Source organism: Bufo bufo, chromosome 1, assembly GCF_905171765.1.
Source record: "Bufo bufo chromosome 1, aBufBuf1.1, whole genome shotgun sequence".
Classification (NCBI taxonomy): domain Eukaryota; kingdom Metazoa; phylum Chordata; class Amphibia; order Anura; family Bufonidae; genus Bufo; species Bufo bufo.
In genome coordinates this window covers 241,154,188-241,442,545 of record NC_053389.1, presented here as the reverse complement: position 1 = coordinate 241,442,545, position 288,358 = coordinate 241,154,188, and the positions used below count along the sequence as shown (strand labels likewise).

General features: G+C 45.1%; 1 protein-coding gene across 3 annotated transcripts; it reads left to right on the top strand.

Annotated features, from left to right (window-relative positions):
- Nucleotides 1-99,921: 99,921 nt before the first annotated feature.
- Nucleotides 99,922-275,202, top strand: LOC121005272 (solute carrier organic anion transporter family member 1C1-like). 3 transcript variants are annotated; one of them, XM_040437923.1, is made up of 16 exons: nt 99,922-99,973; nt 120,315-120,426; nt 160,951-161,084; nt 171,918-172,059; nt 172,133-172,265; nt 172,336-172,451; nt 173,033-173,179; nt 173,447-173,545; nt 201,675-201,890; nt 202,237-202,401; nt 221,866-222,061; nt 222,147-222,312; nt 237,489-237,673; nt 239,132-239,196; nt 274,345-274,462; nt 274,865-275,202. In XM_040437923.1, the coding sequence occupies exons 3-16, from the start codon at nt 160,965-160,967 to the stop codon at nt 275,064-275,066; spliced, it is 2,070 nt and encodes a 689-aa protein (XP_040293857.1). In that variant the 5' UTR covers nt 99,922-99,973; nt 120,315-120,426; nt 160,951-160,964; the 3' UTR covers nt 275,067-275,202. The 3 variants fall into 3 exon arrangements, with proteins under 3 accessions (XP_040293857.1, XP_040293841.1, XP_040293849.1); XM_040437907.1 differs by having other exon boundaries at nt 160,916-161,084; XM_040437915.1 differs by lacking the exon at nt 99,922-99,973 and adding an exon at nt 116,748-116,876 and having other exon boundaries at nt 160,916-161,084.
- Nucleotides 275,203-288,358: the final 13,156 nt, after the last annotated feature.

Genomic DNA, 288,358 nt, shown 5'->3' with positions numbered 1-288,358 from the left:
TACCGAAGGACCAGGAAGCAGTGAACGCTATGTACTTACCACTTCCTGGTACTCGGCTGTCGGCTGTGCAGTGCTGCGCACAGCGTGAGGGCGCATTGTGCCCTCACGCTGTGCACGCCAGTTCAGAGCACAGCCGACGGAGGAGGAAGAAAATCGCAGGTGGCGAGGAGCGGCGGAGTCCAGAAGCAGGAGAGGTAAGTGATTTTTTATTTTATAAAAAATTAGGCTGCTGGGGGCATAATGGGGGCTAATGAGGCATATGGGGGCTAATGGCATATGGGGGCTAATGAGAGGCATAATGGGGGCTAATGAGGCATATGGGGGCTATTGAGAGGCATAATGGGGGCTAATGAGGCATATGGGGCTAATGAGGCATATGGGGGCTAATGAGGCATAAGGGCTGATAATGGGGGTTAATGAGGTATAAGGGCTGATATGGGGCTAATGAGAGGCATAATGGGGCTAATGAGGCATATGGGAGCTAATGAGGCATATGGGGCTAATAAGAGGCATAATGGGGCTAATGAGGCATAAGGGCTTATAATGGGGGCTAATGAGGCATAAGGGCTGATATGGGGGCTAATGAGAGGCATGGGGCTGATATGGGGGTGATGAGAGACATAATGGGGGCTAATGAGAGGCATAATGGGGGCTAATGAGAGGCATAATAACAGTGTCATCCACAGATCCCCCATAACAGTGTCATCCACAGAATCTCCATAACAGTACGCCTGCGCACTGAGGAGAGACAGAAAGGAGGGGAAAGAATCTGCGGAAGCAAGCAGACCACGGCACAGCAGACGACTGAATATCTTCTTTTGTAAGTAAATTGTTTTATTATAAATGTATCCCTTTATACCGCAATACTCTCGTATTTTGTAATCTTATTTATATATACTTTTTTTTCTTTCAGTAGTATGATTAAGTGGTAAAAATTATTAGTGCCCCCCCATTTTTGACTGTGGTATCTTTGTGCCCCCCCCATATATTGTTCCTAGAGTCGTCACTGCGGAGGCCCCTCCCAGCCCCCTGCAGAATCAACCCCCTCTTGCCACCACAAGCAGCAGAAGCCACAGCAGAAATAGCCAGTTCAGTCTCCTCAACATACACTATTCACAAAAAGTTTGGGATTTTGGGTGAAATTTATTGTAAACTTCAAAAGTTCACCCTACAGTGATATTATATCATGAAAGTAGGACATTTAGGTAGAAGCATCCAATGGCGATTTCCTTATCTCAAACAATTTTACAAAAACAGTGGTGGCTATACCCCCACAAAAAATGTCAGTCTTCAAAAACTTGTCATGTGGCCTTCAGCATCAATTACAGCTTGACAACAATGTCTCATTCTGTTCACAAGTCGACTTATTGTCTGCTGAAGCATGCATCCCACTCTTCTTGAAGGGCGGCCCTCAGGTCATTGAGGTTCTAGGGTACAGAGTTATGAGCCTCTACACAGCGACTCAGCTGATCCTAAAGGTTTTCAATGGGATTCAGGTCTGTAGAAAGTCCAGGCCACTCCATTTGAGGTACCCCAGTCACCAGCAGCCGTTTCCCAATGATGCGACGTCCATGAAGATGAAATTAGGTCTGTGTTGTTCATGCAGAGGCACAATGACTGGATTAATAATGGTTTTTAAGTAGTTTCCCACATCATGGTCCCCTACTGATCTGCTGTTTCAGAAGGTACAGGCACTCGCAGTAGCGCTGCGGCCTTCTCTCAGCTCGCCAAGCACAGCACCGTACATTGTACAACAGCTGTTCTTGGTATCGTAGCTCAGCCTCATTCAGTTCATCCGATGAACGTGATATCACATGGCCTAGGCAAAGCTGAGACTACTGCAAGAGCCGGTGCCTTTTCAAACAACTGATTGGTGGGGATCCCGGTTGTTGGACTCCCACTGATGAGATACTGATGATCTATACAGAGGATAAGTCATCAATAAAAAGAATTTTAGAAAACCCCTTTTATACAGATATTGACATGGAAAATTAAAAATAACATCACCAAAAATGCTTTAAAAATACACCTGAAACACGTATTCTTTAGTGGTGCTCTAGGTGTGCCAAACATTTATGGAGAAAATCACATATCCCAGCAGATTTTCTCCATTCTAAATTTATGCTTAAAGCGTGGCACTCGGCTATTTTCTGCGCTCCCATAGGAAAGAATGGAGGGTGCCAGGACTTTGCCCCCAATGTCTGAGATGGGAGTAACCCTTTATAACCTACAACTCTTCCCTTCATCTTGCCAAATAAGACTACTTCACTTCTCTCATCTCCTCACATTTAAATAACCCCAAATGACACTGACCTCCGTGCTGAAGATCTGGCCACTTACTTCAAGGATAAATGTGATAACATCTGGCAGGAAATAATCTCAGTCCCCAACCAGCATCAATCCCCCTCCCTCCCACACCTCCTCTTGTTCTCACTCATTATTTGACACTATAACAAAATAGACATCATCAGGCTTCTATCTTCTTCTCAACCAAGGACCTAATCCTGTTCCCTCACCATCCCTCTCTCCAGCTGTCATTATTCGCCTACCTACAATATTTACAACATCTTTTCTGGCATTTTTCTATTTTCTTTTTAACATTCTGTTTTAACCCCACTGTTAAAAAAAAAAACCATCTCTTGACCCGATCTGTGCTGCTAACCATCGACCTGTCTCTAAACTCCCCTTTATCTCTAAACTCCTGAAATGTCTGGTCTACTCTGACCGAATAAGTAACATCTCCGCTAACTCTCTCCCCATGCCCTTTACAATCTGGATTTCACACTCTACACTCTACAGAAACTGCCTTTACCAAACTCTAATGATCTGTTGACAGCGAAAAGAAATGGCAACAATTCTGTAATGATTCTCCTGGATCTATCTGCAGCATTTGACACTGTAGACCACAAACTCTTGCTCACCATGCTCCACTCTATTTCCTCAAGGGAATTGCTCTCCTAATTTTCCTCCTATTTTTCTGGCCGCTCTTTCAGTGTGTTATTTATCTTTCCTTTTCTTCCCATGTTCAATCCTGGCATGTTCTTGTCATCTGCACCTCAAGAACATCTCCAGAATCCACCCTTTTCTTACTGTGGTAACCTCCAAAACCCTTGTTTGTTGCCTTGATTCATTCTCTAGCCTGTGCCAGTCACTTCACTGGATGCCCATCCACCACAGAATACAGTTTAAACTTCTTAACCTCACCCACAAAGCTAAAGTGCTACACCTCCCTACATATCCTCCCTCATTTCTGTCTACCACCCTACTCATGCTCTTCGTTCTGCCAATGACCTAAGATTAACATTTCCATACTTAGAACCTCTCACTCCGTTTTCAAGACTTTTCTCAAACTGCATCAGCTCTCTGGAATGCACTGCCCTGGACAATCAGGTTAGTTCCCAACATCCTTAGCTTTAAACATGCCTTAAAAAGAATTTTTTTATGCAGACTTATTGTGTTTCCTAAACCGACTCATCCCCATTCCCCCATTCTTCGGACTTAAATGCCATCTTTGGACTGTAATCCCTACATTCAATGCACTAGCTCATTCAGCTCTATCACCATTACTCTATTTAGTACAGTTCAGCTGTGTGAAGGGAAGGTGTGCGCAGTGTACACGTGCCGTGTCCCATCTCTCATCTTGCTGCTGCTATGTCTATAGTAAAGCAGTAGGGATCAGGAAGAGAGACGGAAGACAGCATGTGCACACTGTGCGCACTGTCTACCCATACAGCTGATCGGCGGGGGTGCTCGGTGTCGGATCGCTGCCGATCTGATATTGATGACCTATCCTGAGTAACCCCTTTAAGCAAGTTGAAAATAAAATGATCTCCAAAAGGAATAAAGTGAAAGATGAAACACACAGTTCAATATTTTAAGCAATACCAGAGTATTATTTTGGTTTTGTACAATTTTAGAGTGAAAAGAGGAAACCTTGCAAAAGTATGGAAACCCAAGGAGATTTGAGCACTCTTATAACTTTGATGTAGGTCTCAGACCTTAAAGGGGTTGAGTCACTTCAGCAAGTGGCATTTATCATGTGCAAAACTTAACAGTAGCCACTTACTAAGGTATTGTTATTATCCATATTGCTTCCTTTGCTGGCTGGATTCATTTTTCCATCACATTATACATTGTGTGTTGCCATGATTACGACCATCCTGTAATCCATCATTGGTGGCCATGCATGTACAAAAAGTGGAAAAAAAGGAAAAAGTGCCAGCCTCCAAGGTGTCCGGGACCGTGGGAGCCTACATAGGCAGGTGCTTTTTCTATAGTGTACAAGCACAGCCACCGGCTATGGATCGCAGGGTCGTTGTAACCATGGAAACAAGCAGTGTATAATGTGATGTAGAAATTAATCCAGCCAGCAAAGCAATATGTATAATATCAATACATTAGTAAGTGTCTTGAATTAACTTTCTCTACAAAATAAATGCTATTTGTTGAAGTGACCACAACCTCTTTAACCCCTTCCTGACCAGTGCTGTACATGTACGGTGCAGGCCGGGACTTTAAAGATGGCGCCTGTTTGCTAGCGGAGTGGGCGATATAGCCATCAGGTGCCTGCTGTTTTAAACAGATTGCGGCACAAAGGTTATTTGTGCCGCAATCTGCCACTTTTCCCCGCTCACGACAGCTCTAAAAAAGGGGGCGAGACGTGGGTGGCGAAGGGGCCGGGCCAGTAGGCTTGTCTCATTTACCATTTTCTACCCCTGTTTTAGGCATAGGAAATTTTAATAAAAATCTATGCCAGCAAGCAAGCTGGTGTAGATTTAGACTGCTGGTGGATATCACTAAATCCTATGTAATATTAAATGGTGGAATTAGAATATGCAACTTGTCCCACAAAGAATAAGCCCTTGTACAGTTATGTGAGTGAAAAAAGTTAAGGTCTCAGAAAGCCAGGGAGTGAAAAATGAAAAACCCTCTAGGGCTGAAAGGGTTAAATAGCCTGTTAGAGTTAAGGTTTGTTCACAATCATTGTTAGAAAGGCCAGCTGATGCAGATTTCATACCTTTATACATGCCAAGACTCCTCTAACTTTGTCCCAAAAAAACAGCAGCCTTGGGTTCTTCTAAGCAGTTGCCTAACACTCTGAAAATGTAAATGGTTGAGGCCCACAAAGCAGGAGAACACTATAAGACGATAGCAAAGCATTTTCAGGTTGCCATTTCCTCAGTTCAAAATGTAATTAAAGGGGTTATCCAAGTTATATTTATTGATGACCTATCCTCAGGATAGGTCATCAATATCAGATCGGCGGGGGTCCGACACCCGGCACCCCCGCTGATCAGCTGTTTGAAGAGAAGGCATGTGCGGTGTCAGCGCTGCCTCCTCCTCACTGTTTACCTTCTAGCCGTTGCATCTGCAGTGGTGAGCAGGTGTAATTACACCCAAGCCGTCCCATTCATTTCAATAGGAAGGCTTGGGTGTAATTACACCTGCTCACCACTGCAGATGCAACGGCTAGAAGGTAAACAGTGAAGAGGAGGCAGCGCTGACACCGCACATGCCTTCTCTTCAAACAGCTGATCGGAGGGGGTGCCGGGTGTCGGACCCCCGCTGATCTGATATTGATGACCTATCCTGAGGATAGGTCATCAATAAATATAACTTGGATAACCCCTTTAATGGCAGTTAGTAGATATGAGCGAATTTCTTAAAAGTTTGATTCGGCTGATTCACCAAACTTCACAAAAAAATTTGCTTCGTGACAAATTACTTCGTCATGAAGCACATTTTTTTGTAAGTAGTGGGTGCAATGACAGGGAGCTGCGATAAAATCAAACTTACTGCCTCCATTTGCTCGCGATGGACTGGCCTCCGCCATCTTGCTTGAAGATCTCGGCCGAAATCCTGTGCAGCGTGAGATTATGTCATCACGCCGGTTGGCGTGGTGACGTATGACGTCATCAAGCCGGCCGGGGTGATAATGTAATCTCGCGCCACATGGGATTTCGGATCTTCAAGCAAGATGGAGGCTGGTGGCCCGTGGCAAACAAATGGAGGAGGTAAGTTTGAATTTTTTTGTTTTTTATACTATTTCAGGTTAAATCGATTCGCTCACACGAATCATGAGTAAATTCGGCTTCTAGAAATGTGTTCATCCTGAAATTCGGATCGAATTCCACTTTCATGGGATTCGATTCGCTTATCTCTAGCAGTTAGGCTACATTCAAAAGACCCGACCATAAGTGTTTTGCGGTCTGCAAATTGTAGTTCCGCAAATCACGGATACAAGCCATTCTGCATTTTGCGGACCGCACATGGCCGGCGCAATATATAAAATACCTATTATTGTCTGTGTGCTGTCCGCATCTTTTGTGCCCCCTTTGAAATGAATGGGTCAACACCCGTTCCGCATTATTGTGGAACGGATGCAGACCCATTCATACAGTTGTGTGATTGGACCCTTAACAGGAACAGTGAAGGTCAAGAGAAGGTCTGGAAGACTAACAACATTTTCAGATACAGCTGCTCGTAGGATGGCTAGAAAGACAAATTAGAACCCCCATTTGACTGCAAAAGAGGTCAGGAAGACTTAGCAGACTCTGCAGTTGTGGTGCATTGTTCTATTGTTCAGCGACACCTGCACAAATATGGCCTTCATGGATGAGTCATCAGAAGAAAACCTTTCCTGCGGTTCTGTCTGACCACCAAATTCAGCTTCAGAAGTTTACAAAGGAACAGAATATCTGTGGACCAATGAGGTTAAAATAGAATTGTTTCGCTACAATGAGCAAAAAGGTATGTTTGGAGATAAATGGGCACAGCATTTCATGAAAAGAACATCTCTCCAACCATTAAGCATGGGGGTGAATCAATCAGGTTTTGTTGTTGAGTTGCAGCCAATGGCAAGGTGAACATTTCACAGGTAGAGGGAAGAATGGATTCAATGAAATTCCAGCAAAGTCTGGAAGCAAACATAATACCAACTGTAAAAAAGCTTTAGATAAAAAGAGGATAGCTTCTACAAATGGATAGTGATCCTAAACACACCCCAAAATCCACAATAGACTACCTCAAAAAGCGCAAGCAGAAGGTTTTACCATGGCCTTTACAGTCCCCTGATCTGAACATCACTGAAAATCTGTGGGTAGACCTCAAAAAAGCAGTGCAGCCTAGGAATCTCACATAATTGGAATTTTGCAAGGAAGAATGGATAAAAATCCTTCAAACAAGAATTGAAAGACTCTTGACTAGCTACAAAAAGCAATTACAAGCTGTGATACTTGCCAAACGGGGTGATATTAGGCAGTGTCGAACTGGGGTGTCTAGGGCCCACCAGTAAAATTTATTTTGGGGACCCACCGTACAGATACATTCAAATATTACCTGCTCACACAGCAGCAAGATGCTACCAGATGATTGATTATGGGGGTTCTTGCAGCAACTTTGAGAAGGTAGGTCCTGGGGAATAGGATACTGGCTAGCTTTCCTCTATACCTAGAAGTTATCTCAGCTCAGATCCAGTCTATAATAATAAACTGGGGAGTTTCTGTAATAATCTATCAAGTTTTTTATATGAACATAAGCTAGTTGAGGTGCTTACATTGAATATATGTATGTAGTGCAGTAAGTCTACTGTGTTATGTGCCACTTGTGCAGGGGGTGGGAGACTAGGGGCCCACCTTGCACAGGGGCCCACCAGGGGATTCACCTGCACCGCTGTGGGCCAGTCTGAGCCTGATATTAGGTACTAACCATGCAGCGTGTCCAAAGTTTTGCTTCGGGGTCTTTTCCCTTTTTGTTAATTAGAAATGTAAAAGATGGAAATAAAAAAATGTTTTTGCTTAAAATACAAAGGGAATGTGTCATTTTTAACTTTATCCTTTTGGAGATCATTTCACCTTCAACTTACTTAACTGTTCACACTAACAGCAGTTTTGACCAGGTGTGGCCAAACTTTTGCATATAAACTGCTGTTTGGGTACAATGCAGGGTTCAGAAGAGGAAGACTACCTTTTTGGCTTTTGCAGTGCAGGTTTTAATTAATTGGTTTAACCCCTTTCCGACACGTGATGTACTATTATGTCAAATGTCGGGTCTTTAAAGATGGCGCCATAGCAACCGGGTCCTGCTGTTTCACACAGCAGGCACCAGGGCCTAATGTTTGCGACCGGGGGTAATGCCGATTGTAGACACTTAACCGCTCAGATGCAGTAATCAAATGTGCACTGGGGTCTATAAGAGAAGCAATCTCATGATTGCTTGTTATAAGTCCCTATGGGAAATATAAAAAAGTGTAAAGAAAAAATGTAAAAGATAAATAAATATAAATAATAAAAAATAAACATCATGGGTAGGCTTGAGCGAATAGTTGTCCTATGGACAAATTCTTCCACATTAGCTGTGGATCTTTGCACTGTGAGTGACCATGGGCCTCTTGGCTGCTTCTCTAATTAGTGCTTTCCTTGGCTGGGCTGTCAATTTAAGTGGCCGGCCATGTCTTGGTAGGTCTCCAGTTGGGCCATACTCCTTCCATTCCATTGGGATGATGGATTGAACAGTGTTCCGTGATATTTTCAGAGTTTGGGATATTTTTTATAACCTAACCCTACTTTACACTTCTCCACAACTTTATGTCTGACTTGTCTGGTTTGTTGCTTGGTTTTTATGATGCTGTTTGATCACTAATATTTTCTAACAAACCTCTGAGGCCTTCACAGAACAGCTGAAGTTATAATGACAAAAAATGACACACATGTGGGCCCTAGTTACTAATAAGGTGATATCTGAAGGTAATAGGTCACACTGGATTTTACTTAGGGGTATCAGAGTACAGAGGATTGAATACAAATGCACGCCACACTGATTTTTATTTATCAAAAATGTTGAAAACCATCATTTTCTTTTCACATCACATATAATTGTGTTTATCACATAAAATCCCAATAAAAATACGTTTAAACGGTTTCTGTCATCAGAATTAACGCTATTAAACTAGCTGATAGTGATGTGCTAATGTCAGCTGAACCTAACTATTCCTACTTGTATCTATGCCCCCGTTACGCCAGAAAGCTAACTTTTTAATATGCTAATTAGCCTCTAGGAGCAGGGGGGGGGGGTCTTGTTCCTGCTCCTAGAAGCTCCGTTCTCCCACCTCTGGACACGCCCCGCTGCACTTGATTGACAGGGCCAGGCCTATCTACAATGTATCTCATGCCTGCGCTGTCCCATTTAGTGTTTAGCGTAGGCAGTAAAGGATGCTAGTTCCCAGCTTAGGAGTCCCTGCTCTGACTCCATATATGTCCATACATGGAGTCAGTGCTATGAATATGAAGGGGGTATCCCCAAGCATTATCAGTATGCACCCAGTGTATTTAAGTCTAATTTAGCCTCTATTTCTAAAATGTTTCTGCCAGGATTTGAACGCACAACCTTCTATATTAGCAGCAAGAACCTTAACCACTGAGCTATGGAGCTCAAAGCTAAACTTTGCTAGAAAAACCTCACAGTAGTTTCTCATGTATTAGGTATTCCTATACAGCAGAAGTATAATTTTATATTTTTTTTTGTAATTGTAAAAAAAAAAATATTGCACAAAATGTGTGTGTAATTACTAAAATATACAGTTGCAAGAAAAAGTATGTGAACCCTTTGGAATGATATTGATTTCTGCACAAATTGGTCATAAAATGTGATCTGATCTTCATCTAAGTCACAACAATAGACAATCACAGTCTGCTTAAACTAATAACACACAAAGAATTAAATGTTACCATGTTTTTATTGAACACACCATGTAAACATTCACAGTGCAGGTGGAAAAAGTATGTAAATCCCTAGACTTATGACATTTCCAAGAGCTAATTGGAGTGAGGCGTCAGCCAACTGGAGTCCAATCAATGAGATGAGATTGGAGGTGTTGGTTACAGCTGCCCTGCCCTATAAAAAACACACACCAGTTCTGGGTTTGCTTTTCACAAGAAGCATTGCCTGATGTGAATGATGCCTCGCACAAAAGAGCTCTCAGAAGACCTACGATTAAGAATTGTTGACTTGCATAAAGCTGGAAAGGGTTATAAAAGTATCTCCAAAGCCTTGCTGTTCATCAGTACACGGTAAGACAAATTGTCTATAAATGGAGAAAGCTCAGCACTGCTGCTACTCTCCCTAGGAGTGGCCGTCCTGTAAAGATGACTGCAAGAGCACAGCGCAGACTGCTCAATGAGGTGAAAAAGAATCCTAGAGTGTCAGCTAAAGACTTACAAAAGTCTTTGGCATATGCTAACATCCCTGTTAGCAAATCTACGATACGTAAAACACTAAACAAAAATGGATTTCATGGGAGGATACCACAGAGGAAGCCACTGCTGTCCAAAAAAAAAACATTGCTGCACGTTTACAGTTTGCACAAGAGCACCTGGATGTTCCACAGCAGTACTGGCAAAATATTCTGTGGACAGATGAAACCAAAATTGAGTTGTTTGGAAGAAACACACAACACTATGTGTGGAGAAAAAGAGGCACAGCACACCAACATCAAAACCTCATCCCAACTGTGAAGTATGGTGGTGGGGGCATCATGGTTTGGGGCTGCTTTGCTGCATCAGGGCCTGAACGGATTGCTATCATCGAAGGAAAAATGAATTCCCAAGTTTATCAAGACATTTTGCAGGAGAACTTAAGGCCATCTGTCCACCAGCTGAAGCTCAACAGAAGATGGGTGTTGCAACAGGACAACTGCCCAAAGCATAGAAGTAAATCAACAACAGACTGGCTTAAACAGAAGAAAATACGCCTTCTGGAGTGGCCCAGTCAGAGTCCTGACCTCAACCCGATCGAGATGCTGTGGCATGACCTCAAGAAAGCAATTCACACCAGACATCCCAAGAATATTGCTGAACTGAAACAGTTCTGTAAAGAGGAATGGTCAAGAATTACTCCTGACCGTTGTGCACGTCTGATCTGCAACTACAGGAAACGTTTGGTTGAAGTTAATGCTGCCAAAGGAGGTTCAACCAGTTATTAAATCCAAGGGTTCACATACTTTTTCCACCTGCACTGTAAATGTTTACATGGTGTGTTCAATAAAAACATGGTAACATTTAATTCTTTGTGTGTTGTTAGTTTAAGCAGACTGTGATTGTCTATTGTTGTGACGTATGCAGAAATCCATATCATTCCAAAGGGTTCACATACTTTTTCTTGCAACTGTATATATATAAAATCATACTTCTGATATACATATATGAATGCGTAATATGTGGGAAACTACTACTGAGGTTTTTAGCCATAAAATATATAAACAGCAGGATAACATAAAGCTCTATAGTCCAGTGTCTAAGGTTCTTGACTTTAATGTAGATGGCTGTGAGCTTGAATCCCAGCATAATCATTTAAAAAATAGAGGCTAAATAGACACACCAACCTTTTTAATTTGTGTAACTATTATTTTTTGTTGGGAAAGGTGGCAACCATAACAGAACCCCTGCTCCCCGGTGACCCCCATAACTTTTTTTTATAGTTATGTCAACAGAGATGTGTGGGGGCTCATTTGAAGGAAATCTGTCTTTTTTGACAATACCATTTTGGGGTGTGTATGACTTGATCACTTTTTATTCATTTTTCTTGGGAGATAAAGTGATGAAAAAACAGCAAATCAGCCTTTTTTTATTCTTTTCTGTTACATCCTTCACCATATTTTTTATATTTTAATAGTATGGGTGTTTTCGCATGTGACGATGCCCATAATGTTATTATTTTTTGTTCATTTTTGGGGAAAGTGGGGTGATTTTATGTTTTAATTTTTTATTTTTTTTTTTACTTTTTTTTTTTTACTTTTTTTTTAATTACTTTTCATTAGCTTGCAACTTATACAGAATAATGGAAATTGCTCCATTATTCTCTATAGAAATCACTATATCACCGTTTAGTGCTGCCACCTAGTGGCCTGAACTGGGATATACTAACAATGAGCCTGGAAGCCTAGTACAGGCTGCGGCTCATTTTCAGAACAGGGTGCTTTCCCTGATCTCAGCTGGGGGAAGGCGTGTCTGAGCAGGCTTCCGTTTTTTAACACTCTCAGATGCCGACAAATGCCACAAGGGGGCCCACTGAGATTTATTGCCCAAGGGCCCACATGAACCTGGAGCAGGCCCTGATTCTCTGAGTACAGATAATGTAGTAGATGTCACCTCAGTCCTATGTAAAACCAGAAAATGTAGTAAAGGACTCTTGCAGTCGTATGTAATACCACAGATAAGACAGGTACTCTCTGGGTACTTATAATGCATTGAAAATTATTGGGAATGAAAACATAAATAGAGATTTATCATAGACAGTTTTATGGTGTAAAATAGTCAAATCTTTGGTGCAAGACTCATTTGCACTGACTTAAAGGGGTTGTCCGGGATTGGGGACATTGTTGTATTAGTACCAGAGTGACATACATATGTCACACATGCATGTCCTACCTGCACCACATATTTCTGAAGCCCCGTTTTGATACTGCAAATTATTGGCCGGAAGTGACTATTTTTGTAAAATGAGTGACGTACCGGGTCCCTTGCAGGCAAGCGAAGCCTCTTCTTCCGGCTTCGCAGGGAGCCCGGTGACGTCACCGTCAGTCTAACTCATTATGCAGAGCGCACGGAGGGGCGGTAACTAGGTTTGCAGATATCGCGTTTAGCCACGTCCCTCCGGTCCGGTGACGTCACCGGGCATAGATCTTTCTACTGAATGGAGGCAGAATGAAGACGGAGCTAGGAGGAGTTTATGGGTGTAAATATGGGGGAGGAATATGTGCTGCTGGAGGCGGGATATGTATGAGGGGGGCGGATCAATGGGGGAGTGGACGATGTGCGGCAGGAGAATATGCATGAGGGGGGCGGGTGCAGGGACGAGTTGAAAGACAGTAGAAACCAGGAGATGCCGTGCTGCGCTGGGACCCAAAGGGCAGTGCGGCAGGAAGTCATTGCAGAAATAAACATTCATGTCAACAATCTGTGGGGGACCATAGGAGCCATGAAGCAGGTTAAAAAATACCTAAAAACATCGGGGGAATCTTGACTCGCCTAGTAATAGTGAGTAAACTATATTTGAAAAAATAATTTTGATCCCGGACAACCCCTTTAATAGGATGGAATATCACTTCAGTCAGCTGCCAGACCAACCACAAAATACCCTTTCCCCCCAAATAACACTCTGAGACCAACTTCTTGGTGAAAAAGGCTGTAGCAGCCCGTTTATTAAACCAACACATTCTCCATCAACTTTTATAATGATCATAATAATAAACACATAAACACAAATAAAGTGCAATAACATTCCAACACATTGTGGAAGGATCCTAGAAGGCAACCCAAGCAAGCTGCGTTCTTCACTCTCCATCTCCACTTAACTTTCCACCTTACCCTTGGCCGCAGTCACCGACCCAAGGGCACCAAATCCTCCAAAATTCTCCATCTACCCCTTTAGGCCTTTTAGCCCAAACAGGAGCCCCGGCCATCAGCTTACCGAACATTATGAGATGCACGCTCCGTGTCATGCACCTATTAAACATTGTATTGCCTTCCGGGACCCTCCATTAACCTGCCACAAACGAACATAGGTGACACCTCACCTGTGGACATCCTGCCACACCCTCAGGGCTGTCTCTAGACCCTCTTGTAGCCCCAAGGCCCACAGATCCATACCCAGCTCATTGAGATGTACACTGTTTGCCCTCAAGAACTGAGGCGACGCAGCCTCCAATTCCCTATGGCGCACCACAAATCCGCCCTGGCGACATACAAAACGCCTGACTTTCTTGTTTAGCTTCGTTCGCGCCCTGTTAATACGATCCACTGACCTTGCAAATCGCCATGACCTTCTAGCAACCACTTCGGACCAAACGACCAACAAATCTGGAAAATCGCAAAGCAACCGCAACAGGTCCAATTTGATGTCATGTATCACATCCCTCGAATGACGTACACTTAAATCGTTACCCCCAACATGCAAAACCAAAATGTCGGGGGGGCCTATCCAACATAGAAAAAGCATGAAATTCCGGTAACACCCGACACCACAAGAGACCCCACAAACCAATCCACCGCACTTGCAACTCCTCCGGCTGGAAACCCAATTGCCTTCCATTCCTCCGCACGTCTGCTCTCAACGCTCCCCAGTGAACATAGGAATGACCCAGAATCCACGCCAAACACAGTGATGACCCTGAAAACAAACACAATAAGACTTGACCTTGACATGCAACTATAACAAACAAAGCCCACCACTTATAACATATGAGGACAAATATATGCGTGAAAGTACTCTGATTCCCACCGGCCAATCCGCTCAATAGCTTCATCACCTAGACCCCATCTAGCCGTCTCAGTTGCTGCGCCTATCCTAAAGGAATGAGACACAAACTCCATGGCCGGATAACCTGCTGCAGCTAGACACCTCCTAAAGATCGCAACAAACTGAAAACGAGACATGGCCGATCCGTCCTGGTGCACCAACAAAGAACCAGCCACACTCAGCCGAAGAGTCAAAAATTCTTCCACGTACCGAATAGGGCACAGCACTGACCCACCCAAAGCGCGCAACAAAATGCATACCCCCCTACCTTCTTGATCAGTTTTTGACCTACGCAACACACATCGCAAACCTTCCTCATCAAAACGTATGTCTTCTTGCAACAGTCCACCGCCTCGCGCCCGACTACTAGCCACCAGCTTAGAGACCCTAAAGGCACCAAAGAAAGCCAAAGAAAACATGGTGCGAAACAAACACACCTCATACCAAGAATTGCACACCACACCAACCTAATCCCACAACTTTTGCAACACTGAAAAAGAAACTGGATGACAAGTGTCCTTCCTTACTGCACTGCGACGATAACCCTTCAGAGCCTGGCACCCCAAAAAACTTCTGGACACATCGACCAAACCACGCAGACGCAACCAAAAGGCCACTGACGCAACCCTTTTAGAAGCCACCGAGAAAGACACGCCCGAACTATAAGACATCCCTACGAAATAAACCAGTAACAAATGAAAATCCTCCGCTACCTCACAACCCCCTACCTGATCCACTAACCGTTCCCACTGAGACCACACAGAAGAATAATCTGACGACGTACTCCTACTCACGGATCGCCTAATCAGATCTGAGGAGACCCCAAGGCCACGCACCAGAGCCACTGAGGACAGGGCAGACCCCTCGCGTCCACGCTCGGCACCAATCTGTGAAAACGGTCCCACTGAAAACGAGAAATGGAATCAGCAATTGAGTTATCAACGCCAGGAACATGCACCGCCACAAAACAAGCATTCAATCTTAACCCTTTGAGGACCAAGTGCCGAAGCAAGCGCAACACCGGGGGTGAATTAGCTGACTGACTATTAACCGCTTGCACCATACCCAGATTATAGCAACAAAAACGCACCCGTTTATTCCGTAACAAATCCCCCCACAACTCAGTCGCCAAAACAATCGGGAAAAACTCCAAAAGCGCTAGATTACCCAGCAAGCCGGCCACTCTCCACTGCTCCGGCCAGGGACCCGCACTCCATTGCCCTTGACAAAACGCGCCATAACCTCAAGAACCCGACACATCCGTAAACAGTTCCAAATCTGCACTAGAAATGGGCACCTCCATCCACACGAACGACCATTAAATACACCCAAAAAACGCTTCCAAACTTCTAAATCCGCCCGCACCTCGGCAGACAGACGCAAAAAATGGTAAGGCACCTTCACACCTGCTGTAGCCATGGCTAAGCGCAAGCAAAATTCAGTTTACCCAAAACAGACTGCATACGACGTAACTGCACTTTCTTCACCCTGCGCAGGAAAGCTACCTCGCTGCTCAAATCCACCACCTTATCTTCAGGTAACCTACATTCCATTGCCACACTATCAATTACTATATCTAAAAACGTAACCGACGTGGCAGGCCCCTCAGTTTTTTCCGATGCTAACGGCACACCGAACCTGGCCGCTACCTGCTCTATCATGCGCAGCAAAACTAAACAAACCCGCGACCCTACCGGCCCGAGAAACAAAAAATCATCCAGATAATGTAAAACTGAAATCCAACCCGCTTCTTGCTTCACAACGCATTCTAAAAATGAACTAAACGTTTCAAACAAGGAACACGATATAGCACAACCCTTTTGGTAAACAGCAATTAACATAAAATTGCCCTTCCCATTTAAAACCAAGTAAATGAAAGCTATCCGGATGAATGGGCAGTAAACGAAACGCTGCCTCAATGTCCGTCTTCGCCAACAACTCCCCATACCCGAAACGGCGCACCCACCGCACAGCCTCGTCAAACGATGTATACGACACTGAACATAAATCGTCATCGATACCATCGTTTACTGAGCCCCCCGCAGGAAATGATAGATTATGAATAAGCCAAAATTTGTTCGGCTCCTTTTTTGGGACCAACCCCAACGACGACACCCACAAACCCTGCAAAGGACACTCAGCAAAGGGGCCCACTATTCTCCCTGCCACCACCTCCTTTGCAATCTTGTCCGAAACTACATCCGGACGGTGCAACGCGGAAGACAAGTTGCAAGCAGGGACCCCCACACCCTCCAAAACACACAGGATCTTAAAACCGTCCCTAAAACCCGATAGCAACAACTCCACCGCCTCCCTATTTGGATAGATCCCTAGAAATGGCCCCATCTCGTCCACCTTCACCGGAGTCACCCCTCTTCTGCGCAGCCTCGTTTCCTTTTCCGCGCTTAAAACACAGCGACAAGCTGTGAGCACCGCCACAGCCTAAGCATTCGTGCTTGAACCGGCAATAGGCAAGGTACTTACAGTACCCCTCATTGAATTGCCAACAGCATCCCTTTTTATTCCCACTATTGAACTCTGACACCGAGGAACCCCCAGCCGCACCTTGAAAGGGCTGGTTACCCCCTTTTGGAGATGCCATCAGCCGCATCCAAAGGCTGATGTCCTTATGGTCCCACCTAATACTAGGCCGGACCGCTTTTCTCTGGCGAAACTGCTCGTCATACCTGAGCCAAGCCACTCCCCCCATATGCCTGATATGCCTCCCCATAGCAAAAAGGCGCGGAACAGTGTTCAGGTGCATTCTCTCCTGCCACACTTGCCAAGATAGTGAATGCCTGCAGCCAGTTCAGGAAAGTGCGCAGTATAAGCCTGTACCGCCGCTTCTCCTACTCTTTTTCTTTTTGCTCTCATCTGGCCTCACCCTATCCAAATGGAATTTTTCTAATGGAAGCAACAAAGATATTTCCACATACTCATCCTTCCAAATCGTCTCCCTGACCTCCGGCTTCAAGTGCGCCCCCAACGGCCCCTCAAAGCACACTCAAACCTCCCCTTTTGCTGCGTCCTCCAACCTGACATCCTCCCCAACTTTACCTTTACTACCCCCCCTCACCACCATTTCTCCCACCGTTGCACCAGCTGCCGCGGCAGGCACGCTCCTCACGCCAACCGCACTAGATTTCTCCCCAACCCCCACCTCCGGCACAGAAGCCAAAACTGCAGCTGGAGATGCGACCACACCTGTTCCCAAGCGTGATAAAAGTGTCAACATGCCCAACAACAATTTCTGCGCCAAACCTTCTGACCCAGTCCTGCCCAACTGATTGCCTGCAAACCCCCAACCCACCCAAAACATGGGCCTGATTCGACGTTCTCTCACCTGTCTGTCCCGGGGGTATCCTCCCAGCAGCCGCAGACCGCTCTGAAACTCTTCCAGGCATCAAACCGGCCGGTGTTGTAGACGTCGATGGACAGGCGCCTGCAGCAACCTCAGGCCTGTCGTCTGCTTCCCACGCTTCCAGGCTGAGTTCTCCCTCCTCCAAGGTCGGGTCTGGCAGAAGACCCCCACCAACGTCCGTATGGCAGGGTCGCAGGTCCGGTGACTCTCTGCCACTGGGCCCACCGCAAGATGGCCGCCATCTCGTAACATCCCTGGCCTCATCCTCTATGCCTCCAGCTTCTGGCTCACCGACCCAACAGCCGAGAGCCGCACTTCGCCTCCTTAATACAGCCTTATCCTCCTGCTGCACTGTGGGCAGGGCAATACCTGATCCCACAGCCAGCGCACCTCCCCATGTCCTGCGGCTCGCAATACCAGGCATCGTCACTGTCCCGGCTGCTCTATCCTCGGGCTGGAAAGAAGGAGACCGCCGCCGGCCCACAGGTACAGGCCGCGGGGCCACCTGCTCCGACGCTGCCACCACTCTCGCTGGAAGGCCCTCACCGCAGGTCAGTGAGGCCGCATCCCCTGACGTCCTCCTCGCCAGGCTTCTGCTCGCCGCCCGTCCAGGTAAGGCCCGATTCCCGGTTCGCTCCTCGCAGGGAACATCTTGCAAGGGGAACGCCGCTCCACTCTGCAACCCCCCCCGCCATGCATAAGACGAGAGGCGGGAGCTGACCCGTCCTTCTCCCGCGGGCGCCTGATGCGGTACCGGATTCCTCCCGCTACGTCGGCTGGCAGTAACCCTATCAGCCCCAGCCAACAGCAGCGGAGGGTCCGTAAGGAGGCTCCTCAAGCGTTGCTGCACCCGGGGGGTCGCCTCAGGGCTCAATCATGCAGGCGGCACAGACCTCCGGGCCCTAATACTCCCTACCGGCGCAGCCGGCGGTTCCAAGGTCGCCTGAAAATTCCTCTGTAGCCAACCATGCTGTTTTTCTGCTGCCCTAACCTCCGCCAATAATTTGTCTTAGGAAGCCATTGTCTAACTAAACTAAACCCCAGCACTACTCACATGCAACTCACAGATATACCCCGGACACTGGTGCAGATCCCTCCCCTCCACTAGATTATATACAGCCCGCAAAATTAGCTAGCCCCGCCCCCTACTCCACCAATCAGACTCCTAACCCGTAAAAACCCATATTAACCCCTTCCTGCCTTCATACTTCCCCCTAAGCTAAACTTCGCTACTGTCTGCACCCCGCTCCGTTGCTCTACTTCTTTCATCAATTTGTAAAAATCAGTACCCAGAAAAGTGGATAGGGTTTTGTGAAGAGGCACAGAGACACACGTATAAAAATCTGGGCAACCCCTTTAAGGCCTTGATGACTCTCATTGTGTTCTATGTGCAGCAGGTCAACAGTTAGGTTGATTCAGTCATGTATGCATCGCTTATGCTGCAATTTACTTGATGTTTATGAAACTGTGTGATCTTCAGCTGAAGAATGCATCCGCCCCCATCCCACCCCCAGATTCTTTGGCCACTGCCATTGACAAGGAATGCCATGGAGATGTCCCACTGACCCTTTTGTATTAGGAATAGTTAAGATTCTGTGCACAAACTGCTATTTCCTCGTTTACCCCCCTCTCCCTATCTCCCCACAAGAACAACATTTCCAGCAAAATGTCCTGCAAGTGTTCATGGTCGGACGTGCAGCTGGGAGCTCAGAATTTACCTAAACGTGGACTAAGTGAATTTTACTATTATTCTCTTAATGTTATTGCCTAGAAGTTCAGAGCTGTTTTCTTGGCATTGTGCCCTGCCATGAGCACCCAAGGAGAACACACACTGTGCTGCCTGTGTCCTCATGAGCAACAGCAATCATTATTGCAGCAGCTCATAGAACATTATATGGTGGATTAACAACCAGATGAGTGCAGGGGAGGAGCTTAACTGCGAACCGCCGTCACAATGTTCTGCAGGGGCAGTCTATGGAGCAAAGAGATGATGAGAAAAATAAGCATGAAGATGATAACGAGGATGATGCAATATGATGATGAGGTAGACGGGAACAATGAGAAAGATGATGATGAGGATAATGAGAAGGATGATGATGAGGAATATGATGAGAATGATGATGAGCAGGACAATGATGTAAACTGTAAAGGATGATGATGAGGTGAAAAAGCATAATGAGGAAACTGAGGAGCAAGATGATGAGAATAAGGAGAAAAACGTTGAGGATGATGAAGATGAGAATGATGGGTAGGATAATGAGGAGGCTGAGAATGATGACAGGGAAGAGGATGGGAAGCAGAATAATGATTATCATGGGGATGAAGAGAGGAAGGAGAATCAGGAGAAGGCTGGTATTTGGAATGTAACAGATATGTTTCCTCAACTTGCACAAACATATCACATGATAATGGACAAAAAAAAAATTGAAGTAGCACTGTACATTCTCTATACAAACAGAAGATGAAAACTTTTACTGTGTAAAGTCGGTATATTTCCTCTATTTCATTTAATGTTTGTGTGTGTCATTAAAAGATATCGACAGTATCCACTATAACAGTGACATCTACAGTACCCTGCCCCTTTAACAGTAACCTCTACAGCAGCCTGCCCCCTTAACAGTAACATCCACAGTGTCCTCCCCTTTAACAGTGACCTCCACAGCGGCCGCCCCTTTATTAGTGACTTCCACAGTACCCCGTCTCGTTAACAGTGATTTCCAAAATAACTCGCCCCCTTCACACTGACCTCCACAGAGCTCCGTTCCCTTAAAATGTGACCTCCACAACACCCAGCCCCCTTAACAGTGACCTCTACAGCATCCCGCCCCTTAACACTGACCTCTATATCGGACCGTCCCCTTAACTGTGACCTCCACCATTCCCTGCCCCCTTAACAGAGACCTCCACAGCACCCCCCTTTAACAGTGACCTCCCCAGCATCCAACCCCCTTAACAGTGACCTCCACAGCAGCCCGACCCTTTAACAGTGACCTCCACAGCGGCCGCCCCTTTATTAGTGACTTCCACAGTACCCCATCCCCTTAACAATGATTTCCACAACACCCAATCCCCTTAACAGTGGGCTCTACAGAAATCTGCCCCTTAACACTGACCTTCATAGCGGACCGTCCCCTTAACTGTGACCTTCACAGCAGCCTGCCCCTAGGGTGGCCAGAGGTTCGGTTTTAGGCCTGACAGTCCAGCTTTCAGACTCCCTGTACTCTGTCCGATGCAGGGTCTGGATGGACAGAGGGAGGTCCTTTTTAACAGATCACTCTCAGACAGCAGCACTGTGCTGTCTGAGCATTAGCTGCAGGGAGGACGTCCCTCTCCCTTCCACCCCTACAGTTAACAGAAGTTGATTTTTACCTTCATTTTTTCAATCCCCGTCGGCTGCAGAGTGGGAGGAGTGGGAGGGGCGTGGCCTAATCTGATTGGGGGCATGGCTTAGTGGGACCTGGGGGCAGGGGTTTTAAGTTCGTCTTTTGAGGGTTGCCTGAATGGCCTACCTGTCCCTTTAACTGTGATCTCCACAGCACTTCGCTCCCTTAACAGTGTCATCGACAGCGCCCTGCCCCTTTAAAGCTGACCTACAGCAGTGAAGAAATATGACTGGGTTGTTATGGAAACCTGGTGTAAAACTGTGTGCATGTGGAGACTAAGAGCCAGTGAGCTTCTATTGGCTGATAAGGGTCATGTGACCAGGCTTCTATTTGCTAATGCATTTTTTGGGAATATCTCAGGAACGGTACGTGCTAGAGAGCTGAGACCCGGTCTAAAGCCAAATTTCATGATTGTAAATGCGATGGTGCGGATTCCTTTAGTGGACATACACACGTACACTCAGCGTTATATTTTTTATATATATATATATATTTATTTATTGCAGATACTGAGAACTACACCCAGCATACCGGACAAGAGAAGTGGTACTGTGCAGTGTCCATATATACAGAATAGGAGCAGATACTGAGAATTACACTCAGTATACAGGACACAAGAAGTGGTACTGTGCAGTGTCCATATATACAAAAAAGGAACAGATACTGAGAATTACACCCAGCATACAGGACAAGAGAAGTGATACTGTGCAGTGTCCATATTTACAAAATAAGAGCTGATACTGAGAATTACACCCAGTATACAGGACAGGAGAAGTGGTGGGAGGAGTTGCTGTTCCTTCCTGTTCCTGTTTCCTGTTGTTTGTGGGTGTGTGAGGTTCGGGAGGCTTACCAGCGCTTTGTTTGCTGGGGAAATTGCTACCCTTTCTCCAGGGGGTGGCGGTTTCTCCTGGTATGGATCCCCGGGCCTCCGGCTGCCGGCGTTCATCACCACGTGTCGGCAGCCGTGGCGGAGATGCGCGAGTGGAGAGGAGGGCCTCCAGGACTGGAGACCTGGGCTTAGATACCTCGACGCTACTGGAGGTGGACGACGACGCGGATGTGAAGATTCCGTAGCAAGCGGCCGCAAGGTCGCAGGTAATGGAGGGCAGCCCCGCAAGTGCCGCGGGCAGGAGGGGCCCTGCTACTAGGAGCGGCCGCGATCCCTGCAGTGAGCCCAATGGAGTGCCAGGTGAGGTCCGGAGGGGTCCCAGGAGAGCAGCCAGCTTGGGATCCTCTCTGGACATTTTGAGTCAGCACCCAAGAAAACAGGATGCTGTGGAAAGGCCCGCTGCTGCACAAGCAGCGGGTGGAAACATGAAAAGTGCAGTGGCTGGACAAGCTGCCGGACGGACCGTTGGACGGGATACAGGGAAGGCTGTGGAGAAGGTGACGAGGCCAGAGGCTGAGGTAGGTGATTCAGCATGTGGTGTGTCTGTGTCGGTGCCTCAGCCCGGCAACAAAGTTACTGTAAAGAAGCATGGTGTCGGGGGTTCTTCCTGCCCAGCGGTTGAGAGACTGCATAATTGGGGTAATTTGGGCCCTAAGGAGTCTCCAAAAACCTTTTCCTCCCGGGTAGCATATTTCCTGAACATGCATGAGGAGGTCAAGAGGGAATTAAAAAGACTGAATGTGGAATTTAAAAATGTACAAATGCAACTTAAAATGGCGCCTAAGACAAAGAAGGCAATCCTCTCCTCCAGCCGGTTGAGGTTGGAGGAGATAATCGCGGTTTTTGAGGAGAAGAGGGCCGCCATTGTGGAAAATTGCGGCCCATTCTTGGAGAAATTCAGGAATGACTGCAGGTTTCAGGGTATGTCTGGACTGTCTGGTACGCCTGGCCCCAGTTTGTCAGGGCAGCAGGCTGGAAGCCAGGGGAAGGTGGTACCAGGAACACAGGATTCGGAGGCGGACTCTCTGCCTTGTGGCCAGGGGGACCCCTCAGACCTGATTGCGGCCGCCTCCGGGGATGAAAGCGGGTCTGGGGGAAGGCTAATGCTGGAAGTCAGGCAGCTGGAGTCCCCGGTGGGCAGACTGTATTTTGGGGATGAGGAGGTCCCTGAGGATGAGCTGGTGAAAATCAGAAAGAAGAAAAATAAAACTGTAACGGAAGAAGTGCTTCAATTTGTGCCTTTTGAATCCGCTGCTGTGCCCAGCCCGGTTCCAGTAGTGGAATCGGGTCAAACAGTGCGGGAGATTAATTCTAAGATGGTGACGGGAGGTGCCCCCCCTTCCTGTAGTGGTAGGGTGGTCACAGGAAGCGCAGGGGGTAAAACCCCAAACAGTGTGGCGGACAAGGATGTGATGATTGTGGACAAGGTTCAAGGTGGTGGTGCTGAGAAAGAGGATGTAAAGACTTTGGAACCTGGAGAGAACACTATGGTCGATTATCCCAGGACTGTGCGGGCCGTGGGGGGTGCGGGAGATGGGGAGTCCCCTGCGGGTTTTGCGGGGGGCTCCTCAGGGCCCGCCCCAGTGATTCTCCGGTTTCTTTAGGGAACCCGACCAGTCCAGGGGGAGTGAAAGGTGATGCAAATGTGGTTGTTAATGGGATTGTGGGTAATAATGTGCAGGTGGCTGTGGGGGTGAATGAGAACGTAGACGAGGTTATAAATGAGGATACAAATGAATTGGTGAATGGGATTGTGGATGAGGAAGAAATTGAGATGGTGGATGAGGAAGCTTTGATTGAGGAGTATATTGCGGATACGGAAGTGGATGAAGAGGAGGAAGTTATGCGGAAGGAAGCAATGAGGAAGGATGTGAGAGAGAGGATGGCAAAAACAAAGACGTATGCGGGTGTTGTTTCGGGTGACTTTTTGCCCAAGGTTTCGGGCGGGGGTGACTTGCAACGGCGCCTCCTGGAGGCCCTAAAAAAAGGACCGGGGACTTCCATACAGGTAGAGGGAGGGTCGGTTGACCTGGCTTTCTGGACAGAAAGGCATGGTTTTAGGGCCTTCCGAGAACAAAGGAGGGGTGAGATCGTATGGACTCACCCCACACCGGGGAGGGACCGTAGGAATGTGGCCCGTCTCTATTGGAGGAGTAAGGAAGCAGCAGTTCCTTCTAGGAAGACTGTTGTGGAACTTCTCCTGGGGGCGGGGTTTGTCGCGAATGACATCTTTGTGCTCATACATCCCTACGGCACCGCTATGTTCGACGTCAGCTTTGTTAGGCCGAAGGGTTTGGAGCTTTTCTGGTCTAAATATGAGCTGATGAAGAACACCCCGGAGTGGCGGGGTTTTGCCGTCGAGGCCATCACCCGCCAATCGACTGTGAAGACAGTGACCGTTTTGACCTGTAATGAATCACTGTCTAGTGTAGACATCATGACTTGGCTCAGTCGATATGGTAGGGTGGGGCAGTTCCCCGCCAAGGTGCTCGATGAGCATGGCATCTGGTCAGGTGCCTGGACCTTCAGCGTGGAGCTGTTTGATCGGGGCAATTCTGTTGCTCATATTCCCTCCTCTGCCTTCATAGGAAGGGATAGGATTATGGTGTTCTATAGGGGCCAGCCAAAGGTCTGTCACAAGTGCGGCAGTCCCACCCACTTCAGCGCACAATGCGATGTTCGCATGTGTGCGAAGTGTGGGGACACTGGTCATCTTGCCGCATCTTGTAGACGGATCCGGTGCAACCTCTGTGGGGACCTAGGTCACCCGTTTAGTCGCTGTCCGCTTGCCTTCGCCAACAGGGTTCAGGGCCGGGCTCAAGATCAGGCAGGCACTAGCCGCGAGGCTGGGTCTGTGGTTGGGGAGGAGCCTGCTGCCGGGACTGAATCAGTTGTTGAGGGGACAAGCGCTGGAACTACTAGCGCTGGAAGAAGCAGGCAGGATCCGAAGAAGCAAAGGCCGTCCAAGATCAGGCGGCTAGAACAACGCCGTAAGGATAGGGAACAGGTAGCAGCTGATCCTTCAGCTGGTCTTTCGGCTGGTCTGGCTGAGGATCCCGGTTGCAGTGACCCGGGGTACAGCGACACAAGAAGTGGTACTGTGCAGTGTCCATATATACAAAAAAGGAACAGATACTGAGAATTACACCCAGCATACAGGACAAGAGAAGTGATACTGTGCAGTGTCCATATTTACAAAATAAGAGCTGATACTGAGAATTACACCCAGTATACAGGACAGGAGAAGTGGTGGGAGGAGTTGCTGTTCCTTCCTGTTCCTGTTTCCTGTTTCCTGTTGTTTGTGGGTGTGTGAGGTCCGGGAGGCTTACCAGCGCTTTGTTTGCTGGGGAAATTGCTACCCTTTCCCCAGGGGGTGGCGGTTTCTCCCGGTATGGATCCCCGGGCCTCCGGCTGCCGGCGTTCATCACCACGTGTCGGCAGCCGTGGCGGAGATGCGCGAGTGGAGAGGAGGGCCTCCAGGACTGGAGACCTGGGCTTGGATACCTCGGCGCTACTGGAGGTGGACGACGACGCGGATGTGAAGATTCCGCAGCAAGCGGCTGCAAGGTCGCAGGTAATGGAGGGCAGCCCCGCAAGTGCCGCGGGCAGGAGGGGCCCTGCTACTAGGAGCGGCCGCGATCCCTGCAGTGAGCCCAATGAAGTACCAGGTGAGGTCCGGAGGGGTCCCAGGAGAGCAGCCAGCTTGGAATCCTCTCTGGACATTTTGAGTCAGCACCCAAGAAAACAGGATGCTGTGGAAAGGCCCGCTGCTGCACAAGCAGCGGGTGGAAACATGAAAAGTACAGTGGCTGGACAAGCTGCCGGACGGACCGTTGGACGGGATACAGGGAAGGCCGTGGAGAAGGTGACGAGGCCAGAGGCTGAGGTAGGTGATTCAGCATGTGGTGTGTCTGTGTCGGTGCCTCAGCCCGGCAACAAAGTTACTGTAAAGAAGCCTGGTGTCGGGGGTTCTTCCTGCCCAGCGGTTGAGAGACTGCATAATTGGGGTACTTTGGGCCCTAAGGAGTCTTCAAAAACCTTTTCCTCCCGGGTAGCATATTTCCTGAACATGCATGAGGAGGTCAAGAGGGAATTAAAAAGACTGAATGTGGAATATAAAAATGTACAAATGCAAGTTAAAATGGTGCCTAAGACAAAGAAGGCAATCCTCTCCTCCAGACTGGTGAGGTTGGAGGAGATAATCGCAGTTTTTGAGGAGAAGAGGGCTGCCATTGTGGAAAATGGCGGCCCATTCTTGGAGAGATTCAGGAATGACTGCAGGTTTCAGGGTATGTCTGGACTGTCTGGTACGCCTGGCCCCAGTCTGTCAGGGCAGCAGGCTGGAAGCCAGGGGAAGGTGGTACCTGGAACACAGGATTCGGAGGCGGACTCTCTGCCTTGTGGCCAGGGGGACCCCTCAGACCTGATTGCGGCCGCCTCCGGGGATGAAAGCGGGTCTGGGGGAAGGCTAATGCTGGAAGTCAGGCAGCTGGAGTCCCCGGTGGGCAGACTGTATTTTGGGGATGAGGAGGTCCCTGAGGATGAGCTGGTGAAAATCAGAAAGGAGAAAAATAAAACTGTAATGGAAGAAGTGCTTCGATTTGTGCCTTTTGAATCCGCCAAGGTGCTCGATGAGCATGGCATCTGGTCAGGTGCCTGGACCTTCAGCGTGGAGCTGTTTGATCGGGGCAATTCTGTTGCTCATATTCCCTCCTCTGCCTTCATAGGAAGGGATAGGATTATGGTGTTCTATAGGGGCCAGCCAAAGGTCTGTCACAAGTGCGGCAGTCCCACCCACTTCAGCGCACAATGCGATGTTCGCATGTGTGCGAAGTGTGGGGACACTGGTCATCTTGCCGCATCTTGTAGACGGATCCGGTGCAACCTCTGTGGGGACCTAGGTCACCCGTTTAGTCGCTGTCCGCTTGCCTTCGCCAACAGGGTTCAGGGCCGGGCTCAAGATCAGGCAGGCACTAGCCGCGAGGCTGGGTCTGTGGTTGGGGAGGAGCCTGCTGCCGGGACTGAATCAGTTGTTGAGGGGACAAGCGCTGGAACTACTAGCGCTGGAAGAAGCAGGCAGGATCCGAAGAAGCAAAGGCCATCCAAGATCAGGCGGCTAGAACAACGCCGTAAGGATAGCGAACAGGTAGCAGCTGATCCTTCAGCTGGTCTTTCGGCTGGTCTGGCTGAGGATCCCGGTTGCAGTGACCCGGGGTACAGCGACACAAGAAGTGGTACTGTGCAGTGTCCATATATACAAAAAAGGAACAGATACTGAGAATTACACCCAGCATACAGGACAAGAGAAGTGATACTGTGCAGTGTCCATATTTACAAAATAAGAGCTGATACTGAGAATTACACCCAGTATACAGGACAGGAGAAGTGGTGGGAGGAGTTGCTTTTCCTTCCTGTTCCTGTTTCCTGTTTCCTGTTGTTTGTGGGTGTGTGAGGTCCGGGAGGCTTACCAGCGCTTTGTTTGCTGGGGAAATTGCTACCCTTTCCCCAGGGGGTGGCGGTTTCTCCCGGTATGGATCCCCGGGCCTCCGGCTGCCGGCGTTCATCACCACGTGTCAGCAGCCGTGGCGGAGATGCGCGAGTGGAGAGGAGGGCCTCCAGGACTGGAGACCTGGGCTTGGATACCTCGGCGCTACTGGAGGTGGACGACGACGCGGATGTGAAGATTCCGCAGCAAGCGGCTGCAAGGTCGCAGGTAATGGAGGGCAGCCCCGCAAGTGCCGCGGGCAGGAGGGGCCCTGCTACTAGGAGCGGCCGCGATCCCTGCAGTGAGCCCAATGAAGTACCAGGTGAGGTCCGGAGGGGTCCCAGGAGAGCAGCCAGCTTGGAATCCTCTCTGGACATTTTGAGTCAGCACCCAAGAAAACAGGATGCTGTGGAAAGGCCCGCTGCTGCACAAGCAGCGGGTGGAAACATGAAAAGTACAGTGGCTGGACAAGCTGCCGGACGGACCGTTGGACGGGATACAGGGAAGGCCGTGGAGAAGGTGACGAGGCCAGAGGCTGAGGTAGGTGATTCAGCATGTGGTGTGTCTGTGTCGGTGCCTCAGCCCGGCAACAAAGTTACTGTAAAGAAGCCTGGTGTCGGGGGTTCTTCCTGCCCAGCGGTTGAGAGACTGCATAATTGGGGTACTTTGGGCCCTAAGGAGTCTTCAAAAACCTTTTCCTCCCGGGTAGCATATTTCCTGAACATGCATGAGGAGGTCAAGAGGGAATTAAAAAGACTGAATGTGGAATATAAAAATGTACAAATGCAAGTTAAAATGGTGCCTAAGACAAAGAAGGCAATCCTCTCCTCCAGACTGGTGAGGTTGGAGGAGATAATCGCAGTTTTTGAGGAGAAGAGGGCTGCCATTGTGGAAAATGGCGGCCCATTCTTGGAGAGATTCAGGAATGACTGCAGGTTTCAGGGTATGTCTGGACTGTCTGGTACGCCTGGCCCCAGTCTGTCAGGGCAGCAGGCTGGAAGCCAGGGGAAGGTGGTACCTGGAACACAGGATTCGGAGGCGGACTCTCTGCCTTGTGGCCAGGGGGACCCCTCAGACCTGATTGCGGCCGCCTCCGGGGATGAAAGCGGGTCTGGGGGAAGGCTAATGCTGGAAGTCAGGCAGCTGGAGTCCCCGGTGGGCAGACTGTATTTTGGGGATGAGGAGGTCCCTGAGGATGAGCTGGTGAAAATCAGAAAGGAGAAAAATAAAACTGTAATGGAAGAAGTGCTTCGATTTGTGCCTTTTGAATCTGCTGCTGTGCCCAGCCCGGTTCCTGTAGTGGAATCAGGTCAAACAGTGCGGGAGATTAATTCTAAGATGGTGACGGGAGGTGCCCCCTCTTCCTGTAGTGGTAGGGTGGTCACAAGAAGCGCAGGGGGTAAAACCCCAAACAGTGTGGCGGACAAGGATGTGATGATTGTGGACAAGGTTCAAGGTGGTGGTGCTGAGAAAGAGGATGTAAAGACTTTGGAACCTGGGGAGAACACTATGGTCGATTATCCCAGGACTGTGCGGGCCGTGGATGGTGCGGGAAATGGGGAGTCCCCTGCGGGTTTTGCGGGGGGCTCCTCAGGGCCCGCCCCCAGTGATTCTCCGGTCTTTTTAGGGAACCCGACCAGTCCAGGGGGAATGAAAGTTGATGCAAAAACAAATATGGATGCAAATATGGTTGTTAATGGGATTGTGGGTAATAATGTGCAGGTGGCTGTGGGGGTGAATGAGAACGTAGACGGGGTTATAAATGAGGATACAAATGAATTGGTGAATGGGATTGTGGATGAGGAAGAAATTGAGATAGTGGATGAGGAAGCTTTGATTGAGGAGTATATTGCAGATACGGAAGTGGATGAAGAGGAGGAAGTTATGCGGAAGGAAGCAATGAGGAAGGATGTGAGAGAGAGGATGGCAAAAACAAAGACGTATGCGGGTGTTGTTTCGGGTGACTTTTTGCCCAAGGTTTCGGGCGGGGGTGACTTGCAACGGCGCCTCCTGGAGGCCCTAAAAAAAGGACCGGGGACTTCCATACAGGTAGAGGGAGGGTCGGTTGACCTGGCTTTCTGGACAGAAAGGCATGGTTTTAGGGCCTTCCGAGAACAAAGGAGGGGTGAGATCGTATGGACTCACCCCACACCGGGGAGGGACCGTAGGAATGTGGCCCGTCTCTATTGGAGGAGTAAGGAAGCAGCAGTTCCTTCTAGGAAGACTGTTGTGGAACTTCTCCTGGGGGCGGGGTTTGTCGCGAATGACATCTTTGCGCTCATACATCCCTACGGCACCGCTATGTTCGACGTCAGCTTTGTTAGGCCGGGGGGTTTGGAGCTTTTCTGGTCTAAATATGAGCTGATGAAGAACACCCCGGAGTGGTGGGGTTTTGCCGTCGAGGCCATCACCCGCCAATCAACTGTGAAGACAGTGACCGTTTTGACCTGTAATGAATCACTGTCTAGTGTAGACATCATGACTTGGCTCAGTCGATATGGTAGGGTGGGGCAGTTCCCCGCCAAGGTGCTCGATGAGCATGGCATCTGGTCAGGTGCCTGGACCTTCAGCGTGGAGCTGTTTGATCGGGGCAATTCTGTTGCTCATATTCCCATAGGAAGGGATAGGATTATGGTGTTCTATAGGGGCCAGCCAAAGATCTGTCACAAGTGCGGCAGTCCCACCCACTTCAGCGCACAATGCGATGTTCGCATGTGTGCGAAGTGTGGGGACACTGGTCATCTTGCCGCATCTTGTAGACGGATCCGATGCAACCTCTGTGGGGACCTAGGTCACCCGTTTAGTCGCTGTCCGCTTGCCTTCGCCAACAGGGTTCAGGGCCGGGCTCAAGATCAGGCAGGCACTAGCCGCGAGGCTGGGTCTGTGGTTGGGGAGGAGCCTGCTGCCGGGACTGAATCAGTTGTTGAGGGGACAAGCGCTGGAACTACTAGCGCTGGAAGAAGCAGGCAGGATCCGAAGAAGCAAAGGCCGTCCAAGATCAGGCGGCTAGAACAACGCCGCAAGGATAGGGAACAGGTAGCAGCTGATCCTTCAGCTGGTCTTTCGGCTGGTCTGGCTGAGGATCCCGGTTGTAGTGACCCGGGGTACAGCGACGATGGGGAACCAGAGGCCCAACCTGTGGAGGCTAACCCATCCGCCAACCCTGTCTCCTCGTACGGCGAAAGCTTGGACGAGGGTGGCAGAGCGTGGTTGGAGGGTAGGAGGAACAAGCGGAGTAAGAAGAAGAAGAAAGGAGAGGGTCGTAAGCCCTCTCTGGAGTGGGACCCATCTGTCCCACTCATCCTTGACCAGAGGCCTAAGGAAGGATCAACTGGGTCCCCTCTGGTGGAAGTCTCTAATCGGTACCAGGCCCTTGACGAGGATCCCCCAACTGCTTCAGCTGGGGGGGAGGAGGGTGTGGTGCCAGAACGCGTAGGGGCCTCCTCGCAGGCTGCCGGGCCCTGTCCTTTGGGGGGCAAATTACCTTCTGGAGGGGGGGCCAAGCCTGGAACCTTGGGCAAAAAGGATGGTATGGATGTCTCTGTATGTTTGAAAAGACAGAAGGAGTGTGATGGTTCAGATGAAAATGCTGATGGTGGTGGGGTGGGGAAAAAGAAGGCTATCTAACGCGATCATCAATGATGGCAGAACTCACCCCGTTGACACTGGCAAGCATTAACGTTGCCAGTATTAAGTCAGACGCAGCTCGTTTCCTGGCCTTTGATTTTTTCAGCAGTATTGAAGCTGATATTTTGTTTTTGCAAGAGACCTGGTTAACAAGTACAACTCTGCTGGCAAAAGCCAAGCGAGAATGGCGGCTAGGTCCGTCTTTCTGGTCTCTTGCGGCCGAGCCACGTAGCGTGGTGGCGGTACTTTTTAAGACCGCCGAAAGAGTGGAATGCAGGAGGATAATCGAGTTAGAAATGGGAAGGTGCCTGATTTTAGATGTCCTCATGGGGAGACAAGAATTGAGACTAATAAACATCTACGGCCCACAGAGTAAGTGGGACCGCAAGTGTCTCCTCATGAGGATTAAGCCTTTTCTTTTTACCAGCCGGCAAGTGATCTTTGGAGGGGACTTCAACAATGTGACGAGGGCCTGTGATAGGGGAGGCTCCAAAGGTGGGCTGGATGCTGATAGCATTGTGTTGTCTAGGATAGTTGAGGATACTCGTCTGGTGGACGCCCATTTACGGCATAAGCCAGACTACGTGGATTTCACCTTTCATCAGGGAAATCGTAGGTCTAGAATAGATAGGTTTTATTTAAAGGAGGAGGCTGTTTTCTCGACTTTAGAAGCCGTGGAAGTGGAATTCTCCGACCACTGTTTGATTATTTTTTCTTTGAATGTTGCAGAGACTCCCTGTATGGGCAGAGGTATGTGGAAGCTGAATTCATCTCTCCTGGAAGAAGTGACAATAAGACAGTCCTTTGAGGATTTCCTTCAGAGCCAGGAACCATTGGTGGACCTCTGCAACAGTAAGTCGGAGTGGTGGGAGATATTCAAAAAAAGGACGGCGAGGTTTTTCCCTGAGCTTTCTAACCTCAGGAGCTGGGACAGATACTGTCTGTACCAGGAACTAAGGAAGAAACTTGAAAGACTGGTTTCGACGGGGCGTAGCCGTGAGGATATCTCTCGTGTGAAATCCTTGCTCAAGAGGTGTCAGTACGATAGATACGCCTCTTTGGTAGCTGAAAGGGATTTCGGGAAGTACCGCTCACCCGACCCCTTTGGAAACTGTAAGATGGCAGTAAAAAGTAAATTTGTGGTAGGCCTGGTCGACAGTACGGGTTCCCTGAATAGGTCCAAATCAGGGATCCTGGAGGTCGTCAGGTCTTTCTACTCTCACCTCTTGGGTAGGAAAGAACTAAATCGGGACAGTTTTTCAGCTTTCTTGGCTGAAGCTATTCCCAAGGCAGGAATAGACCCCTCTCTTGATGTTTTGGCAGAACCTATCAGGCAAGAGGAAGTAGGACTGGCCATTAAGGGGTTAGGCCCAAGAAATCGCCAGGTCCGGATGGCTTAACATCCGAGTGGTACAAGGCTTTCAAGGAACAATTAGTTCCTCTCTTGACCGAGGTGTTTAACGAGTGTCTTTCCTCGGGCACTCTGCCAAAGTCAATGGGTAAGTCAGCCCTGATTATTCTGTCAAAGGGTAAAGATCCATCCCGCATTGAGAACTGGAGACCCATATCGCTTCTCAATGTGGACAGGAAGATTCTGGCAAAAATACTTTTCTGCAGATTGGTGAAGTTTGCACCGAGACTTCTTTCTGGGGCTCAGCACTGCTCTGTTCCCGGTCGGAGCGCTTTTAGCGCCGTTCTCAGTGTCCGAGAAGCCGTGGAGCGGGGCAGGGCGGGTGTTTGGAAAGGGTTTCTGTTATCTTTGGACCAGGCGAAGGCTTTTGACCGGGTGAACCATGAGTACCTGTGGTCTGTTCTCTTGTGGTATGGTCTACCAGGGAGGTTTGTAGACTGGTTAAAAACTTTGTACAAAGGGGCGGAGAGTTTCCCGTTGATTAACGGTTGGTCGGGTCGACCTTTTGAGGTGGCTTCTGGTGTCCGCCAGGGATGTCCTTTAAGCCCTTTGCTGTATGTGTTTGCGATTGATCCCTTCATTAGAAGGGTAGATCGTGGACCGTTGGCGGGGGTGGGGATGGAACTGGCGGTGCGGGGGCCATCTCTGAAGGTGGTGGCATACGCCGATGATGTCTCCATTCTTGCCTCCTCGGAGGATGAGGTGAGCTGGGTGATGTCGGAGGTGGACTGCTATTCAGAGGTTTCTGGGTCTCAGATCAACTGGGACAAATGTGAGACTCTCTGGCTGGGGGAAGGGGATCCTGTCTTCGATCTCCAGGGCACTCTTCCAGAACCTCAGAAGTCCGTAAAGTTCTTAGGCATCAATTTTGGCCAGGATGGAGATTATCATCAGCAAAATTGGGAGAGTAGACTAAAAGATGTCGCCCAAAAGGTGGACCGTTGGAAGGGATGGTCTTTATCCCTCAGGGAAAGGGTTCACCTGTGCAAAGCCTACCTGATTCCCGTGCTTTTGTATCTAAGCAGTGTTTGTGTTTTGCCAGGGTCTCTCTGGGGTACGGTCTACAGCCTCTTTTTCCAGATGTTGTGGGGAAACAGGCTGAACCTAATCAGGAGAGAGGTTACTTACCGCACAAGGAGACTAGGCGGGTTGGATATGGTCAACCCTGTGGTATTCTTAACAAATACCTTTTTGAAGATTAATATTGCAAACCTCTGGAAAGAGAGGGCTCCTTTGTGGGTAATTTCCTGTAGGGAGTGGTTTCGGCCTTTCTTCCAGGAATGGGAGACAGGAGGGCAAGTGAAAGACCTACGTGCGTCACATGGATATCTTCCGGCTTACGTTGCCCCGGTTCTGAGAATCCTGAGACGGTGGGGTCTGGGGAAGGGAGAGGTGGAGACCATGTCGAGGTTTTCCCTTGACAGGAAGGTTCTATCTTACCTTTTTCAGGCCCCACTGGCCTTGAGGGACTGCCCAAGTCAGGATCTGGAGGGTGGGCTGTCTTTGTTGAATTCAGAAAGGATCCCTAAGAAAGTTTGGGATGTGACTTGGCGCTGCTTCCACGGTAAGCTATATGTAAGGGACAATGTGAAGTGTAGAAACTCTGAGGAAAGGGGTTGTCCCCGGGAGGAGTGTGGTAACCTGCTGGAAACCATGGACCACTTCTTACTTCATTGTCTCTTTAATATAGAGGTATACAAAAGGGTGGGGGCTTCCATCGGTTGGCCTAGGCTGGCCGCCCTGTCCTATGCGGAGTGGGCCTATGGGGCTTTCAAAGACCTTGGTGGGAGGGACCGTCGCACTTTATTCGTAGTTAGTGCAGTGGTTAGGCACCACATCTGGTGTGCACGGTGTTTAGTGTCAACAAAGGATCACAAAATCCTCCCGGTGGAGACGGTATATAGGAACATTATGGGTGACCTGGTGAAGGTACGCTCTCTTGAGTACGAAAGGTGGGGGGACCCCAAGGCCTCTCGTCTGTGGAGGGGCTCCTGTTTTGGGGTTCCTTAGCTGAGTAGTGCTCTTTTCCTGGTGGTGGGCTGATATAGCACACACATAGGTTTTTGTTTTGTTTTGTAGTAATGTAGGTATGGAAAGGCTTACGGGTACCGAACCATAGCTGGTTTAGGTGTAATAGTATTGGTTTATGGTGTCTATATTGTATTATATAGGTATGTTTTGTATTATGTTAGTGTTATGATAATATTATATTATTATATTAGTATTGTTAAGTTTATAGTGGGGTTTAGTTAGGTTGGGAGGGGGCTGGGAGGGAGGAGGAGGGAGTGTATAATTTTTTGTTTTCTATTATATATTATATACATATATATAAAAAATAAAAATAAAATTTCTAAAAAAAAGGGTGTTTTTTTTTGTTTGTTGCAAACTGACTGACCCCAGTCCGACTGGGGAAAGACTAGGACTTCTCAAAGCTCGGGGTTTATCCCCTTGGAACTTTGGGGGTTATCAGTTTGCATATTTGCTGTGGACTGGTGGTGGGTTAGTTAGATTTAGTTCTATAAGTTGTATATAATTTGTATATCATTTGTATATAGTTTGTGTATATAGTCGGTATATAGTTTGTTTATAGTTTATGTATATTGTGTATATATTTTATATATTTTATTTTATGGATTTTATGTATACGTGTAAGATGCAAATATGTAAATATGTATAGTATGGGGTTACGAAAGTGTTTTAAGTGTGAATAGTATTGTAGGTTCTTGTGGGGTGGTGGACTGGTCGGGGTGGGTTTAGTAATGTGTTTCATTTCTGTGTATAGATATTGTTATGGCCTTTTGTTATTTATTTACAAATTAAAAGAGTCCATATAAACAGAATAAGAGCAGATACTGAGAATTACACCCAGTATACAGGACAAGAAAAGTGGTACTGTACAGTGTCCATATATACAGAATAAGAGCAGATACTGAGAATTACACCCAGTATACAGGACAAGAGAAGTGGTACTGTGCAGTGTCCATATAAACAGAATAAGAGCAGATACTGAGAATTACACCCAGTATACAGGACAAGAGAAGTGGTACTGTGCAGTGTCCATATAAACAGAATAAGAGCAGATACTGAGAAATACACCCAGTATACAGGACAGGAGAAGTGGTACTGTGCAGTGTCCATATATACAGAATAAGAGCAGATACTGAGAATTACATCCAGTATACAGGACAAGAGAAGTGGTACTGTGCAGTGTTCATATTTACAGAATAAGAGCATATACTGAGAATTACACCCCGTATACAGGACAAGAGAAGTGGTATTGTGCAGTGTTCATATTTACAGAATAAGAGCATGTACTGAGAATTACACCCCGTATACAGGGCAAGAGAAGTGGTACTGTGCAGTGTCCACATACAGAGAATAAGAGCAGATACTAAGAATTATACCCAGTATACAGTACAAGAGAAGTGGTACTGTGCAGTGTTCATATTTACAGAATAAGAGCATATACTGAGAATTACACCCCGTATACAGGACAGGAGAAGTGGTACTGTGCAGTGTCCATATATACAGAATAAGAGCTGGTCCTGAGATTTACACCCAGTATACAGGACAGGAGAAGTACCATAGTACTGAGCAGTATACATATATACTGAGAATTACATCTAGTATACAGAATAGCAACGGATACTGAAAATTTCAGAGTGAGATAAATACTGCACAATGTCTATACATACAAGATAAGGCATCATGTACACAACCGTATTTTCAGCCTGCATCCAATCTGTATCAAATGCAGACCCTATTAATTTCTATGGGGCCGTAAAAAATATGGATAGAACACAGAAGTCATCTGTGTGGACCGCAAAATGGATACGGTCGTGTGCAGGAGGCCTTAGAGAAGTTGTATTGTTCAATTTTCCTAATATACAGGGTGGGCCATTTATATGGATCCACCTTAATAAAATGGGAATGGTTGGTGATATTAACTTCCTGTTTGTGGCACATTAGTATATGTGAGGGGGGAAACTTTTCAAGATGGGTGGTGACCAAGGCGGCCATTTTGAATCCAACTTTTGTTTTTTCAATAGGAAGAGGGTCATGGTGACACATCAAACTTATTGGGAATTTCACACGAAAAACAATGGTGTGCTTCGTTTTAACGTAACTTTATTCTTTCATGAGTTATTTACAAGTTTCTATTTGTTTACAGCCATTGACATGTCACCGAGGTTAACACGTGAGGAGCGGATAGAAATTGTGTTGATGTCTGGTGAACGCATTAACCGGGTCATTGCAGCAGATTTCAATGCAAGACACCCTACAAGACCAGCCATCTCCCATGCTACAGTTAGCAAACTGCTTGCTAAGTTTCGTAAAACTGGTTCAGTGTTGGATTTGCCAAAATGTGGATGCATGAAATCTGTCTCTAATGAAGAAACATCAGTGGCTGTCCTAGCTTCATTCAGCAAGAGCCCACAGCGTAGCACTCGCCACATGTCACTGGAGAGTGGCATTAGTCGAACATCCCTTCGGTGGATATTAGCTACTCACGAATGGCACCCTTACAAACTCCAGCTACTGCAGCATCTCAACGAGGATGACCCAGATCGGCGCACTGAATTTGCAGAATGGGCAAAACAAAAATTGGAACAGGACCCTCAGTTTACGCAGAAGATTTTGTTCAGTGATGAGGCAAACTTTTATGTGAATGGTGAAGTTAACAAACAAAACCACCGCTATTGGTCTGACACTAACCCACATTGGATAGATCCCTCCAAGACTGTTGGAACAAAAAAATTGATGGTATGGTGTGGTATATGGGGTACAAAGATAGTGGGGCCATTCTTCATCAATGGAAACCTCAAGGCCACTGGATATGCGAAATTGCTACATGATGATGTGTTTCCCTCTTTATGCACTGAAGCTGGCACGTTCCCTGAGTTTTTCCAGCAAGATGGTGCACCACCACATTATGGGTGTCAGGTCCGAGCATTCCTAGATGAACAGTTTCCTGGAAAGTGGATTGGTCATCGTGGGCCAGTTTAATGTCCCCCAAGGTCTCCCGATCTGACCCCATTAGACTTTTATCTTTGGGGTCATCTGAAGGCAATTGTCTATGCTGTGAAGATATGAGATGTGCAGCACCTTAAACTACGGATACTGGAAGCCTGTGCTAGCATTTCTCCTGCGGTGTTGCTATCAGTGTGTGAAGAGTGGGAGAAGAGGGTTGCATTGACAATCCAACACAATGGGAAGCACATTGAACACATTTTATAAGTGGTCAGAAACTTGTAAATAACTCATGAAAGAATAAAGTTACGTTAAAACCAATTGTTTTTCTTTTGAAATTTCCAATAAGTTTGATGTGTCACATGACCCTCTTCCTATTGAAAAAACAAAAGTTGGATTCAAAATGACCGACTTCAAAATGGCCGCCATGGTCACCACCCCTTTTGAAAAGTTTCCCCCCTCACATATACTAATGTGCCACAAACAGGAAGTTAATATCACCAACCATTCCCATTTTATTAAGGTGTATCCATATAAATGGCCCACCCTGTACTATAGTCATACACATCATAGGCTAGGTTCAGGGCCTCCATCACAGATTCCGTTAATCAGTGAGTGCTGCTCAACTGTGTATATAAACCTTTCTAATGTGAAGAAGTATAATTTCCCGACAGCATACAAACTTTATTCTATTCGCTGTACCCTACAGACTATGCACAGCATTATTTTCCTCCAAACTGTGGCAAGTCACCAATACAAACTTACAAATTCCAGCACAGCTGGAGAGCTGTACAAACTTTCAGGAACAGCTGAAGACACTGGAAAATAATACTGCATACATAATAAACATACATATTAGTGTAATCAATAATATTGTGTCTATCGTTTAGTGTGTGTGTGTATATATATATATATATATATATATATATATATGTACAGTACAGACCAAAAGTTTGGACACACCTTCTCATTCAAAGAGTTTTCTTTATTTTCATGACTATGAAGGCATCAAAACTATGAATTAACACATGTGGAATTATATACATAACAAACAAGTGTGAAACAACTGAAAATATGTCATATTCTAGGTTCTTCAAAGTAGCCACCTTTTGCTTTGATTACTGCTTTGCACACTCTTGGCATTCTCTTGATGAGCTTCAAGAGGTAGTCACCTGAAATGGTTTTCACTTCACAGGTGTGCCCTGTCAGATTTAATAAGTGGGATTTCTTGCCTTATAAATGGGGTTGGGACCATCAGTTGCATCCGGCAGAATGGTGAACGCATAAAAAAGGTCATGTCAAGCACTTTAGGAAACTTTGAACGTGCTTAACTCCTAAACAGTGAAATATAGGTTAAAACTGACACTTTCAGCGTATTTCTGAGTAAAGTCTAGTAGGCTTGAGTGATCCGAAGTCGATTTGTTCAAATACTTCGATTTTAATGCTCTTTCTGTACAGCATTAAAATAATTAGGCTTTCTCGCCCAAAGTCGCGCAAGACTACTTAAAATAGCAATCTGAACTGGGCTGTGGTACCGAGGTACCAGCCAGTACCAAAGCCCATTTCAGACTGCTATTTTAACCACTTCCAGACCGGGCCATTTGCCCCCTTCCTGACCAGGCCTAATTATGCAAATCTGACATACAGTACAGACCAAAAGTTTGGACACACATTCTCATTCAAAGAGTTTTCTTTATTTTCATGACTATGAAAATTTTAGATTCACACTGAAGGCATCAAAACTATGAATTAACACATGTGGAATTATATACATAACAAACAAGTGTGAAACAACTGAAAATATGTCATATTCTAGGTTCTTCAAAGTAGCCACCTTTTGCTTTGATTACTGCTTTGCACACTCTTGGCATTCTTTTGATGAGCTTCAAGAGGTAGTAATAACTTATGTGGTAATAACTTTTGAATGCTTTTGCTTATCCAAGCCATTAAGAGATTGTTTTCCCGTGACACATTGTACTTTATGTTAATGGTAAATTTGAGTCAATATAGTTCACCTTTATTTATAAAAAAAAAAATCACTGTTTTCTAAATTCTCTCTGCTTTTAAGACCGATAGCGATACCTCATAAAATACTCATTAATTAACATTCACCATATGTCTACTTTATGTTGGAATCATTTTGGCAATGTCATTTTATTTTTTTAGGGCGTTAGAAGGTTTAGAATTTTAGAAGCAATTTTTGAAATTTTTAAGAAAATTTCCAAAATCTATTTTTTTTAACCCCTTAAGGACTCAGCCCTATTTCACCTTAAGGACATTTTTTTGCAAATCTGACAATTGTCACTTTAAGTGGTGATAACTTTAAAATGCTTTGACTTATCCAGACCATTCTGAGATTGTTTTTTCGTCACATATTGTACTTCATGACACTAGTAAAATTAAGTAAAAAAAAAATCATTTTTATTTCTAAACAAATACCAAATTTACCAAAAATATGTAAAAAATAGCAAATTTCCAAGTTTCAATTTCTCTACTTCTATAATACATAGTAATACCTCCAAAAATAGTTATTACTTTACATTCCCCATATGTCTACTTCATGTTTGGATCAATTTGGGAATGATATTTTATTTTTGGGGGATGTTATAAGGTTTAGAAGTTTAAAATTTTTCAGAAATTTTCAAAAACCCACTTTTTAGGGATCAGTTCAGGTCTGAAGTCACTTTGTCAGGCTTACATAATAGAAACCACCCAAAAATGACCCCATTCTAGAAACTATACCCCTCAAGGTATTCAAAACTGATTTTACAAACTTTGTTAACCCTTTAGGTGTTGCACAAGAGTTATTGGCAAATAGAGATGAAATTTGAGAATTTCAATTTTTTGGCAAATTTTCCATTTTAATCAATGTTTTCCAGTAACAAAGCAAGGGTTAACAGCCAAACAAAATGCTATATTTATTGTAGATTCTGTAGTTTGCAGAAACACCCCATATGTGGCTGTAAACTACTGTACGGGCACACAGTAGGGCGTAGAGGGAAAGGTGCGCCGTATGGTTTTTGGAAGGCAGATTTTGCTGGACTGTTTTTTTTGACACCATGTCCCATTTGAAGCCCCCCTGATGCACCCCTAGAGTAGAAACTCCATAAAAATGACCCCCATCTAAGAAACTACACCCCTCAAGGTATTCAAAACTGATTTTACAAACTTTGTTAACCCTTTAGGTGTTGCACAAGATTTAATGGAAAATAGAGATACAATTTCAAAATTTCACTTTTTTGGCAGATTTTCCATTTTAATATTTTTTTTCCAGTTACAAAGCAAGGGTTAACAGCCAAACAAAACTCATTATTTATGGCCCTGATTTTGTAGTTTACAGAAACACCCCATATGTGGTCGTAAACTGCTGTACGGGCACACGGCAGGGCGCAGAAGGAAACATTTTGCTACACTGTTTTTTTGTACACCATGTCCCATTTGAAGCCCCCCTGATGCACCCCTAGAGTAGAAACTCCAAAAAAGTGACCCCATTTTAGAAACTACGGGATAGGGTGGAAGTTTTGTTGGTACTAGTTTAGGGTACATATGATTTTTGGTTGCTCTATATTACACTTTTTGTGAGGCAAGGTAACAAGAAATAGCTTTTTTGGCACCGTTTTTTTATTTTATTTACAACATTCATCTGACAGGTTAGATCATGTGGTATTTTTATAGAGCAGGTTGTCACGGATGCGTCGATACCTAATATGTATACCATTTTTTGATTTATGTAAGTTTTACACAATGATTTCATTTTCATTGTTTTAGTGTCTCCATAGTCTGAGAGCCATAGTTTTTTCAGTTTTTGGGCGATTATCTTAGGTAAGGTCTCATTTTTTGTGGGATGAGATGACGGTTTGATTGGCACTATATTGGGGTGCATATGACTTTTTGATCGCATGCTATTACACTTTTTGTGACGTAAGATGATAAAAAATGCCGTTTTTTACACCGTTTTTATTTAAATTTTTTTACGGTGTTCATCTGAGGGGTTAGGTCATGTGATATTTTTATAGAGCCGGTCGATACAGACGCAGAGATACCTAATATGTATACTTTTTTGTTATTTATGTAAGTTTTACACAATGATTTCATTTTTGAAACCAAAAAAATAATGTTTTAGTGTTTCCATAGTCTAAGAGCCATATTTTTTTCAGTTTTTGGGCGATTATCTTGGGTAGGGTATGATTTTTGCGGGATGAGATGACGGTTTGATTGGTACTATTTTGGCGTACATGCAACTTTTTTGATCACTTTTATTACCTTTTTTGGGAAGTAAGGTGGGCAAAATAAAAATTTCCTCATAATTTTTATTTTTTTATTTTTATGGCGTTCACCGTGCGGGGAAAATAACATGACGATTTTATAGATCAGGTCGTTACGGACGCGGCGATACCTAATATTTTAAAAAAATTTATTCAGTGATAAATGTGTTTTATTTTTATCTTAACTTTTTTTTTTTTTTTTGACCCAGACCCACTTGGTTCTTGAAGATCCAGTGGGTCGGATGTCTGTATAATACAGTACAGTACACTATATAGTGTATTGTACTGTATTTTACTTACACTTTGTCTGAACAGATCAATGCCTTTAGCACAGATCTGTTCAGCACCATAGACAGCAGGATGCCTGAGAAGGCGTCCTGTTGCCATGGGAACCTTCCCCGTCTGCTCAGTTGTGGCCACAACTGAGCAGACGGGGAAGGGTAAGGAGGGGGGCTCCCTCCCTCTGTCACTCCATCCTATCTGGGGGCTGCAAAGGCACAGTAGCCCCCCGATGGGAGAGGGAGGGAGCTCCCGACTGTTAACCTTTGCTCTTCCATATCGCGGTCCGTACAGACCGCGGTATGGAAAGGGTTAAACGGCTGACATCGTATCACAGATGTCAGCCGTTTATACCAGAGTGTCAGCAATGTGCATAGTGTCAGCAATGTGCATAGTGTCAGCACATTGCTCTTCCATATCGCGGTCCGTACAGACCGCGGTATGGAAAGGGTTAAACGGCTGACATCGTATCACAGATGTCAGCCGTTTATACCAGAGTGTCAGCAATGGTATACCATTGGACCCCAATGAATATTCAAGAGGAGGCGGGCGGGGGATCGCGATCCTGCCTGCCGCACGGCCCGCCTCCCGCACAGCCCGCACCGTCTGCAACACCCCCCCTGCACCACCCGCTGCCATAAAATCATTCAGGGGTGCAGGGGGGTGAAAAAAACGTTATTTGGGGCATTTTAAAGTTTGATCCCCCAGGTTTCTGAGATCACAGCGTAGCGGCATGACGTGATCACGTGGGCGTGCCACTCTCTCTCCCCCCCCCCCCCTGTGCACGGAGTCGCTGGTGGAGCGGCCTCCTGCGGGCGGAGGGCTGAGATACATCAAAGCTTCTGATGCCGATGCCGACGCCGACGCCGTGTTCTCTGGAAGGTGATGACGGCAGCTGGAGATCCGCGGTGACGGTGCAGAAGTATCCGACTCTGGAGGTGGCCTGAGCGCGTGTCACTCCTCACCCCAGGACTGAACGAGGTTGCGAGAGCGGTAAGCGGTGCTGCCCCCCACCCAAAGCATCAGCCGAGTGGAAGAGCGGAGACCCCGACGGGATGTGGATCAGAGGAGAGGTGCCGTACTGTGTGTTTTTTTTTCCTCTACCCTTGCCTTGACCATGCTTGACTGAGCTGGTTTGGGGGTGCCACTTTCTGCAATAGTCTACCCAGGGGGTCGTATGCCGCTATAATCAGTAAGAGGACCGGCTAAGAAGTGTGCATTGTGGGAGGACTCCCGACCTGGCTAGACCGTGTCTCGACTTGAAAGCGTTTCTGAGAACGGTGTTGGTGGAAGAAGTGGGGAGAAGGGGGGTTGCAAACGCAGGCTGCACCGCAGAAATATCTCTGAAAATACCACAGGATTACTTTGTGTCCTATACATAAACTGGCGCAAGTAATAATTCATTCTGAATTAAGAGTGGGGTACTGCCAGCACACCCCCTTGGCCACCTGCGCAAGACTATATATAGGAGGACTATTTTTGTCTCTGCATATATGTGAACAGTAGGGTTGCCTAAAAAGCGATTGTGAACACAGAGGTGAAAGGGACGGAAGTGAAAAGAAGTACCAGAACTGTGACCATGACATATTGCGTAGCCAGGGATCCAGGAGAGAAGAGGAAGAATAAGAATAGAAAGGAGAAGGGAATAGATTGGGAGGCGAATTGTTATCCTTTTTTTTTTTTTGCTTCTCTTTCCCTGATGCAGATTGCTGAATAGGCAAAGCTGCGGAACAGTTGTGTTAACCAATCAACCTCTCCTTACATCATTTGCTTTTTGTGACTGCTGAATAAGCCGCAGTGGGTGTTGGTGCCTCCTTATTTAAGTGTATTGCTCTATGCAGATTGCTGAATAGGCTAAGCTGCGGAACAGTTGCGTTAACTAATCAACCTCTCTTTACATCATGTGCTTTTTGTGTCTGCAGAATAAGCTGTAGTGGGTGTCGGCGCCTCCTTATTTAAGTGTATTGCTCTATTATTTCTGAGTTTGCCCTCTTTTCCCTCTAGTGAGGCCGCAGGTATGCCTCCAAAGGGTTTCAATAGAAAATCTGTGGGCACCTCCTCGCCGGGTGGAGGAAAGGGTAACAGCACTATAACTGGCCTAGAGAAATATCTTAAATCACCTCCTAAAACTAAGAGTTCTTTACGGGGAAATAAGGAAACCCAGAAGGAAAGTGGTGAACCACCGGCTATAGAGGATTGTGGTGGGGCGGATAGGAGGTTGGGTAGTGGAGAGAGGATGGAGGAGAGAATAAATATGGTAGATGGCAAACTGCTAGAAATTTTGGGTGCACTACAAAAGTCTAATCACAGCTTAGAGGAGCTGACACTAAAGATCGCGACAGTACAGGTGGATCCTTCCTTTATAAAGGAGGACATGAACAAAGTCAGGGAAAAGGTCAAAGAGCTGCAGATATCCTCCGGAGGTATGCAAAAGGATTTAGAAGGAATAAAAAAAAGAGTAGATGGGATAGACGCGGGAAAAAAAATTCTTCTAGAGAGAATTACCATAATGGAGGATATGTCTCGGAGATCAAACATTAGATTAGTGGGATTCCCTGAGGGAGTGGAAAGAGAGCACACAACAGGGTTTATTCAACAGTGGTTACAGGATAGTTTTAAAAACGGAGGTTCTGTCTCAATGGTTTTCAGTTGAAAGAGCCCATAGAATTCCGGGGAGACCTCCCCCAAAAGGGGGGCCACCTAGGGCAATCCTAGTTAAATTACAAAGCTCCAAGGATAGAGACGCAATAATGAGAACCAAAAGGAAGATGGAGACAATAGAGTTTAATGGAAATAACATAGAGATATACCCAGACTACTCTAGAGCAACACAGGTAAAAAAGGCGTGAGTTTAAAGAAGTGAAGAAGAGGCTACCTGTTGCTCAGATACAATACGCTTTGATGTATCCTGCTAAGCTCCGCGTGATATATCGTGATCAGGTTAGTTTTTTCGGCTCTCCAGAGGAGGTAGTCGATTGGCTGGATGCCAAAGGAATAGGTACATGAAAGGCTCCGGATGCATTAAGGGGTGAGGGGCTGGGGAGGGAAGGGGCTGAGTGTAAGAGGTGGGGGAAATGTTTGATTTCCACCGACCAGATAGCGGGGTGGGGAAGAGGAGAGGGGGGGGGGAGAGGGAGGAGGGGGGGTAGTGATGGGAACGGTTGTCTTGGGAGGCTTAGTAGGGATGAAGGGTAAGAAAAAGCAGGTGGGAGGCCCGCATGAGTAGGATTATGACGTGGAATGTACGTGGTCTGGGAGATAGGGTTAAGAGGGTTATGGTTTTTGACACCGTCACTAAACATATCTCGGCAATAGTGGGTTTAATGGAGACACACAGTACAAAAGACAAGATAAGTTTATTAACGAAGAAATGGGCTTTGTATCAGTACCATTCATGTCTTTCTACCTACTCATGCGGAGTTAGTGTGTATATTCATCATAAAGTAGATTACCTCCCACTTGATCAGGAAATAGATGATAGGGGTAGATATGTATTCCTTTATTGTCAGTGGATTGGCACAGTCTGCATTCTTGCCTTTGTGTATATACCCCCACCATTCTTTTTATATGTTATCCATAGATTGGTGGAGTTTGCAGATTCTAGGGGTAAATGCCCTATATTAATAATGGGTGACTTTAACAACGTTATGAATAGTAAGTTAGATAGATATTCAGTGATTTCAAAGGATAAACATGAGATTGTTCAACAAACACTGTTGGGAAAAATATCGCAGGAATTACTATTAATAGATGTTTGGAGGTACCTCTATGATGATAAGCGTGTGTTCTCCTGTTTTAGTCGCGGAAGTAAAACAATGTCCAGAATAGATATGGCATTGGTCAGTCCAGATTGGGTAGACCAGATATTAACTATGAGGTACGAAGTAAATAGTATCTTAGATCATTCCCCCATTTGCCTGACTTTCAAAACAATCTCTAGGCTAAAAAGCCGAGAGTTTCGTCTGAACCCACATTGGTTGAATTAAATTAATGAGGAACAGGGCATAAGGGCGGCCATAGAGGAGTTTTGGCAGATCAATTTGGGATCCACACAATTAGGGTATGTATGGGATGCATTTAAAGCATACTTACGTGGTATCCTGGTAAGCAAAATCAAGGGATTAAAAAGTGGATTTGCTAAGAAGGAGAGAGAGTTCGGAGATAAAGTAAAAGAAATAGAAGCAGAACTGCTGGAGAAGAGTCTCCCCGAGTTGACGGGACAGCTGGATGATGCTAAAAGCGCTTTAAAAAATGATTTGGCGGATAAGGCACAACAAAAAGTGTTTTTTGAGGGGGCCCGATATTTTAGGGAATCCGGAAAGTCGGGGAGACTGTTGTCAACACTTATACAGAATCAAAGGGGAGGCAGTAGGATTAGAAGTGTGGAGAGGAGAGATGGGGGGATTGCATCAAACCAGGGAGAAATAGAGCAGGAATTTGTTAAATATTACAGGGACCTCTACTCCTCGGAGGGAGTGGGAGGGATGGATGACGTCGGACTCTTCTTGGAGGGAGTGCCGATCCCCAGACTCTCCGACGAAGAAAGGGATTTACTGAATGGCCCTATAAAAGTGCAGGAACTGTGGGATACTGTCACGGAACCATGAACCAGACGTACAACAAGAGATAAATGAAAATAAGAAGGCTTTATTGAAAACGGATGGTGAAACCGAGCAGAGTCTTTGCGAAGCCAGAGGTCAGGAACCAGAAGGGTAGTCAGACGAAGCCAGGATCAGGAACCAGCAGGGTAGTCAGACGAAGCCAGGATCAGGAACCAGCAGGGTAGTCAGACGAAGCCAGGATCAGGAACCAGCAGGGTAGTCAGACGAAGCCAGGATCAGGAACCAGAAGCAGCAGCAGTCTTAGAAGCATGTGAACACAAGAGGACCAAGCAAGGAACTGAAGCCACAGACCTCCTATATATATGAGCTAGGCATCCAGCTCCTCCCAGGGGAAGGAGGAGCCGCAGGGTGGAAGGCTACAAGAAACCCAGACCCCAAGATGGCCGCCAGCACATGTCAAACGAAGGAGAGCAGCAAGCAGGTAAGACCATGACAGTACCTCCCCCTCAAGGGCCCCTCCTCCGCGGAGCACAAAACGGTTTCTGAGGGAAGCGTGCGTGGAAGGCTCGGAGCAAGGCAGGAGCATGGACATCTGCGGAGGGAACCCAGGAACGCTCCTCTGGACCATAACCACGCCAATGGACCAAAAACTGCAACCGACCGCGGACCAGGCGTGAGTCCAGGATATTGCTCACCTCATATTCCTCACGATTGCCCACTTGGACCGGACGAGGCCGAGGAACCGAGGAAGTGAAACGATTACACACCAGTGGCTTCAACAGGGAGACATGAAACACGTTGGAGATCCGCATGCCAGGAGGAAGCGCAAGGGCATAGGCTACCGGGTTTACCCTGCGAAGCACTCGGAAGGGACCAACAAAGCGAGGCGCCAGCTTGGGAGTGGGCACTCGAAGGTTGAGGTTGCGGGTGGACAACCATACACGGTCTCCGACCTGGTAGGAAGGAGCAGGCGCTCGTCTGCGATCAGCCTGGAGTCTCTGGCGCTGCGCAGAGACCTCAAGGGACTTCTGGATCTGTACCCAAGAAGCACGTAGGACGGAAAGGTGATCCTCCACAGCCGGAATATCCTGGGGAGAGAATACCTCCGGTAACACGGCAGGTTGGAACCCATAATTGGCCATGAAGGGAGACGTCCCAGAGGAAGAGTTCACCGCCGTGTTCCTGGCAAACTCAGCCCAAGGCAGGAGGTCAACCCAATTGTCTTGGTGATCGGAGACATAGCAACGAAGGAATTGCTCCAAGGCCTGATTGGATCGTTCTGCGGCCCCATTGGACTGAGGGTGGTAGGCCGAGGAGAAGGAGAGATGAATCCCCAACTGGGAGCAAAAGGCGCGCCAGAACCTGGACACAAACTGACTCCCCCGATCCGACACAATCTCCTTAGGCAAACCGTGCAACCGGAAGACCTCCCTGGCAAAAATCGTGGCCAACTCTTGTGCAGAGGGTAACTTCTTGAGAGGAACACAGTGGCACATTTTGGAAAACCGATCCACAATCATGAGAATGACCGTATGGCCTCGGGATGCAGGGAGGTCCACAATGAAATCCATCCCCAGGTGTGACCATGGGCGCTCCCCGGTGGCTATGGGTTGCAGAAGGCCCAACGGAAGGTGCCGAGGGGACTTACTCTGGGCACAAACGGAGCATGCCGCTACATATGCGGCGATGTCGGAACGTAGGGAAGGCCACCAGAACAGACGTGAAACAGCCCAGGACAGCTGATTCTTTCCAGGATGCCCCGCGGTCTTGGAGTTATGGTAGGTTCGCAACAACCGAGTGCGCAACTCCTCAGGCACAAAACATCTGCCGTTGGGTCTCCCAGAGGGAGCACCAGATTGAGCCGCCAAAATCTGCTCACCCAGGGGAGAGGTCAGGCTGGTGCGAATGGCGGCCAGGATCTGATTCGGAGGTATGACCGAAGTCGGAATCGACTCCTCCCTGGACAGCTCGGAGTACTGCCGTGATAAGGCATCCGCCCTGATGTTCTTGGAACCGGGTAGGTAGGAGACCACGTAATTAAAACGTGACAAGAACAGAGCCCATCTGGCCTGACGTGGTGTCAATCTCTATCAGGAAAGAAATAAGAGACTCGAGCTCAACTGGTAGGTCCTTAGCTGCAACCTCATCCTTCAAGGCATCCGAGAGACCATGAGAGAAAGCAGCGACCAGAGCCTCATTATTCCAGCCCACCTCTGCTGCCAGGGTACGAAACTCAATGGCGTATTCAGCTACGGATCGTGAACCCTGTCTGATGGACATAAGGAGCTTCGCAGCAGAGGCAGCACGAGCCGGCACATCGAATACCTTCCGAAGAGAAGCAACAAAACCGGAAAACTCGGCAACCACCGGATTGTTGTTCTCCCATAAAGGGCTGGCCCAGGCCAAGGCCTTGTCCGAGAGCAGCGAGATCAAGAAGCCCACCTTTGATCTCTCAGTAGGAAAGGCATGTGGCAGCAACTCGAAATAAATGCCCACCTGGTTAAGGAAACCTCGGCACTGAGTTGGCTCTCCCCCAAAGCGCTGTGGAAGAGGGGCAGAACCGGTCATACCCCGACACACCGCAGGCGCAACAACAGGTGTCGGGGTAGACTCTGGCGCAACAACCGGAGCGGCAGTAGGAGCGAGCCCAGGAGCGACAACCGACCCATCGGCAACGGGAGCGAAATGAGCCGTGCGTTCAAGCAGGGTTTGCAACGCCACAGCGAACCGACCCAACAGGTGATCCTGCTGATCAAGTCTGGCAACCAGCGTGGGTAGCGAGGATGGCCCTGTACCGTCAGAATTCATGGCTTGGTCCTAATGTCACGGAACCATGAACCAGACGTACAACAAGAGATAAATGAAAATAAGAAGGCTTTATTGAAAACGGATGGTGAAACCGAGCAGAGTCTTTGCGAAGCCAGAGGTCAGGAACCAGAAGGGTAGTCAGACGAAGCCAGGATCAGGAACCAGCAGGGTAGTCAGACGAAGCCAGGATCAGGAACCAGCAGGGTAGTCAGACGAAGCCAGGATCAGGAACCAGCAGGGTAGTCAGACGAAGCCAGGATCAGGAACCAGAAGCAGCAGCAGTCTTAGAAGCATGTGAACACAAGAGGACCAAGCAAGGAACTGAAGCCACAGACCTCCTATATATATGAGCTAGGCATCCAGCTCCTCCCAGGGGAAGGAGGAGCCGCAGGGTGGAAGGCTACAAGAAACCCAGACCCCAAGATGGCCGCCAGCACATGTCAAACGAAGGAGAGCAGCAAGCAGGTAAGACCATGACAGATACGTTGAAAACTATTCAGGGCAATTCTAGCCCAGGGTTGGATGGCCTTTCCTTCGAGATATATAGAAGACATGGAGAGGTTATTTTCCCAGTTTTTGTGCAGGTATTGAATGATTCAATGGATAGAGGCGAACTTCCGGCTTCCCTTTCAGAGGCCGTTATAACTCTGCTGGGAAAAAAAGGGAAGGATGAGAGTAAGGTGGATTCGTATCGCCCTATCTCTCTTCTCAACACCGATTTTAAATTATGTGCCAAATTACTCGCAAACTGTTTAAAAAGAGTTATTGAGAAAATAATCCACCCGGATCAATCGGGGTTTATACCAAAACGTCAAGCCCAGACGAATATTCGACGAACATTGTTGAACTTGCAGATGATCGGGGAGCGTGCCCGTTCCATCCTGTCTTTGGACGCGGAGAAGGTGTTTGACAGGGTGGAATGGGCATACCTCTGAAAAATAATGTACAAGTTTAACCACTTAAGGACCACAGGTTTATACCCCCCTAAAGACCAGGCCCTTTTTTACAAATCGGCACTACACTACTTTCACCGTTTATTGCTCGGTCATGCAACTTACCACCCAAATGAATTTTACCTCCTTTTCTTCTCACTAATAGAGCTTTCATTTGGTGGTATTTCATTGCTGCTGACATTTTTACTTTTTTTGTTATTAATCGAAATTTAACGATTTTTTTGCAAAAAAATGACATTTTTCACTTTCAGTTGTAAAATTTTGCAAAAAAAACGAGATCCATATAGAAATTTTGCTCTAAATTTATAGTTCTACATGTCTTTCATAAAAAAAAAATGTTTGGGTAAAAAAAAAATGGTTTGGGTAAAAGTTATAGCGTTTACAAACTATGGTACAAAAATGTGAATTTCCGCTTTTTGAAGCAGCTCTGACTTTCTGAGCACCTGTCATGTTTCCTGAGGTTCTACAATGCCCAGACAGTACAAACACCCCACAAATGACCCCATTTCGGAAAGTACACACCCTAAGGTATTCGCTGATGGGCATAGTGAGTTCATAGAACTTTTTATTTTTTGTCACAAGTTAGCGGAAAATGATGATTTTTTTTTATTTTATTTTTTTTCCTACAAAGTCTCATATTCCACTAACTTGTGACAAAAAATAAAAACTTCTATGAACTCACTATGCCCATCACGAAATACCTCGGGGTCTCTTCTTTCCAAAATGGGGTCACTTGTGGGGTAGTTATACTGCCCTGGCATTCTAGGGGCCCAAATGTGTGGTAAGGAGTTTGAAATCAAATTCTGTAAAAAATGACCAGTGAAATCCGAAAGGTGCTCTTTGGAATGTGGGCCCCTTTGCCCACCTAGGCTGCAAAAAAGTGTCACACATCTGGTATCTACGTACTCAGGAGAAGTTGAGGAATGTGTTTTGGGGTGTCATTTTACATATACCCATGCTGGGTGAGATAAATATCTTGGTCAAATGCCAACTTTGTATAAAAAAATGGGAAAAGTTGTCTTTTGCCAAGATATTTCTCTCACCCAGCATGGGTATATGTAAAATGACACCCCAAAACACATTCCCCACCTTCTCCTGAGTACGGCAATACCAGATGTGTGACACTTTTTGCAGCCTAGGTGGGCAAAGGGGCCCATATTCCAAAGAGCACCTTTCGGATTTCACAGGTCATTTTTTACAGAATTTGATTTCAAACTCCTTACCACACATTCGGGCCCCTAGAATGCCAGGGCAGTATAACTACCCCACAAGTGACCCCATTTTGGAAAGAAGACACCCCAAGGTATTCCGTGAGGGGCATGGCAAGTTCCTAGAATTTTTTATTTTTTGTCACAAGTTAGTGGAAAATGATGTTTTTTTTTTTTTGTTTTTTTTTCATACCAAGTCTCATATTCCACAAACTTGTGACAAAAAATAAAAACTTCCATGAACTCACTATGCCCATCAGCGAATACCTTGGGGTCTCTTCTTTCCAAAATGGGGTCACTTGTGGGGTAGTTATACTGCCCTGGCATTCTAGGGGCCCGAATGTGTGGTAAGGAGTTTGAAATCAAATTCTGTAAAAAATGACCTGTGAAATCCGAAAGGTGCTCTTTGGAATATGGGCCCCTTTGCCCACCTAGGCTGCAAAAAAGTGTCACACATCTGGTATCTCTGTATTCAGGAGAAGTTGAGGAATGTGTTTTGGGGTGTCTTTTTACATATACCCATGCTGGGTGAGATAAATATCTTGGTCAAATGCCAACTTTGTATAAAAAAATGGGAAAAGTTGTCTTTTGCCAAGATATTTCTCTCACCCAGCAGGGGTATATGTAAAATGACACCCCAAAACACATTCCCCACCTTCTCCTGAGTACGGGGATACCAGATGTGTGACACTTTTTTGCAGCCTAGGTGGGCAAACGGGCCCATATTCCAAAGAGCACCTTTCGGATTTCACAGGTCATTTTTTACAGAATTTGATTTCAAACTCCTTACCACACATTTGGGCCCCTAGAATGCCAGGGCAGTATAACTACCCCACAAGTGACCCCATTTTGGAAAGAAGAGACCCCAAGGTATTCGCTGATGGGCATAGTGAGTTCATGGAAGTTTTTATTTTTTGTCACAAGTTAGTGGAATATGAGACTTTGTATGAAAAAAAAAAAAATCTGCATTTTCCACTAACTTGTGACAAAAAATAGGAACTTGCCATGCCCCTCACGGAATACCTTGGGGTGTCTTCTTTCCAAAATGGGGTCACTTGTGGGGTAGTTATACTGCCCTGGCATTTTCCAGGGGCCCTAATGTGTGGTAAGTAGGTAAATGACCTGTGAAATCCTAAAGGTGCTCTTTGGAATATGGGCCCCTTTGCCCACCTAGGCTGCAAAAAAGTGTCACACATGTGGTATCGCCGTATTCAGGAGAAGTTGGGGAATGTGTTTTGGGGTGTCATTTTACATATACCCTTGCTGGGTGAGAGAAATATCTTGGCAAAAGACAACTTTTCCCATTTTTTTATACAAAGTTGGCATTTGACCAAGATATTTCTCTCACCCAGCATGGGTATATGTAAAATGACACCCCAAAACACATTCCCCAACTTCTCCTGAGTACGGCGATACCAGATGTGTGACACTTTATTGCAGCCTAGATGCGCAAAGGTGCCCAAATTCCTTTTAGGAGGGCATTTTTAGACATTTGGATACCAGACTTCTTCTCACGCTTTGGGGCCCCTAGAATGCCAGGGCAGTATAAATACCCCACATGTGACCCCATTTTGGAAAGAAGACACCCCAAGGTATTCAATGAGGGGCATGGCGAGTTCATAGAAATTTTTTTTTTTTGGCACAAGTTAGCGGAAATTGATATTTTTAATTTTTTTCTCACAAAGTCTCCCGTTCCGCTAACTTGGGACAAAAATTTCAATCTTTCATGGACTCAATATGCCCCTCACGGAATACCTGGGGGTGTCTTCTTTCCGAAATGGGGTCACATGTGGGGTATTTATACTGCCCTGGCATTCTAGGGGCCCTAAAGCGTGAGAAGAAGTCTGGAATATAAATGTCTAAAAATTTTTACGCATTTGGTTTCCGTGAGGGGTATGGTGAGTTCATGTGAGATTTTATTTTTTGACACAAGTTAGTGGAATATGAGACTTTGTAAGAAAAAAATAAAATAATTCCGCTAACTTGGGCCAAAAAAATGTCTGAATGGAGCCTTACAGAGGGGTGATCAATGACAGGGGGGGTGATCAATGACAGGGGGGGTGATCAATGACAGGGGGGTGATCAGGGAGTCTATATGGGGTGATAACCACAGTCATTGATCACGCCCGTGTAAGGCTTCATTCATACGTCCGTATGCGTTTTGCGGATCCGATCCATCTATCAGTGCATCCGTAAAAATCATGCGGACATCTGAATGGAGCTTTACAGGGGGGTAATCAATGACAGGGGGGTGATCAGGGAGTCTATATGGGGTGATCACCACAGTCATTGATCACTCCCCTGTAAGGCTTCATTCAGACGTCCGGATGCGTTTTGCGGATCCGATCCATCTATCAGTGGATCCGTAAAAATCATGCGGACGTCTGAATGGAGCTTTACAGGGGGGTAATCAATGACAGGAGGGTAATCAATGACAGGGGGGTGATCAGGGAGTCTATATGGGGTGATCACCACAGTCATTGATCACGCCCCTGTAAGGCTTCATTCAGACGTCCGGATGCGTTTTGCGGATCCGATCCATCTATCAGTGCATCCGTAAAAATCATGCAGACATCTGAATGGAGCTTTACAGGGGGGTAATCAATGACAGGGGGGTGATCACCACAGTCATTGATCATGCCCCTGTAAGGCTTCATTCAGACGTCCGGATGCGTTTTGCGGATCCGATCCATCTATCAGTGCATCCGTAAAAATCATGCGGACATCTGAATGGAGCTTTACAGGGGGGTAATCAATGACAGGGGGGTGATCACCACAGTCATTGATCATGCCCCTGTAAGGCTTCATTCAGACGTCTGTATGCGTTTTGCGGATCCGATCCATCTATCAGTGCATCCGTAAAAATCATGCGGACATCTGAATGGAGCTTTACAGGGGGGTGATCAATGACAGGGGTGTAATCAATGACAGGGGGGTGATCAGGGAGTCTATATGGGGTGATCACCACAATCATTGATCATGCCCCTGTAAGGCTTCATTCAGACGTCCGGATGCGTTTTGCGGATCCGATCCATCTATCAGTGCATCCGTAAAAATCATGCGGACATCTGAATGGAGCTTTACAGGGGGGTGATCAGGGAGTCTATATGGGGTGATCACCACAGTCATTGATCATGCCCCTGTAAGGCTTCATTCAGACGTCCGGATGCGTTTTGCGGATCCGATCCATCTATCAGTGGATCCGTAAAAATCATGCGGACGTCTGAATGGAGCTTTACAGGGGGGTGATCAATGACAGGGGGGTGATCAATGACAGGGGGGTGATCAGGGAGTCTATATGGGGTGATCAGGGATGATCAGGGGCTAATAAGGGGTTAATAAGTGACGGGGGGGGGGTGTAGTGTAGTGTAGTGGTGCTTGGTGCTACTTTACTGAGCTACCTGTGTCCTCTGGTGGTCGATCCAAACAAAGGGGACCACCAGAGGACCAGGTAGCAGGTATATTAGACGCTGTTATCAAAACAGCGTCTAATATACCTGTTAGGGGTTAAAAAAACACATCTCCAGCCTGCCAGCGAACGATCGCCGCTGGCAGGCTGGAGATCAACTCTCTTACCTTCCGTTCCTGTGAGCGCGCGCACCTGTGTGCGCGCGTTCACAGGAAATCTCGGCTCACGCGAGATGACGCCTATTGGCGTTAGCGTAGCCTGGGGGAGCCGCCGCAATGACGCCTTTCGGCGTTACAGTTGCGGGAAGTGGTTAACTTGGGGGAAAAATTTATAAGATGGGTACAACTGCTTTATTATAACTCGAAGGTCAGGGTCAAAATTAATGGAGAGATATCAGAGCCGGTCCCTCTGCAGAGAGGAACTAGGCAGGGTTGCCCACTCTCCCCATTATTGTTTGCCATATTTGTTGAGCCTTTGGCTTGTAAGGTTCGAGCACACGATAAAATTAGGGGGTTTGGGGGAAAGGGCGCATTAGATAAAATATGCCTTTATGCGGATAACATCTTGTTCTTCTTGGAAGGGGGGGTATCAACGGTATCATACCTGATGGGGATAGTAGATCAGTTTGGTCAAATGTCAGGTCTCAGGGTGAACTGGACAAAATCGGTACTGCTCCCAATTGGTCATGAAATATGGCAAAAGGATATCAATGTTAAAATACTGAAACCCACGGAGTCATTCGAATACCTTGGCATAAAAGTCAGCTCGAGGATTCAGGAGTACCTAGAACTCAATATATATCCCCTGCTCAAAAGGGTTAAAGAGAAAATAAGCACCTGGCAAAAACTGTTGATTCGACAGGCGGATCGAATTGCGATAATAAAGATGATTTTACTGCCCCAGATTCTTTATGTCATCTCCTCCTGCCCTGTATGGATAGGGGATAATTTTTTCAACGCATTAGAAGGAGTGATAAACGATCTTATCTGGGGGAGAAAAAGGGTTAGGCTGAAACAAAAATACTTATGGTTAGACGAAGAAGATGGCGGCCTGTCTGTTCCTTGTTTTCGAGGCTACTACTATGCATCCCAACTGCAGTGGTTAATAATGGAGGATGACAGACTGCGTAATTTTCTGGAAGGGGAATTTGAAGGTCTCCAATATAATATTGTTAGTGTTCTAGAAACCGGACTTCTAAAAATAAAGGGCAGGAAGTGCCCAATTAGCAACATGATGCACTTAGTATGGGTTAAGGTCAAAAAATTATTGGGTATTAATTATTCATTAAGGTTCACCCCTATTTGGGGAAATTTAAATTTAAGTGAGTTCTGGAAGTTAGATGATTATGTATTTTGGGAGAGAAAAGGTATCAGGTTTGTTTCACAGATAGAGGTGGAAGGAAAATTGAAGACACTAGAGGAAATGGGATTTAGTTCAGATCTAGATAACCTCACATGGTTTAGATACGCTAGATTAAAGCACGCATTTGATTCAACTAAGAATAGAGAATATTTAATTACCAAACACTCAGAATTTGCAGAATTCTGCTATCATAGTATTGCGAGTAAAGTATCAATTTCACAGATTTATAAAAAAAATAAAGAGGGGGTTAGGAGGTGTGATTAAATTTAATAGTGAAAATAAATGGGCACGAGAGGTGGAGCCTAACATTTTGGATTGGAGAAACATTTATAGAAGTGTAAAAAGGAGCACCATCTCGAGTAACTTCCGGTTGACACAGTTTTTTATCCTCCATCGGACCTATATAACTCCCTGGGCGCTGAGCAAGATGTACAGATCAAGGGACGCAATCTGCTGGAAGTGTAGGAAGGACAATGCAGATTTTATTCATTTGATCTGGTACTGCCCCCTTATGCAGGGTTACTGGACCCAGGTTTTCGCGGACCTTACCAGAGCAACTGGGTACTGTGCCCCATTGGAGATTAGGATTGCAGTGCTGGGAGATATAAGAAAAACCGGGTTGGATAGAAAAAGTGAAAGGAAATGGGAAAAAGGATTAATGCTCGCCCGGGTGGTGCTGGCTAGAGGGTGGGGATCGGACAGTCCGCCAAGTGTTTCAGAGTGGAAAAATCTATGTGAGAGGGTGCAGAGATATGAGTATGCTAGGGGGATAAAAAGAAATAATGAAATAGGGAATGGTAACTATTAGGTGGTAAGGGGGGTAACATGGAGTGTAGAAAATTAAATATGCAGGAAAAAGGATGACATAAACCCCTGAAAAGTGATTATGGAAGTAAATTGCCTTATGGAAACTCCCAAGACAACCGAGGGGGGGGAAGGGGGAGTATATAGTTTTTTTCTTTTCTTATTGTTCTATGTTCTCTTATGTGAAATGAAATTAAACCTGATAAGGATAGAATTTTGATGTTAGCCGTAATGAGGTAACATATGTTTGTGTATACTTGTATATTTGCAATTTCTACCCCTTGTTTTTTCTTGTGTCTTTCTTTATCTTGGTTTTGTAAGAAAAAAAAGAAAATAAAAATATTTAATATTAAAAAAAATTAAAAAAAGTTTGATCCCCGCGGTCAGGGACATCGGGGATCAGAATCACCAGAAAGCGCAGCAAACCGCAGGTCTGAATTGACCTGCGGTTTGCTGCGATCACCGATACAGGGGGGGGGTCATATGACTTCCCCCCGGTGTTGTGACAGGATACCCGCTGTATGATTTCAGCGGGCGTCCTGTTCCGATTAACCCCCGCAGCTCCGCAATCTCGATTTAAACTCATGACGGACCGGTACGTCATGGGTCCTTAAGGACTCGGGAAACATGCCGTACCGGTACGTCATGCGTCCCTAAGGGGTTAAAGACCAGTTCATTTCTGAAGTCATTTTGGAGGAGCTCACATAATAGAAACCACCCATAAATACCCCATTTTAGAAACTACACCCCTCAAACTATTCTGGTGGAATTTCAAAATTTTACTTTTTTTTGCAGATTTTCCATTTCAATCATTTTTCTTCCTGTAACACATCAAGGGTTAACAACAAAACAAACCTCAATATTTATTACTCTGATTCTGCAATTTACAGAAACACCCAATATGTGGTTGTATACTGCTGTATAGGCACACAGCAGGGCTCAGAAGACAAGGAATGCCATATGGTTTTGGAAGGCAGATTTTGCTGGAATGGTCTTAGGGTGCTATGTTGCATTTGAAGAGACCCTGATGATCCCCAGAGTGAAACCCCCAAAAAGTGACCACATTTTGTAAACTACACTACCCAAGGAATTTTTATGGGGTGTAGCGAGCACTTTGACCCAACAGGCGTTTCATAGAATTTATAACCCTTGGCTGTGAAAATGAAAAATTTCCTTAGGCCCAAACTTTATTTTTCAGAAAAGATAACAGGTAAATATCCCCCCACTATTTGCTATCCATTTTCTCCTGAATACAGTAACACCCCAATTGTGGTCGTAAACTGTTATTTGGGGATATGCGAGGGCTCAGGAGGGAAGGAGCGGCATCTGGATTTTCTAACATGGAATTTTCTGTCATGGTTTTAATTTTAATTTTAGTTTTAATTTTTTTGTTGACTGAGCTGCGTGAGGGCTTATTTTTTGTGGGACAAACTGTAGTTTTTATTGGCATCATTTTGGGGTACATTTGGCTTTCTGGTAGCTTTTTATCTCATTTTTTGGGAGGTGAACTCACAAAAAAAGCTGTTTGGTGTCATTTTTATATATTTCTTTTTACTCCGATCACTTGATGGGGTTAATCATGTGATATTTTTATAGATCTGGTCATAACGATGCAACGATACCAAATATGTCTTTTTTTTTTTTACGTTTTACACAATAAGAACTTTTTTACAAAAATCATATTTTCTTAGGGTACTTTCACACTTGCATTAAACTTTTCCGGTATTGAGTTCCGTCCTAGGGGCTCAATATCGAAAAAAAACTGATCAGCTTTATCGTAATGCATTCTGAATGGAGAGCAATCCATTCAGTATACATCAGGATGTCTTCATTTCAGTCACTGTATGGTTTTTTGATTGATAAAATACCGCAGCATGCTGCGGTATTTTTGCAGTCCAAAATTACGGAACACTTGCATTATTTATCCGCCATTATTTTCCATTGAAATGCATTAATTCCGGATTCAGCCCCAAGTGTTCCGGAATAACGGATCCAGTTTTGCGGTCTGCGCATGCGCAGACCTTTAAAAATATGAAAAAGATAAATACCGGATCCGTTTTTCCGGATGACAACCGGAGAGATGGATTCGGTATTGCAATGCATTTGTGAGACTGATCCGCATTCGGATCCGTCTACAAATGGTATCCGTTTGCATATAGACTGCCTGCCGGAATCCAACAGCACGAGTGGGAAAGTACCCTTAGAGCCATATTTTTTAAAAGTTTTCTTGCTATAGTCTTGTGCAAGGCCTAATTTTTTGCGGGATGAGGTGACATTTTTATTGATATAATTTTGGGCTACATATGACTTTTTGTTTGATTGATATAAAAATTTTTTGGGAGGTAAGGTAACTAAAAAAGCTATTTTGATTAATGTTTATTTTTTTTTATTTTTTTATGGCGTTCACCTGATGGGGTAGATCATCTAATATTTTTATAGAGCCGGCCGTCACAGACGCGGCAATACCAAATATGTCAATTTTATTAATTTTTTTCTATTTTTTACATTTTTTAAATTAGTTAATTTTTTTTTTACATGTGAAACTTTCTTTTTTTTGTATAAAACACTTTATTATTTTTTATTTTTTATTTTACACTTTTTTTCCCCCATAAGGTCATACAAGACCTCTGGGGCACACTTAACATCACATTTTCTTTTTTCACTATTGATTTCTCCTGTAACTGGGGCAGACATAGTAGCCCCAGTTGCAGGGGAAATACACCCCCAAGAGAGGCTGTACAGTGCAATACAGTGCTGTACAGCCTCAGTGCAGGGATGATCGTGATCTATGGAAGACCCGACAGCTCCTGCACTTTCCCGGCCCCGGTGGTCATGTGACTCCGGTATAGCACTTCCTAATCTGTATACACGGCGCTCGTTCAGCTTCCCATTGGAAAATCCTGAGCTGATTTCAATATGGCAGATTTCAAAATGGCGGCCGAAAATGTTTCCTCCACCAAATAACGTAGCCTCCCTTCCAATTAATACTTTCACACATTGTAAGAAATTTTATATATATTCATACACTTGTCAACATTAAAATTGCAGCACCATGAAGGAAAAAATGTGGAATTATAAAAACCTCAGAATCAATAGACATATTAATATACAAATTATTAAAAATGTAAATATTCTGGTGCATTCACACGTCCGTGGTGTGTTGCGGACCCTTTTGCGGACGTGTGAATGGACTCTTAAAAACAGCTTGATTCAATCAGTTAAGAGTATGAGCACCAAACGCATAAATATATGCACTTACACACCCTGGCATGCTATCAATAAGGTTATTAATGGTTGTCTGAGGAATGTTGTGCCATGCTGAATGCACTTGATCAGGCAAATCATTAAGATCTGCTGGTGGCAGCTTGCTTTGCAATTGCTGACAAATGATGTCCCAAAAGGTGCTGGATGAGAGACAAGTCTGTAAAAGCTGCAGGCCAGGGCTTTCAGCATGAACAACATGCAACTTGGCATTGTCCTGATGAAAAATGGCTCCTGGAACACGTTGGAGAAATGGCCATACCACTGGTTCCACTACCATATAAATGTAATTCCAAGCAGTTGGTGCACCTGAAAAGAAGACTGGAGAGGTCTGGCTACCATACATCATGTCACCCCACATCATAATCCCAGGAGTGAGAGCTGTGTGACATTCCCTTGGGAGGGCCTCTTCATGGCGTTACCCAACTGGTCTCCAGAATCATCTATAAAAGACAAAAGCAGAACTCATTGCTGAAGAGGATACACCTCCGTTTCAGCTTTCATTGCCATCTTGCTGTACACCACGATAGCCTTTGAAAGCGGTGGTGGGAGGTCAATGGAGATCATCTGGCTTGTAGCCCAATATTGTGTAAATGCCTTCTGATGGTTTGTGTAGATACTCTTTGCTGTCCTAGGCTTGAGATATGATGTCCAGTTTCACTTGCAGTACAGAATGGATCACTACAGCTGTAATATGGCTATAAATGTGAGAAGGGACAGTTGTTCTGCTAGATCATCTTCAGCCTGGCAGCTCAGGGGACATGTCCTTTCTGCTGCAGCTCACTGCCACAGCTTCTAACAGAACATATGGCTGACATGAAGATTTAAACTGAGCACGTTCGACCAGATCAGTGAGAAAGACAAAAAAATAAGGAAAAGAGCAGGTGGTGCTATACAGATACATTTTATTAAACGGCTCACTGGCTATACAACATTTAAATTTTTTAATTACAAGCAACCTTTTAAGTAAATGTTCCAATTAGGGATGATCGAACCAAATTCACATAATGCTTTGTTTGAATACTGTACGGAGCGAGGTCTCTGTAGAGTATTAGAATGTATTGGCTCCTATGAGCCGAAGTAATTACTTTGCGAAGTATCGTGAAACTTTGCATAATAACTTCATAAATTAATTTCTACAGTAAAAACACATTTCTCGAATTCGGGTCCGGCTCCAAGTGGTACCTTGGAACCGAACCCGAGTTCGGGAAATGTTTTTTTACAGTATTAATAACTTCAGCTCATCGGAGCCAATACATTCTAATACTGTACCTAGCACTCGCTCAGTGCACTATTCAAACAAAGTATTATGCGAATTGACTTAGGATGTTTCATCCGAAGTCGATTCGCTCATCCCTAGTTCCAATATATACTGATATACTGGAGGTGTGATGTCTGGGTATTTTGGAATATGAGTTGGCATACATTTTTCACAGTGGCTCAGCCTGGATGATGAATTTGGAGGAGGTTAGACACTTTTGTCCAGCTTTGTACCCTTTTTTAATAAGGCACCCGAGGGAGTAGGGGGGCACTAAGAAATTTATATTTGCAAATTTTGTTGTTTCTCCTGTCAGATCATGCTGCACACTGGCAGCATGGATGGTAGATGCTTGAACTAGCTGCACAGTGGGAATTCTAAGCTGTTGCTGTGTACAAGGCTTTTTCCATGAGAATATACAGCAGCCACTCAGGGTTCCCGCTTAGCATCTAATATAAGTCAATAGTACACAGCTCTTTTCTCCTGCAGTTTTGGAAGCCAAAATCAGGAGTGGATCATAAAAGAAGAAAGGGTATAAAAGGACAGACACTACTTCTCTTTTTAAAAATTCACTCCTGGTTTTGGTTTCCGAAACTGCATCAGGAAACCTAATCGAGTGGGCGTACCCTTAGGCCTCTTTCAGACGCGCGAGTGCAAAACATTGTAATGCGTTTTGCACTCGCGTGAGAAAAATCACGCATGTTTGGTACCCAAACCCGAACTTCTTCACAGAAGTTCGGGCTTGGGATCGGTGTTCTGTAGATTGTATTATTTTCCCTTATAACATGGTTATAAGGGAAAATAATAGCATTCTGAATACAGAATGCATAGTAAAATAGCGCTGGAGGGGTTAAAAAAAAAAATTAATAATAATTTAACTCACTTTAGTCCACTTGATCGCGATGCCGGCATCTCCTTCTGTCTCCTTTGCTGAACAGGACCTGTGGTGAGCATTTATTACAGGTAAAGGACCTGTGGTGACGTCACTCCGGTCATCACATGATCCATCACCATGGTAAAAGATCATGTGATGACCGGAGTGACGTCACCACAGGTCCTTTACCTGTAATGAATGCTCACCACAGGTCCTGTTCAGCAAAGGAGACAGAAGGAGATGCCGGCATCGCGATCAAGTGGACTAAGGTGAGTTAAATTATTATTATTTTTTTAACCCCTCCAGCGCTATTTTACTATGCATTCTGTATTCAGAATGCTATTATTTTCCCTTATAACCATGTTATAAGGGAAAATAATAATTATCGGGTCTCCATCCCGATCGTCTCCTAGCAACCGTGCGTGAAAATCGCACCGCATCCGCACTTGCTTGCGGATGCTTGCGATTTTCACGCAACCCCATTCACTTCTATGGGGCCTGGGTTGCGTGAAAAACGCACAATATAGAGCATGCTGCGATTTTCACGCAACGCACAAGTGATGCGTGAAAATCACCGCTCATGTGAACAGCCCCATAGAAATTAATGGGTCGGTATTCAGTGCGGGTGCAATGCGTTCAACTCACGCATCGCATCCGCGCGGAATACTCGCCCGTGTGAAAGGGGCCTTAGAGTACTTGCACATGGTGCATATTAGACACATAGGTTCAGAACAGATTCTCGTATCAGCAAAGTGTATGAGATTGGACAAATTTCATATATACCTTACTTTTTTCTTCCATGCAGAAATTAACCTGCAGTGTGGATTTCACCCTATTCAATGTACAGGTAAAGGCTCATGCACATGGCCGTGTGCACACCATATCACGGATGTGGACCCATTCACTATCAATCTGGGAGATACGGTACGGTGCGACTCATTCACACGACCGTGGTTTGGTTCCGCATCCGAGCCGGGTTGCGGCTCGGGTGCGGACCCATTCAATTCAATGGGGCCGCAAAAAGATCCGGACAGCACTCCATGTGCTGTTCGCATCTGTTGCTGCGTTCCGTGGCCCCGCAAAAATTATAGATCATGTCCTATTCTTGTCCATTTTGCGGACAAGAATAGGCATTTCTATAATGGGCCATCTGTTCCGCAAATTGCGGAAGACACACGGGTGGCATCCGTGTTTTGCGGATCCGCAATTTGCAGACCGCAAAATACGGCACTGTTGTGTGAATGAGCCCATATAATGTGATTTTTCTGCCCAAAAAAATGAGTGGAAAAACGCATGTAATTGGCATCGTGTGCAGGCACCCTTAGTGTGCCGATGACTTGTGCAGCTGATGTCTTTTTCAACCCAGCAGCATTTTTACAAAAGTAAAGAAACTCTTGCCTCCTGGACTACTGAATTTGCCCCCTCCGTCTGCTGTCTCACACCACTGATAAGAAAAGAGGGGCTGCAGACCACACATAGGACCTAAATAAAGAAGACTATTAATATTACTCCCATACACACATGAAATTGATATGTTACTCCAAAAAAATATATTAAAAAATACATTGATAAATCAACCCATACAATACAGCACTGTATTGTGTGGATTGTTTTATTGATGTAATTTTTTATATATATTTTTAATATCATTATTATTAAAGTGAAATCCTGTTTTCTAACTTATGTAACAAGGAGGAGCTGCCTATTAGAAGGAGGTGAGCAACAGTATACTATATGTAAATATAAGTAGTGTTAAGCACGAATATTCAAAAAGCACATTTTTATCTCAAATATCGCCACTTCAAGAATTCGCGAATATTTTAAATATAGTGCTATATTTTCGTTATACCGAATATTCCTCATTTTTTCCATCTGAACACATGATGCAACCAATGACGCCGTGCGCTCCTGCACTCAGAAGAAATCCAGGCCGGTATCACACGGTCCATGTTCCACGGACGTGTGCATGAGGCTTAAAGGAGTTGACCGGGTTCAGAGCTAAACCCGGACATACCCTTATTTTCACCCAGACAGCAATTTAGCGCAGGGCAAAGGAGAGCATCGGAGCATGAACTGCTCCGATGCTCATGTCAGGGGGGCTGCCTGGGTGAAAATGGAGGTATGTCCGGGTTCAGCTCTGAACCCGGACAACCCCTTTAAGTTGCTTGTGGGCCAATGACTCATTGGCCTACAAGCAAGACGCAGGGAGGAATCATGTGTTCAGATGGAAAAAATGACGAATATTCTAAAAAAGAATATATAGCACTATATTCAATATAGTGCTATATATTCGTTTTTGACCCACGCCTGTATTGATCGCGTAATATTCTCATATTACGCAGTCATTACCTTGCCGATTTTCGAGTAAAAAAAAAAGAATGTAGAATATAATGAATAATCGAATTTGCAAATATGCCATGAATATTGTCCAAAATGTTTGCGAAATATCACAAATTCGAATATGACCCCTGCCGCTCATCACTAAATGTAGGGGGAGAAAGTTATTTGCATCTAGAGTGTGTATATGAATATGTATAAATTGCATGTGTGCAGTGTGTAAATGAATGTGTGCATATAGTAGATGTATATTTATCTAGGTGTATGTATGTACCGTATATATTTACACACAGTATTTAGCATTTTTTATAGTAGCATGTGCATGGGTGCGAAAGTCTGTAAACTCCTTTTTAACGGGTATAATTTCTAGAAAATAGACTTCCAAAGTCTGAAAATATTTGTGGGGTTGGCTGCTTGTGCCTGCCTCTGCCCACTCTTCCTTGCGGGCACGGGTGCCGTGCTACTCATCCAGTTAGCCCCTCCGCTCTGTTGGTGATCCAGTCCCACTCCTCCTTCCTCCAGCCAGTGGCAGTCCCATCTGCTAGTGTCTAAAGATTCTTCTGCAGACTTTGGCCTGTATCTCAGGTTAAAAGCCTCCAGGCCTGTTTCATAGGGTGCACAACCTTTTAAAGGGCGTGCAAATTCTTCCTCAGCCTATGTCTTAAGTATAAAAGAAAACCTGAGCTTCCTAGGTTTCTAGTTTCCTAGATTTCTGCCAGCAAAAGTGTGATACTTTGCTGTCTGCCCTGACATTATTCTTTTTGCAATAATGATCCATTGCTGCCTGCGCTGACCTCAGACTAGATTCTCGGACACACTTGAACTCTGTCTGCCCTGACCTCAGCCTGTTCCTGACTATAATTTTTTCCTGTCCCCTCAGTGCTTGCTCCAGTGTCTCTGACCCCCATGGGTTGGCTGCCAACTAAACCTGGATTATTTCAAGAGGTAATGGCCTGGTGGCTCCCCATCAACAAAGACCAGATACCTGTATAGGGGTCAAAGGGTGAAAGCCAGGGGGCCCGCTAGGATAACGCCCTTAGGGATAGCTATAAATCAAAAAGTTTAGTTTGCACAGTAGGTCCACACCCACTGGCTATTACTGTATTAATTTTGAGGGAGGATGCATTATTTGTAGAGTGTATTGGGATGGCTCACCCTCCAAATTGCAAGGAAAAAAGGGTGTTCCCCCTAAAAAGGTTACCCCAAACCTTTAAGGAAGAACAAATATGCAAATAGATAAGAGGGGCACACCTACATCTAATTCACACCGAACACTGGCCAATAATTTTAAAAGATTTATTAAATGTAATACAAATATGGTACCTAATTAATCACTCTAAAATGCATAAAATATTAATTTAAAATATAATACAAAGGGTTAATGTGTACATAGACTGGATCTCAGTAGTGAATGTAATGTCTCTTTTGATAGTGCTGAGTCTCAGCCTATAAAATAAAAGGTACAGTCTCTATATTGGTCCGCAGTTTATCTGCAGTTTGTCTGCGATTCTTCCGATATGAGTAATTTCACTATGCTTGATGTAAGAAGAGATAGATGTAATTGTCCTTTGCGTTTATATTACATATAATTTTTCCACAGTTATAGCTTTATCTAGTGATTGTAGCTTTGCTAGTACACTGTGATGCAGTATAGCGGGTTACTCACTGTTTAGAAGCAGTGTTTTTTTTTGCGCTTAACGTGGCGTCCCATGTGTTATCAGCGCAGATGATCGTACCTCCGGTCAGCTTTAGAGTGAGTAATGAACTTGCAGAAAAAAGAAACAGTCCGTTTAGGTATCGGGGTCAATAGTGAGTTAGACCCACTTGAGATTTGCCGTAGCTTGATGTCTTTTTGCAGGGCAAAGCAGGACTTTTGTTTCCTTACGAAATATATTCGGACGTTTGTTGCAAATTCAATAGAGATACGCAGATGGTGTGCTGCGGTTTTCTTCCTTCTGTAGAGACTTGTGTACACCAGACGCGTTTCGGAGTTAACACGACTCCTTCCTCAGTGCACTGAGGAAGGAGTTGTGTTAACTCCGAAACTTATATTTTATGCATTTTAGAGTGATTAATTAGGTACCATATTTGTATTACATTTAATAAATCTTTTAAAATTATTAGCCAGTGTTCGGTGTGAATTAGATGTAGGTGTGCCCCTCTTATCTATTTGCAGGATGCATTATTTGTTGGAAGAAACATTTCTGGCCGCCTTTTTGAAACCCACCAGATATATAAATATATATGGTATATACTGCGTATATAATGAAAATTGGGTTGCCCGGTATTTTGCTTTCCTTGAGTCCAAAGGTAGCACAGAAGGGTTAATCATGTCTCATACTTCTCCCTAGGATCGCCCACCTAGATTTAAAATGCAAAATTAGCATAATTACGTCACAAGTCTATAATTAACTACCTAACCAGCTATACACTGTGAAAAAAAAGGGCTCCAAACAAACTGCAAGAAAAATATTATACATTGGGTGGAAATGTGTGCTGCCTTGAGACTCAAGAAAAGCAAAATACCTGTTAACCCAATTTTTGCTTTCCTATTTTGTCCTCGGGGTCCGACTATTATCGGTAGTCCCATGAAAATAATGGGAAGCGCAGTGAGAAAACTGCTCCATTCACTTCTATGGGATTGACGGAAGTAGCCGAGTCAGTGCTCAGCTATTTTCAGCAGTCTCATAGAAATGGAGGGAGGACACACATGTGCTGCCCCCTCTCCTTAACTTTGCGGGCTCTGTTACAGAGATAGGTGCGTGTCCCAGAGGTGGGACCCCCACCTCCTAGAGATATGCCACCAATGTATATGATGGGCTAACCCCTTTAAGGGTCAGTACAGAGATCTTGCTCATTATCTATTTATACCCAGGACTGTGACCGTGATGAGGGTACATCCTCTACAGAGGAAAGAAGGTTTCTCCATCAACATAGAAGAGGTGTCACGGATGCGGTGTGGGTGTAAAACTCTACACCAAGCACAGGAGGGAAGGGGATAGGAACGAGGCCTGTAACCTAGGGTAAAGGAGAAGGTCACCTCCTAGAACAACCATAATCCAAGTCCTGACTATCTATCAGTATGAACTGATCTTGATGGTAGGAAAGTTCATACACAGGAACATAGAGCCCTAACATACCCTGTAGGTCCCTGGTATAGTGACAGGACTTGAGACAACCTATTCCTTCACCAGAAGGATGAACAGGAGTCTCCCTCAGGCCTCCCTCTCTTCTGGTCCATAACCCTTCCAATGGACAGGATACTGAAGAGTTCCGCGGTGAACTTGAGAGTCGATTATCTTGGTGATCTGAAATTTCAAACTACTATCCACCATGACAGGAGCGGGTAGCAAGGAAGACAGCTCCAAAGGTTCAATATATCTCTTCAACAAAGATTTGTGAAACACATTATGAATTTTTAGGGCCTGAGGAAGTTCAAGATGAAACGCTACAGGATTAATGATGGCAGTGATCTTATATGGCCCAATAAATTTTGGACCCAACTCCCAAGAAGGTACCTTCAACTTAATGTTTCTTGTGGACAGCCACACAAAATCACCCACTCTTAGGTCCGGGCCATTCATACATTTGCTGTCAGCCCCATGTTTATACTTGCTGCTTCAAATTATTTTTCATTTTTTGCCATATCGATGACAATGATGATGAAAAAGGTTCTTCCTCAGGGATACCAGAAGTATCAGAACCAGAAAATGTGCCAAACTGCGGGTAAAACCCATATGCCCCAAAAACTGGCGACTCACCAGTAGACTCCTCCCTACAATTGTTTATGGCAAACTCTGCCAAAGACAAAAAGGAAGACCACTCCTCCTGGTTCTCAGATACAAAACATCTAAAGTAAGTCTCCAGACTCTGATTAGTGGATGAAAAGTTGTATCCTCAGTGGAGTAGAGAACGCTTTCCAGAATCTGGAAACAAACTGAGTCCCACGATCTGAGACCACATCAGAGGGAATGCCATGGAGTTTCACAATGTTGTCAACAAATACTTGTGCAAGTATTTTAGCATTAGGTAGGCCCGGCAAAGCAATAAAGTGCACCATTTTACTAAAGCGATCAACTGCCACCAGAATAACAGTTTTTCCTGAAGAGTTAGGTAGATCAGTGATAAAATCCATGGATACATGAGTCTATGGTCTGGACAAGATAGGCAATGGATGTAAAGATCCGGAAGGCTGAGTATGTGTCACCTTAGTACGTGCACAGGTGGTACAGGCTGACTCATAGTCCTTAACACACTTACGCCATCCCAGCCACCAGAATCTACGAGATATGAGGTCATCAGTGGATCTGCTCCCAGGGTGTCCCGTAAGAACCGTACAATGATGTTCCTCAAACACCTTGTGACGCAATTCCAGTGGCACAAATGGTTTCCCAGAGGGACATGAATCTGGTGCGTCTCCCTGAGCCTCTAACACCTCCACCTCAAGGTCAGGGTAAAGAGCGGATATCACCATCCCTTTAGACAGTATGGGACTCGGATTTTCAAAATCACCACCTCCAGGAAAACTAAGTGACGTTCTTAACCCCAGGACGATATGTGACAGTGAAATAGAATCTGGAGAAAAACAATGACCATCTGGCTTGTCTCGGGTTCAGTCGTTTGGCCGACTCCAGGTAAGCAAGATTTTTGTGATCAGTGAACACCGTGATCGGATGAATCGCCCCTTCCAACCAATGACACCACTCCTCAAAATCGAACTTAATGGCCAGTAACTCACTGTTACCCACATCATAATATCTCTCAGTGGGAGAGAGTTTTGTTTAGAGAAAAATGTACATGGTCTCCATTTATCAGGTGATGGGCCTTGCAATAAAATTACTCCTACCCCCACCTCGGACGCATTGACTTCCACAATGAAAGGTTGTGATACATCCAGCTGCACCAATAGGGGTAGAAGCGAAGCATTCCTTAATCGCAGAAAAGGCTCACAACGCCGAATCAGACCACACCGAGACATCCATCCCTTTCTTAGTTATGTCATTTAAGGGTTTTACTATTGTTGAATAATTCTGAATACATTTTCGGTAATAGTTGTTGAACCCTAAAAACCGCATAAGAGCCTTCAAATTTTTGGGCCAATACAGCAGGGACTTTCTCTGGATCCATTCGAAAACCCGAAGATGACAACAGGTAGCCCAAGAACTCCACCTTCTGTACAGCAAAAACACACTTCTTCAATTCCGCATACAATTTATTATCTCTCAGGATCTGTAACACCTGTCTCACATGATCCTGATGTGTTTCCACATCTGGAGAATAAATTAGAATGTCATCTAAATACATGACTACAAACCTCCCTACCAGGTGAGGAAATATGTCATTCACAAAGTGTTGGGACACCGCAGGAGCATTGGTCAACCCGAAAGGCATGACCAGGTTCTCAAAGTGCCCCTCAGGAGTATTAAAAGCCTTCTGCCATTCATCCCCTTCCTTGATCCTAACCAGATAATATGCTCCCCTTAGATCCAACTTGGGGAACACCTTGGCACCAATAATCTGGTTAAACAAATCAGGAATCAAAGGAAGAGGGTAAGGATCACGGAAAGTAATCCGATTAAGTTCACGTTAATCCAGACATGGCCGAAGACTTCCGTCTTTTTTTTTTTTTTACAAAAAAGAACCCTGCTGCCACTGGAGACTTGGAAGGTCTTATATGTCCTTTGGCCAAACTCTCGGTCATTTATTCTCTCATGGTCTGTCTTTCAGGTTCAGAAAGGTTATACAACCTAGATTTAGGCAGCTTAGCTCCGGGAATAAGATTGATAGGACAATCATATTCCCGATGTGGAAGTAAATCCTGGCATCCACTCTCAGAAAACACGTCGGCAAACTCAGATATAACAGAGGGTAAATTCTTGGTAGTTACAACAGAAAATAATGTATTAAGACATCTGTCAATGCAATAATCACCCCAATGCAGAATCTGCCGAGCTTGCCAATCGATAGTTGGATTGTGCTTGCTAAGCCACGGTAAACCCAGAACCACTGGTGCAGGGAGACCTTCCAGCACAAAACACAAGATAAATTCTTGAGGAAAGTCTTAATCTGAAATCATGCACCACTTGAGACAAACACTTCTGAGCAAGCGGTGCAGAATCAATAGCGAATACGGGAATGTTTTTTTCTAATACACTTGGTGACAACCCGTGCATACGGACAAACTGAGCATCAATCAGGTTCTGTTGCCATTGCATGTCCGCAGAAAAAACACACTCCCTTCCTATTACCAGTGGATCCAGGGGTAGCTCCCCCTAACTGCATGGGTTCGTCTCCCGACCCAAACACAGGAGTAGCTTAACCCAAAGTGTCAGAGGAAGACAATACGTTATGTAATAGAATGTCCGGAGAGAGTGGGCCATTCGATCTCTCTCTCAGGCATCTATCAATATGTACAGCAAGAGACATAGCGGCTTCCAAAGACTCAGGATTCTCATGAAAAGCCAAAGCGTCCTTTAGCCTCTCAGATAATCCCTGACAGAACTGACTACGGAGAGCTAGATCGTTCCACTCAGTATCCGTAGTCCACCTCCTAAATTCAGAGCAAAGATCTCCGCAGAACACTCTCCCTGACGCAGGCCACGTAACTTGGTCTCAGCCAGGGAGGTCCAATCCAGGTCATCATAGATGAGACCCAAAGCTCTGAAAAATTCATCCACTGATAGGAGGGACTGTGATCCGGTCGGCAGAGAAAAAGCCCAAGACTGGGCGTCCCCTTTAAGCAACAAAATAATCACACCCACCCTTTGAATCTCATCACCAGAAGAGTGAAATTATCACTTCCCCCCGAGAATCTATCCGGGAGGACAACTTTAGGTTCAGGACAGGCCTGGTAACCACCACTAGGATCAGTTGCCTGTGGTCTCTGAATCTGTGAGTTGGTCGTGCGGAGGTCAGCTACCTCCAGAGACAGCTCCTGCAGCTGTCCGGCCAGTGCAGCGATAGCATCCGTGGCTGAACTGATACAGACAAACAAAAATGACAGTTATTTGGCGGTTTATAATGTCACAGATGCGGTGTGGGTGGAAAACTCCACACCGAGCACAGGAGGGAAGGGGATAGGAACGAGGCCTGGAAACTAGGGTAAAGGAGAAAGTCACCTCCTAGAACAACCCTTATCCAAGTCCTGACTAACTATCAGTATGAAATGACCTTGATGGTAGGAAAGTTCATACACAGGAACCTAGAGCCCTAACACACGCTGTAGGTCCCTGGTATAGTGACAGGACTTGAGACAAACTATTCCTCCACCAGAAGGATGAACAAGAGTCTCCCTCAGGTCTCGATACAACAGACAGGGGAATACAACAAACAAAATACAAATAGTAAAGACGACACTTAACTTCACACGGAGCAAAGGCAGTGCCAGGAGATCAACAGAGAACCAACAACCAGCTAGCCCAGAGTCCAGAAACTGAAGCTATAAACTGCACCCCTAGAAAGGGTAAGCAATGATAAATAGGGGAAGTTAAATGACCAAACCAACAACACCTGCCAGAGGTGTGGTCATTACCAAAACAACACAGACACAAATGATCCACAAGGAACCATTCAAATTAACCCACGTGTTGCCAGTCTCTCTGATCTCCTTGCCCCTGTCACAGGAGTGTCCGTGACAAGAGGATTCTTTACCATAAGAGCAGTGAGACAATGGTACTCTCTGCCAGAGGAGGCTGTGATGGTGAACTTACTGAAAGATTTCAAGAGGTGTCTGGATACAGTTCTGCAGTGTAATAACATTACAGGTTATAGTTACTGCATTTCGGGAAAAGATTCAGGTTGTTGATCCATGTCATTATTCAGATTGTAGTTGGGAAGGAACTCCTTTCCCCTAAAATTAGCAAAATTGGCTTTTACCTCATGAGGGTTTTTAGCTTTCTTCTAGTTCAACTTTGCAGGATAACATTGCAGGATAACAGGTTGAACTGGATTGATATACCATATTTTCCACTTTATAAGATGCAATTTTCCCCCCCAAAAGTGGTGGGAAAATGTCAGTGTGAATATTAGAGAGCGCTTTCATTATGAAAACACTCACTAGTATGCAGGAGACACGAGGAGCGGTGACTGCAGCCCTGCTAGTGCTGCCTGTGTTCACTGCTCACCGTTCAATTGTGACCACAGCATCTGAGGTTGGTTAGCTGTGGGGTGCTGTGCTCCCAGGGCCTGAACAGCTTTCTTGCATTCAGATCAGGGCAGCCATTCTAGGTGGTGATAGGCTGGAGCCTGTACAAGGCTACCAGGCCTCTCACAGATATATTCTAATACAGAATATATGTATATATTTTTTCTTTTTAGGGTAGGGGGGCGTGGGGAAGGGAAAAGGGAAAAAAGAGAAAAAGAAAGAAAATAAAAAAGTATTAATGGTGGATATTGTCATGTTTTTATAAATTGTATTTCACCTTCATGTGAGATAGCTAATGTAGCATTTAGTTACGGCAGTGGTCAGGTATTTTGGATGTTTGGCCATGATGCTGTGATTCGGGGAATATAATTTTGATTCCCTGCTGTAAATGCGCAGTTATTGGTGTATTTTAATCATGTTCAATAAAAATTGGATTCAATAAAAAAATATATATACAGGGAGTGCAGAATTATTAGGCAAGTTGTATTTTTGAGGATTAATTTTATTATTGAACAACAACCATGTTCTCAATGAACCCAAAAAACTCATTAATATCAAAGCTGAATATTTTTGGAAGTAGTTTTTAGTTTGTTTTTAGTTTTAGCTATTTTAGGGGGATATCTGTGTGTGCAGGTGACTATTACTGTGCATAATTATTAGGCAACTTAACAAAAAACAAATATATACCCATTTCAATTATTTATTTTTACCAGTGAAACCAATATAACATCTCAACATTCACAAATATACATTTCTGACATTCAAAAACAAAACAAAAACAAATCAGTGACCAATATAGCCACCTTTCCTTGCAAGGACACTCAAAAGCCTGCCATCCATGGATTCTGTCAGTGTTTTGATCTGTTCACCATCAACATTGCGTGCAGCAGCAACCACAGCCTCTCAGACACTGTTCAGAGAGGTGTACTGTTTTCCCTCCTTGTAAATCTCACATTTGATGATGGACCACAGGTTCTCAATGGGGTTCAGATCAGGTGAACAAGGAGGCCATGTCATTAGATTTTCTTCTTTTATACCCTTTCTTGCCAGCCACGCTGTGGAGTACTTGGACGCGTGTGATGGAGCATTGTCCTGCATGAAAATCATGTTTTTCTTGAAGGATGCAGACTTCTTCCTGTACCACTGCTTGAAGAAGGTGTCTTCCAGAAACTGGCAGTAGGACTGGGAGTTGAGCTTGACTCCATCCTCAACCCGAAAAGGCCCCACAAGCTCATCTTTGATGATACCAGCCCAAACCAGTACTCCACCTCCACCTTGCTGGCGTCTGAGTCGGACTGGAGCTCTCTGCCCTTTACCAATCCAGCCACGGGCCCATCCATCTGGCCCATCAAGACTCACTCTCATTTCATCAGTCCATAAAACCTTAGAAAAATCAGTCTTGAGATATTTCTTGGCCCAGTCTTGACGTTTCAGCTTGTGTGTCTTGTTCAGTGGTGGTCGTCTTTCAACCTTTCTTACCTTGGCCATGTCTCTGAGTATTGCACACCTTGTGCTTTTGGGCACTCCAGTGATGTTGCAGCTCTGAAATATGGCCAAACTGGTGGCAAGTGGCATCTTGGCAGCTGCACGCTTGACTTTTCTCAGTTCATGGGCAGTTATTTTGCGCCTTGGTTTTTCCACACGCTTCTTGCGACCCTGTTGACTATTTTGAATGAAACGCTTGATTGTTCGATGATCACGCTTCAGAAGCTTTGCAATTTTAAGAGTGCTGCATCCCTCTGCAAGATATCTCACTATTTTTGACTTTTCTGAGCCTGTCAAGTCCTTCTTTTGACCCATTTTGCCTAATAATTATGCACACCTAATATAGGGTGTTGATGTCATTAGACCACACCCCTTCTCATTACAGAGATGCACATCACCTAATATGCTTAATTGGTAGTAGGCTTTCGAGCCTATACAGCTTGGAGTAAGACAACATGCATAAAGAGGATGATGTGGTCAAAATACTCATTTGCCTAATAATTCTGCACGCAGTGTATATATATTCTAATACAGGCTTACAGGTGGTAGTACTGCATTCCATCGGTACATGAGCAACGAACACCCTGCAATCCATCAGGGGTGGTCATGCTTGCACACTATCGGAAAAGGCACTAGCCTATGTTTACTCCTACCGTCCCGGACACCAAATAGGCCTATAGTGTGCAAGCACGACCATCACTGATGGATTGCAGAGTGGTCTTAACCATGAAAACGAGCAGTGTATAATGTGATGGAAAAATTTATCCAGCCAGCAAAGGAAGCAATATGCATAATAACAATAGATTAGTAAATGTCTTGTATTAACTTCCTCTACATAATAAATGTGATTTGCTGAAGTGAGACAACCCCTTTAAGGTTAGTTCACAATCATAGTTAGGAAAGGCCAAAGACCCAGACTCCTGTAACCTGGTCCCAAAAAACAGTAGCCATGGGTGCTTCTAAGCGAGAGTTAGTTCCCCCCTTACCCGGACACAGGCCTCTCACCCAGTTAAGCCAGTACTCTCTGCTCTGCACTGATGAGGGGCAATCACCCCGAAACAGCTGTCTGCAGATGTGGTGCTGGCTTATTTAATATCCAAGTCATGTCTCACGGCTTATTTTAACCACCTCAGCCCCCAGTGCTTAAACACCCTGAAAGACCAGGCCACTTTTTACACTTCTGACCTACACTACTTTCACCGTTTATTGCTCGGTCATGCAACTTACCACCCAAATGAATTTTACCTCCTTTTCTTCTCACTAATAGAGCTTTCATTTGGTGGTATTTCATTGCTGCTGACATTTTTACTTTTTTTGTTATTAATCGAAATTTAACGATTTTTTTGCAAAAAAATGACATTTTTCACTTTCAGTTGTAAAATTTTGCAAAAAAAAACGAGATCCATATAGAAATTTTGCTCTAAATTTATAGTTCTACATGTCTTTGATAAAAAAAAAATGTTTGGGTAAAAAAAAAATGGTTTGGGTAAAAGTTATAGCGTTTACAAACTATGGTACAAAAATGTGAATTTCCGCTTTTTGAAGCAGCTCTGACTTTCTGAGCACCTGTCATGTTTCCTGAGGTTCTACAATGGCCAGACAGTACAAACACCCCACAAATGACCCCATTTCGGAAAGTACACACCCTAAGGTATTCGCTGATGGGCATAGTGAGTTCATAGAACTTTTTATTTTTTGTCACAAGTTAGCGGAAAATGATGATTTTTTTTTTTTTTTTTTTTTTTCTTACAAAGTCTCATATTCCACTAACTTGTGACAAAAAATAAAAACTTCTATGAACTCACTATGCCCATAACGAAATACCTTGGGGTCTCTTCTTTCCAAAATGGGGTCACTTGTGGGGTAGTTATACTGCCCTGGCATTCTAGGGGCCCAAATGTGTGGTAAGGAGTTTGAAATCAAATTCTGAAAAAAATGACCTGTCAAATCCGAAAGGTGCTCTTTGGAATATGGGCCCCTTTGCCCACCTAGGCTGCAAAAAAGTGTCACACATCTGGTATCTCCGTACTCAGGAGAAGGTGGGGAATGTGTTTTGGGGTGTCATTTTATATATACCCATGCTGGGTGAGAGAAATATCTTGGCAAAAGACAACTTTTCCCATTTTTTTATACAAAGTTGGCATTTGACCAAGATATTTATCTCACCCAGCATGGGTATATGTAAAAAGACACCCCAAAACACATTCCTCAACTTCTCCTGAGTACGGAGATACCAGATGTGTGACACTTTTTTGCAGCCTAGGTGGGCAAAGGGGCCCATATTCCAAAGAGCACCTTTCGGATTTGACAGGTCATTTTTTTCAGAATTTGATTTCAAACTCCTTACCACACATTTGGGCCCCTAGAATGACAGGGCAGTATAACTACCCCACAAGTGACCCCATTTTGGAAAGAAGACACCCCAAGGTATTCCGTGAGGGGCATGGCGAGTTCCTAGAATTTTTTATTTTTTGTCACAAGTTAGTGGAAAATTATGATTTTTTTTTTTTTTTTTTTTTTTTCATACAAAGTCTCATATTCCACTAACTTGTGACAAAAAATAAAAACTTCCATGAACTCACTATGCCCATCAGCGAATACCTTGGGGTCTCTTTTTTCCAAAATGGGGTCACTTGTGGGGTAGTTATACTGCCCTGGCATTCTAGGGGCCCAAATGTGTGGTAAGGAGTTTGAAATCAAATTCAGTAAAAAATGACCTATGAAATCCAAAAGGTGCTCTTTGGAATGTGGGCCCCTTTGCCCACCTAGGCTGCAAAAAAGTGTCACACATCTGGTATCCCCGTACTCAGGAGAAGTTGAGGAATGTGTTTTGGGGTGTCTTTTTACATATACCCATGCTGGGTGAGATAAATATCTTGGTCAAATGCCAACTTTGTATAAAAAAATGGGAAAAGTTGTCTTTTGCCAAGATATTTCTCTCACCCAGCATGGGTATATGTAAAATGACACCCCAAAACACATTCCCCACCTTCTCCTGAGTACGGAGATACCAGATGTGTGACACTTTTTTGCAGCCTAGGTGGGCAAAGGGGCCCATATTCCAAAGAGCACCTTTCGGATTTGACAGGTCATTTTTTTCAGAATTTGATTTCAAACTCCTTACCACACATTTGGGCCCCTAGAATGCCAGGGCAGTATAACTACCCCACAAGTGACCCCATTTTGGAAAGAAGACACCCCAAGGTATTCGCTGATGGGCATAGTGAGTTCATGGAAATTTTTATTTTTTGTCACAAGTTAGTGGAATATGAGACTTTGTATGAAAAAAAAAAAAAAAAAAAAAATCATCATTTTCCACTAACTTGTGACAAAAAATAAAAAATTCTAGGAACTTGCCATGCCCCTCACAGAATACCTTGGGGTGTCTTCTTTCCAAAATGGGGTCACTTGTGGGGTAGTTATACTGCCCTGGCATTCTAGGGGCCCAAATGTGTGGTAAGGAGTTTGAAATCAAATTCTCAAAAAAATGACCTGTCAAATCCGAAAGGTGCTCTTTGGAATATGGGCCCCTTTGCCCACCTAGGCTGCAAAAAAGTGTCACACATCTGGTATCTCCGTACTCAGGAGAAGGTGGGGAATGTGTTTTGGGGTGTCATTTTACATATACCCATGCTGGGTGAGAGAAATATCTTGGCAAAAGACAACTTTTCCCATTTTTTTATACAAAGTTGGCATTTGACCAAGATATTTATCTCACCCAGCATGGGTATATGTAAAAAGACACCCCAAAACACATTCCTCAACTTCTCCTGAGTACGGGGATACCAGATGTGTGACACTTTTTTGCAGCCTAGGTGGGCAAAGGGGCCCACATTCCAAAGAGCACCTTTTGGATTTCATAGGTCATTTTTTACTGAATTTGATTTCAAACTCCTTACCACACATTTGGGCCCCTAGAATGCCAGGGCAGTATAACTACCCCACAAGTGACCCCATTTTGGAAAGAAGAGACCCCAAGGTATTCGCTGATAGGCATAGTGAGTTCATGGAAATTTTTATTTTTTGTCACAAGTTAGTGGAATATGAGACTTTGTATGAAAAAAAAAAAAAAAAAAAAAATCATCATTTTCCACTAACTTGTGACAAAAAATAAAAAATTCTAGGAACTTGCCATGCCCCTCACGGAATACCTTGGGGTGTCTTCTTTCCAAAATGGGGTCACTTGTGGGGTAGTTATACTGCCCTGGCATTTTCCAGGGGCCCTAATGTCTGGTAAGTAGGTAAATGACCTGTGAAATCCGAAAGGTGCTCTTTGGAATGTGGGCCCCTTTGCCCACCTAGGCTGCAAAAAAGTGTCACACATCTGGTATCTCCGTACTCAGGAGAAGGTGGGGAATGTGTTTTGGGGTGTCTTTTTACATATACCCATGCTGGGTGAGAGAAATATCTTGGCAAAAGACAACTTTTCCCATTTTTTTTATACAAAGTTGGCATTTGACCAAGATATTTATCTCACCCAGCATGGGTATATGTAAAATGACACCCCAAAACATATTCCCCAACTTCTGCTGAATACGGAGATACCACATGTGTGACACTTTTTTGCAGCCTAGGTGGGCAAAGGTGCCCAAATTCCTTTTAGGAGGGCATTTTTAGACATTTGGATACCAGACTTCTTCTCACGCTTTGGGGCCCCTAAAATGCCAGGGCAGTATAAATACCCCACATGTGACCCCATTTTGGAAAGAAGACACCCCAAGGTATTCAATGAGGGGCATGGCGAGTTCATTGAAAAAAAAAAAATTTGGCACAAGTTAGCGGAAATTGATTTTTTTGATTTTGTTCTCACAAAGTCTCCCTTTCCGCTAACTTGGGACAAAAATTTCAATCTTTCATGGACTCAATATGCCCCTCAGCGAATACCTTGGGGTGTCTTCTTTCCAAAATGGTGTTATTTGTGGGGTGTTTGTACTGCCCTGGCATTTGAGGGTCTCCGCAATCATTACATGTATGCCCAGCATTAGGAGTTTCTGCTATTCTCCTTATATTGAGCATACGGGTAATGAGATTTTTTTTTTCCGTTCAGCCTCTGGGCTGAAAGAAAAAAATGAACGGCACAGATTTCTTCATTCGCATCGATCAATGTGGATGAAAAAATCTCTGCCAAAAAAAGAAAAAGGAGGGGAAAGGCGTCTGCCAGGACATAGGAGCTCCGCCCAACATCCATACCCACTTCAGCTCGTATGCCCTGGCAAACCAGATTTCTCCATTCACATCAATCGATGTGGATGAATAAATCATTGCCGGGATTTTTTTTTTTATATATACAAAGTGTTTGCCAAAGTATATGAACACCGCCACCTCCTCAGCTCATATGCCTCGGCAAACGTATCTTTTACTGCAGAGGAGAAATCTCGTCTTGCAGCGCCGCATACACCGACTTGCGTGTAATCTGACAGCAGCGCAATGCTTCTGTCCGAATGCACATCAGTGCTGCAGCTAGTCGATCGGTTGGTCCACCTGAAAGGTAAAAAAAACAAAACAAAAAAGAAAAAACCAGGCCGCAAAGCAATAACTTTATTAACTGTTGAACAGAACATAGAAACTTTTTTTAAACTTTTTTAACTGAACATTTAACTTTTTTACTTACCGGTATTTTTTTTTTTGTTTAGTTTTTTTTACCTTTTATAGAACAAACCTCTCCTTCCCCATGGGACAATGTGCAAAGCGCAAATCGCCCAAAGATGTGGCGAAGTACATTATGCACTTTATCCCAGGTGAAAGGAGAGGTTTGCAGCAGCTGTGAGTGAATGGGCCCTAATAGCCCTGTGTGCCTGTCCTGGTGAGATGTGATCCCTATGCTAAGTGTACCTGTGTGTGGTACTTCCGGAAACACTCTCCATAGCATAGGGCAGGGTGGTCAGCACAGTCAGGACAGAAATAGCGGGTGTCACGCCTTATTCCACTCCTGCTACAGACACGACATCTTTTTCGGGGTGACGGTTGGGTTGAGGTACCAGGAACGACACTGGGGAAATGTCGCTCGTGTAGACGGCTAACTACACTGGTGGATGGGGCCACGGAACCTCCTGGGTAAAGGAGGTTCTCGATGATCTCTTCCTGGAATTTGAGGAAGGATCCTGTTCTCCCAGCCTTACTGTAGAGAACAAAACTATTGTAGAGCGCCAATTGAATTAAATATACAGACACCTTCTTATACCAGCGTCTGGTTCTGCGGGAAACTAAATACGGAGACAACATCTGGTCATTGAAGTCCACCCCTCCCATGAGCGCATTATAGTCGTGGACACAGAGGGGCTTTTCAATGACACGGGTTGCTCGCTCAATTTGGATTGTCGTGTCTGCGTGAATGGAGGAGAGCATGTAAACGTCACGCTTGTCTCTCCATTTCACCGCGAGCAGTTCTTCGTTACACAAGGCAGCCCTCTGCCCCCTTGCAAGACGGGTGGTTACAAGCCGTTGGGGGAAGCCCACGCGACTAGTTCGCATGGTGCCACAGGCGCAAATCCGTTCTAGAAACAAATGCCTAAAGAGGGCCACACTTGTGTAGAAATTGTCCACATAAAGATGGTACCCCTTGCCGAATAAGGGTGACACCAAGTCCCAGACTGTCTTCCCACTGCTCCCCAGGTAGTCAGGGCAACCGACCGGCTCCAGGGTCTGATCTTTTCCCTCATAGATCCGAAATTTGTGGGTATAGCCTGTGGCCCTTTCACAGAGCTTATACAATTTGACCCCATACCGGGCACGCTTGCTTGGGATGTATTGTTTGAAGCCAAGGCGCCCGGTAAAATGTATTAGGGACTCGTCTACGCAGATGTTTTGCTCAGGGGTATACAAATCTGCAAATTTCAGGTTGAAATGGTCTATGAGGGGCCGAATTTTGTGGAGCCAGTCAAAAGCAGGGTGGCCTCTGGGACGGGAGGTGGTATTGTCGCTAAAATGCAGAAAACGTAGGATGGTCTCAAATCGTGTCCTGGACATAGCAGCAGAGAACATGGGCATGTGATGAATTGGGTGCGTTGACCAATATGACCGCAATTCATGCTTTTTTGTCAGGCCCATGTTGAGGAGAAGGCCCAAAAAAATTTTAAGCTCGGAAACTTGGACTGGTTTCCACCGGAAAGGCTGGGCATAATAGCTTCCCGGGTTAGCGGTTATAAATTGTGTGGCATACTGGTTGGTCTCTGCCACGACTAAGTCCAAGAGCTCCGCAGTCAAGAACAGCTCAAAAAATCCCAGGGCCGAACCGATTTGAGCCGTCTCAACCCGAACTCCAGACTGGGCGGTGAAAGGGGGAACTACTGGTGCGGCTGAAGTTGGTGACTGCCAATCAGGATTTGCCAGCACCTCAGGGACTCTAGGGGCTCTACGGGCCCGTCTTTGCGGTGGCTGCGACGGGGTAACTATTGCACGTGCCACCGTACCAGCTTCAACTGCCCTTCTGGTGCTCGCTACTTCACCAGGTTGTACGGCAGTGCTGGTACTAGGTCCAGGAAGGGCTGCGCTGCTGGTGTATGCCTCACCACGTGATCCGGCAGCGACAGCCCCACTCTGCTGCTCTTGAAGCGGATCCTGCGTAACCTGTGGTCTAGCGACATGGGGCCGGGTACGCCTGGTGCTGCCAGGGACCTCCACCTCCTCGTCCGAACTTTGGGTCAGAGAGCCACTGCTTTCCACAGGTTCATATTCTGACCCGCTAGATTCGTCAGATGAGGGTTCCCACTCCTCATCCGACTGGGTCAGAATCCTGTAGGCCTCTTCAGAAGAATACCCCCTGTTTGACATTTTGGACTACTAAATTTAGGGGTATTCCCTGAGACTACCCAAGAAAAAAAGCAAACCTGTCTTACAAAGGGGAGGCTAGCGAAGTACCGGAGGCTGCTGCGGTTGATAAAAAATATCAAAACTGATTTTTTTATCGCCGCAGTGCGTGTAAAATGAATGTGCAGTGATCAAAAAATAATAATTTTTTGTCACTGCGGTGGGGCGGGCGTGGGTGAACGCACGTGTGGGCGACCGATCAGGCCTGATCGGGCAAACACTGCGTTTTGGGTGGAGGGCGAGCTAAGGTGACACTAATACTATTATAGATCTGACCGTGATCAGTTTTGATCACTTACAGATACTATAAAAGTACAAATGCTGATTAGCGATACGCTAAACAGCGAATAAAAGTGACTGCGGTGCGGTGGGGTGGGCGCTAACTGACGCTAACTACCTAACCAAGGGGCCTAAACTATCCCTAAAACCTAACAGCCAATACCAGTGGAAAAAAAAAAGTGACAGTTTACACTGATCACTTTTTTTCCTTTCACTAGTGATTGACAGGGGCGATCAAAGGGGTGATCAAAGGGTTAATTGGGGTGCAGGTGGGTGATCTGGGGCTAAGGTGTAGTGTTGGTGTACTCACAGTTCAGTCTGCTCCTGTGCTGGATCCAACCGACGAAAAGGACCAGCACAGGAGCAGACAAGCCATATAACAGATCATATTTACTAATATGATCTGTTATATGACTTTGGATTGGATTTTTTGAAAATCGCCAGCCTGCCAGCCAATGATCGTTGCTGGCAGGCTGGTGACGAACTTGTTCTTTGAATTTTGCCGGCCCGCGATGCGCATGCGCGGGCCGGCTTGGAGCGAAATCTCGCGTCTCGCGAGATGACGCGTATATGCGTGACTCTGCGCAGCGCTGCCACCTCCGGAACGCAATCCTGCGTTAGGCGGTCCGGAGGTGGTTAAGAGCTGAACATTGACTTATAGGATAGCTGCCTTACATCTGGTGGCATTAGAGGCGGAGCTTGTTAAGAGCTCATTTGTATCCCTTCCCTCCCTAAGCAGCTCACTAACGCTCTGAAAATGAAAGTGGTTGAGGCTCACAAAGCAGGAGAAGGCTATAAGAAGATAACAAAGCCTTTTCAGGTTGTCATTTCCTCATTTCGAATTGTAATTAAGAAATGGCAGTTAACAGACAGCGGAGATTAAGAAAAGGTCTGGAATACCAAGAAAATTTTCAGAGACAGCAGCTGGTAGGATTGCTAAAAAGGCAAATCAGAACCCCCACTTGAATGCAAAAGACATTCAGAAACATTTAGCAGACTCTGGAGTTGTGGTACCTCTCCTGCATCCTCCCCACAAAATTCAGCACTAGAAGTTTACAAAATGAACATCTAAACAAGTCTGATGCATTTTGTCCTGTGGACTGATGAGGTTGAAACAGAACTCTTTAGCCACAAAGAGCAAAGGTATGTTTTGAGAAAAAAGGGCACAGAATTTCATGAAAATAACATCTCTCTAACCATTAAGCATGGGCGTGGACAGGGCTGGTCTTAGGTTTTCAGGCGCCCTGTGCGAGCTAATCTCGTGGCGCCCCCCCCCCCCCTCCCCCAGTTCACCTAAACATACACAAAGAGGAAAACAATCTTTGTAACAAACAGTTTTCTTTAATTACAGATAATTTAAGTGCAAGTGCAAACAAGTACAATCATACCCAGTGTCACCCATAGCCAGTCTCCTGCCCCCCTTAATCATACCCTGTCACCTTTGCACAGTCCCCTGCCCCCCTTAATCATACCCAGTATCACCCAGAGCCTGTCCCCTGCCCCCCTTAATCATACCCTGTCACCTTTACCCAGTCCCCTACCCTTCTTAATCATACCCAGTGTCACCCTTACCCAGTCCCCTGCCCCCTTAATTAAACCCTGCCCCCTTTAAATTAAGGGTGACAGACACTGGGTATGATTAAGGGGGAAGGGGACTGGATAAGGGTGACACTGGGTATGATAAAGGGCAAGGCGACTGGCTTTAGTTGACACTGGGTATGATTAAGGGGGGCAGAGGACTGGCTATGGGTGACACTGGGTATGATTAAGGGGGGCAGGGTCTAATTGAGGGGGCAGGAGACTGGGTAAAGGTGACACTGGGTGTGATTAAGAAGGGCAGGGGACTGGGTAAAGGTGACAGGGTATGATTAAGGGGGGCAGGGGACTGGGTAAGGGTGACACTGGGTATGATTAAGAAGGGCAGGGGACTGTGTAAAGGTGACAGGGTATGATTAAGGGGGGCAGTGGACTGGCTCTGGGTGACACTGGGTATGATTAAGGGCCTTAATCATACCCAGTGTCACCCATAGCCAGACCCCGCCCCCCCATAATCATACCCTGTAACCTTTACACAGTCCCCTGCCCTTCTTAATCATACCCAGTGTCACCCTTACCCAGTCCGCTGCCCCCCTTAATCATACCCAGTGACTGTCACGGTGTCACCCACCTTATCCAGTCCCCTGCCCCCTTAATCATACCCAGTGTCTGTCACCCTTATCCTTATCCAGTCCCCTGCCCCCAGGCCCCATTTAGAGAAAGATATTTGGTAAAAAAAAAAAAAAAAGAGAGTACCGCACCATACCTGTTACATCCAGTGACATCTCCTGTGATGTAGACTTTCCTCAGCATCTTCATTCGGAGATAGGACCGTCATGATAACTGCTTTCAGCCGCGTCTCATCTCTGTTCACAGAAAATTTGGGGGATTTCTCACTTTACTATCATCCTCAGATAACAGACCTTCCCTCCCCCGTAGTGCCCATAACTATAATGCCCTCTGTATAATTATAATATATACTGGCCCCTTTATATTATTATTATTATTATTATTTCCTCCTCTGTATTATTATTATTATTATTAATATTATAATGGCCCCCTCTGTAGTATTATAGTAATAATTATGTCCCCCCTTCAGCCCCTCCAGCATACAGTCCCATGTAAGACACATTACTTCCCTGCCTTCAGCCCCTCAAGCATACAGTCCCATGTAAGGTAGATCACTCCCCTGCCTTCAGCCCCTCCAGCATACAGTCCCAAGTAAGGTACATCACTCTCCTGCCTTCAGCCCCTCCAGCATACAGTCCCAAGTAAGGTACATCACTCTCCTGCCTTCAGCCCCTCCAGCATACAGTCTCATGTAAAATACATCATTCCCCGCCTTCAGCCCCTCCAACATACAGTCCTATGTAAATAATATCACACTCCCTCTCTTTGCCGTCTGCCTTCAGCCCCTCCAGCATACAGTCCCATGTAAGATACATCACACTCCTGCCTTCCAGTCCTTCTTGCACAGTCCCATGTAAAATGCATCACTCATCCTGCCTTCAGCCCCTCCAGCATACAGTCCTATGTAAAATACATCACTCCCCCTGCCTTCAGCCCCTCCAGCATACAGTCCAATGTAAAATATATCACTCCCCCTGCCTTCAGCTCCTCCAGCATACAGTCCCATGTAAGATACAACGCCCCTCCAGCATACAGTCCCATGTAAGACACATCACTTCCCTGCCTTAGCCCCTCCAGCATACAGCCCTATGTAAAATAATATCACCCCCCCTGCCTTCAGCCTCTCCAGCATACAGTCCCATGTAAATAATATCACCCCAACTACCCTCTCTTCAGACCCCTCTAACATACAGTCTCCAGTACAAAGATGATTCCTTCTCCCTTCAGCCCCTGCAAAAAGCCCCCCAAGTAAAAATAACAGTCACTATTCTCCTCCACATACTTACCTGCAGACTTTGCTTCTGCTCTGTAGAATCTCCCGCACATCTTTAGGTCCCGCCCCCTGGATGACGAGACTCCGCCTCTTCCCCTGACATCATACCTCCTAGGATCAACTACATTCTACACACTACGCTCGCTCTACTGCCTCAGAAGAACGGAGGGGACGGGAGCCATAGGCTCCCATGATCCTCATTTTAGTGTTTGCTGCCTGGCGCCCCCTGCAATTTTGCACCCAATCTCGGCTCAGGTCGGGCCGGCCGGCTGCTGTAGCCTGTAGAGGCTGACTGTGAGCTGTGTCGGCCGCCGGGCGCCCCTGTTGCCATGGCGCCCTGTGCGGCCGCACAGCTCGCACACCCCAAAGGCCGGCCCTGGGCGTGGATCAATCATGCTTTGGGGTTGTGTTGTAGCCAATGGCATGGGGAACATTTTGAGGGTAAAGGGAAGAATGGATTCAATGAAATTCCAGCAAATTCTGGAAGCAAACATAATACCAACTGTAAAAAAGCTGAAGTTGAAAAGAGGATAGCTTCTACAAACGAATAATGATCCTAAACACACCTCAAAATTCACAATAGACTACTTCAAAAGGTGCAAACTGAAGGTTTTACCATAGTTCTCATAGTCCCCTGAACATCATTGAAAATCTGTGGCTAGACCTTGTGGACCTTTGTAAGGAAGAATGGATGAAGAACTGAAAGACTCTTGGCTGGCTACAAAAAGCCTTTACAAGCTGTGATACTTGCCAAAGAGCACTCTTCCTTTTTTGTTATTTTGAAAATATAAAAGATGAAAACAAAATATTGTCTCTTCTTAAAATACTTTTGCATGTCACTGTACATTATATATAGTACAGACCAAAAGTTTGGACACACCTTCTCATTCAAAGGGTTTTCTTTATTTTCATGACTATGAAAATTGTAGATTCACACTGAAGGCATCAAAACTATGAATTAACACATGTGGAATTATATACATAACAAACAAGTGTGAAACAACTGAAAATATGTCATATTCTAGGTTCTTCAAAGTAGCCACCTTTTGCTTTGATTACTGCTTTGCACACTCTTGGCATTCTCTTGATGAGCTTCAAGAGGTAGTCCCCTGAAATGGTTTTCACTTCACAGGTGTGCCCTGTCAGGTTTAATAAGTGGGATTTCTTGCCTTATAAATGGGGTTGGGACCATCAGTTGCGTTGAGAAGTCAGGTGGATACACAGCTGATAGTCCTACTGAATAGACTGTTAGAATTTGTATTATGGCAAGAAAAAAGCAGCTAAGTAAAGAAAAACGAGTGGCCATCATTACTTTAAGAAATGAAGGTCAGTCAGCCGAAAAATTGGGAAAACTTTGAAAGTAAGGGCTATTTGACCATGAAGGAGAGTGATGGGGTGCTGCGCCAGATGACCTGGCCTCCACAGTCACCGGACCTGAACCCAATCGAGATGGTTTGGTGTGAGCTGGACCGCAGAGTGAAGGCAAAAGGGCCAACAAGTGCTAAGCATCTCTGGGAACTCCTTCAAGACTGTTGGAAGACCATTTCAGGGGACTACCTCTTGAAGCTCATCAAGAGAATGCCAAGAGTGTGCAAAGCAGTAATCAAAGCAAAAGGTGGCTACTTTGAAGAACCTAGAATATGACATATTTTCAGTTGTTTCACACTTGTTTGTTATGTATATAATTCCACATGTGTTAATTCATAGTTTTGATGCCTTCATAGTCATGAAAATAAAGAAAACTCTTTGAATGAGAAGGTGCGTCCAAACTTTTGGTCTGTACTGTATATATATATATATATATATATATATATATATATTAGCAGAAGGACCTGGCATCGCACGGGTATATTTCATCTATTTCATTTAATGTTTGTGGGTGTCAATAAAATATATCGATAGTATCCCCCATAACGTGACCTCTACAGCACCCCACCCCTTAACACTGACCCCACCCACAGTGCCCCACCTCCTTAAAATGGGACCTCTACAGCAGCCCACCACTTAACTTTGACCTTCACAGCAACCCATCCCTTTAACAGTGAATTCCACAGCACCCACCCCCTTGACAGTGACCTGCACAAGGGCCCGCCCCTTTAACAGTGACCTCTACAGCACCCCACCCCTTAACACTGACTTCCATAGCAGACCATCCCCTTAACTGTGACCTCCACCATACCCTGCCCCTAACAGTGACCTCCACAGTACCCTCCTGCCTTAGCAGTGACCTCCACAGCAGCTGCCCCTTTAACCACCTCCGGACCGCTGTACGCACAGACGCGTCCTGGAGGTGGTTGATTCATTCCGCCTGGACGCATATACGCGTCATCTCGCGAGACGCGAGATTTCCTGTGAACGCGCGCACACAGGCGCGCGCGCTCACAGGAACGGAAGGTAAGAGAGTTGATCTCCAGCCTGCCAGCGGCGATCGTTCGCTGGCAGGCTGGAGATGTGTTTTTTTTAACCCCTAACAGGTATATTAGACGCTGTTTTGATAACAGCGTCTAATATACCTGCTACCTGGTCCTCTGGTGGTCCCCTTTGTTTGGATCGACCACCAGAGGACACAGGTAGCTCAGTAAAGTAGCACCAAGCACCACTACACTACACTACACCCCCCCCCGTCACTTATTAACCCCTTATTAGCCCCTGATCACCCCATATAGACTCCCTGATCACCCCCCTGTCATTGATTTCCCCACTGTCATTGATCACCCCCCTGTCATTGATCACCCCCCTGTAAAGCTCCATTCAGACGTCCGCATGATTTTTACGGATCCACTGATAGATGGATCGGATCCGCAAAACGCATCCGGACGTCTGAATGAAGCCTTACAGGGGCGTGATCAATGACTGTGGTGATCACCCCATATAGACTCCCTGATCACCCCCCTGTCATTGATTACCCCCCTGTCATTGATCAACCCCCTGTAAAGCTCCATTCAGACGTCCGCATGATTTTTACGGATCCACTGATAGATGGATCGGATCCGCAAAACGCATCCGGACGTCTGAATGAAGCCTTACAGGGGCGTGATCAATGACTGTGGTGATCACCCCATATAGACTCCCTGATCACCCCCCTGTAAAGCTCCATTCAGATGTCCGCATGATTTTTACGGATGCACTGATAGATGGATCGGATCCGCAAAACGCATCCGGACGTCTGAATGAAGCCTTACAGGGGCATGATCAATGACTGTGGTGATCACCCCATATAGACTCCCTGATCACCCCCTTGTAAAGCTCCATTCAGATGTCCGCATGATTTTTACGGATGCACTGATAGATGGATCGGATCCGCAAAACGCATCCGGACGTCTGAATGAAGCCTTACAGGGGCATGATCAATGACTGTGGTTATCACCCCATATAGACTCCCTGATCACCCCCCTGTCATTGATTACACCCCTGTCATTGATTACCCCCCTGTAAAGCTCCATTCAGATGTCTGCATGATTTTTACGGATGCACTGATAGATGGATCGGATCCGCAAAACGCATCCGGACGTCTGAATGAAGCCTTACAGAGGCGTGATCAATGACTGTGGTGATCACCCCATATAGACTCCCTGATCACCCCCCTGTCATTGATTACCCCCCCTGTCATTGATTACCCCCCTGTAAAGCTCCATTCAGACGTCCGCATGATTTTTACGGATCCACTGATAGATGGATCGGATCCGCAAAACGCATACGGACGTCTGAATGAAGCCTTACAGGGGCGTGATCAATGACTGTGGTCATCACCCCATATAGACTCCCTGATCACCCCCCTGTCATTGATTACACCCCTGTCATTGATCACCCCCCTGTAAAGCTCCATTCAGATGTCTGCATGATTTTTACGGATGCACTGATAGATGGATCGGATCCGCAAAACGCATCCGGACGTCTGAATGAAGCCTTACAGGGGCGTGATCAATGACTGTGGTGATCACCCCATATAGACTCCCTGATCACCCCCCTGTCATTGATTACCCCCCCTGTCATTGATTACCCCCCTGTAAAGCTCCATTCAGACGTCCGCATGATTTTTACGGATCCACTGATAGATGGATCGGATCCGCAAACTGCATCCGGACGTCTGAATGAAGCCTTACAGGGGCATGATCAATGACTGTGGTGATCACCCCATATAGACTCCCTGATCACCCCCCTGTCATTGATTACCCCCTGTAAAGCTCCATTCAGACGTCCGCATGATTTTTACGGATGCACTGATAGATGGATCGGATCCGCAAAACGCATCCGGACGTCTGAATGAAGCCTTACACGGGCGTGATCAATGACTGTGGTGATCACCCCATATAGACTCTCTGATCACCCCCCTGTCATTGATCACCCCCCCTGTCATTGATCACCCCCCCTGTCATTGATCACCCCTCTGTAAGGCTCCAGACATTTTTTTGGCCCAAGTTAGCGGAATTATTTTTATTTTTTTCTTACAAAGTCTCATATTCCACTAACTTGTGTCAAAAAATAAAATCTCACATGAACTCACCATACCCCTCACGGAATCCAAATGCGTAAAATTTTTTAGACATTTATATTCCAGACGACTTCTCACGCTTTAGGGCCCCTAGAATGCCAGGGCAGTATAAATACCCCACATGTGACCCCATTTCGGAAAGAAGACACCCCCAGGTATTCCGTGAGGGGCATATTGAGTCCATGAAAGATTGAAATTTTTGTCCCAAGTTAGCGGAACGGGAGACTTTGTGAGAAAAAAATTAAAAATATCAATTTCCGCTAACTTGTGCCAAAAAAAAAAAAATTCTATGAACTCGCCATGCCCCTCATTGAATACCTTGGGGTGTCTTCTTTCCAAAATGGGGTCACATGTGGGGTATTTATACTGCCCTGGCATTCTAGGGGCCCCAAAGCGTGAGAAGAAGTCTAGTATCCAAATGTCTAAAAATGCCCTCCTAAAAGGAATTTGGGCACCTTTGCGCATCTAGGCTGCAAAAAAGTGTCACACATCTGGTATCGCCGTACTCAGGAGAAGTTGGGGAATGTGTTTTGGGGTGTCATTTTACATATACCCATGCTGGGTGAGAGAAATATCTTGGTCAAATGCCAACTTTGTATAAAAAAATGGGAAAAGTTGTCTTTTGTCAAGATATTTCTCTCACCCAGCAAGGGTATATGTAAAATGACACCCCAAAACACATTCCCCAACTTCTCCTGAATACGGCGATACCACACGTGTGACACTTTTTTGCAGCCTAGGTGGGCAAAGGGGCCCATATTCCAAAGAGCACCTTTAGGATTTCACAGGTCATTTACCTACTTACCACACATTAGGGCCCCTGGAAAATGCCAGGGCAGTATAACTACCCCACAAGTGACCCCATTTTGGAAAGAAGACACCCCAAGGTATTCCGTGAGGGGCATGGCGAGTTCCTAGAATTTTTTATTTTTTGTCACAAGTTAGTGGAAAATGCTGATTTTTTTTTTTTTTTTTTTTCATACAAAGTCTCATATTCCACTAACTTGTGACAAAAAATAAAAACTTCCATGAACTCACTATGCCCATCAGCGAATACCTTGGGGTCTCTTCTTTCCAAAATGGGGTCACTTGTGGGGTAGTTATACTGCCCTGGCATTCTAGGGGCCCAAATGTGTGGTAAGGAGTTTGAAATCAAATTCTGTAAAAAATGACCTGTGAAATCCAAAAGGTGCTCTTTGGAATATGGGCCCCTTTGCCCACCTAGGCTGCAAAAAAGTGTCACACATCTGGTATCTCCGTACTCAGGAGAAGTTGGGGAATGTGTTTTGGGGTGTCATTTTACATATACCCATGCTGGGTGAGAGAAATATCTTGGCAAAAGACAACTTTTCCCATTTTTTTTATACAAAGTTGGCATTTGACCAAGATATTTATCTCACCCAGCATGGGTATATGTAAAAAGACACCCCAAAACACATTCCTCAACTTCTCCTGAATACAGAGATACCAGATGTGTGACACTTTTTTGCAGCCTAGGTGGGCAAAGGGGCCCATATTCCAAAGAGCACCTTTTGGATTTCACAGGTCATTTTTTACAGAATTTGATTTCAAACTCCTTACCACACATTTGGGCCCCTAGAATGCCAGAGCAGTATAACTACCCCACAAGTGACCCCATTTTGGAAAGAAGAGACCCCAAGGTATTCGCTGATGGGCATAGTGAGTTCATGGAAGTTTTTATTTTTTGTCACAAGTTAGTGGAATATGAGACTTTGTATGAAAAAAAATAAAATAAAAAAAATCATAATTTTCCACTAACTTGTGACAAAAAATAAAAAATTCTAGGAACTTGCCATGCCCCTCACGGAATACCTTGGGGTGTCTTCTTTCCAAAATGGGGTCACTTGTGGGGTAGTTATACTGCCCTGGCATTCTAGGGGCCCAAATGTGTGGTAAGGAGTTTGAAATCAAATTCTGTAAAAAATGACCTGTGAAATCCGAAAGGTGCTCTTTGGAATATGGGCCCCTTTGCCCACCTAGGCTGCAAAAAAGTGTCACACATCTGGTATCTCCGTACTCAGGAGAAGTTGGGGAATGTGTTTTGGGGTGTCATTTTACATATACCCATGCTGGGTGAGAGAAATATCTTGGCAAAAGACAACTTTTCCCATTTTTTTATACAAAGTTGGCATTTGACCAAGATATTTCTCTCACCCAGCATGGGTATATATAAAATGACACCCCAAAACACATTCCCCACCTTCTTCTGAGTACGGAGATACCAGATGTGTGACACTTTTTTGCAGCCTAGGTGGGCAAAGGGGCCCATATTCCAAAGAGCACCTTTTGGATTTCACAGGTCATTTTTTACAGAATTTGATTTCAAACTCCTTACCACACATTTGGGCCCCTAGAATGCCAGGGCAGTATAACCACCCCACAAGTGACCCCATTTTGGAAAGAAGAGACCCCAAGGTATTTCGTGATGGGCATAGTGAGTTCATAGAAGTTTTTATTTTTTGTCACAAGTTAGTGGAATATGAGACTTTGTAAGAAAAAAAAAAAAAAAAATCATCATTTTCCGCTAACTTGTGACAAAAAATAAAAAGTTCTATGAACTCACTATGCCCATCAGCAAATACCTTAGGGTGTGTACTTTCCGAAATGGGGTCATTTGTGGGGTGTTTGTACTTTCTGGGCATTGTAGAACCTCAGGAAACAGGACAGGTGCTCAGAAAGTCAGAGCTGCTTCAAAAAGCGGAAATTCACATTTTTGTACCATAGTTTGTAAACGCTATAACTTTTACCCAAACCATTTTTTTTTTACCCAAACATTTTTTTTTTATCAAAGACATGTAGAACAATAAATTTAGAGCAAAATTTATATATGGATGTCGTTTTTTTTGCAAAATTTTACAACTGAAAGTGAAAAATGTCATTTTTTTGCAAAAAAATCGTTACATTTCGATTAATAACAAAAAAAGTAAAAATGTCAGCAGCAATGAAATACCACCAAATGAAAGCTCTATTAGTGAGAAGAAAAGGAGGTAAAATTCATTTGGGTGGTAAGTTGCATGACCGAGCAATAAATGGTGAAAGTAGTGTAGGTCAGAAGTGTAAAAAGTGGCCTGGTCTTTCAGGGTGTTTAAGCACTGGGGGCTGAGGTGGTTAATAGCGGCCTGTGTATGAGCCCTTAGGATATGGCCACACGGTCAGGTTCCTGCATGTAGTTTTGGAAACCAAAATCAGGAGTGGATCATAAAAGGAGAGAAAGTATAAATGACCAATACAACTTCCCTTTTTTTTATTTCACTCCTAGTTTTGGCTTCCATGTGGCCTGTATCCTTGAACTTTATGTAGATGCAAAATAGTTTATAGCCATGTATGACCTGACTCTGCTTAACATGCGCATAATGTCCACATACGTTTGTATACTTTTGTTCTCTTAGTGTCTAAAATATATACTGCATTATCAGCATTTCATCTATAAATTGTGCCTTCCCTCCTTTTCAGTGGTATCCCAGACGACTGCTACTCCATCCATGACTCCCCTCATCCTGACTCTAATAGGGGGTGTTCAGACTTCGTAACTAGGGCAGCACCAGCTATAAATACAGCCGTATTTATACCAACTTTTAGTTGACTTAATTTGCACCAATTTGTACCAAATTTTTGGCGAATCTTAAGCCATGCCCTGTTCCCAGTAAGCCACACCCTCTTGGGATGCAAGGTGTAGAGGATTATTCTACTTGGCTAACTTGACCTATAAATTTGACTAAAATGAGAAATGCCAAAAGTGTGCCAAAATTTTGTATAAATTACCCCACAATTACAAATCAACCACAATAGTAAATGTGTGCTAGAAACTATAAATGATATGATGAAGTGATGATCTATATGCACCGTTATCACCCATGGAATACTGCTCCACACGTGGCTGCAATCTACTGGGTGGCCTGGGGTAGTAAGCTGTAATTTGTGGAAGATCCCTGGGCTATAACATATGGTGGTCCTGGTGCAGGGGTCTGTGATCTATTAATGCCCTAAGGTATGGGGCTGTCATTGATGGAGTTCCTAGTGTAGGAGGCTGCTATCCATGTGAGTCCTCGTGCAGCGCACCTGGGATAGGGATCTATGGGAGGCCTGGGGTAGTGGGCTATGATCTATTAGATCTCTAGGTAGGGGAATGGGAACTATGGGTGGTCCTGGGGTAGGAGACTGTGATCCATTAGGATGTCTTGGGGTATTTGTAACGGACGGGTTTAGCGTTTGGGGTATCCCTTACCCTTTAAGAGGTTTTTACTATTATATGTCCCTCTGACAGAGTAAGCTGTTGTGACGCCAGTTGCAGTGAAGCAATGGAAGCACAAAGCTCCCTTTAAGTGAAGTGTTGGTACCCAGGTGTAGGATTGCCAGGGTGGTGTAGAAGTAGCCACAATATCCCTGAAGAGGTTGTGTTGCGTGTGTCGTGGTGCTCCTTACATGGATTTGGTTGGATCCCAGACTTGGCCGTCGGAAGCAGTGCACCCGGCCATCCGAAGCAGTTAACTCGGATAGTGTAGAAATAAAGTTGAGTCCAGACTTGGTTGTATGGAAGTTCAAAAGTTGCTTTACTTTTCATAAACGATAATCCAAACAATCCACAGAACTTGTCTTGGTTCCCAGCAGGTTTCAGCAGGACTTTGGCAGGCACACTCTTCTACAACAAGCTCAGCACTGCTATGCTGTAGCTTTCTCAGCTCTGCTATGTCAGCAAAATTAAATAGGAATGCTTTCCTTTCTGCTTGATGCTGTTGTTCTAAGTCTGTCTCTCACTGTGATCCTAGGAACTTCTTGTCCTGGCTGGCTTTGAGGGAGAGCTCAGTACCAGAGGGACGAGCATCTGCTTTCTTTCCCTACAGCATAGAGAACAGGCACTAACTTGTTCTACCAAAATCGTACTTGCTTCTTGGAGGAGAGTATAAGAGAGCTGGAAAACCAGGTTCCACCCTCTGTAGAGTAGCACTGCCAAGTATGCTGCCACCCGCTGGGGAACCAGGTTATTACATGAACAATACAAATGCATAGGAAGAAATGCACTGTACTTGGAGGACCTGGAATAAAGGCATAAGATGACATGGCTATTGCATATCTAGACAGAATCAGGGTGTAGGAGTGGTAATGCCACTTAGGGGCGTTACATTCCCCCTTACTTAAGTGGCAAGCTGCCCTCAGCTTGTGCTTAGGGTAAGTTCCAAGAGTAACCAAGGGAAGTTAAAGTGCTGCATTAGACTGTATTTTTTTTTTATATATATATATATATATATATATATTGAAGAAAATCCAGCGGGAGCACCACCGAGAGTCGGGTGCAAAATCCACAAGGGCAGCGGCAGTACCCCAACAATACGGCTTAAAAGAGATAGGACTGCACTCCAGATAAAGTGAAAAATCAGTGGAGCTTTGATCACCCATAACTTTGGCAACTTTGCGACGTTTCGGCCCACGTTTCGGCTGGAAGAAGGCTCTTGTGGGCCGAAACGTCGCAAAGTTGCCAAAGTTATGGGTGAATAAAGCTCCACTGATTTTTCACTTTATCTGGAGTGCAGTCCTATCTCTTTTAAGCTATATATATATATATATATATATATATATATATATATATATATAGAAAGGGAAGCAGCACTACTTGCATATGAAAGTCGGGTGCAAAATCCTCTGACCTTAGGCTGTTAGGTTAAAATGGTTGTAGATATCTCAAAGAAGAGGCAGCACTTCAGGATATGGTGAAAAAACGACCCGCTTTATTTCCCCTGTGCAACGTTTCAACTGCTCATTGCAGTCTTTCTCAAGCATAGCAATTGGTGTCACAACATCTACATTTATACCCACAATGCTTAGTGAGTCAATTAACAAGGTGATTGGCAATAACATAATCAATAATGCATAAAAATGTGAGTTACATTAAAAGTATTTTCATGATCATATATGAATTCATTTATATATCGTGTATCAAAATCGCAATATTTTACATACATAGTGACATTTCATAGGCAAATTCCAAAAATCACAAATAAACACTGGAACATATAATTCAAACAGTCATTTGTAATCCACATGAGGTAGTTAAAGTTATTTCTAATCCACATGGGGTATAGTTGAAGTTTGGAGTCCATGAAGTTAAGGCACAAAAAGAAAGGCTGAAAAAGAAAAATACTAAATATAACCACAAAATATGGGGGCAAGTTTCTCAAGATGTGTGTAGCTGGCCAGCTAAAACCTGTCCTAGGTTGCTAATATAGTGTTTATACAACTATACCTGCCAATACCCTTAATACAGGTCCTATGTTTGTGTGTTAAAGACAAAAGCAGAGTTATTTACAGTGACTTCATGTTTGGATGTCATATAACTGTTATATATATTGTGTTCACAGAAGCAGAAAAGATATTAAGCCTTTAAGATTCATTATATGGATGAGAGGTAAGCTCAATGACACAGAAGAAATAACAGAAAGCATAGAGTTAAACTGTTGTTACTGGGCAGGAGTCTATACCAATCACAGCCATGCTCACACACAGCAGGAGTTTTAACCAATCACAGCCAGCTTCACACACAGCCTGTGTGGTAAATTCCCTAGCAGGAGCTGCTAGAAATTATTATTCACCAGAGAGAGAAGCTGAACAGACATTCACTCCACTAAGAGCTGTGTTTTATGGAAGCAGAGAGGCCAAAATAGGTATTTAAAAAAGTTATATAATCTTCTTACTGTTAACTTATAGTGATTAGAACTGTATACTGAACCAGTTATATGTGTGTTTACTTACAGTTCCACCAATTGCAAATTACAAAGTTCACAATTGCAACTATTCAAATTCTATATTGCAATCCAAATTCCATACAACCATACCAGATCATACTCAACCAATCTGCAAATTGTTACTGCTCACTGCATACCAGAAATGGCGACCAAATTCAGCAAGTAGAACTATTAGTTAGACCCCAGACATACCTCTCAGGAGAGATCATAAAGTGCTTAAATAACTTAAAGTCAGAGTACATATACTCAAGAGAGAAATATATCCACCATTTTATGTTGAATGACAAGACTGAACAGTTGAACCACGATCTTATGCATACCGCCATTTTGTGATATCCTTTGAACACGTGTTATGTATATGGACTATCTGCTGCGGAGGCGGTAGTGTTATACATGAAAAAAAGTTGGCGTTAATAAAGAAGTTATTTCAAGCATTTGGCGTGCTCTTTAAACCTACTGTTTCCATAGAACGGCGCTAGAGGAATTAGAGCGTAACAGACAGTCTGGTTAGACTAAAAGTCAGAGATATCAAAATTCTTCTAATGCCACAACGCAAAAGGCACTTCATAGTGCTGCGTCTGCCACAATATGTCCATGGCTTGGCTCCTATTGTCTCTATAGCTAAACACGCATTTCAAAGGATTCTCAATAACGGGCAGGTGTCTGGAAGTCTTCTTCCTGGGTCCCATATTTGAGGGCGCTAAAGTCTTTCTTTAAACTGTGTGACATCCTCATCGCTGTGACTGCTAGCTCTGGTGCTCTCTGCAGCTGTAACTCCAGCAGAAACTTCATCCTGGGGGCCTTCTGTGGTAGACTTTGAAACTGTAGGATCAACCTCTTCTGGAGGATCTTCTGGAAACCTTGGCCTTTTCCTGGTATGTGATATATTCTCCAGACAGCAGTAAAGGATAGAATCTTGGTCTTTCATAGCCAGGAGCTTAAGATTCGGTGGTGGTTCCAGAGTGCATGGAACAGTATTAGTGGACTCCTCCTTTTTCACGTGCACATCAGGGCGGTGCTCCCGTTTGGCGAGCTCAGGTGGTGATTCAACTATATTTGGAGGCTCAGGGGCAACACGAGTAGCTACTGTGGCACTAATCACCTGTAGACTTTGTAGGGGCACTAGTGGTTTAGTGTTTTCATCTTTGTCGAGTTGAGTCTCCAGGGGGGTAGGAGTGCAAATGATCGGCACCAGGACTTGATTCAGTGGCTAGAAGAGCCACTGTGGTGGATTTAATACAGGAGATGGTTCTGCAGTCTCCCATCCTTCATGGTATCCACACTTGATTAAATCTTCAGCAGGGTACACATTAGGCAGACAAAGCAACACGCCACTCAGACTTCCACCCATCTTAACCAGTGGTAGAGTCCAGAATTCTAGATGAATCAGTTTCTTCCCTCTCTAGGGCCAGACTTCGCAGTCAGACATAGCTCTTGGTACCCTGTACCAGACTAGAGGGGTAAATGTAGGCTAGATTGCAGTTTTTGTGCGCATAGCTATGGGTAACAGCAGGAGAATTGTGCTGTGATCTGTGGGATAGGGGTCTGTTATTGAAGGAGGGCATGGTGTAGGAGGATGCAATCTATGTGTTATTGTACAGGATGTCAGGGACATCGATATATGAGGAATCTTGGCTTAGGGGCTGTGATCTATGGGTGGGGGTCCTGCATTAAGAGGGTGTAATTTCTGGGATGGGTCCTGGGGAAGGGCTTTGCAATCTATGGTGTCCTGAAGTAGGGGCTATGATCAATTCAGGTCTATGGATAGGGACTGGAATCTATGGGGAGAGGGGTCCTGGCGCAAAGGACTGTCATCTATCCATAGGGCTTTGATCCATGTGAGTTCTTGGGTTAGGGGGTTATGCCGTGTGGCTATTCTGTGGTAGGGGGCTTTCATCAATGCAGGTCCTGGTGTAGGAGCTGTGGTCTATCAGCTTCCTGGGGTAGGGGGCTGTGATCTTGGTAGGATTGCACATGTTTAGATAATGGTCCAGGGGCTGCATACAACCTTATCCATAGTTCAAACCAAGCAGGTGCACCTTTTACTAAAAGAAGAGGTAGGCTTACCTAGAACTACAACTGGCCTCCATCTTTTTCCACTGAAATCTCCCACCCTTCACTCCTTTCGCTTTGTCCTGCTTTTCTCTATTATACCGTACGTGTTTTCACAGCAGACAGAGTTTCCTTGCAGTGCAAAATCGAAAGTTCCACAAACTAAACTTTGTGGGCTGTTGTTGGCATTATGGTAAAGATATAGGCAAGAGTGTATGGTTTTTGCAAGGATATTTCCTTTCCAGTGTATCTCTTTTTAGTACATGCTGTGGCTCACCTCCTGCATCAACCCATCTTGTTGTTTGTGTTTTTGTTCTTCCCTCCTTGGTTCGGGTTTTGTGTGAGCATAATTGAAGGGGGAGAGAATTTTCCCACTGTGCAGCACTTGTTAAGCTGTTGTGGGGCCCATAGTTACTACAGAAGCAGACTTGCCTGCGTGCAGTCATACATGTACTATTAGGTGGGGAAGATATTTTTCTTTCTTTTTTTTTTATGACCCGATTATAACAGATCATCCATGTTTCCCCAGTTTTACAGAACCCTTTCCTTCGACTCATCAATGGCTGGGAAAGACAAATAAGACAATCCTATGTAAGAATTGATCATGTGGTGTGGAGCCCGAGGCAGCTGTTTGATTAATCATTGCTGATACCTTTTTAAAGAGCCCTGGAGTTTCTTGTCCTGGTGTAGACACTGCAGGGAGCAAGCACAGGTACTCAGGTAAGACTTGTCCTTATCTATGAGACATTGCATTAACTGGAAACTTCATTTAACTGTGGGCAAGAGAGGACGTGCCAAATGCCCATATAAGAGGGGGGCATTGTTACGTCAAAATCGGCTTCCTACTGCCTATGAGGTTATATGGAAGAGACTGAGCTGAGGCGTTTCATGTCTTACAAACTACAGGATGATGTCTGAGGAGATGTCCTGAGACCTCTCTGTCACCCATGCTGTAGTCAGTCTGTTTTTAGATATGATAACATTTAAGACAACTATGGGGAAAAAAAGAAATGATATAAAAGTGACATAATTATAAGATTTTTAATATAGAATAAAAAATAGAGAAAGGAGCACTTCATGTGCAGGACTGCAACAAAAATAGGTCCTTATAGATACACATACCTTTCTGTGTCAGTTTTTGTGGAAAATACTGGGATTATGGTAAAGAGATAATTATTATCATTCTTCATGTTCAAGTAAGAAAAGGAACAGGAATGGTGGCAATACAGCTGGAAAGAAGTGCAGCGGAAAGTGTAGGAAACCAGCGTGGTCACCTCCACCAGTTCCACTATTATTCTCTATGGAGAATTTAAAGGCTAGTATGGACACCTTTGGGGACATTTTTTTTTATTATTGCACTCTACTCATTTTGGACTACAATTTTTTTTTTTCAATTGGTCTTAATAAAAAATTTCAGCCTGTTTTTCTGTACAGATGTCAGTGTCTGTGTATTTGCAGAGGAGCCAGCTTTCTGTTCGGCAGATAGAAGCCCTGACAGCTTAGTCCTTATCTATGAACCCCTGACAACTCATACTCATAAACAAAACACTTATTTAAGCTAAATTCTTTACAGTCTGACTACACGTGAGCCATCAGGGCTTCTATATGAGAGGACTCACTGTGAACAGAGTGCCTGCTACTCTTCAGATACACCGAGACTGATATCTGAGAAAGTGGCTGAAAATGTTTAATAAAGACCAATTGAAATACAGATTTGTAGCCCAAAATAAGTAGAAGAATGTAAATATAGATTTACAAGTAATGAGGGAACGCTAATCCCTGTGGGGAGGAGGGATGTGGCCCTACTGCTGATTCTGGGTAAATATTACTGGGAAACAGGTTTTAAAGATGACTTATCACTTCTCCTGCCATGTCTGTTTTAGCAGCAATTTGCATCCCCCATGTAAAACAATCCTGGAGCATCTAATCTTATCACCCTATGTTGTTCCACAGAGAAGAAAACGCATATCCTTTGCATAAAGCACTGTTAGTAACCATTGATCCATGTGAGACAACTAGTCTACCAGGTTAAACTGTTGGACTATTACTTGACTGTTGATACAACTTTAAGTATTTGCTTATTACATGCTGCATTATACACATGTGCCATGTACATGCATTTCGGTTGATAAACCAGGTTTTATATGTAAATTAAAAGTCATACATACTGTATTTGCTGTGTGAGTCTTACACTGCTGGGAAACGCTAGCTGGGGTAACAGGTAAGGGAAGGTACTGCATTAGGAGGGTAAAACTTCCTAGCAGTATATTGAATGTTGCACACAGTCTACAATGGCATGTCAGTGCTCTGAGGGAGTCAAATACTTTGGACAGCATAGATAGATAGAGGGAAACACACTATGGATTTAATGCACTATGATGTACTGCACTGGGATAAATGAGTGTTGGAAATAACACTGATGCTATGCTGCCATCTACTGTAATAAGTATGTAGTGAGAGCACATGGCAGAAAGTTGATAAAGACTAGTGCTTTGCAGACCACATGGTCAGAAGCAGGCATGAGATTTAAAGTGAGATGGGAGCTGCATCAGGAAACACAGCCAGCAATATTATTGCGTGTAGCTAGTTAGCAAGTGGAGGTCCACTTTAGGGTATAGATTAGGGTTACCAACTCGTTAAAGGGGTTGTGTCACTTCAGGAAATTGCATTTATCATGTAGATAGAGTTAATACAAGGCACTTACTAATGTATTGTGATTGCACACTATAGTAAAAAGCACCAGCCTCTCTGGTGGCTGGGACTGTGGGAGGACACATAGGATGGTACTTTTTCCTATAGTGTGGAAGCAGGGCCACCACTGCTGTATTGCAGGGTGGTTGTAACCATGGAAATGAGAAGGAAATGAGAAGTGTATAATGCGATGGAAAAATAAACCCAGCCAGCAAAGGAGGCAATATAGACAATCCCAATACATTAGTAAGTGCCTTGTATTAACCCCTTCAGGACACAGCCTTATTTCACCTTAAAGGGAACCTGTCACTGGGATTTTGTGTATAGAGCTGAGGACATGGGTTGGTAGATGGCCGCTAGCACATCCGCAATACCTAGTCCCCATAGCTCTGTGTGCTTTTATTGTTAATTTGCATATGTATCAAATCGCTTTTTTTACACAATAAAAGCACACAGAGCTATGGGGACTGGGTATTGCGGATGTGCTACCGGCCCTCTAGAAACCCATGTCCTCAGCTCTATACGCAAAACCCCAGTGACAGGTTCCCTTTAAGGACCAGGCCATTTTTTGCAAATCTGACCAGTGTCACTTTAGGTGGTGATAACTTTAAAACACTTTTACTTATCCAGGCCATTCTGAGATTGTTTTTTTTCGTCACATATTGCACTTCATGACACTGGTAAAATGAAGTAAAAAAAAATAATTTTTATTTATAAAAAAATACCAAATTTACCAAAAAAATTTAAAAAATTGCAAATTTCCAAGTTTCCAAGTTTCAATTTCTCTACTTCTATAATACATAGTTATACCTACAAAAATAGTTATTACTTTACATTCCCCATATGTCTACTTCATGTTTGGATCAATTTGGGAATGATGTTTTATTTTTGAGGGATGTTACAAGGCTTAGAAGTTTAGAAGCAAATCTTGAAATTTTTCCGAAATTTTCAAAAACCCACTTTTTAGGGACCAGTTCAGGTCTGAAGTCACTTTGTGAGGCTTACATAATAGAAACCACCCCTCAAGGTATTCAAAACTGATTTTACAAACGTCGTTACCCCTTTAGGTGTTCCACAAGAGTTAATGGTGATAACATTTCTGAATTTAGATTTTTTGGCAAATTTTCCATTTTAATCAATTTTTTCCAGTAACAAAGCAAGGGTAAACAGCCAAACAAAACGCAACATTTATTGCCTCGATTCTGTAGTTTGCAAAAACACCCCATATGTGGCCGTAAACTACTGTACTGGCACACAGTAGGGCGTAGAGGGAAAGGAATGCCATATGGTTTTTGGAAGGCAGATTTTGCTGGACTGGTTTATTTACACCATGTCCCATTTGAAGCCCCCCTGATGCACCCCTAGAGTAGAAACTCCATAAAAGTGACCCCATCTAATAAACTACACCCCTGAAGGTATTCATAACTGATTTTACAAACTTTGTTAACCCTTTAGATGTTGCACAAGATTTAATGGAAAATAGAGATACAATTTCAAAATTTCACTTTTTTGGCAGATTTTCCATTTTAATATTTTTTTTCCAGTTACAAAGCAAGGGTTAACAGCCAAACAAAACTCAATATTTATGGCTCTGATTCTGTAGTTTACAGAAACACCCCATATGTGGTCGTAAACTGCTGTACGGGCACACGGCAGGGCGCAGAACCATACAGTTTTTGGAAGGCAGGTTTTGCTGGACTGTTTTTTTTTGACACCATGTCCCATTTGAACCCCCCCTGATGCACCCCTAGAGTAGAAACTCCAAAAAAGTTACCCCATTTTAGAAAGTACGGGATAGGGTGGCAGTTTTGTTGGTGCTAGTTTAGGGTACATATGATTTTTGGTTGCTCTATATTACACTTTTTGTGAGGCAAGGTAACAAGAAATAGCTTTTTTGGCAGCGTTTATTTTTTTTGTTATTTACAAAATTCATCTGACAGGTTAGATCATGTGGTATTTTTATAGAGCCGGTTGTCACGGACGCGGCGATACCTAATATGTATTCAATTTTTTTATTTATGTAAGTTTTACACAATGATTTAATCTTTGAAACAAAAAAAATCATGTTTTAGTGTCTCCATAGTCTGAGATCCATAGTTTTTTCTGTTTTTGGACGATTATCTTAGGTAGGGTCTCATTTTTTGTGGGATGAGATGACGGTTTGATTGGCACTATTTTGGGGTGCATATGACTTTTACTATTACATTTTTTGTTACGTAAGATGACAAATTTTTTTTACACCGTTTTTATTTTTATTTTTTTACGGTGGTCACCTGAGGGGTTAGGTCATGTGATACTTTTATAGATCCGGTCGATCCGGACGCGTCGATACCTAATATGTATACTTTTTTTTATTTATGTAAGTTTTACACAATGATTTCATTTTTGAAACAAAAAAAATCATGTTTTTGTGTTTCCATAGTCTAAGAGCCATAGTTTTTTCAGGATGAGATGACGGTTTGATTGGTACTATTTTGGCGTACATGCGACTTTTTTGATCACTTTTATTACCTTTTTTGGGAAGTAAGGTGGGCAAAATTTCAATTTCCTCATAGTTTTTATTTTTTTATTTTTATGGTGTTCACCGTGCGGGGAAAGTAACATGACCGTTTTATAGATCAGGTCGTTATGGACGCGGCGATACCTAATATGTGTAGTGTATTTCTTTTTTTTCTTTTTTTTTTCTTTTTTATTCAGTGATAAATGTGTTTTTTTTTATCTTTACTTTTTTCACTTTTTTTACATTTTTCTGACCCAGACCCACTTGGTTCTTGAAGATCCAGTGGGTCTGATGTCTGTATAATACAGTACAGTACACTATATAGTGTATTGTACTGTATTTTACTTACACTTTGTCTGAACAGATCTATGCCTTTAGCACAGATCTGTTCAGCACCATGGACAGCAGGATGCCTGAGAAGGCATCCTGTTGCCATGGGAACCTTCCCCGTCTGCTCAGTTGTGGCCACAACTGAGCAGACGGGGAAGGGGAAGGAGGGGGGCTCCCTCCCTCTGTGACTCCATCCTGTCTGGGAGCTGCAAAGGCACAGCAGCCCCCCGATGGTAGAGGGAGGGAGCTCCCTGGCTGTTAACCTTTTCCATACAGCGGTCCGTACGGACCGCGGTATGGAAAGGGTTAAACGGCTGACATCACAGCACAGATGTCAGCCGTTTATACCAGAGTGTCACCAATGTGCTGACACTCTGGTATAACCACTGGACGCCCGCACCGCACGCAACGCCTGCAAACCCCCCCCTGCACCACCCGCCGGCATAAAATCATTCAGGGGTGCAGGGGGGGGTAAAAAAAATCTTTATTTTCGGCATATTAAAGTTTCTGATCCCCGCGATCAGAAACTGCAGAAAGCGCAGCAAACCGCAGGTCTGAATTGACCTGCGGTTTGCTGCGATCGCCGACATGGGGGGTCACGGGACCCCCCGCGCATTTAGCCGAGGTGCCTGCTCAATGATTTGTACCGGTACGTCATGTGTCCTTAAGGACTCGGGAAACATGCCGTACCGGTACGTCATGTGTCCTTAAGGGGTTAAAGGGGTTGTCCGGATTCAGAGCTGAACTCAGACATATCCCCATTTTCACCCAGGCAGCCCCCCCGACTTGAGCATCGGAGCAGTTCATGCTCCGATGCTCTTCTTTGCCCTGCGCAGGGCAAAGGCATTTTTAGGAGTTCCAGTGACATATCAAGGCTCTCCATGGGGCTGCCAGGAAGCCCGGTGACGTCACCGGCACTGATGGGTGGGCTTTAGCGCTGCCCTAGCCAGTAAAACGGCAGTGTGTTATCATAAACAAAAGAGCCCGTGCCCTGCGCGATCTAGCCTCAGTGGGACTACCTGGGTGAAAATAAGGGTATGTTCGGGTTCAGCTCTGAACCCGGACAACCCCTTTAACTTTGTCTACAAGATAAATGTAATTTGCTTAAGTGAAACAACCCCTTTAATACCAGGTCAGTATTACCAGGAGGAGACCTTTGCTAGTATTTGATTTTTACAGGCTACATTGTGTGGCTGTAAATTTCAGTACCAAAAGAGGTAGGAGATACTTCCCTGTATGAACGGCTACATCTCAGGTTATATAGCCACTTACCTGAGATCTACTATATCTCACTCTCAACTCAATTTCTAAGAATTATATCTTGCGCTGTAGAGTGGCTAGCACCACAATCCTTATTAAGATTCCTGCTATGGAGCCTGAGATATTCCAGGTTCAAGTAGCTCCCACCTTAGCCGACCACCGTCGAGGAGGAAAGGGGGGGGGGGATTAGTAGCGAATATGCTGACCAACTGCAGGGAGTGGTATAAACCCTCCTGTCCCAGCATAAAGGCGGGTTTACACAGGCCAAGCAAAGTCGGCTGCTCATTCAGCGGATACCGCTGCATTTACATGCAGCGATCTCCTTTACGGTATGAGGACGAAGGATGGCTATTTCGTCCCCTCGGCCCTATACAGAATCATTGTTTCTGGGCAGCTGATCGCTGTTTAAACAACAGATCTGCTGCCCAGAAACAATATTTTATGTGCCTGCATGAACAACAGGATCACCCGATGAACGGGCCAAGCTACACCTAGGCCACGTGACTGATGAACGTGTTGTCACCGGCCAAGGAAAAGCTGAGAGAAGGCCACGGTGCTCACAAGAGCTCCATTGCCTTCTCAAACAGTTAATTGGCGGGGTTCCCAGGTGTCAGACCCACACCAATCAGATACTGATGACGTATCCAGAGGATAGGTCATCAGCATTAAAATGTCGGAAAACCCCTTTAAATGTAAGTGTAACTCCAATGCAAGTTTTGGCCAACGGCATCTTCATGTTCATCAAAGGCTGGATGATGTGATCAAAGGCTAAACAATTATACACTGCTCATATCCAGGGGTTACTACCACCCTACAATTTAGCAGCGGTGGCCACGCTTGCACACTATATGAAAAAGTGTCTACTTATGCGTCAACACTCTTTCCTACAGTGTGCAAGCACAGCCATCACTGCTGGATTGTAGGGTGGTGGTAACCCCTGGATATGAGCAGTGTATAATGTGATGGAAAAATGAATCCAGCCAGCAAAGGGGGCAATATGGACAATCACAATACATTAGTAAGTGCATTGTATTAACTTTCTCTACATTATAAATGCTATTTGCTGAAGTGAGACAACCCCTTTAACAGCTAATACATTATGCTAATACATTATACAATACATTATCCACACACTTGGATGGATATACGGGAGGTTGCATCAACTGTTTCATTCTCTGCAGTTTTGCCTGTGCATAAACAATTCCAGCATATAGAGTAACCCCTAAAATAAAAATTTTATTGGTATACCTTAAAAGGGGATCCCGATTGGGTCCACTCGTTATAACATAAATAATATACAAACAGAATAGTGTCCTATAATCACATTCAGTGTAATTGGTAACCTGGTGTACGTAGGCCTACCAGGGGGAATATGAACACAGGGAAGGACTCCAGCATTGTGGGTCTCACTAGGACTCCATGATAGGGGGACAACAGGAATAATATCTTGCTGGGATCTTCCCTACCATCTAAACTGATGCGGAATATATTGTCTACCTCTGAAGGAGTCCGCTGCAGGCACGATCATCAAAATGTGCACATAACTGGCCTGATATGATGCTACCAAGCATACCTACTGGCCTGACTACTTTCCCCCTCAATCAATTAATGTAGAGCGACTATCTCACTTTATATGTGCGACCTGGCTTTATGCTGGTGTATATATTGTAGCACTTTTCTATGTGACCTGGCTTTATGCCAGTATCTATATGGTTGCATTTACTCTGTATAGACTAATGTTGTATTATACCTCCTGATGATCCCATAGCATTGCCTTGGGGGAAACGCGTCGAGGTAGTTAAGGTGTATGACATCCAGTCAACCCTGACCAATCGTTTTTTTGAATATGTCTGTACCACGTCATTGTTTTTTCTTTTCTTTCTTTTTACATCCAGTTGATATAATATATATATATATATATATATATATATATATATATATATGTATTAAGGCAGATTGCCTGGATTTGTGGGAGGGGCTGAGGTCCGCCTCCAGCCTATTTAGGGCACTCCCCTTACCTGGCTCCTGCATCATTGAGGTCTGAGCTTTGGAGAGAGGAGGTCGCTTGTGGAGTGTCTGGAGAGTTGCCTGCGAGTCGCTGAATTCCTGGGAGTTTTTTCGTTGCCATCAGTTCTGGATTTGGAGCATTTCGGTTCTATTTTTCCGGCTTTACTCAGGTTCACTGTGGGTCACGTTTGCCCGTTAAACTGCGAGTCATCTATACGGTACAGCCGGGGCCTCACGGTTGCCCCTGTACCGGTTCAATTCATTTCACCAAACGCTGCACCAATGTCACTGTTTTCTCATACAAGTCACCAGTATTTCATTTCTGTCACGCCTTGTTCAGGCACAATTTGTCTACATGGTACCACCATTCCGGTCAGCACCCCTGCGGCAAGCATGCAGTCGGTTCCTGGGCAATCCCCCATTTCTGTTCATTTCGTTTCACCGAACGCTGCAAATGTCACAGCTTTCTCGCCGAGGTCACCAGCATTTCATTTCTGTCATGTCTTGTTCATGCGTAAATTTATCTACACCGTATCACCACTCCGGTCAACACCCCTGCGGCATGCAGGCAGTGGTTTCTGAGTCATCCACACGGTACAGCCGGGGCCTCACGGTTGCCCCCTGTACCGGTTCATTTCTTTTTCATCATACGCTGCACCAATGTCACGGTTTTCTTATACAAGTCACCAGTATTCATTTCTGTCACGCCTTGTTCATGCGCAATTTGTCCACACCGTACTACAATTCCGGTCAACACCTCTGCAGCATGCGGCAATGGTTTCTGGCCTAATCCCCCATTTCTGTTTCATTTCATAGACGCTGCGCTAATGTCACGGCTTTCTCACAGTCACCAGCATCTCTTTTTGTCATGTCTCGTTCAGCAATCTTCCCACAGGCACAACACTGCGGTCAGCACCCCTGGGGTCCAGGCTCGTTCCCCATTTCCTTTTCAGTCCATATCACCCCACAATCATCCACATTCATGCCCCCCCCCCCTCCTCATGTTCATGTGCACGGCTGCAGGAGCACAAATGCGTATGAGTTATTTCATATGGTACAGCAGGGCCTCACGGTTGCCCCTGTACCGGTTCATCTCACTTCATCAATACGCACCAATGTCACGGTTTTCATGCAAGTCACCAACATTCATTTCTGTCACACCTGTTTCATGCATATTCATTCACAAACCGCACCACCATTCCGGTCAACAGCTCTGGCAGCATGTGACCAATGGTTCGTGGATTAAATCCCCCCTTTTTTTTTTTTTCATGGTTCTTTTCACACACACTGCATCCATGTCACGGCTGCTCGCAGCAATCACCGGCAGCTCATTGCTCATGCCTATTCTGGCGTCTCCCCACAGGACCGTCACTCCGGTCAGCCCCCTGATGGTTCCAGCCCCATTCCCCATTTCTGGGTTTCACCCCTCAAACATCCAACATTCATGCCCTCCCCCCTCCCCTCCCCTCCCTCCCCTCCCCTCCCCTCCCTCCCCTCCCCTCCCCTCCCCTCCCTCCCCTCCCCTCCCCTCCCTCCCCTCCTCGTTTTCCAGGTACACAGCACAGGGGCCAGCTGCGGTACACCCGGCACACCCCCCATTCATTTCAAACTTCACTGGGCTTGCCGCGGCGCGGACATCCCCTCCCCACCGCCTCCTGCCTGTTTGCCACTCCTCCTGCCGCGCGGCCGATGGCGCCCGGCCGCGTCCTGGGGCCTGGTCTGCGCATGCGCGGCCGGGGTTCTGCGCATGCGCGGCGATTTCATCGGCGCATGCGCGGCGATTTCATCGGCGCATGCGCGGTGTCCCGGCGGCCGTGGGGGGACTCCGGACGAATGGGTTAAAAAAATAAATGGCTTTCACTTTTCCTATGCTCCAAAATGTCACTCCTTACAAACAGTCACATAATCCTCCAAGCATGTTCCACATGATTCATTTTCACTTCACCAACAACGTTCATGCCCCCCCCCCGGTCATTTAGGTGCGCTGTCACGGGGGCCAGCGGCGGTGCAACCTGCACCCCCCTCCATTCATTTCACCTCCACTGGGCTTACCGCTGCCCTGACATCCCCTCCCCACCACCTCCTGCCTGGTTACCGCTTCTCCTGCCGCGCGGCCGATGGCGCCCGGCCGCGTCCTGGTGCCTGGTCTGCGCATGCGCGGCCGGGGTTCTGCGCATGCGCGGCGATTCCGTCGGCGCGTGCGCGGTGTCCCGGCGGCCGTGCGTGCCGCTTCTGTTGCGGGGGGGGGGCGCCGTCGGACGGCAGGGGAGCCTTCCAGCACGCCCCTTACAGTCATATAACACCCCAGCAGCCCACACAAGAAAAGAACAATAAATAAAAAAAAAAAAAAAAAAAAAAAACGCCATCAAACACCTTTTGGAATAAACATGAAGATTATAAGCCAGGCCCTCTTGTCCAAAAATCAATGTATGATCTTATAAATGCTCTTCTGGCTGAAAGGGCATAACTTCCCATACACACACTCAGCTGCAAAGAGACTGTCTCAAAAGGGTTCTTCACCTTTTTGCTAACAATGATCTACCCTTTGGATAGGTCATCAGCTTAAAAAATAAATAAATAAATAAAATAATAATAATAATAATGGAAGCACTGGGGGGAGGAGTCATCGTCTGGTCATCCGGAAAAAAAATAAATAAATAAATAAAATATATATATATATTATAATTGTTTCATCATAATCAATAAATAGGTGGGAATTGCAGGGACACGGTCCAAATGTTCCATTAAATTGCCGGCACGCGCTTTCCGCCTGGGCATGGCCACACGGCACGCACTGGTCTCTTTTCACACCAGGCGCAAGCTGTCGTTTCATGAACAACCGCCATGATCCGCCCGGTCGTGTATATGTACCATATGCATTTGCACATTTCATCATACTATTTTTTGTCTACCCTCCCCCTTTCTTTTTTCAGGCGGTCAACCTATATTGTATTTTGCACTACCATGTATCCGGAGAATTTTTCTTACCACCAGGTACGTTCACCTGCTCATTAACAAAAGTCTTCCTTACATTTCGAATAATCCCGTTAGGGTCAGCGTGCTGGCTTTAGGGGCACCATCATCCCACTAGGTTACCCCCTTCCTGGCTTCGCCAGCAGTTAGTGGTCCCGCGAGGCCGACACCCCGCCTCAAACGTACAGAGGCACCCGCCCAACGCGCCACCTCGTTAGTAAGCCGCCTCGCGTGTTGCATAGAGAGGGCCTCACCTGTCACTCCCTTCCCCTAGTCCTGTCTTACAGTCACCGAGAGGCCAACGCTCCTGCCACTACCACAAGTGGCCTCATTAACCCCTCGCGCCAAATCATAGGTAGAGCCTCTCAAGCCGCTTGGCAATTAGCAGGGCCTCATCTGTCACCATGCAAGTATAATTTTTTCGCCGTCCGGCCTAGCTAGCCAGCACGATCCTGTGTTTCCCCAAGCTAATCAACTGTTTTGTTTTACTATATCTCTGGAAGGGAAAGAGAACTTCTCCCTACCTGGCACCCCTGCTAGATCCGTCACTGCTACCCAGGGAGACGGTCTAGCCAGTCCAGCACCCATCAGATCCTGGGCAATCCCGCGCATAACGACGGAGTCAAGGTGACGGCATGTTCCCTTCCCCGCCACGGCGAGGGAAGCAGAGCTTTTCCGGCTGCTGCGCACGCCAATCGATAACAGGGAGGCAGGGGAGGACCTAGCCAGTCCAGCACAGGGGATATACATACCATGCTGTCCTCCCTAAATGTCATCCATGTCTAAAGTCAACGCCAGGTTGGAGAGGCTGGAATCGGTCACTGCGACCCTCTCCTTGGCGGGGCCACCACCGGCAGCATCACCGGCCGGATTGCCAGTGATCACGTCGACCGTTAGCCTGGAGGACCAAGAAGTCAGCCCGACGCACATAATACTGGAGGAGGAACCGGGGGTACCCATCGCCACCAAGAAGACAGAAGGGCCAGACACGGTCATCACCTTTCCTGGGTACCCAGTTGGATTCAGCCAGTTTGCCATCCGGGAAAATCCAGGACATTCTCGCCCACATAGGCAACTACCTTCAACTCAGCACCGGCAACCGCAAAGAACTGCAGTCCCTGCTGGGCTCCCTGATCTTTGCCATGCGCATCCACCTCAGTGTCGCTCATTTATATCACGGCTCCTGCACCTCTCCCCTTTTCCTACACGACTCGCACAGGTTGTCCCTGGATGCCCACGCTGCAGGCAGGTCTGGGCATGTGGGGGAGATTTCGGTCCACCTGGAATGGCGGGAGCTTGTTTCTCCCTCAGCCGTCGGACTCTTCCCCCTCTATCTGGTCAGATGCGGCATCTACCACAGGCTTCGCGGCCATTTTTGGGAACGATTGGCTGTGGGGCAGCTGGCCTCCTGCGGTCCGGGGTTTGGAAGGATTCTCCACTGCCTCAGCGCTTTTCAAGATCTACCCCATCGTGGCGGCGGCCGTAGCATGGGGTCATTCATGGGCAACATGTCGGTCCGGTGCTATTCAGACAACCATACGACCTGCCAGTTCATCAACAGGATTGTTCCAAATCTCTCACAATCGTGAGGTTTCTGCGGAGACTTCCTTGGTTGGCCGCTTGCAATATTTTCTTCTTGCATTGTTTCCATGTCCCGGGGGTGGGCAATACGGCAGCTGACAGTCTGTCTCGCGTCAAATTTCAGGCATTTCATTAAGCTCTCCCATCAGCGTTACCCACGGCCTCCATCACTCCATCATTTCAAACAGCTCATTCTGGATTAGAAGGCATCATGCGGCATAGCCAGTCTTTGTCCCGCTTAGCACTATCAGACGATACACATAGAACATACGACAGAGCGTTCACACTATTCAACAGGTCCTGTTGGAACACAACATCACGCACCCTTTTTGTCATGACGTCTCTTCCGGGGTCGGCTTCTTTTTGCCACCTCAAACTCATGTCATACAACACCATCAAACCATATCTCACTGGCATTTCAACATCATATGCAATCATACACCCCAATAACATCAGCTTCATGTCCTCGCACCAGATCAAATCCATACTCAGAGGTATTCAGGAAACGGAACCCGCACGTCCAGCCCAGAGGCTACCCATAATCAATCATATCTTCAAAGCATTATCCGACTTACTGGACGCCACGCCTCTGGAAACAGATACCAACTCCATAATCAATACGGCATTTACTTGACCTTCTACGGATTCCTGAGTTCCGGGAAATTCACTACAGCCTCCACGACCCGAACCTCACCTTGTCTTCTTGTCTCCCACTTGTCAAACACATGGTTCACTACATCCTGTCCTTACCTCACTCCAAGAATAGTCAGCTCTTACCCGTCAACATTTCATATTACCCCACGCACAACAGATGGTGTCCAGTCAGGGTCCTGGATGCTCAAAATCAGCGTCACAAGTTCTACCCTCTCAACCGCTACTTCAACTACATGGTTCGGTACTCACCACCACCACCTTCATGACCCATGTCGGGTCATCCCTCACACAACTAGGCCTCAACGCAGCCAACTACTCAGGGCACTCCTTTCGCATTGGAGCCACGTCCACGGCCTCCAGTGCCAACATCCTCACTCATGGCATCAGGGGATTGGGGCGCTGGGAGTCATCCGCTTACGCGCAATACATTCCCCAATCCAACACAAGAGTTTAAGAGTGGCTTTCCAAAACATGTCGGGTCAAGCTATTGATACATCAATTGGCTACAATAAACTGGTTATTTCCATTTTTGCCCTCTTCTTTCTCAGGCCTACCTCATCCTCGGTTTCGGCACACCACAACCGACTGCACTCATTCCCTGCTTTCCCAGGGCTCTTCACTGTACTACCGTAAGCCCCTTACACAAGTATTAAGGCAGATTGCCTGGATTTGTGGGAGGGGCTGAGGTCCGCCTCCAGCCTATTTAGGGCACTCCCCTTACCTGGCTCCTGCATCATTGAGGTCTGAGCTTTGACCCTCCCACCACTCCACTCATTTACAACTCATTTCTTCCATATCTTTACCTTGGGTAGGCCCTCTTCTTTCTCAGGCCTACCTCATCCTCGGTTTCGGCACACCACAACCGACTGCACTCATTCCCTGCTTTCCCAGGGCTCTTCACTGTACTACCGTAAGCCCCTTACACAAATATATATATATATAATCTATGAATAATTATTATCCTCACCTCATACCTTGGTAATCTAGGAACATCCCTGCTGCACCCCCATAGGGACCTGTGAGGGGTAGGAGTATAGGTACGTGGACAGGGGGTCTCCACCATTAGGAGCCCTCCCTGGGCTGAGGCTATAGGATAGGGGTAGTTATAGGGACAAATATCCCCGTACACCAGGTTACCAATTACACTGAATGTGATTATAGGACACTATTCTGTTTGTATATTATTTATGTTATAACAAGTGGATTATTGCAAAAAATGCAAATCAGACATTGTATAGTTTATAACAATCTCTTTCTAACAAAGCTAGAACCAGCCCTGTACCTTACATGGATCCAGAGATCTCCACATTCATTGCTCTGGTAGATTTATATCAAGGGGAGCCTCTTTTCTGCTGCAGCTCAGAGGGCATTTCCATGCTGTCCCTGTCACAGCTCAGAGGGCATTTCCATGCTGTCCCTGTCACAGCTCAGAGGGCATTTCCATGCTGTCCCTGTCACAGCTCAGAGGGCATTTCCATGCTGTCCCTGTCACAGCTCAGAGGGCATTTCCATACTGTCCCTGTCACAGCTCAGAGGGCATTTCCATACTGTCCCTGTCACAGCTCAGAGGGCATTTCCATACTGTCCCTGTCACAGCTCAGAGGGCATTTCCATACTGTCCCTGTCACAGCTCAGAGGGCATTTCCATACTGTCCCTGTCACAGCTCAGAGGGCATTTCCATACTGTCCCTGTCACAGCTCAGAGGGCATTTCCATACTGTCCCTGTCACAGCTCAGAGGGCATTTCCATGCTGTCCCTGTCACAGCTCAGAGGGCATTTCCATGCTGTCCCTGTCACAGCTCAGAGGGCATTTCCATACTGTCCCTGTCACAGCTCAGAGGGCATTTCCATGCTGTCCCTGTCACAGCTCAGAGGGCATTTCCATACTGTCCCTGTCACAGCTCAGAGGGCATTTCCATACTGTCCCTGTCACAGCTCAGAGGGCATTTCCATACTGTCCCTGTCACAGCTCAGAGGGCATTTCCATACTGTCCCTGTCACAGCTCAGAGGGCATTTCCATACTGTCCCTGTCACAGCTCAGAGGGCATTTCCATACTGTCCCTGTCACAGCTCAGAGGGCATTTCCATACTGTCCCTGTCACAGCTCAGAGGGCATTTCCATGCTGTCCCTGTCACAGCTCAGAGGGCATTTCCATACTGTCCCTGTCACAGCTCAGAGGGCATTTCCATACTGTCCCTGTCACAGCTCAGAGGGCATTTCCATACTGTCCCTGTCACAGCTCAGAGGGCATTTCCATGCTGTCCCTGTCACAGCTCAGAGGGCATTTCCATGCTGTCCCTGTCACAGTTCAGAGGGCATTTCCATACTGTCCTTGTCACAGCTCAGAGGGCATTTCCATGCTGTCCCTGTCACAGCTCAGAGGGCATTTCCATGCTGTCCCTGTCACAGCTCAGAGGGCATTTCCATGCTGTCCCTGTCACAGCTCAGGAGGCAGACACAGAAAAAAAAAAAAAACAGTATGTGGCGCTATACAAGTGGCTATGCTAAATGTTTATTACAAAAGTATTTAGATGCATGTGCTGGTTTGAAAACTGTAGAATATTTTTTGAGGGACAACCCTTTAGGTCAGCTAAGATTCCCTATCATGGGAAACAGTCATGGGATGCCCCAGTAAAGTACAGTAGAATAACTGTTCATATATAGACAGTTACATTACCGGAGCGGGGAATCCTTAGGCTACCTTCACACTTGCGGCAGTGTGATAGGGTTGGGCAGTTCCGTCGCCGATCTGCCGCTGACTGAAAGCATTTGTGAGACGGATCCGGATGCGGATCCGTCTCACAAATGCATTGCAAGGACGGATCCGTCTCTCCGCTTGTCATGCAGACAGACGGATCCGTCGTGTATCTTTTTTCACATTTTTACCGGTCTGCGCATGCGCAGGCCGGAAGGACGGATCCGGCATTCCGGTATTTTTAATGCACTTTACATTCCTATGGGAAAAAATGCCGGATCCGGCATTCAGACATGTCTTCAGTTTTTTTCGCCGGAGATAAAACCGTAGCATGCTCCAATTAAAAAATGAAATGGGTGACGTCACCGCTAACGAGAGTAATACAAGGGGACAGAAGCTGTGCTCCCAAATGTTTCTGACGGTGCATCAGGGATAGCCTCCACCCACAGTAGTCCTTCTGAAATTGCTAAATCTAGCCATTCGGGACTTGTAGTTCGTTCACTGACACCATTACGACACAGATAGTCCATTTCCCTGGAATTTACAAATGAATGGTGAATATATTCATCTGCCCACTCAGCATTTGAGCTCTTGGAATTTGTAGCTCTACCATTGATATTATCAAGCAAACAGTTCCATTCCTGAATTCATTCCATTTGACATTAAGGTGTTAAATGAAATATCCAAAGTTATTGCTCTGGAAATGTTTCTACTGTAGTCACCCCCCGCCAATCTGGTCTTATTTTCTCAATTCCACATACACTTGTTACACATTCCACACAAAGCTTAATGCCGGCCGGGGCAGCTCCAATGGACTGAAGCAAATTGTGTGTCAGCATGTGCACCGACTACGGGTTCCAGCACACAGCACGGACGCAACGGTCACATTGATCTTTGGATTGAAGATTGGATTAATAGCTGGATTTAAGGTAATCCAATCCTGTGACTGTGAGTGGTGTGCTGTGTTGTTTTCCACTTTATGTACATGGGGGAATGCAGCTAACGGAGTACAACGACCTTAGTGACCCCCAAACTGCAGAGTGAATGGAGAAGTTTTCTGTGCCTAATAGGTCTACTACGCTGTCAGTGTGCCAAAGTGCCGTTTTTCCCTTTTGGACTATTTCACTATTTTAGTAGGAAGCTTTCGGATTTTTTTTATTGTGCCGAGACCCGTTACTAGGACTTGCAGCACCCACACCATCTCTGGTTGACTGTGTCTATTCGGTGATCATGGTGCTAGCTTTTGTAATTCCAACCAGGAAGAACCATAGTCTGCCTACTCCTGAGGAAGCCTAAGCCATCTCTGTACAGTATTAGAATGTATGGGCTCCGATCAGCCGAAGAAAGTTATTCGCGGAGTTGCGCGCGACTTTGTTGAATAACTTCGGGAATAACTTCCCAGGAACCCATGGTGCTCGGCGGTGTCCCGAATCTGGTAACACCGGTAGTCTGCTCCTCTGTCAGAACAGACTACCGTAGTTACCGAGCACATATATGAACCTACATGTAGGTGCTGAATGGGGAGGATATTTTGCCAAAAACTAAAATGCAATATAGCTTTTTTTTTTTTTATAAACTCCTCTACTTGTATCTACTGTATCTCAGATTTTAATGTCAGTACTGGAACTATTTGTGTCTGCCTGTCTCCATGTACTGTATGTGTAAGGGTACAGAGGGGTGTTAACCAGTTAGGGTTGTGTCTGACAATGGCAGCACTGACTGGATACAGTGAGACTGTGCAGGGACACCCCCCCCCCCCCCCCCGACTTGTTACCACCCCTCTGTACCCTTACTGCAGACTGCTAGCAATTCATTCATAACTTCTAGTAGAAATAATAAAGGAATGGCACAACACAGAACCATAAGAATAGATGCTCCAGAATTGTTATAACATGGGGAATGCATGAAGCTATTACAACAGGCATGTCAGGAGCGGTGACAGGTCCTTTTTAAGGCTACATGCACACGACCGTATGTATTTTGCGGTGCGCAAATTGTGGATCCGCAAAAAAAAAAATTTGAACATCCGTATGCCATCAGTTGTTTTTTTTTGCGGATCCATTGTAACAATGCCTAAAACGGACAAGAATAGGACATGTTCTATTTTTTTGCTGGGCTACGGATCGGACATACTGATGCGGACAGCACACGGTGAAATGAATGGGTCCGCATCCTATCTGCAAAAAAACACGGAAACAAACAACGTTCATGTGCATGTAGCCTAAGACTGTATTAGACAAGCAGATTATGCAGGCAATTGTCGAGAAGCAAGCTACAGTACATATTACATGCAGCAATCTCCTCCTCAGTATAAAACAGGAGTGATCGTTATGCCATCGCTTGTTCCCATACTAAATCATAGTTTACGGGCAGCAGATCCTGATTAGACACCACGATCTGCCTCCGGCAAACAACAATTTCAACCTGTTGAAAGATTGGGATTGCCCGATGACCAAGCGTTTACTCGTTCATCGGGTAATTGGTAGCAATATTACACTGCCAGATCACCAGTTACTATGAACACTCGGTAGAGATAATATGGCAGAAAATCTATCAGTTTAAGGGCTCATTCAGACGGTCACCTGCAGTCCGCAAAAAAGCGGATTAGATGTTGACCCATTCACTTCTATGGGGCCTTTTTCTTCTATTCCATGGCTCCGCTAAAAAATTAAACAGGTCCTATATTTGTCGGTGAAAATCAGAACTTGACCCCATTGAATTCTATGGGTCCACAAAAATATGCATCCGCATTTTTGAGGACAGCATACGGCCGTCTGAGTGAGCCCTTAATACAGGCTTTACTTTTATGAATGTACTTAAAGGATACGATTATTACTTGTACATAAAATGTGTCCGTCGTCTCGATACAAAGCATTTTCTTGTATGATGATGATTGACACCTTCTAATTTCAATAACACTATCCTCGATTCGATTTTCTAGACCATGTCATGTGACCTTCTGCTCTATTATCTAAAGTGGGCCTTTTCCATCATGGCTGCAGTCAGGGCCGGCCTTAGGTTCGATAGCGCCCATTCTATGACCCCCAGATACTAAAAAAAATCCTTTGGAAGATAGTTGGGACTCTGCCACCAGAATTTTGGACTATTATCTGCAGAAATACAGCCGATCACTATTTATTATCTTCCTACTTTAGTTTCAGAACAGTTGAAGTGCCAGAGGTTGCTGATCCCTGACTTAGGACACAAGGCTATATGGCACAGGAGCTGAAAGCGGACCTGTCACCTAAAATGTTACCCACATAAAGGCAGCATAGTTTGGGCATGAGTACTACTAGACCAAATGGCGTAGTGTACTACTAGGCCAAAGGGCGCAAAAATAGGTATGATCAAATAATGCACCAGACACATAGTTATTCGATTACTTCAGAGGAACTCCTACCCAGCAGTAAGGTTGTGGGCACAAATAGCAGATATGCTGTTGATTTTGTGTCCTGATTTGTGGGTAAAAATACAATAGCAACAAAGTGGATGACATTCTAGCAAATCTCGTGCACACATTGTGAGAAAAAAATCCACCAAAATTGACCTGCGGTGTGGGTTTTAAAGGGGTCTTCTGGTACTTAGATATTGATGACTTAGCCTCAGAATAGGTCATCAGTGTCAGATTGGAGAGTGTCCAACACCCTCACCATTCATCCGTTTTGGGCAGCCACCAGAAACGATACAGTGGGCGAAGCCAGAAGTACAAGGTTCCACCCACTGTGTAGCGGCCATGCCAGGGTACTGCAGCTCAGATCTCATTCTGGGAGCTGAGCTACAGTACGCCCGTGCCAGAGACTGCAGAATGGGTGGAGTCTTCCCTCAACTGTAGAGTTTCTGGGGCCGGCAGCTGCCTGAAACCGCTTATTGGCTATGGTGGCGCACACCCGCCAATCTGATATTTATCACCTATCCTACTTACGGGAAAACCTCTTTAAATACAACTTTTCCTGTATATCTTCTATTGTAGATTTCACCCCTTTCAATGTACCAGAGTGAAATATGCAGCGAAATCCACATATAAGACATACTGATCTTATGGCAGATTTACTGCAGATTTGTGACAAAATACATGACAATTTTTTTTCTGTATATGTGGACATACCATAGAGAAGCAGGGGTAGTGTTAGGGCCTATACACATCAGAGGTGGGCTTAGAACCCCCCCTTCCCCCTCTGTTAGTCATAGTGCCCATATTGAATTCCGCTCAGGTTTTTCCAGTGGGAAGGGAGTCATGTGATATATCATTCTCGGCTACAATTTACTCAGAAACACCTTGGAGGTTTCAATTTTGACCTATCTTTACCTGTTTAGGAATTAAGCAAGGTCAAGGTTTCCTAAAGTGCTTTATATGACGTGTTTGACAGGTCCATCATTCTGCCGAATGCACGTGGCTTAACGCTTAATCCAGTCTTTGTGAAAGTGGTGAAGAATTGCAAGTGATACTTTTTCACAGCACTGTAGGATTCGTCATTTCAGGTGAGCCATGTTATTTATTCATTCATTCATTTATTTTGCATATACAAGGGACTTTAAATGGCCCCAGAGATAAAAGTCCAAAAGCATGAAGTCCGGTGACCTTGGGGGCTACTCTGTCAAACCTCTATGCCCATGAAATTGCACATCTAGCCATCTGTGCTCAATGAGAAGAGTGAGTTCCCATGTTACTTTCAACAGGGTGGCGCACCTCCTTACTTGGCTGGGGCTGTACACAGAAGGAGGGCAATAGGACCCTCTTTTGTCCTCCGTCTGCCTAATGTAACCCTATAGACACATTTACATAGTTGCTGACTGTCCTGAATTTGTCAGGACTGTCTTTGATTTTCAGAGACAGTCCCCGGAAATTCTCGCTCTCTTGGGCCAAAACTGGGCTGGCTAATGATAACTTCATTCATAAATGGTTGTTCGGAGTTGGGGCATTCTCAGGGGGCTGGCTTTAGATGCCCTGAATTTACCAACTTAAAAATTAATATTATGTATTGTGGGGGTTTTAGCTAAGTCACTATTCACACACACAGGCGTCCATTTAGTCTTCACTACAGGCAGAGTTTATTCCAGCAAACAATAATAAACATGTCCAAGCTTTAGCTTAAGGCCTCTTTCACACTTGCGTTGTCCGGATCCGTCGTGTACTCCATTTGCCGGAGGTGCCCGCCGGATCCGTAACACCGCAAGTGAACTGAAAGCATTTGAAGACGGATCCGTCTTCAAAATGCGTTCAGTGTTACTATGGCACCTAGGACGCTATTAAAGTCCTGGTTGCCATAGTAGTAGTGGGGAGCGGGGGAGCAGTATACTTACCGTCCGTGCGGCTCCCGGGGCGCTCCAGAATGACGTCAGAGCGCCCAATGCGCATGGATGACGTGATCCATGCGATCACGTCATCCATGCGCGTGGGGCGCCCTGACGTCACTCTGAAGCGCCCCGGGAGCCGCACGGACGGTAAGTATACTGCTGCCCCGCTCCCCGCTACACTTTATCATGGCAAACAGGACTTTAGCGTCCTTGCAGCCATGGTAACCATTCAGAAAAAGCTAAACGTCGGATCCGGTAATGCGCCGAAACGACGTTTAGCTTAAGGCTGGATCCGGATTAATGCCTTTCAATGGGCATTAATTCCGGATCCGGCCTTGCGGCAAGTGTTCAGGATTTTTGGCCGGAGCAAAAAGCGCAGCATGCTGCGGTATTTTCTCCGGCCAAAAAACGTTCCGGTCCGGAACTGAAGACATCCTGATGCATCCTGAACGGATTTCTCTCCATTCAGAATGCATGGGGATTATCCTGATCAGGATTCTTCCGGCATAGAGCCCCGACGACGGAACTCTATGCCGGAACAAAACAACGCAAGTGTGAAAGAGCCCTAAAGCTTTCTTCAGCCCACCCATATTTGATAACATAAAGTCCCACACTCTGGGTTCAGTCCAAGCAGGGTAAAAAAAACTGTAGAATCTGAATTCTAGAATTCTGAGACCAACTCCCAGCCCAGCTTGTTCAGCTTTCAGATAGCCCATCCACACTTGATCTCCCTAGCTGAGATCTCCCCAGCATCTTTAACCACACCTTCAGGGAAAAAAAACTGGATAGAAACTCTATGGTCACTCCTAAAACCCGGACCCAAAATCCACTTTAATCAAAACCTCCCAGCAACCTAATGTTACTGGCGTTCTACTTCCCGGGTATTATATCACTGAGGAATACATCCTTAGTGAGACGTACCAACCATCCACGATTCTCCCCTCTAGGTTATTACAGTATGTATGTATTTGTATTAGGCCTCATGCACACGGCCGTTGTTGTGTCCGTTGTTCCGTTCTCCGTGATTTTCTGCGGATCCATTGACTTTCAATGGGTCCGTTGAAAACTCGGATAATGCACCGTTTGTCATCCGCGTCCGTGATCCGTGTTTCCAGTCCGTCAAAAGAATATGACCTGTCCTATTTTTTTCACGGACAACGGTTTGCTGACCCATTCAAGTCAATGGGTCTGTGAAAAAACACGGAGGCACACGAGATTGTCATCCGCGTCCGCGCATCCGTGTCCGTTTTTTTCCTATCATTTGCAAGGCAAACTTGACTTCGATTTTTTTTTCACTTTTCATGTCTGGTGATACTCCAAAAATCAAGGAAGACACACGGAAACAAAAAACGGAAACGGATCACGGAACAACGGAACAGCTTTTTGCGGACCGCAAAAAAATACTGTCGTGTGCATGAGGCCTTAGTATGTATTTAGCCTGTACATCAGGCGCTTTCCTATCATATACACCATACATACATATATCCCAAATGTTATATTAACATAGCCATAGATATCTGTGCCATACATAGGCATATACAGTACAAACATCACATCATATGCATGCATCATACACACATCACATAAACATACCATATATAAGACAATATAGAACTAAATACACATCTTCCCATGTGCCACCTCTCCTGTGCTCACCTGTATTCTATTGGCTGGATTTTCTTAGGATGGTGGGGTGAAGGCAGGAGGGGCCCTCAGTTAGAAATTGTAAAACGGGGTTGAGCGTGGGTAGGGTAGTTCGGCTTTCTAACCCCATGACCTCTGTAGGGCCTGGACGGATACAGGGATGTCCTTTTTAACAGCTCAGATAGCAGCACTGTGCTGTCTGAGTGTTAGTTGCAGGGATAAAGTCACCCTTCCAACTGACCCAAGGTTCGTTCTGCATTTCATTTTTTCAATCTCCGGTGGTAGGCAGGTACTGGGACGAGCCTCCCTTGCATCGCGGGTGACGCTAGGGAGGCTCATCCCCGTCTGCCATTGGCTGCTTCCCCCCCGACACCGGATGTTTTCATCCGTATACAGGGAGAAGTAGCAGCGGCGGTGCAGGAACCAGGAGCGGCGCAGGGAGCGTGGTAAGTATATTACCTGTGAGTGGCCCGGCACATGGGCGGGCTGTTTGTAAAATTGGATAACCCCTTTAAAGGTTTAAAATGTGTTTCTATGCACTTCCTGTGTGTATGCTGCAGAAGGCTGTTAAGTGGGGCTCTGTCACCCTCCCCATACGGAGGAGCAGGTCAGAACCGTGTGAGAGAGAGTAGTGAAAGGAAGCAAGCAGACAAACCTAAGCAGAGAATCAATCAGAGTGGAGAAAAAGTCTATAGAACAGCCTGTGAGGAAACAAGTGCATATCAGTTTTAGGGCTTTGGTGTCTGCAAATTGCGGATCCGCAAAACACATATACTGGCCATGTTCATTTTGCATTTTGTGGAACAGAACGTCCTGGCCTCTATATATAACGGTGCCATCCTTATTCAAAAAATGGACAAGAAAAGTACATGTTCTAATTTATTGCAGGTGCCGCGGAGCAGACATATGGATGCGGACAGCATACGGTGTGCTGTCTGCATCTTCAACGGCCCTATTGAAGTGAATGGGTCCGCATCTGACCTGCAAAAAATACAGATTGGATGCAGAAAAAAAATAAGTTTGTGTGCATCAACCCTTAAGAGGAGGTGCATGCAAAAAACACTGAGTAGATAACTTGTAGGAGAGACTTTTGGACTCCTCAGCTAACCTTCTTCTAAGAATTACAAACCTGCAGTGGGAATTTGTAGTACTGCATTGTCAGTACATAACTGAAGTGAGAGAAAGTAGGACTAACCCCTTCTACCCCGGAGGTTTTTTTGACTTTGAGTTTTTGTTTTGCGCTCCCTGCCTTCTCAGAGAAATAACTTTTATTTTTATGTTCACATAGGGCTTGTTTTTTGCGGGACAAGTTGTACTTTCCAACGCCGCCAATTAATATTGCATAGAATGTAGTGTGAAAAAAAAATCCAAAAAGGTGGTGGAATTGGGAGAACAAGGTTTTACACCATTTTACTGAGGTTTTTTTACGGCGTTCATTATGCAGTAAAGCTGACATCTTCATTCTCCAGGTCAAAACTTGAAAAAAATCTTTTTTGTTTTGCTGTCATTTTCTGACCCCTATAACTTTTTTTGTAGTTATGTGTGTGGAGCTGTATTAGAGCTCATTTTTTGGGGAGTGATCTGTACTTTTTATTGATACCATTATGGGGTGTGTACAACTTTATCACTTTTTATTTATTTTTTTGTGGGAGGAGAGCAACCAAAAAATAGCAAAACCTTTTTACCCTTTGTTTAGCCTTTTTCCATATGGGATTCATACTTACAATTTTTATTCTCATTTTGGGGAAAGGAGGGTGATTTAAATTTTTATGTTTTTTTACTTTTTTATATTTTAAAACTATTTATTTTTTTACATTTATTATAGTTTCCATAGGAAACTATAACAAGCAATCATTAAATTTAAGGCTCCATAGGAAACAGTGTGTAGAAGCCACCTGTCATTCACTAAGACAGGGGCTGCTGCATACAAGCTCCGGTTCCTCCGATTGCTGCATGTGGGATCCAGAGCATTACCAGAGTTGTGTGCTTCCGGTATTTAGCGTACTCAAATGCCATGGTCAGGAATTACCACAGCATTTGAGAGGTTAAATGTCTGCGATTGGCATAACCGCCAGTAGCAGACATTAGCCGCAGGTGCTTGCTGTATGAAACAGCAGGCACCCGGTTGATATGGCGCCTGCATCCGCTCAGGGTACTGAGGGCACAGCACTACTGTAAGGGAGAGGTACAAAGCAAGCAGTACAACTATAATGGGACAGCACTACTGTAAGGGGCAATAATGAGGTAGTATTAGTGTAAGTGGGCATGACTAATGTGTAAAGGCACTCAGTGAGCATGACTACTGTGTAGGGGCACCAAGGGGACTTTCCATTGTGAAGGGGGCACTAAGGGGACATAACTACTGTGAAATGGGTACTAAAAGGGCATGACAACTGTGTGGGGGCATGACTACTGTGTAGGGGCACTAAGGGGATATTCTATTGTTAAGGAGGCACTAAGGGGCATAACTACTGTGAAGGGAGCACTAATGGAGCATGACTACTGTGTGGGTGCACTAGGGGGTCATTCTACTGTAAGGGGCACTAGGAGGGCATAACTACTGTGTGGGAGAGTAAGGGGGCATGCAGGGCCAGGGCAGCATACTGTAGTAAACTTTTGACTACTCCTCCTAAAGTAAAACTGAAAAAAAGACTAAGAAATTAGTGTCAGGTGGTTGCTGCCAAGGTCAATAACATTATTATTTTTCTTTTCTTTTCTTTTTTTTTCAATCTAAGTTCCCTATCAGTATGTCTGTAGTGTGGGAGGAAACCCACGCAAACACGGGTAGAACATTCAAACTCCTTGCAGCTGTTGTCCTTGGTCGAATTTGAACCTAGGACTCCAGTGCTAAAAATTGAGCCACCATGCTGCCCCTTAATGGGGCTGAGCTGCAACTAGGCCACGTGACTGATGTACCGTGATGTCTTTGGCCTTGGAAGATGCTGCGGTGCTCAAGGCCTCTTCTAACAGCTGATCAGCAGAGGTCCCGAGTGTCGCACCCCCATAGATCTGATACTGATGACCTATCCTGAGGATGTCATAAATATCTATTCCTGGATCACCCCTTTAATAAATGCACTGAGCAGAATAGGGCCCAATTCTGGCCCCTGAGGTACCCCACTAGTGATAGTGACCCAATCTGAGTGTGTACCGTTAATAACCACCGTTTGTTTTCTAACACTGAGCCAGTTACTTACCCACATACACACTAACCTTTAATGTGGCACGGTATTAAATACTTTGGAGAAGTCCAAATATATGACATCCAATGACTCATTTGGTCCAGTCTAGAACTTACCTCATCATATAAACTGATAAGATTAATTTGACAGGACCGAATCCTCAATAACCCATTCTGATATGGTGCTCCACACTTATACTCCAGGATAGCATCTCTTAGAAAACCTTCAAACACAGGATAGCATCTCTTAAAAAACCTTCAAACAGTTTACCCACACAGATGGTAAACTTACCAGTTCATAGTTTCAGGGTTCATATTCTGAACCCTTTTTGAACACTGGCAACACACTTGCTAAGCGCCAATCCTGTGGAACAAAACCTTTCATTATAGAGTCTGTAAATATCAGAAACAAAGGGTATTATAGATTTTCTGCCCGATTATCGCTAACGAGCATTCGTAGTAATGCTCGTTAGCGATCATCTTGCTGTGTAATACTGCCGTTGATTGCATGATGAACGAGCAAATGCATCTATTAGCTGTCTATCGATCGTGCTGTCTAATTACAATCTGACGCAGCAAAACCAATGTAGAGCATGGGAACGAGTGATGGCATAGCGATCACTCCTCTCCATCCTGAGGAGATCACTACATGTAATAGTAGCTGTCTCCTCAGCAAGCGAGCAGACGATTGCCGGGAAAAACGCTCCCCTGCCGACAATCATCTGTGTGATCGGAGTATCTAAGGGTTTGTCTATTACATTACTTAAGGGGTTATCTAGGTTCAGAGCTGAACCCGGACATACCCAGAATTTCACCAAGGCAGCACCCTGCTCCAGTTCATGCTCCGATGCTCTCCTTTGCTCTGCGCTGAATCGCGCAGGGCAAAGGCATTTTGTGGAGTTCCGGTGACGAATCGGGCTCTCCTTCGGGCTGCCAGGCGGAGGCTTCCACCCAGCAGTGAGCCCGGTGACGTCACCGGCACTGATGGGCGGGCGTTAGCGCTGCCCTAGCCTGTAAATCGGCTAGGACAGCACTAAAGCCGCCCATCAGACCTTGTGACGTCACCGAACACACTGCTTGGCGGAAGCCTCCGCCCGGCATTGTCTTATAGTAAATACCGTATTTTTCACTTTATAAGACGCACCCGATGATAAGATTTTAGAGGAGGAAAATAAGAAAAAAATTATTTTCAGCAGACTTCATATCAGATCCTCAGATCAGCCCTCCATGTCAGAACCCCATCAGACCACAGATAAGCTCTTAAGGTAATACCTCCATCAGACCTCAGATCAGCCCTTAAGGTAATACCCCCATCAGACCACAGATTAGCCCTTAAGGTAATACCCCCATCAGACCACAGATTAGCCCTTAAGGTAATACCCCCATCAGACCTCAGATCAGCCCTTAAGGTAATACCCCCATCAGACCTCAGATCAGCCCTTAAGGTAATACCCCCATCAGACCTCAAGTCAGCCCTTAAGGTAATACCCCCCATCAGACCTCAGGTCAGCCCTTAAGGTAATTCCCCCATCAGACCTCAGGTCAGCCCTTAAGGTAATACCCCCATAAGACCTCAGATCAGAATAAAATAAAAAACTCTTACCTCTCCTGTGCCACGGCTCCTCTTCATCTCCGGCAGAAATTACTTTCCTTTTCTCCAGCCGGCGCTGCACTGTCACCTGACAGCGTGCAGAGTCAGGTCCTGACACTGTACGGGGTCATGAAAGTGCAGCGCCGGCCCCAGCAAACAAGACCAGTATCCGAAGCGCTTGCACTCGGCACCTGGTGAGTATCGGAAGCTCTTCCCGGCTCCTAATGCATACTAGTGAGCGCTTCCATAATGGAAGCACTCACTAGTATTTACTTTATAAGACGCACAGCAATTTTCCCCTCACTTTTGGGGGGGAAAATGCGTCTTATAAAGCGGAAAAATATGGTAAATGAGGGCAAGGGAGAGCATCGGAGCATGAACTTCTCCGATGCTCATGTCAGGGGGGGGCTGCCTGGGTGAAATTATGGGTATGTCCGTGTTCAGCTCTGAACCTGGACAACCCCTTTAATTCTATTAGGATATGGGTGTGTATGCCATCTGGACCTGGTGATTTTTCTATTTTACGGTAATAGTTTTACATTATCATTGCACTTTTTCCTGGGTCAGACAGGCCATATTTATTGGGGGTTTACTTTGACACTGTTATGGCAGTGGATGTGGAACAACTGTGCCAACCAACTAGTCTGAATCCCTAGCACTGATACCCTGAACTAGTCCTCTGCCCAGGGACGTCTCCTGGTGGTGGGGACGCCCTGTCCACGTGCCTAATCTCAACCTCCTGGCTGTCCCTGGTAAAGTGACGGGTGGAGAGAGATAGGTACCGAGTGGTGCCCTAACGGATGACTAGCACAGAATCAAAAAGACTTAAAGGTGTCCACTGTATAATGCCCTCGTGACAAATTGCCAGGAGGTACAGGGTCCACCTAGAGGATAAAATATACAAACAGACACACGCACATATAGACACAAATATAGTAACAGAAGATGACCTACGACCCCGACGTGTTTCACCCACAGCAGTGGGATCATCAGGGGGTGATACGGGGTAGGTATAGTGAGGACAAGAAGCCCGTGACAATAACTATAGCAGGCCCAGTCCAATGATAAGTGTGTAAATAAATGCGTTGACAGATATACACGTATAGCGCGACAACAGACCCAAAATTGATAAGTAGTTGCCAAATGGCAGATTACATACGGTCACTCAGCGGCACGGTTAGTGAAGTCAGCCAACTAGATGCAGACTGCAAATCTGAGGTTGGCGAGGGCTAAGGGTCACATAAGGATAAATTGTGAAGAGGCTCATTAAGGGGCATAAAGGATAATCACCCCGAACCTACCTAGCTGATAAGTACTCCAGGGATAAGATAAGATAATACCAAGCCTCGTAGCCCCTAAGGTATAGGGCTACCCGCCAAGAAGATGCATGGTGCCGCCGTCAATGTGAGAAAATGAGTCTGAGGCCTCCTAGGGAGGGTAGCAGCAGTTCTGAACTTTCTTCATTTATAGACAATTTGTCTTACCGTGGACTGATGAACAGCAAGGCTTTTGGAGATACTTTTATAACCCTTTCCAGCTTTATGCAAGTTAACAATTCTTAATCGTAGGTCTTCTGAGAGCTCTTTTGTGCGAGGCATCATTCACATCAGGCAATGCTTCTTGTGAAAAGCAAACCCAGAACTGGTGTGTGTTTTTTATAGGGCAGGGCAGCTGTAACAAACACATTCAATCTCTTCTCATTGATTGAACTCCAGTTGGCTGACACCTCACTCCAAATAGCTCTTGGAGATGTCATTAGTCTAGGGGTTCACATAATTTTTCCACCTGCACTGTGAATGTTTACATGGTGTGTTCAATAAAAACATGGTAACATTTAATTCTGTGTGTTTTATTAGTTTAAGCAGACTGTGATTGTCTATTGTTGTGACTTAGATGAAGATCAGATAACATTTTATGACCAATTTGTGCAGAAATCCATATAATTCCAAAGGGTTCACATACTTTTTCTTGCAACTGGAAGTTTTATTTTTGTGATTAGTGGAAATAGTCACAGGATGACAAGCCCCCTCCATCGGGTAATGCCTATCTTCAAGAGCCATCTTGATTGCCAGCATTTCCCCGTCACCAGTGGAGTAATTCTGCTCTATTGCACAGAATGCTTTTGAGAAGAAACCACAAGAGTGTATCTTGCCAGAGGAACTTTTATTTTTTTGAGTAGGAACAACTCCTGCTCCTATGGAGGATACGTCCACATGCATGAAGAACTGATTGGACACATCTAGCCAATGAAGAATTGACACAGAGGAGAAGGCTTGTTTGAGGGTCCAGAAATGCTGCTTCGGCCTCAGGAAGCCATTCATCCCTTTTCTAGTCAGAGCAGCAATACGGGCAGTTAGTTTGGAGAACTGTGGAATAAACGAATAGCGAAACCCAGGAATTGCTGAATAGGACAGTTCAATACAGCAGACAGGTTCTCGGGATTCATCTCTATGTCACGATCTGAAATAATGTAGACTAGGAAGGATGGAGAGGTTTTTTTTTTTTCAAACATGCTTTTTTCTAATTTAACATACAGTCTGTTCTCTCTCAGGCACTTGAGAACTATGCATACATAACCCTCATATGCAGTCAGGTCCAGGTGCAGACTGACAACTCATGGGGCCCCCGGGCATTAGGAGTTTATGGGGCCCCTGTGTCCCCGCCCACCCTCAAGTCACACCCACACATTGCGCCACGCAGGCTCCAGGCTCATGTGGGCCCTTGGGCGATAAAGTCTCAGTGGGCCCCCTTACACAGTGATAACATAGTAGATGTCACCAGCAGTCCTATGTAACAACACAGATAACACAGTGATGGCTAACTGAGTACAGAAAATATAGTAGTGTTACCTGCAGTCCTATGTAAAACCACAGATAACACTAGTGCTTATAATGTAGTAGTGTTACCTACGTCCTTAGTGTGCCTCCCTGTGTCTCTCCCACGGACTCCATGCTGGCATACACACACAGGGAGAGACACAAACACACACACACAGGGAGAGACACACACACGGACAGACACAAACACACACACACACACACACACACACAGGGACAGACACAAACACAGGGACAGACACACACACACTCACAGACACACAGCTAGGCCTCACCACACTCCAGCCAGGCTCCTCTACGTACAGGAACACACAGGGTCACTAGTGAGAGGAAGCAGGGTTACTAGTGGGGTGACAGGAGGAGGGGGAGCAGCGTCACTAGAAGGGATGACAGGAGGAGGGGGGAGCAGGGTCACTAGCGGGGGTGACAGGAGAAGGGGGGAGCAGGGTTACTAGTGAGGTGACAGGAGGAGGGGGAGCAGGATCACTAGGGGGGACAGGAGGAGGGGGGAGCAGGGTCACTAGTGGGTATAGGAGGAGGGGGAGCAGGGTCACTAGTAGGGTGACAGGAGAAGGGGGAGCAGGGTCACTAGTAGGGTGACAGGAGGAGGGGGAGCAGGGTCACTAGTGGGGGGACAGGAGGAGGGGGAGGCAGGGTTACAAGTGGGGGGACAGGAGGAGGGGGAGCAGGGTCACTAGTGGGGGGACAAAAGGAGGGGGAGCAGGGTCACTAGTGGGGGGACAAAAGGAGGGGGAGCAGGGTCACTAGTGGGGGGACAAAAGTAGGGGGAGCAGGGTCACTAGTGGGGGGACAAGAGGAGGGGGAGCAGGGTCACTAGTGGGGGGACAAGAGGAGGGGGAGGCAGGGTTACAAGTGGGGGCAGCAGTTACTAGTGGGGTGACAGGATGAGGGGGGTGCAGGGTCACTAGTGGGGTGACAGGGGGAGTAGGGTCACTAGCCGGGGGAGCAGAGTTACTAGTGGGGGGAGCAGGGTTACTACTGGGGTGACAGGAGGAGGGGGCTCAGGGTTACTAGTGGTGTGACAGGAGGAGGGGGAGCAGGGTCACTAGTGGGGTGACCGGAGGAGGGGGAGCAGGGTCATTAGTGGGGTGACAGGAGGAGGGGAAGCAGGGTCACTGGGGGGGGGGGCAGGAGGTGGGAGCACAGGTGAACAGGCAGGCTACATGTGTAAAATACATTTATACCACTAGTAACTATCACAGTGCCACCTATCCACAGCTGCACCTATGATGATGGGCATTTAAACGCCATGAACACTGTACACTGCCATCCTGCAGGGCAGATCATACGTTACAGACATGTCACCACTTACTCAGGGCACCATCATCTTCCTGTTTATTGTATTTCTGCAACTAGAGGTCTCCCTTCCTTGCCTATCTTACTTCCGGTTTGTGCATTCCACATGACGTACGTCTCTGCGTTCCACTCCATATTCGTGTATAGGTGCCGAGGTCGGCAGTACTTCTGGCACTTATGGCTGATGGGTGATGGTCTCCTCCGGATAATATGATAGTATGTGGTATACCGACACCTGATAATATGCTGGTAATGTCCGGACCTTGGTCCATGCCCGAGGGCCTGAATAGTCAGTTCACCCCTGGTCAGGTCAGGTGATAAAATCAGGATGTCATCCAGGTAAACTACTAAATAGGCATAAAGGACCTCAGGGAAAATGTTATTAACAGATTCTTGGAACACAGAAGGAGCATTACTAAGGCCAAAGGGCATGACAAGTTGTTCATAATGGCCATCTCTGGTGTTAGTGAAAATTCTAGCTCGACAATGAAAGAATTCGGGAATTTGGGACTGTAATTTTATTTAGTCCACGATAATCAATACATGGCCAGTGATAACCCTCTTTTTTCTTGACAAAGAAGAATTCGGCACCAGCTGGTGAACAGGAAAATCGAATAAAGTCTCTATCCATTTTTTTTTTTTATGTAGAGTGGGGTTTCGCTCTGGTAGACAGGACACATTATAGAGGCAACAACAAGTTCTTTGGATCAAACAGTTCAGTGTTTTATTCACACTTTAGGCAAGTGACAAAACAAGCAGTCATAATCAAACAAAAAGTCACCTTGCGGTGTTGGTGGTAATTCACAACATGCGGCAATTCTGCCTCAAAGAGTCCTTGCTGATAGCAGCACCAACCTGTTTTCACGCCAAACAGGTAGCAAGCAGTGGCGTACCTACCATATAGGCAGACCACGCAGCTGCTATGGGGCCCGTGAGGAAGGGGGTCCCGCAGTGAAGGAGAGTCCCCGCCCCTCTCTATCTTTCTAACTGTCTCCCGTCTGCTAGCCCCGCCTCCCACCTGCTAGCTCCGCCTCCCGCTTGATTCCTCTGGATTGCCACACCTCCACCAGTAATGAAGTAAGTGACCACTTGTAGGTGAGGACAGTGCAGAGGTGTATGTGTGGAGGGGGGGGGGGGTGTCACAGTTTTCCCAGGCTATTCCTCTGCACATATGCAATTCAGAACAGGAGGAAAGCTGGGTGCTATTATGTAATGTGACTCAGCTTTCCTGATGTCCTGCATGGCACAAGTGAAGAGGCATGAGAAGATATGCGGGTAGGTGGGAGTTGTGTTACTCAGCTTTCTCAGACTATTCTCATGTCTCTGCACATGTGTCATGCAGGAGAGCAAGTAATGTCAGTGTCTCCCAGCTGTCCTGCATTACACAGGGGATGGGGGAAGGGGGGCACTCACTTCCTCACACTTTTCTCATGTCTCTGCGCATGTGCCATGCTGGACAGCAGGAAAGTTGGGTGGTATTACATCATGTAATGCCCCAGATTCTTGTCAATATATGCTGAACACTGCCAGAACCTACCAGATCCCATTCACTAGAATGGGTCTGTTGGGTTCCAGCGTGAGTACAGCCATTTTGTAGAGCAAAATACTGCTGCACAAGGTGGGGCAGGGGAGAAGTTAGGGAGGGTAGTGAGAGGAGCCAGGGTGCATAGTGGGAGGGACTAAGAACGGGCATGGGGGCCCAATTTAAATTCTTGCTATGGGGCCCAATGATTTCTGTGTACACCCCTGGTAGCAAGCCTTCATCCAGACACAAGGCTCCCAGATCCCAACACAGAGATCTGGCTTCCGAGCCCAGCTGCCTATTTAAGGCCAGCCAGGTGCTGCCAAAACCCAGACCAGCACTTAAAAAAATCCAGTCTGGTATTTGACCTCACCTGGCTGTAAATCAGCCCAGCAGCACATGCTGGGAGGAAAATACCTGTTTTCCCAGACCAAACCTCTCACTGTGTCACAGTAGTCAGACATCACTTGTGTTTCAGGCCGAGATTAAAGGTAGACATGACCTCGGGGAGGAGTAGTTCCAGGCTCCAGGTCGATGAGACAATCATGAGAATGGCAAAGTTCCAATTTTCTTCTTGTCAAAGACATGAGTGTAGGTGGGAAGTAGGCTCTCCTGCCCGTACTCTCTGCACTGCTGCTAGCCATTCATAAAATGAGTACTCCGATCTGAGTTTTAAGCGCACACTGAATGGTGCACTTTTGGGATGTAAAAGCAGGGCTTTTTTTCCTCAGAGAAAAGGTGGTGGAACTCACCCCCCCCTCCCCAGGCCACGTCCCTACCCACCCCTAGGACCGCCCCCTAAAACCGCCCCTTTAGAAAACAGGGATACACTGTGCCACACAATACTGTATATTGTGTGGCACAGTGTAGAGGTATACTGTACATTGTGTGGCACAGTGTAGAGGTATACTGTACATTGTGTGGCACAGTGTAGAGGTATACTGTGTGGCACAGTGTAGAGCAGGGGTGTCAAACTCAAATTCATCGGGGGCCGCATCAGCAGTTTGGTCACCCTCAAAGGGCCGGAAAACTTACAGTTACTTGGCTTGGCCCTTGGGGATCTCGGACGCCACTTCCACACTTTGGCCGGGGGCTCGGTGGAGCTGATGAGGTGTTTTATCCTAATGAGAAAGATTTCATAATAAGTATTTGGAGAAGGTGCAGAGGGATAGCAGAGCAGGGAGAGGCTGGTGCTGCTACTAGGGGGTCATACCATGGGGGAGTAATAAAGCCCACCATAATGCCCCCCCAGTGCCAGTAATAATAGCCCCCTATGCCAGTAATAGCAGCCCCCCTGTGCCAGTAATAGCAGCCCCCAGTAATAACAGCCCCCAGTAATAACAGCCCCCAGTAATAAGAGCCCCTCTGTGCCAGTAATAACAGCCCCCAGTAATAAGAGCCCCTTTGTGCCAGTAATAACAGCCCCCAGTAATAAGAGCCCCTCTGTGCCAGTAATAACAGCCCCCATTAATAAGAGCCCCTCTGTGCCAGTAATAAGAGCCCCTCTGTGCCAGTAATAAGAGCCCCCAGTAATAAGAGCCCCTCTGTGTCAGTAATAACAGCCCCCAGTAATAATAGCCCCTCTGTGTCAGTAATAACAGCCCCCAGTAATAAGAGCCCCTCTGTGCCAGTAATAACAGCCCCCAGTAATAAGAGCCCCTCTGTGCCAGTAATAAGAGCCCCCAGTAATAAGAGCCCCTCTGTGTCAGTAATAACAGCCCCCAGTAACAACAGCCCCTCTGTGCCAGTAATAACAGCCCCCAGTAATAAGAGCCCCTCTGTGCCAGTAATAACAGCCCCCAGTAATAAGAGCCCCTCTGTGCCAGTAATAACAGCCCCCAGTAATAAGAGCCCCTCTGTGCCAGTAATAACAGCCCCCAGTAATAAGAGCCCCTCTGTGCCAGTAATAACAGCCCCCAGTAAAAAGAGCCCCTCTGTGCCAGTAATAACAGCCCCCAGTAATAAGAGGCCCTCTGTGCCAGTAATAACAGCCCCCAGTAATAAGAGCCCCTCTGTGCCAGTAATAACAGCCCCCAGTAATAACAGCCCCTCTGTGCCAGTAATAAAAGCCCCCAGTAATAACAGCCCCTCTGTGCCAGTAATAAGAGCCCCCAGTAATAAGAGCCCCTCTGTGTCAGTAATAACAGCCCCCAGTAATAACAGCCCCTCTGTGCCAGTAATAACAGCCCCCAGTAATAAGAGCCCCTCTGTGCCAGTAATAACAGCCCCCAGTAATAACAGCCCCTCTGTGCCAGTAATAACAGCCCCCAGTAATAAGAGCCCCTCTGTGCCAGTAATAACAGCCCCCAGTAATAAGAGCCCCTCTGTGTCAGTAATAACAGCCCCCAGTAATAAGAGCCCCTCTGTGCCAGTAATAACAGCCCCCAGTAATAACAGCCCCTCTGTGTCAGTAATAACAGCCCCTCTGTGCCAGTAATAACAGCCCCCTTTGCCAGTAATAACAGCCCCCCCTTTGCCAGTAATAACAGCCCCCCCTTTGCCAGTAATAACAGCCCCCGCCAGTAATAACAGCCCCCCCTTTGCCAGTAATAACAGCCCCCCCTTTGCCAGTAATAACAGCCCCCGCCAGTAATAACAGCCCCCCCTTTGCCAGTAATAACAAACAGCCCCCCCTTTGCCAGTAATAACAGCCCCCGCCAGTAAAAGTATTGTACATAATAAAAATAATAAAAAAAACCACATACTTACCTCCATGTCAGTGATGCGATGCAGGCCTCTTCTGGCCTGTGTCCCACGCTGTATGGCTCAGGCAGCGCGATGACGTCATCGCGCCGCCTGCGCCGGCCTCTGATAGGCTGCAGGCACTAGGCCGGCAGCCTATCAGAGGAAGGGAAAGGGACACGCCTCTCCCTCCCCTATCGCAGCACAGGCAGGCATCTGTATCGCTGTCCTGAGGACGGCGATACAGATGACTGGAGATGAGCGCTTCCACAATGGAAGTGCTCATCTCCCTGTGCCCAGCCGCCGCCGCCAGCTCGCTCGCTGCGCGGGCCACATGACGAGGTCTGGCGGGCCGGATTCGGCCCGCGGGCCTTGTGTTTGACACCCGTGGTGTAGAGGTATACTGTGTGGCACAGTGTAGAGGTATACTGTGTGGCACAGTGTAGAGGTATACTGTGTGGCACAGTGTAGAGGTATACTGTGTGGCACAGTGTAGAGGTATACTGTGTGGCACAGTGTAGAGGTATACTGTGTGGCACAGTGTAGAGGTATACTGTGTGGCACAGTGTAGAGGTATACTGTGTGGCACAGTGTAGAGGTATACTGTGTGGCACAGTGTAGAGGTATACTGTACATTGTGGGGCACAGTGTAGAGGTATACTGTATATTGTGTGGCACAGTGTAGCGGTATACTGTATATTGTGTGGCACAGTGTATGCTATATGTCTATAACAAACATATTTCACATGAAAATTTACTGTTACTTGGCTTGGCCCTTGGGGATCTTGGACACCACTTCAACACTTTGGCCGGGGGCTCGGCGGTGCTGATGTTGTGTTTTATCCTAATAAGAGAGATTTCATAATAAGGATTTGGAGAAGGGGCTGAGGGGTCACAGAGCAGGGAGAGGCTGGTGCTGCTACTAGGGGGGGGGTCATACCATGGGGGAGTAATAAAGCCCACCATAATGCCCCCCAGTAGAAATAATTCTCCTTATAATGTGACAATGCAAAAAAAAAAACCTTATGCCCCCAGTTGAGCTAATGTCCCCCATAATGTGCCAGTATAAAATACCCCTATATAGTGCCCCCAGTAAATGCCCCCATAGTGCTCCTCTCCCCCTTCCTCCTAGTGCCCCCCATAATGTACCAGTATAAAATGCCCCATATATCGTGCCCCAGTAGATGCCCTCAGTGTCCCCCATAATTTGCAAGTATAAAATACCCCTTCTTAGTGCCCCCCGAAGATGACTCCATAGTACTCCTCTCCCCCTTTCCTCATAGTACCCACCATGTGTCCCAGTATAAAATGCTACTGTACAGAGCCCCCCATATAAAATACCCCTTCTTTGTGACCTCAGTAGATGCCCCTATAGTGCCCACCAATAATGTGCCATTAATAAGTGCCCTCAATCACGTGGCACTGCCAGTAATAAGTGCCCCCCATCACGTGCCAGTAATAAGCCCCCATCACGTGCCAGTAATAAGCCCCCCATTACGCGCCAGTAATAGCCCCCCCATTACGTGCCAGTAATAAGCAACCCCCCATTACGTGCCAGTAATAAGCCCCCCCATTACGTCCCAGTAATAAGCCCCCCCGCCCATCATGTGCCAGTAATAAGCCCCCATCATGTGCCAGTATTAAGCCCCCCATCATGTGCCAGTATTAAGCCCCCCCCATCATGTGCCAGTATTAAGCCCCCCATCATGTGCCAGTATTAAGCCCGCCCATCATGTGCCAGTATTAAGCCCCCCATCATGTGCCAGTATTAAGCCCCCCATCATGTGCCAGTATTAAGCCCCCCCATCATGTGCCAGTATTAAGCCCCCATCATGTGCCAGTATTAAGCCCCCCATCATGTGCCAGTATTAAGCCCCCCCATCATGTGCCAGTATTAAGCCCCCCCATCATGTGCCATTAAGCCCCCCCGCCCTCATCATGTGCCAGTATTGTAATAAGCCCCCCAATGTGCCAGTAACACTATTGTAAAAAAACAACAACTTATACTTACCTCAGTGTCAGCGATGCGATGCAGGCCTCTTCTGGCCTGTGTCCCGCGCTGTATGGCTCAGGCGGCGCGATGACATCATCGCTTCGCCTACGCCGGCCTCTGATAGGCTGCAAGCACTAGGCCGGCAGCCTATCAGAGGAAGGGGAAGGGACACGCCTCTCCCTCCCCTGCACCGCCGCAGCACAGGCAGATTACTATGGAGATGAGCGTAATCTGGGGCGTTCCGCCAGAAAAAAAGCCCTGTGTAAAAGTAAAGTAAAAATAGAAAATTAATAAAGTACATTAGAATTTTTTTATGGGGATTAGGGACAAGATATAAAAAATTATAAAAGTTGAGTTACTCTTTATGTACACAGGATGAAAAGTTTCATTTTATTGAAAAAACTAATGGAGCAAAACGTAAAATATGATCAAATAACAGCTGTGTTAATCCACACCAACCTTTTTAATTTGTGTACACAGTGTAATGACATCCAGTGCCCCCCCAGTCATTATAATGATCTCCAATGACCCCCCCATACAGTATAATGACCCCCAGAGCCCCCATTCAGTATAATGACTGCCAGTGACGCCCATACAGTATATTGGGGGTCACTAGGGGTTATTATACTGTAGAGGGGTCACTATACTTTCTGGGGGGTACTGGAGGTCATTATACTGTGTGGGAACCACAGGGGGACATGTCACTGTAAAAAAAAATGCCACAAGGGATCCCACTGAGATTTATCGCCAAAGAGCACACATGAACCTGGAGCTGGCCCTGATAATTCCTATTGTGCCGCCTTCACAGTAGTAATGCCCATTGTGCCCCCTTCACAGTAGTAATGCCCACTCTGTGCCCCCCATAATAGTTATGCCCCCTCACAGTAGTCATGCCCTTTTTGTGCCCCCTTCACATTAGTAATGCACTCTGGGCCCCCTTTACAGTAGTAATGCCCTCTGTGTCCCTTTATGGTAGTAATTTCCTCTGTGCACCCTTTGTAGTAGTAATGCCCATTGTAACGGATCCGCTTCCGTTAATGGACGCTTGCTAGCTTGCGCCGAGGACCACAAGCACCGCACTGGACACCACAACCACCGCAGACTCCACAACCGCCGTAGCTTAACTGGAGCCGCGCCGTCTTCCTTCCACCCTGAATGAACCTCCAGCATTCAGGACCGTGTGGGAAAGATCTCTCCTCCAGGGAATATGCAGAGCATAGCAATCCCCAGCGTGATACAGCAATTCCCTCCAATAACGAGACGAGGCTGCGTTTTGAAGGGTTAGCAAAACATGAACTGAACTGAACTGAACTCTTTATTGTGGGCTACCCGCCCGTATTTATGCAGGTCCCCACAATGCATCATGGTTTCCTCCTCTCTGCCCTGGAGACACCCGAAGAACAATTCAATTATCTCTCAGGACAAAGGGAATCACCAATACACATGTGGGAACAATAGGGCAGGAATTACCACCCAAATACACAAAATCCTCCCTTCTGTCTGGGATATAATTACGGATTATCATAACTATCACAGACAGTAAAAATACAGTTTTTAAACATACACTGTAACTTTAAAACCATACATTCCATCTCCATAAAAATTACATATTTAAACTCAGCATACATCAAACATAAACACTTCCAAAAATCACACAGATCCCTCCAGCGGATCAAAAGTTTAGTGGAAGTCCTTTATGACCGACCGCAAGCACAATTTCCTGCCCAAAACAGTTCCATAGATTTGGGCTGTGCGGTCGGTCAATTTCATGCAGAAAAATGACTAAGTCCCATCTTCGAACGGGACTTAGTCCCTGGAGCTGAAAGTTCAGTATGGAAGAAGGTAAGGGTCAGCGGCGTTCGTGTATCTGCGCATCCGATTCCAGCTCCACAGAATCCCCAGCATACACCGCTGACCGTGTTCGGTCCCACCAACAGTCCAGACATGCGGCACAGTTCTTCACACTGTTCCTGAAGGGCAACATGTCCCGGGGCCATAGTCGTAGGGCAGGAGGCTAGCCATAAGTCCTCTACAATGCCCAGTGGCAAATGGCAGTTTGTCACACCCATTGTGCCCCCTTTGTAGTAGTAATGCCCTTTGTGCTCCCTCAAAAATACTGAAAACTGCCGACTGAGGCAAGATTCTCATCTCGCCTCATGGCAGAAACGGGTGTATGGCATCCATCACTATAGAATTCCATTGTAAAAAAAAAAAAAGTATACTTTTTTTGCAGGATAGAAAAGTGTGGTATACAACGCTTTTCCATCCTTTGTGTCCCACAAAAAAAACTTATACGCTAATGTATATTATTTTTTACAGTGGAACTATGGTGGTGGATGTCATGACATCTATAGAACTACAAGTAACAGCATATTGCTTGATGCACAAAGACATACATAAACGGTGAATTCATGGAAAAAAGTTGCTATACTTTACTGTAATAAAAAGTAGAAGCTCTTTGCACATATTATTGATCAAAAATATGTAGGGCACATCTACCCTCGACAAGGTGGCTTCAAACAGACGGGACCTACTCTAACACATGCCTCTCCTGGGCTATCAGCCTACAATTGGGCAAAGTGGGATCCAGCTTTGTAATGCTACCGATTAAAAGAACCAGGTAGATGGGCAGGGGTGCACGGCTCATAGGGCAAACCACTCCCCAACGGTATACAAAATTTTCCCCTTTTTTTTTTACTGTATGACATCTGTCTGAAGCATCCGTTAACGTATATGTTTTTTTTTAATACGTCTCATTGTCTCATTTTTGCTGTACCTCATGTCGATACGTTTAGATATATAATAGAAAATCGTATACAAATGTATAAAATTTAGCTGTTATCTTTTTTTTTTTAACATATCCATTTGACGGATGTGCATACGTTTCAATAGGTTTATGTCCGTTAATTAAAATAAAAATATATACACATTTTTTTAAACCTTTGGTAACGTATTGTCTTATGTTTCACTCTGTCTATCATTCACTGTCATGTATAAAATGTATACTTTTTTATACATTTGTTTTGCTGGACAGAAAATCGTGGTATGCTACATTAGTCAGTCCTGCAAAAAAACTTACAGAAACGTAAACCATGACAAATGGAGTCAAAAGTATGAACTACCTTTGCCCAATTATAGCCTATGGGTATGTCAAGTTTCTATACATTTTTGTTCTGTTTCCAAACGTATCCACTTGTCATACAATAAAAAGGAGACATGAACAGCCCCTTAAACGTATGATAAAAACATGATGTCTTAAGGGTGTATTACACCTGCCGGTTATTTGTAGTAACGCTTGTTAACAATCATCAGCATAATTCTGCCGTCAATTGCCCGGTGAACAAGCAAACACTCGTTCATCGGGAAATCCAAATCTTTCTTCAGGCTAAAAAATTCATTGTTTGCAGCCAGTAGCTCGTGGTGTCTAAACAAGAGCTGCTGCCGGCAAACAATGATTCAGTATTGGGAAGAACGATAGTAAAATCGATCGCTCCTCCCTATACTGAAGAGGAGATTGCTGCGTGTAATAGCAGCGGCCTCCTCCGCTAGAAAACAGATGATTGCTGGGAAGGAACGCTTCCTTCCCTACAATCGCCTGTTAAAACGGGCTGTCTAATACACCCTTTAGTCAAGCTAATGGCCTCCCTAAGCTCAAATCAAACTTTGTTTTCCTAAAGTTCTGTGTTTTTGTGTCTCCCCGCCATAACACCCTACTGAATGACAATTGAATATGTATTCTATTATGGTCACTATTCTCAAGGTGTCCTCCAACCTGCACCTCTATTTTTCTGTTAGGTCTATTGGTGAATAGTAAGTCCAGTATGGCCGTCCCTCTGTTTGAATCCTGTACCAGAAAAATAATAGTTTTTATGTATTGCCAAGAAGCGGTTTCTTTATGAGATCCACAGGTTACAGTTTCTCAGTCTGTATCTGATTTACCCTATAATACCTCTTTATGATCCTTATCAACACCACACACCTTAGGAGGGGTACTGGCTCTCCTGAAAGAGACCTGCCTTAGTGGCAATGCTCCTTGGGAAAATAATGGTGCTAGCAAGATGGATCTCTTTCCCAGAGAGATAACTCTTTGAAACCCCCCACACAAGACTTTCCGGAATACCATTCCCTGGGCAAGCTCAGGAATGTTGTAGGAATTAACTGAAGTGTGTTGTACATGCAAAAAGAACCAGTTAGGTTAGAAATCTAGGAGCAATCATATACAATAAATAAGTATATACAGTATTGTGCAAAGGTTTTAGGCAGGTGTGGAAAAAATGCTGCTAAGTAAGAATATTTTCAAAAATGGAGGTGTTAATAGTTTATGTTTATTAATTAACAATATGCAAGGGTAATGGAAGAAGGAAAAATCTAAATCCAATCAACATCCGGTGTGACCACCCTTTGTCTTTAAAACATCATCAATTCTTCTAGGTACAGTACACTTGCACACCGTTTTTGAAGACGCTCAGCAGGGAAGTCTTGGATAATTAAACACAGATCTAGAGGCGTAACAAGGAGCCATGGGGCCCCAGAGCAAAACTTGGAATGGGGCCCAACTCCACCATGACCAATTTCAGCAGCAAGTTCAGAACATGAGAAATTTATGATTCGGTTGGGTTCCCTAATGCACAGATATCATGCACACAGTGATGTCTAGAGATAAAGGAAGTTATCGAAAATTCGATTTGGCTGCTTCCCCGACGTTAACAAAGAAATTCGACTTGTTGCAAATTACTTTGTCACAAATCGCATTCCAATGTATGTCGTGGCCCAATGATGGGGGGGGAACGGCGATTTGGCTCGTTTTCTTCAATCAAGATGGCAGCGGCAGCCTCTCAGCTAGCAAATGGATGAGGTGCGCATGTACTTTATATGTATTTATATGTACCCTCAAACAGCAACAAAAAATGCTATTTCTCTCGCAAAAAAATTAGGCCTTATACAGCCACGTCTATTTAAAAATTAAAAAGTTATGGCTGCTTCTATTTTGAAAACATTCTTAATTTGCAGCATTTTTTCTACATATGCTTATGTGGGCAGAGTACTGTATATAATACATACTGTAGATACTTTATATATATATTTAATACTGTATATATTAATTAGACCCTTTTATCTATTAAAGCCACAACCCAGACATTAACCATCGTCCTGATCACAGCATGAAATTAGTCGCACCAAACATAAAAACGTCCATAAAGTTTCTATCTTACACTATACTTATCCTGTCCATATTACCGTAGCTTGTAATGGGTATTGTTAGAGAAGCTGAAATTGACCTGAGGGGGGGGGGGGGGGGGGTTCTTGATTCCCACCTCAGGTCAACTTCACTTTCTCTAGCAATACCCATTAAAAGCTGCAGTAATACCGATAATAATTATCACTAGTAAGGAATCTCTAATATATTTTCTGACAGATAAGGTTTCTGTCAGTCAAAAAATAAATTTTGTTGTCATAAATTATCGTTTTCAATTAGTTTTAAAAAAAACGGACTAGTATAACAAATCAGAACAAACCAGGCTCCTGCGTAGAGCTACATGGTTCAGGGGCAGCACTGAAATAGGTTTAGAGGATGTATTTTTTCCAGGCTTTGTGGTTATTTGGTTTTCAATAAGAGATCATTCAATTACACTGCTCACAAAGGAGGCCTTTGCATTATTTTTGGCTGCATTTTAGATAAAAAATGAACAGAAATAAAAATGCTGCAAAACTCAAAATATTATCATACCATTGGTATCAAATAACGCCCTATGTTAAAACACACCCCTGACACACTGAGGTGTTGAGACTGGAACTAAGGGGTAGAAAGCAGCCATCTAGTCCATGCACCCCGATAGCAGCCAAGGCCTGGAAAAGGACACCTGTCAGCCTGTCACCTGGAACCAGCACTGTGTGAGAGACTGTGTGCAATCCAGTGAAGTTGTCATAATGGTAAGGAAAAGATTCATATACAGATTTCTGATAATCAATAGCTAACATTTTATAGACTCTATGCAAGTGTGTGAATGAACTTTAGCTACAATAAAATCTGCAGCATGGCCCTGGAACAGTCATTCTGACATTAGGCTCCTGAATGAGGTCTGATGCAGATAAAGTAGCAGGATGATCTAAGACAGAGGCCTCTCTTTTAGACATAACAATTCTTGTGGCTCAATGTTGGATTTTAACTCCTGGTGTTACTGTTTAAAGTGTACAAGGCATGCAATATTGGAAGGGGACACCCATGTGGCCAGGAAAATGGCTTAAAAGTCCTTTGGCTTGGCACAAAGCAAGGGCCCTCACCATCTCTACTTGGTTCTCCGAGTTAGAAAACTTTTTCCTGTTTTTTAACCTCAATATTTTTTCTATCTTTGTAAATCTTTTATACTCTAATACTCTTCTGCCTGTGAGACAATAGACTTTTGTTTACAGAAAGTGCCGATTTCCTTATCAGTTTTGGTGGAGAATGCAGACAAGTCCAGCAGTCTCTAGGTTTCTTATCAGTCTCTCCTCCTACTCTGTGGGTCTTTCTTCGGGGCGCTTAGGCTAAATGAGACGTTGCCGATCTCTCTCTGACAGGTGACTCTTTTTCTTTTCTTATGATTGTTAATTGTAGTTAATAGTCGGTGCACTGCTAACTGGTTGCAAAGTTTGGGGTTAGGACATCCCTCACACACTGTGGCTGTCTTGGGTAAGCCTTAAAGTGTCCCACAGCTGTGTTTTCAAGATATCAGTCAGCACTACTGCCTCATAGTGTAGTAACGACCACATAACAATTCAGCCCCATCCATGGGTAACTTTCAGTGTCACGGTCCAGTTATTTTAACTCATAACTTTTGAGGTTGGTACTGCAACCTGTGCGGTTGCACAACTGGTCATTGCTTCACAAAACTTGGTAGAGTGCCCTACCTTTAGCATGCAAAAGGTATAGGGTTATATCTTTGGGAAATATAGAAAGTGGAGTAAGTCTAGGACTATGGCCACAGGTGGCAACAGGGATGTAATGCAATTGTACTACAGAAAGGGGTGTGCAGGCTGTATCCAGTTGTGCAAAAGCGTAACCTGGACAGTGAAGAGAGCATTGAGCCCTATGATGATGTTTTACTTTACCAGTATCTGGAAACCCATGAGAACACCAAAAAAGAAAGATTATAGGAGAGTGGAAAAGATCCTGGTAGTCAAGTAATGACTGGGTCCCAGACTAAGCAGCAGAAGCCGAAGGAAGAAGAAGAGAAGGAGCTGCTACCTCCATAACCTTCCAAAATGTCCATAGATGAGTTACCTCTTGCTTTGCCTGGTTGATATGGGGGCAGTATGAAGAGTAGTAAACAGTGGATTGGCTTCCAAACTTCTCAGAATAAATGCACGTGCCTGGGGTTGGTCTGGATACCAAGGTGACTCTACTGAGACAGAGATGCAGCCAGTACAAATTGGTCCCCTCACCATGCAGGCAGCATTCCTTCTCAGTGATACAGTTCCGTGCAGTTAAAGGGGTATCCAAACTTGGAAAACCTACCCACAATGCTCCTCATACAGTGACTACTTACCTGGTCCCTGTGATGCAAGAGTGCAGGTAAACCATCATGGCCTGCTATTAGCTGCACACCCCAAAACCGCCCCCCAACGGATGTTGTGATCTGTATGCTGGGGAGATCCAGCAACGGCCGTGGAGGGATCTGGAAGGAAACAAGCATCGGGAACCAGGTACGTTTTCCCTGTATGAGGGGCTTGGGCATTGGGAGTGGGTTTTTCAGGTTTGGATAACCCTTTTAATTGCGTAAAGATCTCCTCTGTAAATGTAATTCTCACATTGTCAGCATGCTTGAAGGCATGTGGTTAAAAATTCCCCACTCATGTAGAGAGGAATCTGTGGATTTCACCCAGTCAGCTGCCTCCCTGTTTATCATGACAATAAGCGCCTTATCGTTAGTCGCAGGAGATCTCAGGAGCAAATATCTTAGTCCCAGCAGGAGTAGAAAAGGTAAGCGGGATACAAAGCTGTCCAAACATTAAAACATGTGAATAAAACAGTGACAGTGAAGTCAAAGCCCAACAATCATACAGCTGAAGTAACTTTTTGATTTTGCAGATAGGGATGTGATCTTACATACATTTGCTTGTGTGTTGTGTATTTGTTATGTTGGATATCCTTTTGTTCTAATGTGAAATTCTATTCTACAGCTATCATAGCAGAAAATAATGGACGTTGATTCTTCCATCTAAACTTTTCTTCCCAAATGACTACCTTATATTTGGATATTCTAGGACAGATAAGCTTCTAGCCATTCATACATGCATGTGATATCACTCGTCAGAGTCAGGGCATTTGCCAATTTGTATGCTGCTTTTCTGGGATTTACATACTGATGGCCTATCAAGTAAATGTGGCAGACCTGCTATACTATGCATAGCCACAATACAATGTAAGGTGCTGTGCTTGGTAAGCTGCGAGGAGGATCTTCTCAAACAGCTGATCGACGGGGTTTGCCCGTAGTCAGGCCCACGCGGGTCTCATATTGATGACCTATCCTCAGGATAGGTCATCAATATAAGACCAGCGGGGGCCTGAGGATAGGTCATCAATATGTAGATCCTAGGGAACCCCTTTAATGAAGATAGCATTGAGACAATAGGTCACTAAATCTGGGAAAAAGGAAATTACAACTTTGATTCAGCGCTGATTAACTTGGGACAGAATGACTACCGTTTATATATTTGTGTATTTGATGGTAAATGCACATTTAGTGGTTTTCTTTTGGAGCGCCAGTATAGGTTTGTGTGTGTTTTTGATAGAAAGTTGGGAAAATCTTAGAAGTTTAAGAAGTTTTAGAAGTAGGTGTTAAGGCTCACATACACATTAGTGTACTGTCAGCCGAACCAGGTGAGAACCGTGACTCTAACGTGTGTGGGGAGCTCCCGACTCTCCCCTCAACTGGATGCATCTGGCAGTGGCTTTCACTGCTGTCCCCGTACAACACACATACAGTGCACGTGTGGGTGAGCGGAACATGTATGCAGATTGGGAGATATGGCTGTTGGCCGACAGCTATTGAATGTGCATGACCAGCTTTAGCAAAGATTATGATAAGCCTGCTCAACTAGCCTTAAGGAACAGTGATAAGAGAAAAAAGGTTGGGGGTGGGGCTGCATAACTGCGTGAATGTGTCTGCAGCTATAGGCTGCTGGAGAAAAGAGTTAAGTGATTCCAAGCATCAAGTAGTTAACCAGATAATGCAGAGTACTGATCAAAATTGCATTGGTTAAGGCTTCGTTCACATCACCGTTCAGCCTTTCCGTTCTCCTGCTCCGTTTAGGAGCAGGAGAACGGAAAGGACGGAAAAGGCACATAACTGACGCCAAACTGAGTCAAACGGAGCCTAAGGACCCCATAGACTATAATGGGGTCCGTTATGTTTCCGCTCAGAAGATGATTTTTAAGTGGAGACAAAAGTCCTGCATGCACAACCTTTGTCCCCGCTTAAAAATCATCTTCTGAGCAGGAACCTAACAGACCCCATTATAGTCTATGGGGTCCTAAGGGCTCCGTTTGACTCAGTTTGGCGTCAGTTATGTGCATTTTCCGTCCTTTCCGTTCTCCTGCTCCTAAACGGAGCAGGAGAGCGGAAAGGCTGAACGGTGATGTGAACGAAGCCTAAGGCCTCTTTCACACTACCGTATGCCTATTTCAGTGTTTTGCGGTCCGTTTTTCACGGATCCGTTGTTCCGTTTTTTGTTTCCGTTGTGTTTCCGTTTCGGTTCCGTTTTTCCGTATGTCATATACAGTATACAGTAATTACATATAACAAATTGGGCAGGGCATAACATTTTCAATAGATGGTTCCGCAATTTGTGGCCAAACATAGGACATGTTCTATCTTTGCAAGGAACGGAGATACGGAAATACGGAAACGGAATGCATATGGAGTACATTCCATTTTTTTTGCGGACCCATTGAAATGAATGGTTCCGTATACGGACCGTATACGGAACGCAAAAAAACGGCCCGCAACACGGAAAAAAAAAACGGTAGTGTGAAAGAAGTCTAACGCAAATAGCAGGAAATTTACTTCAACTATGATTGGGACTGACTAATGGCACTGTTTCATAGTTTTAGAAATAACCTAACTCTTCTTAATGTTTGGACAGGTTTGTATCTTGCTCACCTCTTCATCCCTGCTTGTCTCCATTTTGATGTACCATCTAAGCTCTGGTATTTTTTAGATCTTGAGGATTCCTATATTGAGAGGATTTTGAGGATTTGCTAATGTGTCTGCTCCAAAAATCTCTCCAAAAAGTGGTGCAGTTTGGTGCTCTTTGGGTTAAAGGGGTTTTCCTATCACAGACAATGAGGGCATATACTGAGAACAGAGCGGGGAAAGTGGTGGAGGGCGCTGGCTCGGCTATTTCCTTCAGCCCCATAGAAATGAATGGTAGTGGTGGCCGTGCAAGCGAGTTGCGCTCCCATTCACTTGTGTGGGGAGAGCACTTGGTGGTTGCCAGACTCCAGGAAACCGGGGTCCTCCAGCCAACACTCTCCCCGCTCTGTTCTCGGCGTAGGTGTGGGACCTGCACCCATCAGACAATGCGTGCATATCCTAGCGCAATGGCCTCATTGTCTGTGATGGGAATACCCCTTTAATATACTTTTTTCTGACATGCTCAACAAGGGTGTGGAGCTTATCTGAAAGTGGGTAGGGCTTTGTGGGGAAAGTGGGCAGGGCCTAAGATGCACCATTTTACGTCAACATTTCAGTGCTATCTGGCATAAACGTCTGTCTCAAAGTAAGCCAACTAATTGGAGTCATAGAAAAGTGTCTATCCCTGCACCACAGCCATCATCCAGCCTGAGCCCCTGTGATAGATCCGCTCCAGGTCTAGACTACCTAAGTTTATGCCATCTACAGGCTTAGTAAATCTGGGCCACAGTGTCCTTTTTAACTCGGGCCATTATCGTTTTTTAATTTTTATTTTTTATCTCCCCACATTACAAGATCCATAATTTTAATGATATATGAGGGCTTATATTTTGTGGGACAAGTAGTATTTTTTATTGCCATCATTTAATTTACCATGTCTTGTATTTCAAAACAGGAAAAAAAATCATGTGGGGTGAAATTGAAAAAACACACACACTTCCACCAAGGTTATTTGGGTTTTAATATTACGGCACTCACTTTGCACCAAAAATAACAATAAGATAAGATAAGATGCCTTTATTGTCACTGTACAATACAATGTAATACAATGTACAATACAATGAAATGTTGTTTGGAGCAATCCTAGATGCCATGGACAGAGGAACAAGAACTGACATTTAAACTAAAGTATTACACTAGAAAAACAAAACAAAACATTGCACTAGAAAGCATTACTATTCACAGTTCACAGCATATATATATATAGCAAGAGCAAAGTAGGAAGTGCTTATGAGTATATACACACTGATCAGACACCACTGCAGACAAGAGGTCATCATGGGTTCATGAATGCAGCAGTCACTTTCAGTCGGTGGTAGTTTCTATCCTTGGAAGGGGCAATAGTCTCTGAGCATTTAGGAGACTGATTGTTTTGGGGTAAAAGCTGTTCTTCAGCCTAGTGGTGCGGGCATGTAGGGCTCTAAGACGCCTACCGGAGGGTAGGGGAATGAAAAGGCTGTGGCCGGGGTGAGTTGGATCCCTGCAGATAATTTTTGCCCTGTTGCTGCAGCGAGCAGTGAAGATGTCCTCCAGTGATGGTAGCTGAGTACCAGTGATTCTGCCAGCCATTCTGATGATGCGCTTGAGGGTCTTCTTGTCCTCAGAAGAGCAGCCGGAGGACCACACTGTAATGCAGTATGTGATAACAGATTCTATGGTGCACCTGTAAAAATTGACTAGCAGCTGTTTTGGGAGTTGTGCTTTCTTCAGACTCTTTAGAAAATAAAGCCTCTGAAGGCCTTTTTTGGTAATTTCTGTTGTGTTTTTTATCCATGACAGGTCCTGACTAATATGAACTCCCAAGAATCTGAAACTTTGAACTATCTCCACGTTTCCACCATTAATGCTAATGGGATGGTGTCCATTTCGTTTCTTCTTCCTAAAATCCAGAATTAGCTCCTTTGTTTTCTTGGTATTGAGTATGAGGTTGTTGTTCTTACTCCATCTCTCTAGGTTCTCAACCTCTTTCCTATAGGCTGTTTCATCATTGTTGGAGATCAGGCCTATCACGGTCGTGTCATCTGCAAATTTTATAATGGTATTGGTATTGTGAATAGGTTTACAGTCATTTGTGAAGAGGAGAGGGCTCAACACACAGCCTTGCGGTACCCCAGTGTTTAGTGTTAAGGATGAAGAGAAGTGCTTGCCCATGCGTACGACTTGTGGTCTTTTTGTAAGAAAATCCAGTATCCAGTTGCACAGGTGTGAGCTGAGACCCAAGTTGTTCAGTTTCGTTGCCAACTTGTTGGGAGGGATGGTGTTAAAGGCCGAGCTGTAATCAATGAACAGCATCCGCACATAGCTGTCTCTCTGCTCCAGGTGTGACAGCGCAGTGTGAAGGGTAAGTGAGACAGCATCCTCAGCCGACCTATGTGCTCTGTAAGCAAACTGGTATTGGTCCATGGAGGTGCAGATCTTGCTCTTCATGTGCCTGAGGACAAGTTGTTCAAAGCACTTCATAGCAATAGGAGTGAGAGCCACCGGGCGATAATCCCTTACCCTAAGTTCACACTTGCGCGTTTTACAGCGCGTTCGAACGCGCTGTAAAACGCATAACCGATGCAAACCAATGCTTCCCTATGGGACTGGTTCACATTTTCGCGTTTTACAGCGCGTTCGAACGCGCTGAAAAACGCCCGACGCATAAACAAGTTCTTGAGCTTCTTTGGGGCGTTTTGTCGCGCGTTTGCGGCCAAAGGACACTGCTGTCAATCACACAAATGCACGTAATACGCGCGTTGACTATGGACAAAAACGCGCGACAAAAACGCGCGTTAAACGCGCATATCAAATACGCTCAGGTATGAACCCAGTGTTAAGGTCTTCATCCCAGCCTGTTTTGGAATTGGGACAATTGTGGAGGACTTCAGGCAAGTGGGGACAATGGCCTGCTCTAGTGAGCTGTTAAACATACTGGTAAACACTGTTTTCAGCTGTTTAGCACAGTTTTTTAGGACTTTTCCAGGAACTTCATCAGGGCCAGCTGCTTTGTGGGGATCAATGTGGTTTAAGGCCCATTCTACCTCATGTGCTCTCAGCATCAGGGAACATGATGGAGCCTCTTGATGGGCTAATTTGATGATAGGCAGCTCATTGTCTTTGTCAAATCGTGCAAAAAAATTATTTAGGTCATCAGGAGAGAAAGAATTTTTGGTGTTGCTAGAACAGGTGTTGCTCAAGATGTCCTTATTCAGTTGGTCAGTACAATTACAGCAATACCACATTAGTATAGTTTTTATTTTGTTTTACTACTTTAATAAAATAAAAAACCTATAGCTATAACTTTTTCATATTTCTGGCTGCAGAACTGTATGAGGGCTTGTTTTGCAGGGCGACCTATAACTTTTATTGGTACCATTTTAGGTGTACATACTACTTTTTTTTTACGGGGACAAGGTAAAGTAAAAATGGTGAATCGTGAATTTTCATTTTTTTTGTTACAGTGTTCACTGTGTGGGAAACATATTTTAATATTTTAATAGTTCGGGCATCTTGGGATGCTGCAATACCTGTTATGTTTATTTAGGCTACTTTCACACTTGCGGCAGTGCGATCCGGCGGGCAGTTCGGTCGCTGGAACTGCCCGCCGGATCCGCCGATCTGGCTGTGACTGAAAGCATTTGTGAGACGGATCCGGATGCGGATCCGTCTCACAAATGCATTGCAAGAACGGATCCGTCTCTCCGCTTGTCATGCGGACAGACGGATCCGTCTTTTATCTTTTTTCACATTTTTACCGGTCTGCGCATGCGCAGGCCGGAAGGACGGATCCGGCATTCCGGTATTTTCAATGCCGGATCCGGCACTAATACATTGCTATGGGTAAAAATGCCGGATCCGGCATTCAGACAAGTCTTCAGGTTTTTTTGCCGGAGATAAAACCGTAGCATGCTACGGTTTTATCTTTTGCCTGATTAGTCAAAACGACTGAACTGAAGACATCCTGATGCATCCTGAACGGATTAGGGTACTTTCACACTTGCGCTGTTTGATTCTGGCAGGCAGTTCTGTTGTCTGAACTGCCTGCCTGATCAGGCAAACTGTATGAAAACGCATGTCACTTTTTCTGATTGATCAGGATCCTGATCAGTCAGAAAAATGCATTGCAATACCGGATCCGTTTTTCCGGTGTCATCAGGCAAAACGGATCCGGTATTTATTTTTTTCTCATTTTTAAAGGTCTGAGCATGCGCAGACCGGAAGGACGGATCCGGCATTCCGGTATTTTGAATGCCGGATCCGGCACTAATACATTGCTATGGAAAAAAATGCCGGATCTGGCATTCAGGCAAGTCTTCAGTTTGCTATGGTTTTCTCTTTTGCCTTATCAGTCAAAATAACTGAACTGAAGACATCCTGATGCATCCTGAACGGATTACTCTCCATTCAGAATGCATGGAGATATGCCTGATCAGTTCTTTTCCAGTATAGAGCTCCTGTGACGGAACTCTATGCTGGAAAAGAAAAACTCTAGTGTGAAAGTACCCTTACTCTCCATTCAGAATGCATGGGGATATGCCGGGGTGTAGATTCTAAAATTGGGTCATTTATGGGTGGTTTCTACTATGTAAGCCCCGCAAAGTGACTTCATAACTGAACTGGTTCTTAACTCCTTAAGGACACAGCCTTATTTCACCTTAAAGAGGACCTTTCACTAGATTAAAAAATCTAAACTAAGTATACAGACATGTAGAGCGGCGCCCAGGGATCCCCCTGCACTTACTGTTATACCTGGGCGCCGTTCCGTTCGCCCGGTATAGCCTCCAGTATCTTCACATGTTAGGCTCCACCCAGGGGAACCTGCCGGCGTCTCTTTCTCCCATGCTGTAGCGCTGGCCAATCGCAGCGCTCAGCTCATAGCCTGAGAGGGTTTTTTTTCTCTCAGGCTATGAGCTGAGCGCTGCGATTGGCCAGCGCTACAGCATGGGAGAAAGACCGGCCATACTGTTATAACTGTCTATTTGAAGGGGCCGCAAAAAACCCAGGTAGGGGCTCATTTTTTGCGGGATGAGGTGATGGTTAGATATGTACTATTTTGGTGGGCGTACGCCTTTTTGATCGCTTGCTGTTGTACTTTTTGTGATGTAAGGTGACAATTCTTTTTTATTTAGCACAGTTTTTATTTTTTATTTTTTACGGTGTTCATCTGAGGGGTTAGGTCATGTGATATGTTTATAGAGCCGGTCGATACGCAATACTATTTATTTTTTCCCCTATTTTTACCAAAATTTTTTTTACTTTATTTGGGGAAAATTACGTTTTTGTTTATTTTTACTTGAAACTTTTAATTTTTTGGGGGGGGGCTTTATTTTTTCCACTTTTTTTTTTCCACTTTATTTTTCGTCCTACTTTTGGACTTGAACTTTTGGGGGTCTGATCCTTTACAATGCATTCCAATACTTCTGTATTGGAATGCATTGGCTGTATGAGTAATACTGTGTATATTACTCAGACAGCTTCCGGCCTGTGAGATCCAGGGGGCTGGATCTCACAGGCTCGTCACCGGAAGGCAGCGCCGCCACCACCCGCACAATAAAAAGCTGCAAACCGCAGGTCTGAAATGACCTGCGGTTTGTGGCGATCGCCGACATGGGGGGGGGGTCACGGGACCCCCCCCCGCGCATTTAGCCGAGGTGCCTGCTCAATGATTTGAGCAGGTACCGGCTTCCGATCACCGCCTGCCGGTGATCGGAAATACACAGGGCGTACAGGTATGCCCTGTGTCCTTAAGTACTAGGACATAAGGGTGTACCTGTACGCCCTGTGTCCTGAAGTGGGTTTTGAAAATGTTCTTAAAAATTTTAAGAATTGTTTCTAAAATTCTAAGCCTTCTAATGTCCTAAAAACCTAAAATGTCATTTACAAAAAGGTGCCAACATAAAGTAGACATATGGGAATAGTAAAGAAATAATTAGGGATGAGCGAACTTGTGTTTTCATGTTCGGCATACAAGGTTCGGATTATCTAAGAATTCCGTTATGGATTCCGCTACCACGGACAATAAGTTATGGTCCATAGTAGCGGAATTCATAATGGAATTCTTAAGCAACCCGAACCTTGTACGCCGAACTTGAAAACACAAGTTCGCTCAACACTAGTAATAACTATTTTATGAAGTATCGCTATCTGTCTTAAAAGCAGAGAAATTTAAATTTTAGAAAAATGCAAATTTTTCCAGATTCAGAAAATTTGGGATTTTTTTTATAAATAAAAAAGGTAAAACATATTGACTTAAAGGATAACTGTCACACTTAGACCCTAATTTCAATTTTCATATATGTAGTTGCTAATAACATGATATTCCAGAATCAGTTACTATTAGACTGACTTACCCCATATTTAATAAGATTCAGCCCTTAGCAACCAGTCTGCATAAAACTGCAATTTCACTATTCAGTTAAGATGGCCGCCACTGCCCTCACCCTGAGGCTAATCCCGCCTGCCCTCACTAGCCAGTAACAATACCCCCCAAAAGTGTCAGTAACCAGAGCCCTCCCCCCTAAAGGGTTAATCTCCTGCAGTACAAAGGGGTCCTCTTACCACATGTTGCTCTCATTTATACACGGAGCAGACGGCAGATCTCCCTTCCCGGTCTGCGCTGGTTCCACTCTGCCTTCTCCTGCTCTGCTGATTGAGGGAGCGTCTGCCAAGCGCAGGGACAGGGGGAAGTGCACACAGCCCAGGCACTGTTATCAGCTGCTGGGGATGACCTGGCTTTAATCATTTACTTACAGTCCCTGTCTGTCAGTAATGTGAGCCTGCACGCTGCGTGCTCCGTCCTTTAACAGATAGACGGACCATGCCTAGCAACCCTATTTTAAGCACAAGTAAAAGTAGGCAGTACAGGGAACAAAAATGTGGAATTAAGGGGTAATTGAGTACACAGTGAAAAGTTGAAATAGGGCCACCAAGGAGATATTAATCACCACAATCCAATACTCCAAAAAAAAAAAATACGACAGTTATACTTTAAATTTATCACTAACATGAAGAACCTTAAACGTCAGATTTGCAAACATCAGCCTGGGATTTAAGGTTAGAAGTGGATCGGTACTGAAGGGGCTAAAGTAGAGGTGTACAACCTTTATTGGTCTAAGGGCCATGCTGTCATAACTGTCTAATTGAAGGGGCCGCAAAAAAAAGTTGGTTTGTTTTCATCGGTCTATTACACGGGCTGATGCAAAGTTCATGTGGGAGGAACGATACTGGAATAACATCTATTACACAGGAAGATGTGCTGACAATAATTGTGGCTCTTGATGAAATATGCAAATCAGTCGACAAACGAGCGATAGCTGACAGCAGCCTGATTATATGGGCCAGTTATCAGGAATAAGGGCTCCTATGAACAACTGTTTCAAATAATTGGCCCAACAATCATGCAGTGTAATACGGCCTTAACTGGCAACATTTCCTTCCCTGCCATTCTACCTCCTATTCTTAAATGAGGGTTTTCCTTAACTGCTTTCACTCATTGGTTATTACTGGTCCCTGTTCCACAGCGATAGGAGTTATATCTATGTGACAGGCGCTATGCAGTAACCAATAAGCACTTTTCCTTACTAGTGTGAAAGGGGCTCACTGGTTAGCTCTTTAACCCCTTACCACATCATGTACATGTGCGTCCTTATGCTGAAGGGGTTGCATGGAGTGGGGCTGCCATGCTGAGCCCACTCTATAGGCAAGTGCCAGCTTTATAATACACCAAGCACCTTACCGCAGTAACCCCTCAGATGCCCCAGTCAATAGTGATGGTGGCATCTGTGGGGTTGGGCAGAGAGAGGCTTTGCCTTCTGATCGGTTACCATGACAGCCTGGGGTCTTCTGAAAGTTCCCAGGTCTGCCATGGTTAACTGCTGTAAAGACATGCATGAGGCACAGCTCAGCAGGCAGCATCTCAGAATCCCATAGACTGCAACAGTATTATATATAAATATAAATAATTCAAATCACCCTCATTCCCAAATTTACAAATAAAAAAAAAAACGAAAGGTATGGCTGCGTCCCAAAATGGCCAAACCTTTAAAAAATATAAAAAATATTTTTCCTGTAATGAAAAAATAAAAATCTGAAATTTGCAATTTTTTTTGTTCACCCTCCCTCCAAAATTGAATAAAGTGATCAAAAAGACATATATACCCCAAAAAGATACCAATAAAAACGACTGTCAGAAAACGATGATGAATACAAAATGTTGTTTTTTTAAAGTACCGGTAAGTAAAACAAAATAAAAACTATACAAATTTGCTATCGCCATAATCGTATTTTTCCCCCACTTTCCAATGAGCGACATGGTAAATTAAATAAATGGTGCCATTAAAAAAATACAACTTGCACTCAATAAATAAGTCCTTACATGGCTATGTGAATGGAAAATGGAAAAAAAAAAGTTATGGCTCTTGGATGTGGGGAGAAAAAAAAAGAAAACAGCAAAAACAAATATAGGTCCGGTCCTTAAGGGGTTAATGATCATCTTAAAAGGGGTTTTCCCATCTATTTGTTACATCTCGCTAGAATATGCCACAAAATGGAAGGTCCCACCTCTGGAATCCACTCCTCTCTCGAGAACAGAGAGGTCTCCAAAGTGACGGAGAGTGCACCATGCAGGGGCAGCATACTCTGCGTTCACTGCTATTAAATTTCCAAAAGTAGCCAAGCCAGCACGCTCGGCAGTTTTCAGAGGTCCCATAGCAGTGAATGTAGAGCAAGCCACGCAAATGCAGCAGCCACTCAGTTAAACGCTATGGAACTGCTGTAAATAGCAGAGGCAGAACTCCCTTGGTGGTGAAGAATGGCCACGCATGCACGGCTGCTCACTCCTCCTTCACTTCGAAGGCCCTGTTCCTTTTCAGTTTTATTTGAGGAAAACTGTGCAAAAAAAAATAAAAAAAGATTCATTTTTTTCCATTTATTTTCCAGTTCTTGTGGGCATTTTAGTTTTTCCTTTCATTTTTACTCAATTTTAATCTATTTTGCCACATAATTCATTAAAAGACCTCTGGGGGACATTGACACTTTTTGTATTTTGCACTTTTCCACTGTACAGTACCTCAATCATCCAAAGGAGCCCAATTACAGGGGAAAACAGTCCCTTATGGGTGAGCATTATACTGTACACTGGCAGAGCTACAGAGGTGATCAGGGTTTACTAAGACCCTTCAGCTCTGCTGTACCCTAAACTAGGGTTGTCAGAATACCAAAATTTTGATTCGAATTCGATACCATAAAAAAGTATTGCGAAACTCGATACCATGCGAAAAAAATAAAACACCAAAAAAGCCATGGCTTCAGTAGCACCCCGGCTGGTATGGTAACCGATCAGAGCCCCACGATATCACTACTCCGATCGGAAGCTGCCACTGCCCCCAATGAGAATACTGAGGAGGATGGGACCCTGTGGCCACTGCCATCAATGAATATAATACTGGGGGGACGAGGGGGGGGGGCACTGCGCCTCCAATGATTATAATACTGGGGGGAGGGCACTGCGCCACCAATGAATATAATTAATCCCCAAATACAAATGTAGGTGGTGGGCCCCAGCTGTATCAAACAGCCAGCACCCAGTGTCAGTGACAGGGATAAAGCTGAACCGGGTCAATTAACCCCTCAGGTGCCTCACTTGAGAGGTTAATTTACAGGGTTCACAGGATCCCTGTCACTGAGGACGGGTGCCGTCTGTGTGATACAGCCAGCACCCGCCGCCTACATTTGTATTTATGGGTTAATTTTATGCATTGGTGGCGCAGTGTTAACAGCCCCTCCCCTCCTCCTCAGTATTATCTTCTCATTGGTGGCCAGCGGCAGTCACATCAGAGTGGGGAGGGACTCCTCATCAGCCTGCACAGTGGAGAAGGAGGAACATGGTGCGTGCCGAGGAAAATACTAGGAAAATAGCAAAGCCCAGTATCGGATAGATCAAGGCACAAAAGTATTGATTGGGTATCGAAAGTTCAATACCCGATGCAACCCTACTGGACACCCGGAGATCTCATAATCGCCGAGTCCAATAGAGGAAGTGGCATAGTCGCTTCCTTTTGGCAATAATACCACTCACAGTTGATAGTAGAATATCTAGAACTGAAGAAATTTAAGGAACTCACTTGTTATGATAGTGGCATCCTATTACAGTACCACGCTAGAATTCAGTGAGCTCTTACGAACGAGTCATTCACAAATGTTTGTAAAGGCAAATTGCCTGGCCGGGGGCTGGATTTTATACATTTCAATGACTAAGAGATGTGTTCCATATAGTGCATCTCTGTATGCTTAGTCATGCGGTTAGTTGTTATACTTGTTAGTCAATGATTAGGACGACACACATGACGTTTGAGCAGAGCGCTTTAAAATAGTTTTAAATGAACAAATAACTAGTTATATTGAATCTTTTCCAATAAAACCATATATCAATCTGCTCAGCTCCTCCTGCTCTATAACCTACTGTCTGCATTTTCATGGTGATGGGTTCCCTCTAGGCCTCTTGGTATAAACAATCTCCCTGTCTGTGAGGCACCTATAGCTCTGTAGGTTCTGAGCTTTCTGGCATATAAATATAATCCCAGAATTCAAATATTAAAAAAAAAAATTATAGAGAAATTGACCCTCCAGTGTGACTAGGATATAACCATATATGAATGTGTATGCCCAGGGGCAAAGAGATGCTCTTGTCACACCAAACTACTACTGAATCTATTTGCCCCTGGGCATAACATTCATAAACATAATCCCAGAACCTACGGCGAAAAACAAACACGCAAGGCTCATGCACATCAACGTAATTTCTTTCCATGTCCGTTCCATTATACGGAACCATTCATTTCAATGGGTCCGCATAAAAAACGGAAGGTACTCGGTGTGCATTCCGTTTCCGTATGTCCGTTCCGCTAAGAAATAGAACATGTCCTATTATTGTCCGTATTACGGATAAGGATTGGACTGTATCAGGGGCCAGCTGTTCCGTTCTGGAATGCACACGGATGTCACCCGTGTGTTTTGCGGATCCGTTTTTTGTGGAATGCAAAATACATAGGGTTGTGTGCATGAGCCCTAAGATAGATGGAGAAAGGGGGATAAAAGTCTACATAATAATGCAGAGTTATGTCATTCAGGGTGTGTGGAAAGTTGGGTAACAGTGTTTGCATTGATGGTTACCAGTGGTTGTCATTTAACTAGAAATCTTTGTTCAGGCAATCTTTGACCCATCCAGACACCCATCAGTCAGCCGACTAATGAGCAAACACTCCTTTCTCCACTGATCGCTTCATTTATGGGAGCAGAAAAAGGTACACTGGTCTCTAAAACCAGATGATGCTCATTAGAGCCCCACATTGGACCTTTCCTTGTGCAGATAAGAACATCTGGAAATGAGGACTATGTTAGGCAATGTAGAGGGCGTCTATCTGTGTACAAAAACCTTCCCAAACCAGTCTAACACCCCCAGGATAGATAGTAGCGACTACTCAGTGAGGATTGGAAGATATTTGAAGAAAGTTGAGACGTAGGTTCTATAAGGTCTTATACAACGCCGGGATCTACCACTGTGGACATTGCCCAGTTTACAAGACTCCACATCAATGCAAACTCTGCACTGACTGACCACTGATCAAAGATTTGAGATGAGATGACACTAGTGGAAAGCACATGAAGACGGGACCCCTATTCTATATGTGACAACTAGTAAGTGATCTGCTGATACTCAAGCAGTTAACCTATTTTTGACCAGCCTGTTTTGGACCTTAGAGACCAAGCAATTTTTATAATTTTTTCATTGTCGCATTCGAAGAGCTATAACTTTTTATTATTTTCTCGTCAATGTAGTCCTATGAGGGCATGGTTTTTGCAGGAAAAGTTGTAGTTTATAATGGCATCATTGTGGGGTACATATAACTTATTGATTAATTCTCATTAACTATTTCGGGGGAGATCGACGACATTGAATTTTTATGTTGTAAATTTTGTGACATTCACTTTGTGGCATGAATAACATAATTTTACTCTGTGGGTCAGTACCATTACAGTGATATCAAAATCATTGTTTTTTTTAAAAGTTTTACTAACTTTGAAGAATAAAACCCCCGTTTTAAAAAAAGAAAATGATCCTGCATCACTGCATCCCAAGACCCAACCCATAACTTTTTTTTATTGTGCTTTCTACGGAAATGGGTGAGGGCTTGAGTTTTGCAGTACAGTTTGTAGTTTTCATTACCATCAATTTGGGATACATAAAGTTTTTTGATGGCTTTTTATTCATTTTTCTTTTTTATGGAGATCACCTTGTGGGATAAATTACTTGATAATTGTGTAGTGTGGGTCATTATGGATGCAGTAATACCAAAAATGAAATTTTTCAAATTTAAAAGCATTTTTTCAATGGAAAAAGTATTTTTAGCACCGTTTTTTTTAAATAAAAGTTTATTTAATTCTCAATTTTAGCCACTTATTAGTCCCACAAAGGGACTTTGACATGCAATCCTTTGATTGCTTCCGTGGCCTTTCTCTACATGCCTCCGCATCGCAAAATAGAACATGTTCTATTTTGTTTGCTGTGCGGACGTATCACAGACCCATTCAAGTTGAATGGGCCTGGATCCGTCTGCGGAATCCGCACGGATGTTGCCCGTGCATTGGGGACCACAAATTGGAGATTTTATGCAGATGTAACATGTAGAACAGATGAATCATTTGACTGAGACGATTTATAAAAAAAATTATAATTTTTTGCTTGTCATTACATGCTGATTATTAGTCCATATTTATTGGTGTGTAGGATAATCGTGCAACATGGCGGTGGAGAAAGAAAGCAGTGAGCTCAACAACCTGAACATCAGCGCAACTGTCCAGAATGGAACCACCACAGCCCCCCAGAAGAAGAATAAGTTCTCCTACTGTGCTTCGCTAAAGGTAACACCATTTTCATGGCTGGTTATTACAAGGGATCATAATAAGATAGATTACCACCCACCTCCAACCCACACACACCTGATGAAAAATAAGGAAGTTCTTTAACCACCTCAGCCCCTATGGCTTAAACACCCTGAAAGACCAGGCCACTTTTTACACTTCTGACCTACACTACTTTCACCGTTTATTGCTCGGTCATGCAACTTACCACCCAAATGAATTTTACCTCCTTTTCTTCTCACTAATAGAGCTTTCATTTGGTGGTATTTCATTGCTGCTGACATTTTTACTTTTTTTGTTATTAATCGAAATTTGACGATTTTTTTGCAAAAAAATGACATTTTTCACTTTCAGTTGTAAAATTTTGCAAAAAAACCGAGATCCATATATAAATTTTGCTCTAAATTTATTGTTCTACATGTCTTTGATAAAAAAAAAAGGTTTGGGTAAAAAAAAAATGGTTTGGGTAAAAGTTATAGCGTTTACAAACTATGGTACAAAAATGTGAATTTCCACTTTTTGAAGCAGCTCTGACTTTCTGAGCACCTGTCATGTTTCCTGAGATTCTACAATGGCCAGACAGTACAAACACCCCACAAATGACCCCATTTCGGAAAGTAGACACCCTAAGGTATTCGCTGATGGGCATAGTGAGTTCATAGAACTTTTTATTTTTTGTCACAAGTTAGCGGAAAATGATGATTTTTTATTTTTTTTTCTTACAAAGTCTCATATTCCACTAACTTGTGACAAAAAATAAAAACTTCCATGAACTCACTATGCCCATCAGCGAATACCTTGGGGTGTCTTCTTTCCAAAATGGGGTCACTTGTGGGGTAGTTATACTGCCCTGGCATTCTAGGGGCCCAAATGTGTGGTAAGGAGTTTGAAATCAAATTCTGTAAAAAATGGCTGGTGAAATCCGAAAGGTGCTCTTTGGAATGTGGGCCCCTTTGCCCACCTAGGCTGCAAAAAAGTGTCACACATGTGGTATCTCCGTATTCAGGAGAAGTTGGGGAATGTGTTTTGGGGTGTCATTTTACATATACCCATGCTGGGTGAGAGAAATATCTTGGCAAAAGACAACTTTGTATAAAAAAATGGGAAAAGTTGTCTTTTGCCAAGATATTTCTCTCACCCAGCATGGGTATATGTAAAATGACACCCCAAAACACATTCCCCAACTTCTCCTGAATACGGAGATACCAGATGTGTGACACTTTTTTGCAGCCTAGGTGGGCAAAGGGGCCCATATTCCAAAGAGCACCTTTCGGATTTCACTGGTCATTTTTTACAGAATTTGATTTCAAACTCCTTACCACACATTTGGGCCCCTAGAATGCCAGGGCAGTATAACTACCCCACAAGTGACCCCATTTTGGAAAGAAGACACCCCAAGGTATTCGCTGATGGGCATAGTGAGTTCATGGAAGTTTTTATTTTTTGTCACAAGTTAGTGGAATATGAGACTTTGTAAGAAAAAAAAAAAAATCATCATTTTCCACTAACTTGTGACAAAAAATAGAAAAATTCTAGGAACACGCCATGCCCCTCACGGAATACCTTGGGGTGTCTTCTTTCCAAAATGGGGTCACTTGTGGGGTAGTTATACTGCCCTGGCATTTTCCAGGGGCCCTAATGTGTGGTAAGTAGGTAAATGACCTGTGAAATCCTAAAGGTGCTCTTTGGAATGTGGGCCCCTTTGCCCACCTAGGCTGCAAAAAAGTGTCACACATGTGGTATCTCCGTATTCAGGAGAAGTTGGGGAATGTGTTTTGGGGTGTCATTTTACATATACCCATGCTGGGTGAGAGAAATATCTTGGCAAAAGACAACTTTTCCCATTTTTTTATACAAAGTTGGCATTTGACCAAGATATTTCTCTCACCCAGCATGGGTATATGTAAAATGACACCCTAAAACACATTCCCCAACTTCTCCTGAGTACGGCGATACCAGATGTGTGACACTTTTTTGCAGCCTAGATGCGCAAAGGTGCCCAAATTCCTTTTAGGAGGGCATTTTTAGACATTTGGATACCAGACTTCTTCTCACGCTTTGGGGCCCCTAAAATGCTAGGGCAGTATAAATTTCCCCACATGTGACCCCATTTTGGAAAGAAGACACCCCAAGGTATTCAATGAGGGGCATGGCGAGTTCATAGAATTTTTTTTTTTTTTTGGCACAAGTTAGCGGAAATTGATATTTTATTTTTTTTTCTCACAAAGTCTCCCTTTCCGCTAACTTGGGACAAAAATTTCAATCTTTCATGGACTCAATATGCCCCTCACGGAATACCTTGGGGTGTCTTCTTTCCGAAATGGGGTCACATGTGGGGTATTTCTACTGCCCTGGCATTCTAGGGGCCCTAAAGCGTGAGAAGAAGTCTGGAATATAAATGTCTAAAAAATTTTACGCATTTGGATTCCGTGAGGGGTATGGTGAGTTCATGTGAGATTTTATTTTTTGACACAAGTTAGTGGAATATGAGACTTTGTAAGAAAAAAAATAATAATTTCCGCTAACTTGGGCCAAAAAAATGTCTGAATGGAGCCTTACAGGGGGGTGATCAATGACAGGGGGGTGATCAATGACAGGGGGGTGATCAGGGAGTCTATATGGGGTGATCACCCCCCTGTCATTGATCACCCCCCTATAAGGCTCCATTCAGATGTCCGTGTTTTGCGGATCCGATCCATGTATCAGTGGATCCGTAAAAATCATACGGACATCTGAATGCAGCCTGACAGGGGGGTGATCAATGACAGGGGGGTGATCAATGACAGGGGGGTGATCAGGGAGTCTATATGGGGTGATCACCCCCCTGTCATTGATCACCCCCCTATAAGGCTCCATTCAGATGTCCGTATGTGTTTTGCGGATCCGATCCATGTATCAGTGGATCCGTAAAAATAATACGGACATCTGAATGCAGCCTGACAGGGGGGTGATCAATGACAGGGGGGTGATCAGGGAGTCTATATGGGGTGATCACCCCCCTGTCATTGATCACCCCCCTATAAGGCTCCATTCAGATGTCCGTATGTGTTTTGCGGATCCGATCCATGTATCAGTGGATCCGTAAAAATCATACGGACATCTGAATGCAGCCTGACAGGGGGGTGATCAATGACAGGGGGGTGATCAGGGAGTCTATATGGGGTGATCACCTCCGTCATTGATCACTCCCCTGTAAGGCTCCATTCAGACGTCCGTATGTGTTTTGCGGATCCGATCCATCTATCAGTGGATCCGTAAAATTCATACGGACCTCTGAATGGAGCCTTACAGGGGGTTATCAATGACAGGGGGGTGATCAGGGAGTCTATATGGGGTGATCACCTCCGTCATTGATCACTCCCCTGTAAGGCTCCATTCAGACGTCCGTATGTGTTTTGCGGATCCGATCCATCTATCAGTGGATCCGTAAAATTCATACGGACCTCTGAATGGAGCCTTACAGGGGGTTATCAATGACAGGGGGGTGATCAATGACAGGGTGGTGATCAGGGAGTCTATATGGGGTGATCTGGGGTGATCAGGGGTGAATAAGGGGTTAATAAGTGACGGGGGGGGGGTGTAGTGTAGTGTAGTGGTGTTTGGTGCTACTTTACTGAGCTACCTGTATCCTCTGGTGGTCGATCCAAACAAAGGGGACCACCAGAGGACCAGGTAGCAGGTATATTAGACGCTGTTATCATAACAGCGTCTAATATACCTGTTAGGGGTTAAAAAAATCACATCTCCAGCCTGCCAGCGAACAATCGCCGCTGGCAGGCTGGAGATCGACTCTCTTACCTTCCGTTCCTGTGAGCGCGCGCGCCTGTGTGCGCGCGTTCACAGGAAATCTCGCGTCTCGCGAGATGACGCACGGATGCGTCCAGGAGGAATGAATCAACCACCTTCCGGACGCATCCGTGCGTTAGGCGGTCGGGAGGTGGTTAAAGAGGTTCTTAGAGACCAGGAACCCCTGTTGAAATGGCCAGGCAGGGTGCAAAAATAATTTAAAAAAAAGTCTCACCTGTCAAACGTGCTCTGAGTCTACCACCCATTCCCTTCTCTTCCGCCTCTGGTTCCCACTGGACCAGAAGTATGATGAGCCATCTAAATAATGCCAGCCATTCAATGCCCATGTGTCATGAATACCTTACTGCTAACATGCATGTAGATGGCATGTCATACTTCCATTCCAGCAGGCACCAGGGGAGGAGGAGAAGCAAGCTTGACACTAGACCTGTAGTGCCTGTGACACACGAGACTTGTTTTTTTAAAATAAAACAAACACTCAGTCTGCCTGGTCTGTCCAGTCTACCTAGTCTCAGAGAATCTTTCAAACTTCCTTTTCAGGTATCGCTACACACAGAAGGCCCCCAGGGAATTACTAGTGGCTTGATAGAGCCCTGGAAGAGAAAAGGCATGCTGATAGCAAAAGACCTACTGAACTTAGAAGAGAAGAGATAGTTATCTCCTGAGGAAATAGAAAAAATAAATAAATCACTGTTGAATAGACATTCATTTCCCATACTGTAAATTCTGCATATATAGATCCCATATAAGAAGCTACAGCCATCATAGATTAGATGATATGATAGGTCCGGTCACACACACAGGGTGACATTTTCCCAGCTATTCAATGGGTTTAGATATAATTTCTTAAAAACAGACATAGCAAAGATGGACAGGGGATAGGCTATAGCAGAAACGATGTTACAGTGTTGGGAAAATGTGAACAACAACAGGTGCAACTCAATAAATTAGAATATTATCGAAAAGTTAATTTACTGTACTCCAGTAATTCAATTCAAAAAGTGAAACTCATATTTTATAGACTCATTAGATACAGAATGATCTACTTCAAGCATTTATTTCTTTTTATGTTGATGATTATGGCTGACAGTTAATAAAAACCCAAAAGTCAGTATATAGGAGCATTTGAAAAATTATTTTTAATACAGAAATGATGGCTTACTGAAAAGTATGTTCAGTATATGCACTCAATACTTGGTTGGGGCTCCTTTTGTACGGATAACTGCATCAATCCGGAGTGGCATGGAGATGTGGAAGCCCAGTTTGTTTTAATAGCAACCTTCAGCTCCTCTGCATTGTTGGGTTTGGCGTCTCATATTCCTCTTGACAAAACCCATAGATTCTCCATGGGGTTTAGGTCAGGCAATTTTGCTGGCCAATCAAGCACAGTAATACCATGGTTATCAAACCAGGTATTGGTATTTTTGGCAGTGTGGATAGGTGCCAAGTCCTGCAGGAAAATTTAAATCAGCATCTTTATAAAGCTTGTCAGCAGAAGGAAGCCTGAAGTGCTCTAAAAATTCCTTGTAGACGGCTGCGCTGACTTTTGACTTGATATAACACAGTGGACCAACACCAGCAGATGACATGACTCCCTAAACCATCACTGACTGGGAAAACTTCACACTGGACCTCGAGCAACTTGGATTTTTTGCCTCTCCACTCTTCTTTCAGACTCTGGAAAATGTTTTTTTCATCTGAAAACAGGTGCTGGGTCCTCCAGAGAGAAAAAGAGTGAGAGATGTAGCCGTTTTCTTTACTGGTACCACCTTGTATCAACTCAAAATGTCCCTACAGGGTATTTTAAAATGTACTTTCCAAAACTAGACAGCCCATTTAACTCAGAGAATTGTTATTTCCAAAGAATTTATATGGGGAGTGCACTACGGTATTACTGTGCTTGATGGACCAACAAACTCGCCTGACCTAAAACCCATAGAGAATCTATGGAGTTTTCAAGAGGAAGATGAAGGATATCAGACCCAACAATGCAGAGGAGCTGAAGGCTGCTATCAAAGCAACCTGGGCTTCCAAAACACCTCAGCAGTGGCATACACTGATCGCCTCCATGCCACGCTGCATTGATGCAGTAATTCAGGCAAAAGGAGTCCCAATCAAGTATTGAGTGCATATACTGTACATACTTTTCAGTACGCCAACATTTCTTTATTAGAAATAGTTTTTTAATTTGTCTTATTCTAATTTTCTGAGACAATGACTTTGGGTTTTCATTAGCTGTAAGTAGAGTTGTGCGGACACCTGGATGTTCAGGTTCGACCGAACTTTGGAAAAAAGTTTGAGTGAGTTCGGGACCTGAACTTTACCCCGAACCCCATTGAAGTCAATGGGGACCCGAACTTTTGAGCACTAAAATGGCTGTAAAAATGTCATGGAAAGGGCTAGAGGGCTGCAAATGTCATCAAAATGTGGTTAAGAGCATGGCAAGTGTTCTGCAAACAAATGTGGATAGGGAAATGACTTAAAATAACATAAAATACATAAAAATAGTAATCTTGATCTAGGAGGACCAGGTCCATATGGAGTAGGAGGTTGAGGAGGCGGTGGATGTGGCGGTGTAGGTGGAAGTGGCGGTGGAGGAGGAGGAGGTAGCCTACACTGCTTTTTGGTTTAAATATTTTTTATTTTTATTAGGGTACACCCCAAAACATTAGGAAATATAACCCTCCAGTCGTGCTAAACACACGTTCAGACAATACACCGGCTGCAGGGCAAGCCAGCACCTCCAAGGCATAAAGGGCAAGCTCAGGCCATGTGTCCAATTTGGAGACCCAAAAGTTGCAGGGGCTGACCCCTGTCAGTTAGTTCGTGTAGGCGTGTGCATACTTACTGCCCCACCATGTCGCACGTCCCTGTGATGTTCACGATCCAATTTGATATCCGCTCTATCAACTTTCGATGTTTTTATGCGCCTACCATGGTGATTACGGGTGGCGGGGAATCAGGGTTCCAGGCCGGAGAGGGAGCGTGAGAAAGAGACCAAATTTAAGGGAGATAAATTTATTTAAAAAAATTGGGATCGAGAAGAAATGTGGGAAAAGCTATTGAGGCACAAATGTTGGCCAAAAGAGTATAGCTGAAACATGGGACAAAGTATTGAAGCTTAAATGTGGTACAACTTGTTTAAGTTTAAGCACTGAATCAAAGGAGGTGGCGCGCATCAATTAAAGAAGCATTTCAGAAATTTTATTCCCTGTCACCTATGCAGAGCAGGAGTTTATTCACGTCTAAAATTGTATAATGTCAACCCAAGAATGTAACAGAAAAATTACAGAAATGTATTAACCTGTCTACTTGGTAGAGCAGGGGTCTATGACAGAAAACAATTGTTTATTGTCACCCGAAAATGTAAAATATAAATTATTGAAATTTATTAAGCTGTCAACTAGGTATAAGAGAGGTATATTACACCCAAGAATTGGTGAATTTCACCACAAAAAGGTAACTGACAAATGTTTTTTTTTTACCGGTCTAATAGGTATAGCAGTGGTACTTCCCACCCAAAAATTGTTGAATTTCAACTGAAAATGTAACTGAAACAAAATCACTGTAGAATTGCAGTGGCCAATATGGCGGAACTGCTCAGACCCCAAACACTGTAGCGTGTTTCTCATTGGGCGAGCAGTCCCATCGCATGTGAACCACAGAAATATCGTGGCAGATATGGAGGAGCTGCTCAAACCCCAAACACTGTAGCGTGTTTCTCATTGGGGGAGCAGTCCCACCGCATGTGGACCGCAGCAAACGACCATCCCGAGCAATTAATGCGTACAAAGGAGGACGCCAGCGCGGTCCACATGCACCACAGAAGCATCCTGCACAGGCAGAGCACCGTGCGGATGAAAATACAATCATATAAATCACTGAAGAAAATGCACCAAAAGGATATGTCACTGACTAAACTAGCTGGTCATACAAGCAGATATTAAAAGCTGAGACTTCCGCCAATATGTTCCTGTCAGGAAGATATCGGAGCCCATCATTGCACCACGTCACGGTCACTCAGCATGGCAAGGGGTCCTACCACTACGCTAACTGTGGTGTGAACACGGTCTGAAGGTGATGTGATCCAGCTCACAGCCCAGCCTGCACACAAATGCCTAGCAGGACAGCCAGTGCAATGTGAACAAAGCAGGACTGTGAGCCCCACCCATATCAGACCATGTGATGAAGGATTCCAGGTGCAAAGGAATGTTCAATTGCCAAATGAAGGCACATTCAAGACATATAAAACAAAATCACTGTAGAATTGCAGTGGCCAATATGGCGGAACTGCTCAGACCCCAAACACTGTAGCGTGTTTCTCATTGGGCGAGCAGTCCCATCGCATGTGAACCACAGAAATATCGTGGCAGATATGGAGGAGCTGCTCAAACCCCAAACACTGTAGCGTGTTTCTCATTGGGGGAGCAGTCCCACCGCATGTGGACCGCAGCAAACGACCATCCCGAGCAATTAATGCGTACAAAGGAGGACGCCAGCGCGGTCCACATGCACCACAAAAGCATCCTGCACAGGCAGAGCACCGTGCGGATGAAAATACAATCATATAAATCACTGAAGAAAATGCACCAAAAGGATATGTCACTGACTAAACTAGCTGGTCATACAAGCAGATATTAAAAGCTGAGACTTCCGCCAATATGTTCCTGTCAGGAAGATATCGGAGCCCATCATTGCACCACGTCACGGTCACTCAGCATGGCAAAGGGTCCTACCACTACGCTAACTGTGGTGTGAACACGGTCTGAAGGTGATGTGATCCAGCTCACAGCCCAGCCTGCACACAAATGCCTAGCAGGACAGCCAGTGCAATGTGAACAAAGCAGGACTGTGAGCCCCACCCATATCAGACCATGTGATGAAGGATTCCAGGTGCAAAGGAATGTTCAATTGCCAAATGAAGGCACATTCAAGACATATAAAACAAAATCACTGTAGAATTGCAGTGGCCAATATGGCGGAACTGCTCAGACCCCAAACACTGTAGCGTGTTTCTCATTGGGCGCTAACTTTACAGTTCGGGTTCGCTCAAGCCTAGCTGTAAGCCATAATCATCAACATTAAAAGAAATAAAAAAACACTTGAAATAGATAACTCTGTGCGTAATAAATCTATCGTCATGGTGGGGAGTGGGGAAAACCCCCCACCGTATAATGGTAACTGTTACTAGGCCAGACAACAATGAAGGGAGCAGGCCACAACCCACAGCCGCCCTAATCCTGACCCTGATATCCTTACCGCATGAGCAAACCCTGAAGGTGGGAGGGCTCATGCACTGGAACCTGCTGACCCTGACGGTCCCTGGCATAGGGGTCAGGAATAGGAGACAACCGGTTCCTCAAGGACTCAGACGAACCGGAGTCTCCAGCTGCCTAGTAACAGGTGGAAGGGAAATGACCATATGCAGCATCTGGATCGGCAGGTAAGAACACTGGAAACACACTTACCTGCCGCAGCCACCACGACTGGAACCCGTGCATAAGTACAGGTGCCCACACACCAAACAGCACACCGTACAGACAACACACACACACACACACACACAGGTATCCAGCACTCCTGATACTGCCTGGACCCCGTGCTGCAAGGAGCACGGCAGCCCCATGCAGCACTGCATACAGACTAATGGTTAACCCCTCCGGGAAACTAGCCCCCTCACGGAGGTATCAACATACAGGGTAACGTATAGCATACATGCAGGGACCAACACCAACAACAGCCCAGATATGTAACAACCAACAAAACGCTACACACACCCAGAACATAAACCTACACCACACATACAACAAGTGAGGGTAAAAGATACAAGGAGGGTACAAAAGGGAGGACAATTTATGTTCCATAAGGTGGCCCTCAAGGACTGGGCTGGAACACCCAGGCAAGGAGCAAAGCTCCAACACCAATCAAGGCTGTAGTACAACTGCACCCAGCCAGCAAGCCACAGGTTTATATCAAGCTTGCGGCCACACCGAGGAAACACCTTAATCCCCACTTGTCAGAAGATTAACCCCTTGCTCACCAAGCAGCACCTTAAAGGGGAAGTTCAAGTGCAAACCACAAACTACACGTTGCCCCTGGCAACCAGTCTGCACGGCAACTGCGTCACAGTCAAACACCAATATGACCGTGACATCTATACAATTTAGTTGAATTACTGAAATAAATTATATCATACTAAATGCACCTGTATATCATAAATGGAAGATGGACGGAAACATAATTTAAAGGGGTTTTTAGAGATTCAGATATTAATGACCTATCCTCAGTACAGGTCATCATTATAAGATTGCCGGGTGTCTGGGGAGCGCCGTGGCCATTTAGAATCTACCAAGCACAGCAACATCCACAGCTTGGTATTACTGCCTAGGCCCTAGGCCATTCACTTGTGACGTCACTGACCTAGGAAGAGGCCTCTTCAAACAGCTGATCAGCGAGAGTGCTGGGAGTTGGACCTCACAGATCAGAAATTGATAACCTATGCCGAAAACCCCTTTAAGGTCATGCACTCGAGTTTCTATCGATTTGATATTCCACCCTCCCTAATTTTCCTAGACAGAATAGTGGCCTGCCCGAAGTGTCCAAACTCACACACAAATTTGTGGCACGGAATACAGGATTGTGCGCAAACCACATCTTTCTTGACAAGATATCATATAAACTACATACACACTGGCAATGGGCTTTCCGTCTGGGCTCGGTAAGTCATACTTTTCCATAAAACTAGACCCAAATGGATAAATATCGTAGAGACCAAAATTCCCAAGACGCAACAGTGAAAAGAAATCCAGGTTTAGAAAAGCACTGAGCCATGATGGAAGTGATCAGACACAGGACATCACCTCTCACTGCACACCTGAAGGTCCTGCCTGTCAGGAGAATACAGCAGCTCTTATGGGGTCACTGTGGATATCAATGTAATGGGGGAAATGGAGGACAAAGCTCTCCAGTGATTCAGTAGCAGTGCTCCAACAGGCAATGTCATCTTCCTCCTCCTCTGTTTTGCAGACTTTCCTGGTTGCTCTTTGTTTCTGTTATTTCGCTAAGGCATTTGCTGGGAGTCACATGAAGAGCTCAATAACTCAGATCGAGCGCCGCTTCGACCTTTCCACCTCCACAGCTGGGTTAGTGGATGGAAGCTTCGAGATTGGTAATTATTTTTTTATCTTTAATATACCTTTATGTCTGTGGCGTTTTATTTGTGTTTTATTTTCTCCATACAGGAAACCTGCTTATGATTGCTTTTGCCAGTTACTTTGGGGCAAGGCTTCACAGACCGAGGATCATCGCTGGTAGCTGTTTCGTGATGGCTTTCGGCAGTTTCCTGACAGCGATGCCACATTTCTTCATGGGGCAGTACGTAACGCACCATGTTATATCCTGACCGCGAGCTTCAGCATTGCATTCACCATGCTTTTCTTTTCAGTTATAAGTATGATACAGTGAAGGCGGAAATGTCTTCGTCAATCAATTCTACAGACTCCACCTATAGTGTCTCTCCATGTCTGGCCAACACAACATTGACCGAGGACATCAAACCAGGTAAGAAATTGACCCGAGACATGTGATCAAAATATAACAAAAAGTACAAAGGAGAAAAAACAGTCACATGCCAAACAGCAACCACATACAGTTAATGTATGTACATGAAGGGCCACTTTCCAAGAGAAGATGTTACCTGCAGTCCTATGTAACACCACAGGTACACAGTGATAACTCTCTGGATACAGGTAATGGGTAATGTAGTAGATGTTAACTGCAGTCCTATGTAACACCGCAGATTGCTCATTATGATACACAATGACTTGTATTTACTAATGTGCACTGTTTGGTGCATCCTGATTTAGAGAAATTAACCACATATCACGACACAGCAGCCTGGCTTCACAGGAAAGAGGGCTTTGCTTAATATGTGACATTTTACACCAAAATAAATTTCGGGGTAAACTTCAGTTGCAAACTAAGACAACCAATACTTCGTACAGAGCTGGACAAAAGGGTCTGACCATACACCACATTTATCATCCAGCCTGAGCCCCTGTGATAAATCTGGCGCAGGTCTAGGCAGTCTGTCTAAGCCTAAACCAGCTTTACTGCTACATGTGACCTGTCTATATTTTCAGAGTGTGTTAAGGAGACAAGCTCTAACGTTTGGATTTATGTCTTGGTCGGGAATATGTTGCGAGGAATCGGAGAAGCCCCCATTACTCCTCTGGGAATCTCCTACATTGATGATTTTGCTGAGCCGAAGAACACCCCGCTTTATATAGGTAATGTTGATGTCATAGGTTAGCAGATATAAGTAGTAGATGGAGTTACAGTACATAACTCTGTAGATAAGCCTAGTCCTGGAAGTCTCTTCTCTGTTGGGACCCTCATAATCAGCTGATATTCTTGGGGTCACCCTTGCAGTGCTGAGGTTTGCCTTCCAGTGTGGAAGACAGGAGTAGATTATAAAAGAAACACAAATTTTGGGATTACTGCACCCCTGTCACAATTATAGCCCTATTGTAATTATGCTGATTTTCTCTCCTCAGCTTGTCTGCACACCGTGGCGTTGTTTGGCCCAATGGTTGGATTTACACTTAGCTCTTTTTTTGCAAAGCTTTACGTAGATATCGGATTTGTGGATTTGGGTGAGTTGCTGTTATTTATTCATTTTCATTGATTGTGTTGCCATAAAAATTACTATTACTGGCGGCAGTGCAATCATACTACGTTATACAATTTGTGTGTAATATATATATATATATATATATATATATATACACACACACATACATACACATACATACATACATACATATACACACACACGCAGGAAGCTCATGTATGGCCTATTAATTTACAGGAGATCAAATGGTTAAGGCATCTTTCACACGACCGTATGGCTTTTTCAGTGTTTTGCAGTCCGTTTTTCACGGATCCGTTGTTCCGTTTTTTGTTTCCGTTGTGTTTCCGTTACTGTTGTGTTTTTCCATTCCGTTTTTCCGTATGGCATATACAGTAATTACATAGAAAAAATTAGGCTGGGCATCAAATTTTGAATAGATGGTTCTGAAAAAACGGAACAGATACGGAAGACATACAGATGCATTTACGTATGTGTTCCATTGTTTTTGCGGACCCATTGACTTGAATGGAGCCACGTAACGTGATTTGCGGGCAATAATAGGACATGTTTGATCTTTTAACGGAACGGAAAAATGGAAACGGAATGCATACGGAGTACATGCCATTTTTTTTACGGAACCATTGAAATGAATGGTTCCGTATACGGAATGCAAAAAAACCGTCCGTAAATGGAAAAGAAAAACGGTTGTGTGAAAGAGGCCTAAATTGTAGGATGTAAAAAGGCAATGTTAGATGTAAGGAGCAAGTGCTGAATGTGGATGTAGGTGAGTAGCAGTTACAGATGGCAGAGAGGCAGTCAGGTGCAGCAAGTAATAGTCCACTTTACTGGGCAGTACAGTAGAGTACAATAGTACAGCCAGTTATGGAGATGCAGTGGCCCGCAACGGAGGCGTAGGCATAGAGGATAGGAGTGGTGGCAGTCGAGAAGATGCTCCAGCACTCCATGGACCATCCACACAGTGAAAGGAGGGTCACACCCTTTCTTCCCCTCTGGGCAAACAGTGGTTCAGGGGTTTTCTGCCTGATAGTGGTTGGGATTTCTTGCATCGCCGCTCAGCAGCCCTGGAAGCTTGTCTGAGTTTTTGGGTCAGATTAGTGTGCCAGGGTTGTCTGTTGATTTTTCGGATTTTTCTGTGTGTGAGGGGAGCAACAGTATCCAGAGCTGTACTTGTAGTGGTGTTATACAGGGTGGTGGCAGTATCTGGGTCTTGGAGGGAACAGATGGTAGAGAGTGGAAGAAGAGAGTCAGAAAGCAAGCAAAAGTCGAGTTGTTTAAGGTTCCTGCGGGGGTGTGCAACGGGGGAGCAGCAGAAGAGACCAGTGAAGAGAAAGTGAGTAGGTTGTGGTCCGATAGGGGGAGAGGTGAATTAGGAAGGTTAGATAGGGAGCAGAGGCGGGTAAAGATAAGATCCAGAGTGTGACCATCTCTGTGGTTGGGAGTGGAAGACCACTGTGAGAGGCCGAAGGAGGAAGAGAGTGATAGAAGCTTAGAGGCGGCTGAGTGGCAGGAGTCAATAGGGATGTTGAAGTCACCCATGATGATAGCGGGGATGTCGGCAGAAAGAAAGTGTAGTAGCCAGGTGTTAAAGTGGTCAAGAAAGATGGTGGCTGGGCCTGGGGGGGGGCGGTAAATGACAGCTACTTGAAAGTTGGAGGGAAAGCAGATGCGAACAGAGTGTACTTCAAATGAAGTGAGCGTAATGGAGGGTAGCAGTGGAGTTGGGCTGTAGGAGCAGGTGTCTGATAGAAGAAGACCAACTCCTCCACCATGTTTGCTGCCGGGGCAGGGGGTGTAATGAAATCCACTATATGAGTGCAGCAGGGGAGGAGGTGTCAGAGGGTGTCGGCCATGTTTCTGTGAGAACCAGAAAGAAAAGTTTTTGGGAGATGAAAAGATCATGAATGTAGGACAGTTTGTTACAGACAGAGCATGCTTTCCATAATGCTCCTGCAAGAGGAACCAAAGGAGCAGGGGTCAGAGGGATGGTTTTTAGGTTTAAGGGGTTGCAGAAATTTGTAGAAGGACATTTGTACTGGGACATGGAGGTGATAGTGGGGATTTGCTGAGGGGGGCCTGGATTTGGAGAGATATCACCAGCAATAAGGAGAAGCAAAGAAAGTGTTAGTAGGTGAGAATAACAGAGGGCATGAGGTTGCCAAACAGGTATGAGCAAGCGGTCAGATGAGAAGGTAAGATGGAGGGAGAGATGCATAGTTCCTTGCTGGGTGAATGGATGTGGGGGTATTTCAGGAGGTTTTGGAAAAGTGGGAAGAGTAAGATGAAAAATTGAAACATTGTTTGCAGTAACTATGTAATCACCTGTGGTCCCCTTTCGGTTACATTCTGGTATAATTCAGTATGTGCATATAAAGAGTTGCATTTGAAGGATGTTGCATTTGGAAAGACCAAGATCTGGAAGACCTAGGAACTTAGATTTATACCACTCAGTGTTCAATCAGGTGTGACCAAGAGGAGAGGGGGCTACATATGGCCTAATCAAGGGAGGACCAGATACAGGGGTGAAATAGTCAATGTAAACAAATACTCAATAAATCCAGCAGGGAAAAAACATTAAAGTTTAGTGGAGACATACCAGGGATGAGAAGGAAAGATGATGGGTGTGGACAATATCAGATTGTGGAAAAGCTGGACAGTTTAATATAATTCCTGGCAGAACAAAGAGGGTGAGCTCCAAATGCTACATATGAATGCGCATTGATGAGGGACCTGAGGCCTTTACACCTAGTCCAAATGCCAGTGTAGGTGTACTATCTTTTACAAGCGGTTTTCCTTGTACCAACTAATATGGCTGCTTAACCTCCACTGAAGTTGCTTTCTGTACTCTCAAAGTGGATGGGTGGCTTGAAGTTTCTCTTATGTAGACCACAATTTTTGGGGTTTCTTTCCACTCAGGACTCAGGTTATTGCAGATCTGCTTACTGTTTAAACTCCAACACTAGACTGCCTCTGACAAGAGAACAAGCCCAGATGAAGGGTCTGCACCTGTCCAGAGATTGTTACCAACCAGTGGTTAAAGGGAACCTGTCATCGGAATTTTGTGTATAGAGCTGAGGACATGGGCTGGTATATGGCCGTTAGCACATCCACAATACCCAGTCCCCATAGCTCTGTGTGCTTTTATTTTTATTGTGTAAAAAAAACGATTTGATATATATGCAAATTAACCTGAGATGAGTCCTGTCCCTGACTCATCTCACGTACAGGACGTATCTCAGGTTAATTTGCATATGTATCAAATCGTTTTTTTTATACAATAAAAGCACACAGAGCTATGGGGACTGGGTATTGCGGATGTGCTAGCGGCCATCTAGCAACCCATGTCCTCAGCTCTATACACAAAATCCAGGTGACAGGTTCCCTTTAAAGCCTTATGTTCTGGCCAAAAGTTGTCATTGCATAACATAGTGTCAGCTAACTACACTCAACAAAACATAGCACACATCATATTAAATGGTTATACATAACAGTTGGAAATTTCTCTTTTTTTAGCAGTGGCCTCCAGGTCACTACAGAGACACATAAGTCTTGTCACAGGAAAGGAGGCATTTGTAAACGTTCAACAGTCAACTCACATATGATGTAATGCCGCAATGGTGGTTCACCCTTTTTGTGCAGCAACTGTAATCCTTCCCTATGTGGCCTGGGGGTTTTAAGGCTACTTTCAAACTTGCGGCAGGACGGATCCGACAGGCTATTCACCCTGTCAGATCCGTCCTTCCGCTATTTTGCCGTGCCTCCGCTCCATCCCCAGCAGTGCACGGCGAAAGGCCGCCGGACTAAAATTCCTCCATATCCGACTTTTTAGTCCAGTGGCCTCTCACCGCGAACTGCGCCGGAGCTCCGCCCCGTCCCCATTATAGTCAATGGGGACGGAGCACCTGTCCGGCAGCATGGCAAAATAGCGGAAGGACGGATCCGACAGGGTGAACAGCCTGTCGGATCCGTCCTGCCGCAAGTGTGAAAGTACCCTAACTCAGTCACTGTTCACACACACAGGCATAAACATAAACATGTCCAAGCTTTAGCATTAAGCTTTCTTCAGCCCACAAATATTTGATAACAAAGTCCCGCACTCTGGGTTCAGTCCAAGCAGGGTAACAAAACAGTAGAATCTCACCACTCTGGGATCTTTCTGAGACCAACTCTCACCCCAGCTTCTTCAGCTTTCAGATAGCCCATCCACACTTGATCTCCCTAGCTGAGATCTCCCCAGCCTCTTTAACCACACCTTTAGGAAAAAAAAACTGGATAGGAGTACGGGAGTGACCTTTCCCACCCAAACTCTCTGGTCACTCCTAAAATCCACTTTAATCAAAATCTCCCAGCAACCTAATATTACTGGCGTACTACTTCCCGGGTATTATATCAGAGGAATACATCCTCAGTGAGACGTACCGACCATCCACGATTCTACCATCTAGGTTATTACATACCCTCCCCCTCTGCCCAAAGCCGAGGGGCTGGGCACCTGTTGCCATCAGACAATGTACCGTCGACAGGGCATCTGCATTTCCATGCAATTTCCAGTGCCTGTGTTCTATATAAAAATTGAAATCTTGTAATGTCAGAAACCACCTCGTTACTCTGGCATTATTCCCTTTCTTCTCAGACATCCACTTTAGCGGTGCATGATCCGAAACTAATCTGAACTTCCTACCAAGTAGATAATATCTAAGGGAGTCCAGTGCCCACTTTATCGCCAAGCATTCTTTTTCCACAATAGAATAATTTCTTGCAGGGGGTAAGTTTTCGGCTCAGGGTGTTCTTCCCCCCTAACCTCTTGAGACATTACAGCGCCTAGGCCTACCTCTGAGGCATCTGTCTGAACTATGAATTCCACACTAAAATCTGGGGCCACTAACACTGGCTGCTGGCACAACCGTGCTTAAGCTCTTTAAAGGCCTGTTCTGCTTCCGGGGTCCACCTAGCCATGACTGACTTTGTACCTTTTGTAAGCTCCATTAGCGGGGCAGCTATTGTGGCAAAATTCGGTACAAATAGTCTGTAATGGCCCACTATTCCCAAAAAAGCTTTTATCCGTTTCTTCGTAAGTGGACGTGGCCAGATTTGAATTGCTTCAACTTTGTTGATTTGAGGTTTAATCAGACCTCTGCCTACTACATAACCCAGATATTTGGCCTGTTCCATACCCATGGCACTTTTTTTGGGTTTATGATGAATCCTGCTGTTCTTAGGGAATCTAGTATGGCTTGGACTTTACCCAAGTGACTCTCCCAATCTTGGCTAAAGATGACGATATCATCCAGGTATGCAGCTGCATACTTTTTGTGAGGGCCTAAGATCCTGTCCATAGCTCTTTGGAATGTAGCTGGGGCACCTTGTAAACCGAAGGGCATCCTCACATATTGGAAACACCCCTCAGGCGTGGAAAAAGCAGTCTTTTCTTTAGTGTCCCTTGATAGAGGGATTTGCCAATACCCTTTTGTCAGGTCTAACGTAGTGATATACCGAGCAGTACCTAACCTCTCAATGAGTTTGTCCACTCTTGGCATAGGGTAGGCATCGAACTCTGAAACCTCATCGAGTTTTCTGTAATCATTACAAAACCGCCATTCTCGAGATGGGTTTGGTACCAATACTATCGGACTGGACCACCCACTCCAGGACTCCTCAATCACTCCTAGCTCTAGCATCCTTTTGATCTCTTGTGACATAACTTCCTTACGGGCCCCAGGAATTCTATAGGGTTTTAAGTTTACCCGAACATGTGGTTTTGTTCGAACCTCATGCTCAATAATATTAGTGAGGCCTGGCAAATCTGAGAACAGGTCCCTATTCTGTTGTAGCAGTTCCTTGCATTGCTGTTTTTGTGATTTGAACAGGGTCTCTGCAATTGTGAAATCCTGACTGTTACTTTTTCCCTCTACCACCAAACATGTTGTTTCAAGGGAGTTTCTATCTTTCCATGGTTTAAACAAATTCACATGATACAGCTGGATAGGTTTTCTTTTCCCAGGTTGGTGAACCCTGTAGTTAACTTCCCCAACTTTCTTAACAACCTCATAAGGTCCCTGCCATTTAGCTAGGAATTTGCTTTCCACAGTGGGTACTAAAACTAGCACCCAGTCCCCTGGACTGAACTGCCTGATCTTGGCTGCCCTGTTATACACTTGAGCTTGGTTATCTTGAGCCCTCAGGAGATGTTCTTTTACTATAGGCATGACCTTAGATATCCTCTCCTGCATTTGTGTAATGTGTTCAACCACACTTTTATAAGGGGTAGTCTAATTTTCCCAGGTTTCCTTCGCCACATCCAGTACCCCCTGAGGGTGCCGAGCATATAATAGTTCAAAAGGTGAAAGACCAGACGAGGTTTGAGGAACCTCTTTAATAGAAAAAAGTGGGTATGGGAGCAGACAGTCCCAATCATAACCATTCTTCTCCTAACATTACAGCTAGCGGAGACTCTGATATTGCCCCAGGACACACCATTACCTTTCCCAACACATCACTACTAGAACACTCAGTACTTGTCAGTCTCATCGGGACCTCAGCTTTAGCCCAAAGGTCCCAGAACAGTGGAAAGTCTCTTCCCAGTATCCTTGGGTGCAGTAAGTCCTTCACGACTCCCACCTCATGCTGTATAGTACCACACGCAGTGTTTACGGATACCTGAGCAACCGGATAATCCCTGGTGTCTCCATGGATACACAACACTCCCACATGCTTTTTAGGGTTTAATACGTGAGAGTGCCCAAACTGCCGAAATCCAGAAGGACAGTCACCATGACACTGTTCACGGTCACTTGATACACATGGGGTTCTTTCCGGGCTTGGGTAACTGCTCTGAACACAGGATGTGCAAAAAGGGAATAATGTTGGCCCACACTGCACTCCATGGACTCGGTAGACAAAGGGCAGTGTGCTGCTATATGTCCAGGAGCCTGACACCTCCAACAGATAATGGGGCCGGCCTGGACTCTGGTTCCGGGCTCCAACTTCTCCTTGACATGGGTTTTCCAGTTTGGAGTGGATTGTAATCCTTTCTTGGGGAACCCTGTTCCGTTTTTAGAGCCGCGATATGGCCGTCTCAAACCCGCCAGATTTTCCAGGGAATCCTCCAAGCGGATATACCTTTCGACGAGATTCACCAATTCGTCATCAGTCTGGGGATTTCCCTGGGCAGCGTATGGAGGAACCGATTCATCACCACTTTTTCTACCATTTAAGCTGGGGAGGAGGAGTCTGGCTGCAAACATTTTTGTACGAGGTGGAACAGATCGAACATTTGTGACCTGAGAGGCTTGTCTTGGCAAAACTCCCAGCGCTGAACACGCTGCACTCGGACTGCGACAGTCACACCCTACCGAGCAAGAATTTCCGCTTTTAACTTACTGCATTCTTTAGCATCTTGCAGGGTTAAATCGTAATATGCTTTCTGTGGTTCTCCCGTTAAATAAGGCGCCAACACTTACGTAGTTAATACGGTTGAAAAAAGACATACGTCCATCAAGTTCAACCAAGGGATAGGGGGGGGACGCGAATCCCAGAAGGAAGAGAGATTGAGATTTCCACACGTTTTCAGTAATGTTTTTTACTTTTAAGAATTTGTCTAAACCCTTTTTGAAACTGTCCACTGTGCCTGCTGTGACCACATCCTGAGGAAGTCTCAGGGGCGTACATAGAAATCATTGGGCCCCATAGCAAGAATCTGATTTGGACCCCCTAACTCCGCCCACTACCCACCCCTGGCCCATCCCACCACCTGCCCTGGCTCCTCCCCTGTCACACCCCATTGAATTCCTACTGACCCAGAGAATAAAAGGCACAGGTCAGTTTCTCCGCAAAGGGAACGCCATAGGAACAAAACCTGTAAAATGGAGAAATTGCGTTTTTTTTTCCAATTCCACCCCATTTGGAATTTTTTGCCCGCTTCCCACTACATTATATGCCATATTAAATGGTGGCATTAGAAAGTATAACTTGTCCTGCAAAAAATAAGCCCTCATATGGATATGTGACTGGAAAAAAAAAAAGTCATGGCTCAAGGAAGATAGGGAAGAAAAATCAAATTATGCAAAAATGAAAAAAACCTCTGGTATCCTAACTGTTAAAGGGGTTATCTAACACCTATTATTCCCCCCAAAATGCCTGGCCACCGCATACAGGTAATACATATGCTCGGGGGGGGGGGGGGGGGGCCAACCGCAGGCCGTGAAAGAAATAAGCCTTCCTAGCATCACCCGTGATGCTAAGGAGGTTCGTTCCCATTGTGGCCTGCTATTGACTGCCCCCCACGTCTCTGGGGGAAGCAGTGGTGGCCATGTGGGCATCAGTGATGTGGGGGACGGGAGCGGGTTAAGTATTACCTGTATGAGGTGCCACGGCATTTTGGGGGGCATTATAGGGTTTGGATAACCCAGGCATCCTCAAACTGCTGCCCTCCAGCTGTTGTAAAACTACAACTCCCACAATGCCCTGCTGTGGGGTGATACCTTTAGGCTGTTCGGGCATGCTGGGAGTTGTAGTTTTGAAACAGCTGGAGGGCCGCAGTTTGAGGATGCCTGGGATAACCTCTTTAACTCTTTGCTGCTGATACTTAGTTTACCATGAGAAAAAAATTGCCATTTATCATGAATAATGACTCATAACGTGCAAGAAATAAAAGCGTGAACATCATACGTTATACACAAAAACTATTATATTATCTATTACACGTTACACACCAATAATGTTGTTAAACCTTGCACACACACCAGTAACTCCACCATATAGTGCTTCTCCCATACACTATGCACAAATAATAACATAATATGCTATACAGATAAATAATCCTGTTAAGGTTCCATTCAGACGTCCATAGTGTTTTGCGGTCCGCAAAACACTGACGCCGCACATCGCTGGCACTTAATAGATCATTTATATTCTTGTCTGCAGCTGAGGACAAGAATTGGACATGCTCTATTTTTTTCCGGAGCAAGGGCCAGAAGTTCGGGGCAGTGGACCGGAAATGCGGATGCGGACAGCACACTGTGTGCTGTCCGCATCTTTTCTGGCCCCATTGAAAATGAATGGGTCCGCACCTGTTCCACATAATTGTGGAACGGATCCAGACCCATTCAACGGACGTCTGAATGGACCCTTATACAATGTACACAGTGGGACAGGGCTGCTATTAGCAATGTTTTGTCCCATAATTGCAACAGAGTCAGTACCAGTAGGCACTGTAAGGCCCCTTGCAGACGACGAGTGTGTCCGGATAGAGTCCGGATGCGTTGCGGCAAACCCGCACGAGTTGTTCAGTTGTTCAGTTTTTATCGCACGGGTGCAATGCGTTTTGCAAGCACGTGATAAAAAACGGAATGTGGTACTCAGACCCGAACTTCTTCATTGAAGTTCGGGTTTGGGTTCAAGGTTGTATAGATTGTATTATTTCCCCTTATAACATGGTTATAAAGGAAAATAAAAGCATTCTGAATACAGAATGCATAGTACAATAGGGCTGGAGGGGTAAAAAAAAAATAAAAAAAAATTTAACTCACCTTAATCCACTTGTTCGCGCAGCCGGCATCTCTTCTGTCTTCTTTTTTGAGGAATAGGATCTTTGATGACGTCACTGCGCTCATCACATGATCTTTTTTCCCATGGTGATGGATCATGTGATGGACCATGTGATGAGCGTAGTGACGTCACCACAGGTCCTTTTCCTGCACAGCAAAGAAGAAGACAGAAGAGAAGCCGGCTGCGCGAGCAAGTGGATTAAGGTGAGTTAAATTATTTTTACATTTTTTTTAACCCCTCCAGCGCTATTGTACTATGCATTCTGTATTCAGAATGCTATTATTTTCCTTTATAACCATGTTATAAGGCAAAATAATAATGATCGGGTCCCCATCCCGATCGTCTCCTAGCAACTGTGCGTGAAAATCGCACCGCATCCGCACTTGATTGCGGATGCTTGCGATTTTCACGCAGTCCCATTCACTTCTATGGGGCCTGCGTTGCGTGAAAAACGCACAATATAGAACATGCTGCGATTTTCATGCAACGCACAAGTGATGCATGAAAATCACCGCTCACTTGCACAGGCCCATAGAAATGAATGGGTCCTGATTCAGTGCGGGTTCAATGCATTCACCTCACGCATTGCACCCGCGCGGAAAACTTGGCCTAAGGGTCCTTTTACACGTCCGTAGTGTATTGCGGATCAGCAATACACCCGGCCGGCACCCCCGTAGAACTGCCTATTCTTGTCCGCAATTACGGACAAGAATAGGACATGCTCTATTTTTTTCCGGAGCTGCGGACAGGAAGATCGGGGCCACGCTCTGGAAACTGTGTGCTCTTCCCATCCATTCCTGCCCCCATTGAGAATGAATGGGTCCACACCCATTCCGGATATTGCAGAACGGATGCGGACGCATTCCACGGACGTGTGAATGGAGCCTTAGAGGAGGCAGATGTCAGGGACACTGTAGTGGGTGGGAGATTATAAGGTGCTAGAGGCTCAATGAGGGGAGTGAACATAAAAGACAAAAGGAGATGGAGAAGATCTGTTATTAGAAGGAGGTTAGCAGCAGATGGCATGGGCTCTTTTATATGAAAGGGGAAAGGTGGCATGGACTTAGTTACTGATGGGTGGACAGAAAGAAATTGGATGAGGACAGAGGGTTCCATTGGCTTTGTGAGTGGGTGGTGGTGACAAGGTATACAAAAGGTAGCAGGGGCTCTTTTATGAGAAGGGGGCACAGAAACTGGTACAGGTTCTTTGGGTCACAGAAGGTGGCAAGGAGTCTCTGGGGAATTCAGGGAGCATAGAAGATGATAGTGGCTGGAGGCCACAGATGGTTGCAGCTCTTCTGTGGGGAGAGTAGAAGAGGGGCATACAAGAGAAGGTCTGTGGGGGCCAGGAGGGAGATAATAGGTAACAGCAGGATAGAGGGAGGTGGCAGACAGCTAGTTTCCTACCTCAGATTCTTTACTGCTGCAGTATTTTCCCCCGGGCTGTCGATGGGAGGCGTGGCTTCATGGATGGGGGGGTCTCTTAATGGAGGTGGGCGTGGTCTGCAAAGTTATGTCTGCTTGAGCCTGACACAGAGGGTCGGGACATCAGCAACGTGTGCTCTATTGTGTACAGAATGGGGGGGACGGAGAGGTTCGGAGGGGGGCCCTGACTGAGAATAGGGGGAAGCAAGCAGGGCCCGGCCAGGTCTGAATGCAGGACAAATAGGCGTGCTTCCTCAATACCAGATAAACTGTCTGCAGATGTAGCGGGCGGGGCCTTCCATGCGCTCCGGGCCCCCCATGCCACGGGCCCCATAGCAGGTGCGTGGTCTGCCTATATGGTAGGTGCGCCACTGGGAAGTCTATTCCACAGATTCACAGTTCTCACAGTAAAGAAGCTTTGATGCTTCTGGAGACTGAACTTTTTCTTCTTCAGTCGGAGGCAGTGCCCTCTTGTCTTTTGAGCACATTTTACATGGAACAGCTTTTCGCCGTATTTTTTGTATGGCCCATTTATATACTTGTACAGGTTAATCATGTCCCCCCTTAGACGTCTCTTCTCAAGACTAAATAAATTCAATTATTTTAATCTTTCTTCATAACGAAGACCCTTCATGCCCCTTATCATTTTAGTCGCTTTCCTCTGTACTTTTTCCAGCTGCAGTGCATCCTTTCTATGTACCGGTGCCCAGAACTGGGCTGCGTATTCCAGATGAGGCCGCACCAGCGCTTTGTAAAGTGGTAGTATTACATCCCTGCCCTGCGAGTCCATGCCTCGTTTAATGCATGACAATATCCTTGTGGCCTTAGAAGCAGCTGATTGACATTGTATGCTGTAATTTAATCTACCATCCACAAGGACACCCAAATCCTTCTCTATAAGTGACTCTCCCAGTGCTACATCACCTAAGACATCTGAAGCACAGAGATTATTACTACCAAGATGCATAACTTTACATTTATCCACATTGAACCTCATTTGCCAAGTTGATGCCCAATCACTCAGTGTTCAAGTCAGCTTGTAGTATATGGACATCTTCCATAGACTGTACAGTTCTACACAGCTTAGTGGTATCTGCAAAAATAGATATGGTTATATTAATCCCGTCCTCAATATCATTAATTAAAGGGCTTCTGTCACCCCACTAAACATTTTTTTTTTTTGGGGTACTTATAATCCCTATACTGCGATTTATCCATACATAATGTGATCATTTTGGCTCAGTAGATTCTGCTAAAAACGTACTTTTATAATATGTAAATTACCTGTCTACCAGCAAGTAGGGCGGCTACTTGCTGGTAGCAGCCGCATCCTCCTATCATAATGACGCCCCCTCCGCATGTTGATTGACAGGGCCAGCGGACGGGATCTTTCTCTGGCTGGCCCTGTCTGCTATCAAGATCTCGCGCTTGCACCATAACGGTATTCACTCGGCGCAGGCACACTGAGAGGCGGACGCTCGCTCGGCCGCTCCATCCTTAATGCGCCTGCGCCGATGACGTCACATCTACACCCGGCGCAGGCGCATTGAGGATGGAGCGGCCGAGCGAGCGTCCTCCTCTCAGTGTGAAGACAGGTACGGCACAGGCGCCAGATTTTGAATGCAAACAGGGCCAGCAGAGAAAGAGCCCTGTCAATCAACATGCGGAGGGGGCGTCATTATGATAGGAGGATGAGGCTGCTACCAGCAAGTAGCCGCCCTACTTGCTGGTAGACAGGTAATTTACATATTATAAAAGTACGTTTTTAGCAGAATCTACTGAACCAAAATGATTAATCACATTATGTATTGATAAATCGCAGTATAGGGATTATAAGTACCCAAAAAAAAAAATAATAATAATAATGTTTAGTGGGGTGACAGAAGCCCTAGGGCCCAGCACTGAACCTTGGGGTACACCACTAATAACCTGGGACCATTCTGAATAGGAATCATTGACCACATCTCTCTGGACACGGTCCTTCAGCTAGTTTTTAATCCAATTACAAACTGTACTTTCCAAGCCAATAGACCTTACTTTACTTATTAAGCGTCTGAGGGACAGTATCAAAAGCCTTTGCAAAATCCAGAAACATTACATCCTCTGTCCAGGCTACTACTCACCTTCTCATAAAAACAAATCAGGTTAGTCTGACAACTTCTGTCCTTGGTAAATCCATGCTGGTTATCACTTATAATATTATTTATAGTCACATACTCCTGTATATAGTCCCTTAAGATTCCTTCAAACATTTTTCCCACAACAGAATTTAAACTAACTGGTCTATAATTACTTGTGGAGGACCTTGATCTTTTTTTGAATATGGGCACCACGTTTGCCTTGCGCCAATCACTTGGCACTGTACCAGTCCCTAGAGAATCCTTAAAAATTATAAACAGGGGCACAGCAATGATTGAACTGAGCTCTTTAAGCACTCTTGGGTGTACTTCATCTGGACCCCACCTTTATCATTATTTAGGCGACCTACCTGCTCAGACCTAGGTTTTTTAGCATTTATATATTTAAACAACTTTTGTTTTGCTTTCTTTTGCTACCTGCTGTTCGTTTTGTATCTTTGCTAATTTTATCTCCTTTTTGCAGATTTTATTAAGCCCTTTGTAATCTTCAAACGCTACAGCTAACCCCTCAGATTTGTATTTTTTAAATGCCCTCTTTTTGTCTTTTATTGCTCTTTTTACAGTAGCTGTAAGCCATGGGGGGGGGGGGGGGGGGTTAATTTTAGCCGTTTATACTTGTTACATAAAAGGGATACATTTTTTAGTGCAATTACTCAATGTGGATTTGAAGCTCTCACATTTATCCTCAGTATTATTATGTGACAGTAGCTGTTCCCAGTCTATGCCCTGAAATGCTGCCCTCAACCCAGGGAAATTAGCCTTTTTGAAATGCAGTGTCTTTGCTCTGCCTGACAGAGTATGCTTTTTATAGTTTAGGGGGAATATAATTATATTGTGGTCACTATTACCTAGTGTTTCTCGAACAGTAACATTACCAACAAGCTCTGCATCACTAGAAATTACCAGATCCAACAGAGCATCACCCCTAGTGGGAGCTTCTACAAACTGGCCCATAAACTGGTCCTGCAGCGAGTTGAGGAATTTTCTCCCCTTTGCGGGTTGAGGCAGAACCATGAATCCCAGTCAATGTCTGGGAATTTAAAATCTCCCATTATGACCACTGTACCAGCCCTCTCTATTTGGTTATACAGTTGCGTTTCTATATCCTCTGTGATGTTAGGGGGTCTATAGATTACACCAAGTATTATTTTTTCAGTGTTAATATTCCTTTGAACTTCCACCAATAAGGTTTCCACATCCTCACGCAGAATTGCCTCTTTCACACTTGTCTTCAGATCACTCCTCACATATAGGCATACACCACCACCTTTTCTATTGACCCGGTCTTTCCTAAATAGTGTAAAACCTTCAATATTTACAGCCCAGTCATGCAAAGAGTCCAACCATGTCTCAGCCACACCAACTACATCTATGTGTTCTTCTAGTACCATAGCCTCCAGCTCACCCATTTTGCTAGCTAGACTTCTGGCATTTGTGAAAATACATTTTAAATTACTATTACCTGTTAAGTGATTATCCGGGATATTTTGGTTACCTTGGTTAATTTTTGTATGTAACAGGTTCTTGTTACCAGCAGTTTTATTTTTCATAAATGTATAGTTATGCCCAGTCTTCTCCCTATTTTCCTTGCTAACCCCAGCCCCCACTAAATCCCCACTGTCCCCTTCTATAACCCACTCTCTATCTACCCCCTTATTAGTATGACACCTCCCCCCCCCCCTAGATCCTAGTTTAAAAGCTCCTCCAGCAGTCTAACAATTTTTTTCGTTAGAAATTAACGATTCCCTTACATCCTCAACAGCAGCACAGATGGGGAGATAGCAAGAAGAATCCCCTAGGGAGGGTCCTCATGCCTGGCAGAACTAAGAACAGTCTGCCCAAAAGCCGAAAACTCTGCCATCCTAGCATCTATCCTATAATGGGAGATGAAGGTTGACTCAGAGCTCCAGGAGGCCGCCTTACAGATCAACTCTAAGGGGAGGAGTCTTCTCTCCGCAACCGAGGTGGAGACCGCCCTAGTAGAATGGGCTCTCACAAACTCAGGAGGATCTAAGGATTGGGAGACGAAAGCTTCCATAATGGCCTCCTTGATCCAGCGACTAATGGTGGCTTTAGACGCTTTACGGCCTTTAGACTTACCGGCAAACAGGATAAGAAGATTCTCATCTATCCTGAACTCACTAGATCTATCCACATAGATCTGGAGGCATCTTGAAATATCCAGCGGGTCTCTAGCTGGAGTATCAGAGGAGGAGGCTGTAAACAAAACTGGTAAAGATATTACCTGATTGATGTTCTGGAAAGTAGGCACCTTAGGCCTGAAGTAAGGTAAAAACTTCAGGAGTACTCTATCCTGTAGAAAAATAATGTACGGGTGAATTGCGGAGAAAGCCTGCAATTCAGAAACTCTTTTGGCTGAGGCTATAGCCAGAAGAAAGACCATCTTTAAAGTCAAAAATTTAAAATTTACCTCCTCCAAGGGCTCGAAGGGGGGAGATGCTAGCCCCCTGAGCACTACTGAAAGATCCCACTGGGGGATAGGTTTCAGTATAGTAGGCTTTAGTCTTTCAGCTCCCTTCAGGAAGCGTTTGATGAGTGGGTCCCGAGAATGTGGCCTATTGAGACAGGCCGAGATGGCATAAACCTGTACCTTCAAGGTAGCTGGAGATAGGCCTCTATCTAATCCATCCTGAAGAAATTGAAGTATCGCAGGAAGGGGCGGATCTGCAGACGCCACCTGTCTGGAATCACACCATGCCTCGAAGATTCTCATGATCCTGGAGTAGGCCTTCTTTGTAGACTCTGCTCGGGAATGCGACAAAGTTCTCAGGACCAACTCGGAAAGCCCTTCTATGTTGGGAAGGGACTGATCAACCTCCAGACTGTCAGGTTGAACCTGTGCAGATCTAGGCAGAGGTGAGTGTCCCACGACACCAGGGTCTGCTCCGGGGGGAGTCTCCAGTATTGTCCCCGACTCATCTGAATGAGCTGGGTAAACCAGGATCTTCTGGGCCAAAACGGTATGATGGCTATTACCGAGGCCTGATCCTGACGGATTTTCATCAATACCCTCGGTATCATGGAAAAGGGAGGGAAGATGTAAGCCAGCCTGAACCTCCACGGTATTGACAGAGCATCTATCGCCAGGGGGTTGTCTTCCCTGTAGAGGGAACAGAACCTCATCACCTTGGCGTTGAACCTGGTTGCCATGAGATCCACTTCTGGCATACCCCATCTGTGAACTAGCTGCCTGAAGATCTCCGGATGCAGAGACCACTCCATGGTCGGTAATCCTCGACTTAAGCGGTCCGCTATCATATTGAGGGAGCCTCGAATATGAACGTCAGATAGATGGGAAAGGTTCAGCTCTGCCCACCGAAGAATTACCCCGATCTCTGACAGAAGGGGCAATACTCTTGTGCCTCCCTGTTTGTTTATATAGAGAACTGCAGTCATATTGTCTGACTGGACTTTCACTGCTTTGCCCCGGATCTGAGGCGCAAAGTGAAGGAGGGCTAGCCGGATAGCTCGCATCTCGCGAAGATTGGAGGAAAGATGCCGCTCCAGAGGAGACCAAGATCCCTGAATTGGGGATCCGTCCAGGTGAGCGCCCCAGCCTACAAGGGACGCGTCTGTATTCAATATGACCCAAACTGGTTGGGTCATAGACTTCCCTGCTGGTAGCTGAAACCACCATCTGAGGGAATTTCGGGTTTGACCGGACAGGGAGCACAGGGAATCTAGCCCCGCAGGGCTGCCGTTCCATAGGTGTAAGACCTCCGACTGAAGAGGACGGAGGTGCCATAGCGCCCAAGGGACCGCATCCGCAGCCGCTGACATGAGCCCCAGCATCTTCATGAGAGTCCGGATAGAGACTCGACGAGGGACATAAAGGACCTTTGCCAGGTCCTGAATCCGCGCTCTCCTTTCTGGAGTCAACCGGAGGGACATCTCCACAGAGTCGACCACGAATCCTAAGTAATGGATTGAAGTCGATGGGCTCACATTCGACTTCTGCCAGTTGATAATCCAGCCTAGGCGGAAGAGAAAAGAGATTGCGACCTGAAGATGGTGGGTAAGGATCGGAACTGAAGAGGCTATGAAAAGCCAATCGTCCAGATAAGGAATAATAGTCAGTCCTTGGAGTCTCAAAGCTGCCACCACCGAAACCACCACCTTGGTGAAGATAAGGGGGGCAGAAGAGATTCCGAAGGGAAGCACGGTGAACTGAAAGTGCCTGCAAACCCCTGAAATCTGGACCGCGATCCTGAGGAGTTTCCGGGAAGCGGAATGGATCGGAATGTGAAGGTACGCATCCTTGAGGTCCAGAGTAGCCATGACGTCCCCAGGATTGAGGATATGGCTGACTGACCTTATGGTTTCCATGCGAAACCTTGTTTTCCTTATAAATCGATTGAGGAATCTCAAATCGATGATCATCCGGAGATCTCCTGTCTTCTTGGGAACCAGGAACACTGGTGAATAAATCCCTAGGCCCCTCTCCCCTGCCGGTACCTCCTCTAGGGCTCCCTTGGAAATATAGTCCTGAATGTAAGATTCTAGGACCACCTGTTTGGCAGACCCGAAGTTTCGTGTGGCGATGAATCTCTCTGGGGGGAGAGAGATAAGATCTACCCGGTACCCGGCGGAAACTATGTCCTGGACCCAGGGGTCTGCAATCAACCGGCTCCAAGAGTCTTTGAAATGGGTAAGACGGCCCCCCACGGGAATCTGGGGGAGGGGTACGGGAAAATCTAGAGGAGACATTGCAGGGGCAGCAGGGCTTATCCAAGAGCCTCGAGGAGGCCCTTAGTCAGGAGGGTTTTGCCTCCCTGGTGGGTTTGCGGGGGCGTCTCGGATATTTACGAGACGCCCCCCCCCCCCATCTCTGCGCCTAGACTGCTGCCCAGGACGACCTCCGCCCTTCTTTTCCTGTCTGGGGCGTCCCCGAAAGGGCTGCTGGGGGAGGCTCTTCCCTTTTTTATCGGAGAGCCCCTCCATTATTTTGTCCAATTCGGACCCGAATAACCCATCTGGTTCGAAGGGGAGCCCACAAAGGTTAAACTTGGATGCGTTATCCGCGATCCACGGTTTCAGCCAGAGTGGTCTGCGGGCAGCTGAAACTAGGGCCATAGTTTTGGCGGCCAGCTTCAGCTGCATCTGGGAGGAATCAACTAAAAAGTCCATAGCCAGGTTGGCTGACTTGAAGGCTGCCAGGATGTCGTCTCTTGATACGCTCTGGTCCACATCCGTCTGGATTTGATTAAGCCTAGAGATAGGTGGCTACCTCAGTGGCCGCAATGGAAGTAGATGCGGAGGCAGCGGCCGCCGCGTAACCCCTCCTAAGGGTGCACTCTGCCCTCCGGTCTAGAGGGTCCTGCAGGCTAGACCCATCGTCTGCAGGGACTAGAGTGCGCCGGGACAACTTGGCTATAGCCATGTCCACCTTGGGAACGGAACCCCACGATTCCACCAAGGGTTTAGCCATCGGGTACATGAGTCTGAATTTTCTGGTAAGCACTGGACCCTTCTCAGGCTTTTTCCACTCTGTGCGCATCACAGAGAGGAGGGTCTCATCCGCTCTAAAGACACGCTGTGTCCGACCGGCGGGATCGGAGGACTCCCCCATGTCAACATCCTGGTCCCCCGACCTGATGGACTTGAGTAACTTCTGCGTCTTTTCTGGAGGGAAAAAGCAAGAAGTAGATTCTTCTTCCTCAGAAGAAGAAGACCCCACTGAACAGGGGGTAGGTCTTTCGACCGGTGCGACCACCTCCATGGGAGTCTGAGAGGGACCTGGTAGCCTCTCATTAAGCAGCTGAACTACTCCCTTGATGGAATCATCCACGTATGTCTTGGTCCATTGGAACATCTCCTGCATCGTGGGTTCCGTGGATGCCGTGCGACAACTCTCACATCTGGAGTAAGGACAGCTGTCATCTAGGAGTGTGTTACATTCGTAACATGCCAAATGCTTCCTCTTGGCCCCAGCCTTCCGCTGATCCTGCTACTTAGGGGAAGCCATAGTCTGTAATGGAAGAAACAAAACAGGTCATAACACCTATAATATCAGGAGGTGGAGAAAACCAGACCTTAAGGGGGCCCACCAGCACTAGAAGAAATAGAGCTGAAAGAAGAGGAAGTACAAAACCCAAGCAAAGCAATACTGCAGGAATATCACAAAGCACAGGAGAGCTCTGGAGCTAACTTGTGAAAGCAACGCAACCAGAGCACTGACTGATGGGCTCTGGGCGCTTAAAAGGAGGAAGCCCAGCCCAATGGGCGGGTTCCTGAAACGAGATCAGCACCACTCCCTTTTTTTTTTTCTTTTGTAGAAAAACCAGAGCCTATACTGGCTCTACCTATACGAAAATTGTCTCCCCAGACTAATCCTAAGTCCAGGATGTCCTTCTAGGGAGCCAGTTTAAAAGAAAGGTGAGTTTTATACATCACCGCAACGCTTCGGAAAACCGGAAGTGACGTAGCGCACCTAGGGCGCGTCACTTCCGGAAAATGGCGGCGCCCATAGCGCCGCACACATGCGGTAACGGAGGGACGGAGCACCGTCTACAGATGATGAGAGAAGAGGGGAGGGGACGCCCCCCTCCCCGACGGTACCCCAGACCGAAATCGCCATGATCAGGCCTAAAATAAAGGCACTGAGATCCATAGAAAGGGAGCTAAGCTTAAGGAGGGGAAAAGAACCCCTAAGCAATCTTCAGCTCCCAGAGAGGGAGCGACACGCCAGTCCACCTGTCCAGAGGACAGAAAAAAACACGGTGGGCTGGGGGGTGATCTCCTCCCTTTCAGGGAGCTGAAGATCGTTTATTGGTTCTTGGGCTCATTAAAATTCCGCCGGTCCTACCAGTCCACAGGGGCAGTTAACCCCATCTGTGCTGTTGAGGACGTAAGGGAATAGCTAGAATCAAGCGAACACACAAGGAAATTCTATCCAACCTTAGTTTCTTGCTCCTTGTCTTAAACTCCAATTCTTTAAACTCCACTTAACCAGAAGCCACTTGGTACAGCAAGCCTCAGGAAGAGCACTGCCCACTGCTCGGGTGGGAGACTCTTCCTTTCCGTCACCCTTTCAAATACGGACACGTACGCCTCAACATCGTTCTCAGGCGTCATTTTTTGCAAGATCTCCCTCACAGCTTTCCGGGCTTTTACACTGCCGCTTTGACTGGGAAGGCTCACACTCTCTGGGGATTTGACGGCCTCGGTCAATACAGACATCTGACATATAAGGAGCTGATTTATCTCTTGCTGGGCTTGTATAGCCTCCATATGGGCTTTCTGCTGTTGAGCAGTAACCTGTTGCTGCAGCAAATTAGCCTGCACCAAATGCTTTACTAGATCCTCCATTTTTGGAAGTTAACACTAATCTGGCTGCTGTTTTTACCCAGGACATCCACCTCCTACAACTGCCTGTGACTATTATTTCTAGGAGTGTTCTGCCGCATTCTCCACCAATTGTGGTGGTTTTAATTCAGTCACTGTTCACACACACAGGCGTCAATTTAGTCTTCCCCACAGGCAGAGTGTATTCCAGCAAACACATATTTGATAACAAAGTCCCACACTCTGGGTTCAGTCCAAGCAGGGTAACAAAACAGTAGAATCTCACCACTCTTTGGCCCCTTTCACACGGGCGAGTATTCCGCGCGGATGCGATGCGCGAGTTACCGACCCATTCATTTCTACGGGGCTGTTCACATGAGAGGTGATTTTCACGCATCACTTTTGCGTTGCGTGAAAATCGCAGCATGCTCTATATTCTGCGTTTTTCACACAACGCAGGCCCCATATAAGTGGATGGGGTTAGTAACATAGTAGTAAAATAGTACATAAGGCCGAAAAAAGACATTTGTCCATCCAGTTCGGCCTGTTATCCTGCAAGTTGATGCAGAGGAAGGCAAAAAAAAAACCTGTGAGGTAGAAGCCAATTTTCCCCACTTTAGGGGAATAAAAAATTCCTTCCCGACTCCAATCAGGCAATCAGAATAACTCCCTGGATCAACGACCCCTCTCTAGTAGCTATAGCCTGTAATATTATTACGCTCCAGAAATACATCCAGGCCCCTCTTGAATTCCTTTATTGTACTCCCCATCACCACCTCCTCAGGCAGAGAATTCCATAGTCTCACTGCTCTTACCGTAAAGAATCCTCTTCTATGTTTGTGTACAAACCTTCTTTCCTCCAGACGCAGAGGATGTCCCCTCGACACAGTCCTGGGGATAAATAGATGATGGGATAGATCTCTGTACTCACCCCTGATATATTTATACATATTAATTAGATCTCCCCTCAGTCGTCTTTTTTCTAAAGTGAATAACTCTAATTTTGATAATCTTTCAGGGTACTGTAGTTGCCCCATTCCAGTTATTACTTTAGTTGCCCTCCTCTGGACCCTCTCCAGCTCTGCTATGTCTGCCTTGTTTACAGGAGCCCAGAACTGTACACAGTACTCCATGTGTGGTCTGACTAGCGATTTGTAAAGTGGTAGGACTATGTTCTTATCACGGGCATCTATGCCCCTTCTGATGCAACCCATTATCTTATTGGCCTTGGCAGCAGCTGCCTGACAGTGGTTTTTGCAGCTTAGTTTGCTGTTTATTAAAATTCCTAGATCCTTTTCCATGTCAGTGTTACCGAGTGTTTTATCATTTAGTATGTACGGGTGACTTGCATTATTCCTTCCCATGTGCATAACTTTACATTTGTCAGTGTTAAACCTCATCTGCCACTTATCTGCCCAAGCATCCAATCTATCCAGATCCCTCTGTAGTAGTATACTGTCCTCTTCAATGTAAATTACTTTACACAGTTTATTGTCATCGGATGAAAATTGATACTTTACTATGCAAGCCTTCTACGAGATCATTAATAAATATATTGGAGAATAGGGCCCAATACTGACCCCTGAGGTACCCCACTAGTGACAGTGACCCAATCTGAGTGTGTACCGTTAATAACCACCCTCTGTTTATTATCATTGAGCCAGTTACTTACCCACATACAGACGTTTTCTCCCAGTCCGAGCATTCTCATTTTATATACTAACCTTTTATGTGGTACAGTGTCAAATGCTTTGGAGAAGTCCAGATATACAACATCCATTGATTCGCCGCTGTCAAGTTTAGAACTTACCTCCTCATAGAAATTGATTAAATTAGTTTGGCATGACCGATCCCTCACGAAGCCATGCTGATATGGCGTTATTTGCTTATTTTCGTTGAGATGCTCTAAGATAGCATCTCTCAGAAAACCTTCAAACAGTTTACCCACAACAGATGTTAAACTTACCGGCCTATAGTTTCCAGACTCTGTTTTTGGACCCTTTTTGAATATTGGCACCACATTTGCCATGCGCCAATCCTGTGGGACACTCCCTGTCAGTATAGAGTCCGCAAATATCAGAAATAAGGGTCTGACTATGACATTACTTAATTCCCTTAGGATAGGGGGGTGTATGCCATCCGGTCCTGGCGATTTGTCTATTTTAATCTTTTTAAGTCGCTGATGTACTTCTTCCTGGATCAGACAGAACACTTTTAATGAGGAATTTATTTTTACATTCTGCATGTCATCTGACAGTTTATTTTCCTCAGTGAATACACTGGAGAAAAAAATATTTAACAGTTTTGCTTTCTCCTCGTTGCTCTCTGCGACTCCCCCCTCATTACTCTTTAAAGGGCCGACACCTTCAGATTTATACTTTTTAACATTTATATAATTGAAGAACATTTTAGGGTTAGTTTTACTCTCTTTGGCAATTAATCTCTCGGTCTCTAGTTTGGCCGCTTTTATTTGTTTTTTACATGTTCTATTTTTTTCCTTATAGTTTTTCAGTGCTTCCGTGCTACCCTCCTGTTTTAGTGATTTATATGCTTTCTTTTTGTCATTTATTGCTTTCTTTACAGTTCTATTTATCCAGATTGGAATCTTTTTGTTCCTTAACCTTTTATTCCCATACGGTATGTACCTCTCACAATGAGATTTTAGGATGTTTTTAAAGATATCCTATTTTGTGGCTGTATTTTTATCTTTGAGGACTTTGTCCAGTTAGTTAGGCCTATGGCCTCTCTTAGTTGGCTAAATTTAACTTTTTTGTAGTTTGTTACTTTTGTTCCTCCCTGTAGAAACGCTTTTTTGAATGATAATTGGAAGGTTATTACTTTATGGTCACTATTTCCCAGGTGTCCCCCAACCTGCACGTCCTTTGTTCTGTCAGGCCTATTGGTTAACACTAAGTCCAGTATGGCCGTTCCTCTAGTCGGGTCCTGAACCAGTTGGGAGAGGTAATTGTCTTTGGTTATTGCCAAGAACCTGTTTCCCTTATGAGATATACAGGATTCAGTTTCCCAGTCTATCTCTGGGTAGTTGAAGTCCCCCATAATAACCACCTCATTATGATTTGCCGCCTTGTCTATCTCGTTTAGTAGTAGATTTTCTGTGGACTCTGGTATATTAGGTGGTTTATAGTAAACTCCTATTAGTAATTTATTGTTGTTTTTAGCTCCATGTATCTCTACCCACAGTGACTCCACATGTTCATGTCTCTCACTTATATCTTCACGGAGTGTGGGCTTTAGACAAGACTTTACATAAAGGCAAAACCCTCCCCCTCTCCGGTTTTGACAATCCTTTCTAAACAGACTGTAACCTTGTACATTAACTGCCCAGTCATAGCTATCATCCAGCCATGTCTCAGTTATTCCCACTATGTCATAGTTCTCCTCACACATCACTAATTCCAGCTCCCCAGTTTTATTAGTCAGGCTTCTGGCATTAGTATACATACATTTGAGAGGTTTATGTATATTTTTTACCCTACACCTTTCCTTCTGAACTGTTCTAGTCCCTCCTTCCATTCCTCCCCCAGTCCCACTACCTTGCCCCTGGTCTCTATCTGCACTATCTTCCCCTCCTATAGTGTAATTTCCCTCCCCCAGTCCCTAGTTTAAACACTCCTCCAACCTTCTAGCCATCTTTCTCCCCAGCACAGCTGCCCCTTCCCCATTGAGGTGCAGCCCGTCCCTACGATAGAGCCTGTAGCCGATAGAGAAGTCGGCCCAGTTCTCCAGGAACCCAAACCCCTCCTTCCTACACCAGTTCTTGAGCCACTTGTTAATCTCCCTAATCTCCCACTGCCTTTCTTGTGTGGCTCGTGGTACAGGCAGTATTTCGGAAAATACTACCTTTGAGGTCCTTGCCCTAAGCTTTTGACCTAAATGCCTGAAATCATTTTTAAGGACTCTCCACCTACCTCTAACTTTGTCATTGGTTCCGATATGGACCATGACCGCTGGATCTTCTCCAGCCCCTCCCAGCAAGCAAGTGCGGATTCGGTGCGATTTTCACGCACGGTTGCTAGGAGACGATCGGGATGGAGACCCGATAATTATTATTTTCCCTTATAACATGGTTATAAGGGAAAATAATAGTATTCTGAATACAGAATGCATAGTAAAATAGCGCTGGAGGGGTTAAAAAAATAATAATTTAACTCACCTTAATCCACTTGCTCGCACAGCACGGCATCTCCTTCTGTCTCCTTTGCTGAACAGGACCTGTGGTGACGTCACTCCGGTCATCACATGATCTTTTACCATGGTGATGGATCATGTGATAACCGGAGTGACGTCACCACAGGTCCTGTTCAGCAAAGGAGACAGAAGGAGATGCCGGGCTGCGCGACTAAGGTGGACTAAGGCGAGTTAAATTATTTATTTTATTTTTTTAACCCCTCCAGCACTATTTTACTATGCATTCTGTATTCAGAATGCTATTATTTTCCCTTATAACCATGTTATAAGGGAAAATACAATCTACAGAACACCAATCCCAAGCCCGAACTTCTGTGAAGAAGTTCGGGTTTGGGTACCAAACATGCATGATTTTTCTCACGCGAGTGCAAGACGCGTTACAATGTTTTGCACTCGCGCGGAAAAATCGCGGGTGTTCGCGCAACGCACCCGCACCTTTTCCCGCAACACCCGTCTGAAAGAAGCCTTTGGGATCTTTCTGAGACAAACTCCCAGCCCAGCTTGTTCAGCTTTCAGATAGCCCATCCACACTTGATCTTCCTAGCTGAGATCTCCCCAGTCTCTTTAACCACACCTTTAGGAAAAAACCCTGGATGGAGTAAGGGAGTGACCTGTCCCACCCAAACTCTCTGGTCACTCCTAAAACCCGGACCCAAAATCCACTTTAATCAAAACCTCCCAGCAACCTAATGGCATTACTGGCGTACTACTTCCCGGGTATTATATCACTGAGGAATACATCCTCAGTGAGACGTACCGACCATCCACGTTTCTCCCCTCTAGGTTATTACACCTGATACAGGTGCATATGTGGCTGTTTTTGGCAGAGCCTATGGTCAGACCTGCTTCTATTAACCCCTTAAAGACACAGCTAGTTTTGACCATAAAGGGGCTATCCACCATTTTGATTATTATATCCTCATATTTTTATTTTTAGGGATGTTTAAAGAGGTTGTGCAGGGCATAATGTTGATGACCCATTGTCAGGATAGGTCATTAAAAGGGTTTTCTGGGATTTTGATACTGATGACCTATCCAATGTCTGCAAAAAAAAGGGGGGTTAGTCAGCACCTCCCAGTGAGCAAGTGCACGCAGCCATGGCAAAAACCTAGAGGAAAAAAGACAATGCAGCAGCACCCTGCAAATCAGATAAAGCACAATAATGCCAAAAATTATAGTGCTAATGCTACGCTTATTTATAAAGTGAGATGCTTGGCCAATGCATTTTGTACAAAACCATCTGAGCCCGTCTGCCGTACGTCAAGGCGATCTCTGTTAGACGGGTCCTAACACTAAATACTACCTGTTATGCGCCATAATGGCCCCCATAAAGTTCAGGGAGTGTTGGATCCACATGCATGCTGGATCCATTCTGATTTTTACCATTTTTGGTGCCATAATGGCCTCCATTACAAGGGATGCAGGTACCAACATGCATGCCGAGCCCACTCCATACCTTTCCTTGTGCCAGACAGCTTCCAATGAATGCAATGAGAGCAGGCTACAGCTTTATACTGAAACTAATTAAAATCAACCTATGGGGCAGACAGGCTAATCAGGAGTGCACGACTCGCTGGAGTGCCACATCTCCAGGATTGTAAATCTGCAAAAAAAGGAGGTTAGTCAGCAGCTCCCAGTGCGCAGGTGCACGCAGCTATGGCAAAGAGCTAGAGGAAAAAAGAGTCAATGCAGCAGCACCCTGCAAATCAGATAAAGTACAATAATGCCAAAAATTATAGTGCTAATGCTACGCTTATTTATAAAGTGAGATGCTTGGCCAATGCATTTTGTACAAAACCATCTGAGCCCGTCTGCAGTACGTCATTGGCCAAGCATCTCACTTTATAAATAAGCGTAGCATTAGCACTATAATTTTTGTGACTATGGCATTGTTGTACTTTATCTGATTTGCAGGGTGCTGCTGCATGGTCTCTTTTTTTACTCTATCCAATGTCTGATCGGTGGTGGTCTGACACCTGAGAACCCCGCCGATCAGCTGTTTAAGAAGGCACCACCACTGCCTTCTCACAACTTACCAGGCACAGTGCCATACATTGTATAGCGGCTGTGCTTGGTATTATGCTCAGCCCCATTCACATGAATAGGGCTGAGCTGCTCCTAGGCCATGTGAGAAGGCCGCGGTGCTCACAGGAGCGCTGCTGCCTTCTCAAAAGGCTGATCGGCAGGGGTCCCCAGTGTTGGACCCCCACCGATTGGATACTGATGACCTATCCTGAGGATAGGTCATCAGTATTAAAAACTCGGAAAACCCCTTTAATATTATGCCACTACATGCCTTTAAAAGCTTTTTTTTCCTCAATTTTCAAGAAAATTTCCAAAACCTATTTTTCTAGGTACCAATTCAGTTAAAAAAATATATAAAAAAAATAAAAAATCACTTTGAAAGGTCTAGATAATTATTTTCTAATAATATGTAGTTGTATCTCAAAAATTAAATTTTCAGATGGGTTAATAAGAGAAAACCCCACAAAGCATTACACAATATGTGGTCAACTGTTCAATCACACTGCAGGACTCCAGAAAAGGAAGAAGTTCCATTTGGCTTTTAGAGCATGGATTTTGCTGAAATGATTTTCTAAGAGCCATCACTTATTTTTTGTTAAATGAGCTATGTAAAGGCTGTTTGTTTAATTGCTACCATTTTGGAGTACATATGGTTTTTTGATTAATTATATTTTGTATTTTGGTAGGTCAGGTAGCAAAAAATGCTACCTGTGCAGTATAAATAATATATTAATTTTATTTTGTCATTTATATGATTATGGTTGTACCAAATTTAAATAGTTTTAGCATGTTTTCTACTTTTACATCATAAAATGACTTTTTTTCTTCAATTAAAAATCATTTATATTTTGTGTTACCATATCCTAAGATTTTTTTTAACTCTTGATGACGATGTTTGTTTCTGTGGGACAGACTGGCTTTTATTGGCACCACTTTGGCATACATATGACATTTTGGGCAGTAAGTTTTATTTGTACCAATTTGGGGTACATATGGCTTCTTCATAACATTTTATTCCACATTTTGGGAGGCAAGGTGGTCAAATAATAGCAATTCTGTCAAGAGTTCTTTTATTTTTTGGGGGTATCAGCACAGGTAAATAATATTACTTTATTCTGAAGATTGATAAAATTATGACAAAATTAAATTTACATAAAAAAATTATGTTTTATTGCTTTTACTCCTGGCATTTGCTGCAAAGTGTCATCTAAATGTCACAGATGGAGCAGGAAGGGCTCACAATTCCGCAAAATCCACTTAACTGTACGTCCAGATGCAGCAAATCACTCACGAAATGGATGTCTTTTTGCAGGAAGGGGCTACTGCATATGATCTGTATTACTATAGTTAGGAAAAACTCAACAAATACATTTCATACCTGACAAAGCATATTATGAACAGTCCTAAAGAGTTTATAAGGAACAGGCAGTTAAAGTGTTAATGAAATTACACACTTTACAACCTTAATATGTCTTTCTCTTGTAGAAACTGTGACTATTACCCCACAAGACATACGTTGGGTTGGGGCCTGGTGGATCGGGTTCCTACTGGCTGCAGCCCTTATGCTAATTTCAGGAATCCCTTTCTGCTTCATACCTAAGAGTATTCCAAAAGAAAAGACACAGCCCTCCCCCGAGGGACAGAAGATTAAAGAAAGCGAGACATCACACCCTAAGCGTGATGAAAAAGCCACAGTAAAAGGTGAGATTGTAGGGGCCGTGTGGGTGAATGACAGGAGTGCAGTTAAGTACTTGATAGTTTTGTGCTTTTTCGTGTAGTTGATTGCCTCCACTGATATATTGTATAGTACTGTATAGTAGCTGATGATCCACAGGTCGGAGATCACTGCTTCAGAGCTACACCGCCTGATGTTCCCAGAACTGTTATATTAAAATAATGTATCAGTCCATAATGGCAGCAAAACATACAAGGGGCTGACGGGGAGAAAAGTGCCATGTGATGAAATAATAGTAATATCATATGAAGGGGGAAAATGGTAGCCCTGATGAATATTCCTGATGACTGCTGACTCTCCTCTCCCCCACAGGTTTCTTCCTCTCCCTGAGGGATCTGGCTTGTAATCCCCTTTACCTTGTGGTAATTATAGCCACTCTCATTCAAATGAACAGTTTTACTGGATTCGTAACTTTTATACCCAAGTACGCGGAGCAACAGTATGGCCAGTCCATCTCCACGGCCAACTTTATCACCGGTAAGTCATCGTCTCAAATTTCATGGCCTTTTATAAAGCCTAGCTCATTATAGCATAGGATAGCGGAACTATTTCAGGACAGGAAAAAACTGGCCACACACATGACTAGAGGTATTATAGATTACTTGGACCATGCTGTGTGCAAACCAAAAACCTCCCCTTAACCATTTCATGACCGGGCCTAAAAAAGACCTGAACATCCAGGCAATTTTTGGTAATTTTGTACACGTGGTGGTTTAGTGACCCTAACTTTATTTATTTGACTACCAAAATAAGTTTGCCGATGTTTTTTACTTTAGACTTAGAACTTTCTATTAGCATGTTTTTTAGAGATTTATTTTCTTTTTTTTAGGTTCAATTTGGGGAAAACTGCTAATTCTTATTAAAAAAGTCATTTTCTTAATTTTAGCTTTTTATTTCTTAAATATTAAAACTGACAAAAATGTATTATTGCAATGGGTTCCCTATTTTGTGACGATCGTTTTGATATATGACAAGTATAGGTTGACTATGGTGGCAGTTTCTGTTAGCGCTGGCATTTAACTTTTTTTTTACTTTTTTTATTATTATTTTTTTACTTATATTTTAATTTATCTTTGGTACATAATATGTTCCAGAGGTCATTAAAAGACCTCTGGAGGACAGTGACTTTTTTTTACTTGCACTGTTTCCACTGTAACTGGGGCATCCACAGGAGCCATTTACAGTATATACGTGCTATCTGCATAGGATATGTGCTGATAGGACGTATGTAGTCAGTGGGCAGTTGTATTATGACAAATGTATTCAGATGCATGAGCCTCTAAATAAATTGGTTGGATCTCTCTTTAGCAGATTTTCTGCTAAGACAGGTGTGTGAATGCCAGTTTTTAGTAAATGACCCCCAACATATGAAAAACTTATCAAATATCAGATATATAACTGCAATGAGAATGCCTGTCACATGGATGGTCCTCTGTGCCAGCTCCTAAACAGATCTGTCCAGCTACTTCCTCCAGGTTCATTCTGAACCTGTTCCACGGTACTGCTCTAGCAGAAACATCACAGCAATTAACATACTGCTTGATTGAACAGAAGTCGTCATATCTCTTATGGGCCCCATAATCACTTCAATAGGTGCCATCCATGACCTCCTCTCTGCCCCAATGAGCAGGTATGACCCCTTCTACCTGCGAGTCCAACCACTAAATGCATACTGTTCATTTGAGCAAGTCCCTATCTGAGATTACGTGTGGGAATGTATCGAGAAAGCAGGTCAGAGATATAAGGAGGGAACAGGTTGTGGACGGCCTTATATGCAATTGTAAGTATTTTAAACTGAATTCGCTGTGCAATGGGGAGCCAGTGAAGGGACTGGCAGAGGGGGGACACAGAGGAGAAAAGAGGGGAGAGGTGGATTAACTGGGCAGCAGAGTTGAGAATTGATTGAAGGGGAGCGAGAGTGCTGGAAGGGAGGCCACACAGGTGGATGTTGCAGTAGTCCAGGCGGGAGATGACGAGAGCAAGCATTAGTATTTTAGTTGACTCAGGGGTGAGGAAGGCGTGAATATGAGAGATGTTCTTAAGTTGAAAATGGCAGGTGGAGGTGAGGGTTTGGATGTGTGGCTTAAAGGACAGGGCAGAATCCAATGTTATCCCCATGCAGTGGACCTGCAAGACTGGAGAAAGAGTTGTGCTATTAACTGTAATGGACAGGTTCAGGTAGGGAAGCTGAGCGACATGGAGGAAAGACAATGAATTCAGTTTTCTCCATGTTGAGTTTTAGGAAGTAGGAGGAGAAGAATGAAGATATTGCTGACAGACACGCTATGATTCTGGATAGCAGGGAAGTGACATCTGGGCCAGAGAGGTAGATTTGAGTGTCGTCAGCGTAGAGGTGATATTAAAAGCCATGGGACTTTATCAGCTGTCCCAGGCCGAATGTATAAATGGAGAAAAGTAGGGGACCCAGGACAGAGCCTTGAAGTACACCAACAGAGAGGGAGCTTGACGAGGAGGTAGTGTATGAATGGGAAACACTGAAGGTTCTATTGGTGAAGTACGAGGAAATCCAGGAGAGGGCTAGGTCTTTGATGCCGAGGGAAGAAAGGATTTGTAAGAGGAGAGAGTGGTCAACAGTGTCAAAGGTAGAGGAAAGGTCAAAAAGGAGGAGCACAGAGTAGTGACGTTTAGCTTTTGCAGCTAGCAGATCGTTGGCGACTTTGGTTAGTGCAGTTTCAGTGCAGTAATTGGGTCTGAAGCCGGATTGCAGCTAATCAAAAAAGTGAGTGGCATGAGAGGTGAGAGGACAATTCGAGGTGGACATGTTGTTCTAGGAGTTTGGATGCAAATGGGAGCAGTGAAATTGGACTATAACTGGATAAAGAGGATGGGTCTAGGGAAGGCTTCTTGAATATGGGTGTGATGGTTGCATGTTTAAAAAAAAAAAGTAAGATGCCAGTGGTTAGCAAAAGGTTGAAGAGGTGGGTTAGAGCAGGGATAACTATAGTGGTGAGGTTAGGGATGAGGTGTGATAGTATTGGGTCAAGGGCACAGGCTGTGAGGTGTGATTTGGAGGGTAAGGTGGAAAGCTTTTTTTCTGTGACAATGATAAATTGGGTTATGTGGAAAAGCATTGGGAGTAAAATTCTTCAACTGAGATGAGGGGTGTGGGAGGAGACATCAATACAGCATACACCTTTCTCCTGAAGAAACTGAGTTGCCTGCCATTGGATACACCTCTGTGCACAGTAAATGTAACACTGACCAAAAATCCACACATGGCAAGCTCCAGGGCTAAAAGAAATATAAAAGAAAGAATAAGAACAAACAATAATGCAGAAAACACATTCCATATACACTCACAAAAAGCCAAAATGCACATAAGACTGAAACCTATCAGACTACAAATACCTGTCAAACCAAACTTTAGAGAGCCTTCACCAACCTGTCCCTGTTGCCACTCCAATTCCAAACGAGTGAAAAGCAAAGTCACTCTTCTGTAAGCCACACTTTTCCAATTGCCTCCAGAAAACAGCCACAAATTGAAAACAGTAAGGGACTCTGCCATCTAAATGAACCAATAAGGAGCCACCTAAACCCCTATGCCAAGCTGCTGATCATTTTTACAACAGCCTCACTGTCACCACAAAAGTGTTCCCTATTTGCTGATTCGCCAAAATCGCTGATCTGCCATTTTTTTGTCACTTCACCTCCCGCAAAAAAATAAATAAAAAGAGTGATCAAAGTCATACACACTCCAAATGATCATCCATCAAAATAATCCTCACACAGCTCTATAGACAAAGTAAAAAAAATATATAGGGCTATGCAAAGCAAAAATATTTTTTCTAAAGTTTTTATTTATGTCTGCATTAAAACACAAGAACCAAAAAATTGATATCATTGTGATTGTACTGACCCAGAGAAATAAGGCAACTGGTCTGTTTACTGTATAGGAAACACTGTAAAATCAAAATTTATAAAACTGTGGTGGAATTGTGTTTTTATTTTCTAATTCCACCCCAATTGGAAATTCTTTCCAGCTTCCCACTATGTGAACAGAAAAATAAAAATGTAATGGCTCTGAGAAGTCTGGGATTAAAAAACAAAAACATGGAAAATGGCCCGATCCTGAAAAGGTTAATAAAAAACAAAACAAAAAAAAACAGAATTATTAAAATATTTGCAAATTTATTTAAGAAACCGTTTGCTATAACACTTGACATTTAGCTCTGTCCAAGGCCGAATGTATAAATGGAGAAAAGTAGGGGACCCAGGACAGAGCCTTGAAGTACACCAACAGAGAGGGAGCTTGACGATGAGGTAGTGTATGAATGGGAAACACTGAAGGTTCTATTGGTGAAGTACGAGCAAAATCTAAAAGTTCCCATTTCTCTTGATCGTTTATGAGATGTTTCTATATCTTTACTGGAGTCCATCTGTTGTAAATTTGGTTGATTGGACATGATTTGGAAAGACATACCCCTGTCTATATAAGGTCTCACAGCTGACAATGCATATCAGATCAAAAACCAAACCATGGGGAGGAAAGAACTGCCTGTAGAGCTCAGAGACTGGATTGTGTGGAGGCACAGACCTGGACAAGGATACAAAAAAATTCTGCTGCATTGAAAGTTCCCAAAAGCACAGTGGCCTCTACAATTCTTAAATGAAAGAAGTTCAGAAAAAACAGAATTCTTCCTAGAACTATCCACCCCACCAAACCAAGTAATAAACAGGAGAAGAGCCTTGGTAAGAGAGGTGATCAAGAACCCAATGGTCACTGAACTACAAAGATCCTGTTTGCAGATGGGAACAATTTCCAGAAGGTGAACATGCACTGTTCCACCATTCTGGCTTTATGGCAGAGTGGCCAGAAAGAAGCCTCTTCTCAGTAAGGCTACTTTCACACCTGCGTTCGGTGCACATCCGTCTTGCTTCTGCACAGACAGATCCGCACCGAATATGCAAACGCTTGTATCCGTTCAGAACGGATCCGTTTGCATTATTCTTTTAAAAAAAAGTCTAAGTCAAAACAGATCCGTCCTGACTTACATTGAAAGTCAATGGGGGACGGATCCGTTTTCAATTGCACCATACTGTGTCAGTGAAAACGGATCCGTCCCTATTGACTTACATTGTAAGTCAGGACGGATCCGTTTGGCTCCGCATCGTCAGGCGGACACCAAAACGCGTTTTGGTGTCTGCCTCCAGAGCGGAATGGAGGCGGAACAGAGCCAAACTGATGCATTCTAAGCGGATCCTTATCCATTCAGAATGCATTGGGGCTGAACTAATCCGTTTTGGGCCGCTTGTGAGAGCCCTGAAACGGATCTCACAAGGGGACCCAGAAACGCCAGTGTAAAAGTAGCCTAAAAGACAGTTGAAAGTTTGCAAAAAAGCACCTAAAGGACTCTCAGACTTTGAGAAACACGATTCTCTGGTCTGATGAAACCAAGACTAAACTTTTTGGCCTCAATTGTAAGCATTACATTTGGAAGACACACTGCCCAGTACCATCCAGAAAAGTTATATTTACAGAAAAGTTGTCCACACCTACTCGTCCGCTTTACCTGTAGTGGATAAACAAACAAAATGGAGAGGGCTCTGTACCCCAGCCATAGCCAGTAGGGATGAGCGAATCAACTTCGGATGAAACATCTGAAGTTGATTCGCATAAAACTTCGTTCTAATACTGTACGGAGTTGTACCTTGGAACCGAACCAGAGTTCAGGAAAAGGTTTTTTACAGTACAACTTAATTTATGAAGTTATTGCGCGAAGTCTCACGAGACTTCGCAAAGCGATAACTTTGGCTCATCGGAGCCAATACATTCTAATACTGTACAGAGCTCCTGCCCCGTACAGGATTAGAACGAAGTTTTATGCGAATCAACTTCAGATGTTTCTTCCGAAGTCAATTCGCTCATCTCTAATAACCAGTGCCACCCAACAGGAAAAAAATGCATCCCCCTGGCATGTTCTGAAAGCAAATTTCAGCTTGCCCAACAGTGATTAGGCATAGACAGACATGGTCTTTGCCATAGACAGCAGCAGCGGACAGGAAGAGACAAGAGAGACAGCCGATTGGCAGGAGTGTCGGACCCCCGCCAATCTGAAATTGATGACCTATCCTGTGGAAAGGTCATCAATAGTAAAAGCCCAGACAACCCCTTTAACCACTTAAGGACCACAGGTTTATACCCCCCTAAAGACCAGGCCCTTTTTTACAAATCGGCACTCCACAACTTTAGCGGTTTATTGCTTGGTCATGCAACTTACCACCCAAATGAATTTTACCTCCTTTTCTTCTCACTAATAGAGCTTTCATTTGGTGGTATTTCATTGCTGCTGACATTTTTACTTTTTTTGTTATTAATCAAAATTTAACGATTTTTTTGCAAAAAAATGACATTTTTCACTTTCAGTTGTAAAATTTTGCAAAAAAAACGAGATCCATATATAAATTTTGCTCTAAATTTATTGTTCTACATGTCTTTGATAAAAAAAAAATGTTTGGGTAAAAAAAAAATGATTTGGGTAAAAGTTATAGCGTTTACAAACTATGGTACAAAAATGTGAATTTCCGCTTTTTGAAGCAGCTCTGACTTTCTGAGCACCTGTCATGTTTCCTGAGGTTCTACAATGCCCAGACAGTACAAACACCCCACAAATGACCCCATTTCAGAAAGTACACACCCTAAGGTATTCGCTGATGGGCATAGTGAGTTCATAGAACTTTTTATTTTTTGTCACAAGTTAGCGGAAAATGATGATTTTTATTTTTTATTTTTTTTTCTTACAAAGTCTCATATTCCACTAACTTGTGACAAAAAATAAAAAGTTCTATGAACTCACTATGCCCATCACGAAATACCTTGGGGTCTCTTCTTTCCAAAATGGGGTCACTTGTGGGGTAGCTATACGGCCCTGGCATTCTAGGGGCCCAAATGTGTGGTAAGGAGTTTGAAATCAAATTCTGTAAAAAATGACGAGTGAAATCCGAAAGGTGCTCTTTGGAATATGGGCCCCTTTGCCCACCTAGGCTGCAAAAAAGTGTCACACATCTGGTATCTCCGTATTCAGTAGAAGTTGGGGAATGTGTTTTGGGGTGTCTTTTTACATATACCCATGCTGGGTGAGATAAATATCTTGGTCAAATGCCAACTTTGTATAAAAAAATGGGAAAAGTTGTCTTTTGCCAAGATATTTCTCTCACCCAGCATGGGTATATGTAAAATGACACCCCAAAACACATTCCCCAACTTCTCCTGAGTACGGAGATACCAGATGTGTGACACTTTTTTGCAGCCTAGGTGGGCAAAGGGGCCCATATTCCAAAGAGCACCTTTCGGATTTCACTGGTCATTTTTTACAGAATTTGATTTCAAACTCCTTACCACACATTTGGGCCCCTAGAATGCCTGGGCAGTATAACTACCCCACAAGTGACCCCATTTTGGAAAGAAGAGACCCCAAGGTATTCGCTGATGGGCATAGTGAGTTCATGGAAGTTTTTATTTTTTGTCACAAGTTAGTGGAATATGAGACTTTGTATGAAAAAAAAAAAAAAAATCATCATTTTCCACTAACTTGTGACAAAAAATAAAAAATTCTAGGAACTCGCCATGCCCCTCACGGAATACCTTGGGGTGTCTTCTTTCCAAAATGGGGTCACTTGTGGGGTAGTTATACTGCCCTGGCATTTTCCAGGGGCCCTAATGTGTGGTAAGTAGGTAAATGACCTGTGAAATCCGAAAGGTGCTCTTTGGAATATGGGCCCCTTTGCCCACCTAGGCTGCAAAAAAGTGTCACACATCTGGTATCTCCGTACTCAGGAGAAGTTGGGGAATGTGTTTTGGGGTGTCATTTTACATATACCCATGCTGGGTGAGAGAAATATCTTGGCAAAAGACAACTTTTCCCATTTTTTTATACAAAGTTGGCATTTGACCAAGATATTTCTCTCACCCAGCATGGGTATATGTAAAATGACACCCCAAAACACATTCCCCAACTTCTCCTGAGTACGGCGATACCAGATGTGTGACACTTTTTTGCAGCCTAGATGCGCAAAGGTGCCCAAATTCCTTTTAGGAGGGCATTTTTAGACATTTGGATACCAGACTTCTTCTCACGCTTTGGGGCCCCTAGAATGCCAGGGCAGTATAAATACCCCACATGTGACCCCATTTTGGAAAGAAGACACCCCAAGGTATTCAATGAGGGGCATGGCGAGTTCATAGAAATTTTTTTTTTTTTTGCACAAGTTAGCGGAAATTGATATTTTTTATTTTTTTCTCACAAAGTCTCCCTTTCCGCTAACTTGGGACAAAAATTTCAATCTTTCATGGACTCAATATGCCCCTCACGGAATACCTGGGGGTGTCTTCTTTCCAAAATGGGGTCACATGTGGGGTATTTATACTGCCCTGGCATTCTAGGGGCCCTAAAGCGTGAGAAGAAGTCTGGAATATAAATGTCTAAAAATTTTTACGCATTTGGATTCCGTGAGGGGTATGGTGAGTTCATGTGAGATTTTATTTTTTGACACAAGTTAGTGGAATATGAGACTTTGTAAGAAAAAAAAATAAAAATTCCGCTAACTTGGGCCAAAAAAATGTCTGAATGGAGCCTTACAGAGGGGTGATCAATGACAGGGGGGGTGATCAATGACAGGGGGGTGATCAATGACAGGGGGGTGATCAATAACAGGGGGGTGATCAATGACAGGGGGGTGATCAGGGAGTCTATATGGGGTGATCACCCCCCTGTCATTGATCACCCCCCTATAAGGCTCCATTCAGATGTCCGTATGTGTTTTGCGGATCCGATCCATGTATCCGTGGATCCGTAAAAATCATACAGACATCTGAATGCAGCCTGACAGGGGGGGTGATCAATGACAGGGGGGTAATCAGGGAGTCTATATGGGGTGATCACCCCCCCTGGAAGGCTCCAGGGAGACGCCTGTATGTGTTTTGCGGATCCGATCCATCTATCAGTGGATCCGTAAAAATCATGCGGACGTCTGAATGGAGCTTTACAGGGGTGTGATCAATGACAGGGGGGTAATCAATGACAGGGGGGTGATCAATGACAGGGGGGTGATCAGGGAGTCTATATGGGGTGATCACCACAGTCATTGATCATGCCCCTGTAAGGCTCCATTCAGATGTCCGTATGTGTTTTGCGGATCTGATCCATGTATCCGTGGATCCGTAAAAATCATACGGACATCTGAATGCAGCCTGACAGGGGGGGGTGATCAATGACAGGGGGGTGATCAGGGAGTCTATATGGGGTGATCACCCCCCCTGGAAGGCTCCAGGGAGACGCCTGTATGTGTTTTGCGGATCCGATCCATCTATCAGTGGATCCGTAAAAATCATGCGGACGTCTGAATGGAGCTTTACAGGGGTGTGATCAATGACAGGGGGGTAATCAATGACAGGGGAGTGATCAGGGAGTCTATATGGGGTGGTCACCACAGTCATTGATCACGCCCCTGTAAGGCTCCATTCAGACGTCCGTGTGCGTTTTGCGGATCCGATCCATCTATCAGTGGATCCGTAAAAATCATGCGGACAGCTGAATGGAGCTTTACAGGGGTGTGATCAATGACAGGGGGGTAATCAATGACAGGGGGGTGATCAGGGAGTCTATATGGGGTGATCAGGGGTGATCAGGGGCTAATAAGGGGTTAATAAGTGACGGGGGGGGGGTGTAGTGTAGTGGTGCTTGGTGCTACTTTACTGAGCTACCTGTGTCCTCTGGTGGTCGATCCAAACAAAGGGGACCACCAGAGGACCAGGTAGCAGGTATATTAGACGCTGTTATCAAAACAGCGCCTAATATACCTGTTAGGGGTTAAAAAAATCACATCTCCAGCCTGCCAGCGAACGATCGCCGCTGGCAGGCTGGAGATCCACTCTCTTACCTTCCGTTCCTGTGAGCGCGCGCGCCTGTGTGCGCACGTTCACAGGAAATCTCGGCTCACGCGAGATGACGCCTATTGGCGTTAGCGTAGCCTGGGGGAGCCGCCACAATGACGCCTTTCGGCGTTAGGCGTGCGGCAAGTGGTTAAAACTGCAGCAACTTTACACACACCCAAAAACGCTTTCACTATTCCCCTCTAATTTATCAACTGGTAAAGTGCATCACTGTATCACTTTAGTCTTGTTGGGGGTCAAAGGGATCTCAAATTGACAGGCCACATGTTCTACCATATGCAGCAACAGTCAACGAGCAGTAATCTCAAAGGACAGATGCAAAGAAAGTCATGTAGCACTGACTGCAAACTATACTCCTTCCTAAAAAACCATTCCACGAAAGTGTTGAATGTCTCAAAGTACAAGAATTAAATAAAGCACCCTATTGGTAGGCAGCAGTCTACAATATTGTTGTTAACCAACTGACCTGCTGTATACAGGTGGTGAGTCAAATTAAATGTCAAGGTAGCTCCAAAAAAGGTCCCACCATGCACCAATGTCTTCATAATAGTTTTTTTTCTGCTGCCTCTGGGTGGAGACTGCCTTATTCACAATTGCGTAAACTAAACACTGAGTTTTTAGAGGAGAATTTGATTTTAAAACCAAAATGAAAACCCTAGCTGAACAAGGTTGTGGCAGCCTTAATAGGGTTTTCACCAAGATAAGGGAGAATGGCTAGTAGTTTCACTGGCATATTTATGCCAGAATCCCTAAGGTAACAGGGATGCTCTTGACACACTTGTCTTGACTGTTCCTACCGCACGTAGCACATTCGTGCTTGACCCAACAGAAGGAAATTGCCAGCATCACATGTGTGCAGATTGACCATGGCATGATTCGGGCATGGAGGCTGCACCCAAATACAAAAATACTGGGGTGGTGCTATGTCTACAACTGTAAGTTGCATTCAGAGGGCAATATCTATATGATCCCAGCATTGTTCATCATAACAAAGTCCTACCATGCCCCCACAGGCCTGATATACCTACGGTATTAAAGGGATTCTGTCACCAGGTTTCACCCCTGTCAGCTAAACATATGCTGATGTTCAGGGCCTCATCACGATTCCTAATGTGGGCTTATAAATGTGATCTGTGGGCTTATTTTGCTAAAAAACAGCCTGTCACTCAAAGAAATAAGCTGCCCAAGGGGATGTCAAGCGATGCAAGGTGCCCGCCGCACCCACCGCCATTCGTGCCCACTGCCCAGCGCCACCTTTCCAGACTTTTGCGCCGCCTCCTAATCCTCTGTGCCGCCTCTCGCTCTCCCTCCCTCCCCCCTCCTCCTGCTGCAAGATCTCGCGCGTGCGCACAGGGCTCTGAGAGGCTGGCGCCAGAGTGCAGGTCATACAGGGGGCTGTAAGAAGCCAAATGGAGAAGTCCACACGGGCGCATCAGGCAGAGCCCTGTGCGCACGCGCGAGATCTTACAGCAGGAGGAGGGGGGAGGGAGGGAGAGCGAGAGGCGGCACAGAGGATTAGGAGGCGGCGCAAAAGTCTGGAAAGGCGGCGCTGGGCACGAACGGCGGTGGGTGCGGCGGGCACCTTGCATCGCTTGACATCACCTTGCATTTCTTTGAGTGACAGGTTAGTAAAAGCTGTTTTTTAGCAAAAATAAGGCTACGGATCACATTTATAAGCCCACATTAGGAATCGTGATGAGGCCCTGAACATCAGCATATGTTTAGCTGACAGGGGTGAAACCTGGTGACAGAATCCCTTTAAATACATGTAGAAGAACAATGCTAAACAGCTTTATGGAGCCTTTTCCTCAATAAAACCCTTTAGAATCATGAATGCTTGAAGACAGTTATAAAAAGGTATGTGGTATAAAACAGTACCTATACCTCATCTCCTCCACCTTTTTACTTTAACCAGACTTCCCTTTCGCTAAATTAAACTTTTCAAGGGGAATCATGGAAAAAAATCTTCAAGTATTTGTCCTTCCAGATGTTCACCCACTTCCTGTTTAAAATGAGCAAACTGAAACAGACAAACTTTGCTCCACGCAGGGCTGTCCAAAGGCACCAACATTTCCTGGACTGGGTGGTGGCCATTGTGCCAATAGTTTCATCTCCCACACAGATGCCAACTGTGGAACTCTGATCCTGTGACTGAAAGAGCACTGCACAAAGGAACTGGCCTCGGATGACCTGCCAGGAACTGGGCAACCACTTATCCTGTCTCTTGCAAGCTACTTTCTATGAACATTGGGGTATTCACACCCACGCCACTCACACCAGACAAGACATTAGGGGAAAAAGAGAGAAACAGATACAGGCTCACGACACTTGGGATGGACGCAGGAACAGCCATTATGCCAGACTCCAGATCAAATGTGAATATATCCTAAAAAGAAATTCTGCTATAATGGAAGTGCCTATAAAGAAGATACTTGTTTTATAAAGTTTTGTTGCATTTAATAGAACTGTGTCTTAATCTTCTGTGGAGGTTAGTTGTACAAATGGTAGGCAGTCGACAGGATTGGATGCAACATAAGGGTTTTACTGGAAAACAAACACAACAAAAATTGTTCCAACAGGATGGCTTGGCTTCAGCCCATCAAAGTTTAGTCACATAAAGCACTTATCTTCAGCCCTCATGTGTCATATAACAGTTACATTTTTAAACAGGCAGAAATACAGGAGTCACCTTTGTGCAGAGTCTTGTCTTTTCCCTTCTCTGGAACACTGTGAAGAGGAATGCTCCCAAGTCCTCTGCAGACCAACACACTGACAGTGTGTCTTTTAAATTAGCTTCCAGCTGGGTGAGGTGGTGACACACGAAATGGAGTATGGGAGTGACCTTCCCACCCAAACTCTTCAGTCACTCCTAAATCCCGGACCCAAATTCCAGCTACCACAAACTCAGCGATCTAACATCACTGGTTGCCATTTACCTCTGGGATTTACATCACTGAGAGCAGCATCTGCCATCTTAACTGACAAGTCCGGCGAGGCACAGGTAAGTCCTTACCTGTGCCGGTGCGCGAGCCGGTCTGAAATGAAATGCGGTCTCCGGGTGCAGGAAGTTGCAAGTACGGCCCCCGGAGGCTGTTCTCGGAACTGCCTGCTCCCGGAGACCGCATTTCATTTCAGACCGGCTCGCGCACAGGCACAGGTAAGGACTTACCTGTGCCTCGCCGGACTTGTCAGTTAAGATGGCAGATCGCATGTGTTCGCTGGCGAACACTGCGAACTGGCCATCACAGATGGTGACATCTGTCTAAGGCCTCCTGCACACGAACGTGTGCGCCCGTTGCCGTATTGCGGACCACATTTGCGGATACGCAATACACGGGTGCCGTTCCGTGGGCATTCCGCATCATGGATGCGGACCCATTCACTTGAATGGGTCTGCAAATCCGGAGATGCAGAATGGTGCGGAACGGAAGCACGGAACGGAACCCTACGGAAGCACTACGGAGAGCTTCCGTGGGGTTTCGTCCCGTACTTCCGTACCGCAAAAATATCCTATCTTTTTGCGGAACGGCGGATCGCGGACCCATTAAAGTCAATGGTTCCGCGATCCACTGAGGCGGCCACACGGTGGGTGATCGTGCATTGCGGCCCGCAATTTCCGCAGCACGGCAACGGGGCGAACACGTTAGTGTGCATGAGGCCTAACATGTATGGCCAGCCTTAGTACCAGCTGTGTCCAGTCATTACTGCTTCAGTGCAACTCAGGCTTCATGCACACAAGTATGGCCATATTTCGGTCTGCAAAATACGGATATCTTCAATCAATAGAAATGACTATTCTCATCTGCAATGGAGAAAAGAATAGGATACATTCTAGAATTTGTGGAAAGGTCACACGGAACCCTAAAAAATGCCATTTATACAAGGCCCCACAGAAATGAATGAGTTGGTGTGTGTTAGTCACCGTTTGGTTGCGTTACTATCAAGGAACAGAAAAACACTGCAAGCAGCGTTTGTTTGTCCAGCATCGGATGCGGAGTAAGAAGTCAATGGTGCTGGATCCGTCATGGCTATTTTAGAGAAAATACAACCGGATCTGTTCAGAACGGATACAGCCGGTTGTATTATCATAACAAAAGCGTTTTTGCAGATCCATGATGGATCCGCAAAAAACACAGATGTCAAAGTTGCCCTAGCTATTCCTTTTCAAATGTTATATGCTACACAGGGGTGCACCTCGCCTTTCTGCTGCCTGAGGCGAAAACTGAAACTGCGCCCCTCCCTTCCCTATGCCAATTTCTTAAAGGGAACCTGTCATCAACTTTATGCTGACCTCACTGAGGGCAAGATAAAATAGTGACAGAAATGCTGATTTCAGCGGTGTGTTACACATCAGCTAATAGTAAGTGGTTGCCAAGAACCAGCATCATAATCATTACAGCCCAGGCCTTGAAAAGAGTCAAATCTACCTGAGAAGAGTCCTGGTTATTCATAATCTCCTGCTCTCCTCACCCATCTGCTGATGATTGGCAATTGTCTCCTAGAGAGAATGGGAGAAAACGAGGTATAAGACTGTCAATCATCAGCAGGTGGGAAGGAGAGCAGGAATTTATGAATAACCATGACTCTTCTCAGATGGCCGTGACTCTTTTCCAGGCCCAGTCTGCAATGTTTGTGATGTTGGTTCTCGGCAACCACTTACTTTTACCTTATAAATGACAGACCGCTGAAATCAACTCTCCTTTCTCTACTTTATTCTGCCGTTAGTATGGGCAGAATAAAGTTGATGACAGGTTCCCTTTAACCTAACCCCTTCCCTTCAGCCCATGGCCCTTCGGTTGCCCATCTCTTGCCCCTACCTGGTGCTGCCTGAGGCGATTGCCTTACCTGGCCTCATTGGTGGTGCACCCCTGACGCTACAGATGTGACAAAACGCAAGTGAAAAATTGATAAATAATAGGCAAAGTGACAGTTTAAGATTTAGTTTTCATCCCTGAAGGCACTTTCATTGCCAAAATGAAAATGAAAATAAAAAGCACCACCTACTGTTGATTTTCTTTTCATTTCACTGATTGTCTTTTCATTTTCAGGCTGTGCAATATTTCAATAATTGTTAATTAACCCCCTCCGGACCGCCTAACGCAGGATTGCGTTGTGGAGGTCGGTCGATTCATTCCTCCTTGACGCGCCGGCGCGTCATCTCGCGAGACGCGAGATTTCCTGTGAACGCGCGCACACAGGAGGGCGCGTTTACAGGATCGGAAGGTAAACGAGCTGATCTACAGCCTGCCTGCAGCGATCATTCGCTGGCAGGCTGTAGATGCAATTTTTTTAACCCCTGAAAGGTATATTAGACACTGTTTTGTTAACAGCGTCTAATATACCTGCTACCTGGTCCTCTGGTGGTCCCTTTTGCTTGGATCGACCACCAGAGGACACAGGCAGCTCTCTAAAGTAGCACCAAACAGCACTACACTACACCCTTCCCCCCCTGTCACTTATTAACCCCTTATTAACTCCTGATCACCCCATATTAGACTCCCTGATCACCCCCCTGTCATTGATCACCCCCCTGTAAGGCTCCATTCAGATGTCCGTATGTGTTTTGCGGATTCGTGGATCCACGGATCGGATCCGCAAAACACATACGGACGTCTGAATGGAGACTTACAGGGGGGTGATCACCCCATATAGACTCCCTGATCACCCCCCTGTCATTGATCACCCCCCTGTAAGGCTCAATTCAGACGTCCGTATGTGTTTTGCGGATCCACGGATCCGCGGATCTGCAAAACACGGACACCGGCAATGTGCTTTCCACATTTTGCGGATCCGCACATTGCCAGAACTATATAGAAAATGCCTTTTCTTGTCCGCAATTGCGGACAAGAATAGGACATGTTCTATAGGCTCTACAAAAAACGCAGTGTTCGCCCGATCAGGCCTGATCTTGCGTTCAGTCTGCCCCACCGCAGTGACAGCAATTTATTTTTTCTGATCACTGCAAAAACACAGTAAAATCGCTGCGGCGCTATAAAAAGATCACTTTTGAGGGGCATGGCGAGTTCATAGAAGATTTTATTTTTTGTCACAAGTTAAAGGAAATAGATTTTTTTTTATTTTTTTTTATTACAAAGTCTCATATTCCACTAACTTGTGACAAAAAATAAAATCTCACATGAACTCACCATACCCCTCACGGAATCCAAATGCGTAAAAAATTTTAGACATTTATATTCCAGACTTCTTCTTACGCTTTAGGGCCCCTAAAATGCCATTCTCATTGGAATTTGGGCCCCTTTGCGCACCTAGGCTGCAAAAAAGTGTCACACATGTGGTATCGCCGTACTCAGGAGAAGTAGGGCAATGTGTTTTGGGGTGTCTTTTTACATATACCCATGCTGGGTGAGAGAAATATCTCTGTAAAATGACAACTTTGTATAAAAAAATGGGAAAAGTTGTCTTTTACAGAGATATTTATCTCACACAGTATGGGTATATGTAAAAATACACCCCAAAACACATTGCCCTATTTCTCCTGAGTACGGCGATACCACATGTGTGACACTTTTTTGCAGCCTAGGTGCGTAAAGGGGCCCAAATTCCAAAGAGTATCTTTATGATTTCACAGGGCATTTTTTGTGCATTTGGATTCCAGACTTCTTCTCACGCTTTGGGGCCCCTAAAATGCCAGGGCAGTATAAATACCCCACAAGTGACCCCATTTTGGAAGGAAGAAACCCCAAGGTATTCCGTGAGGGGTATGGTCAGTTCATGTAAAATTTTATTTTTTGTCACAAGTTAGTGGAATATGAGACTTTGTAAGAAAAAAAATTAAAAAAATAAATCATTTTCTGCTAACTTGTGCCAAAAAAAAATAATTCGATGAACTCGCCATGCCCCTCACAGAATACCTTGGGGTGTCTTTTTTCCAAAATGAGGTCACATGTGGGGTATTCATACTGCCCTGGCATTTTAGGGGCCCTAAAGCGTGAGAAGAAGTCTGGAATCCAAATGACCTCCTAAAAGATTCTCATTGGAATTTGGGCCCCTTTGCGCATCTAGGCTGCAAAAAAGTGTCACACATGTGGTATCGCCGTACTCAAGAGAAGTAGGGCAATGTGTTTTGGGATGTCTTTTTACATATACCCATGCTGGGTGAGAGAAATATCTCTGTAAAATGACAACTTTGTATAAAAAATGGGAAAAGTTGTCTTTTACAGAGATATTTATCTCACACAGTATGGGTATATGTAAAAACACACCCAAAAACACATTGCCCTACTTCTCCTGAGTACGGCGATACCACATGTGTGACACTTTTTTGCAGCCTAGGTGCGTAAAGGGGCCCAAATTCCAAAGAGTATCTTTACGATTTCACAGGGCATTTTTTAGGCATTTGGATTCCAGACTTCTTCTCACGCTTTAGGGCCCCTAAAATACCAGGGCAGTATAAATACCCCACAAGTGACCCCATTTTGGAAAGAAGAAACCCTAAGGTATTCCGTGAGGGGTATGGTGAGTTCATGTCAAATTATATTTTTTGTCACAAGTTAGTGGAATATGAGACTTTGTAAGAAAAAAAAAAAAAAAAAAAAACATTTTCCGCTAACTTGTGCCAAAAAAAATAAATTCTAGGAACTCGCCATGCCCCTCACGGAATACCTTGGGGTGTCTTCTTTCCAAAATGGGGTCACTTGTGGGGTATTTATACTGCCCTGGCATTTTAGGGGACCTAAAGTGTGAGAAGTAATTTGGAATCCAAATGCCTAAAAAATGCCCTGTGAAATCCTAAAGGTGCTCTTTAGAATTTGGGCCCCTTTGCGCACCTAGGCTGCAAAAAAGTGTCACACATGTGGTATCGCCGTACTCAGGAGAAGTTGGGCAATGTGTTTTGGGGTGTCTATTTACATATACCCATGCTGGGTGAGAGAAATATCTCTCTAAAATGACAACTTTGTATGAAAAAATTGGAAAAGGTGACTTTCAGAGAGATATTTCTCTCACCCAGCATGGGTATATGTAAAAATACACCCCAAAACACATTTCCCTACTTCTTCTGAGTACGGCGATACCACGTGTGTGACACTTTTTTGCAGCCTAGGTGCCCAAAGGGGCCCAAATTCTAAAGAGCACCTTTAGGATTTCACAGGGCATTTGGATTCCAGACTTCTTCTCACGCTTTAGGTCCCCTAAAATGCCAGGGCAGTATAAATACCCCATAAGTGACCCCATTTTGGAAAGAAGACACCCCAAGGTATTTCGTGATGGGCATAGTGAGTTCATGGAAGTTTTTATTTTTTTTCACAAGTTAGTGGAATATGAGACTTTGTAAGGAAAAAAAAAATAAAAATCATAATTTTTCGCTAACTTGTGACAAAAAATAAAAACTTCTATGAACTCACTATGCCCATCAGCGAATACCTTATGGTGTCTACTTTCCGAAATGGGGTCATTTGTGGGGTGTTTCTACTCTCTGGGCATTGTAGAACCTCAGGAAACATGACAGGTGCTCAGAAAGTCAGAGCTGCTTCAAAATGCGGAAATTCACATTTTTGTACCATAGTTTAACTATAACTTTTGCGCAAACCAAAAAATATACACTTACGCATTTTTTTTTATCAGACATGTAGAATATTAAATTTAGAGAAAAATTTATATAGAAATGTCGTTTTATTTGAAAAAATTTACAACTGAAAGTGAAAAATTTCATTTTTTTGCAAAATTTTTTTGATTAATAACAAAAAAAGTAAAAATGTCAGCAACAATGAAATACCACCAAATGAAAGCTCTATTAGTGAGAAGAAAAGGAGGTAAAATTCATTTTGGGTGGTAAGTTGTATGACCGCGCAATAAACCGTGAAAGTAGTGTAGTGCAGAATTGTAAAAAGTGGTCTGGTCATTAAGGGGGTTTAAGCTAGGGGAGCTGAGGTGGTTAAACATAGGCGGGGCTAAAACAATGAAACAGTGCACAGAAGCATGGCAAACATTTTGTTAGAAACGAGATAATGAGGTTGGCAAATTGCTGAGATAAAGATTATATATTATTTAAATGTGAAGTGATATTAGACAGACTTGGTGATATCAGAGCTTTCACCAACATGGAGGTGGATACTGTTGTGTACCAGAATTCACTAGCAGCGATCCTCGGCTCACTGTGTGAGGTAGTCTGCTGTAACCCAGCGCCCTGCCCCCACTCCAGTGCCGCTAAGGTCTACTTTAGTAATTCTGCAACCGACTTTGCTATTTATTACCTAGACATGCAGAGAGGTGTCATTTTGCAGGTTATTCCATTTTCATTTTGGCACTTAAAAGGGCATTCAGGGCTGAAAACGAATGGGGTCATTTATCAAACTGGTATAAAGTAGAACTGGCTTAGTTGCCCATAGCAACCAATCAGGTTCCACCTTTCATTTTTGAAACGTCCTTTGGAAAATGAAAGGTGGAATCTGATTGGTTGCTATGGGCAACTAAGCCAGTTCTACACCAGTTTCATAAATGACCCCATAAATCTTAAACTGTCACTTTGCCTTTTATTTATCCATTTTGCATTTTGTCACATCTGTAGCATATCAGTTGAAAAAGAAAAGCTAAATGTATATTGCATTTTCATTTAAATTTTGAAATTTATTATCCAGTTCATGAAGAAATTGCAAAACCAAAGTAAAGTTTGAGTTTTCTTTTCTCTTTCGGGTTTTTTTAATTTTAGATTTTACCATTTAAATACCTGTATGGTAATGAAAATGATAGGACAAAGCTTTTTTAATTTTATTTTAATATTTTCACAAATTATCCATGCTTGAGTTAAAAAATAAATTGCATATTAAATTATTTCATATTTTTAATTTTGTCATGACGTTTTTACATATGTGGAAAAAATATATTTTCACAAAGATATTAGCATTTTCATTTTATTTTTGGCTGGATTTGCCTCCCATGCAAGGAAAAAGGTTGGCTACAAAAAGAATGATTCTATTCACATCAATCTCCAAAATGGTTAGGAATTGTAATTCAAAATCTGTTAGAAAGTTGTGGAACTTACAGAAGTCAGATTGATCCCTTTCCTTGTGCAGGGGCTACCACTGTGCCGGCAGGGGCTCTCGGAATGTTGCTGAGTGGTGTGCTGATGAAGAAGTACAAGTACGGATTGCTGTCAGCCTCTAAGTTGGTCTTCATTACCAATCTTGTGTCCTACATTTTGTTTTTCGCCGTTTTCTTTATTGGCTGTGAGAACCCTGAAGTGGCGGGGATGACTGTGTCTTACAACGGGTAGGTTCCAGGGTTATTATAAAGATGGGTTAGGGGGGCACATAATGAGGGGGTGCTGAGCTCTGACATCTTTATTGTATCTTAGGAACAAACTGGACACATTAGGAGGCAACCAGCTCTTCTCCAACTGTAACAGCAACTGTAGCTGCTCGACCACAAAATGGGATCCAGTGTGCGGAGTGAATAATATCACCTACATGTCAGCATGTCTGGCCGGCTGCAAATCATCCACAGGATCTGGAAAGAGCATAGTGAGTGATAAAAAATTATAGCAATAATCAGTTCAGCATGTATTATAATCTGTGCTCAGGTATCTAATTATCAGTGTCATGTATACAAAGCACTGTGATGTATACAATGAGTGTATAATAATCAGTGTGATGTGTGTAATAACGAATGTGCATAATAATCAAGGTGATATGTATCAGGTGCATAACATCAAAAGTCTGGTTCCCATAGCAAATTTTTGAACAACTTTCCCCACAAACCCCCTTTCCAAAACTAGTCAAAACTGCCCACGCTCGGCATACAACCACCCATCATGTAGAAAATATGACAATAAAAAACTTACTATTGCTGGAGAGGAGAAGGAGTTGAGAGTTTACCTTGCAGGATACCACCTAGGCCCTGTGGCCCCTTCACAGTAATTATTCCCCCTTCAAAGTAATGATGTCCCCTTAATGCCCCATTCACAATGGAATGCTCCCGTAGTGCCCCCACACAGTATGATGCTCCCTTAGTGTCCCTAATGGTAATGTTCCCTTAGTGCCTCACACAGTAGTTGTACCCCCACACAGTAGAATGCCCTCTTAGTGCCCAAACAGCAGAATGCCACCATAGTGACCCCACACAGTAGTTATGTCCCTTTGCTTCCCCGTTACAGTAGTGCTGTCTCCTAAGTGCCCTGTTACAGTACTGCTGGCTCCTTAGTGCCCCCCTTACAGTAGTGTTGACCACTTAGTGCCCCCCTTACAGTAGTGTTGACTCCTTAGTGCCCCCTTACCATAGTGCTGCCCTTGCAGTGTTAAAAAATAAATAAATACTCACCTATCCCCGTTCCTCCAATGAATGGAACACATCATGTTGTCCCCAGCATGCGCATGCAGTGACAACATCACACTGGCTGAGCTGAGTATGGGAGCGCATAGACTAGGGGAATGATCTCACACGTCACTGCATCATCTCTACTGCTGGGGAGAGAACACGCCAAGGAATGAGGCCAGGGCAATAATGGATGACAAACACATCAGCCATATCCGGGTCCAAGTCCGGTTGTTGTATCTGTCAATCATTACAGGATTCGCCAGTCAGTACACACACAGTAATCTTTACTGCTAATGTGGGCCCCTAAGCCACTACGTTGGTAGTTCTGCCCCTCAATGGCAGATTACAATAGGGCCATTTTGGGCAGCCACCCAGGGCCACTTCAACACTGATAAATCTATATTTATTACACTGAAGGAAAAAGAAGCTAGAAGATATCAGAAGTGGCAACAAGGCAGTTATCACAGAGACAAGGTAGGGAGTGCGGTTAGAAGGGTACAGTCTGCACAGGCACTGACTGGCAGCAGCAACAGTCATTACAACAGCACAGGTGCTCACTGGCTGGCTGTACTCTGACCAATTGCAGTTCTGGTCTCATTGGGCTGTCCCTGGTGGTAAATGAGAGAAGAAGTATGATTGGCTGCCAGCTGGTGACATTTTGAAAGTAGTGAGCTGTAGAGCATGAGTGCTAGAGGGAAGGCAATACAAAAACTAAAGGAAGGAATCGAGTTCCAGTCTAAACATTCATTCATACCAGAGAAAGTCCTACTGGGCCATTGTGCTGGTACAGTATGTGATCTGTCTGACACTATTTTGTAGGTTTATTCACTTACAAAATGTCTGCCTGTTTAAACTGTATGTTTTACGCAGGTAAGTTGTCATATGCACCAACAAAAGATGGTCCCATCCGTTAAAACATATGGGCTAGCCTTTATAATAAGGCCTCTTTCACACGGGTGTCGCGTGTGAGGGCCGGACAAGATGCGGGTGCGTTCCGGGAAAATGTGTGATTTTTCCGCGTGAGTGCAAAGCGTTTTATGATGGACCATGTGGTGATGGACCATGAGATGGACCATGTGATGATCGCAGTGACGTCATCAAAGGTCCTTTAGCCAGGTCCTGAAAAAAGTAGAAAAAAGAGGAGATCCGCTACGCAATCAAGTGGATGGGGTGAGTTATATTTGTTTATTATTTTTAACCCCTAAATGGACATTTTACTAATCATTCTGTATTAAGAATGCTATTATCTTCCCTTATAACCATGTTACAGTCAGGTCCAGAAATATTAGGACATCAACACAATTCTAACATTTTTGGCTCTATACACCACCACAATGGATTTGAAATGAGACGAACAAGATGTGCTTTAACTGCAGACTGTCAGCTTAATTTGTGGGTATTTACATCCAAATTAGGTGAACGGTGTAGGAATTACAACAGCTTGAGTATGTGCCTCCCACAAGTAATAGGACAATTGGTTTCTCTGCTGTTCCATGGCCAGGTGTGTGTTATTCCCTCATTATCCCAATTACAATGAGCAGATAAAAGGTCTAGAGTTCATTTCAAGTGTGCTATTTGCATTTGGAATCTGTTGCTGTCAACTCTCAAGATGAGATTAAAAGAGCTGTCACTATCAGTGAAGCAAGCCATCATTAGGCTGAAAAAAGAAAACAACCCCTTCAGAGAGATAGCAAAAACATTAGGCGTGGCCAAAACAACTGTTTTGAACATTATTAACCACTTAAGGACCACAGGTTTATACCCCCCTAAAGACCAGGCCCTTTTTTACAAATCGGCACTACACTACTTTCACCGTTTATTGCTCGAACATGCAACTTACCACCCAAATGAATTTTACCTCCTTTTCTTCTCACTAATAGAGCTTTCATTTGGTGGTATTTCATTGCTGCTGACATTTTTACTTTTTTTGTTATTAATCGAAATTTAACGATTTTTTTGCAAAAAAATGACATTTTTCACTTTCAGTTGTAAAATTTTGCAAAAAAAACGAGATCCATATAGAAATTTTGCTCTAAATTTATAGTTCTACATGTCTTTGATAAAAAAAAAATGTTTGGGTAAAAAAAAAATGGTTTGGGTAAAAGTTATAGCGTTTACAAACTATGGTACAAAAATGTGAATTTCCGCTTTTTGAAGCAGCTCTGACTTTCTGAGCACCTGTCATGTTTCCTGAGGTTCTACAATGGCCAGACAGTACAAACACCCCACAAATGACCCCATTTCGGAAAGTACACACCCTAAGGTATTCGCTGATGGGCATAGTGAGTTCATAGAACTTTTTATTTTTTGTCACAAGTTAGCGGAAAATGATGATTTTTTTTTTTGATTTTGTTTTTCTTACAAAGTCTCATATTCCACTAACTTGTGACAAAAAATAAAAACTTCTATGAACTCACTATGCCCATCACGAAATACCTTGGGGTCTCTTCTTTCCAAAATGGGGTCACTTGTGGGGTAGTTATACTGCCCTGGCATTCTAGGGGCCCAAATGTGTGGTAAGGAGTTTGAAATCAAATTCTGTAAAAAATGACCAGTGAAATCCGAAAGGTGCTCTTTGGAATATGGGCCCCTTTGCCCACCTAGGCTGCAAAAAAGTGTCACACATCTGGTATCTCCGTACTCAGGAGAAGTTGAGGAATGTGTTTTGGGGTGTCATTTTACATATACCCATGCTGGGTGAGATAAATATCTTGGTCAAATGCCAACTTTGTATAAAAAAATGGGAAAAGTTGTCTTTTGCCAAGATATTTCTCTCACCCAGCATGGGTATATGTAAAATGACACCCCAAAACACATTCCCCACCTTCTCCTGAGTACGGCAATACCAGATGTGTGAAACTTTTTTGCAGCCTAGGTGGGCAAAGGGGCCCATATTCCAAAGAGCACCTTTCGGATTTCACAGGTCATTTTTTACAGAATTTGATTTCAAACTCCTTACCACACATTCGGGCCCCTAGAATGCCAGGGCAGTATAACTACCCCACAAGTGACCCCATTTTGGAAAGAAGACACCCCAAGGTATTCCGTGAGGGGCATGGCAAGTTCCTAGAATTTTTTATTTTTTGTCACAAGTTAGTGGAAAATGATGATTTTTTTTTTTTTTTTTTTTCATACAAAGTCTCATATTCCACTAACTTGTGACAAAAAATAAAAACTTCCATGAACTCACTATGCCCATCAGCGAATACCTTGGGGTCTCTTCTTTCCAAAATGGGGTCACTTGTGGGGTAGTTATACTGCCCTGGCATTCTAGGGGCCCGAATGTGTGGTAAGGAGTTTGAAATCAAATTCTGTAAAAAATGACCTGTGAAATCCGAAAGGTGCTCTTTGGAATATGGGCCCCTTTGCCCACCTAGGCTGCAAAAAAGTGTCACACATCTGGTATCTCTGTATTCAGGAGAAGTTGAGGAATGTGTTTTGGGGTGTCTTTTTACATATACCCATGCTGGGTGAGATAAATATCTTGGTCAAATGCCAACTTTGTATAAAAAAATGGGAAAAGTTGTCTTTTGCCAAGATATTTCTCTCACCCAGCAGGGGTATATGTAAAATGACACCCCAAAACACATTCCCCACCTTCTCCTGAGTACGGGGATACCAGATGTGTGACACTTTTTTGCAGCCTAGGTGGGCAAAGGGGCCCATATTCCAAAGAGCACCTTTCGGATTTCACAGGTCATTTTTTACAGAATTTGATTTCAAACTCCTTACCACACATTTGGGCCCCTAGAATGCCAGGGCAGTATAACTACCCCACAAGTGACCCCATTTTGGAAAGAAGAGACCCCAAGGTATTCGCTGATGGGCATAGTGAGTTCATGGAAGTTTTTATTTTTTGTCACAAGTTAGTGGAATATGAGACTTTGTATGAAAAAAAAAAAATAAAAAAAAAATCAGCATTTTCCACTAACTTGTGACAAAAAATAAAAAATTCTAGGACCTTGCCATGCCCCTCACGGAATACCTTGGGGTGTCTTCTTTCCAAAATGGGGTCACTTGTGGGGTAGTTATACTGCCCTGGCATTTTCCAGGGGCCCTAATGTGTGGTAAGTAGGTAAATGACCTGTGAAATCCTAAAGGTGCTCTTTGGAATATGGGCCCCTTTGCCCACCTAGGCTGCAAAAAAGTGTCACACATGTGGTATCGCCGTATTCAGGAGAAGTTGGGGAATGTGTTTTGGGGTGTCATTTTACATATACCCTTGCTGGGTGAGAGAAATATCTTGGCAAAAGACAACTTTTCCCATTTTTTTATACAAAGTTGGCATTTGACCAAGATATTTCTCTCACCCAGCATGGGTATATGTAAAATGACACCCCAAAACACATTCCCCAACTTCTCCTGAGTACGGCGATACCAGATGTGTGACACTTTTTTGCAGCCTAGATGCGCAACGGTGCCCAAATTCCTTTTAGGAGGGCATTTTTAGACATTTGGATACCAGACTTCTTCTCACGCTTTGGGGCCCCTAGAATGCCAGGGCAGTATAAATACCCCACATGTGACCCCATTTTGGAAAGAAGACACCCCAAGGTATTCAATGAGGGGCATGGCGAGTTCATAGAATTTTTTTTTTTTTGGCACAAGTTAGCGGAAATTGATATTTTTAATTTTTTTCTCACAAAGTCTCCCGTTCCGCTAACTTGGGACAAAAATTTCAATCTTTCATGGACTCAATATGCCCCTCACGGAATACCTGGGGGTGTCTTCTTTCCGAAATGGGGTCACATGTGGGGTATTTATACTGCCCTGGCATTCTAGGGGCCCTAAAGCGTGAGAAGAAGTCTGGAAAATAAATGTCTAAAAAATTTTACGCATTTGGTTTCCGTGAGGGGTATGGTGAGTTCATGTGAGATTTTATTTTTGACACAAGTTAGTGGAATATGAGACTTTGTAAGAAAAAAATAATAATAATTCCGCTAACTTGGGCCAAAAAAATGTCTGAATGGAGCCTTACAGAGGGGTGATCAATGACAGGGGGGTGATCAATGACAGGGGGAGTGATCAATGACAGGGGTGGTGATCAATGACAGGGGGGTGATCAATGACAGGGGGGGTGATCAGGGAGTCTATATGGGGTGATCACCACAGTCATTGATCATGCCCCTGTAAGGCTTCATTCAGACGTCCGGATGCGTTTTGCGGATCCGATCCATCTATCAGTGCATCCGTAAAAATCATGCGGACATCTGAATAGAGCTCTACAGGGGGGTAATCAATGACAGGGGGGTGATCAGGGAGTCTATATGGGGTGATCACCACAGTCATTGATCATGCCCCTGTAAGGCTTCATTCAGACGTCCGGATGCGTTTTGCGGATCCGATCCATCTAATAGTGGATCCGTAAAAATCATGCGGACGTCTGAATGGAGCTTTACAGGGGGGTAATCAATGACAGGGGGGTAATCAATGACGGGGGGTGATCAGGGAGTCTATATGGGGTGATAACCACAGTCATTGATCATGCCCCTGTAAGGCTTCATTCAGACGTCCGGATGCGTTTTGCGGATCCGATCCATCTATCAGTGCATCCGTAAAAATCATGCGGACATCTGAATGGAGCTTTACAGGGGGGTGATCAATGACAGGGGTGTAATCAATGACAGGGGGGTGATCAGGGAGTCTATATGGGGTGATAACCACAGTCATTGATCACGCCCCTGTAAGGCTTCATTCAGACGTCCGGATGCGTTTTGCGGATCCGATCCATCTATCAGTGCATCCGTAAAAATCATGCGGACATCTGAATGGAGCTTTACAGGGGGGTAATCAATGACAGGGGGGTGATCAGGGAGTCTATATTGGGTGATCACCACAGTCATTGATCATGCCCCTGTAAGGCTTCATTCAGACGTCCGGATGCGTTTTGCGGATCCGATCCATCTATCAGTGGATCCGTAAAAATCATGCGGACATCTGAATGGAGCTTTACAGGGGGGTAATCAATGACAGGGGGGTGATCAGGGAGTCTATATGGGGTGATCACCACAGTCATTGATCACGCCCCTGTAAGGCTTCATTCAGACGTCCGGATGCGTTTTGCGGATCCGATCCATTTATCAGTGGATCTGTAAAAATCATGCGGACATCTGAATGGAGCTTTACAGGGGGGTGATCAATGACAGGGGTGTAATCAATGACAGGGGGGTGATCCGGGAGTCTATATGGGGTGATATCCACAGTCATTGATCACGCCCCTGTAAGGCTTCATTCAGACGTCCGGATGCGTTTTGCGGATCCGATCCATCTATCAGTGCATCCGTAAAAATCATGCGGACATCTGAATGGAGCTTTACAGGGGGGTAATCAATGACAGGGGGGTGATCACCACAGTCATTGATCATGCCCCTGTAAGGCTTCATTCAGACGTCCGGATGCGTTTTGCGGATCCGATCCATCTATCAGTGCATCCGTAAAAATCATGCGGACATCTGAATGGAGCTTTACAGGGGGGTAATCAATGACAGGGGGGTGATCACCACAGTCATTGATCATGCCCCTGTAAGGCTTCATTCAGACGTCCGGATGCGTTTTGCGGATCCGATCCATCTATCAGTGCATCCGTAAAAATCATGCGGACATCTGAATGGAGCTTTACAGGGGGGTGATCAGGGAGTCTATATGGGGTGATCACCACAGTCATTGATCATGCCCCTGTAAGGCTTCATTCAGACGTCCGGATGCGTTTTGCGGATCCGATCCATCTATCAGTGGATCCGTAAAAATCATGCGGACGTCTGAATGGAGCTTTACAGGGGGGTAATCAATGACAGGGGGGTAATCAATGACAGGGGGGTGATCAAGGAGTCTATATGGGGTGATCACCACAGTCATTGATCACGCCCCTGTAAGGCTCCATTCAGACGTCCGTATGCGTTTTGCGGATCCGATCCATCTATCAGTGGATCCGTAAAAATCATGCGGACGTCTGAATGGAGCTTTACAGGGGGGTAATCAATGACAGGGGGGTAATCAATGACAGGGGGGTGATCAGGGAGTCTATATGGGGTGATCAGGGGCTAATAAGGGGTTAATAAGTGACGGGGGGGGGGGGGGGTGTAGTGTAGTGGTGCTTGGTGCTACTTTACTGAGCTACCTGTGTCCTCTGGTGGTCGATCCAAACAAAGGGGACCACCAGAGGACCAGGTAGCAGGTATATTAGACGCTGTTATCAAAACAGCGTCTAATATACCTGTTAGGGGTTAAAAAAAAACACATCTCCAGCCTGCCAGCGAACGATCGCCGCTGGCAGGCTGGAGATCAACTCTCTTACCTTCCGTTCCTGTGAGCGCGCGCGCCTGTGTGCGCGCGTTCACAGGAAATCTCGGCTCACGCGAGATGACGCCTATTGGCGTTAGCGTAGCCTGGGGGAGCCGCCGCAATGACGCCTTTCGGCGTTAGCGTGGCGGCAAGCGGTTAAAAAGAAGGAATGCATCGGTGAGCTCAGCAACACCAAAAGACCCGGATGACCAGGGAAAACAACTGTGGTGGGTGACCGAAGAATTCTGGCCAACTGTTGTGAAGAAAACACCCTTCACAACAGTTGGCCAGATCAAGAACACTCTCCAGGAGGTAGGTGGATGTGTGTCAAAGTCAACTATCAAGAGAAGACTTCACCAGAGTGAATACAGAGGGTTCACCACAAGATGTGAACCATTGGTGAGCCTCAAAAACAGGAAGGCCAGATTAGAGTTTGCCAAACGACATCTAAAAAAGCCTTCACAGTTCTGGAACAACATTCTATGGACAGATGAGACCAAGATCAACTTGTACCAGAGTGATGAGAAGAGAGGAGTATGGAGAAGGAAAGGAACGGCTCATGATCCTAAGCATACCACCTCATCAGTGAAGCATGGTGGTGGTAGTGTCATGGCGTGGGCATGTATGGCTGCCAATGGAACTGGTTCTCTTGTATTTATTGATGATGTGACTGCTGACAAAAGCAGCAGGATGAATTCGGAAGTGTTTCGGGCAATATTATCTGCTCATATTCAGCCAAATGCTTCAGAACTCATTGGACGGCGCTTCACAGTGCAGATGGACAATGACCCAAAGCATACTGCAAAAGCAACCAAAGAGTTTTTTAAGGGAAAGAAGATGAATTTAATGCAATGGCCAAGTTAATCACCTGACATGAATCCGATTGAGCATGCATTTCAATTGCTGAAGACAAAACTGAAGGGAAAATGCCCCAAGAACAAGTAGTAACTGAAGACAGTTGCAGTAGAGGCGTGACAGAGCATCACCAGGGATGAAACCCAGCGTCTGGTGATGTCTATGCTTTCCAGACTTCAGGCTGTAATTGACTGCAAAGGATTTGCAACCAAATATTAAAAAGTGAAAGTTTAATTTATGATTATTATTATTATGTTCCATTACTTTTGGTCCCTTAACAAGTGGGAGGCACATATGCAAACTATTGTAATTCCTACACCGTTCACCTGATTTGGATGTAAATACCCTCAAATTAAAGCTGACAGTCTGCAATTAAAGCACATCTTGTTCGTTTCATTTCAAATCCATTGTGGTGGTGTATAGAGCCAAAAATGTTAGAATTGTGTCTATGTCCCAATATTTATGGACCTGACTGTATAAGGGAAAATAATAAAGATCGTGTCCCCATCCCGATCGTCTCCTAGCAACCATGTGTGAAAATTGCACCGCATCCACACTTGCTTGTGGATGCTTGCGATTTTCACGCAGCTCCATTTACTTCTATGAGGCCTGCGTTGCGTGAAAAACCCACAATATAGAACATGCTGCGATTTTCATGCAATGCACAAGTGATGCGTGAAAATCACTGCTCATGTACACAGCCCCATTGAAGTGAAAAGGTCCGGATTCAGTGCGGGTGCAATGCGTTCACCTCATGCCCGTGTGAAAGGGGCCTAACCTTTTTTGCCAGTACTTTTATATTGATGGCCTGTCTTCAAGGAGTGTCATCCCCTGATTATCAGCTGTTCAGGAGTAGCTCTGGGTTGGAAATATAGTGGCCAAAGCTTGTTACTAGAGATGAGCGAGTCACCGAATTTTTGGGAAAACTTAGCTTCGATCCGAATTTATTTGTGGCGAATTATGTTAATATACTGCTATTTCCTGGCTGCAGAGAGCCTTTATAGTGGTGTAGAACACTGTGCCTTGCAGTAACACGCATAGGGAGTCTGCTGTGGTAGTAAAAATAATACTGCCAGTATGACATGCAGTTGACAGGCGTCACTCTTAGCATCACTGCATACTTCACTTATATTTGGGCAGTCACGGGGCCAATACTGACCAAATAACTGAAGTATCAACTCAGCCTTACAGGTAGCTGTTAGCGTCAAGAAGAAGCGCACTTCTTTTACACCGTCGTCAACTTATTCCACATAGATGTCTACAGAACCTGTTCTATTAAACGCTTATACAAAATTCTGTAAAAATCATCTGTAATAGCCCACTATTCCCCAAAAAGTTTTTATCTGTTTCTTCGTAAGTGGACGTGGCCAGGTTTGAATTGCTTCAACTTTGTTGATTTGAAGTTTAATCAAACCTCTCCCTACTACATAACCCAGATATTTGGCCTCTTCCATACCCAGTGCACATTTTTTGGGGTTTATGGTGAATCCTGCTGTTCATAGGGAATCTAGTATGGCTTGGACTTTAACCAAGTGACTCTCCCAATCTTGGCTAAAGATGACAATATCATCCAGGTACTGTATGCAGCTGCATACTTTTTGTGAGGGCCTAAGATCCTGTCCATAGCTCTTTGGAATATAGCTGGGACACCTTGTAAACCGAAGGGCATCCTTACATATTGGAAACACCCCTCAGGCATGGAAAAAGCAGTTTTTTCTTTAGCGTCCCTTGATAGAGGGATTTGAATATACCGAGTAGGACTTAACCTCACAATGATTTCGTCCACTCTTGGCATAGGGTAGGCATCAAACTTCGAAACCTCATTGAGTTTTCTATAGTCATTACAGAACCGCCATTCTCCAGATGGTTTTGGTACCAATACTATCGGACTGGACCACCCACTCCGGAACTCCTCAATCACTCCTAGCTCTAGCATCCTTTTGATCTCTTGTGACATGACTTCCTTACGGGCCTCAGGGATTCTATAGGGTTTTATGTTTACCCGAACATGTGTTTTTGTTCGAACCTCATGCTCAATAATATTAGTGAGGCCTGGCAAATCTGAGAACAGGTCCCTATTCTATTGTAACAGTTCCTTGCATTGCTGTTTTTGTAAATTGGACAGAGTCTCTCCAATTGTGACATCCTGACTGTTACTTTTTGCCTCTACCATCAAACAGGTTGTTTCAAGGGTGTTTCTATCTTTACATGGTTTTAACAAGTTCACATGATACAGCTGGATAGGTTTTCTTTTCCTAGGTTGGTGAACCCTGTAGTTAACTTCCCCAACTTTCTCAACAACCTCATAAGGCCCCTGCCATTTGGCTAGGAATTTGCTTTCCACAGTGGGTACTAAATCTAGTACTCAGTCCCCTGGACTGAACTGCCTTACCTTGGCTGCCCTGTTATACACTTGAGCTTGGTTATCTTGAGCCCTCAGGAGATGTTCTTTTACTATGGGCATGACCTTAGATATCCTCTCCTGCATTTGTGCAATGTGTTCAACCACACTTTTATAAGGGGTAGTCTCCTTTTCCCAGGTTTCCATCGCCTCATCCAGCAACCCCCTGAGGGTGCCGAGCATATAATAGTTCAAAAGGTGAAAACACAGTGGAGATTTTAGGAACCTCTCTAATAGAAAGAGTAGGTACGGTAGGAGACAGTCCCAACATACTCTTAAGTGTTTTATTGAATTGTTCTACTAGACCGTCTGCGGATGATATACTGATGTTCGCAGTTGTTTAATTTTCAACATCCGACACAACTCTTTCACGACCTTAGACATGAACGGTGACGGTGTTCCCTGATCAGTTAATATCTCTGAAAGGTATGCCCGTTCTAGCAAACATCTGGAACAACTCTCTCGCTATGTTTTTCGACCAGGTATTCCTTACAGGGACTGCTTCCGGGTATCTGGTGGCATAGCCTACTACCACCAGAATATACTGCTGACCTCTAGCTGACTTTACTAGGGGACCTACGAGATCCATTGCAATCCGTTGAAACAAGACTTCAATGATTGGCAGAGGGACCAAGGGGCTTTTGAAATGTGGGACAGGGGCTGTCAACTGGCAGGTGGGACACGATTGGCAATAGTCTACTATTTCCTTGTAACACGCCGGCCAATAGAATCTCTGCAGGATGCGTTCTTGGGTTTTACCTGCCCCCAAGTTTCCCCCTAAAACATGAGAGTGGGCCATACCTAATACTAAGTGTCGATATGGACCAGGTACCAGCAGTTGTTCCACTACTTCATCCCTACCTTTGGTCACTATATAACAGATTATTATTTATGGTGAAGTGGGGAAACTTATTATCAGCCCCGGGACTTTGGGCAACCCCATTCGTTACTCATACATTTTCCCGGGCACCTTTTAAAGTAAGATCCCTGAGCTGTGCAGCTCCAAAATTATCCCGAGACACCTCAAGATCAAGAAAATTGGTCGCAGGGGTTAATTCCTCGTTCTCATCTCCTAACATCACGGCTAGCGGAGACTCCGATATCACCCCAAGACACACCATTACCTTTCCCAACACATCACTACTAGAACACTCAGTACTTGTCAGTCTCATCGGGACCTCAGCTTTAGCCCAAAGGTCCCAGAACAGTGGAAAGTCTCTTCCCAGTATCATCGGGTGCAGTAAGTCCTTTACGACTCCCACCTCATGCTGTATAGTACCACACGCAGTGTTTATGGATACCTGAGCAACCGGATAATCTCTGGTGTCTCCATGGATGCACAACACTCCCACATGCTTTTCAGGGTTTAATATGTGAGGCACCATGGACGTTATCAAAGTGACCAAACTGCCGGAGTCCAGAAGGGCAGCCACCATGACACTGTTCACGGTCACTTGACTCACCTGGGGTTCTTTCGGGCTTGGGTAACTGCACTGCACACAGGATGTGCAAAAAGGGAATAATGTTGGCCCACACTGCACTCCATGGACTCGGTAGACAAAGGGCAGTGTGATGCTATATGTCAAGGAGCCTGACACCTCCAACAGATAATGGGGCCGGCCTGGACTCTGGTTTCGGGCTCCAACTTCTCCTTGATCTTGGTTTTCCAGTTGGGAGTAGATTGTAGTCCTTTCTTGGGGAACCCTGTTCCATTTTTAGAGCCGCGATATGGCTGTCTCAAACCCGCCAGATTTTCCAGGGAGTCATCCATGCTGATATACCTTTCTACGTGGCTCACCAATTCGTTAGCAGTCTGGGGGTTTCCATGGGCAAACCAACATTGTATGGGTTTTGGCAGCGTATGGAGGAACCGATCCATCACCACTTTTTCCACCATTTGAGCTGGGGAGGATGAGTCTGGCTGCAACCATTTTTGTACGAGGTGGAACAGATCGAACATTTGTGACCTGGGAGGATTGTCTTGGCAAAACTCCCAGCAAGAATTTCCGCTTTTAACTTACTGTATTCTTACCGACCATCCATGATTCTCCCCTCTAGGTATATATATATATATATATATATACACTGCTCAAAAAAATAAAGGGAACACTTAAACAACACAATGTAACTCCAAGTCAATCACACTTCTGTGAAATCAAACTGTCAACTTAGGAAGCAACACTGAGTGACAATCAATTTCACATGCTGTTGTGCAAATGGGATAGACAACAGGTGGAAATTATAGGCAATTAGTAAGACACCCCCCAATAAAGGAGTGGTTCTGCAGGTGGTGACCTGACCACTTCTCAGTTCCTATGCTTCCTGGTTGATGTTTTGGTCACTTTTGAATGCTGCCGGTGCTTTCACTCTAGTGGTAGCATGAGACGGAGTCTACAACCCACACAAGTGGCTCAGGTAGTGCAGCTTATCCAGGATGGCACATCAATGCAAGCTGTGGCAAGAAGGTTTGCTGTGTCTGTCAGCGTAGTGTCCAGAGCATGGAGGCGCTACCAGGAGACAGGCCAGTACATTAGGAGACGTGGAGGAGGCTGTAGGAGGGCAACAACCCAGCAGCAGGACCGCTACCTCAGCCTTTGTGCAAGGAGGAACAGGAGGAGCACTGCCAGAGCCCTGCAAAATGACCTCCAGCAGGCCACAAATGTGCATGTGTCTGCTCAAACGGTCAGAAACAGACTCCATGAGGGTGATATGAGGGCCCGACGTCCACAGGTGGGGGTTGTGCTTACAGCCCAACACCGTGCAGGACGTTTGGCATTTGCCAGAAAACACCAAGATTGGCAAATTCGCCACTGGCGCTCTGTGCTCTTCACAGATGAAAGCAGGTTCACACTGAGCACATGTGACAGACGTGACAGAGTCTGGAGACGCTGTGGAGAACGTTCTGCTGCCTGCAACATCCTCCAGCATGACCGGTTTGGCATTGGGTCAGTAATGGTGTGGGGTGGCATTTCTTTGGAGGGCCGCACAGCCCTCCATGTGCTCGCCAGAGGTAGCCTGACTGCCATTAGGTACCGAGATTAGATCCTCAGACCCCTTGTGAGACCATATGCTGGTGCGGTTGGCCCTGGGTTCCTCCTAATGCAAGACAATGCTAGACCTCATGTGGCTGGAGTGTGTCAGCAGTTCCTGCAAGACGAAGGCATTGATGCTATGGACTGGCCCGCCCGTTCCCCAGACCTGAATCCAATTGAGCACATCTGGGACATCACGTCTCGCTCTATCCACCAACGTCACGTTGCACCACAGACTGTCCAGGAGTTGGCAGATGCTTTAGTCCAGGTCTGGGAGGAGATCCCTCAGGAGACCGTCCGCCACCTCATCAGGAGCATGCACAGGCGTTGTAGGGAGGTCATACAGGCACGTGGAGGCCACACACACTACTGAGCCTCATTTTGACTTGTTTTAAGGACATTACATCAAAGTTGGATCAGCCTGTAGTGTGTTTTTCCACTTTAATTTTGAGGGTGACTCTAAATCCAGACCTCCAAGGGTTAAAAAATTTGATTTCCATTTTTTTTTTGTGTGTGATTTTGTTGTCAGCACATTCAACTTTGTAAAGAACAAAGTATTTCAGAAGAATATTTAATTAATTCAGATCTAGGATGTGTTATTTTTGTGTTCCCTTTATTTTTTTGAGCAGTGTATATATATATATATATATAATATGATCAGTGTAATGCCTATCATAGTCAGTGTGATGTGTATAATAATCAAAGTTATATACTGATCAGTGTGAGGTATATAATAATCAGTGAAATCGGTATGTATACAGTAATAATCAATGTTTTGTATATTATAACCAGATAATGCTTTGGGTTGTTACAGGTTTATCAGAACTGCTTGTGTGTTGAATCCATGGGCTTCCCGTCAGTAAATTCATCCGTAACACTTGGCTCGTGTCCTCGTAGTGGCAACTGTGACAAAATGTTCATGGTCTATGCCATCACACAAACCTTCACTACTTTTATATTTTCAATCAGTGGAACTGCCTCCTATGTCATTGTCCTCTGGTAAGTTGCCTTGATTTATTCTTTACAGATAGAATTTATGAAGGACATTTTCCTGGTAGCTGGAAAGAAAAAAAAACTATCGGTACCTACATTTACAGGGAGAGTCAGGCAGGCAACAATTTCTGTGCTATACCACTTACTGGAATAGAAAAGCAAGTGGTTCTGGCTCAATGTACCAGTACCTAAGGTACATCATTACAGGGAGAGACAGGGAGGAAGTACTATCAATACCTACATCATTACAGGGAGAGACAGGGTGGCAGTATTATCAGTGCCTATATCATTTACAGGGAGACAAAGGGGGGTGATAGTACTATTAGTACCTACATCATTTACAGGGAGAGACAGGGTGGCAGTACTATCAGTACTTACACTACATAATTTACATGAAGAGTTAAAGAGGGGCCTGGATGTATTTCTGGAGTGTAATAATATTACAGGTTATAGCTACTAGAGAGGGGTCGTTGATCCAGGGAGTTATCTGAATGCCTGATTGGAGTTGGGAAGGAATTTTTTTCCCCTAAAGTGGGGAATATTGGCTTCTACCTCACAGTTCTTTTTTTTGCCTTCCTCTGGATCAACTTGCAGGATAACAGGTTAACCTGGATAGACAGGTGTCTTTTTTTGGACTTATAAACTATGTTACTATGTTAGACAGAAAGGCAGTACTATTAGTACCAACATGATTTACAGGGAAAGACAGGGAGGCAGTACTATCAGTACTAATATGATTTACAGGGAATGACAGGGAGGCAGTGCTATCAGTACCTACTTCATTTACAGGGAGAGACAGGGTGGCAATACTATCAGTACCTACATCATTTACAGGGAGAGACAGGAAGGCAGTGCTGTCAGTACCTACATCATTTACAGGGAGAGACATGGTGGCAGTACTATCAGTACCTACATCATTTACAGGGAGAGACAGGGTGGCAGTGCTATCAGTACTTACATCATTTACAGGGAGAGACATGGTGGCAGTACTATCAGTACCTACATTATTTACAGGGAGAGACAGGAAGGCAGTACCATCAGTACTTACATAATTTACAGGGAGAGACAGGGTGGTAGTACTATCAGTAGCTACATCTTTTACAGGGAGAGACAGGAAGGCAGTGCTATCAGTACCTACATCATTTACAGGGAGAGACAATGTGGCAGTGCTATCAGTACCTACATTATTTACAGGGAGAGACAGAAGGGCAGTACTATCAGTGCCTACATCATTTACAGGGAATTTTTTTTACCTACTGTACATAATTAACAAGGATAAACAGGAAGGCAAAGCTGCCCGTAGCTACATGATTTACAGGGAGAGAGAGGGAGGCAGAACAATCTGTCTGGACATTGGGTGAGGATTGAAATGCTGGCCCCATTGTCTGTCCTGTTCCTCAGTTTCTTGTCTTTGGTGTACAAGCCTAATATTTTCTCTTCTAACCCCTCTCTGCTCCCCTGCAGGTGCGTATGTCAGGAGCTGAGGCCTCTGGCTATCGGTGTCTACATGTTACTGATCAGAACATTAGGTAAGTGGATGTCATGAGTGGTGATAAAGGAGGATTCTTGTGGAAAAGGGCAGTGGCGTCTCTAGCTTTCAAATTTTGGGGGGGCACACTGGGGGCCAGGACAAAAGTAGGGAGGGCAGCTATAACAACGATACATTTACACAAGTATGCTTAGAAATGCTGCGATACTTTACCCAATACCTAAAACCACAACAGAGAAGAAAAGTCCTGCTGTCTGTGGTTAAAAAAAAAAAAAAACAATCACTCAGATTTCAACATGTCCTAGTTGTCTGTGGATGACACTTTTATAGGGAGGGGGATCTGTGGATGACACTGCTATGGGGGGGGGGGGGGGGGGATCTGTGGATGACACATGCCGTATATAGCATCTTATGCTATATGTTTCATCCCCATTTCCCCCTCCATAACAGTGTCATCCACAGATCCCCCTCCCTATAACAGTGTCATCCACAGATCCCCCTCCCTATAACAGTGTCATCCACAGATCCCCCTCCCTATAACAGTGTCATCCACAGATCCCCCTCCCTATAACAGTGTCAGCCACAGATCCCCCTTCCGCCTCTCACAGGAGTGTACATTTGACATTTCTAAACTGTAATCCATATCCTGCAGTAACTTTAACTTTAAAATCAGGATTAAGCGGCCGCTCATCTCTACTGGTACCTTAACCTTATACCACTCGGCTAGCTTCGGTAACAGGGCCAGGCTACAGCCTACAGGCACTGTCTGTTAGTTGTTATCCAGCGAGTGCTGATTTCTGCAGGTCAGAGGATACGGATTACAGTTTAGAAGAAATGTACACTTCTGTGAGCGGTCCAGTGGCGGATCCAGAGCCTGGTCTCGGGAGGGGCACTTCCAGATTATTTTCTGTCCGCCGCCACAGAACAAGGGTGCTTTTAGAACAGACTACACAGTGTAGAGGTATACTGTATATTGTGTGGCACAGTGTATGCTATATGTGTATAGCATAAACATATTTCACATGAAAACTTACAATTACTTGGCTTGGCCCTTGGGGATCTCGGACACCACTTCAACACTTTGGCTGGGGGGCTCGGTGGAGCTGATGTTGTGTTTTATCCTAATAAGAAAGATCTCATAATAAGGATTTGGAGAAGGGGCAGAGGGATAGCAGAGCAGGGAGAGGCTGGTGCTGCTACTAGTGGGTCATACCATGGGCGAGTAATAAAGCCCCCCTCCCCCAGTAGAAATAATTCTCCTTATAATGTGACAGTGCAAAAAATACCCCCTTGTAATGCCTCAAGTTGAGCTAATGTCTCCATAGTGCCCCCATAATGTGCCAGTATAAAATACCCCTATATAGTGCCCCCAGTAAATGCCCCCATAGTGCTTCTCTCCCCCTTCCTCCTAGTGCCCCCCATAATGTACCAGTATAAAATGCCCCATATATCGTGCCCCAGTAGATGCCCTCAGTGTCCCCCATAATTTGCAAGTATAAAATACCCCTTCTTAGTGCCCCCCATAGATTACTCCATAGTACTCCTCTCCCCCTTCCCCAAATTACCCACCACAATGTGTCCCAGTATAAAATGCTACTGTACAGAGCCCCCCATATAAAATACCCCTTCTTTGTGGCCTCAGTAGATGCCCCTATAGTTCCCACCAATAATGTGCCAGTAATAAGTGCCCCAAATAACGTGGCAGTAATAAGAGCCCCCAATAACGTGCCAGTAATAAGTGTCCCCAATCACGTGCCAGTAACAAGAGCCCCCCCATCACGTGCCAGTAACAAGAGGCCCCCATCACGTGCCAGTAACAGGAGCCCCCCAATGTGCCAGTAATAAGAGCCCAGCCCCCCATCACGTGCCAGTAATAAGAGCCCAGCCCCCATCACGTGCCAGTAATAAGCCCCCCATCATGTGCCAGCAATAAGCCCCCCATCATGTGCCAGTAATTAGCCCCCCCATCATGTGCCAGTAATAAGCCCCCCATCATGTGCCAGTAATAAGCCCCCCATCATGTGCCAGTAATAAGCCCCCCATCATGTGCCAGTAATAAGCCCCCCATCATGTGCCAGTAATAAGTCCCCCCATCATGTGCCAGTAATAAGCCCCCCCATCATGTGCCAGTAATAAGCCCCCATCATGTGCCAGTAATAAGCCCCCCATCATGTTCCAGTAATAAGCCCCCCATCATGTTTCAGTAATAAGCCCCCCATCATGTGCCAGTAATAAGCCCCCCATCATGTGCCAGTAATAAGCCCCCCCATTATGTGCCAGTAATAAGCCCCCCATCATGCGCCAGTAATAAGCCACCCCATCATGTGCCAGTAATAAGCCACCCCATCATGTGCCAGTAATAAGCCACCCCATCATGTGCCAGTAATAAGCCACCCCATCATGTGCCAGTAATAAGCCCCCCATCATGTGCCAGTAATAAGCCCCCCCATCATGTGCCAGTAATTAGCCCCCCATCATGTGCCAGTAATAATCCCCCCATCATGTGCCAGTAATAAGCCCCCCATCATGTTCCAGTAATAAGCCCCCCATCATGTTTCAGTAATAAGCCCCCATTATGTGCCAGTAATAAGCCACCCCATCATGTGCCAGTAATAAGCCACCCATCATGTGCCAGTAATAAGCCACCCCATCATGTGCCAGTAATAAGCCACCCATCATGTGCCAGTAATAAGCCCCCCATCATGTGCCAGTAATAAGCCCCCCATCATGTGCCAGTTATAAGCCCCCCCATCATGTTCCAGTAATAAGCCCCCCATCATGTGCCAGTAATAAGCCCCCCATCATGTGCCAGTAATAAGCCACCCCATCATGTGCCAGTAATAAGCCACCCCATCATGTGCCAGTAATAAGCCACCCCATCATGTGCCAGTAATAAGCCACCCCATCATGTGCCAGTAATAAGCCCCCCATCATGTGCCAGTAATAAGCCCCCCATCATGTGCCAGTAATAAGCCCCCCATCATGTGCCAGTAATAAGCCCCCCATCATGTGCCAGTAATAAGCGCCCCCATCATGTGCCAGTAATAAGCCCCACATCATGTGCCAGTAATAATCCCCCCATCATGTGCCAGTAATAAGCCCCCATCATGTGCCAGTAATAATCCCCCCATCATGTGCCAGTAATAAGTCCCCCCAATGTGCCAGTATTAAGCCCCCTCAATGTGCCAGTAACAAGAGTCCCCCTAATGTGCCTGTAAAACTATTGTAAAAAAAAAAACACTTATACTTACCTCCATGTCAGCGATGCGATGCAGGCCTCTTCTGGCCTGTGTCCCGCGCTGTATGGCTCAGGGGGCGCGAGGACGTCATCGCGCCGCCTACGCCGGCCTCTGATAGGCTCTACCTCCCCTGCCCCGCCGCAGCACAGGCAGATGACTATGGAGATGAGCGCAATGGAAGCGCTCATCTCCCTGTGCCCGGCTGCAGCCACTCAGTTGGGGGGGGGCATTTTTTTTAGTTGGGGGGGCACAGCGTGATGTAGGGGGGGCCATGCCCCCCTCTGGCACCCCCTTGGCGACGCCACTGGAAAAGGGACATCGGCAACTCTATAGGCGCTTATCCCCAACATCCACTATGGTCAATTTCATAGGAAGCCAATTTACCTCTTTATTCTTGGAATGTGGGAGGAAACTCGATTAGGGCTCATTCAGACTACCGTATGTGTTTTGCAGTCTGCAAATTGCGGATCCACAAAACACAGATACCTGCCGCGTGCTTTCCGCATTTTGGCAGAATGTACACAGCCAGCAATAAGATTGCAGACAAGAATAGGACATGATTTATTTTGCAGGGCCGCAGATCGGAAAGATATTGTCTGCATCTTTTGCAGACTTATGGGAATGTGTGGGTCTGCATCCATTCCACAAAATTGCGAAATGGATGTGGACACAAATACGGTCGTGTAAATCAGCCCTTACCCAAAGGAATCCCACACAAACACAGATGTTGCCGTAGGTCAGATTTTAAGCCAGGGCCCCAACCCCACATGGAATCACTAACCACTGAGAATTCCTGATACCTTAATTCAATGCTATTCTGATACCATAATCAATATATCAGGACAGCACTCAAAATTTTACTACAATTCGGTAGTCTTTATTTTTGTCCGCCAAAGCTTAGATCATACGATTCCATTCACACATGAATCAACTAATTGCAATGCTTTTGGTTTACAAGCATATGTAGGTCATAGTCAGAGCATAATGGTGGCATGCATCACTAACCACTGAGCCACCATGATCCCATAACAATCACAGCCACAGTGCCCCCATAATAGTGACAGCAACAATATCTCCATCACAGCAACAGCACTCTCAATACTCCATGACAGTGACAGCCACAGGATCCCTATATACAGCCACAATGCTACCATCACACTGGCAGCCACAGTGTCCTATAACAGTGACAAGGACGGAACTACCACTATAGAGGCTGGTACGGGGCCTGCAGTGGCATACATCATGGCCCAAGCCTTATTCGCCGGCATGCTCTTCCCTGCAGGCTTGGAGCAATGACATTGTACCTACTAGTCTGAGTAAAAGAGGATTATTCTCCAGGATATGCACTATCTCAACCAGCAGACGAGATTGCGTCACTGCATTGCGCCTTTTGATGGGAGGGCAGGATGTGGGCTAGGTGAGTATTATTATTATTATTTACACCACAGACTGCTTCACTAGTGTAAGGAGGCACTAAGGGGGAGTATAACTGTTTGTGGCAACTAAAATGGAGCATTACTGTGTGGGGGCAGTAAGAGAGTTTGCTACTGTGAAGGGAGAACTAAAAGGGCATTGTACCGGGGGCACTAAGGGGGCATAACTAATTTGTGGGGACACTAAGGGGGCATAAATACTGTGTAGGGGCACTAAGGGGACAAACTACTGTGTCTGGAAGCACTAAGGGGGCATAACTACTGTGAAGGGGGCACTAGGGGGGCATACCTACTGTGTAGCGGCACCAAGAGGGTATAACTACTCTGCAGAGGCACTAAGGGGACATAACTACCAAAATTGTGTGGGAGAGCCAAAAATTTGCTATGGGTCACATCCTTTTCTAGTTAAGCCCATGACAATGACAGTACCATCATAACAGTGACAACCAAAGTTCTATTGCAACAGTAACAGTACCCCAATAACAGAACAGAGATTGAACCTAGTACCACCTATAGACAACAACAATAATCAGGATTAAATGCACCAGACTGCCCCATTAGCTCAGACTGCTGGGAAACCCAGCCCAAAAACAGAGCAAGCAACAAATCCCCACCCGCACACAAACACAAGCCAACCCAACCCAAGGAAATCGACACAGGACTACCATCTTGTTGGGTGGTGACCAGCCACAGCTTTATTTTATTTTCTCCTATGACACAGAAAACCTCGAACCATCAATCAGGAGAGGTATGCTGGCCGCTGGACTCCCAGCGGGCAAGTCCGCCATTTTTCTTCACCCCGTACTCTTGATTGTGTTCATACTGCCAGCTGTGACTTAATAGGCAGTATAAGCGATGCAGACTACAAAAGGAAACAGAAATCAGGAACGCAGCAAACACTGGTAAATAACCGGGAACAGCCAAAACCACGACCCTAATCCACTATCAACAAAACAAAGGCCGGGCGGGAACAACCGCTTGCCGGCCAAGGGGGGAATAGAGGAAGGGGGAGGACTATATATACTGTGGGGGCTGGCTCTCCTGAGCACATGGAGGGAAGGGGAGGGGGCAGCAATCAGCTCAGTGGTGTTTTAACCCCTGCGCTGCTGAAAACCCAGCCTAGTGCTGGCCCAGGCCACCCACATACTCTAACCTCCTCAGGAAGGACAAAAAAGGGGGGGATCCACAACCAAGGCAAATGGGGAGGGGGGATCCCAGCAGTCCCTGACCCCCCTCCCTATCCAGTCGGGGGCTCATCAGACTGCTGGGATACCCAGCCCGAAACCAGGGCAAGCAACAAATTCCCCATACACACACACAAGCCAACCCAACCCAAGGAAATTGACACAGGACTACCATCTTGTTGGGTGGTGATTGGCCACAGCTTTATTTTATTTTCTTCTATTACACAGAAAACATGAGCCGTGAACTGCTCGAACCATCAATCATCAGGAGCGGTATGCCGGCTGCTGGACTCCCAGCGGGCAAGTCCGCCATTTTTCTTCACCCCGTACTCTTGATTGTGTTCATACCGCCACGGAGGAGCCACTCTACTCCTACCCAGGCTCCGACCACCACCCAACATAAACATAACTTGCTCAACCCTATCCTGTAAACCGGATAGGAAAATGTCAAGGCCGATGTCAGATAAATGGACACCGCCCGGACGCATCAAAGCTCTGTTATCTCCCTCCAATTGAAGGTGGCGCACCACTATACCCGACCGGGACCGGATAAAGCGTGAGATCTGGGCATTCACCGCACTGTTGCATTTTTCCATGGCCTCAGAATCCCTAGCACCATGCCAGACAACGCGAGGAACAATCTCCGACCAGACCAGGACCATCTCAGGCAAAAAGGAAGCAAAGCGCTCCATGTCTGCCCGCATAAGCATCATGAGCTCCACCAGCCTTAAGGTGCAGAGATCATATTCCCCGGCATGGATAACCAGAATAACAGGCCCGGCTGTGGACCTGCTAATGTCTACCACCTCGTGAAGGACTTGAGACCAGCGGAGACCATGGATACCACGCCAGAACACATACACCTCAGGAAAACCTAAATTACGACCACCCGCTCTGCAGTCTGCTTTCTGGGCCACCCAAAAAACATAAGAATGGCTGATGATCCAGACTGCTGGATGAAGAGCACCTATAACAAACATAAAATAGAACATGCAAATAGAGGATCATTAGAAGGCAAGTGCAGCAGGTGTAATTAAAAAATATATATTTTTTTTTTTCTCACAGAAAGTCAGGGGGCGGATATAAGTCGCAAAAGAAGAAGATCGCCATCTGCCAATCCGCTTCAACTCTGCCTCCGGAAGGCCCGCCCTAGCAGCCTCCGTGGCATCGCCGATTCGAAAGGAATGTGGTACCGAACAAACAAGGGTCGTAGCCCGCCTGACGCAAACATCTTTTAAAGAGGGAATTAAATTGGAACTTGGTAAGGGGGAGAGATCCTGGTGGACTAAGAAATTATAACCACCTGGGCACACGGTTTTGCATTCGATGACCAAGCATACCGGGCACTCTGGGCCCGGGACCTGGTGCAGGGGGTTTCCATGCACCCCTGCCCAAAATGTCCGTTTTAGAGCGACGGATTCTGACCCGTACCAACACATTGCCCAGTGCTATATCATTGGGGAGGAGGCCACCTGGCTTCATTTCACCAACCCGGAGGGCGCCAAAAAAGGAAAGGCTGAAGCAGGTTGATAACAGAGCCGCCTTGAAAGGGGAACTGCAAACAGCAGGGCAGGCAGCAATTAACCGACAAAGCAGCTGGTAAGAGACTGGCCGCCGGCATTCTGTGCGGACAAATTTCTTGCGCCAACCTCAAAGGGCCTGGGTAATCAAAAAGGCTTTAGTAACGTCGGCCCAACAAAGAATACATGAGTGGAAGGCAACCCCTGACAGCGTGCGCTGGGCTACCGAAGTGGAAAAACCAAGAGAACCCAAAAATTCGACAGTAACCTGCAATCGAACCTCATCTCTACACAGATCTCGGTTCCCACCCAGGGAAAGAAATTAGTTCCACGCCTTACTGTGATCTCTCCAAGTCACTGGAGTAACAGAAGAGGATATAAGGAACATTAGCTGTTCTCCATCAAGCGCCAGAGGTGTTGCGGACATGTCACGCCATCCGGACATGCTCCTGGGAGGAGGGCTCTGAAATCCTGCCAATGAAACCGAGAGAGGGCATCCGCAGTAAGGTTAGAGGTGCCAGGGCCATGACGGGCCCTGAAGTATATGTTATGCTCTAGACATTGTAACACTAAATGGCGCAAGAGGCTGAGGACAAGCAAATCATTAATACAATGAACAACACTCAAGTTATCTGTCCAAAAGCAAACATGATGGTTAGCCAACCTAGGGCCCCAAAGCTCAACCACTACGATAGTTCAGGTTTTTTAAAAAAACAAAAGAGGGCCAAGACTCAGCGCACCAGTTGTTAACCAAAATGGCTCCAAAACCATAGAAGCCCGAGGAATCTGTAAACAAGGAAATTCCGAATTGGTGTGTTCGCCAGCCATGAAGTATGGCCATTGTAAGAGGAAAGGAAAACCTGCCATACCCGTAAATCCGCTTTTAAGGAGCTAGTAATGTGAATATGGTGACGGGGGGAAGTGGCCCCGGGGGTGGCAGGGGAAAGGCAATAGGAAAAGACTCTTCCCACGCGCATGACCCTGCAAGCGAAAACCAACAAACCAAGGAGGGATTGGACCTGAAGGAGTGTGGCTTTCCAAATTGATAAAAAACCTTGGATTATTTATAGCAATTTCTCAAGTTTGTCAGCGGGCAGGTGAAAAACCATTTCAACGGAATCAATCTCAATACCTAAAACGATAGGCATGTGACCAGGACTTCAGTTTTGTCGGGTGCTATTGGGACCCCGAAACGTTTGATAAAACGTGATCAGGTTGTTGATTGTGGCCTGTGGAATGTTGGTCCACTCCTCTTCAATAGCTGTGCAAAGTTGCAGAATATTGGCAGGAACTGGAACACGCTGTCGTATATGCCAATCCAGACCATCCAAAACATGCTCAATGGGTGACATGTCCAGTGAGTATGCTGGCCATGCAAGAACTGGGATGTTTTCAGCTTCCAGGAATTGTGTACAGATCCTTGCAATAGGGGGCCGTGCATTATCATGCTGCAACATGAGGTGATGGTCGTGGATGAATGGCACAACAGTGGGCCTCAGGATCTCGTCACGGTATATCTGTGCATTCAAAATGCCATCAATAAAATGCACCTGTGTTCGTTGCCCATACCATAACCCCACCACCACCATGGGCCACTCGATCCACAATGTTGACATCAGCAAACCGCTCACCCACGCGATGCCACACATGCTGTCTGCCATCTGCCCTGAACAGTGAAAACCGTGACTCATCCGTGAACAGAACGCCTCTCCAACGTGCCAGACGCCAACGAATGTGAGCATTTGCCCACTCAAGTCGGTTACAATGACGAACTGCAGTCAGGTCCAGTCCCCGATGACAACGATGAGCATGCAGATGAGCTTCCCTGAGATGGTTTCTGACAGTTTGTGCAGATTTTTGGTTATGCAAACCGATTGTTGCTGCAGTTTTCTGGGTGGCTGGTCTAAGACGATCATAGTGGTGAACATGCTGGATGTGGAGGTCCTGGGCTGGTGTGGTTACAAGTGGTCTGCTGTTATGAGGCCGGTTGGATGTACTGCTAAATTCTCTGAAACGCCTTTGGAGACGGCTTATGGTAGAGAAATGAACATTAATTGAACGGGCAACAGCTCTGGTAGACATTCCTGCAGTCAGCATGCCAATTGCACGCTCCCTAAAACATCTGTGGCATTGTGCTGTGTGATCAAACTGAACATTTCCGAGTGGCCTTTTATTGTGGGCAGTCTAAGGCACACGTGTGCAATATTCATGCTGTCTAATCAGCACCTTGATATGCCACACCTGTGAGGTGGGATGGATTATCTCGGCAAAGGAGAAGAGCTCACTAACACAGATTTAGACAGATTTGTGAACAATATTTGAGAGTAATGGGTCTTTTGTGTATGTAGAAAATGTTTCAGATCTTTGAGTTCAGCTCATGCAAAATGGGAGCAAAACCGAAAGTGTTGCGTTTATATTTTTGCTCAGTGTACATCAGGTGGGCCTGTATAAGACATAGGGGGAACATGGGGCTAAGGTGGAGCAGGATCAGTAATGTGGGGTGTGTAAATGGTTGAGGAGGGGTGAGAGGCCACTCAGAGGCTAAAGAAGAGCTGGCCTGTGCACCCATTACAGTAATTAATGTGCGCTCTATGGCAAAGAAGGACGGAGGTGCGGGAAGATAGACAGCAGGAGGAATGGGCAGGGCGTGAGCGCAGTCCTGCGATGGCCGTTCCTCCGTTAATGGGGAGGCCACAGTAGCAGTACGTGCTGCACGCAAGGTGCCCACCAGGCACGGGGGACTGTGGCCCAAGGGGGGGGGGGGGGGGGGTGTGCCAAGAAGACCACCAGCCCCCCACTGCAGGAATAGGGACCAAAGCGCCCTACGGAGCAGAAGGAGGGAGCGTGCATGAAGCAGCTTGAGGAGGAGGGATGGCAGGCACACTCAGAAGCGAACGCAGCCAGCTATCCCCCCCCAACTGAATTCTCACCAGGATAGCCGCCATCAGATGGTTACCTGCGGACCTCTTGGCACCAGGTACATGTCTAGAAGAACCGCTGGCCGGCCAAGGTGGGAATAGAGGAAGGGGGAGGACTATATATACTGTGGGGGCTGGCTCTCCTGAGCACATGGAGGGAAGGGGCGGGGGCAGCAAACAGCCCAGTGGTGTTTTAACGCCCGCGCTGCTGAAAACCCAGCCTATTGCTGGCCCAGGCCACCCACATATTTTAACCCCCTCAGGAAGTACAAAAAAAGAAGGGGGGGACCCACAACCAAGGCAAATGGGGAGGGGGGAATCACAGAAGTCCTTATCCAGTCAGGGGCTCATCAAACCATTGCCAAATTCACTGCTTTATTGTGCCTTTAACTATAACACCAAAATGTAACAATTCAGCTTTAAAGAAGTCTTATTTAAGCTTGAAAAGGCTTTCTTAAGACCGAAACATGACATTGCAGTGTTGTGAAAGTGCAGCGGCCCAGGTGGGAGGCGAGAGGACGGGTGTGGCAGGCGCAGCATTATGAAGTGCCTTTTGCACTGTGGCATTAGAAGAATTCTGATATCTCTGACTTTTTTGTCTAACCAGACTGTCTATTACTCTGTAATTCCTCTAGCGCCATTCTATGTAAACAGTAGGTTTAAAGAGCACACCAAATGCTTTAAATAACTTCTTTATTAACTTCAAATTTTCTTCGTATATAACACTGCCGCCTCCGCAGCAGATAGTCCATGTACATAACACGTGTTAAAAAGATATCACAAAATGGCGGTATGCATAAGATGGTGGTTCAACTGTTGAATCTTGTCATTTAACATAAAATGGTGGATATATTTCTCTCTTCAGTATCTGTACTGTCACTTTAAAGGGAACCGGTCACCGGGATTTTTTGTATAGAGCTGAGGACATGGGTTGCTAGATGGCCGCTAGCACATCCGCAATACCCAATCCCCATAGCTCTGTGTGCTTTTATTGTGTAAAAAAAACGATTTGATACATATGCAAATTAACCTGAGATGAGTCCTCATCTCAGGGACAGGACTCATCTCAGGTTAATTTGCATATGTATCAAATCGTTTTTTTACACAATAAAAGCACAGAGAGCTATGGGGGCTGGATATTGCAGATGTGCTAGCGGTGATCTAGCAGCCCATGTCCTCAGCTCTATACACAAAATCCCGGTGACAGGTTCCCTGTAAGTTATTTAAGCACTTTATAATACATCTGAGAGGTATATCTGAGGTCTAACTAATAGTTCTACTGCAGATTGCAGTTTTCTTTTGCAATTTGTATGGATTGTATGGCTCAGTATGGTGGAACTGTAAGTAAACATACATATAACCAGATCAGTATACAGTTCTAATCACTATACTAACAGTAATAACATTATATAACTGTTTTAAATACCTATGTTGGCCTCTCTGCTTCCATAAAAACACAGCTCTCAGTGGAGTGAATGTCTCTTCAGCTCCTGTCTCTGGTGAATAATGATTCTAGCAGCTCCTGCCAGGGGAATTCCCAGACAGGCTGTGTGTGAGGCTGGCTATGATTGGTGAAAACTCTTGCTCTGTGAGAAGCTGGCTGTGATTGGTCTAGACTTCTGCCCAGCAACAACAGATTAACACTATGCTTTCTGTTGTTTCTGCTGTTTCATTGAGCTTACCTTACATTACAAAATGAATCTTAAAGGCATATTATCTTTTTCTGCTTCTGTGAACACAATATATAACAGTTATATGACATCCAAAACATGATGTCACAGTAAATAACTCAGCTTTTGTCTTTAACACATAAACATAGGAACTGTATTAAGGCTATTGGCAGGACTAGCTGTATACACATATAAGCTATACTAGCAACCTATGACAGGTCTTAGCTGGCCAGGTACACTCCCACCAAAATTACCTATAATTCTATGTTCTTAGTGGTAGGACTTGGACTTGCACTTAGTAACGCTCCTCACACTTAATTCAGGAAGCAGGAGCGTTACTTAGTGACGTCAGTCACGCGCCGGCCGGGCAGCTCGCTGCAGTGCATTCATAGTGAAAGTGAGTACAGAGGCTGGCCATTTTAGCACTAGGATGATGGGGATGTTATAACCATGTTATAAGGGAAAATAATTACATCTACACAACCTTGAACCCAAACCTGAACTTCAGTGAAGAAGTTCGGGTCTGGGTACCACATTCAGTTTTTTATCATGCGCGTGCAAAACTCATTGCACCCACGCGCTAAAAACTGAACAACGGAACGCAATCGCAGTCAAAACTGACTGCAATTACATACCTACTCGCGCGGGTTTGCCACCATGCACCCGGGACGCATCCAAAGCCAAAACGCGACGCCCGTGTGAAAGAGGCCTTAGGCATCTTGAACATGATCTGCTGGGTTATGCTTTGTGTCAATGTGATGCCAATGTTCTGGATTGTTATTTCCCAATTTTTTTCAACTCTGTTGGCAACAAAGATATGGAATCTCCGAGCTTCGTTGTTTATGTATCCTAGGACAACTTGTGAGTCTGTCCAAAAATATTCTTCATCTATTTTTAATTCCAATTCTTCTCTCAGAAACTTGCTTACTGATGCTGAAACTATGGCTGCTGTCAGTTCAAGTCTTGGTATTGTCTGAATACTAGTAGGTGCAACTCAGGCCTTCCCTATAACCAGAGCACGGTGTATCTTTTCTTCTCCTATTACTCTGATGTAGGAGCACTGACCATAACCATAACTACTTGCATCTGAAAAATTATGAAGGTGTCACTGCCTGATAAGCGGTTTAAAATAAAATAATAAATCTTTATTAGAAGTTCTAGTATAAAAGGGCAAACCAATGTTTCTCTGATTACAGAGACAGGCAATAGTGAGATGTAATTGTGTGGAAAGTGGGATACAGCATATATTATCCAATTTCCAATACCACCGTCACAAACACTACTGAGGGATAGCTGTATTTGAAATGACCACCATCTGTGTAATATATATTGCTCTATTACACAGTGTATTGTGACTGGTGCATTCCCACACCGAATTGGCGATCATGGGTAGGTGTGTATAACGGTAACCACCTGTCCCAGTATCCGCATAGTATAAGCTGAGAACCAGTGCTGAACAGAGCAACCCCTCATTGATTACGGGGTGATTTCACTACTGGTCCAGTATGTCTACTGCGCCTTCCCACTGAAAAAAGTAAAGCCTCCCACAAGCGGTATTGATCAGCCGCTGTCAGGGGGCCCTACACCTAGGAGCCAATAGTATACTTAGGCTCCAAAGTAACAAAAAAACTGTGGGATGCAGCACAGTGAGATGCTGTCAAGTGCTCTATCCTGGGTGAATCAGTGTACTCTGTACTACGGTATCAATAAAGCCGCTAAGAGAGACACTCAGTTAGAAAGCCCTAATGTAAAGGTTAAAACTGCACCAGAAATAGTTGGGGGCGTGGCTTGCTGGCTGAGTAAGATGGCTGCGTGAGGTGAGAGCTCACGGCGTGCTCCTGCTCCTGCTCGACTACCCGGTGACAGCGGTATAGCGGCGGTATAACAGGCCGTGTGTAGCGGGCCGTGCACTCCACGATTGAGTTTACGTTATAGCTGAAGTGAAGTGAAGTGGAAATGACCAGAGGTATGAGGTCGGGGAAGAAACAGGGGAAGCTGGATGCCTTCATGGAAAAGGGAACCCCTGGAGGTATTCCCTCGCCACCACCTCCCTCACTTCCAGTACTGCCTCTATCACCGCATTAGCGTGATCCGGAAAAGGTAGAGACCCGGAACACCACCAGACGTGAGTTGGTGGCAAACTCACTGTCGGGCTTACATCCGTCCGGACCAGCGGGCTCTCAAACCAGGTGTGAGAGACCTGGAGATCCTCGTGATCCGCAGATGGAGACGGAGGGCTCCCAGAGGTATGTCGGTTGTTTGACTTCAGCGTTACAGTCGATTGGAGTGGGACGGGCACAAGCAAGCAAACAGCAGGACGGGGAAACTCCAACCCCGATGCATGAGGTGAGCGAGGTGATTGACTGCACCACTCAAACAATCCAGGCGATCCCCACTGATGATCAACCTGCATCAGGTAACTTACTAAAAGACATGCTGGTTCTTTTTAGCAATTCGATGCATAAAGATTTAAGTGCCTTGGTTCGCCCGTTACAGATGGCGGTGGTAGAGGTGGGGAGTAGGGTGGATTCTATTGAATCAAGGATGGAGGAATACGCTACATCTTATAACCAATTGAAAGAGGCTCATAGTAATCTAAAGGGGGAAATAGCGTGGCTTAAGGCCAAGGTAGTTGATCTAGAAGATAGATCACGCCGGAATAACCTCAAATTTCGAGGGATCCCTGAAGATATTGCATTAAAAGACCTGATTCCCTACCTACAGAGTATAATGAAAATTCTGACTCCTGAACTCACCCCACAGGACTTGACCCTGGATAGAGCGCATAGGGTGATGAGACCTAAGCACCTCCCTAGCTCATTACCGAGAGATACCGTGGTACGGATCCACTTCTTTCACGTTAAAGAGGTGCTTTTAGCAGCATCTAGAAAATTAGGTACTTTGCCTTCTCCGTACCACCAGATTAAGATTTTTGCGGATGTATCCGCTACCACCTTGCAACAGCGCCGTCAGTTGGGTGCGTTTACTGCTGCATTGCGACGGAATAATATTCCTTATAGATGGGGATTCCCGACCAGAGTCTTGATCCATCATCAGGGAACCGCACATGTTGTAACTTCCATGAAGTCCGGGAAGCACCTGTTAGACTCTTGGAATATTGAGATGGAAATCCCGGATAAAAGTCAATGTCCATCTACTTCCCTGGACTCTGAATGGCATTTAGTGACCCAGGGGAAAAGGCCCTATAGTTGATGGGGGTCCAGGGAAATTCACCAGGGTAGAGGGGGTGGGGGCAACGTCGAGCAGCCCTTTCTGGCCATGAGCCGAAATATATGTCCCTTTATAGGATTAACGGCATTATATGCCGGGTTTGTGTTTGTGTTAAAATAATTGTGGTTTATGTTGTTCTTTTTTTCTCTTGTTTCTTTTCCTTTTTATGTAAAATTGTTTGTGATTTATGTATTGATTGGCAGTGCAAAGATGGGATACGTTGCTTACAGGCTTTAATATGGCAGAAACCTGATCTGGTGGGGGTCCAATCCCTCCACAGCGTGAACCCATGGACAGATGGTTTATAAAATCGTTGCAATAAATGTGAAGGGCCTAAATAGCCCGTTCAAGAGGTCCATGCTGTGGAGGGAAGTAGAGACCATGAAAGGGGACATAGTCTGCGCAACCGAGACACATCTCCTAAAGGAGGATGCGTATAGACTTAAAAATACTCATTTTCCACACATTTTCCATTCTCATTATGCGAAAAAACAGAGAGGTGTGATGGTGGCAATTAGGGATTCGGTCGTATTCCAACTGATCGAATCCATAGTTGACCAAAATGGACGATATATTATCATGGTGGCATCCGTAAATAGCGTGATTTTTACCATGGTATTTATATACGCCCCGAATAGGCACCAGCTACGTTTCTTACGTAATTTGGTGACTAAGGTGAATGTGGTTAGGAGGGGTCTGATCCTCTGGGGTGGAGACTTCAACTCTATATTGGATCCAGTGATGGATTCGTCATCAGGGGTTGGAGGGTCCATCCGGGGTCTCAACTCCCTCTTATTGAGAGAGGATCTTTATGATGTTTGGAGGTTTCATCATGAGGGAGAAAAGGATTTTTCCTTTTTTTCAAATGTCCACCAGACATACTCCAGGATTGACCTTTTTCTGGTAGATCGCCACTTGTTAAATATAGCAGTATGCTCATCTATAGGGACGATTACATGGTCTGACCATGCGCCCGTCACCTTGACAATTGGTGAGGATTTTAAAAGACCTCTATGCTTTCTTTGGCGTGATAATACCTATTTATTGGAACATCGTAAACATGGTCTAACGCTGCAGGAGGGTTTAAAGGAATTTTTTCGTATTAATGAGGGATCAGTATCTAATCCTTTTTCTCTCTGGAATGCCCATAAGGCCTATATGCGAGGTTTACATATTAAAATTGGTTGTATAGCAAAGAAAGAGAGAGAGGAACGGACAACTGCCTTGACTCTACAGATTAGGGCTTTGGAGTCCAGTAACAAAATGAACCCCACTGCCACTATAGGAACTCAGTTGCAGAATTTACGCCTTCAATTGAAGGAGCATTTGCTTTATAGATATGAGAATGATCTAAAAAAGAGCCGTGCATTATATTATGCCCAGGATAATAAATCGGGGAAATTATTAGCCCACAGATTAAAGGAGAGAACTACTAAAAATAAGATTCCTTATATAACGTCAAAATCTACGAATAAAAAGATCATTGATCCCCAAGGTATAGCGAATTCTTTTCAGAGTTTTTATAAAACCCTCTATAATTTAGAATCCCTTCCGGACGTGTCTTCTGTAGACTCGGTGGCCATGGATCAGTTTTTAGATTCCATTGACCTCCCGAGTCTTACTGACGCCCAGTTAGAGAAATTAAACTCCCCAGTGACAGAGCAGGAAATTCTCGAAGCTATTATGACACTACCGAATAATAAAGCACCAGGGCCAGACGGCTTCTCAAATACATATTATAAGTTATTTCAAAGAGAGCTTTCCCCTTATTTATGTCAGATTTTTAGGGAAATGGTGAGTACCGGTCGTTCTCCAAAAGAGATGCTGGAGGCGAGGATAGTCACCATTCCCAAAACTGACCTTCTTTCGGATGATGTAAGGGGTTACCGTCCGATATCATTGCTAAATACAGATGCAAAAATCTACGCAAAAGTGTTGGCAAGCCGTCTGGCTCCCTGTATTACTGCTCTTGTCCATATGGACCAGGTTGGATTTGTAAGAGGTAGGCAGCTGCAAGATAATACCAGGCGGACATTAAATATCCTGGACTATGTCCAGAGGGGAAAAATTCCAACGCTTTTGGTTACCCTAGACGCCGAGAAGGCGTTTGACCGCATTAATTGGTGGTTCGCCTTCTCGGTGCTGGGGAGGATGGGATTTACGGGGGCAATCCTGGCGGCTATCAGGGCACTTTATACCCAACCAAGTGCCAGAGTATGGGTCAATGGGGCACTCTCAGACCCTTTCGATATTAGCAATGGTACCCGCCAGGGTTGCCCCCTGTCCCCCTTGATATTTGTTTTGACTATAGAGCCCCTGGCTCAGGCTCTTCGCCAGTGCCCAGACGTGAAAGGAGTTGATATAGGGAGTATAGAACACAAAATCAGTCTATACGCAGACGACATCATTTTGACGTTGTCAACTCCTCAAACGTCTTTAATAGCTGCCATGGACGTTATAACCCGATTTGGAGATCTCTCATTCTATAAACTAAATGCTCTTAAATCTCAGGCTCTCCCAATAAATATCCCTCCTATGCAGATGAAGAAGCTGAAGGATACTTTTGAGTTGGATTGGCAAAACAACCAAATTAACTATTTGGGTATAAAGCTTACAGCATCATTTAAGAGGCTGTTTGTAGTAAACTATGTCCCATTGTTAGGGCTCTTAGAGAAGGACCTTGATAAATTGGCTAAATATGAGGTGTCTTGGGTGGGTCGTATTGCATCATTCCAGATGTTCACCCTCCCAAGACTCCTGTACATATTTAAGACATTACCCATTATACCCCCAAGTAGTTTCTTTCAGAAGTGCTCTAAATTGATTAATGCCCTAATTTGGAAACGACATAAACCGAGAATAGCAACTGCAATAATGCAGAGACCTAAACTCCAAGGGGGATTGGGTCTTCCGAATATTCATGAGTTCTTCCTGGCTTCGCAGGTATCACAGTTAAGGGAATGGTGGGTAGGTAATTATGCGAAACAGTGGGTACATATAGAAGCAATATTATCCCCTGGTAGTAATTTAAAAGCTCTCTTGCTTGCAGCTCTGCACCCGACATTTATTTGGCCACCCCTCCCGTCGTTAGTATTCATGGCCTTGAAAAGTTGGGTCCGATTTCATAAATTGTGTACTTTGGAGTCGGGATCCTTCCCGCCCAGTGCCCCAGCGACTGTACTTAATTTTCTTATTCCGAATATTTCGGTGTCGTCTTGGACACGGGGCGGATTGGACCTTCTCTCCAAACTATTTATTTCGGATACCCTTTGCCCCTTTGAATATCTTCATGGGCAGTTCCTGATTCCACACACAGATTTTTATAAATATTTGTGTATTAGACATTTTTTTAAAACTAACTGTCCGTTTAATCTGGTGTGCAATCGGGAAGTGTTTAGTCTGTGGGCATTGGCTTCGCCACAATGCACACGACTGCGGCCTCTGTATATGATGATGGGGGATAAGGGATTATTTGTTAAAACGACCCCGCTGCTTGCATGGGAAGGAGATTTGGAGTTGGTGTTCACTGATGAACAGTGGTCGGTAGCCTTTTCCTGTATAAAAAAAAATATTAGATGTGCTCTCCACTATGAGTCTCTGATGAAGACCATATTAAGGTGGTATTATACACCAGATCGCCTGAGTCATATATTTCCGGATCTCTCATGTTTATGCTGGCGGGGATGTGGCGATAGGGGCACATTGTATAACATTCTATGGTCCTGTCCAAGGCTGCAAGATATTTGGAGGGCTACATTCTCTCTCGCCTCGGATTTGCTGGGATGCCAGCTCCCGCCATCCCCCTCATTAGCTCTTTTATGGATTGATCTGGTTGAGATACCATGTGAGAGGAGGGTGGTTCTGGGACACCTTTTCCTTTCAACCAAACTGGCCATAGTTAAAAATTGGAAATCACGGTATGTTCCTTGCCTAACGGAGGTTATCCGAAGGTTAAACTCTACTTATATATATGAGCGTGTGCTGGCGGGAACTGAGGAGGCTGCTGCGAGGTTTGAGAGGGAATGGGGCATTTGGAGAGCTTCACCGCTCGCAGTACCATACCCTGTTTGATACAATTAAGTATATTATACCTGTGTAATCAAGGTCCTGCACATGGGCGTATATCTGGAAAAATATGCCTGCGCAAATGTACCCCAATAATTGCACTGTACGTCTGTCGTATGTTAGTATGTTTTTATGTTCTTTTTATGATGTATTGTTAGTTATTTTTTTATTTTTGTCCAGTATTTCATTGTGGCACGTATATGTTTTACCAACGTCGCCAACATGATTATGTATGGTGTTAACTATGCAGCCACTTGTGTTTCTTTAATGATAACAATGTATGTCTTTTCTAAAACTAATAAAAAGTATAAAGCAAAAAAGAAAGCCCTAATGGAGTCCGGCATTCACAGGATACTAGAGCATGGTACAGCAAGGCTACCTAAGCAATAACTACTCCTCAGCACACTCAACGCGTTTCTGTGTCCATTGGGCCGGACACTTCGTCAGGAGCAGGGCAGAGAGTAGAGAAGTAGTATCTAAAGTATCACAATACACTGTGTAATAGAGCAATATATATTACACAGATGGGGGCCCTTTCAAATACAGCTATCCCTCAGTATGGTTTGTGACAGTGGTATTGGAAATCGGATAATATATGCTGTATCCCACTTTCCACACAATTACATCCCACTATTGCCTGTCTCTGTAATACGAGAAACATTGGTTTGCCCTTTTATACTAGAACTTCTAATAAAGATTTACTATTTTATTTTAAACCGCTTATCAGGCAGTGACACCTTAATATTAGTGTGGTGAATCTACCACATATTTTCTGTTATCTATTGAAAAATTATGAAGTTCTATTTTCTTGTACTTTCCAAAATCATGAGGTACAAAACATCTGGGTATCCGAACTTCTCTCAAGTTTTGCAAGTCTCTTATCCAAATCTCCCACCTTGGCCTCAAATTTTTAGGTATGGGCTCATCCCATCCCAACTTCTGTCTGCATAATTCTTGCAGTATTTCTTTTGCTCTGAGGATTACTGGGGCCAAGAATCCCAATGAATCAAATATAGAAGCCACTGCAGAAAGAATGGTTCGTCTAGTTGCAACTTTCTCTTCAATAGATAATTCAAAGAAGAACTTGTCATTCTCTACATTCCATCCCAATCCAAGTACGTTCTTGACTGGAAGATGATCATAATTGAGATCTACATTCTTCATTGTTGCTGCACATTCACAGACACTAATGGATTCCAGTACCTCTCGGTTATTTGAGATGAATTTGTGAAGGCACAGGTTTCCTCTTGCGCATAACTCTTGGCTTTCTTTCACTAGTTTGATTGCAGATTCTGTAGACTTTAGACTTATGAGACCATCATCTACATAAAAGTTTTTCTTCAGAAAATTTGCTGCTGATGGGCAATCCTTTTCATTCTAATTAGCCGGGTACTTCATACCATAATTGGCGCAACCTGGAGATGATGCTGCTCCAAACAAGTGTACTTTCATTCTGTATTCTGCTGGCTCTGTAGCTGTATTTCCATCCTCCCACCATAGAAACCTCAGCAAATCTCTATCTTCATTCTTCACATGAAACATCTATTCAACGTCACACATGACCTCTACGGGATACTTTCTGAATCTACAGAGTACTCCAGGCAGTGTGTTTGTAAGATCTGGTCCTTTTAGTAGATGATCTTTTAATGCAACACATTGTACTTTGCTGAGCAATAAAATACTACTCTAATCTTATCTGGTTTCTTTGAGTGGTAAACACCTTGATGTGGGATGTACCACACTTCTCCTTCTTTAGGTTGGTTAACTTTCTCTGCATGTCCTTTTTCAAGGATGCCTTCCATGAATTTCAAATAATCCTGCTTGAATTTGGGATCTCTTCCCATCTTTTTCTTCAACATTTCAATCTTGCTAGGGCAAGATTTCTGTCATTTGGCAGACAAGGTCGTTCTCTAAAAGGTAAGGGCATTTCAACATGACCTTGATGATTCTGCTGAATACTTTCCTCTAGAGTGTGTACGAACTTTATGTCTTCTTGAGATACACTCTTTACTTTAGAACTTATGTCTGCAAAGTCAGATTCAATGATCTTGATTACTTTTGCTGGACTTACAGTTGGTAACTCTTGGACAGATATTCGATGACACAATCCTGTCACCTGTCTTGAGTTTGCAATCTGCTGTTTTCCTCCAACAACCCATCCTAGATCAGTTTGAACAGAGTATAGGGTTTACCCTTTCCTCCTGTGATTACCTTTCGTGGTACCAAGGCTTCGGGACAATCATAGCCTATCAACAGTCCAACACCAAACTCCTTCAGCGGGGACATTTCATGAGATGTGACAGATAGGTGCTCCCATTCATTGGCTGTTTCACAGGTAGGTATGCGATCTTGTACTAGAGGTATATTGTCTTTTGTATAAGCTGGAGGTAGATCTAATGTGCAGTTTGAATGAAGTCCTCTAGCTCTCAGCCCTTTGACTGTTCCCTAATGTGTCTCTCCCCATCATTGTGGTGAGTTTGAGCTTCACTGGTTCTGTAGCCACTTGTAATTTCTTGCAGATTTCTTGATCAATGAAGGTGACATCACTCTGGGCATCCAGTAGCACATAGGCGTATACCTTCTTGTTCCTCCTTTTAGGATTTGAAATGCACACTGGTACAAACATTGATGTGCCATTGCTTTCTCCTTCCCTCACTCTGCAAGAGAATACCGATACTTTATTTCCTTCCTCAGTATCTTTAGGTATTGAGGATTTATCTTTCTTTGGACGTTCTTCATGTAGTGGTGTAGGATGGCGTCCTTTGCAAATGCTGCATGTGGCCTTTTTCTTACACTCCTTAGTAACATGGCCTTTTCATAGGCATCCGAAACACAGTTGGTCATCCAGCACAAATTTTTTCTTTTCTTCTGGGGACTTCGCCCTCAATTGTTGGCACTTATGTATGGAGTGGTTCTCTCCACAGAACATACATTTGAAGGTAGTCTGAAGATTTGTCGGTTCTGTCTCTCTAGCTGCTGTGTTGGTTGCAAAGCTAGTTGCTCTTGCACATCTTATCTCTCTTGCAGGCCTTTCTTCTAAGGATTTTAAGACGCAAGATGATGTTACTGGATTACATGCTACCTGTGCTTCTTTATTGACAAACTCAGAGAACTCTTTAAAACTTGGGAAGTTCTTGCCTAGATCTAACTGTTCAGTCAAATAGCAATTCCATCTAGAAGCCACTTCTTCAGGTAGCTTAGTTAGAATCCTGTGGTTTTCTAGATAGTATTTCAGTACTTCCAGTCCTTGAACGTGTGGGATGGCATTGCTGCATGCTTGCAGGAAGTCACTGTACTCTTGGAGTCTGAAGTGTTCTTTAGGACCTATTTTCGGCCAGTTATTCAATTTCTCTCTAAAAGCTCTTTGTACTAAGAAAGGATGACCATATCTTGCATTTCATTTTTCCCAAGCTTGCTTGTAGGCTTCTTCGTCTTTTCTATAAAAGTTACCTTCAAGAACTTTCTTTGCTTCCTCACCAACATATCTCTGAAGGTAGAATAACTTGTTGATTGGACTGAAGCAATGATGCTCAATGATCATTTCAAAACCTGCCTTCCATTCTATGAACATCAGTACGTCTCCTGAAAATACAGTGGGTTCCTGCACGAGAAGTCTAGCGAGGACTGTTTTCTGTTGTCCTGTTGGGACAATAGTTGCAACACTCTCCTGAGCATTGCCGTGATATCTAGGAATAGAATCATCCAGTTCTATTTTCTCACTTAGTTCTGAATGAGGTGAGTCCTTTTATTATTAACTTTTTTGGTAAAGATAGAGGGTAAATTCACACACCTTTTTCCTAACACTGGACTAGGCCTCTCTTTGTTTTTCTGAGCAGGGATGGAAGGATAATAACTTATTCTCTCACTAAATGCTGGAGATTCCCTTCCATTCTCATGGGCGTAAGTAGGAAAGTACGAGTCTGCTTCTTCATTTAGAACAGATTTTAACCTATGACTACTCTGATTCATATCCTCTTCGTGTACTCTGAGTCTGGCTTCTATGATCTTAACTTCTTTTTGCCTTTCCAGACTTTTCATTTGTTGGTGCTGTGCCTCCATTTCAGCTTCCATTTGATGACGCTGTGCCTCCATTTCAGCTTGCATTTGATGGCGCTGTGCCTCCATTTCAGCTTCCATCTGATGGTGTTGTGCATCCTTTTCAGCTTGCTATTCAGCCATCAGTTGACGCTGCGCCTCGATAGCAGCTACCATCTCAATTTCTGATTTCTTGACAGCAAGTTGTTCAGCTAATTCCTTTCTTTTGGCTGAAGTACTTGAGGATTCTGATATGTGGGTGGCACTTCTGCTAGCAAAGGAAGTCACACTTGAGATTATGGTTCACCCTAAGGACCTAGCATAGTCTCTCATAAAAAGCTCGTTCGTTCTACTTCTTGCTTTAAAGGGAATCTGTCACCTATTTTGACGATATAAAACCGTTAACATAGCAATGTGCAATAAAGTACCTTCATTCCTGCATGTGTCTTCTTTTTTTATTCAACTTTTCATTCTTATTAAAAAGCGATTTTTCTGATATGCAAATGAAGTCTCAAGGTGCCCAGAGGGGCGTTATTACTCTGCTCTAGTGCCCAGTAATGCCCCCCTGCAGTGCCCAGCCGGCCTTTCTTCCAAGCCCAGCACGCCTCCTAAGAAATAAATGTCCTCCCACATACTTGCCGAACGGCGCCGCCCCCTCCCCACTACGTCATTTAATTTATTCACTTCGCTGAGTGCCTGCGCCTGTAGGATATTACTGCTCCGTATCTCTATAGCCCCAAACCTGATGACAGAATCCCTTTAAGGGAATTGTGCTAGAGGTCTATTTGCTTGGATTTTCCCATATGAGCCGCTGACGCGGCTGGGTATGACATAGTTATGGGGGATCTGTGGATGACGCTGTTATGTGGGGGATCTGTGGATGACGCTGTTATGTGGGGGATCTGTGGATGACGCTGTTATGTGGGGGATCTGTGGATAATGCTGTTATGTGGGGGATCTGTGGATGACACTGTTATGTGGGGGATCTGTGGATGACGCTGTTATGTGGGGGATCTGTGGATGACACTGTTATGTGGGGGATCTGTGGATGACGCTGTTATGTGGGGGATCTGTGGATGACGCTGTTATGTGGGGGATCTATGGATGACGCTGTTATGTGGGGGATCTGTGGATGACGCTGTTATGTGGGGGATCTGTGGATGACACTGTTATGTGGGGGATCTATGGATGACGCTGTTATGTGGGGGATCTATGGATGACGCTGTTATGTGGGGGATCTATGGATGACGCTGTTATGTGGGGGATCTGTGGATGACGCTGTTATGTGGGGGATCTGTGGATGACGCTGTTATGTGAGGGATCTGTGGATGACGCTGTTATGTGGGGGATCTGTGGCTGACGCTGTTATGTGGGGGATCTGTGGAGGACACTGTAATGTGGGGGATCTGTGGAGGACACTGTTATGGGGATCTCTGAAGGACACTGTTATGGGGGATCTGTGGATGACACTGTTATGGGGGATCTGTGGAGGACACTGTTATGGGGGACCTGTGGCGGACACTGTTATGGGGGACCTGTGGAGGACTGTTATGGGGGATCTGTGAAGGACACTGTTATGGGGATCTGTGGAGGACACTGTTATGGGGGATCTGTGGAGGACACTGTTATGGGAGATCTGTGGAGGACACTTATGGGGGACCTGTAGATGACGCTGTTATGGGGTGGATATGTGGATGGCACTGTTATAGGGGATGTGTGCTATTACACATAGGGCCATGAGGCAGGCCAGCATAAGACACACATATAGCATCTTATGCTGGTCCCCCTCATGGCCCTATGTGTCCTAAACTGCGCACATAACTGGCTTTGTGTGTAAAGTATTTTACTACTGTCTGAAACAAGCTCTCTCCTATTGATAAAATGGTCAGCCTCTGTACTCACTTTCACTATGAATGCACTGCAGCGAGCGGCAGCGAGCTGGCCGGCCGACGCGTGACTGACGTCACTTAGTAACGCTCCTGCTTCCTGAATTAAGTGGGAGGAGCGTTACTAAGTCACGCGCCGCTGGCCCGCTCGCTGCAGTGCATTCATAGTGAAAGTGAGTACAGAGGCTGGCCATTTTATCAATAGGAGAGAGCTTGTTTCAGACAGTAGTAAAATACTTTACACACAAAGCCAGTTATGTGCGCGGGGCCCCTTCATATATAATCGCCGCATTTTCGGGTCGGCCAAATCGCCATATCGCATTTGGTGATTATCGCGATTCGATTATTTTTTTGATATATCGTGCAGCCCTAGAATGAAGGTACTTTATTGCACATTGCTATGTTAACGGTTTTATATGGTCAAAATAGGTGACAGATTCCCTTTAACTTCATCATAGTTTGCTGCAGATGATAGTTCTCTCATGAGCTTTACTAAATCTTTAGTGACCGCAGTACATGTGTCCATGTTCCTTACAATATCCTGGGAAGGTGTCGTAAATGACCGCAGGTTGAGTTGACATATGCTGCCATAAGCTCTGATTCAGATTCTTCTACCGTCTCTACCATATCACTCAAGTTCCCTTTTATACTTTTTTGCTTTAGCTTTCTACAAATGTCTTTAATGTATGATTTCCACCTATCATACATCCGGGCAAACTTTTTCTCCTTTAGTGTTGCCTCTTGCTCCAAATTTTCCAGCATTTTTGAGGTCGGTTTTCTGGCACGTGATGAACATCTTAGTTCATCTGCTTGGGCTATATTTGTTTGAGGCGAGACTAATGCTGCATCAGACTCTTCTACCTCAGACAGGTTTCCTTGCTCTTCAACTTCTACTCTATCTATCTTTGTACCCTCTAACAGTGGCATGGTAATACTAGGCTCAGACAATTTACTTTAAATGCAATACTGACAATCAATACGAATATTAAGAGTCCTTTCACTTTAAATGCAATATTGATAAATGCAGAAATAAATGACTTTCACTTTAAATGCAATAGAGTCTGTGTAATACAAACTGTCCTTTGTTTTACTTTAAAGTCTTTATCTGAACACAAAAATGTCTCTTTATGCTGTCTTAAAGGAGACTTGTTTTTTCTTGATGTGATGTGATGCGCTGACTTGCGATGCTCTGTGCAGACTTGCGATGCTTTGTGATGACTTGCGATGCGCTGGCTTGGATACGCTGCTGCAGGCTTTGGGCCTAGTGGCGGGAAACTAGCTAACTGCAGTACGCGGTCTCTCCCTGGATAGCAGTGCAGGCACTCTAGCTCTGGACTTTGGCCTCCCACCATGCGTCTCTCTCTATCTCTAGGGATCCCAGGAGGGTTGGTGCTCTTTCTCTGACTATCTTGCCTTTGCCGTTCTGCCAATTTAAGAGTCGGCTGCAGTTTGTCTAATGCACACGTTCTATGGCCTTTATGGTAGCTCCGCTGAGATGTCTTTGCTGCTCACTCAGGGAACAGTTGCTGAGCGGCAGTATATGCTGGCGCTCCGCTGCTCTAATGCGCTCTTTACTGTGCAAGTTGAGGAGCGCTATTACTTCGCCCTCTGACGGAAATAGTTCCACTGTGGCAGGCGCAGCACTATGAAGTGCCTTTTGTGCTGTGGCATTAGAAGAATTCTGATATCTCTGACTTTTTAGTCTAACCAAACTGTCTATTACTCTGTAATTCCTCTAGCGCCGTTCTATGGAAACAGTAGGTTTAAAGAGCACACTAAATGCTTGAAATAACTTCTTTATTAACTTCAAATTTTGTTTGTATATAACACTGCCGCCACCGCAGCAGATAGTCCATGTACATAACACGTGTTGAAAAGATATCACAAAATGGCGGTATGCATAAGATGGTGGTTCAACTGTTTAATCTTGCCATTCAACATAAAATGGTGGATATATTTCTCTATTCAGTATCTGTACTGACACTTTAACCACTTCCCGCCACGCTAACGCCGAAAGGCGTCATTTCTGCGGCGCTCCCAGGTCACACTAACGCCAATAGGCGTCATCTCGCGTGAGCCGAGATTTCCTGTGAACGCGCGCACACAGGCGCGCGCGCTCACAGGAACGGAAGGTAAGAGAGTTGATCTCCAGCCTGCCAGCGGCGATCGTTCGCTGGCAGGCTGGAGATGTGTTTTTTTTAACCCCTAACAGGTATATTAGACGCTGTTTTGATAACAGCGTCTAATATACCTGCTACCTGGTCCTCTGGTGGTCCCCTTTGTTTGGATCGACCACCAGAGGACACAGGTAGCTCAGTAAAGTAGCACCAAGCACCACTACACTACACTACACCCCCCCCCCCCCGTCACTTATTAACCCCTTATTAGCCCCTGATCACCCCATATAGACTCCCTGATTACCCCCCTGTCATTGATTACCCCCCTGTCATTGATTACCCCCCTGTAAAGCTCCATTCAGACGTCCGCATGATTTTTACGGATCCACTGATAGATGGATCGGATCCGCAAAACGCATCCGGACGTCTGAATGAAGCCTTACAGGGGCGTGATCAATGACTGTGGTGATCACCCCATATAGACTCCCTGATCACCCCCCTGTCATTGATTACACCCCTGTCATTGATCACCCCCCTGTAAAGCTCCATTCAGACGTCCGCATGATTTTTACGGATGCACTGATAGATGGATCCGATCCGCAAAACGCATCCGGACGTCTGAATGAAGCCTTACAGGGGCATGATCAATGACTGTGGTGATCACCCCATATAGACTCCCTGATCACCCCCCTGTAAAGCTCCATTCAGATGTCCGCATGATTTTTACGGATGCACTGATAGATGGATCCGATCCGCAAAACGCATCCGGACGTCTGAATGAAGCCTTACAGGGGCATGATCAATGACTGTGGTGATCACCCCATATAGACTCCCTGATCACCCCCCTGTAAAGCTCCATTCAGATGTCCGCATGATTTTTACGGATGCACTGATAGATGGATCGGATCCGCAAAACGCATCCGGACGTCTGAATGAAGCCTTACAGGGGCATGATCAATGACTGTGGTGATTACCCCCCTGTAAAGCTCCATTCAGATGTCCGCATGATTTTTACGGATGCACTGATAGATGGATCGGATCCGCAAAACGCATCCGGACGTCTGAATGAAGCCTTACAGGGGCGTGATCAATGACTGTGGTGATCACCCCATATAGACTCCCTGATCACCCCCCCTGTCATTGATTACCCCCCTGTCATTGATTACCCCCCTGTAAAGCTCCATTCAGACGTCCGCATGATTTGTACGGATGCACTGATAGATGGATCGGATCCGCAAAACGCATCCGGACGTCTGAATGAAGCCTTACAGGGGCGTGATCAATGACTGTGGTGATCACCCCATATAGACTCCCTGATCACCCCCCTGTAAAGCTCCATTCAGATGTCCGCATGATTTTTACGGATGCACTGATAGATGGATCCGATCCGCAAAACGCATCCGGACGTCTGAATGAAGCCTTACAGGGGCATGATCAATGACTGTGGTGATCACCCCATATAGACTCCCTGATCACCCCCCTGTAAAGCTCCATTCAGATGTCCGCATGATTTTTACGGATGCACTGATAGATGGATCGGATCCGCAAAACGCATCCGGACGTCTGAATGAAGCCTTACAGGGGCATGATCAATGACTGTGGTGATTACCCCCCTGTAAAGCTCCATTCAGATGTCCGCATGATTTTTACGGATGCACTGATAGATGGATCGGATCCGCAAAACGCATCCGGACGTCTGAATGAAGCCTTACAGGGGCGTGATCAATGACTGTGGTGATCACCCCATATAGACTCCCTGATCACCCCCCCTGTCATTGATTACCCCCCTGTCATTGATTACCCCCCTGTAAAGCTCCATTCAGACGTCCGCATGATTTTTACGGATGCACTGATAGATGGATCGGATCCGCAAAACGCATCCGGACGTCTGAATGAAGCCTTACAGGGGCGTGATCAATGACTGTGGTGATCACCCCATATAGACTCCCTGATCACCCCCCTGTCATTGATCACCCCCCCTGTCATTGATCACCCCCCTGTCATTGATCACCCCCCTGTCATTGATCACCCCCCTGTAAGGCTCCATTCAGACATTTTTTTGGCCCAAGTTAGCGGAATTATTATTATTTTTTTCTTACAAAGTCTCATATTCCACTAACTTGTGTCAAAAAATAAAATCTCACATGAACTCACCATACCCCTCACGGAAACCAAATGCGTAAAATTTTTTAGACATTTATATTCCAGACTTCTTCTCACGCTTTAGGGCCCCTAGAATGCCAGGGCAGTATAAATACCCCACATGTGACCCCATTTCGGAAAGAAGACACCCCCAGGTATTCCGTGAGGGGCATATTGAGTCCATGAAAGATTGAAATTTTTGTCCCAAGTTAGCGGAACGGGAGACTTTGTGAGAAAAAAATTAAAAATATCAATTTCCGCTAACTTGTGCCAAAAAAAAAAAATTTCTATGAACTCGCCATGCCCCTCATTGAATACCTTGGGGTGTCTTCTTTCCAAAATGGGGTCACATGTGGGGTATTTATACTGCCCTGGCATTCTAGGGGCCCCAAAGCGTGAGAAGAAGTCTGGTATCCAAATGTCTAAAAATGCCCTCCTAAAAGGAATTTGGGCACCTTTGCGCATCTAGGCTGCAAAAAAGTGTCACACATCTGGTATCGCCGTACTCAGGAGAAGTTGGGGAATGTGTTTTGGGGTGTCATTTTACATATACCCATGCTGGGTGAGAGAAATATCTTGGTCAAATGCCAACTTTGTATAAAAAAATGGGAAAAGTTGTCTTTTGCCAAGATATTTCTCTCACCCAGCATGGGTATATGTAAAATGACACCCCAAAACACATTCCCCAACTTCTCCTGAATACGGCGATACCACATGTGTGACACTTTTTTGCAGCCTAGGTGGGCAAAGGGGCCCACATTCCAAAGAGCACCTTTAGGATTTCACAGGTCATTTACCTACTTACCACACATTAGTGCCCCTGGAAAATGCCAGGGCAGTATAACTACCCAACAAGTGACCCCATTTTGGAAAGAAGACACCCCAAGGTATTCCGTGAGGGGCATGGCGAGTTCCTAGAATTTTTTATTTTTTGTCACAAGTTAGTGGAAAATGATGATTTTTTTTTTTTTTTTTTTTTTCATACAAAGTCTCATATTCCACTAACTTGTGACAAAAAATAAAAACTTCCATGAACTCACTATGCCCATCAGCGAATACCTTGGGGTCTCTTCTTTCCAAAATGGGGTCACTTGTGGGGTAGTTATACTGCCCTGGCATTCTAGGGGCCCAAATGTGTGGTAAGGAGTTTGAAATCAAATTCTGTAAAAAATGACCTGTGAAATCCGAAAGGTGCTCTTTGGAATATGGGCCCCTTTGCCCACCTAGGCTGCAAAAACGTGTCACACATCTGGTATCCCCGTACTCAGGAGAAGGTGGGGAATGTGTTTTGGGGTGTCATTTTACATATACCCATGCTGGGTGAGAGAAATATCTTGGCAAAAGACAACTTTTCCCATTTTTTTTATACAAAGTTGGCATTTGACCAAGATATTTATCTCACCCAGCATGGGTATATGTAAAAAGACACCCCAAAACACATTCCTCAACTTCTCCTGAATACAGAGATACCAGATGTGTGACACGTTTTTGCAGCCTAGGTGGGCAAAGGGGCCCATATTCCAAAGAGCACCTTTCGGATTTCACTGGTCATTTTTTGCAGAATTTGATTTCAAACTCCTTACCACACATTCGGGCCCCTAGAATGCCAGGGCAGTATAACTACCCCACAAGTGACCCCATTTTGGAAAGAAGAGACCCCAAGGTATTCGCTGATGGGCATAGTGAGTTCATGGAAGTTTTTATTTTTTGTCACAAGTTAGTGGAATATGAGACTTTGTATGAAAAAAAAAAAAAAAAAAAAAATCATCATTTTCCACTAACTTGTGACAAAAAATAAAAAATTCTAGGAACTTGCCATGCCCCTCACGGAATACCTTGGGGTGTCTTCTTTCCAAAATGGGGTCACTTGTGGGGTAGTTATACTGCCCTGGCATTCTAGGGACCCGAATGTGTGGTAAGGAGTTTGAAATCAAATTCTGTAACAAATGACCTGTGAAATCCGAAAGGTGCTCTTTGGAATATGGGCCCCTTTGCCCACCTAGGCTGCAAAAAAGTGTCACACATCTGGTATTGCCGTACTCAGGAGAAGGTGGGGAATGTGTTTTGGGGTGTCATTTTACATATACCCATGCTGGGTGAGAGAAATATCTTGGCAAAAGACAACTTTTCCCATTTTTTTATACAAAGTTGGCATTTGACCAAGATATTTATCCCACCCAGCATGGGTATATGTAAAAAGACACCCCAAAACACATTCCTCAACTTCTCCTGAATACAGAGATACCAGATGTGTGACACTTTTTTGCAGCCTAGGTGGGCAAAGGGGCCCATATTCCAAAGAGCACCTTTCGGATTTCACAGGTCATTTTTTACAGAATTTGATTTCAAACTCCTTACCACACATTTGGGCCCCTAGAATGCCAGGGCAGTATAACTACCCCACAAGTGACCCCATTTTGGAAAGAAGAGACCCCAAGGTATTTCGTGATGGGCATAGTGAGTTCATAGAAGTTTTTATTTTTTGTCACAAGTTAGTGGAATATGAGACTTTGCAAGAAAAAAAAAAAAAAAAAAAAAATCATCATTTTCCGCTAACTTGTGACAAAAAATAAAAAGTTCTATGAACTCACTATGCCCATCAGCGAATACCTTAGGGTGTGTACTTTCCGAAATGGGGTCATTTGTGGGGTGTTTGTACTGTCTGGCCATTGTAGAACCTCAGGAAACATGACAGGTGCTCAGAAAGTCAGAGCTGCTTCAAAAAGCGGAAATTCACATTTTTGTACCATAGTTTGTAAACGCTATAACTTTTACCCAAACCATTTTTTTTTTACCCAAACATTTTTTTTTTATCAAAGACATGTAGAACTATAAATTTAGAGCAAAATTTCTATATGGATCTCGTTTTTTTTGCAAAATTTTACAACTGAAAGTGAAAAATGTCATTTTTTTGCAAAAAAATCGTTAAATTTCGATTAATAACAAAAAAAGTAAAAATGTCAGCAGCAATGAAATACCACCAAATGAAAGCTCTATTAGTGAGAAGAAAAGGAGGTAAAATTCATTTGGGTGGTAAGTTGCATGACCGAGCAATAAACGGTGAAAGTAGTGTAGTGCCGATTTGTAAAAAAGGGCCTGGTCTTTAGGGGGGTATAAACCTGTGGTCCTTAAGTGGTTAAGTTATTTAAGCACTTTATGATTTCTCTGAGGTCTAACTAATAGTTCTACTGCAGATTGCAGTTTGCTTTTGCAATTTGTATGGATTGTATGATTGTATGGCTCAGTATGGTGGAACTGTAAGTAAACTTACATATAACCAGATCAGTATACAGTTCTAATCACTATACTAACAGTAGGAACATTATATAACTGTTTTAAATACCTATGTTGGCCTCTCTGCTTCCATAAAAACACAGCTCTCAATGGAGTGAATGTCTCTTCAGCTCCTTTCTCGAGTGAATAATGATTCTAGCAGCTCCTGCCAGGGGAATTCACAAACAGGCTGTGTGTGAGGCTGGCTGTGATTGGTGAAAACTCTTGCTGTGTGAAAAGCTGGCTGTGATTGGTCTAGACTTCTGCCCAGCAACAACAGATTAACACTATGCTTTCTGTTGTTTCTGCTGTGTCACTGAGCTTACCTTACATTACAAAATGAATCTTAAAGGCATATTATCTTTTTCTGCTTCTGTGAACACAATATATAACAGTTATATGACATCCAAAACATGATGTCACAGTAAATAACTCTTCTTTTGTCTTTAACACATAAACATAGGAACTGTATTAAGGATATTGGCAGGTCTAGCTGTATACACATATAAGCTATACTAGCAACCTAGGACAGGTCTTAGCTGGCCAGCTACAACGGGGGTGGTAGAGGTGTGAGAAGATGGTGGTAGCAGTACTCATGGTGGCTATGGTCCTCCTTGGTGCTCCATGGGCTTAGCACAATGGGAGGGCAGGGGTGCCCTCTATGTTTTGTGGTGCGTTGTGGGATGCAAGGCAGGAAATTTCACAATGCAAAGCCAGACCAACATAGTGAAACAAGTACATGTTTTTTTTAATGAAAACTTTGCAGTAGGGACATGTACATACCGTACTTACTCTCTGAATAAACAGGTGTATCTCTCCAATTCAGCCAAGGGGTGCAATTATCTCTCTTTCTCTCTAAATGGCACTACAATGCCCAGCTACGAGTTGTCGTATTTTAACAGATTTGCAATCTGTCTTCTGGATATGGCTAGAAGCTTCTAGGACAACTAAATGCTGTGAAGTCCAAAAGACTTATACGTTTTGCTACCTTCTAGAGCAGGGGTCAGCAACCTTCGGCGCTCCAGCTGTTGTGAAACTACAATGCCCAGCATGATCCATTCATTTCTATATGAGTTTTTAAAAGAGCAGTGCAAGTATGCATGCTGGGAGTTTGCCTACCCCGGTTCTAGATGGATGAGTGGACCAAGACACTATTACTACAGGACAGTTATTAACCCCATATTCCCAGCCGTCAGGGTGAAAAACATAAAAACAATCCTGGAATTTAACCCCTTCGAAAAGTCAATTTTTAAAAAATGGGCTTGAAAGAGCAGAAGGCACCATAGCCACTAGGTTTCTGTTGTTTCAAACAGCAACACACAGGACTAATGTCTGTGATCAGCTGTGTACTGTTATTTTAGAATATGGTTTCCTAGTATCCCAGCACCTATATGTATTTTAATTGGGAAACAGTTAAGCACACCTATTTTTTCAACAATCTTTACCAATACTGCCAGTGGAGTGGCAGCATGGTGGGGTAAGTCGGCTCTTGTAAGAGGTGAGCAGTGGGCACTAGTTAATGTCAGGCAGGGTGCCACCCTGGGGTTCATAAGCCCCTGTGTGGCTCTGGCAAGCGTTAATAAGCCCCTAGATGGGGTCTGGGGTGAATGCACAGCAGGCAGTTATAGCCAAGTGATAAACTATAGGGAAGTCAGATCTACTATATTGGACTCTCTGTGCCACAGTCCAATATATTGTGTATAAAACAGTACTTTATCACTTGGTTATAACTGCCTGCTGTGCATTCACCCCAGACCCCACCTAGGGGCTTATTAACCCTAGCCAGTGCCAGCCGGGGCTTATAATCTTAGCCAGTACCACCCAGGGGCATATTAACCCTAACCAGTGCTACCCGGGACTTATTAAACTTAGCCAGTGCCACCCGGAGCTTATTAAACCTAGCCAGTGCCACCCGTGGCATATTAACCCTAACTAGTGCCACTAGGGATTTATTAAACCTAATCAGTGCCACCAGGGGCATATTAAACGTAACCAATGTCATCTGGTACTTATTAAGTCTAGCCAGTGCCACCAGGGACCGATTAACCCTAGTCAGTGCCACCAGCTACTTATTAACCCTAGCCAGTGCCACCCAGGTGCATATTAACCCTAGCCATTCCCACCCAGGACTTATAGGAGTATTTCCAGAAAAAATGGAATACGAACTCTGATCCCCATAAATGTGACAACCACAGTGCTGCAATAAAAGTGACAGCACAGTGCCCCCACAGTGACAGCCCCATGTCAGCAATATCCTCATAAAAGTAAAAGACTCAGTACTACATGACAGTGACAGCAACAAGAACCTTATAACAGTGACAGCCACAATGCCACATCACACTATCAACCACAGTGCCCTACAACAATGACATCCACAGTGCCGCCATAAAAGTGACAGTCTCCCTTCTACTTAGGCGTGTGGACACTCCAGAGGGTGTCAGCTCTCATGTATCCCTGTATTTTGTTTTTCTGCAGCTGGAATCACGTCTCCAATTTACTTTGGGGCTCTCATCGACAGAACCTGCCTAAAATGGGGGACAACAGCCTGTGGAGGGAGGGGAGCATGTCGTTTGTATGACACCATCTCTTTCAGGTAATGAAAACTTCCCATAATAAGGGTTCACTGGGTCTGTAATACAACGTTATAAATGGGAGCGGCCAGGGGGCATCATATACCTGAGCCACTCACATCTACCGGCAGCCGCAAGACTGAGTGTAACTGAAGGAAGCATGACCATAGACATGAAATCCAGCCATATTAGAGGGGTGCAAGCACGAATTAGATGGGGTGACATGTCATTATACAAGAGGTGCAAGTGGGATGTTGGGGTCAGAGTGTTATGGATGAAAGTGATGGGTCTCATGGGGCATGGCAGTAATAGATGGGGCTGTGCAAGGAGTATAATAATAGGGTATAAAAAAGAATGATGGGAGGAGATAGGGTCCTTATAGCACTTGACCATTCCATAATTATTAGCCTCCTCTTCCCCCACAGGAACACCTACCTGGGCCTCACCGTCGGTATAAGGACCCCAACCATCATTTTATTTCTCTGCTTTATATTTATGGTAAAGAAAATGTCTCCTGTGCAAAAAGGGAACGTGCACGAAAACGGTGCAATGAAACCAGCACATATTGAAAATGGCAGAACAGTGGTGCTCGAAACTCCCGAAATAGAGAAACAGACTTTAATGTAGTGTTCAACCTCCCGGTCCATGATCGGCACTGAATCTGTAATATTATTGTTATGTAGCTGATACGAGGATGTTACCCAGATGTACATGTAGAGAGATGATGTAGATTAAATAGATGTCTTATATCTAATGGTCACGTGCCTCATGCCTCCTTCTGTCCTAATGGGCGTTATGCTCCAGGGGCTCCCTGAGGTACATAGGTATAATGGTGGAGCACCAGCCTTTATATCATGCAGGAACACAGGTGGGATCAAGAGAGTTGTCCCAAACCAGTTGTTAAAAAACTGGCCACTCCAGAGAAACGAGTAGAAACAGGATCTTGACCTGGATTCCCTTAAATGATAGAAGGAGCCAAGTGCCACTTTTAACTTTATGATAAAAACGATACCATGTTTATGACAGTACATTGTTCCATTGATGAGAAAACTGGATTTGTATTCATATGCAAATAAAACGGTCGTGATCAACAATAAAAATAAGTCTTTCGTTTTTAGTTGTTTATATAATAAGAAATCATACAATTTTCTAATATACATATATTTAAAATGCTGTATAAATACCTTGCTTATATCAGCTGGTTGACCCCTATATGCAGAATAGTACAGCCCATGTATCAGTCCTGTGTAATGTATCCATGGCCTCACTGAAACATGGCATCAGTCTCTTCACATCATATAATCCCTGACATTAAAGGGGTTATCCAGTCCTATAAAATTTCCCCCATATGCCGAGCCCCTCACATTGAATATACTTGCCCCGCTCCCCGCGCCACAGCTGGTCCCCACACCGCCGCTGCTGCTTCTCCCGATGCACGGATGAAAACATCCGGTGTCGGAGGGGAGCAGCCAATGGCAGGCGGGGACGAGCCTCCCTAGCATTGCGACGGTGTGGGGAACAGGAGTGGCGCAGGGAGCGGGGACCCAGGTAAGTATATTCAGTGTGGGGGGCCCGGCATATTGGGGGGCTTTTGATATGATTGGATAACCGCTTTAAAGGGATTCTGTCACCAAGTTTTGGGCTATAGAGCTGCGGACATGCACGGCTAGATCGCCGCTAGCAGGTCCGCAATATATCTGTCCTATAGGGCTGTGTGCTTTTAATTTCTTTAAAAAAGGATTTTATAGATATGTAAATGAGTCTTGTATGTGTCCAAGGGGCTGTACTAACCTTCATGGAGCGCAGCCGTGCCCAGCCACGCCCGCCTGTGAAGGAGCCCAGCACCGCCTATGTCCTCCGAATCTCCTCCTTTCATCAACTATAGATTGCCGTAATCTCGCGATGCGCGAGCTCGCGCATGCGCAGTTCTTTCCCTGAGGCTGATGCCAGCACAAGGAAAGAACACTATACCGCCACTGCGCATGCGCAAGCTCGCACATCGCGAGATTACGGCAATCTATACTGTAGTTGATGAAAGGCGGAGATTCGGAGGACATAGGCGGTGCTGGGCTCCTTCACAGGCGAGCGTGGCTGGGCTCCAGGAAGGTTAGTACAGCCCCTTGGACACATACAAGACTCATTTACATATCTATAAAATCCTTTTTTAAAGAAATTAAAAGCACACAGCCCTATAGGACAGGTATATTGCGGACATGCTAGCGGCGATCTAGCCGTGCATGTCCGCAGCTCTATAGCCCAAAACTTGGTGACAGAATCCCTTTAAGCAAGCAGCAGTGTGACATGACATACATATGCTGAGTCAGCACACAGGACACATTCATGTGATTAGTAAATAGGACTAGGGCTGAAATCATAATTTTCATTGTGGTTATCAAAGTAACTACATTATTGTATGTATTTACTGTACATGGCTGCCTATTTGTATCTGATGTGTCTTTAGGTGATGTTGTCATGTTAATAAAGAATCTGACTGACATGATGAGATAATGATGCTGATTAGTGTTGAGTGTGAATATTTGAAAAGCGAATTTTTATCGCACTTCGAGAATTTGCAAATATTTAGAATATATTGATATATATTCGTAATTTCGAATATTCTAGATTTTATTTTCATCAGTGACCTCCCTTCTTGCTTGTGGGCCAATGAGAAGGCTGCAATGTCTTTGTCTGAGCTTAGCAACATCCCTAGCAACCAATAGAAAAGTTGCCTACCCCTTACTATATAAGAACCTCCCCAGCAGCTTTTTTCTAAAGTTTATTGCAGTTATGAAAGAGACAGCAGTGTCATTGCTGTGCTCTGTGCTTTGTTGTATTACATTAGACAGTTAACTTATATATATAATTCAGATAGTAATGGGGAGATATTCCCCATAACTATCTGAATTATATATATTATGTAGGTTAGATTGATCTATAGCAGGGCTGGCCAACCTGCGGCTCTCCAGCTGTTGTAAAACTACAATTTCCACCATGCCCTGCTGTAGGCTGATAACTGTAAGCAGTCTAGGCATGCTGGGAGTTGTAGTTTTGCAACAGCTGGAGAGCCGCAGGTTGGCCAGCCCTGATCTATAGTGTAGCTGATAGGTTCTGCTGTCCATAAATACATGCTACAGACATAGTGCTGTGATGTCACAAGTTCCACGTATTGCGAAAAGATATGCGCATCATTAATTGCCGACTATTCGCAAGCGCAAATACCGTATTTTCCGGCGTATAAGACGACTTTCTAACGCTAGAAATTCTTTTAGAATATACAGGGCCCCGCCACTCAGAGGAGTATACATTTATTACCGGTAACTGTAATCCGTAACTTTAACTTTAATCAGCGCTCATCTCTTTACTAGGGTATCTTATTCTCAGCTCCGGTAACAGGCAGTGCGGGCGGAGCTCACTCACTGACATCACGCGCATACTCTTCCCACTAGGCGGCGCAGGCGCGTGACGTCAGTGAGTTAGCGTCGCCCGCACTGCCTGTTACCGGAGCTGAGAGTAAGATACCCTAGTAAAGAGATGAGCGCTGATTTAAAGTTAAAGTTACGGATTACAGTTAATAAATGTATACTCCTCTGAGCGTCGGGGAGGGGGATCTGTGTATGGCACTGTTATGGGGGGGGGGATCTGTGGATGGCAGTGTTTAGGGGGGGATCTGTGGATGGCACTGTTATAAGGAGGGGGATCTGTGGATGGCACTGTCATGGGGGGGATCTGTGGATGGCATTGTTATGGGAGGGGGATCTGTGGATGGCACTGTTATTGGGAGGGGGATCTGTGGATGGCACTGTTATTGGGAGGGGGATCTGTGGATGGCACTGTTTAGGGGGGATCTGTGGATGGCACTGTTATGGGGAGGGGAATCTGTGGATGGCACTGTTTAGGGGGGGATCTGTGGATGGCACTGTTATTGGGAGAGGGATCTGTGGATGGCACTGTTTAGGAGGGGATCTGTGGATGACACTGTTATAGGGAGGGGGATCTGTGGATGACACTGTCATGGGGTGGATCTGTGGATGACAAATATAGCATAAGATGCTATATAGTGTCATCCACAGATCCCCCTCCCCATAACAGTGCCATTCACAGATCCCAGTCAGTTCCCTGGACTGGAGAAGATCGTCTTGAAGACAGGGAGGGCTGGGCATTCAGGGGTAGTCTTATACGGCGAGTATAGCCCAAACCCTATATTTTAAATGGAAAAGTTGGGGATCGTCTTATATGCCCAGTCGTCTTATACGCCGGAAAATACGGTATATTGGAGAACTCTATCTGCATATAAAGCTATTCTAATGTTCTGCTGTGCCAACCATTTTCACCAGTCTCAGGAAACTTATACCAGCTTGAAAAATGTAGTGACCCACGCATGTATTTTGCGCGCATTACGCGAATATTACATTGCCGATTTTCACAATCAAGAATATAATCTCGAATTCGCGAACATATTACAAATATTCTGCAAAATATTTGCGAAATATCGCGAATTCGAATATTCCCCCAGCCGCTCATCACTTCTGTTGATAGTAATACTGTATATACTTTATATGTTCTGCTCCCCAAAACACTACTATTCACCTGTCAGATAGCTGGGAAGTTTACAGGACTAAAATGGGTCATAACATTTTTTTTTTCCTTTAGGAGGAGGCTACTGTATGGATATAAAGGTCTGTGAGCAGAATTTTCACTATATATAAGAAAAGTGTTTAACATCCTATTCTCTAAAACCGGAATACCTCTTTAACATTGGTAATACTGAACTAGTGAATTTTGTTTAGTAACAGTAAAGAGGTAATATTTAAAGGGACTGAGATGTGCCTACTGTAGGTCATGTTATGTTACTGCACTACGCCCTGCCTCCATGCTGGATATTGAGGCATTGGTGTACATTTTGGCCAAAGCGTAATAAGCCACTCACCACGTCAAGGTCGTCTCTATGAGTGGTCCCTAACACTAGTTCCTACCTGTTTATGGGCCATGACAGCCACACAAAGTCCAGGGAGCGCAGGTACAGCATGAACGCCAGGCACACTCTGCTTTTAACCCCGTCCGGTGCCGTGACAGCTTTCATCGGATGCAGGGATGCAAGTACCAACATGCATGCTGATACTTCTCCTGGAGCCAAATGGCTACTGGTAGGCCCTGTAGAAGTAGACTCCGTTTTATACTGACTTTAAAACCAGCCTCCAGGGCAGACTAACTGGTCAGGTGTGCATGACTGCATAGAGATCGCCACGCCTCCAATATATACTACAAAGAAAAAATGTGGGGGATTCAGTCAGCACAACCCTATATGCAGGTGCACATCGCTATGGCGAAATACATATACAAAGAAAAGAACACAAATGCAATAGCACTCTGCAACCAGCACTCCGCCCTGCCTCCATGCTGGATGTTGAGGCATTGGTGTAAATTTTGGTCAAAGCGTAATAAGCCACTCACCACGTCAAGGTCGCCTTTATGAGTGGTCCCTAACACTAGTTTCTACCTGTTTGTGGCCCATGACAGCCACACAAAGTCCAGAGAGCGCAGGTACAGCATGAGCGCCAGGCACACTCTGCTTTTAACGCCGTCCGGTGCCGTTACAGCTTTCATCGGATCCAGGGATGCAAGTACCAACATGCATGCTGAGCCCACTATATACTTCTCCTGGAGCCAAATGGCTACCGGTAGGCCCTGTAGAAGTAGACTCAGTTTTATACTGACTTTGAAACCAGCCTCCAGGGCAGACTAGCTGGTCAGGTGTGCATGACTGCATGGAGATCGCCACGCCTCCAATATATACTACAAAGAAAAAATGTGGGGGATTCAGTCAGCACAACCCTATATGCAGGTGCACATCGCTATGGCGAAATACATATACAAAGAAAAGAACACAAATGCAATAGCACTCTGCAACCAGCACTCCGCCCTGCCTCCATGCTGGATGTTGAGGCATTGGTGTACATTTTGGCCAAAGCGTAATAAGCCACTCACCACGTCAAGGTCGCCTCTATGAGTGGTCCCTAACACTAGTTCCTACCTGTTTGTGGGCCATGACAGCCACACAAAGTCCAGAGAGCGCAGGTACAGCATGAACGCCAGGCACACTCTGCTTTTAACGCCGTCCGGTGCCGTTACAGCTTTCATCGGATCCAGGGATGCAAGTACCAACATGCATGCTGAGCCCACTATATACTTCTCCTGGAGCCAAATGGCTACTGGTAGGCCCTATAGTAGTAGACTCAGTTTTTTACTGACTTTAAAACCAGCCTCCAGGGCAGACTAGCTGGTCAGGTGTGCATGACTGCATGGAGATCGCCATGCCTCCAATATATACTACAAAGAAAAAATGTGGGGGATTCAGTCAGCACAACCCTATATGCAGGTGCACATCGCTATGGCAAAATACATATACAAAGAAAAGAACACAAATGCAATAGCACTCTGCAACCAGCACTCCGCCCTGCCTCCATGCTGGATGTTGAGGCATTGGTGTACATTTTGGCCAAAGCGTAATAAGCCACTCACCATGTCAAGGTCGCCTCTATGAGTGGTCCCTAACACTAGTTCCTACCTGTTTGTGGGCCATGACAGCTCAGCATGCATGTTGGTACTTGCATCCCTGGATCCGATGAAAGCTGTAACGGCACCGGACGGGGTTAAAAGCAGAGTGTGCCTGGCATTCATGCTGTACCTGCGCTCTCTGGACTTTGTGTGGCTGTCATGGCCCACAAACAGGTAGGAACTAGTGTTAGGGACCACTCATAGAGGCAACCTTAACGTGGTGAGTGGCTTATTATTACGCTTTGGCCAAAATGCACACCAATGCCTCAACATCCAGCATGGAGGCAGGGCGGAGTGCTGGTTGCAGAGTGCTATTGCATTTGTGTTCTTTTCTTTGTACATGTTATGTTACTGGCCTAGGATAAGTTGCAAGGAGGCCGCAGTACTTACTGGAACGCTGTGGCCTCTTCAAACAGCTGATTGGCGGGGTGCTGGGTTTCAGACCCCACAGATCACATACTGATGACCTACCCTGATGATAAGTCATCAGTATAATGACGATGACAAACATTTGTAATGTGCTTTTCTCACAGGGACTCAAACCACTGGGAAATCAGTGGCAGCCATATAGGTGCTCAACACAGCGCACACTAGGGTCAATTTCTTAGGGAGCTACATAATTCGCCTATTTGTAAAAAAAAATTAATGTGAGAAGAAACTGGAGTACCCGGAGGAAACTGCCACAAACACAGGGAGAATATACAGAAGTGTTAAAACAATAGCAGTGAGTTTAAAAAAGAAAAAAAAGAGCAAAATTATTAATTTTTTTTCCAATAAATGCAAATGCGCTGGAAATGCTACACATTCAATTCCAAATCAAAATAATAGCACATGTATCAAGTTTGTGGTAATCCTTTAGAGAAAGTAAAGAAAAAGGAATATGAGGCTGTTAAAAAAAAAATTGCAGGACCAGCATTTTACTTTAACCTCTTGCCGCACACGTAACGCCAAAAGGCGTCATTGCTGCGGCGCTCTCCGGCTACACTAACGCCGATTGGCGTCATCTCGCGTGAGCCGAGATTTCCTGTGAACGCGCGCACACAGGAGCGCGCGTTCACAAGATCGCGTAGTGCACAAGTTCATCTACAGCCTGCCGGCCGCGATCATTGGCTGGCAGGCTGTGGATTTTTGAATCGACGAATGAAATGGTTATGTCAGACGCTATTTTGAAAATAGCGTCTGATATAACTGCTGCCTGGTCCTCTGGTGGTCCCTTTCGCTTGGATCGACCACCAGAGGACACAGGCAGCTCTGTAAGTAGCACCAAATCACCACACTACACATTAGATATTACCCTGTCATTTATTAACCCCTTATTTAGCACCTGATCACCCATATTAGACTCCCTGATCACCCCCTTGTCCACCCCCCTGTCACTGATCACCCCCCCTGTAAGGGTCCCTCATCCCTGCCAGGTAGTTAGCTACTTGCTAGGTAGTTTAGCGCCCAGCCCACCGCACCGCAGTCACTGATTAGTCGCTGATTAGTGTCATCGCTGTCACTAATCAGCACTAGTACTATATAGTATCTGTAAGTGATCAATACTGATCGCATTCAGATCTATATAAGTACATTAGGGTCACCTTAGGTTCTACAAAAAACGCAGTGTTCGCCCGATCAGGCCTGATCTTGTGCGCACACTTGCGTTCAGTCCGCCCCACCGCAGTGACAGAATATTTTTTTTCTGATCACTGCAAAAACACCGTAAAATCGCTGCGCCGCTATAAAGATAACTTTTGAGCTTTTTGGATCTTTATTAGCGATCGCAGCTTTACTTCGCAAGCACTCCTTTTTACTAGGTAGGTTTGCTCTTTTTCCCGGGTAGTCTCAGAGGAATACCCCCTAAATTTAGTGAACCCAAAATGTCAAACAAAGGGTATTCCGCTGAAGAGGCCTACAGGATTCTGGCCGTGATGGATGAAAGCGATGGGGACGCCTCATCCGCTGAATCCAGTGGTTCAGAATATGAACCTGTAGACAGCAGTGGCACTCTAACCGCTAGCGAAGATGACGAGGTAGAGGTCCCTGCTACGGTCAGACGTACCCGATCCCATGTAAGAGTTCTGCCTACCCCGCATGATGATCCTCATTTGCAGCAGAGTGGTGCTAGCGCTGATCTTGTTTATGGTGCGGCATACACCAGCAGCGCAGCACACCCTGGACCTTCTACCAGCACTGCCGTATTCCCTGGTGAAGTGGCGAGCACCAGAAGGGCAGTTCCAGCTGGTACGGTGGCACGTGCAATAACTCCCCTGTCGCAGCCACCGCATTCACAGGCCCATAGAACCCTTAGTCTCCCAGAGGTGCTGGCAAATCCTAATTGGCAATCCCCTGCTTCCACCGCACCCGTATTGCCCCCTTTCACCACCCAGTCTGGAGTTCGCGCGGAGACGGCTCATTTAGGATCAGCCCTTCAGTTTTTTGAGCTGTTCTTCACCGCGGATCTCTATGACCTAGTTGTGGCAGAAACCAACCGCTACGCCACACAGTTTATTACCGCCAATCCGGAAAGCTTCTATGCCCTGCCTTTCCGGTGGAAACCAGTCACAGTTTCCGAGTAAAATTTTTTTTTTGGGCCTTCTCCTCAGCATGGGTCTAACAAAAAAAAATGTATTGCGGTCATATTGGTCTAAAGACCCAATACATTACATGCCCCTGTTCTCTGCTGCAATGTCTAGGGCACGTTTTGAGACCATCATGTGCTTTATGCATTTTACGGACAATAGCACCTGTCATCCAAGAGGCCACCCTGCTTATGACCGGCTCCATAAAATTCGGCCCCTCATAGACCATTTGTCATCCAGATTTGCAGATGCGTATACCCCTAATCAAAACATCTGCATAGACGAGTCCCTAGTACATTTTACCGGGCGCCTTGGCATAAAACAGTACATCCCCAGCAAGCGCGCCCGGTATGGGGTCAAACTGTATAAGCTCTGTGAAAGGGCAACAGGCTATACATATTGTTTTAGGGTCTATGAGGGAAAAAACACAGAAATATAGTGGCAATACTGGAGGAGCGGCTCAACCCCTAACACTGTAGCGTGTTTTACATTGGGGGAGCAGCCCCACCGCATGTGGACCGCAGCAAACGACTATCCCCAGCAAAAAATGCATACGGTGGAGGATGTCGGCGCGGTCCACATGCACCACAAGAGCATCCTACACAAAACGGAGCATTGTGCGGATGTAAATACAATCATATAAATCACAGAAAAAATGCACCAAACGGATATGCCACTGACTATACTGGCTAGTCATGAATGCAGATATTAAAAGCTGAGACTTTCGCCAATATATTCCTGTCAGGAAAATATCGGAGCCCATCATTGCACCACGTCACGGTCACTCAGCATGGCAAAGGGTCCTACCACTACGCTACCTATGGTGTGAACACGGTCTGAAGGCGATGTAATCCAGCTCGCAGCCAGGCTTCCACACAAACGCCTAGCAGGACAACTAGTGCAATGTGAACAAAGCCAAGACTGCAAGCCACGCCCATATCAGACCCTGTGATGGAGGTCACCAGGTGCAAAAGAGTGTTTGAATGCCAGGTAACGGCACATACACTACATATAGAACAAGACAAAAACACAGAAATATAGTGGCAATACTGGAGGAGCGGCTCAACCCCTAACACTGTAGCGTGTTTTACATTGGGGGAGCAGCCCCACCGCATGTGGACCGCAGCAAACGACTATCCCCAGCAAAAAATGCATACGGTGGAGGATGTCGGCGCGGTCCACATGCACCACAAGAGCATCCTACACAAAACGGAGCATTGTGCGGATGTAAATACAATCATATAAATCACAGAAAAAATGCACCAAACGGATATGCCACTGACTATACTGGCTAGTCATGAATGCAGATATTAAAAGCTGAGACTTTCGCCAATATATTCCTGTCAGGAAAATATCGGAGCCCATCATTGCACCACGTCACGGTCACTCAGCATGGCAAAGGGTCCTACCACTACGCTACCTATGGTGTGAACACGGTCTGAAGGCGATGTAATCCAGCTCGCAGCCAGGCTTCCACACAAACGCCTAGCAGGACAACTAGTGCAATGTGAACAAAGCCAAGACTGCAAGCCACGCCCATATCAGACCCTGTGATGGAGGTCACCAGGTGCAAAAGAGTGTTTGAATGCCAGGTAACGGCACATACACTACATATAGAACAAGACAAAAACACAGAAATATAGTGGCAATACTGGAGGAGCGGCTCAACCCCTAACACTGTAGCGTGTTTTACATTGGGGGAGCAGCCCCACCGCATGTGGACCGCAGCAAACGACTATCCCCAGCAAAAAATGCATACGGTGGAGGATGTCGGCGCGGTCCACATGCACCACAAGAGCATCCTACACAAAACGGAGCATTGCACTAGTTGTCCTGCTAGGCGTTTGTGTGGAAGCCTGGCTGCGAGCTGGATTACATCGCCTTCAGACCGTGTTCACACCATAGGTAGCGTAGTGGTAGGACCCTTTGCCATGCTGAGTGACCGTGACGTGGTGCAATGATGGGCTCCGATATTTTCCTGACAGGAATATATTGGCGAAAGTCTCAGCTTTTAATATCTGCATTCATGACTAGCCAGTATAGTCAGTGGCATATCCGTTTGGTGCATTTTTTCTGTGATTTATATGATTGTATTTACATCCGCACAATGCTCCGTTTTGTGTAGGATGCTCTTGTGGTGCATGTGGACCGCGCCGACATCCTCCACCGTATGCATTTTTTGCTGGGGATAGTCGTTTGCTGCGGTCCACATGCGGTGGGGCTGCTCCCCCAATGTAAAACACGCTACAGTGTTAGGGGTTGAGCCGCTCCTCCAGTATTGCCACTATATTTCTGTGTTTTTGTCTTGTTCTATATGTAGTGTATGTGCCGTTACCTGGCATTCAAACACTCTTTTGCACCTGGTGACCTCCATCACAGGGTCTGATATGGGCGTGGCTTGCAGTCTTGGCTTTGTTCACATTGCACTAGTTGTCCTGCTAGGCGTTTGTGTGGAAGCCTGGCTGCGAGCTGGATTACATCGCCTTCAGACCGTGTTCACACCATAGGTAGCGTAGTGGTAGGACCCTTTGCCATGCTGAGTGACCGTGACGTGGTGCAATGATGGGCTCCGATATTTTCCTGACAGGAATATATTGGCGAAAGTCTCAGCTTTTAATATCTGCATTCATGACTAGCCAGTATAGTCAGTGGCATATCCGTTTGGTGCATTTTTTTTGTCTATGAGGGAAAAGACTCAAAACTGGAGCCGGTCGGATGTCCTGACTACCTGGGGAGCAGTGGCAAGATTGTCTGGGACTTGGTGTCATCCTTACTCCACAAGGGGTACCACTTATACGTGGACAATTTTTACTCAAGCGTGGCCCTCTTTCGGCACTTACATCTAGTCGGAATTCAATGCTGTGGCACCGCGCGACCTAGTCGCCGGGGCTTCCCTCAACGGCTCGTTAGTACCCGACTTGCACGGGGGGAGAGGGCTGCCTTGTGTGACCAAGAACTGCTCGCGGTGAAGTGGAGGGACAAGAGGGACGTTTACCTTCTGTCCACCATTCACGCAGACACGACTGTCCAAATTGAACGGGCAACTGGAGTCATTGTGAAACCCCTCTCTGTCCACGACTATAGCCTTCACATGGGAGGGGTGGACTTCAATGACCAGATGTTGGCTCCCTATTTAGTTTCCCGACCCACCAGACGCTGGTATAAGAAGGTGTCTGTTTATGTAATTCAATTGGCGATGTATAATAGTTTTGTTCTCTACAGTAAGGCTGGGAGAACAGGATCCTTCCTAAAATTCCAGGAAGAGATCATTTCGAAACTCCTGTATCCAGGAGGGTCCGTGCCCCAAGTCCCTGATGTAGTGAGCCGGCTACATGGCAGACACTTCCCGTCTGTCTATCCTGGTACCCCAACTCAACGTTCCCCAAGAAAAAGATGTCCTGTCTGTAGCAGGGGTGGAATAAGGCGTGACACCACCTTTTTTTGTCCTGACTGTCCTGACCAGCCTGCCCTATGCATAGGGGAGTGTTTCCGCAAGTTCCACACTCAGGTACACTATTAGTGTAGGGATTGCGTCACACAGGACAGGCACACAGGGGTCTTAGGGCCCTTTCACACAGAGCTGCCACAAACCTCTCTTTTCACCTGGGACAAAGTGCATAATGTACTTCGCCACATCTCTGGGCGATTTGCGCTTTGCACATTGTCCCATGGGGAAGGAGAGGTTTGTCCTATAAAGGTAAAAAAAACAAAAAAAATAAAAAATCACCGGTAAGCAAAAAAGTTATTGTTCTGTTTCAAAAGTTTATAAAAGTTAATGTTCTCTAAAGTTAATGTTAATAAATTTATTGCGTTGCGGCCTGTTTTTTTTTTTTTTTTTTTACCTTCAAGGTGGACCAAGCGATCAAGCAGCTGCAGCACTGATGTGCATTCTGACAGAAGCACAAAAGTCGGTGTATGCGGCGCTACAAGACGAGATTTCTCCTCTGCAGTAAAAGATACGTTTGCCGAGGCATATGAGCTGAGGAGGTCGGCGGTGTTCATATGCTTTGGCAAACACTTTGTATATATTAAAAAAAATAAAAAAATCCCGGCAATGATTTATTCATCCACATCGATTGATGTGAATGGAGAAATCTGGTTTGCCAGGGCATACAAGCTAAGTGGGTATGGATGTTGGGCGGAGCTCCTATGTCCTGGCAGACGCCTTTCCCCTCCTTTTTTTTTTTGGCAGAGATTTTTTCATCCACATTGATCGATGTGAATGAAGAAATCTGTGCCGTTCATTTTTTCTTTCAACCCAGAGGCTGAACGGAAAAAAAAAAAAATCATTACCTGTATGCTCAATATAAGGAGAATAGCAGAAACTCCTAATGCTGGCCATACATGTAATGACTGTGGAGACCCTCAAATGCCAGGGCAGTACAAACACCCCACAAATGACCCCATTTTGGAAAGAAGACACCCCAAGGTATTCGCTGAGGGGCATATTGAGTCCATGAAAGATTGAAATTTTTGTCCCAAGTTAGCGGAAAGGGAGACTTTGTGAGAAAAAACAAAAAAAATCAATTTCCGCTAACTTGTGCCAAAAAAAAAAAAAATCTTTGAACTCGCCATGCCCCTCATTGAGTACCTTGGGGTGTCTTCTTTCCAAAATGGGGTCACATGTGGGGTATTTATACTGCCCTGGCATTTTAGGGGCCCTAAAGCGTGCGAAGAAGTCTGGGATCCAAATGTCAAAAAATGCCCTCCTAAAAGGAATGTGGGCCCCTTTGCGCATCTAGGCTGCAAAAAAGTGTCACACATGTGGTATCCCCGTACTCAGGAGAAGTTGGGGAATGT

What these genes read in the sequence shown, in the direction of transcription:
- LOC121005272 (XM_040437923.1), top strand. Translation starts at nt 160,965, where the DNA reads ATGGCGGTGGAGAAAGAAAGCAGTGAGCTCAACAACCTGAACATCAGC. An exon ending in GACCGAGGACATCAAACCAG is followed by an intron (nt 172,452 to 173,032) that starts GTAAGAAATTGA and finishes CTATATTTTCAG; the next exon opens with AGTGTGTTAAGGAGACAAGC. An exon ending in CAGGATCTGGAAAGAGCATA is followed by an intron (nt 222,313 to 237,488) that starts GTGAGTGATAAA and finishes GGGTTGTTACAG; the next exon opens with GTTTATCAGAACTGCTTGTG.